This window comes from Brassica napus, chromosome C3, assembly GCF_020379485.1.
Source record: "Brassica napus cultivar Da-Ae chromosome C3, Da-Ae, whole genome shotgun sequence".
NCBI lineage: Eukaryota > Viridiplantae > Streptophyta > Magnoliopsida > Brassicales > Brassicaceae > Brassica > Brassica napus.
This window is the reverse complement of record NC_063446.1, coordinates 8,639,439-8,876,423: the sequence shown is the minus strand read 5'-3', so window position 1 is coordinate 8,876,423 and position 236,985 is coordinate 8,639,439. Positions and strand designations below refer to the sequence as shown.

Sequence of the window (236,985 nt, the reverse complement as noted above, 5' to 3'; positions counted from 1 at the left end):
TTATAGATTTAGATTTACTTCATCACTCTTGTAATACAATCTTTGATCTATAAATTCTTTTTGATGTTCATTTCTCATTTGATTCTTCAAGATTTCTCCTAAACCTCAAGAATCTAATTTTTTATTTTTAGATTATTTTATTGTATTGATTTAACAAACATTTCAGCATAAATACTATTTTTGGATCAAACAGTTGGCGCTAGAAAGAGGGGACAAGGAGAACTATCTTCAAAGCATTTTGAACTTGGGAAAAGCCAAGATCTGTGCTCATGAAACTCGGTCCAAGAGATAAGTTTACATATCTCATTAATAAATTCTAATTCGTTGACTAGAGCATAATATACATGCTTGATCTATGGAAAGGATTTTAATTTAAAAAAAAAAAAAAACTTATCTTGGATTTTAGGAGTCGCCGGCCAAAAACTGAGACCCGTTGAGTCCCATTCGACGGTCGCCGACAACGATCCAGCAGGTCAGGGAAGGAGAGAAAGAAGCGACCTTCCACTACCTCAACGGCGAGATGAAGCTCCGAGTCCTCAGAAGACGACGCGAAACTGCAACGCGTCTTTCCCGTCGGCGGGGAGAATCTCCCAGCGGCAATTTGAGCTCGGAGACGGCAGGAGAGACGACGACATCGTGTCTGTTTATTTCGGTCACATCATCCTCATCATTCCCTCCCGCTTTATCCCGACAAGGCGACAACGAGTTCACCACAAACTCAACTAGAACTCACCGGAATCAGAGGCTATTGCAGCACTACGTCGCCGTAGAGTTCATGTTCCGGTAATAAATCAACGAAAGACTCGTCCTTTAAGGTGTTGTTGTTCATCGTCATCTGCTGCGGCACGTGTAGCTGGGGCTATCGTGGATTTCTCCGCCAGAGGACAAGTCAACGGCTGAGATGTGCGAACCAAGATCGATGGCTCGGAGCGAGAAGAAGAGAGATGACGACGACCATGATTCGATCCCGGCAGAAGCAAAGACGAAATCAGATTTTTGTCAACTCCGAGCTCCATCAACGGCAGCTGAAAGCAGAGTTAAGCTCTGTTCTTTGTCACGATGAAACCTCCACCAACAACCTGTCTTTCAAAAGCTTGCTCGAGTTGAATTCAGCAGGTCCGTGCTTGATGTCTGTCCCAAGACGTGTCTTAACTCGTGATTGAGTACACTCGGAAGTAAAGATCTCGGCTTCTGATCATCACTCAGATGGAGACGAGACGCATCAACTGTCGCGAGTTAAGATTGCAACGAGCTCAAGACATGATCTCACCATTTCCATCTCACTACCGAGTTCTACATGTTTTGGGAGTTAAGTGAAGCAGAGTTCACACCAAGATAAGCTCGGGGACAGCAAGGCTTTGTTACTTGCGAGCATGCCTCAACCGGCGCAATCTTCACAAGAACAGAAACGAGATGGAAATGGTGAGACGTTGCCGACAAGGAAGCTCGTGCCCAGTAATGGAAGAGGCTTTGATGGAGGATTCCGAGATGGCTTTGATCTACGTCCAGTACTCGGGACGGTCATCACTTGCTTGGCACGAGCGATAGGATAGGAGGAGAGTTCCTCCATGACGAGGAGAAGCATCAATTGGTCATGATCATGCCGACGCCAAGCTCTCCAACAAGGTCGTGCTTCTTCAGGGATCATCTCGTCTCACCCCGTCAATGGCTGCTCTCTCGTTACGACAGAATCCTTGAGCTCATGCGGTTTAACGACGGACAACAGGCATATGTGCTTTACTCGGCACTGGCCACGTCTTCGAGAGCTCCACCGCTAGAAGCTTGTTCCTGGCTTCAAGCTCTGATTCAAACTCCGAAAAGAGAGAAGAAAACAGAGGAACGTACGATGGGCCATAACCAGCTCGGCCTCTCCTTATGCTCAGCTCATAGTCTCATAACAAGCTTACCGCAACCGGCGCAAACTTGAGAGAAGAAAAGTTCGTTAAGAACAAGCTCATCTTCTGCTACAAACGACAACATAGAACTTCTTCTTTAGCACCGCCCACTTCATGACGAAACAACAATAAGATAAGTTTCCAGAAAAACTTTGTCTAATAATTATTGCTCCTATGACTTTATAAGCTTTAACGTGTGGTCAAGTTTATAGTTTGCCTCTTTAATAATTTATTCTCTAACAGCATGAATAGAATATTTACGGAGACAACATTGACTATTGCAACATATTGACTTATGTTCTAAGTCACTTTACTTGATTATAATTTATATCAAAGCTTACGACATATGGTTGCTAACAAGTCTTAATTTTCTTGAAGCTTGTAACAACTTCGCTTGGGGACAAAGGATAGTCCATCAGCCATTGCTGGACATCCCGTACTCATGACAAGCTGCGGATTGACAAGAACAAGCTCGTCGTAGCCGGCATAAACTCCTCGGCAAGAAGAATAACGACATGAGACATGAGCCTATCTCAACCCTACAAAGAGCCAAAGAGAAAAACAGAGCCAACAAACTGTTGCAACCACCATATGTCCTCGTGCTTCGAAAGAAGGCTCTCAGCTACGAGCTTGTCGGAAGCAGCACAGACCGGCGCATTTCTCAACATGATCATAGCCTGACGAACACACAAGCCAATAACTTGCTTGGCACACACGATCTCAACACGAGACTTCGGGTCAGCAATAGTTCGGTAAACGTGTATTTTAGGCACAAGTTTAAATTGAACTTGCTTTTTACTAGGCACGAGTTTGCGATCGACTCGCTTATTGTTAGACACGAGTTTACAAAAACTCATCTTTGGCTAGGCATGAGTTTACAGAAGCTCTCCTTCTACTAGGCACGAGTTCTCAGTAAACTCGCCTCTGTCTTAGCATGAGTCAAGTAAACTCGTCTTTCGCTAAGCACAAGTTTAAAGCAAACTCGCTTTTTACTAAGCACAAGTTCGAAATAAACTCGCCTAAACCGTCATAGGCATGAGTATGTCTAGTTCATCGTCTAATAAACCCTATTCGTAAACTTCGCAGAGATCGATTTCATTTCTCTCAACGAACTTGGGGGGGACTTACTGTTGGGAATTGATTTACATCCTCCTCAAGGCCCATTAGACATTGAACTAGACTCATATTACTAGGAAGCCCTAGGCATATCTTTGTATAAATAAAGAGATATCTGTCTTGAGCAAAGGGGATCTCTTCTCCCATTTGACACATTAAACACTTCTTACAAAGAATTTATAGATTTAGATTTACTTCATCACTCTTGTAATACAATCTTTGATCTATAAATTCTTTTTGATGTTCATTTCTCATTTGATTCTTCAAGATTTCTCCTAAACCTCAAGAATCTAATCTTTTATTTTTAGATTCTTTTATTGTATTGATTTAACAAACATTTCAGCATAAATACCATTTTTGGATCAAACATCAATGTAATAAGGAATCTGAAGACTTCATATTGAAGATCAATGAGTATATGACACCGCTTGATGGGCATTGGTGTTGTGCCAACCTTTAATGCCAAAAGGTATTTCCATGAACTTGTCAAACTCAATTCACATGAACATCTCCGCATTTCGGCTGCGCGAAACAAAAATCATATACTCAAACTAGTAAATTCAACTAATAACTTCAAACCCAAATCCAAGGATATGACTGGTTTCTGCTATCACTCGCAAAAGCAGTTTTTGCGATTGATAACGGCTGTTGACGTTTTACAATAATCACAAAAAATTATAAATCGACAAACCGTTTAAAATAAAAAATGATTTACGTTGGCGTTTGCAGTTGCAGATGGATAAATTAAATATAAAAATATTTTCTAAAAATATTTAAATTTTAAAATTTGAAATTTAATTGAAATATTATAAATAACAATATATGTATTATTTTTTAATTTAAATTCACTAACAATATCATAAGTTATATTATAAACACTTTAAACCAAGAATATTCACTATAATTTTAAATTTTTACTATATATAAAGATATATAAATATATAAACGAAACAAAATATTTTGAAAAATTCTAATTCTAATCTTCAAATTTTTTTTTACTGAAATTATAAATTTCAGCGAAACTAAAAAATAAATAAACATAATATTTTATTAATTATATTATATTAATAATAAATATATTTTAGCATAATAGTATGTTTGGTATTTATATAATGTAATAATGTGTTAATATTGATAATTTATTATTAAACCACCGTAACATTTTATAATCAATCGGTCATAAACATTTCTTTAAAACACACCAGTTTTGTAACTTTTATACCAGTCGTACTAATTGTTTAATAACGCTAAAAACTGCAAACATCCACATGTGCAAGCTCTGCATACATAAATATTGTGGTTCAACTAATCTAGCCCTAAGTTCAGATATCAAACGTGAGTATTTGCTATCTTTTACTCATATCTAAATTTAGAGATTTATAAATTTATCAAATTAAACATTACATAGTTGAAAAAGTGATTCGTGATATTGTGATAATGTATGAGATTAAACATATAAAAATTATGTAGTGGTTGCAGAATAAATAAACAAGATTTTTGAATCTATAGAAAAATTAACACATTAATCATCCTACACAACAAAATTTACAAATGGAAAATCCATCAATCGTAGACAGTCATATAACATTACGGAAAATTAGCAGAAAATAGTTAGATCCATAAACTTCGCTAGTGACAGATGATAAATAATATTATAAACTATGCAATATCGTGAAAATAATACTATAAAATACCTTCTTCTTTTCTGTGATCAACATACTCTAAAATATCTCAGCCTATTTTTTTGTAATTTGCAAAATAGTCAAAGTTCATTGTACGCTGTCGCCTTACATCACCCATTCCAAGTTTGTCCTTTCAAGATACCGACTCTTGCAAACAAGAGAGTCGGTTATGGATCATTAATCAAAACTGCATACTTACCTCTCTAGTTTTGGAAAATATGACAAAAAACGTTTTCTATAAAATGCAAAGTAGTAGATAATACTTAGAAGAACGTCCGAATGAGTGTCCAAAATGAAACTTTGATTTATTTGACATATAAAAAAATTGTATACTAAAGGTAAGTTGGTCTGAAAGACTACAAAAATGTATGTAATATGAATGAGAATGAGGTAAAGGTAGCTTCCAGTAGCTTCGACTTTTAGAAAATTAATTTGTAATAAGAAAGAGAATGAAGTAAAGGTAACTTCCAGTAGCTTCTACTTTTAGAAAATCCAAACAAAGTATCAAGAAGATGGGGAAAATGGGTTTTTAATTCCCCAAGTATTTGTAATTAATACTTTTAATACCCAACTACTGTTTGCACATATTTAATTTTCAAGTAAATGTTGACCATGCAAAATTAAACTCTAAAAAATCTACGGTTAACTTTATCACGGAGACGTTAGTTCTAATAGAAGAAAATTCGAGTTTTGTCTTCTAAAACCTAAAAAAATCCCTAAAATTATTTCTCATATAAAAGAGGCAAGTCTCTTGCCTCTTGGTTTCCGTTTAGGGTTAGTTGCAGTAAGGAAAGCTGCCATACTACCACGTGGATTACATCTGTTTTAAGATAAGTTTCTCATATTCCTATATATTAAATGTTATTTTTCGTTTTTTTTGTTTAAGTTTGTAAAACTGAATTTTGTTTATTTAGAAAGAAAAGAATTAGTAGATTGTTAACTGCACCCAGAATGAGTACTAGACATGAAAGATTGATTTATTAGAAGATAAAATATAAAGAACTTATTTAGCTGTAAGAGCATCTCCATTATGGAGTGATGAACAAACAAAAAATAGATTATTCAATTTATGGAGTAAATTTCATTATGGAGTGAGATATGAAATTAGGTTGGAGCATTTCTTACTTTATATTTACTTTTAATTCATTTTAGAGGAAAAAATGAAGTAGAGATGGAGATATCCTATCTACACCCAAGATATATATGATATTTCGTCTCTCTCTAAGTTATACTTTCTTCCTTTTTTCTATGTCTTAGAGGAGTATGCCAAAAACAGATTTGCTTTACAATTTCATTTTTGTTGTTGATCAATTTCACTTTATATGATGTTTGAGACAATTTTTAGTTTGAAATCGTGTTATTTTTTTTTGTTATTAGCTATATATATATTTTAAAGATGCTATATGTATTCATACTTAATTTTCTTGCACTTATAGTGTTGACCAAAAATTAAAATCATTAAAAGAAGTTCAAAAATATGTATATGAATATACATCTGAAGCTGTTAATGTTTGTTAAAGACACATCATGTTATCACTAACACTCTACCACGAAGAACATAATTTAGAAATTGTTAATGTTTGTTTTTTTTTAAAAAAAAAGCAAAATATAATGATCTCAGAACATAATAAAATCACGTAAATAACTGTCGAAAACGAAATATGAAAAAGCGAAAAAAAATAGTTATGCGACGGAGCCAAAGTCTACAGTTCAATATACTATATTATAGAATTTAGAGGGAGGAAATAGAAACATAATGTTTTTAGTGGGAGAAAAAATATCTTTTGAATGAAGTTCAAAAAATAAAAATTTGAAGATTAAGCAAGACATATGTTGCATATTACTTTACTTAGAAAAATGCCCTAATTAGTAACCACTGTTGAAATATGAAAAATAAAAAGTTAAAAAAGTATAAAATAATAAAATAAGAAAAATTTATTATTTATATTATTTTCTGAATTTGATAAAGAATAAATATAGTCTATTAATCCTCAAAGTTCAAGAAATATTAAAAAATATTAGTAACAAATATTAGTGTAAATTGTAAAAAATATTAAGGAATTCTCTACTGTCACTCATTTTTAGTCTCATTTAAACCTAAAAATAAATGTTATTAAAGTAAACACGAAAAATAATATTAAAATAATAGTATAATCAATTTCTTTAATATCTAATGCACCCTTGCATTAAGACAAACAGATACCTTCATAATCATGAGAAACGTCCTTCAAACCAAGGAATACTGCCACATGTAATTGTTTAATCAATTTCTTAAAATGTAATTGTTTTGTTAAGATTGTTATAGCAATACTTTTTTATGTTTTCTAATTATTTTTATTAGTTAATAATAATAAATTACAAACTTAAAAATAAATTTATTAAAATATTATTGGTTTAAAATTATTAAAAATTGGTAAACACAAATACATTTAATTTAAAATTTAATACTCCATCCATTTTTAATAGATGACTTTATGGAGATTTCTTTTTTTTAATTACATGAAATTTTCAGTTTTCCATAAAATATTCTATAAGAGTTTTTATATTTTAAACACTGTTTTATTGGTTGAATTATATATAATTAGTTAGGTAATTAATGATATTTATTAGAAAATATATAAAAAATTAAAAAATTCTTAATTTTGCATGCACAACTCCTAAATGTCAAATAAAAAACTCAGAAAATATTTTTTTTAATATGTGTAAAAACAGATTCCATTATTTTTACTACTTAAGGTTTTAAACTTGCATGTGCACACATATTAAAAAAATAGTTTTGTATTTTTTCTGAAAAAATATCCCCTATATATCTATAGTTCAATCAATAGAGAGACAAATTTTGAAATATAAAGAATTATATAGCATATGAAGTTAATAAATTTTGTATCAAAGTTTGAAAACATCAATTTGAAACAAAGAAAATCTTACAAAATCTACACTATTAAAAGGAAATCTTATATATTAAAACAGAAGTCACAACCTTGATTCATGTGTGATTTTTTAAAAAATGGACCTAATAGACCTATTCATAGAAATTTATACTACATTTTAATTCAGACTAATAATAAATAGAATTTTTAAAATATTTTAATCATAATATCTTTTGATATCTTTTCATTTTAAATATAAATATATTTATTTTAAAATCTAACAAATCTGTTTAAAAAGATTTTTACAAGATCTTCATTTTCGAATTTATATTTAAATATTTTCATTAATTTCGAAATTAGTTTAAAATATTATTATACATTAATATATTCAGTTATATAAAATGAAAAATAAAAAATCTATAATATTTTATTTATTATATAATAATAATCAATCATATTAAAATAAAATTATTATATTGAGCTAAATATAATAAAATTGTATTAAATTTATATATTTATATATTTTACTTTCGTAATTATAAAGTATTTATGTTCAAAAATAAAATCTAATATGTTGGTAAGATGGGTTAACATTATCAAACTATATAATACTTATATAAAAATTAACATGTATTTCTTTAAATTTAATAATATAAAATCTTTGTAACTACTTTAATCATAATATATTTTCATTTTAAATATAATATATATTATATATTATATATTATATTTAAAAAATTCTAATAAATCTGTGTAAAAATATTTAAACAATAACTTAATATATTTTAAGTTATCGTTTAGAAATTTAGAAATGAAAATAAATATATTATATCCTATTTTATCTACTTTTATAGTTATGATCATGTTAAAATATAATTATTATGCTAAAATAAATACGATAAAATTATATTCAATTGATAAATTTAGAAATTTTATTTTCAAAAATATAAACTATTTATTTAAAATATAATATGATGATAGAACGGCTTAAAATTAACAAACTATATAATACATGTCTAAAAATTAACATATCTTACACTTTTATATATACAATAATAAATTATCTAAAATGAATAAGCATAAAAATATTGGTAAAAAAAAATCTATTTTTGAAATACGGGTCAGAATTTAACATAAATTAAATACAAAATATTTTTTAAATATATTTTTTCATGAATATATTAATTTGTTTAATAACTAAATGCAAATACAATAAGATAAATATATAATAAGAAGTGGTAAATACATACGGTTTAAACAATTAATTAATTATAACATGTAAATTATAAAATTATTGTATTTGAAATAGTTATATAAATATTTAAGTATATGATTAACATTAAAAATATATGTCACTTATGTTCTAAAACAATAATTTATGTATAGAAAAGTGAAAACAAACATTCGTGCGGTTGCACGGATCAAAATCTAGTTTATACTATTAAAAGGAAAAGAGTCTTAAAAAAATTTACTTAAACAAAGTTGTTGGACATATTCACTAGAAACTTAATATGTCTTATTTTATATTGTTTTAACTAATTAAAATATATAATCTGTTACATTTGAATCTTTTTTCAATTGATAGATTTTAATCACATATATGGTGGGTCCCTTATCTAACCTAGATCGGCAACAACTCTCTTTAATGTTATAACTATATCATAATTAAGTTTCAAGTGATTAAAACCTATCATAATTCATCACCCACCTTTAAACAAAAAAAAATATTTTAACCTTATTACTCATAATCGTTGGAAAAACCATAGAACAACCACATGAACAAAAAGTATAGAATAACTGTTGACCGTATTTTAATGAACCGGATGTTGTTCGCTTATCATATGAATAAATATGTATTTCAATATATGCATGATTCATTAAGTATTTTCTTAAACGCTTCAACATATTTTTATGATATATTTTCTTGAACAATATTAGGTCACACAAAGTTTTTTTTATCTATACTATTAAAAGAGTTGTTGCACCATTTCATTAACTATTTATTATTTTTGGTCATACTATTATTTTTTCCAACTAAATAATAGTCTAAGCAATTTATCATTAATTGGTTGATATTTTTGTTTATTATACTGAGATTTGGCCGTATGTCATAATTGGTTTATATACCTTAAACCAATTATTACCAATAGACACAATAAACACAGAAAATTCAGCTACCGTTGGTAACTTTCAATAGCCCCATTTGATTATTATCACAATTTTGTCAGTTTTAGTAATTCACGGCACACTAAATTTACTATTCATTCTTTGATAAACTTAAAATCATATAACAAAATTTTTATATTTCGTGAATAATGTATTGAAATGCGTTTTCATTGATCGTAAAAAATCCGACTTAAAAATAAAATTAAGGATTAGGGATTTGGTTTTAAATTTTTTTTAAAAAAATTATCATGGTGATTTGGTCGATATTTAAAACATATTCCCTAATTTACATTTTAACAACATTTTGTCCTATTGTTTTTATATAATAATATCAATTGAAAATAACTAATGACAGTTCTAAAATATTTGTCTAATCAATTTTCATATACATATCACATCATATTTATATTTTTTTATCGGATCAAGCATTATCGGATGGCGGGTAATGTTAGTTTTTGAGTTTTTACTGAACTTTATTAGTTTTTATTAATCGGATGAAATATTTGCAACAACATGCGCAAATATTTCATCGAAATGAGTATCCTTCATTCACATATACAAAAGACCACAAAACAAATTTTATAACCCTTAATAGCACCATCTGCCAAAAAATAGTATCGTCTGCCGTATAACTAACTGATCTTCTAAATCTGCTGAATACTAATGACTTATTTCTTACGAAGAAGGTAAGCATGATTAACCAAAATTCTTAATTTGGGGATTCTTAACTCATGATTTGACACTTTTTTTTTACACTTTTTAGTTAAGAGTCGGCTCTTATATCTCTTATTTAAGAGACAGTTCTTAGTTTTTTTTAGTTAAAAGCTAAGAAATGGTTTTTAGCTGAAGCTAAAAACTTTATCCTAAGAACCCGGGTTAATCATGGTATTATATAACTGGCGACTGACTGTGAAGGAGTAACTCCAAACAATAACTCATGTAGAAATAATGTTATGCTACGGGTCTCTTTAGTCTTTTGACTTGATGGTGTTTTAAAGTGTTGTTGGAAGACAAGAGTTCGTACCCTGAGGTGTTGTTGGAAGATTGTGTGAATTGGCGTAGTCAGATTTTCTATCCACTGTGGTTATAGATCAGAAGTTTTAGCACTAAAAGTCCTCAATTCTTAGTTCCAATATTTGTTCTTTAAGTTTCTCTTTTCCATTTTTTTTAGAACTTAAATAACTTGTATACATTTCATTTTCACTGATAAAATATTTACTTGTTAGTAAAAATAAAATAAATGTTTATTATACACGACATTTATATTATCAAATTAGTTAACGTGTCAAATGTTACTATGATTTCACTTACAATATAAAAATATATAAATCTTCTTTTAAAGTTGAATATTTATTTTCAACAAAGTAATGGTAGCTTACTGTCAAAGATTAACTTGGAGCATAACGTAAATTGTTTTTATTAAGTTTGATTTCTACTGAGAACAAAATTTAGTTACTTGATCAGTCTAATTTAAGTTTTGTCTAATCAGTTTACACTGTAATCCAGTAACTCAAACAAGTTTATAAACATACAAGTATTCTTATCTGATCTATTTTCTCTCTCTTTCTTTCTTTTATGAATCTCAATTTCGATGAACAATGATGCTAATACAGTCCATTTTTATTCATCTTTTTCGACTGTTTTTTTATCTTTTTTATTATTGATAAAATGTAGGCGAATAATGGGGTCATATGAGACACTCCTATCCTCCGCTTCCAATGATGTGTGATCATTCCATTAGAGTAGAATAATAAGGCCACAGGAGATACTCATATCCTTCTAAACCGCATGAAATCATGTCAACTTTTTGTATTTATAGATGCCAAAAAAAAAATCAGAAACACACAGATTTTTATCTTTCAACTTGCAGGAAAAAAACATTTTAATATATGATTTGAGTCTCTGACTATTTTCTGTAGTTGAAAACTATTTCAAATTCAGATCAAATAATGTAATATCATAACCAATTTATAGTATTAAGTAATTTTTATAGCCGATAGGATTAGTTGATAGGATATAAAAAATTATTCATTTGCATAATGTTATATTTATATAGAAGTTGAATATAATTGATAGTTTTCGAACTCTCAACTCTGTTCTCTCGTTCATATCCGACACAGAGGAGAGAGAAAGCTATGGGTTTGGTTCGCCGGATCTTCTCCGGTAAAGTTGTTTCCTGGTCATCGGGCTCTGTCTCTGGGAAGAAGAAGCTTCTCCAATTCTTCTTCGCCGGCTTTTGTTTTTCCGAAGAGATGGTTGTTTTTCGCTTTCTCCAGCTTACTCCGATTATGTCCGATCAAGACCTTCTGTACTTCTTTGGCTCAATTGACTCTTGAATCTCGCAGTTGTGATTCGATTGATGTCGATTTGATACCCTTGGTCCCAAGTGGTGAAGGAGGATGTGTTGGATGCGGTTCTTCGATTAGCGGTGGTTTCGATGGCTCTATAAGAGATCTCGAGTTAGTCTCGATGTACCTCTCCGTTGAAGAGTCCAGGCGAAACAGATGGGTGAGATGGTCTCAGTTTCCGGCGTGCTCCGTCGAAACTATAGGTGGTTTCGTCTTCGCCGGCGATGTCTTCTCGGTGCCGGTCGCGGTGGTGTGACCAGGTGACGCGTGTTCTCGAAAGGGGTGGGTTTCAACACGTGGGCTTCCAAACGCGTTTTCTGGACGCGTGCGCCGTTTCGTTAACGGGTTGGGATTCGCCCATTGTTTTTTCTTTTTTACGTTAGCCCTTTTCGTTTGGGCTTTTGTTTTGTTGTTGGGTCCGTTTGGGCTTAGTCCCTTAATAAATTACTAGATGGAAAAAAAAAAAAGTTGAATATAATTGGATTTATTTTGATCATTTCGATCATACGTTCCAAATCTCGAGTAAAAAACTACTATTACAAATCAACGGAGAAAAAAGTTGACGGATCGTCAGTCGTCACTCGTTCGGTGATTATCTACAACATCTTGATTCCTCAGGTTGTGGGAGCTGTGCCAGTTAAGCACGTGGCATAGCTTTGCCAGTTTAGTCCATCGTCAAGGCCAGATGCTATTATTCTTTAATTGGTTTTCCTCCAAAGGAAGAAAAGCGGCGCTATATATACTTTTAGAAAAGTATAGTAAAATAATTATTTTCACAAATACTAAAATATAAAGTTTCATTAAAACAGCAAAAACTCTTTTAATTGGTTTCCTCCAAAGGAAGAAAAGCGGCGCTATATATACTTTTAACTATGTCTGTGCAGTAAGAATTTTTTTAATCTAACTTATATTTAAAAATAAAATTTATTAAATATTATAGATTTTACTATTTTTTTACTAATATTTAATATAGATTTGATATATATTAAATCAATTTGTATAAAACTAATAAAAATGATAGACAATTGTATAATTATCAAAAATTTAGCCTAAACGATATTTATAAATTTTGTAGGTATATAAAAAACTAATGATCTTATGATTAGATATTTAAATTTTTAAAAAGTTGTAGAAATTTTTGAAAGCTTTCGTAATACAAATTGTATAATTATACAAAAATAATAATATTTTGAAATTTGAAATGTTATATGAATATATTTATTTTATAGATGATGTATGAGCTATTACTATATTTAAAAAATTTTGCCAAAAAAAATATCAATATTAAATGTAATATATGAATTATTACCATATTCTAGTTAGTTTGCCAAAAATATAAATCAATATTAAATAAAATTATTCATGTCATATTTTTCCAGAAGCTATGTCAACAATTTCAGTAGTCATGTCATATTTGTTTTGTGAAATTGATTATAGAGAAGACATGTGGCAAAATTACTTCGCAAATATAGTTTATGGGATTGGTTTCCTCCAAAGGCCAGATGCTATTATCCTTTAAGTTATAGTAATAGATCAATTTTTAAGTTTTTATTTAAAAAAAAAAGATAGTTTAAAAAAAAAATTATAAGCCAGTTTACGATCCATGTTATGTACGTAACTTAAAAAAAAAGAGTAAAAAAAAACCTTTCATCTCACACTACAAGAGGATTAAAACATTTTGGTTCTAAATGGTAATCAAAGAAATGAGTAGGAATAATGAATTTTTTTATTGTTTTTTACAATTTACACCTTAGATTTAAAGACGTAGTAGACATTTATATTTCTAATGTTAATAATCTAGATTTTTTTTATCAAAAATAAGCTAGACTTATGATTTAGATTTGAGAAGGTATAGTTTTGGAGGATGATGTTTAGATTTCAAAAAATAAATAAAAAATATTTAAAACTTAAAATAAAAATTCAAAAATAGTTTCAAAAAATGTAGAATTTCAAAAAAAAAAATTATAGAAAAGTTTGAATTTTAAAACGTATAATTCAAAAACTATATTACAATTATTTTATTTTTATTTTTATTTAAATAATTATTTATATTTCTGTATTAAGTAAGATAGAAAGAATTTTTTTTTTATTATTTATTATTTATTCTAAATTATTTAAAGAAAAATTGGAAGAGTTTTTGCTGTTTTAATGAAACTTTATATTTTAGTATTTGTGAAAATGTTTCTCTATTGAAAGTAAGCATAAAAATGAAAATGATATAAAAAATGAGGTAAAAGTAAAATACTTCCTAGATATTGTTGCCGAAATACGTTTAGTTGGTTCTTAGCCGTCACCAATAACAACAGTTGAGCATCATTGGCTATGCTTTATGGGCATCTCTAAAGCTGATTTAGAGGGCAAGCCATCCAAACTGTTGATTAGGACATCCAGTTTAAAAATGTATTTTTTTTTTTTTTTATTAATGTATATATATAAATAAAGTTGATAATTTTATAATTAGAAAAATATTTGTTAGGCATATTTAGTTATAATCTCTTGAGAGTATTATGTTTGGAATCTTGCAATTTCTTTAAACAAGGATATGTATTTATAAATGTTTGTGATGATTTTTTATATAAGTAAGGATTTTCTGCTACGAGAGAAGAAGTTAGAAATCCGATTAGCTAAATAATTTAATATATGAAATTTTTAAAAATTTTCAATAACATGATTGAAATATTGGAAAATTGCATCTTATATACAACAAAAAAACATAAATACACTAATTAACTGACTAAAACTCCTCAATCTCTCCTACTTTCTCTTCCAATCTCTCTTTACTCTCTTTCCCAAAATTTAATTTTCCATTTTTTTTGGTTATTTGGCAAATAAACCCTGAAATATTTGACTATACAAATTTTTTTGAATGGTTTTGGAAGAAAAAATGTAATAAATTATATTTCTAGTGTTTAAAATTTACTATTTTTATAAATATTCAACTGCGTTCTTTTCTATTGTTATGAAAATTTAAGTTTTCTTTTTAAATACCCTGCAGTGAGGATAGTTAAATATCTGAAAGTGATGTAAAGCTATGGTTGGATTTGCAGCTTACAATGTATTCGTGATTTTGACTGGACTGCAAGTCCTATGGCACGTAGGTCTTTTGGTAGGTTCTTTTATCTCTAGTAAAGACCAAAACAACAACAAACAATATCTCATCCACGGAAACAAAGTACCGAGCTACTGTAGTTGCTATGCGTGAGATCAAATGTATATTTTTGTTTGCTTTGGGATTTTCAGATTACTTGTAAATCCTGTTTTTCATGAACCTATAAAACATATTCAGATGCGCTAGTTAGGAATGTTCGTTCTTTTCATAGACTCCTTTGCTTTATTGGTTGTTCTATTCCGGTCTAGTTACAGACCACCTCAAGTCTAAATAATAGGATAGCCGTTTGCTGCAAAAAAAACAAAAAATATAAAATTCAACTGTTACTTTGTTTGTGATTATATTATCGATTGAATTTTAACTACAGCTCATAAACATTTTAACAAAAATTAATGCACTCATTTCAGTTTAGTTGTATTCTTTTCAAATTGGGCGTTAAAAATATTTACACTTCAATTTGAAAAGGAAACTAAAACATAGTATATATTAGAATTGCGAAAATTTCTAATATATCTAGACTTGTCCTTGTCGCAGATTAGTAACCGATTCTATGTATGTATATACATATAAATTCAAAAAAATATAGCAAGTTTTATCTGTCTTTACAGTGATTATGGTTAGTTACGAGAAGGGTGATGCCTCGTTAGAACTTTTTTCCTCTCCCGAAACTAACCAGATCTCTTTTTCGACGATCACCTCGTTACAAAATTTACTCTACTTGGATAATCTTATGATATCTAAAAGTAATTTTGTATCCATCAAATGATTCAGTGGATATATAACTTTATCTATATATATGAAAAACATGGGAGTACTTAAATTCTCTTTTTTTTTTTGGATTGAAGTCGCTCAAAGTATACAAGACATTTATTGTCTTCCGTCTCGGCTCTCGACTCTGGTGCAGGGGCGGTTGTCCTAGATCCATGGACACACCATTTTTAGTGTTGTTTTACTAATTATAAAAGTTCATTTAAATTGTTAAAGAACTAAACATTTAGTAAAATTATAATAAAAAGCTCATAATTAATTAAAACTAATTCATATATAACAAAAAAAAATCCAAAAAATCTGAGCGTTTCATTATTTCTAATTTTTCGATGAAAAATTCTATTGGTCCAGTTTAAAAAATGTAATAAAGAAAAGTTAAGAAAATATTTATAAAAAGCTCATATTCAATGTTTCGTCAAAGTTATTAAATTATTTAAAATGGCCTTATTGTCATCTAACATATCATTTACAGTAATGTCACTGCAACCATGAATTATGATAAATAACATATGTTTGAAATATTAGTTTATTTTTTGTTGGTGAACTATTTTTATATCTATATTATTAAAATAGATAAATTAATCCTTAATTTTTTTAAATTATTTACAATCATATGCCACTTAAGTAATAAATTTACCTACCTTTTAGTATTCTTGTCTTTTATAGTTTAATTAATGCATTTTCCTAAAATAAAGTATAACAAATTATGGTTACTTATTAAAAAAAATATTTTCTATAATCTAGCTAAAAAATAAATTATACTTAATCAATGTCAAAAATGTAACAAGATTTTATTATTACGGGGTGGTTATTTTTTATTTTGGTATATTAACTATGTCTAAAAAACATAAAAGTGTTATAAAAATACATAATATAAACCAAAAAATTGTAAATAATATATTGAATTATTTAATCGTAAAAATCAAATATAAAAATAGATAACCATTTTATTTTACATCAAAATTTTGATCCATAAAAAATACATTTGCTCGAATACACGGGTTAAATTTTAAAAATATGGTTGTACAGTTGACGGATAAAAAATAAATTAAAATTATTCATTATAAATTATAAAATGATTGTGTTTAGAAATATATTAAATAATTATTTAATATATATAAATTTTAAAAATGTATATTACAAATTTATATAGGATAAATACTTTTTTTGATAAACAAAAATGCGCAGGTGCGCGGATCAAGCTCTAGTATTTGATTAAAACGATAAACATTCATAATCCTTATTATAAAATAGAATTTTCAAAATTTTCTTTAACTTTTATATTGAAATTTCATGAAGAAAAATACTTTGAGAGTATTGTTCAAACCGGGGAATTACAAAACAGGATGGGTTTAGGAAAACCGAAGGCGTATCCACGCGGACAACAAAATTAACGCCTGAGCCTAGAATCTAACACGCGAATGCATCTACAAGCTGACACGTATCTCCTCTTCCTCGTAAGCTTTCACTGTCAAAGCTGAGTGTCCCTCTCTCCCTCGTCCCCCCCCTATATAAAGCGTTCCTCACAAGTCCACTGAGACGATCTTGAGATCATCGACGTAACCTGGATCGCACTTCTTCGATGACCGAAATCTACAGAACAGTTTCAACCGGACGAAGAGACGACGTTTCGCCAACTAAATGCCGTGAGCGCCGTCGGCGGAGAATCGAGATGCGGAGGCAAGCGGCGGTTTTCGGCGAACCAAGTTCGTCTTCGTCGTCCAAGAACCGTGAAGAGACTATCTACTCAGGCTTTGTTCCACTGAGAAAACATGCACGGACGACGACGGCGGCGCAGGCGGAGATGGGCGGTCTTCCGGCGGATGTCGGAGGTGTCTTTCCGTCTCCGACTTCCTCTCACAAGAAACAAGAAACTCTAGTGTGGAGGGGAGAAGAGACCGACGATGAACCTATGTACGGAGTAGTTTCGGTGATGGGGAGATCACGTAAGATGGAAGATACGGTTACTGTTAAACCGAGTTTATGTAAACCGGAGATTAACCAGCAAAAACCGGTTCATTTCTTCGCTGTTTACGATGGTCATGGCGGTTCTCAGGTAAAGGCAATAAAAAAACAATTTTCAAGTTTTAAATTTCCGATGCTAACCGCTTGGAAGAACAAATATTTAATATTTATTAACCAGAAGCGTTTTGGTAATTTAACAGGTGTCAACATTGTGCAGCACGACGATGCACACGTTAGTAAAGGAAGAGCTGGAGCAACCAGGTTGCAAGCTCGAAGGGGGAGGAAACGACGTCGTGGAGGAGAAATGGCGAGGAGTGATGAGGAGGAGTTTCGAGAGGATGGATGAGCTGGCTATGGGGACGTGCATGTGTAGGACCACTGCGTCTCTTTGCCACTGCGACCCAAGGGAAGCTGCGATTTCGGGTTCTACTGCGGTTGCTGCGGTTTTGACGAATGGGAATGTTGTTGTAGCCAATACTGGTGACTCACGTGCGGTGTTGTGTCGGAATGGAATGGCTATTCCTCTAAGTAATGATCATAAGGTGGTTTTATTTATTCGAATTAATGTTTTATTTGGTCTACGCTTGAGTAGTACTAGTACTCTGTTTTATCTCTTCTGAGAACGTTGGAGTCTTTGTGTGAAGTTATGAAGTTGGATTTTTATGCAGCCGGATAGACCAGACGAGCGTGCGAGAATTGAAGCAGCTGGTGGTCGAGTTTTAGTAGTGGATGGAGCTAGAGTTGAAGGAATCTTAGCCACGTCGAGGGCGATAGGTAAAAAGATGATTTAAAATGAAAGCAAAATATGTTTGGGTTCTTCTGAAAATAGTAACGTATCGCTCTGATGTACTACTAGTTTTTTTTTTAAATAAAATACTTTTTCTGTTTCGTATAAACTTTTAAAAACCGCCATCGGTTTCTCTCATTATATATGATGTTTTCTATTTTTAGTGTAAAGAAGTTAGTTCATATTTAAAATTTACTTCTTCCATTTTGCATGGTAGCATTAACTATAAAGAAATGATATGACTGGATCATTATATAAAAAGTCTAGGTTACAAAACTGAAACTCCACAACCTCCTCAATGTTGGTTCCGAGCTTGTGACTTTTATGAAGAAAAGAGTTATTCCTTGCTTTGGCCAATTTATTTTCTCCAGTATCAACCTTTTATTAGTAATTTTATTACATTTTAATAAATAATAATTCATGCGCTTTCAAATAAAACATCTTGTTTAAAATCAAAACAGAGGAGGAGGAAGTATATTTTTGATACAAGAGTTTTTTTCGTTTCGGTTTTATCTTGTTCTTGGTCTTTGTTACCATTTTCAACCAGGTTAAGTTTTTTTCGAATTTTTGCGTCGCCGTTTTGGTATTGGTCGATTTTCTTAAGAATAAAAATCACATTCTATAGACTAAAGTAGCAAAAATGTTTCTAACGATGTGTTACACCCCCATGTGAGCAGGGGATACGTATCTAAAACCAATGGTAGCATGGGAACCAGAAGTAACCTCCATGAGAAGGGAACCTGGTGATGAATGCTTAATATTAGCGAGCGATGGCCTCTGGGACGTGCTCTCAAGTCAGCTAGCTTGCGACATAGCTAGATTTTGTCTCCGTGAAGATGCTCCCTCGGGACTTGATTTGAACGAAACGGCTACGGAAGATGACAATGAAGGACAAGGATCATCAGGACATAATCCTTCAAGGAGTGTGTTAGCTGCAACGTTACTTACGCGGTTGGCTTTGGGTAGACAAAGCAATGACAATATAAGTGTGATTGTCATTGATCTAAAGAATAGCCCTCCATAGTACTTGATGCCAAGGAATAAGAAATGGTGATATAGCGATGCGCCTTAATTAGTTCAAGGGTTTGCGCTCGTCTCTTGTTTTGTTATGAATTGGGCTTACGAAACAGTAACAACGGTGAATGTGAAGAAGCGAGAAGAATGGTTTGGACTTCGGGCATGGACTATATATAAGGTTCTATTGTCGTTTTACTAATAAAATACAAATAGTTCACTTTGAAAATCTGCTCTGTGCACACAAAAAAGGAAGAAAATCTGATCTCTAATTGATGTGGGTTTGTGCAACCATCTTAAAGTTATTAGTTAATTGGTTGGCATGTCTTTACCAAATTAATAAAATACTTCCCATTCCCCGATTTTTTTTATAGAATATAATAAATACTTACAATTAAATTTATTGTTTATTTTACTATACATTTTTCAATAATTATCAACCAATAGTATTTAATTAATTCAAATATTTTCAACTAATATTTTTTAAAAGTATACAACTTATCAATATTAACTACTAAAAATAACTAAAAATTCTAGAAAATCTATTATTTTGAAATAAAAAATAACTCAAAAAAATCATATTTTTAGAAACGGAGGAACTATCAACATAGCGTATTGGGTTGGCGTTTAAGTTCCGACGCCTCCGACGCCGGTCTAGACGTAGGCGTCAATGTACTGTTAAAGATGCTTGAATTAAGCTATTATTTTCCCAATGGTTAAATAAACATTGAAGTACTAAAGTTAGACTACATCGTGTAATTTTTTTTTTTTTTTTTTTTTTTACAGCGTGTAATTTAGTTTATGGTAATACCGTTGCTGCGTCACTATGCAGACTAGATTAAAGAAAGCAGATAAAACAATTTGAGCAAGCCTGACGAATACCATGTTCGAATCCTAATCAAAAACAAAGCTCTGGAATCAAGAATTGTCTCTTTAAAGTTAAAAAGCCGGAGTGGAGAGAATGTTCATAAGAAATATTCTCATTTCCTTTTGTTCTTTTCTTTTTGGGTCATTATCTGAACCAAGAATCGTCTCAGTGTTCGTGTCGCACTTTTCTTTGAATCATGATTGTGTTTGTGGGCCTTGGGGCTTTACTCTACGTCATATTTTGTTTCAAGAGTATTGGACCACAAAAAGAGTAAGAATCAAGAATCTTGTTTTTCTTTTGTAATTAATTTCTTTAATTATGTACTTAACAAAAGGAGTAAATCAACATCTACTGCTTTTCCCTCCCAACTTAAAATTCCAAGTTATTTTTCTATCTTTATTATTGTAACTGCGCTTCGAATTTGAGCAAATGCCTTACCTAAATGTCAAAAGTTACTCTGTAATTAAGAGCATGATTAGTTGGTAGTTCTTGAGAGGATGATTAGTTGGTAGTTCTTAAGGTGGAGTTCTTAGAAAGTTAAAAATCGGCTCTTAAAAATCTTATTTAATAGCTGGTTCTTAGTTTTTTTAGTTAAAAGTTAAGAGACGGGTTTTTATATTCCGCTAAAAATCTCATCTAAGAACCTCATTAATCATGCTCTAACAACTATAGCAAATGTATTATCAAGAAAATTATAAATTATCATTTTGGTCGTCTAATTAGCTACCTAATGAGATATAGTTGAACTTAATCACATTTAGGTGGGATTTGAAGGAGGTTATCTAAGATCAAAATCTAAACATTATTTGTAACTGGTTTTGATGTAAAGATTTTACGTACTGTACATCCTATTTGGTGATTGTTGGTAGATATTCATAAATACACCCTCAGTTTTAGTTTGTTAGATGTTCCGATTTTTTTCACAGTATGTAACTCTTATGGATAGTTATTTCAAATATAAGTCTTAACAATCTTGAATTTGTTCTTAAGAAAATTATAAAGTTTGATCAAAAAACTGATAGAAGCAAAAAAACCTTGCTATTGAAAATAATTATTTTAATATTATACATAAAGAATTAAGACTTATAATAATTTTAATGTAAGGAGTATATTGGCATATATACATTGTGGCTTATTTATGTCTATTTTAACTAATCTCAAACAATAGACCATAATTTTCGTTAAAAAAACCATAAACATTCAAAAATTAATTATGTAGGTGTTTAACAAAGACCCAAGACTCAAAGATTTCCATTCATAAATTAATAATCCTGAAGTAAGTTTCTCGTCAAGTCACATTAAAAATTTAATAGGATTTATACATATCCTCAGAACATCCATAGTAACATTGTAAACACGTTTTATGGTAGATAATAACACTAAAGTTTACTAAACAAACTCTAAAATTTCATCAATTCACATTAAAATCTTTTAACAAAGTATAGAGAATCAAAATCATCTCTAAACTCATATATTTATGTGCACTCATTACATTCTTCATCTAAACAAACATGCAACAAAAACATACTAATTTCTTTTTAGTATTTTTCCCCCAAGAAAGGCTCGCTTAATCGTCTTTCATATTATCTTTTTAACAGACGAATTATTCTTTTCATTTGGTGTAAACATATACATTTTAATGTTTTTATTATCAACCAAACACTTCATGTTTGGTGATCCAATATTTATATCCAGAAGAACGGTGTTGTTTATCTATGAGTTATCTTCCACATAAATGGTAATAGTTAGAGAAGCTAATGATATAGTTGCAAATGTTCTTTAGCTTCTTCTTTTTCGCTTTTCGTTGTTGTAACTTGTAATTCTATGTCCTTTTGAAAAATAAATATGTAAGCAAATGGATCTAAAAAAGTCACGAAGTAATAATAGCAGTTTCTCTTTACAACCCAAATATTCTCAAGTTCGTTTCTGCACACTATACAGCTTAAACCAATAGTAAAAAGTAAAAACAATGAGATATCAAGCTCTTTCTAGAAACACTGTAAATGTTGATCTAAGTCTCAAAAGATCTGCTTGCAATAAAATACACAAGTTAGTCAAGTCATCAAAGAATAATGGTAAGTCAAAAATTATCAATCGAGGTCGCCGAGCCCATAGTGCATTGCAAAAATAAACATTACGGTTCATTTAATAAATCATCAGCAGAGTTTAATGCCGTTTTCACTTTTCATTGTTGAATTCCTTTATTTAATTAAATAAAATCCAAAATTTCCAAATGATAATCTTGATGACTATTGACCCTTGTGGCCCCTATCCAACCTCAGTGACCCATGTGAAATTGTACTGTTAATTCATACGTTCTAAGTTTAGTATTATAAACACCAAATGACATTAACACATGTACGTAATAATACGTAACCTAATTAATAAAAAACAATTTAAGTAAAAAGTCACAGAGTGTCAACTGTCAAACATTAATAATAGTCGTTGCGTGATACAACAAAAAAATCATTCAATGTAAGAAAAGTCATTAACTACTGTGTGACCACAAACATTTCGTAACAGCTCATCTTCACAGTGTAAAATAAAATGAAAACAAATTCATAAATAAATATCTTCCGGTTTATGGTTCCGCTTCGACCAATCAAACATCTATGCCGTCGCGAGCACTCCCCTCGCCGTCACCGGCGAACCTACCGCCGTCCACTCACCACGAGACGACCACTCGCATCTCCCCGCCGCTTATATCCGCCGCCGTGGGTCTCTCTCTCTTCTTCACTCTCTCCCTCTGTTTCTGCAAATCCAACCGCAAACGCCGCTCCTCCGCCGCGGTAGTCTCTTCCTCCACGCCGCCTCAGAAACCTCCGCTTCAAGAATTCTCCTACTCGACCCTCCGCAGAGCCACCGCTTCCTTCTCGCCGGAGAACAAGCTAGGTCAAGGCGGATTCGGCTCCGTGTTCCGCGGCGACTTACCTCGATCCTCCATCGGCGGGAGCGTCGTCGCCGTCAAGGTGATGGACTCGGGATCTCTCCAAGGCGAGAGGGAGTTCCAGAACGAGCTCCTCTTCGCCGGCAAGCTCGATTCACCCCGCGTGGTCTCCGTCGTCGGATTCTCGCGCGATCGAAAACGGCGCCGTTTGGCTCTCGTCTACGAGATGATGGAGAACGGTAACCTCCAGGACGCGCTTCTCCACCGCAAGGCCCCGGAGCTAACGGAGTGGAAGCGACGGTTTCGAGTCGCCGTCGATGTCGCGAGAGGGATCGAGCATCTCCACGGATTGAATCCGCCGGTGATTCACGGCGATTTGAAGCCGAGCAACGTGCTGCTGGATCGTGGATTCAATGCTAAGATCGCTGATTTTGGTTTAGCGAGGGTGAGGTCGGAGCAAGTGACGGTTACGGTGAATGATGAGAGTAATGATGTAGAGAGTGTGATGACTAACACTACTGAGTCTAACTTTGAGTTCGCTGATCAGAGTCCGGTGAGTGTTTGTAAGGTTAATGAGTCCCCGGAGACTACGGCGACGAGTGTCTCTGTTTCTCCAGAGATGGAGGTGAAAAGGAATGGGAAAGAGATGGAGAATAGAGATTGGTGGTGGAAGCAAGAAGGTGGTGGTGGTGGTGGAGGAGGGAAGGTGGAGGACTATGTGACGCAGTGGATTGGCTCAGAGGTGAAGAAGGAGTGGATTGCTGAAACCTCTGAAGCAGCTTCTTTGTCAAGCGCCAAGATGGAGAAGAAGAAGAGTAGCAAGAGGCTTGAATGGTGGCTTTCCTTAGACGAGGAGGATAAGAAGACGAAGAAGAAGAAGAATCGGAGGATGGTTAGAGAATGGTGGAAAGATGAGTATCGGAAGAAGAAGAAGAAGAATACTTTGGAATCTGAGTTTCAGAGTGATGATGTGAGTAGCAGTAACAGTATCACAAGTAGTAGCATAGATTGGTGGTTAGATGGGCTTAGCGGTGAGCAATGGAGAGCGCGGCGAAAAAACAGCCGCGATTCAGCCAAGAGTTGCGGAGTCAGTAGCACGCCGAGCATGAGAGGGACCATGTGTTACGTTGCTCCGGAGTGTTGTGGTGCTAATAACATAGACGATGTTTCTGAAAAATGTGATGTGTATAGCTATGGAGTTTTGCTGTTGGTCCTGGTCTCGGGACGGCGTCCGCTGGACGTGTCGGGACCGGCGTCTGAGATCATACAGCGTGCAAATCTCATGTCGTGGGCGCGGAAACTAGCCAGAGGAGGGAGACTCGGCGAGCTGGTAGATGAGAAGCTGCAGTGTTTGGATCAAGAACAAGCGGTTTTGTGCATTAAGGTGGCACTTCAGTGTCTGCAGAGATCACCGGTCTCGCGACCTTCGATGAAAGATGTTTTAGGGATGCTTACGGGAGCGATGAGCCCACCGGAGTTGCCTAGAGAGTTATCACCGTCACCGCAGTCTCAGTTCCCGTTCAAGACACGAAGAAAGCAGCGTCGATAGAGCGTTTTCTTTTTGAAGGTAGAGAACTTTACTGGTATTATTTATTGACTTCGAACATGTGTTTTATATGTTGTTTTTGTAGTTACATGTTGGCGATGTCTTTGTTAGTACTATTGTTTAGTGTTAAGACACTTGATTTATCCTCTCTCTTAGCTCTGCTGTTCCTCAAATCCAAGTCTTGTCTAAATTGCACATTGTCAAATATCTTATTCTAATTAATGTAATTACATTCATACGTTTACTTGAATTACGTGATTTGTAATCCTAATACAGTTGATGATTGATACAGTTTTACTCCAGTGACATTCATAGTGTCTAAAATGCAAAGCAAAGAGATGTTTTGTCAATAAGGTTGAAGTGTGGGCCCATAAGGCTGTAATTCAAAATCTTTAAACTCCTTAAATTTCTTTCTACTTCGAAAACTACTGATTTGGGTAAGGCATGATCGCCTAGACGCCTACATCATATACGAATGCTTGATGTTTTAGATTTTACTATTGTACTTGATGTTTTATGATATACGAATGCTTGATGTTTTAGATTTTACTATTGTACTAGGTAATAACTCGCGATGAGGTGATTATTTGAAACTATATATTATATATTTGTTAAAATTATATAATACATATGCATATATTAAAAGAAAAGTTATTTTTCTTAAACACACCACAATTCTTCCATTGTTTTATACCATCATTGTATCAAATATACGATTGATAGTAGATGAAATTTGAGCTTAACGCTCCAATATAATTTTTTTTCCTAATTTGATATATCTAAAAAAATAAATTACAGTTTTGAGCTAATAAAAAAATGCTGAAACATTTGCGTGATACCGTATGTAATAGACATGAGTTAGGCATGTTTAAAGCAAACATTTACTAATTATTATCCCTAAATTAGTGGTACATTATACATATATAATTTCCTCAAAACAAGCTCGATTCAAATATAGGGGCCATATATGTATAAAACAGTAAATCGCTGTAATAAATCGATGGCTGTAATTAAGAAATTTGCATATCTATCTACTTTTAATTCACCCACTGACATAGAAAAATAATACATGGAAAGAACAATTAATAAGATGAATCTTTTTGACATTAGCTTGGACACCACAAACACGAAAGTTAATAATTCCGAAAATATTTGATTGACTCAAATTTCATTAATCTTTTGAATTGGAGCATTCAATATTTGACACCGGGATTTACTCCATTAAGAAAATATAGCTTAATCAAGATCCAATGACAACATTTTTTACCTATTCATTCAAATTTATCATGGATTATATATTTTGTTTTCCAGTAATATCTTCATATTGTATCTAAGTATTTATAATTAGAATAATAATACGATTATACTGTGGATGTGATCGAGTATACACAACTATTATGCTAACATATTACTAATAATATATTATTAATAATAACTAACTAATATACAACAGCACAGAGACAAATCGCACAACATTCTACTTGTTTATGGTTTATTCAGCATAGTATATTATATAACATAAATTTGAAAAAATATATAATAAGATGGCCAATGACATAATATTATCTCGAGTTGATATGGATGTTAAAAAGTATCGATATAACTTAACATGACATAGAAATTATATTATCCATAGAGTTTACATTTTATACAATAGTATTGTGACATGGATGTATCAAAAGTTTCAATATTCTAAATTTAGTGAACACGTTCATGAAATGTAATTAATCTAGGCCAAAGAGGTTTATTTAAAAAAGGTTGTGAGGTGGAATATGGCGTTGACATCTAGAAAATGACAAAGTTGTGAATCACACATGAGACAAATGTTTATTTATAAAAGTTTTCCTCATATAATAAGAAGGGGATTTGAAAGATTGATGTTTGATACACCTGTTTTAAAAACTAAAACATCAAATAAAATATAAAAATATGAATAGTACATAAACTTTTATTGGTAAAATCAAAAAGTGAAAAATAAATTAATATGTGTGAAATAGTTAAAGCATCAAACATTTGTATCAAGAGGGACTACATTCTTACATAATTAGACTGTAAAAGTGAGGAACTGTTTATAACTTAATTATCATTCGTGGGTAATAGTAATACAGAAGGCAGATAATGATTATTGAGATCGTTTCTAAAATCCAGTCGAAAAACAAAAGAAAAAAAACGGTTTGGTTGTTGTATGTATCACAAGTTAAAAACACCAAAGAGGTTCATCGAGAGCTTTGTAACACCAAACAAGAGCTTCTTGGTGAGGTTTCAATCGGCAGTCATCTTAGTATCTAAAATGAATAGGACGCATTCATGAGAAGTTTTTACTCGTATATAAAAAAAGTGAACAAATAATCAAGACAAAGTTACGTACTTAGGCATAAAAAATACGGTAATGGCGACAAGGGTCTTCCATAATTTTAGGTACCATTTTAAATCGGTGTCTACATAGGTTCAACGCGGCCTTCGCCTTCTCTTCTACGTCTTCTCCCAAGATAAACACGGAAGCAGAGCTATATAAAAAAAAATCAACAAAGACAATTATTTAGTTAGGATTTAGAATAATGAGAGAGTTGGGAGGAAGAAAGCACATACCATACGCCAACAGCAACACGCGTGATCTCTCCACATGAAGATAAACATTCTCTCAACCTGCTCTCGATAAGAGCGTTATTGAGGGTAGCGTCATATCCATTAACTTGAACTTTAAAGCCACTGCAGCTATTTGATTCCAGGAGATAATATCAACACATCACATCATAAAAATAGAGATAATTTCAACACACGACATCATTAAAAAAAAAAAATCAACTCACAGTTCAGGATAGAATCTAGGATCGGGATCAGAAGGACAAAGCTCAACAAAGACATCCAAGCTTTAGTTCAGGATAAAAACTAAAGCTTTAAAGTATTTTTTACTCTTTAATCCACATCTGTTGATAAAAAGCCTTCATATTAGATTTTTTTTTTCATTACAAAATATACAAAATATTACTTATTAAATTTTAAAAATACTTTAAACATTACATATAAATTTTTAAGAATAAATTATTATTTTTTTGCCCTAGGCCTTTAATAGTATTGGGCTGGTCTTGATCTCTCCACATGAAGAGAAATATGTTCTCAACGCCCTCGCTACATCATCATGTGGAAGGCCAATGTCATATCCTGACACTTTAACCCTAGTATAGATCCTGCAATAATTTAAAATTAATAACGTGACAAGAACGCATCATCCCACAGATACAAACCTCAGCTATAATTCGAAGAGCATTTCTATCTTGCTCTATTTTTTCTTCTAAAATAAAATAAAAGTGAATATGAAGTAAGAAATGTTCCAACCCAACTTCATATCTCACTCTATAATAGAGTTATAGAATAATCTATTTTTTGTTTGTTCATCACTCCATTATAAAGTGAAAAAAAAGAATAGAATTGAAACATTTTTACTCTATTCACTTTTACTCTATTTTGGATGAAAAATAGAGTTTTATAGTGGATATGCTCTAAGGACTTCTTCTATACGGTTCAAATCCCACCTCTAATTTACAAAAAAAAAAGATCTAATCAGAAATTCTACTACTCAATACTTTTTTTTTTATAGTGAAGAAACAATTAAAAGAGAAAAAGAGGTTAAAGAGTTCGTGAGAAGATGTGGATTACTATTATAGCGGCAGTGAGGCTTCCACGAGAAGGTCTTTCCATATTTTTTTATTAAGATTTAGGGATTCAGGGATTTAGGTACGAAGAATGTTGGAACAAGCTATTTATATAACCTTCTGGTTTGGGGGCCTTTCCTGTATATATGCATGATTTTATCATCACTTCTTCACCTCCGACCCAATACACACTGCATCACATAATCCTCCACTTACCCACCACCAACATTGTATTATTTCTTCCACCACCAATCCATGCTTTAAGATATGTCAAATATTTTTCTAAACAGTTTAAAGCGATTGGAGATAACAAACAAAGAAATTATAGAAGCCATAATCTGCCTGAAGCTACACAAAAAAATCTATCTTTTGTTCATGTCTCTACTAGGAGTGAATTTTTGTGTGAGGTGATCTAGTAATGTAGATGAAGTTAGGCAGTACTTTGATTTTATTCAGGATTCTATATATGAATATGACTATCAAAGACTTTATTTAGCGCTTCAACAAAGCAATAATAGTGATGTAGCCTTATTTTAAAACAATGCTAAAGTATGCGACGAACGATAGCTAATCAAAAGCTTACATAGTAATTTTTTTTTGGAAAGTTTACCCAAATATACAATATTTTAGAACAATTGACTAGAACTATACATATTTTTTTTTATTACTGGCATTTTTTAAATACCAAGCGTACCATTTTTTTACGTTATGAGAGAAAAATATTTACAAAAATGCCATTACTTTTTAATGTCACGTACGTAATAAAAAACCGGCGCCACGTAGGAATTCGGTTCTGTGTTTTCATTAAGTCAGCCGTAAAGAGCTATATACGTCGTTGCGGCTGAGTTATTGCTACGTTGCGGCTGAATTAAACAACGCCGCTGACTTAAGAGAAAATGGCTGACTTAAGAACATAAATCAGCCGTTAGTTACGGCTGATTTACAGAAATCTGGCTGATTTATGTGATAACTGCTGACTTACGTACACAAGTTACGGCTGACTTATACATCAGCGGTTTGATTTCTGTAAAATTTGGCTGAGTTGTAGTTAAGACACGGCTGAGTTATGTTCCCACAGCTGAGTTAATGAACATCGACTGGCTGAGTTATTAAATTTACGGCCGACTTAAGAGATGTTGTTACGGCTGAGTTATATTTAATCAGCCGTCATTGGATGGATTAATAGTAAACTCAGCTTATTTACGGCTGACTTATTAGCGAAAGATTAATTACTAGAATATCATTTGTTCGACGGCTGATTTATTTGACGATATGACTGACTTAAGATTTTCATCCTAATTACAGCTGATTTATTAGCGAAAGATTAATTACTGAAATGATATCCACGTTTCGGCTGACTTACATTGTGCATGAGAGCTGATTTATTTAGGCTGAGTTATATATTCGTTTGGCGGCTGACTAACCGATTTTCCATGTCATCCGCCATGTCATCAATTCGGATTTGCCATGTCATCACTAATGTTGCAACAATAAAATAAGGGTCTATGTTATTCTTCATCTTCTTTATCTATCTTCTTCAACTTATTATTTATCTTTCTCTGAGATCTTATGGTTCTGATAATTATTGTTTCTGCAACTGGGTCTGAAAACATAGATTTTTTAAAATTGAAAATCTGAGACAGATCTACTACAGTCGTCGTCGTTTTCGATGATGATCGGTTAAAGAAGAAGCTTCCTCTCCTCCAGTTTCATGTATGGCGGTCCTATATCTTGCTGCTCCCTCTCTCATTGGATTCGTCGTCTTGCAGAAGAAAAAAGACTCAAAGAGAGAGATGAAGAAGCTAAGTCCCGTAAATTATAAGAAAAGAAGAGAGTTGAACAAAAAAAATAAGAAAATGAGAGCGACGAAGAAGATGATGAATTTGAAAGTTGAGTTTATATGTTTGATGACTTCGATGGTGCGTCATCTGAATATGATAACTTTAGTTCATACATTAAGTCTCCAACACATACGTTATGGCTGAATTATCCTTACGTTACGGATGAGTTATGCATACATTACGGTTGAGTTTATAATTTTTATAACTTTATAGTTTTAGGGTTTGAAGTTCAAATTTAAGAAAAGATTAAAGTTTTAATATTGTTTTCAAATGATTAATTTTATAATTTTTATAACTTTATAATTCTATAGTTTAGGGTTTGAGATTCAAATTTAAGAAAATATTAAAGTTTTAATATTGTGTTCAGAGTTGAAGGAATGAGTTTGTTCCCGCCCAAAATATTTTGTTCCCGCCCAAAATATTTTGTTCCCGCCCAAAATACGAAACGTCGTGAAACAAATTACACTTGACGGCTTGAGTTATAGGACGGATGGCTTATACCATTCAGATACGTTACGATTGAGTTATGCATACTTTACAACTGAGTATGCATACGTTACGGCTAAGTTATAATCAAATTACGGCTGAGTTATGCATACGTTACGACTGAGTTTATAAATTTTATAACTTTATAGTTCTATAGTTTTGGGTTCGAGGTTCAAATTTAAGAAAAGATTAAAGTTTTAATATTGTGTTCAAAAGATATACTTTATAATTTTTATAACTTTATAGTTCTATAGTTTAGGGTTTGAGGTTTAAATTTAAGAAAATATTAAAGTTTTAATATTGTGTTCAGAGTTGAATGAATGATTTTTTCCCGCCCAAAATACGAAATGTCGCGAAACATATTACACTTAACGGCTGAGTTATAGGAACATTACGACTGGCTTATACCATCCGGATACGTTACGGCTGAATTATGCACACTTACAGCTGAGTTATGCATACGTTACGACTGAGTTTAATTATAAACCAACCCTAATCTATAACCTAGAAACAAAAAAACTTGCAGCTGTGTCGACAAAATCTAAACCTAACTAAACCACCATGTGTTTCTTCCATATCACGAGAGGTGGGAGGTCATTATTGTCTTCTTCCTTCGCCACCGCAGTCTTGTTACCACGAGAGCTCCGACGTCTTCAAGCCACACAACGGTTTTGTTATCTCCTCCACCATCAAGCTCATCTGCCTTATCCACCTTCTAGTAACAAGAACAAATTCAAAATACAGAGAAAGAACAAGAGAGATTGAAAGAGAGAGAGGTGACCAGTGTGGTGACAAGTGGTGGAAGTGGCGACTACGGTGAAGATGGAGACCGACAAAAATGGATCTGAGAAACAGAAACAAGGACGACGTCGGCAAGTATAGATGGCGACGAGCTCAATATCCGTGACTGACGGCGAAGACCAGTCTTCTTCGACACTTTTTTTTTTCTCCGACAATCTTCTTTTCTTCTTTGACGTTTCTTCTTCTCTCACTTCTAAGATTTACAAACCAAATATACTAAGACATAAGAAATGAATGATAATGTTTGAATCTCTCTTGTTTACAAGACAAAAAGTGAGAGAGATGAAGAAGATCTGGAACTGAAAAGAACTCCCGAAAGAAAGAGAAGAGGAGAAGGAGACGTCAAATAGACGAGAGAATGTGAAGAAAAAAAATGAATTTTAAACCATTAGATCAAAACTAATCAATGGTCAAGAATTGTAATCCTTGTACTAAAAAATCTAACCAATGAGAAAGAAGTTAGAAGATAATCACTAGATGGATTTGTAACCCTTAGATTAAAACAATCAATGGTTAATGTTTTAATTTTGATGGTTAAAATTATATTTTATATTAAAATGTATTTTTGATAAAGCTTTAAATTTTAAAACTTGGATTTTATGTTGATTTTTTGATGTATGGTTTAAATATGAAGTTTAAAGTTTATGGTATATAACTGAGTGAGTTTAGGGTTTGGTATATAGTGTTCTGGGTTTCGATTTAAGATTGTATTTTTAAATAACAAAAATATTAGAGTTTTAACATTTGTAGTTAGAATTTATGGTAGATGATTAATTAATTTTTTTAAAAAGTTTGAAGTTTAATGTTTTATGGTATAGGTCAAAGTATGTGGTTCAGGGTTTATGGTTAAAGGTTCGAAATAGATATGGTTTGAGATAATGTTTTGAATATATTTAACTTTATAATTTTATATTTAATATTTGTAGTTTAAATTTTAAGACATTATAAAATATTATAATTTTATATTGAAAATTTTGAACCCCTAGACTAAAATCAATAAAATGTCATGAAAAAAGCAATATAATTTGTAATTTTAGCTCTTTTCAATTTGTTTTAAAAATTGCTTAAATTTAAAAAAATGTAGTTACTGGTTTAAATCAAAATTTAAAATGGAACTTTAAATTAAATTTTTTTTTAAATGATTAAAATTTGAGTTTAACTCTAAACTATAAACGTAAACTATAAACGTAAACTTTAAATAATAATAAAAATATTGGATTTAATGTTCAAAGATAAACTTTAAATTTTTATAACTTTATAATTCTATAGTTTATGATTTGAGGTTTATATTTAAGAAAAGATTAAAGTTAGAGTTTTGTAAGTCAGAATTGTATAAGTGATTGTAAGAGAACATATATCTCAAGATCAAGTTAAAGTCTCAACTTGAAGTTTAAGAAACTATACACATTCAGTTGATTTATATTCACTTTATATTGATAAGATGATCTTCAATATAACTTCTTAAAGTACTTGAATTCAGTTTTCCGATTTTAGGGTATGTTTGAGGTATTGCTGATTTATATAAACGATACGGCTGAGTTATCTAAACGATACGGTTGAGATATCTAAACATTTTTTGATTTTAGGGTATGTTTGAGGTATGGCTGAGTTATGTAAACGACACGACTGAGATATATAAACGACACGGCTGAGTAGTGTAAACATAACATAAATCAAACACACAATACATGGGTGAGTTATGTTTTTTACATAGAAAACCAAAAATACATGTTTTCTGCACCATTCCGGTATTCGTCCATGTATCCAAGCTTCAATGAACTCCTCTATGTCGTCTCTGCTGAATCCGTCACTTCTTTTCATCTCTTTCATTTTCTTTTTGTTCAATTTTCTTTTTCACTCAGATCTGAAAAAAATTAGATTATCCAAATATGGGTATGAAATCACAAACAAACTTAATTAAATACATCCCACAATTGTCGATCTGGGTATTTTGGAATGTATTTGTCTTTTCTCCTCGGAATGCACACTTCTTATAGCTAGGTTTTCGGAGATTGGGGGAAAGTAACTCAGCCACAACTGCATATATAAACTAAACTGCATATATAAACCAGCCGTAAAAGAAAAGTAACTCAGCCACAACACAAATTAAAACTCAGCCACAAACTCGAAAAACACAGCAGAGAAGATGATTTCATTTCAGACGATTACAGCGAAAAAATATTTCGTAAAAACGATTGGAGACGACGATTTCAGGGAAGACGATATCGAAGAAGACAAGACAGAAAGTTAGTTCGAGGAAGACGAAGTAAACACAATGTCGATGACGATTTCAGGGAAGAGGCGGTTAGGGTTCCTTTAGTTCTTCGACGAAGTTGTGCAGTGTTGTTGTGTTTTTTTTTCAACATTATGTAATTAAAGAGATGATTGATTGTTCTCTGTTACTGATGTGGATATTTAATTAGTGATGTGAATTTAATGTTTAAAAATAATTTCAATTAAAAAAAAACTAACCAAATGCCTTTATTGTCATTTACTAGGGGTATCTAAACACTCTAATAATTTTTAAAAGATGTATAACACTCTAGTAATAAACCAACTTTTCTTATACATTCTAGTAATTTTTTTTTTTTTAAAACTAGCGCTGTATGCATTCTAACATAAATAACTGGACTGTAGAAGTGAGGAACTGTCTATCAATAAATTGTCATTTAAACATTTACTTCCTTCTATTTATGAAAATGATTTATATTTTTGTCGATCCAGGTTTTACATTCACACCATCGTCACACGAGCGAGCTACATACGTGTGTCTCTGTGTGCTTTAAAATGATTTCTATTAAACCGGGAATATTCAAAATGTAGTACGTCATTACATGATCACTTAACTAATACATTAACCAACTTCGTCTCTTGATCTCTACTACTAACCAATTAACCAACCAAAACAAACTTTCAAATCTTCTCCTCTCCTCTCGCTTCATCTCCCTCCGTTTCCGTCTTGTCTTTCGAATCTGAACATCTCTGGAAATAATCTAAAAGAAAATGGGTGAGAACGCCATCTCAGGTTCGTTTGAAACCGTTCTTGCACCGCTTCTCTCTTCTTATGTTCTTGATGACATATATTCTTGGGTTTTGGTCCTTTAGATCTCTGTTTTGCTTCATATCTCAGGTGATCTCAAGAATATAGCGATCGACACAGGACGTTCAGAGACTCTCGTGGTCTGTTTCGGCGAAATGCTGATCGATTTCGTGCCAACGGTGGGAGGTGTATCGCTGGCGGAAGCACCAGCTTTCAAGAAAGCACCAGGAGGTGCACCTGCTAATGTAGCCGTTGGTGTCTCTAGACTCGGTGGCTCCTCTGCTTTCGTTGGAAAGGTCTCATCTTTTTTTTTTTCACAATTTTATTGATTTATTAAATCAAAATTCCAGATATTAAAAGTTTTTCGATTTTTTTTGTTTTAGGTAGGTGATGATGAGTTTGGACGAATGTTAGCTGAGATTCTAAGGCTGAACAATGTGGATAGCTCCGGGATGAGATTCGACCACGAAGCACGCACCGCTCTCACCTTTGTTACGTTGAGAGGTGACGGAGAGAGGGAGTTTCTGTTCTTCAGACACCCTAGTGCCGACATGCGTCTCTTGGAGTCTGAGCTTGACAAGAATCTAATCCAAAAGGTAGAGACTTTCACTTTCTTGATCCACACGTTTTCAATGAGACTAAGTGGACTGGCTTCTTACAGGCCAAGATTTTTCATTACGGATCTATCAGTTTGATCGAGGAGCCTTGCCGGTCGACTCAGCTCGCTGCTATGAAAATCGCTAAAGCCTCAGGGAGTCTCTTGTCGTATGACCCGAATTTGAGATTAGCGTTGTGGCCATCAGAGGAAGCTGCGAGGAAAGAGATCATGAGTATATGGAATTTAGCAGATGTTATAAAGGTTGTGTAGCATTATAAAGTTTGAGGTGAAGTATCAGATCATTTCACTAGTACTGAAAATGACACAAGTCTTTGTTGTTTTTAGATTAGTGAGGAGGAGATAACGTTCCTGACTGGTGGAGATGATCCTTATGATGATGAAGTTGTGTTGCAAAAGCTGTTTCATCCAAATCTTAAGCTTCTTGTTGTTTCAGAAGGACCTAATGGCTGTAGATACTTCACTCAGGTTTTTGCCTGTCCTTTTTAACATTTCATCTTCCATATCAGATTTACTAATTCTTGTAGATATAATATTTGTCTTGTAGGAGTTTAAAGGTAAAGTTGGTGGAGTGAAAGTGAAAGCGGTTGATACAACCGGTGCAGGAGATGCATTTGTGAGCGGTCTATTGAACAGCTTAGCTTCTGATCTCACCATTCTCAATGTACTTGCTTGCTCACTTGTTATCTCTTTAATTATTACATTATCTGGCTTTTAAACTTATATAGACTGATATTTGCAGGATGAGAAGAAGCTAAGAGAGGCGCTTCTATTCGCAAACGCTTGTGGAGCTATTACTGCAACAGAGAGAGGAGCCATTCCAGCTATGCCCACCATGAATGCTGTTCAAGACCTTCTCTCTTCTTCTCGCTCCTAAAAATGCTCAAAAAGTCTTTTTTTTTTCGAATGACTCAATTCATTACTTTTTCACTGTACTTTTGTTCCTAATTTGGAGGAACGCAAGAATGTTGAGTTAGATTCTTCTACAAGGAACAAAATTTCTGCTCTATGAAATGTGTGCCGTTGTTTGTGGCGGAGAACGACAAGCACTCTATTTGATGAAAATGCCGAAGCGAACTATTAGTGAAATATTATGAACGTGAGTAGCACGTGACAACTCCGTAAATAAAATATAATAAAGTCAAACTTGGTAATAAGGCTGGGGGTATAACCGACATACTACAAATATAACGGCGTTAAGAGTCGGAACGTCGAGTCTTGCGTGAGAACTTAACGAACTTTTTTTTTTTTAATGTTTGGCCGTCAAAATCAGGGACGATAGATAGTTCTCACTTCTCACGTTCTCTCCATCTTCACTCTCTCCTCTGAGATCCAGACTCTTATTATTGGGGAAGAAGTTTGATTTTTGATCGGAAGAAGAAGAAGTCGAGGCATTATTCGAGCGGTGGTTGAAGAGGAGATGATGGCGTCGGATCCAAAACTGAAGGCAGAGATAGGTCCCGACGGATTAGCAAGAGAAGCTCCTGTTATTGCTTACACTGAGAAGGTAATCTTTAGCAAATGACTCATCTCGATGTATGTGTGATTTCGTTTCCGTTTCGACTGATTGATCGCGAATCTCTGTTGTTTATGGAAACCAGATAATCGAGGAAGAACAACTTCAGTTGAGGAAGTAAGTATCTGATTCTGGAATTTCGTTTGATCGATTTGATTTTTTTTATTTAAGAATGAATGTGGTGTGCATCTTGCGATCTGAGATTCTGTCAATGTTGCATTCTTCTCCTTGTGATCCTAGTCTCTTTGAGAATACTGGAGTCTCTCTATTTAAGAATTGAATGTTAGTTTTTTTTCTTCTGCTTAATGAGAGAGAGAGAGAGCTTCGTTTGTGAGTCAGATACATTGAGGAGAACTATTCAAAGATAAGGGATGTCGAAAGGGAATTTGGAAACCTCACCTTGGAGATGAAACTCACTGCTGGTCCTAAGAAAGTTGGTATTACCACCAACTCTCTCTCTCTCTCACTCCTTTACTGCCTTTTGCCGATTTGACTTACTTGTCTTATTCTTTTGTCTTCAGCGCTGGAACACTTGAGAAAGAAGATTGAAGCCTGTACTGAAAAGATCCATGCTGCTAAGTTGAAAGAAGATGAAGCCCGCAAGGTTCTTTTCCTCTTCGTTTATGTATCTCAATGTTTTCTTCTCTCACTTGGAATAGTATAGTTAGTTGTTTTAGGTTGAATGTGAGCACAAGTAGATATTTTACAGTTTTTTTTTATGCTCTTGGTTTTACTTTCCATTTCATCTCCTATTGTTCTTGAGATTGACTATCCTGACCTTTGAAGTCTAGAGATTGTTAATTAATCACACAATTCTTCTCTTATTTTATTTGAATCTACTTCTTATATATAAGTTATTTTGTCTTCTCAAGGCATATGAAGCAGCATCAAAAGTTGTCAAAGATGAAGAAGCAATAAAGCAGAGCCTTTGCGATGATTTAAACAGTCTGGTACAAATATCTTTCTCGAAAACCAGTCATGGGAATTACATTTTCCTTATTGAAAGACATTCAAATCTCAATCTTTTCTAAACCTTAACGATAGGTACAAGAAAGCAGCAATACTCAGTACGCCAGACTTGAGGAACTGAAAAGAAGACTAGAAGCGCTAAATCCAAATAGATCATCATCTACTTCTATTCAGCAAGTAAGCTATCTCTCCTTCTAAGTTTATGTATTCCGTATGTTCCTAACTTATTTGGCAAATGTTACAATAATATCAAATATATTTGCTTGTTGATAAGCGGATACATAAAAAGATGTTGAATGTTTCTTATTAGGTCCATGAACCGGAGACTAAATCTGTAGCCGACAGCTTACCAGCAGCAGCCAGTGCTAATCAGACTCACCCGGAAAACCCAGTTAATGACAACTGGAAGGAAGAGGGAGGTAAAGAACAAGGACAGAGGCCAGATGGAGAATCAAAAACGAGGAAGAAACCACAGATTCAAGGAAGGGGAAGAGGAATTGGAATCATGAACAAAGGTAGAGGAGGTTGGACAGGTGCTGGATTCGATGTGGATGGTAGAAACTGAAAAGTTGAAACATATATTACAATACACACATCCAAAAATTACCAGGTAGTTTCTCTTTATCTTTTAACATCAATGGACCTATAGCTCTACAGAGACCTCTCAGTTACTCGTGTGTTACTGACAAGTAAAACCATTCAATCATATTTGGCTTCTTTAATCATCATCTTTATTGATTTTATGATCTGTGAACTGTGTAAGATGATTAGATTGGGGTTTGATTGGTTATGGTATGTTTCAATATGACTAGTAATCATAAGATTTGACTTTCAGATAAAGTTTATAGATATGAATTCAATTTGAGCTCTTCTGAAACCAGCCAGATATAACTGAAACTGATCTCACATTGAAGAGTTTGTAAATGAAATGGGGGTCAAAAGAGTAACAGTGAAGTCTTAATGTTTTCCTTTTCTTCTGTATATCAAACAATGGTGAAATAAGTGAACCTGTGACCAATGTGTGTCTGAAGTCCATAAGTGAGACCCAGTTACGACGTCACGCAAAATCTTTGTTTTCTAGTTTTAACAAGTTTTTGCTGAGTAATAAAAAGATCTCTAATCTGTCACTCTCTTTTAAGTTTCTACTCCTGTCTTCATCTCATATGCAATAATGGTCATTTGTAATGTCTGATCTTCTCCTAACTACCTTTTTTCATTTCCATTGCATGCTCCTTTCGTTCTTACCACACATTCATCATTTTGAAAGCTGACAAGAAATAATAAACCATCACCATAATCAATCTTTAATAAACCATCACAATAATCAGTTCTTAATGAAATCTCCATTGCAATTTTCCTCTTTAAAACAATCAATCTTAATTAATTATTTTATATGGAAAGAATTTGAAGACATTGGGAAAAGAATATTGCAGGCAAAAAAACTGCATTGAACAAAGAGAAAGAGCATGAAGAGTTTGGTTGTTTTTTGCTTAACTTTGGTGAAGAGTTTGGTTGTACAAGGCTGAAACTGATTAGACAAGATCGAGAGAAGAACCGGAGCCCGAGAGATTAGGCGAGGCTGATAGTAAAATAAATGAGAGAGAGAGAGTCATAGGTTTTGGATATAACAAACTCGGTGAAGAACAAAGAAGCAATCACTAAAAGACAGTAATGAGCTTAGAAGAGACGCAACAATTTCTTGCTCACCAAGAACCAGGTTTTCGAATAGAAAGAACAAGCCAAACACCATTCACAATTATATTTATGGGGATTTGATAAAATAGAACAGAAACATTCTAATATACAGTTACAACATAAAACATTATAATATACGAATCCATTTAAATTCTCTTGAAAAATTAAATATTATATTTTCTCCAGAAGTAGGAACTGAAATTTCTTTAAAACGAAATTACAAGTGTTTTTTATAACCAGAATGATTTTAACCGTATGAATGAATGGTTCTAGTGGTGGTGTAGATTTTATTATATCCTTGAGTCACTCCTAAGCCGCCTCAATCGCCTTAATGTTAGTTCTAGTTGCTACTTTCTATTGGCTCTTGTTTATGCGGCTATTTCATTTTCTCGCCAGGTGTTATATGAATATTGATATTTTACTTATGAATGAATTTTAATTGGGAGAAAAAATCCAGAATGTCTTGGTATACATAGTATGTATCCTACCAATACTTCAACATAATCATCTCATTCCATTACACACATATATATTGAAAGATATGAATTAGTTCATTTTATATTTATGTTATGAAATGATTATCTTTGTATTTTATCTGATGAAATTGATCAATTCTATTCATGTCAAATAGTTTTTTAGAATTAATGAAATAAATCATTCCACATTATTACATTCCAAAAATTAATAATCCAGTTGCAACCATTAATTGATGTGACAATATTTGAAAGCTTTAAATGTTTATGATATTTATCGTGACCACAGAACATTGAATTTGAACACTTAATCCCGCAATCTACCTGATATTGGAGTTTTGTAAGTTGGTTAAATACTCTAGTGACCACAATCTATTTCAACATTTCATGAGTCATGACGTAGTTCATTCAACAAAATTTTTAGTCTTCGACTCTTTAAAACGAGCTTAATTAAGAGAACTTCCACACACAAAAATGTATCATTAATTACATTGTTTGTGATATGGGCCCATGAAAATCAAAGTACTTAGTTCGAAGAGAATAGTTTCATTTAGTTATCAGTATAAATGTGACACAAGACCTATAAATATACACATATCCACTGAGATAATAAGTAGCTCGATATCATATTTAAGGAACAAGAAGAATGTTAAGATCGGCTCTTTGGAAATCCGATGGAAAGGTCAGTTTCCACATCCTCTTTCTCTTTGCTTCCTGATGGCATCCCGCTTGGTTCTTCTCCTACCTGACATATATTAAAAGTGTATATAAGTTATTTTATTGCTTTGAATAATTAGTGAAAATAAAAGAAAAGAGTCATAACTCAAACCCTCGTGTAGATAAATAAGTAATTAACCCTAATATAAAACATTTTGGGCAAAATATATACCGAATACATGAATGCCATATTCCGTTTTTTTCAATACATAAGTTATATTCATTTTGTGAATGTGTAAATGAGTTTTGTAAATCAATTTGTACGTATTGATGACTCTGTGATGCACATATAGGTAATAGTGGTATGGTACATACCCTTCCACTAAGCCTGACTCTCTCGTCCTTGAGCTCCCTCTCCTAATTTTCAACAAGAGACTTCAATAAATATCCACGACAAAGGAGAACCGATCCACAAAAATCAAATTGTAACTATTCTAACCTTGGCTTTTAGTTTCTCTACCTCGTCTTCATATAATTTAGCCTACCAATAATCCAACACAGGATCCAAAAGACAAGTAAGTACTCATACAACGAAAGAATCATCTCATTATATATACACATTAATCAATGCATTGTTTCTAACCTTTCTTGATCTAACAATATGAAGGCTTTTCTCTATCTGTGTGGCTATTTCCTTTTGTTCTTGTAAAGAACAAAAGGCCACACTTTTCCCCATCAACTTCCTATCAAATTAAGCGACATTTCAAAATCAACACACTTCTTTTAGTAACCAGTATTAACATGTAGAAAACTATATATATATGGCAACTGAGATACAAACTGGTTATGAACTTCAAGCATTTCAATCTTTTCCACCATTGTCACCATTTCCTTCTTTAGTCCCTGTATATCCAAAATAGTTGTACCAAGTTGATATCTTGCATATTTGCATTGTTTTATCCATTCATTCATAAACATTTTCATCATAGAGATTAGGATTTAGACATGTTTAGGTTGCATTTTGCATACATGAGTCTCTATTAGGTACTGGAGTGCCACATGGAGTTCTTGGAGACATTTGGAGCTCAAAGGAGGTGAAATAGGTGATCATTAAACGAGCAGAGCATGGGAGCGACCTCCTGGAGCGACATCACGAAGTCGCTGTGTCCCACCTCTCAGAGGGACCTTCCTAAAGCGACGCCATGAAGTCGCTCGCGTTCTCGTTACTCCGAACAGTCTTAGATGACCCTGGAGCGACCTCTCAGAGCGACCTACCAAGGTCGCTCCCGATCCAGAGCGACCCGTTGGAGCGACGCACCAAAGTCGCTCGCAACCATCGGCCCTGGAGCGACTTGCCCAGAGCGACGCACCGAGGTCGCTCGCATCTCACACCCCTCTCGGAGCGACCTCCCAAAGCGACACCCCGAGGTCGCTCGCGTCTCTATGGCGAGACGACACGAAGCGAAGCCCGGAGCGACCTCTCAGAGCGATCCACTGAGGTCGCTCCCGAAGGCCAGAGCGACCTCTCGGAGCGACATGCCGAGGTCGCTCCGCGTCTATTGTTGGGTCGATTTCTATTTTACTTAAGGGCCTTTTGGTCATTTCATTATGCACGTTTTTATTTTCTAAACCTATGTTTTAATACTCTGTAAGCCACCAGGAGGAGATTATCTTTTGATCTATTGAGAAAGACACAAAAACTCTCTTGAGAAGTTCATCTCTTGGATTTTTGATTGTTATGTTCTTGTGTTCTTGTTGATTTCTTATCTATTTCTCTACATGATTAATCTGAAATCCAATATGGGTTTAAGAGGAATCATGGAGATTAGTGAGTAATCCCCTTTTGAATTCATGGGTTAGAGAGATTAAGGGTGATTAGGTTAGTTCTAGGATGTTTTAGTGTAGATCTTTCTTGTTCCTTGCTAGTAGAGTATTCATAATGCATCTTCTGAGTTGGCCACTCAAAAGTTGATCAATAGGCATTTCCCACCCGAAAGGTGTTTGATGAAATGTCTGAGACAACTCTCCTAGGCTTTTAGTATACTTTGCCAAAGACATTTGCTGTTAAAGGTGCTAAGATAGCTAATAGACTTGTTAGTAATGATTGCTTTCATATTATTCAACCAAAGACATTAGATGTTTGAGATATGTTAGCAAATGAGCATTCATCTAGACATAGAGCTTGCTTAGAATTGTGTCTAGGCATAAGGTTGATAGTTTGATTGATCATTTGCCATCCTTAGTTCGATATTTGATCACCCAAGGTCTAATCCCTATGCCCATGAGTTCTATTTTCCCTTAGTCAAGAAAGTATCATTCTGTTATTGCTTTCTAGTTTTAGTCATAGCTTAAAACCCATCTAAATCATTGGTTGCACTTAGATTAAGTGAGTACTTGCATTCTCAGTGCTTTGACATCCCTCAGAACTGGTTTGACAATCACTATACTACAACATTTGTCTTAGGACCCTCAAAACTCCTAACATCAAATTGGCGCCGTTGCCAAATTCTGAATAGATTTAAACATTGAGATTTAGTCACTTGCTTGAGACTAAGTCATTTTAATTTTGTTTTGTTACTGATTCTTCTTCTTCACTTACCTTTCACTTTCAGGTGTATGAACTTGAGGAGCAGGGGTCCATCAAACTTAGTTCCAATAGTAGCAGACATCAGAGCTTTTGAGAGGGAGTGTGCTAGAGCTAGAAGAGAAGAAGAACACCAAGCCCACTTGGATATTGATATGGCAGATCCACCGCAAGGGGCAGAACACCAACCGCGGGCAGCTCGACCCATTGGTACTTATGACCGGCCCAACATTCTTGGTCATAGACTAGGAATCCGAGCACCGGCTGTGGCAGCCAACAACTTTGAGGTCAAGTCAGGACTCCTCAACGTGATCGAGAACAACAAGTATCATGGCTTGGCTCTAGAGGACCCATTTGATCACTTGGATAGGTTCGACAGCTACTGTGGGTTGTCAAAAACCAATGGTGTGTCTGAGGACGCCCTGAAGCTGAAGTTATTCCCTTTCTCTTTGGGGGATAAGGCACGTCAGTGGGAGAAGTCTCTACCCAGCGACTCTATCACCACTTGGGATGATTGCAAGAGAGCATTCTTGGAGAAGTTCTTCTCTACTTCAAGAACTGCTAAGCTGAGAAATGAGATTTCCAGTTTTCAACAGAAGAACTTAGAAGGATTCAGTGAAGCCTGGGAGAGATTCAAGGGCTACCAAGCTCAGTGCCCACACCATGGTTTCTCTAAGGAGAGCTTGCTGAGTACCTTCTACAGAGGTGCCCTTCCTAAGTACAGAGCCAGATTGGATACAGCTAGCAATGGGTTCTTCTTGGGGAGAACTGAGGAAGATGCAGAGGTGCTGGTTGACAACATGGTAAAGAGTGATGCAGTCTACAGTGGAGACCACGACAGAAGCAGTCGAACAGATGATAAGCAGACGAGGAAGGAGTTAAAGGCTCTACAGGATAAGATAGACATACTCATTGCTGATAAATCCACCCAAGAGCAGCTGAACTTTGTTGGTAACCCAAACCAAGATCCCCCACCTGGGGTCAATGAGGTTGAGGGTTTGGAAGGTCAAGAAGACCTGTGCTTCATCAACAACAATGGTAGTTGGTACAGGAAAGAGCCCAACTTTCAGTACAACAACTACCAACACAAAACCTATCCTAACAACCAACAGAGTGGTTATCAGCCTAGGAACAACCAGCAAGGCAACTATCAGCCTCAGCAAAACCCTCTTCCTGGTTTCTCCAACAAAGGGAACCAGTCTTCTCAACAACAAGCTAATCCTTCTACCTCTACTACTCAGGAAAGCAGCACTGATGTTTTACTGAAACAGATCTTGGAGTCTCAGACTAGAAGTGAAAAGCAGGTTGGATATGAGTTGAAGAACCTTCACTCCAAGATTGATGGAAGTTACAATGAGCTCAACAACAAGTTCATGGCTTTGGAAAACCAGTTTGCTTCCATGACCACTCACCAGAATCGCCAGCAAGGGTCTCTACCTTGAAAATCTGAGCAAAAACCCAAGGAGTATTGCAATGTTGTCCTCTCTACCACTTCTTCAGGGATTGAATTGAGTAACCACAAGAAAGAGGTAGATGAAATTGAAAGATTGGTGTTTGGAACTGAGATTGAACAGGTTCAGCATCTGATTGTAGCAACAGCTGAAGCAAAGATTGTGAAGGAAGCTGACAAAATGGTTGAAGTAAAGATTTTGAAGGGAGATGCACCCATGGCTGAGAAACCAGTTGCGAAGAGAGCTAACCGGAAGCTGAAAGAAGTCAAGCTGGAGGACACCACTGAGGTTGAGCAGTCACCATATGACAAGCTCCCATTTCCACAAAGGGTCCTCACCAAAGCTCAAAAGAAGGTAATTTCCAAGTTCAGAAAAGACTTAAGTGATATTGGAGTTAAGCTTCCAGAGATCTCGGGTATGCGTGAGGCTCATGTCCAAATGATGCTCATCAAGGACATTGTAGACCACCAAGCAGAAGTAGCAGAGCTCCTCAACATTTCAACTTTGAAACTTGATCCAACCATCACACCAAAGTCTCTCCCTAAACTAGAATCCCAAGGGAAGTTCACCTTGTCCTGCTCCCTTGGTAAGCTCACCTTTGATGATGCTCTTGTTGATTCTGGTGCAAGTGTGAATGTGATCTCAATGGAGATGGTGAAGAGTCTTGAGATTGAACACATGGAGCCAGATACTTCCTCTCTCACGTTTGGGGATTCTTCTTCTACTACCCCTATTGGTGTCATCAAGGATTTCCCTTTGAAGATTGGATCTTGCACCATCCCTATAGACCTCACTGTCTTGAAGATGGCAACTGAGAAGAGAGTTCCATTGATCCTGGGCACACCATTCCTTACTACTGTGGGTGCTTGCATCGATTTCGCCAACAAGAAGGTCACACTCCTCAATGTCAACAAAGCTGTCTCTTACCCAATTCAGTCTCCACTGGATGTTGAGTATTATGGAACCATCACTTGTGGAGACCCCTACATTGAGAAGGATCCTCCTTCTCAACTTTCCACTTGAGGTACTTCTCTACTTTTCCTTGTATATACCATTTCATTTTTGCATATTAGCTTTCTCTTTTGGGTATCTCTCTCTACTTGACAACACAGAGACTGTGTCATTTAAGTTTGGGGGAGGTACCAGGTATTTGATCATGTTTGCTTTGATGTTGTTCATTGAGTCATGCATTGCATACCTATTTGCATATTAAAAAAAAAAAAAAAACAAATCATATAGATTGCATCACTTGCATTTTTAGGAGAGTCTAGAGCATATAGGTTGCATTCACTTGCATTGGGAGAAATGATTTTAAACGCCTTGTAAAGAACACTACGTTGCACCTGAGTAGCTTTTGCACCTCTCAAAAATACTTGTATGTTTCGAGCCTTGAAAACTCTTCCTGAAACTTGTTGATTGCTGAAATTCAGTCTTTGAAGCCAACTACAAACCCTATTTGAACTGAATGAACTTAATGCTTCTTGCTCATGGTCCCTTGTGTACTGAGTCATGGCTATACACACCTGAGTTGTCACATCCTTTATGCCAATCTTATTTTGACAAACTCTAGTGGTAGACCACTCCCAAAACCTTTCCCTCCTTTTAAGCTTTCATTGTTTGATGAGTGAGGCCTTCTTCGGAAAGTCTTACATGTGCATAATGTTGAGAGTATCGGGAACGACAATGCTTGATCTTCATTCTTGCTAGATTGGGCACTCTATTGTCTAGCTATAGGTGGGGAGTGAGAGTTGTGATTATGATTAGGGAGCAATGAAAAAGGAAAAGAAATGACTTTTTGTGTTTAAGTGAATTGTCTTATTGGAATAAAAAAAAAAAAAAAAACCTCTAGCTCAAGTTATGAAAAGTCTTGGCCCCCATCTAAAAAAAAAAAAAAAAAAAAAAAAAAAAAGAAGAGAAATAAAATATAAAAAGAAAAGAAAAAGAAAGAAAAAGGGGGCTAGCAAAGTTGTTAGGAGCTAAGTAATGTTTTGAGGTTGTGGAAAATCCCTTGTAGATTTCAAAGAGAAGGAGTTAAAGTTCTTAGGATCTTTTGGTGAGAGATGTGAGTTGGGTTTGACATTTGGGAATGATTGTGTAATTATATGTTTGGGAAAAGGGTAGAACAATGGAGATTGAGCATTGTATGCATGAGTTGGTCCCTTTCTTAGATATATTATGTGCAATGTCAAGGCTACTTGTTTTGAGAGTAAACCACCCTAAAGATCATATATTTTGAACCTCTTGACTCACTTGACTAAAAGCCTTCCCTTACCCAACCAAATGACTTGGACCAACTGACCATTTGCAAGAATTCACTTGATGTCTTATGCTTAATGAATGTGAGAGTTGGTTGATTTGAATGTGTGGATGCTTGATGATGAGTATAAGGGCAAAAAGGTGTTGAGATAGGCCTAGAGAAGCTAGAGTGTAATAAGAGAGTGTGCTCATGTTGGATTAGATGTTGAATTGAGTGCTAGTTGTGTTTCTTTTGGCTAAGAGCTCCCATCTTCAAACCTCTCTCTCTATGAGTTCTAGAAAGTTCACTTGTGGACAAGTAAAAGAACAAGTTTGGGGGAGTTGATATCTTGCATATTTGCATTGTTTTATCCATTCATTCATAAACATTTTCATCATAGAGATTAGGATTTAGACATGTTTAGGTTGCATTTTGCATACATGAGTCTCTATTAGGTACTGGAGTGCCACATGGAGTTCTTGGAGATATTTGGAGCTCAAAGGAGGTGAAATAGGTGATCATTAAACGAGCAGAGCATGGGAGCGACCTCCTGGAGCGACATCACGAAGTCGCTGTGTCCCACCTCTCAGAGGGACCTTCCTAAAGCGACGCCATGAAGTCGCTCGCGTTCTCGTTACTCCGAACAGTCTTAGATGACCCTGGAGCGACCTCTCAGAGCGACCTACCAAGGTCGCTCCCGATCCAGAGCGACCCGTTGGAGCGACGCACCAAAGTCGCTCGCAACCATCGGCCCTGGAGCGACTTGCCCAGAGCGACGCACCGAGGTCGCTCGCATCTCACACCCCTCTCGGAGCGACCTCCCAAAGCGACACCCCGAGGTCGCTCGCGTCTCTATGGCGAGACGACACGAAGCGAAGCCCGGAGCGACCTCTCAGAGCGATCCACTGAGGTCGCTCCCGAAGGCCAGAGCGACCTCTCGGAGCGACATGCCGAGGTCGCTCCGCGTCTATTGTTGGGTCGATTTCTATTTTACTTAAGGGCCTTTTGGTCATTTCATTATGCACGTTTTTATTTTCTAAACCTATGTTTTAATACTCTGTAAGCCACCAGGAGGAGATTATCTTTTGATCTATTGAGAAAGACACAAAAACTCTCTTGAGAAGTTCATCTCTTGGATTTTTGATTGTTATGTTCTTGTGTTCTTGTTGATTTCTTATCTATTTCTCTACATGATTAATCTGAAATCCAATATGGGTTTAAGAGGAATCATGGAGATTAGTGAGTAATCCCCTTTTGAATTCATGGGTTAGGGAGATTAAGGGTGATTAGGTTAGTTCTAGGATGTTTTAGTGTAGATCTTTCTTGTTCATTGCTAGTAGAGTATTCATAATGCATCTTCTGAGTTGGCCACTCAAAAGTTGATCAATAGGCATTTTCCACCCGAAAGGTGTTTGATGAAATGCCTGAGACAACTCTCCTAGGCTTTTAGTATACTTTGCCAAAGACATTTGTTGTTAAAGGTGCTAAGATAGCTAATAGACTTGTTAGTAATGATTGCTTTCATATTATTCAACCAAAGACATTTGATGTTTGAGATATGTTAGCAAATGAGCATTCATCTAGACATAGAGCTTGCTTAGAATTGTGTCTAGGCATAAGGTTGATAGTTTGATTGATCATTTGCCATCCTTAGTTCGATATTTGATCACCCAAGGTCTAATCCCTATGCCCATGAGTTCTATTTTCCCTTAGTCAAGAAAGTATCATTCTGTTATTGCTTTCTAGTTTTAGTCATAGCTTAAAACCCATCTAAATCATTGGTTGCACTTAGATTAAGTGAGTACTTGCATTCTCAGTGCTTTGACATCCCTCAGAACTGGTTCGACAATCACTATACTACAACATTTGTCTTAGGACCCTCAAAACTCCTAACATCACAAGTGTCACAAAAGAAATCAAACCAAATGTGACTGATGTATTTTTCAGTACAAGTTTCTGTACGTGATTGATGAAACGTAAAAATGAGAGAGAACTGATATATAAAAAGAAACCTGCACGTATTGCTCAGTGGGGTGACTTTCTGCAACGAAGTACTCTCCCTTATACTCAGCGTATCGCTTGATCGTCTTCTGGATACTAAAGAATTCTCAAGACATCAACGGTTCATTACTTTTGAGTTTTAATTAGTTGAAAAATATTCCTTTGAATTGAAGGCTCTTCATAAGTACATATATATAGATATTATACTAACCATGTCATATTGGTAGAGAGAACTAGACATTTGTTGGACATCATATATATGTATATATGAATATGAATTTCTAGATATAACCTAGCTAGAAATGAATCAAAAGTATCCACGTTTTGATGTATTAATGTTATGCTAATCATTCAACCGATCCTATCCATAAATAGTGAACATTAGATTAGTAGTCAGAGTAAGACCTTAACGAATTAGGCAGTGGGAAGCACTAAATATCGAACTTGTACTCACAAACAATAATTGAACGCACTTGAAGAATCATCTAGACAAAAAATGGCAAAACACTTGGAGCTGTTTCTCATATATTCATGGTTTGGTCTGATTTATGTTCTTGATATTAAATCAAATCATTTTGGATTTAAAAACTAGTTTGACACTTTGAGTTCCAACGCAGATAAAGGGCTCAACATTCAAAAACCGTATTCGTGAAAACCCTAATTAATCCATAAGATAACCCTCATGTTGATATATAGTATATGGAAAATAACCTGAAGTTAAAAATAGGAAAATAATAGTTTAACAAAAAACATATATGAGAATTTAAATGAAATTAAATGTGAAAAGGGCATATTTTGGGAAAATCTATCAACTGCAACTAGCTATAGGCAAAATCTTTTACATGTATATTAAGAAATCGCTAGTACTATATGTTCAGAGAGATACTCAACTACACAAGTAGTATTAACAGCAAATTCAAAAATATATTAAAATATAGATAATTGGAGTAATTAATCAAGCTGAAACTAAAAAATCTTACTCAGAGCTGGCGAAATCATACAATCTTCCTTTCTGAGAGAAGATGATAGCTGCTACTTGGGCATCACAAAGAACAGAAAGCTCATGAGCCTTCTTAAGGAGACCACTCCTTCGCTTAGAGAAGGTGACTTGTCTGCTTGTCGTGTTCTCGATCTTCTTGATCTGGATCTTTCCTCTCACCATTTTAACTTATTCTTAGAAAATCGAATCCCACGACTGAGATCCGTTATGAGATGGAAACCCTAGCTTTGTATGAAATGAAGCAAACAGACCACAGAAACGAAACCGAAAGTCAAAATCAGAAAATGGTTTCTTGATTTGGAAAAATCTGGGAAGTTAAAGAAAACTCGCAAAGCTTTCTCGAGATTCGCTTCGAACCTCCACTAAAAAGATAGATTTGGATAGAGAAGGAATAATTTACATAAGAGGGTAGAGAGAAAGCAATCAGTCAAAAGAAGGATGAATGGAAAGTGAGATCCTAAAACAATAAACAGGAAATCTTCGTCTTTACCTCTCAGCGGAGGAGCCACAAGCCCTAAGTGACTAAGTTTAATTTTTTTTTTTTTTTTTTTTGGCTCAACAACAACTTCGTATTAATCCAAATTCATTGTCTTACAAAAGGCTTATCAGCCATTACACATGAACTTAACCACTTAGGCACCATAGAATAAAGCTTAGGGACAAAGGACGTAAACGTAGTAGTCTCCTTCGCTATTCTATCTGCAGACTTATTACCACTTCGAGGATAGTACCTCACTTCATAACCTTCACTTCTTGACAGCATAGTAGAGATATCTTGTATGATGGGTTGTAGCAGTGGCCAGACTTCTTCCTCTCCGTTAAGCATTTGAGCTAACAGCAGAGAATCTGTCTCCATGATAACGCTTCGATAACCAAAGCTCACGACCGTTTGGAGAGCCCATCTTATAGCTTCTGCTTCTGTTTCTATTGCTGATCTCAACGCTGCCAATTTCTTTGCCCCAGCCCACACCAGCAGTCCTTGATGATCTCGTAGTAGCCAGCCAATCCCCCCGTACCGGTCTCCTTCGACCATGCTCCATCAGTGTTGCATTTCAGTGACATGGGGTCCGGCGGAATCCATTTTACTTCTGCTGCTTTTGGTGTTGGCGATTTAACCTCCTCCTCTGTGATCTCATTTCTACTCTTCCATTCCAACACATCCTCCCACACCTTTTTAACTGTTGTAGGAGCGCTATAGTCTTTCCCTCTAAAGATAAACTCATTTCTGTTCTTCCATAGCCTCCACAATAGCCAGGGGACAAAACCTTCATCTACTTCCTCCTTTGGATACTCTTTTTTTAGATTTAAGACCCAAAAGAGATTAGCAAATAAAGAGTCCGACCATCTACCAGCTGGGGGTATGTGTATCTGTGCCACTGCCCAAACTAATCGAGCATAAGGACACTGAAAGAGCAAGTGGTTAATGCTCTCCGCCTCTCCTCCACACCGACTGCAGTACTTGTCTTTTGCGATGTGTCGGTATGTCATATTTTCTGCCACTGGGAGAGCATTGTTGAGGCATCTCCATAAGAAGTGCTTGATCTTTGGACTGGTCTCTAGACTCCACACCTGCTGATATATACCATCCAGGCTCGGTTGTAACACTTCTTGGTTATCGTGATGTACTGAGAGTAGGCTCGTTTGCACCCAATATCCAGATTTTACGGTATAGTGTCCTGTTTTAGTAAACTCCCACGAATACGTGTCGGTGCTATTTGGCCCCGCTGGTCTTATCTTCAGTATCTTTTCCATTGTCTCCTCCGTGAAGAGCCTTTCTAACATCTCAGGCCTCCAGTCTCGACCGTTTGCTTCCATCAGTTCACTAACCTTCATCTCGTCAGATATCATGTCGTGCTCCTGCCCCGGTTGCAATCGCATGGCTTGGACCATTGATGTTGGGGCAGCGCCTATCCATCTTCTCCTCCGTGAAGAGCCTTTCTAACATCCCAGGCCTCCAGTCTCGACCATTTGCTTCCATCAGTTCACTAAGTCTAATTTTTAATTTAAGAATAGAAAAAATCTTCCTTCTTTAATTGGGCGACTTTTCTCGATTAGCTACATATAGGCCTGGGCGTTCGGGTACCCGTTGACATTCGGGTCGGGTTTTTTGGGTTTTCGGATTTTCGGATTTACGCTTCTAGGTCCTATACTAAAATTTTATTAGTACGGGTCGGGTTCGGATAATAACACTTTGTGTTCGGTTCAAAATTGTATTGCATAATAAAACCCATAAAGTAATCATATATCGTACGGATTCGGGTTATATCGGTTCGGTTCGGATATAACCAAAGTAAAAAACAAAATTTTTGAAGTAAAACATAAAGAAAAACATCTAAATTAAATAAAAATTAATCTATCACATATAAAATTGATAAAATAACAATAAAATGTTAAATCAAGCATGAAAACAAACATCATTTGTAAAAAATTATGTATTGCCTTATAGAGAGTAGACTTTTTATTTCAATGAGCAAATTATAAAATACTTATTTATAACTAATTGTGTACTTAAAGCATTTATTAGAATTTTAATATTTATTATTATATATAATATTACCATAAATATTGAATTTAATAATTGAAATACTTATATATATTTCAAAATATTTATATTGACTATTAATTTCGGATTTTTCGGGTTACCCGTTCGGGTTCGGTTAATAACACTTCGGGTTCGGATATTTTTTGTACCACCCTACAAGATCCGTTCGGGTATTTTTACGTTTTGGGTCGGATAACGGGTCGGATTTTTCGGTTCGGGTTCGGTTCGGGTTCGGTTCGGATTTCGGGTTCCGGATTTTATGCCCAGGCCTAGCTACATATGTTGCAATAAGTGTAAGTTGGACGAGATGAAACAATATACAATGAAATACTATAAATTAATATTCGATAAATTAATAAATACCGTAAATTAATAATTTTTTCTATTTTTGAGTTTGATCGTTTTAAAATATGACTATAAATATATGGTATTTTTAAAATATAAATTAATAATATATTTATATATACATTTTATATATGTATAAACTAAACATTATGTCGTTGATTTTATATTCACAATGAAATTATCTCTATTTTTTAAAAAAAATTCAATATACTTTGTAATATTTAGTAAAATTATATCTAAAATCACATTTGAATTCTACAAAATATAAAAATATACACCAAATATGAAATTCTAATTTCTAAAATTTAATTAATGTATATATGGAAAAATTAATTATTTTCTTATTTAATAAATAAAATATAAAAAGATAGAAAAAATCTAAAAAAGAAACTTTTTGTAAATTAATAACTCTATAAATTAATAAAATATCATAGTCACAACATTATTAATATACAGAGTTTTTACTGTATTTGTTAACCATATGTTATTAAATACAAAAAATAACCGACGGATTCTCAATAAATATATATATATGTTATGTAGTTGCTTGAAAATTTTAAAACTTCTACGTATTTATGTTTTTGTTAAAGATATGAAGAATTTATTCAAATTCATATATAGATATTATATCCCTTATCTACTTTTATTTAAAAGAAAACTAGAAAACATGTTTTTAATTATTATTTTTTCATGGATGGATAAACTTCCTATAAATTCGAAGGCAAATTTATTTACACCGAATTGTGCAGATGGAATTAACGAATTCATGATGTTGTCTCAACGAAGACCATAAACTAAAAAACTCCATAAGTTGAAATATACATGTTCTACTTATCGGAATAATAGCAATATTGAGATTGAAGAAGTTTGGAAGCATTTATATATCAATGAGTTTATGCCGGAGCATAATATTTGGTATATTAATAGAGAATGAACCAAGTGGTCTTAGCCTATTGGTAAAAGGGTTCGTGCTGGAGTGGCAAAAAAATCCGGATTTATATGGGCTTCTTGGTGATTAGTCCTTAAGCCTAGAAAGCCTTTAGGATCACACCAATGTTATAAAAAAAAAATGGTGGTAAAACTAGTGAATTTCATAATGGGTATAATTAAGTTAGATGAACATAGCACGACTATAGACGATGTAGATAATGTTTATATGGCAAATAATACATATAATTTATTTTGCTATCGATTGTTGAAGAAGGAGATATACCACAAAAACCCAATTTAAAATCAAATAACTGTTTGATATGTTAGACGCATTTAAACAAACATTGCAGAAGAATATGTGGATACGATCACTGATTTTGTGGGGAAATATTCTATCTAAGGATAATCTTTTGCATAATTCATATTACAAGGTACATAAATTTCTATTTGTTCTTGGTGTACCAAGTGATCACGTATGCATCAATGATTTCATAATTTACTGAAGAGAAGGTGAAAACGAAAGAGATGTCGCTTTTATCAAAAAACTTTGCTACAAGAAAAAAGCGTAAGAATTTTAGTTCCAAATAAACGGATATGGAATTTGTCATTGATAGAAAAAATAAATAGGTTATATCAATCAGAATGGACAACATAACCAATAAGATATCATGCAAAATATTTAACAATGATGAAATTATAAATCATTATTTTTATAAATTATAAATATGTATATTTTTATTGTAGAAAAACTTATAAAATATTTTTACTCTATATTTTTTGTAAATAATTAAATAAATTCATATATTATTAAAATACTAAATTATATTAATTTTCATTTAAAATGAGAAATAAAATTGATTTATTATATATATATATATATTCTATAAGTATTAATTTAATATAGACCAAATAATAACCATACAGTAATCTCACGTAAATTTATAGAATAGATTAAAAATTAAAAATTAAACTAATTAGTATTACATCTATAATTTTATATTTACTATAAATACAAAATAATAAAAATTATATAAAAACTTCATCCACTCCCAAAATTTCACAAATATATTTTGAACTTTATAAAAATAAAACACCTGAAAATATTATATATATTAAATGGGTTGAAATTCGGTAACAATATACAATTATATCAAAAAAATAAATTTTTTAACTTATTTTAAATTATTATGAAAAGAACAAATTATTCTATAAATTTCATAAATTTTAGAACCAAATCGATTTTTATTAAATTAAAATCTTATATTAATCACTTTCACGATTTAGAAACGCATATCATCTATTCTATTAAAATAGCAGTGTGACCAATTGATAAAAGTATGGTCTAACTATTATTTTTTTTATCTTTATCATTATTTAGAATATTATTTATTATGCTTTATGCCATTAGACCTATATTTAAATTACCAATTGAAAAAATCTAAAAAGATGTAAAACAAAAAATATATCTAGTTTTAACTTAAAAGAGTTGAAACTCTGGTTTTGCCTAATGTAAAAGGGGAAAACGAACAGCGATTAGAGTACTTTCCCAGCGATTAGCGGAATAGCGGGAGTCGGGACAATATCATCGTAGAACAATACGTGTATAAATATATATATATATATATCCACCTGGATTTTCCACTTTCCCGCAAATCCAAGACAGATCTATTTAGCTGTCCTTTTGCTTATTTTAGTTGTCTAATTTGGCCTCTTGAGAACGTGAAGGTTCATATACTCAAATGTTTGAGCTAAACAACGCCAAACTGAAAAAGATAAAATAAAATAAAATAACGCCAAACCAGACACCTATAAAAAACCAACGGCGAGATTATTGAACATGGTCTTACTGTTTGTGGGGCGAGCAATTTTTCCAGAAAAAAATGTCACAATAATTCCAAAAGGAAAAATTTAAGTGACAACTTATACATGTCAAATTATTTCCAGTTTACACACAAGAGATGGCCAAAACGCAAAGAAAATTATAAGCTAATTATTAGTACAAACATCGAATCAAAGTTATAAGACTATCAGCAAAAAAATTTCTTACTATGAGCAGACTAAAGGAATGTCTGAAATGTATTATAGTCGAGTAACGGGAAATCCAATAAATAGATCGGTCTCGACTTCTGATGAATGTTTGGACATTCTGCAGGCACTTCCGGTTTCATCTTTCCCAGTGTGTAAGGTTACTGGCAGCATTGGCCGTACCAGGGTTTCTCTGATTTCCTGAAATACCAAGTATAAAGTTATTTTCATAACAGTATGAAATATGACTTGAAAAAATGAAACGACATATATATATATACACATTTACACACACACACACACATATATATATATATATATATGTTACTATGTTTATTGTGTTTATTGTTTTATTAATTTAAAAACCAAACAAATAATAAGCCTTTGTAATACAATCTAATTCTAAGAGAGTTGACTATATATTATGAGCGATCTCAAATTAGTGTTTGTATAGAATTAGCCTGTTCGTTTTGACGCAGCGTCAGCGGCGGTGACCGGTAATTAACAAACAGGTGAGAGAAATTTTAACGGTGTGTTGTTGTGTAGTTGCCGTCGGCGACTTCCATTGCTCCTCTTTTCTATAATTTTATTGCCGTTGCAAATAACAGTGTCTCCCACCTCATACGAGACGTGATGCAGTAGGTCTGGGCATTTTACCCGGATCCGAAGACCCGAACCGGAACCGACCCAAAAATAGAGGTTCGGGTCCGGGTCCGGGTCCATGCTAAGTACCTATTGGGTCTTTTTTTTTGGACTCGCGGGTCTCGGTTCGGATCCGGGTCCTACCCGAGACACGTTCGGGTACCCGAAGTACCCGCAAATAATTGTATATACTAGGTATATTTGGGTGATTGAGTATATTTTTGGTATTTCAGATTTTTTTAAAAGTTTCGGGTTTGGATTTACGGGTATAATTGTAGGTTTTTTTGTGAAATTTTAGATTTTTAGAAAATATAATTTGGGTATTCGGGTAAAATTTGGGTATGTTTTGGGTTTTCGGGTCTGATTTTGGATAAATTTTTGGGTATTTTTGCGGTTTTTCGGGTATTTTTAGAGTTTTCGGGTCCAATTCGGGTACTTCAGGTCCTAAATACCCGAACCGACCCGGATCCGAAATATACCCAAAAATTTTAGGTATTTTACGGGTATTAAAATTATAGACCCGAACCGACCCGGACCCGACAAGACCCGACCCGGAACCGACCTGAAACGTTATAGGTACCTATATGGGTCTAAATTGCTAGGACCCGAATGACCCGGATCCGATAATACCCGACCCGAACCCGACCCGAAGATCCGGATGCCCAAGCCTATGACGCAGCGTTCAATGATTGCCTTTTCTAACTCTCTAATTTAATTAGTTGCTGAACTGTCATTAAATTTTTTTTACATTTTTTATCGTTCTTCGTTGACGCAACGAATTCCGGAAACGAACAGTGTTAATATATCCTCACAATAGAAAACAAAAATCCTCACATAACTTTAGAGCAACTTATGCGATAGTACTATTGTACTAAGCGGAGTTAGGATTAACTTATAGGAAAGTGGAAACTTAATGAAACTAAAGCTCTTAATGAAGCTCAATCCCTTCTAGATATAAAGAAGATCATATAGATTAATCATATTTCGCTTTTTAACGCAACATTTTATTGTTTCTGTTTACACGACAAGGTAATTCTATGTTTTTCTTTTTCTTTTTTTAAAGAAATAAATTCTGTCTTTCTTTATAAATAAACCTTTTCTAATTTCCATAATCTATTTTGCTAAATGATTGTAAATTCAAATGCCAAACACAAGTCGTCCGTTTGAAACGAGAGTGTTTAGGTCTACGACTAACGATGGACGTTAAAGCAATCCCAAACAAACAGTCAGTGCATGAATAGTTCTCAAATCAACTATTCTTTTAGGTAAACCACGATTCTTCTCATAAGTAGAAGGTCTACAAAATGCGATGAATTTTCTATGTAGCTAAACTTCTTGCTAAGCGTTGATATATATATATGTTTCATGTGTAAAGTGCGTTTATGTGTATCATGGGATGAGTGTATGTACGTATTTACCTCTTCACGTAACCTTCTTCTCTGGTCCAAGAGTTCTCTCTCCTAGAAACAGATAAAGAAAGATCAATAAAAATAGCATGACATATAGAAACGATCCCAAAACTTACTAAGTGAAAAATAACTACCTTTTCTTTTAGTTTCAATAGTTGATCTGCATATAACTCAGCCTACATACCAAAACAAACCAATGAAGTTATTATTCCTATTTGTGTGGGCGTGTGTGTGTTTTTGGATTGTACCTTTCTTGATCTGATAATTCGAAGGCTTTTCTCAATCTGAGTATCCAACCCTTGAAGTTGTGCCAGTGAACATGAACCCAAACCTTGCCCCATTAGCTTCCTTCATACATAACGGCATTAACAGTAGATTTCAGGATTAAAACAAATTATCTTCATAAAGAATGCTTAATATGTAACCGTAGAAATAGTGAGATACGAACCGTTGATGAACTTCAAGGAGATCAATCTTCTTTACCATTATATCCATTTCCTTCTTAAGCTCCTGCACAACCAAAAAGGCCGAGATTTTAGTATACATCAATTTTATTAAATTAAAGAAGAGACTAATCAAGAATAGGTATACATATTTATAGAAAACAAACCAGCAAGTATAGTTCTTCTTGGGGCCTCCCTGACACAAAGTAGTCAGGACTAAACTTGCCATATCTTTCTATCGTCTTCTCCATCCTGAAAGTGTAATTCACAAAAGATGCTTACTTAATAGTACCTAGGATGCTTCCTTTACCAGTGATGATCATTGTAACATTCATGAGATGAAATATTATGGGTTTACTTACCTGGTATACATGTCATGCGAATAGTAGAATAGCTAAATAGGTGATAGATTCATAGTATATAGAAGAATCAGTTGTCAAAAATGATAAATATATGAATAACCAAATATAGGGACAAAATGTTAAGAACATGAAAATGGTACACTATTCATCAATATATATGCATAAAGAGAGAAAAATACCACTTTGTCATTCTTTCACGTTTTTATCATTCCGTCCAAGCTTATGACAAATATACAAATACATAACAACATCATTGTCGATGGAGAATAAAGAAACTTAATTTGATATCTAATTTGTATAAGTTTATATGCAACTGAATTCGTTTTTCAATACACAAAATCCAGTGATTGTTTCTGCAATAGGGTTGTTAAGCACGGAATGAAAATTAAAACAAGGGGAACTATAACAAGAACTATTTGTCAAACTTGGTTGGCTATGTAAACTAGCACGAAAATGAATATTCACGAAAGAAAATATAGAGAGAACAATGGGGGAAATTTCATATCTTTTTCTCATGCAGCATATGTATGATTTCTGTTCGTACAATGTAATTATAATGTCAAAAAATTCTTTTCAATATTCTAAATAAGATGTCTAGTGGGTATCAGTTTAAGTTCCAAGGTGTACGAGGAGGTTAATTGTTCAAGAAACCTCTTTTCTGAAAACCTAGTTCACTTGCTCATCCTTGAAGAAAAACCCTTTAGAAACTTTTTTAAGTTTTCAATTAATTGGTATCCTTATGTTTTAAGTTCATTATATAAAATCCAGAAGTACTGGAAAATGAAAAAAAAATGTGATAAAATCATTTTTCAGAAAAGTCAAATAATAGCTAGCAGAAAAAGAAGCAAATCTTAAACGTATTATTGCAAAATCTCTAGGTACGATTCGGCCAGAAGGAGATAGAACTATTCACCACAAAAGTTCTAGGCATTTAATCAGTCTATTTGCAGAGAAAGATTTAGACATATATATGTAAAATTTTAAAATAAATAGATAAAAGAATCTTACTCGGAGCTAGAGAATTCGTATAATCTTCCGCTCTGAGAGAAGACAATGGCGGCGACTTGTGCATCACATAAAACAGATAGCTCATGAGCCTTCTTAAAGAGACCGTTCCTTCGCTTCGAGAATGTGATTTGTCTACTTGTCCTGTTCTCGATCTTCTTGATCTCGATCTTTCCTCTCACCATCTTCCTGCAAAAACAATGAGATTCAAAAGCTTTATGTCAAAGTTAGGAAACTGAGGAGATTTACTTCTAGATTCGCTTCAGAAACCCTAAACTACATTATTTTTCCAGATGAAAATCAGATGACGAAGCTACTTTTTTCTTAGAATTTTATGGTTTTTCTTAGATTTTATGATAAACAGAAAACAAAATTGGTGAAAAGTTAAACCCTATAACTAACATTTCAGAAAGAGGCAGGATCTAGATATTATGATTCCTGTCACTATGTTTACCTCTATCTGGTTGTACAAGAGCCACAAACCCTAAATTCTAAGCTTGCTTTTTGTTCTGATTAATTGGACAGAGAAAAGGAAAAAGGAAGAAGAGATTTTTTATGTTCTTCTTTTGGTGATGCTATTGCTAGTTGGACTAATAATTGATGAACAATACAACAGAGAAAATAATAATTAAAGAAGAAAAAGAACAAGTTAGTCCTAGGTTCTGATTAAAGAAATGACCATGACTTTATCTGTTTTTGGTAAAATTAAGAATCGATAGCAGAAGCAAACATCTTTAAAATAAACTTGGGAAATTATTATGTTCAAAAAACTTGGGAAATTATTAAGGATTAAACTATAAGAAACGGAAATATTCAAAATTGTTTTCTTGGGACTAGAGTGGGTGGAATAGTAAACGATGGGCGTGTCGACATCATCGTACAATGACGTGTACTGTCACCATTTATATTACGACACGTATGTTTTACTTCCCAAATCAAAATCAGCATTTTAATACTATCATTATTTTTTAGCATTCTAAATTTTATTTAAACCGTCACATTTCTCTATAAAATAATCTAACACTCGTTCATAATTTGTTAAACAGACCTTAACCTTTTATCAGATCAATATTGCTATTTTTATATTTTATTTTCATAATTATATATTAAATAATTATCGATTAAAATAAAATAAAACAAAATAATCAAAATGAAATATTTTCTTTTTATTTATATTTAAAATTTTGCAATGATAAAAACAAAAGATAAAAATAGCTCTCACGAAAACAAATAAAATTACGAAAAATTTAAAATACAATAAAATTGATCATTGTTAGAATTTGTAGACAAGGTTAAAATTAGTATAATTTTGAATGTTGAACTGATTATTATTGGAATCTATTTAATTAAAATAATATATTAAAGGAATATATTAAAGAAAATTGTTATGGATTAATAAAATAGTTAAAATATTATATATATAAAATTAAATGAAAAAATAAATATTTAAATAATCTAAAATAAATATGAATAAAATAAATTAATTTACTGTAATAATTAATTAAAATAATTAAAATTCAACAAATTTTGAAGTTTAATCTCTTGTTGCGAATTGCATATGTATATGCATGGTCGCTCAGCACCACATAGTATTGGTAGTCTTAAGGGATTTACTAGATCAAAAATTTGATAAAATTTGAAGTTACTACTTCCAACAAAATCTGAAATTCGAGTAGATTTTTCAAAAAAAATTTTGTTACCAATTTTATGAATGCGTTGAAAAATCTAAAATGTTTTAAAATATATTTTAAGATTTTTAAAATATTTAAAATGATAATTTCTTTCTTAAAACTATATTTTGTTTATTTGTTATGAAATATATAGAACATTTATAAAACAAAAAAGTCTAAAACTATTTTTTTATTTTCTACTTTCATTTTTTCTGTAAAAAAAAAATAAGTAAAGTATAATTTACAATAAAAACTAATACAATAATAGGAATTGATAATTTATTTTCTGATTTTTAGCTACAAATTATTTTTTAAACCCAACAAATCATTTTTTTGTTAGATTCTACTGACAAAATTTATTTTTACAATAAAATTCAGTTTTGAAAATTATCAAATAATCTAATAAATATTAAATTTCATATCATTTTTATAAATGCTAAATATAATAGGCGAGAATTTGGAGAAAAACGTTATCCAAGCAAATGTACAAATGATTTTTCCGACTACTGATCAACGTCTTTCAACACAATATTCAAGTGTTTAATTTATTCTTTTTTCTTCGACATATCCATTATTAATGGTATAGTGCTAGAGCTGGAAATTTTAGTTTTTACCCGCGGGTCCCGTTCCGTTTGATCCGATGCGGGGCGGGTGTGGGTCGGCCACTTCGTAAAATTCAACATGCAGGTGCGGGTCGAGTCGATTCTACGCGGGGCGGATGCGGATCGGTCAATTTTGAATCGCGGGTACCCACTAACCCGCAAAAAAATAAAAAAATAAAAAAAAACAAAAAATAATATATATTTTCGTAAAAAATATATAAAATACTATAAATTCAGAAAATAATATATAATTTAATTATTTTATTCGAAAAATAAGTATTATATAATTAAAATATAATTAAATAATTATTTTATTAAAATTTATATTACCTGCGGATCCCGCGGATTACCTGCAAATTTGGACGGGGCGGGTGCGGGTATGTGAATCTTTCTTTGTGGGTGTCGAAGTTTTGAGTGAAAAATAATGAGTCGACCCGTGGGTTGGCGGGACGGGCGGAGCGGGTTGACCCGCGAACCCAGCTCTGTATAGTGCGACTTCATTTTCTACCAACTACACACATATTCATTTTTTTTCGTTTTTACCCGGTTATTTGTAATATTTCCCTTCCTGTTATAAGAAAAAACTATCCTGTGTCGAAACATAAGAAAAGTGGAATAAAGTAATATTGTGTCCTTTGAACAAAAAAAAAAGTAATATTGTGTCCAAAATCTAAATCCGTGATAAGGGAATATGATGTCTTCTTCTTTTGATTTTGTTTTTTTTTTGTGCGACTCTCTATCAACATTGCTTCTCATTCATGTATCATGAATGAATTTAATTCATGAATCAAGACACATTTTGATTACTCTAGGAGAGTCGAGTCATATAAGAATAGATGCTGTATTTGTAAATCTGAATTCGAATAGATGTTTGTATTTGTAGATTAGAGTTAGAAGGCTCTTGCTTGGAATACATAACAGTTCGTTACTGCTTGTATTTTTCTCATCGTCCAAGCCGTGTCGTTAAGTATACTTTATCTTGATTGATTTGAATTCATTAGACAAATATATAGTACAAGTCACGTCATCACGACACCTCAATATTCCTGCTTTTCATTCACTCAATAATTTCTACCTCGTCACCTATATAAATTATCATTAGAGTAAATTACGAATTGCTTAATCCTTCTTCTAGTACGTATGCAACTTTTTTACAAGATGCATCCTATAGTTAACAAACACCACCAATCTCTTATGCTATCGCCTAGTCTCATATGCTATCCACTAGTCTTTTATCACTATTGATATATTGAATGTCGGTTATGTATATTCGGTTTAGTCTTTGTACATTGATACCCGGTTTGTTCCGGTTAGGTTGTTACAACAATTGTATATAGTCATTTGACTACGTTAATGAGAAGCTAACAAAAAGTTTCCTTGAAAAAATATATCAATAATCACTAATCTCTTTGATCATCGCTAAGGTACAATTTCATTGATAACAAAATTGTCGAACCACATCTTACATTAATTATCTTTGTTTTTATTCGAATATAAGCTATCATGTTTATTAACAAAACCTAATTCCTTCTTGAACAATTGACGTCCACCGTAGAACAAGAGAATTCTTATAAATCTCGAAGTTCAGCAATGGCAAAGATTCCTCTAACAATGAGATCATGGGGACTCGCATCAGGTCGGCGGTTAAACATTTAACGAATAGGCTGAGCACATCTCACATATCCGTCTCCCTCTTTACGAGCCCAGTCTCGTTCCCTCTTTGTCACTGTGTTATCTTCATCGGGTCACCTTCAACATCTCAATTCATCTCATCCGGTCTTCACCACATTGTATGTGTCGACTTGTCACCATCAGGTCTTCTTAATCGATCATCTCGTCTCCTCTGGTTCTTTTTCACCACGTTGTCTCCGTCGGCGCCTCATCACCATCATGTAGTCTTCATCAGTACGTCAGGATCTGAGCTTGTCAATTAACAACGTCGTCAATCATGCTCCAGTTCGACGGATAAACTAAACTACAAGTTGTTTTAAAAATTTAATAAGACTACCAAAAAAAGAGAGCTGAATAGAAATATTATTCTTAGGGAGTGATTGAATACGTGCAATGCTTCCTCTTTATCATCTTTACTACTCAGGATGTTCTCATCACAGTGAGTCTTATACTCACCCATATATATGTTCTTGCAGATGAGGTTGTCAGAGAACATACTTCTAGTTGATGGTGTTAATAGCACAATGATGGTTTGACTTTGAGCGCTCTGGTTTTAGGATGATAAAGGTTTCATTTCTGTTTAAATTGAATTGTCTATGGGCTTAAGTGTAAAGATTATTTTGTGATAGGGCCTCTTTAGAGACTGCATAGTCTACGGGCTTATGTTTTCTTCTTTGTTTTTGTTATTTGTTAATTGTTTATGTGGTTTCAAGAGATTTATAGAGTTATTTTCACTATAGATCACTTTATGACTTTTATTAGACCAAAAGTCATATATTGCTCCTAGGGTAGTTTTTTTTTTAACTTTTACTTCCTTTTCCCTGACTAAACGTTACTACAAAAAGATTCTAGTTTCCTTTAATTCTTTTTGTTTTAATTTTTTATTAAAAATTAATTGATTTTTTGCTTCTCTTTCCTTCTTTTTCATTCACCGTAAGTTTCTTCTCCCACGAAGACCACAGCTGTGGGCCCATCTTCTTCTTCTTCACTTCGATCTACAAGCACCACCGCCAAAAAAAGATCAGAAATCGACCGGAAAACATCTTCGTCTCAATCTCAGTAAAATTCGATGTAGATCCGCCGCCGGCTAAATCTTCAGCTCTGCTTCTAAGCTCCTTCTTCGCGACAAGTCTTCAATCCGTCGTCACGGTAACTCGATGTGCCGTCGCGTCTCGTCTTCCTCCTAGTCTTCAAATCGGTGGCTCGTCAAGCTCTGTCATGCTTTCCTCTGTGACCTATCCTCCTCTCCAACCGTCGGTGAACCAAACCGGAGGTCAATCCGAACTGTCGAACCTCGAACGGATCTATTCCCAAACATAATTTCATATATTTGCACAATTAGTTCTTTAGCTTTCAACTTTTTACAATTAGGCCATAAAAGTTGTAGATTTGAACAGTTGGTTTTCAATTTTGCTCCACACTTGCAGTTGTGCAATGCAACCCCTAATTTATGAAGATTACTATGTAAATGTAATATAATATGAAAAGCCAAAACAATGAGATACATTATTATTGTTTAAATATTAGCCATAGGTATGACGATTCATGTATGTTCATATATACATGTACACAAAATTTCGTAGTATCCACATGTACAAAAATACATATGAACACCAATAAAATTGTGTAAGAATTCATATGTACACTTGCTAAATTTGTTAGATATAGCAATTTACGATATAAAATAGTCTAGGTGTACAAATATTTTTTACTCACAAAATTTGACATATATACTATTAAATGATATTTACATGTCACATATGTTTTACTATTCACAAGGAGTAATGTGTACATATAGTGAGAAAAAAAATCTTTTGTAGGCACAGTACTATTCACAAGGAATAATGTGTACAACAACATATAATACAAATCTTTTTAGCTTATTTATAACTTTAAAAAAAAACTTTGATCATATCTTTATAGGCTTTCTCGGCTAGCCACTTCTTCGAGATAGTAGGGAAACACATTCTAATTACGTGTACACTTGTACAATAGGTTTGATGTACACATTGATAAATAAAACTATGTGTACACATGTACAACAATAAATTTATAAAGCAATTTGATCAGATGGAAAGTTTGAGGTATATTGTAAAATAAGCAGGAAACTAGAAGACCAGAAATGCAAAAAGACAATACTTCTCCATTGATGTTGCTCGAGCGATCTTCTTGCCGGATCTCGTCAACGACCACGGCGAGTCCGCTACGACGGAGCAGAGACACAACGAGGCTTGATTCCGACGACGGCGAAGGCTGAGAGCACGACCAGGAGGTGGAGAGGTCCTAGGCTTGAGACGTAGAGAAGCCGATATTGAGGAGACACGATTAATAGCAACGACCACTGGTGGACGAGACCTTACATCGCGGAGATCGAATGGAGCCATAGATCTCTGTCTCTTCAAATGTGTAATCTAAACCTTGAAAAGTGTAAATTGACATACAAATGCTATATCCTAATATGCAATCTATATGTTGAATTAAAAACAAGTGCTGAATTAGATAAATATTACTCTTAAAAATATTCTAGATAAACACAATAATTAATACTTATGATATATAGAAATTACTCAGTAAAAATAATTAGATAAGTATTACTCTTAAAAAATAATTAAATAGGCTATATACTATGATGTACATGTGGACATTTTAACTGTGAATATCATAAGCACCTAATGTACATGTGTACAACATGGGTTCATGGACATCAAAACAAGATGATTATACAATTTTATGTCTTTTTTACAAAATATAAATGTACATGCGCATAAGTATCTACATGTATGTCCGTCATTCTAAAATTAATCTTAACGAAAATGGAAAATACATTTAAAATGAAGATGATGATGAAATACCGTGTACACATATTTTTACTGTCCATATGTACAACATTTTACACAAAGTCACATGTACATCGGTTCAAATGTACATTCGATAAGTAATGATATCCAATGATTTGAATGAGTTATAGTTTTTAGAGTTAATTTAGATTATTTTAAGTTTCATTTACGTGTATATTCTGCATTTTTATGGTTTTACCATCAAAATTTAATTTATTTTTAGACAAATTCATTGGCTCCATATTCAGGGGCGGACCCAGAAAAATATATCGTATGTGGCACAAATAAAATTTCTGATGAAAAAAATTAAACTAATAGTTGTAATATGTTTTAGAATTTGATTATGGAACAATACCCGTTTTGAGCTCAAGCACAAAAAGTATGGATTTAGGAATCATAACCTATGTATTATTTGATTTTTTTTAAAACTTTTTTTGTTAGTCTACTGCTAATATTGTTCAAATATGGTTGTCATTCAAAAATTCAAATATTTTTAATTATTATTTTGATTTTTAGCTCATTATTTTTTAACTCTAATTTTAAATTTGTTTGTGGCTTTCTGTTCTACAAAAAAATAAAAAGTAATTGAATAAAACTAGTTTTAATAAAATTACAGATGCATAACATACAAATTATAATCAGTCATAAAGAAAAACTAAATACACAACGTTACCTAAAAAAAAAAGGGAAATAATATAATTTCAAAAAGAATAAATGTTGAAAATAAAAATAAAAATAAAAATAAAATGAAAAAGGAAGGTGCAGAGAACATTAAGAACATTACCATACAAATTATTAGTAAGTATACACATATACACACAAAATTTAATATATTTATATATATACACACGTAACTCAACAAATAAATCAATAAAAACAGTAACAATTGATTTCAACATTGCATGGGGCACAATCTATAGGAAACTCAACAAATAAATTAATAAAACATCAACTAATTATAAACTTTCTAACATAGTATGAGGCACGTGCCCCACCCACCTTGGTCGTAGATCTGCCCCTGTCCATATTAATAGTTTAAGTGGTAGAAACAAATTGCAAAATGTGGTCTAGTAGTAAGAAAAGACCTTTTAGCCATCATATCCATGTTCAGATTTTCATGAGATCATTTTATGAATTTTTTTCATCAATGGCAAAATCGTAAATACATCATTTTCTACCTCACGATTCGTTTTTTCTGTAAAAATGCTACCGTTGTCAATCATGGTTTCGGTATTAAATCACCAAACTTTGTGTGTGTTTCATGTTATTTTAAAATCAAAATTATAGATCTATTTGGTATTAATCGACATTAAACCTCAAAAAATGAGATCTTGATGAATCTGAGATCTTCAACGTACGGTGACTAAGAAGAAACCCGGCGGCAGCTGGTTGATACGGCGGAAGTGGCCGGGGATATAGTAGATACAGACCAGGTGATAATGGTGTTGTGATTGGTGGTGGTTGTGGGTTTGGGTCCGACGGTGATTTAGGTCTGGTGGGTTGGAATGGAGGAAACAGAGGCAGATGTTAAAGATATGGGTGAGGTGGTGGTGGTGGTGGTGGTTGTGAATACACGTTTTGGTAGAAGTAATAAGGGAAGAGAAAGAAAAAAATATTATAAATTCAATTTCTTTAGTTAGGTGATTTTTCTAAAGGATGTAACTAAATTAGTCAGAAGAGAAGGGAAAGTTAAAAATAAGTGTCTCAGGAATGAAACGTGTCTTAGAATCTATACTATACTAAAAGGGAGATATAAGCCATGGAGAGGGTGTCCACATAGGATAGAAAAATCAACCAATCAGAGAACCCGAAATTGCCATGTCATCTCATTTATTTTTCGTAAAAAATAAAAAAACAATGCGAAGGTGAGAATCGAACCCGGGATAGTATGATATATATATAGGACAGTTACCACTAAGCCATTGAAACTTTCTTGAACACATATACAAAAACCACTAAGTATATAATCACAAACTCTTATGTACATTTACAATAATATGAATTCAACTTTCAAGACTCCGATACTTTGTTTTGTAAAAAAAAAAAAGTAAGTGACTAAGCTAATATATTCTTAGAAAGTGTGAGAACGTTGACAAATATGAAAAAGCATAGATTTTTGTTTTCGTGATAAAGTTAAGATTTTGTAAAAGTAAGTTTAACATATAAATTTTCGTGACAAATATGAAAAAGCATAGATTTTTGTAAAATTTTGACAAAACAACTCATAACATACTTCTCTAATGTCTTAATAAAATATTATTTAAGGGTGCAATAATTAAATATATTAATTCAATAAATTTTGTAATTTATAGACAAAACAATAACACAACAAATTTTGAAACATTTGTTTAACCTATCGATTTTTTTTCATGAGAATCCAACTAAACAAGATAAAAATAATAATTAGATTTACAAATATTTAATTACCATTTTATTCAATTTTGATTAATTTTAAATTGTCATAATGTATCTTTTTGAAGTTACAAATATGAAAAAGCATAGATTTTTGTACAATTTGACAAAACAACTCAAAACATATTTTTCTAATGTCTTAATAAAATGTTATTTAAGGATGCAATAATTAAATATATTAATTCAATAAATTTTATAATTTATAGACAAAACAATACCACAACAAATTTTGAAACATTTGTTTAACCAATCGATTTTTTTTTCATGAGAATCCAACTAAACAATTAGATTTACAAATATTTAATTACCATTTTATTCAATTTTGATTCATTTTAAATTGTAATAATGTATCTTTTTGAAGTTACAAAAAAATAATGTTCTTTCTTTATTACACTAGCATTATATATAGATTCTATATACACAAAATAAATATAATATAACAACATAAGCTTGCTTTCCCTGATTCATATGAAAACTTTTTAAGTTATCCACCAAAGCAAATTAATTAAATCAATGAAATTGTTAAAATACAGCAAATTAATATATAATTTTATTTTAAATTAAATTATTTAAAAAGTGTATTTTCGTTAAAACAAAATAATAAATAAGTAAAACTGATTTGATGGTAATTTTTATGATATATATATATATATATCAATTCCGTGAAAGAAATAGAAGCTTAATATGGAAAAAAATCTTAAATACAAAAACCTCTAAAAATTAACAAAAAAACTAATAAATTAAACTATGATATCACTTAAAAGCTTCTTAGACCATATTAATAAAATATTTAAGCGATAATTAGATAAATTTGATTTTTTTTCAGCAAAAAGTTTATTATTAATTAGCATCAGTTATTTCAAGATGTTTAAGAAATGGTGGACAAAAAGTAGAATGGACATTAATGATATATGAACTATGAATAGTACTTTGTGAAGCAGACTTAGATAACATATCTGCACATCCATTTTCAGTTCTTTTTGATGCCTAAATTCAATTTCTTCAGAGTAGTTATTCCACAAATAAATCGTATGAGATATTGTTTTGATATGTAGTTTTGTTTTTTCAATGTTAAGAAGATTGATAACTGCAAAAATGTCTCCTTCGTATATGATATGTCTATAACCGAGTCTCCAACATGAGACAAGTTTGTTTAAAAAGTAAATAATTTTATTTTTCTTATATTATATAATCAATATATATTATTTACTGATAATAAAAATATAGTTATTCATCGATCACAAATATCTATGCAAATATGTGAATCAAGTACAACAATCAAACAACATAATGATTTCCACATAGAAAATTTAAAAAATATATTTATGTTTTTTTTTGTCATCATATATTTATGTTATGTAGTCATATTTTATATTTTTTAAATAATGTAATACAATATTATACATTATTTTTTTAGAATTGAGAAATACATATATCAGTTAGACAAATTAAGCGATAATTAGACAAATTTGATTTTTATTTTGTGAGCAAAAAATTTATTATTAATTAGCATTACTTATTTCAAGATGTTTAAGAAATGATGGACAAAAAAATAGGATGGACATAAATGATATATGAACTATAAATAGTTTTTTGTAAAGCTGACTTAGATAACACATATGCACATCCATTTCCAGTCCTTTTTTATGCATAAATTCAATTTTTTCAGAGCAGTTATTCCACAAAGAGATCGTATGAGATATTGTTTTGATATTCAGATTTGTTTCTTGATTGTTAAGAAGATTGATAAGTGTAAAAATGTTTCATTCGAATATGATATGTCTATAACCGAGTCCCCAACATGAGACAAGTTTGTTAAAAAGTAAATAATTCTATTTTTCTTATATTATATAATAAATATATATTATTTACTGATAATAAAAATATAGTTATTCATCTATCACAAATATCTATGCAAATATGTGAATTAAGTACAACAATCAAACAACATAATGATTTCCACAAAGAAAATATAAAAAATATATTTATGTTATGTAGTCTTATTTTCTATTCTTTAAATAATATAATACAATATTATACATTATTTTTTAGAATTGATAAATACATATAATATCTTATCCGCGCGTAGCGCGGTTAAAAAATCTAGTGTAATATAAAAGATGAAACGTGACTCTAATATATTAGCTAAATGGGTTACCTACTCACAAAAGGCTAATTAACGTGTCATGACGACTAGCCCAAGCCTAATTAACAAGCTCGTGCAAGTTTCTAGAAACACGTGCATTTCTCCCGAGGCTACTAATCTGTATCTTAGTAAATAAATAAACCCTTAATTAAAACACTTAATGTCTTGATTATTCTACCAACTTTTTTCACAACTTTTTGCTCATTTTCCTCAATAGGTCGCCGGAGTCGTCGTCACTCTCAAACTGCATCGGAGATACCGTCGGTATCTTTAAATCCAATTTGGCTGATAAATATTTTGTCTACAACTACTAAGTATATCTCAATCAAGGCTGCACGCTATTGGGAGATATGAAAAGCAAAATACACATGCTTATATGTTGTCTACTATTAATCGCAGATTGACATTTGAGTATACATATATTTGGTAGATTTCAAATGCTAGTCTAGCAGATTTATATTAATCTACGGATACTCGGCAGAGCGTTTACTCTACTTTCATAGCAGACTAGGAAACTGCACAACATATGAAAGTCTAACGAGTGCTCTCAGAATAAATATGTGTACTAAATACAACTGAAAATTGCCATAAGGTGATGGTATTCTTCATGGAGGTGATGCAGATGAAAAAACAATGAGACTTTTAATGGAACCCTACACAAGGCATCAATTTTTAGCTTGCATTTATTCCCTTCAACCATGTCCAAGAACGTTTGTGTATTTATATCCTTTCCATGTTCCTTTTTTTTCACTTTATTTGTCTTATGCATCAGAGATGCGCGTTCCAATAATTGCTACGCGAAATAGTTTATTGGATTTTATTACGTTGTATTAAAAGATTTGTTGTCTATCTTTTTCTAGGGTGTACATTCATATATCTATTCGAATCCAGTTAATCTATTCGGATTTCAGATTTTTAGAGGTAGAAATTTAAATCATATTCGGATATTTACAAATTTGGTTTGAATCATTGCAGGTTCGATTCGGATTCGAGTTTGGGTACTCATTTTAATTATGTATTTAAACAAAAATCAAATATACATAAATCCTTAAAATAAGAAAATAAAATAATATAAAACATAAAAATTTAAATAATGTAAGAATAAATATTTAAATTTACATAATAATTAGTTCAATTTAAATATTTGGATGGAGAATAGATAAATATTTTCAGTATTTTGAACATTTTCTGTTATTTTTTATGTTTACTCGTGATTATGTTGATAATTTTTAGATATTTTCATATTTTGAATATCTAATATATATATAAATTTAAAATAATTAACATATTTAAGTATATATTGTGATTTAGATACTTTTGGTATCCAAAATATTTTAGTTTGGATCAGAAGCAGGTCTGGTTATCTGGATTTTAGATCTATTATATTTGAGTAATTAATCAGTTTTATTTTGTATTTAGTATTACTTTCAAATTTAGTTCGATTCGGTTCTTCGGATCCATATATTTTATCCACACTTACTTTCTTCTACTAATATAAAGAAAAATAAAATAAATGTAAAACAAATATATATTCTAGGTTTATTTAACATACATAATTATTGGACCATACTTTAATAATACCAATAAGAATAGATGTGCATCGTCTCAATATTGTTGGACATGTTGCAAAATTGACGTAGTTTATAACCAATAACGCGTATTTTTTTATAAAAAAATTCTTGGTACATATAACAAAAACACGATAAAATCGAGTGAAAAGTGTTAGAGTTGCGTGGAAAATAATGTGATATCTTCACTCGGCACCTTAACTCCATTTTCAATCGATTCACGAATTTTATTTTCTTTTAAAACTTTTCTGATTGTTTTTTAGCAATCTGATTATGTTTATAATTATTTGTTTGATATGAAAACTTAGTAAAGAAAATCAATATTTGGCTAAACTAAAGATCCAACTTTGTGTGTGGTGTTTTTTACCTAAATTTCTTTAATTCATAACCAATCACAATTATTTATTGTCCTCGTGTGCATAAGCCTCAAACATGGCTAAGTTCGGCAAGATACAAAACTTTCACTTTCTAAAAAATTCTCATTCCAACATTTTAGTTGATGCAAATCTTAATGATTTTGTAATTTTTTCTTTCAAAATGATATTATTCAATAGTTGTACGAAAAAAATTTCAGTTCACTAATGCAAATGTTAAAAATGCATGAACTAAAAATGACATGATTAAAAAAAAATTTAGTACGAACACATTAAATTATCTGCGGCGGATTAAAAAAAAATTAGTATGTGAACGCATTAATTTTTAAATGATTGTGAAGCCGACACGTTAGCATACTCAAATTGAAATCGACGTGAAACTGTCACGTGGCGAATATAGCGTAAAGACATTGATGACAAATGTTTTTTTTTAATATATAGGGGATTAGCTATCTTTGCAATGATGTTCAAAATAAAAGAAGCTGCCTTTGCAATCATACTAATCAAAACAAACAACAGAAAACTCAAGTTTCAAAACCAAAACCAAATATAAAAATATGGAATCATAACTGTACCATAAACAGGAAAAGAAAATGAAACTTCAAAAGTCCTAAGCAGAAGCAGATTTAGAAGGATCAAAGATCTGACCAACGAACAGAACCGTTCCAGTTTTGTCTTCTCTAATCATAAAAAGAAATGGATGATCAGCCACAAAATCTATCCTCCTACCACTGCTGAAGCCTCTACCACCACTACAGCATCTTAAAACAGTAACAGCCGCAGCCTCTGCACCATCTTCATCGATCTCAACCAAAGCTTTATGGTTCAGTGAAAGCGAATCCAGATTCAATCCATTGAAAGCCTTTGAAGCCTCAAACCCGAAATCTATCTTAAACTTTGGGATTCTGAACACTCCAACTTCAACTTGTTTTATTGGAGTGTGACTATCCAAGAATCCAAGAGTAGATGATGATGATGCCACCCTCTTGACCCAGACTATTCAATCCATCCTTGGCGTCCGGTAGGTAGAAATACATTGAATATTGGCGATTGATATCACCGCATTGTCGAAATGGCAGCTTAAGGACCTTGAAACCGTTGTACTGCTCAACGTATTGCTTCTTATGGTTCGTCATGAAAGGCAGAGACTGATTTGCCATTGAGAAGGTGAAAGTCAAAGTGTCTTGTCAAAGACTTTGGGAATTTTTCTTCCCAGGTTCCTTTGAAGTAGATTGCGTTTCCAAAAATAGAGGCGGTCTCGCTTGTAACGGATCCAGGAGGAAGAATAACTTTGATGAGACCATTGGTGTGACTTGAAGCCCAAGCATTCACCTCCTCACGCACTTCTTCAGCCTATGTTTTAAGTGTTTCAAATAAAGCTGATTTATCAGAAATTGTATGGCTAGGAAATGTACATATATCTCCTATAATATAAAAAACTATAGGCAATTTAATAAGGTCTTAATAATTTTTTAAAAATAAATCTAAAGGCCTTTTATTTATTTATAATTAAAAAAATAGGGGTCATATACCAATTTATCAATAATTTGGCTATGCCAAGGACAGCCCTGTCTATTATCTATGAGATAGATTCACAAACTCTTAATGTTAACCTAATACAGTTTTGACACAAACACTAAACCCATTTTATCTATGAGCAAAGATTAACTCTTATTAACCCAAGACAGTTTCACACGAGCACTTAACCTAATATAAAACTAACCTTGAATCGGAAATCAACAAGAGCGCAAGTAGCCTTGAAGAAATTCTCAAAGAGATCCTTCAACGAGGGATCAACGCCCAGCGACTGCTCCATCCACACTCCATTAACGTTCGAGATCTTAGGGCTACCGCTTGCGCTTCCGTCGGCGAGGACGATGGTAGCGATCTCGCTGAAAACAGCTTTGAGCTCATCCATTGAATAGGACCTAAGGAAGGATAAGATGGACGATGTTAGTTGTTCCTATTTGGAGCTAGCAGCGACCATGGTTAGAGCGGCGTTGATGGATGCAGGAGAGAAGACGAAGTTTGAGTTTTTAGCTACGGCAGAGATAACTTTCTCCGTAAGAAACATAGCCACATCGTTTTGCTTCTTCATTGCTTTCTCCACATTAACCTTTGAGATTGGAGGGGGCTTAGGGTTACCAAATCCTTCTCTGAGTGAGAGGGACTTGAGGTTATTAGTGATTTGCTCACCCTCTTCTTCCTCTTATTCTTCTTCTTCTTCATCTTTGAGAGAGAGGGACTTATGGTTTCAGATGTGCTAAGCTTTTGTTTCTTCTCTTTTGGAGGCGCCATCTTTTTCGGTTTCGGTAAGAAAACTATTGTGCTTACACATACATATATAAGAAAAGATAGAACTAGGGTTTGGTGTATCACCGCCCTTTAGAAGTAACAAAAATGTATATTACGAGAAAAATCTATATATTGAGAGAAAAATTTAAATCTTACTTAGTTAATGTGAACAAATTGGCCCAATACCTATCTTATTCCAGGCAAACACAAAAAAGGGCCCAACAGGTGAACAGTGTCGGTTTATCCATAAACGTTTTACGTTTGGATAAAAAAGGTCAACTCATTATCAGATTGGGAGAAGGGAGGATTTAACCAAAACTGTACGAGACTAGGCTAGGATTCACTAATAGCGTGGATATAAATATATAGTGAGTGTTATCAACGATTTGGATAATCCGGTGAAAAATAACCCAAAACATAACAGAAACATAAGAACAAAGAGAGAGTTGAGAGAAATAATAAAAGAAGAAACTTGAGAGTAAGAGGGCGTTTGTTAAAAAAAAAAAAAAAAAAAAAAGAGTGAGAGGGCGTTGTTCCAGTTATGTGTTGTCTCTTACCATATAGCGCGCTAAAGTATTTGTGTAAACCCTTTGACTGATAGTGAAAGTTATGAGAGACGGTTCCCACTCGAGACATACCGATTTAAGGCCGAAAATCAAATTATCTGTATTAAAAAAATATAACAATCAACAAATCTTAACAAGTGGTATCAGAATAATTCAGGTTTTGGTTGCTGTAGAGAAGAGATCACAAAGTATAAACGGAATCACAAAGAGGAAACTCCACAGTGGTGTATGATGAGAATATATTATTCTTTGGAGGAGAAGAAATCAAGTGAGAACATGAAGAAAACTTTCATGATTAAATGGAAAGCAAGATGGACGAATCATGGCAAGAAAGGGTTGTGGTGGTTCTTCTGGGCAAAGAATTTAACTTGTGTGTGAATAATGAGAAAGAACGTATGTCAAAGGGTATGACATATTAATTTCTCATGTTGTTACGCTACAGACGGTTCTCATATACACAAGTCAGATGGGTTGTTCGAAAATAACAGTGAATATTCCTAAAATCATAATTTACCGAGAAATACTATAAATTCACAAAGAATTAGTATACTTTTGTCTTTACCCGTTGGAAAAGTAATAGGTTTATAAATTCCCACTTAAGAATAACCAGCTACATTCTGAGAACCAACAGAACGATTTCAATAACAGATGATGAAGGTTCTTCTCCATTATTTTATTCTGAATAACTTAAAGAAGTTACATAAATATTATAAAGCAAACTGTAGCTACGTATTATGAGGGTATTATGAGGTACGAACATGATCGTGACTTTTACATATTAATCAAAATGTAAGAGCTAGACATGTATATGACAGAGATTGATCGGTTTTATTTGCCCTGCAAGGTTAAAATAAACTAATTTCCACTAATAATTGCAGAATATAAAAAATAAAATAAAATAATAATAATAATAATAATAATTGCAGAATTGTTGTTCGACCCGCACACATGGCACAACGATTAGTCAGTTTGTTATATAATTTTTGTGTCGACAGTACTTTGTAATATAAGATATTGAAATTTAGAACTGTTTTCGGATGTGACTTTCACTAATTGCAATTTTTTAATATATTTAAATTTATAATTGGTGTCAAACGATCCAAATGCGATCGCCCTCAAATGTGACATTCACAATTGCAAGAAACCAGTAAAACCTATAAGTAATACAACACAACAATATCCTAGAAGACTTGAAAACTAAGCAGATCTGAACACAAGGTTCATACTTGTATAAAACCGCATGAAACAAGAAGTTTTCTCTTTCCGAACAAAGCCAACACAATCTTACATTAGAATGGGTTTTCATATACTCCTTACTATTTTCGTTGCAATTTTCATCTTCCATGGCTCGTGTAATTGCGATAAAGGTACACTCCTAGTTTCACATCATTATAATGCGTGGTATCATTATAATGCGTTATGATATGTTGAATATAAGACTATTCTTGGTATTCTTTTCAATATTCATCATTTAATTTTTTTTCTCTATTTGTGGAGAAGGGCATTATACATTTATGAAAGATGCAACACTAGCACCACTTTATTCTAGCTTCGACTACATACTCATCGGAGGAGGAACCTCAGAATGTGCATTAGCCGCAACGCTTTCTCAAAACGCTCGCGTTTTAGTTCTCGAACGCGGTGGCTCTCCTTATGATAATCCAACGGCGAGTGACTTGGGAAACTTTGCTAACGCACTCTTTAAAATCACACCAAACTCGTGGTCACAGCTTTTCATCTCCGAGGATGGTGTTTACAACACACAACACACGAGCACGTGTCCTCGGTGGAGGCTCGGTGATAAACGCCGGATTCTACACACGCGCAGGAAATGACTACGTGGAGGAAGCTGAGTGGGTGCGTGAGGAAGTGGAAGCTGCTTACGAATGGGTCGAGAAGAAACTTGTTTTCGAGCCACGTGTGATGGGATGGCAAACAGCGTTTAAAGATGGGCTTTTGGAGGCTGGTGTGAATCCGTACAACGGTTTCACGTATGATCACATCTACGGGACTAAGATCGGCGGTACGATCTTTGACAATGCCGGTCATCGACACACGGCAGCGAATCTGTTGGAGTATGCTAACCCAGACAACATAGTTGTATACTTGCATGCATCTGTCCAGAAAATTCTATTCACCAAAACAGGTATTGATTTACATTCATTAACTATTAATTGATTGACTTTTCAAAAAAAAAAAACTTTTAACGAGCATTTTGTAAAGTGCGGTTTGGAATGATACGCTTAGTAAAATAAAAGGTTATAATTTTCTACATAAGAAATCTTTTTAAAAACTTTGAAAAATATTTAGACGTTTACGGTAAAAATAATCAAAATCGTGTATCTGTATGAATTCTTTAAGAACACTTCAGAATATTTGTGTAAATGTTATCTGATGTTATATGATATACGGAGGTAGAACGCACAACCCGGTAAAGAAAATACGGAGGAAAGTATATTTTAACTTAATACATTTATGATACAGATACGACAACTACCTTCGCGATTTTTTTTTTGTTTTGAAACTAACCTTCGCGATTTTTCGTCAGTTCAAAAGTCCAACAATCGATCGACGGCTTGACTTTAAGAAACGTACGGTATAACCTCTATAAATTAATATTCGATAAACTAATAATTTCTATAAATTAATAAATTTCACCGGTCCCAACTTGGACCGGTTCAAAATTTGACACAACTCGATAAAATAATAAAATAATATTTTTTAGAAAATTCTATGTAAATATACGTTTCCATTAAAATTATAAATTAGTAATCTAAATATATATATATATATATATATATATTATATAAGTAAGAACTTATTATTATATTGTTTGTTTATATTCACAAAGGAGTTATCTTTATATATTTTTAATACTTAATATATTTTTGATGAGATTTAGTAATATTATATTTAAAACCACATTTAAGTTCTATGCAATATATATTATATACACCAAATAATATAATAAAATTAATATAAACGTCAAATTTCAAAAAATAACAATTAATATCTATACACTAAAATCAAATATTTTTTTTATCTTAAAAGAAATATATTTTAAAATAAAAAAATCTAAATAAGGAAACTTTTGTAAATTAATATCTCTATAAATTAATAAAATTTCAAAGTCCCAACATTATTAATTTATAGAGGTTCTAGTTTAATTCAACTAGTTTAAAATTATTAAGTTTAAAAACATAGCTGATTATACTTGATTTAGTGGTTTGGATATTGCATATTGTAAATTAGGGATTTAGAGTGGCATATTGCATATCTATTATAGAAATGGCATATTTGATTTACGATTGGTTTGTCGATTTTTTTTTGTTGCAAAACTGTCATTTTGATTTTTTCGTTAATTCTTTTTAACAATTATTTAAATTAATTATTCTTTGTTTCATTTATGAATAAAAAAACAGGCCGCCTTGCGCCAAAAGCGTACGAAGTGATATTTCATGACAGAAATGGAGTGCTCCACAAGGTAGAATTAGCAAATGACACAATGAATGAAGTAATCTTGTCGGCTGGAGCACTAGGCAGCCCCCAGCTATTGATGCTGAGCGGCGTGGGTCCTATGGCTCATCTTGCAGCTCACGGGGTCAAACCGGTGGTCATAGATCACCCAATGGTTGGGCAAGGGATGGGCGATAATCCAATGAGTACCATCTTCATTCCTTCTCCTATGCCCGGAGAAAAGTCCCTCGTACAAGCTGTTGGTATCACAAAGTTTGATAGTTACATCGAAGGAGGAAATAACGTGACCCTCTCTTTTGATTTGACCCGTAGGTTTTTCGATGGTGTTTTACATGTTTTGAACGAGGTATAGTAACATGAATACGTTTAAAGGTTATATAACTTATTGTTTACGAGATTATATGTTAGTTATGAGACTGTACATGTATTCTGCAGACAAGCCGTACTACATCTAGCCAAATCTTGACCCAACCCATTGTAGGCTTTTTAAAATCTTTGGATGGTGGATTCAAAGATATGACAACTGTGAACGTGATGGTTCAAAAAGTGGCGGGACCGGTCTCAAGGGGTTACCTGGAGCTTAGGAACATGAATCCAGAGGATAACCCTTCGGTGACATTCAACTACTATCAAGAACCAGAGGATTTGAACAAGTGCATTGAAGGACTTAAAACCATTATTAAAGTGATAGACTCGAAAGCCTTCAGTAAGTACAAATACCCTGGTGTGACCGCACGTGTGCTGCTCAATTTCATGCTGGGCCTTCCCACAAATCTGAGGCCGAGGCACGTTACTTCAGTGTTCAACTTGAAGCAGTTTTGCATCGACACTGTGATGACTATGTGGCATTACCATGGAGGTTGTCAAGTTGGAAAAGTGGTCGACAAGAATTACAAAGTTATAGGTATTGATGCTTTGAGGGTTATCGATGGATCGACGTTTCTAAAGTCTCCGGGGACTAATCCTCAAGCTACGGTTATGATGCTAGGAAGGTAAGCGCAAAAACCAAAAGAACAGATTATTCAGTAACATGTTATACACATTATATATACATTAAGACACATATATGATTGCTGGAGTGCTTTGTGTAGGTACATGGGGCAGAAAATTCTTAAAGAGAGGGCGGCGTTCTTCAAAAATCAGGAAGAAGCATGAGACAATAAATCGAGATGAGCCCGGATTAAATAATTGAATTTGCATTCTCTTTAGACCTCAAACAATAAGTCCTCATTGTTTTTTCAGTAAAATGTCAAGTCCCTTATTGTTGGGAAACATTATTTAACTTCTTACACCATCTGAAAAACTCATTTTGAATATCTCAACTGTAAAAAAAAATTAATTTTATTCTATGCTAAACGTGTACCAGGTGTATCAAGAGACTAATTCTAAGTATTGAGGAGAATTATGCAATGAAAGCTAACACGATTTTCAATACATCATCAAATCTAAAAAGGACAGAATATTCCTATGATCCTTGAACTGGAAATGAATTTCAGTTCTCATACTTGATCAATACATTTAAAGTTTTCGTAGATTCGCTGAAAATTCTGAAACCATGCACCAATTTTTTTGTTCGTCTCTATTATTAATCAAAGAATTATAATCAACTTCTTATGTGCTACTTATAGCTTTAAGCCAAAATTCTTATCAATTTTAATTAGCTAAACTGAAAACGAAAACATAACTTCAAATGAAAAGAAAACTAGACAGAAAAAAATTAATAAAAACACGAAAACATAGTACAAGTCCCGAAAGGAAAAACACACGTTCACGCAATATGTTTTGTCTTGTACAAAATGTGAAGTTATTTATTTTGGGAACGAGAGTATTTACCTTTTAAACTAAAATTACTATATTATGACTCAAATTGAATGTAAAGTAATATTGTTGGCTTTAGATTCCGGAGTTTAGTGCATACTTAATTCAGTACATAATCGTTTGGTTATACGAAAACACCCATAAACTGGGGAAGTAATAAAATTTAACCAGACAGTCATACAGACTACAGTCGTACTTCATGCTAGTATATAAGGCGTATAAATTGCGTAGTCTTGTTTGTGTCTCCCCAAGATTTAGAACAAAGCAAATATAATCTTACACTGTAATGGGTTTTCATATGTTTCCTTTTGTTCTCCTCATAATTTTCATATTGCACGGCTCCAGTTATTCCCATAAAGGTAACATCTTAGCTTCATGCATCATCCATATTCAATGTATGATGAACCAACTATGTAGCACCTATACATCGAGAATTCATGTAACATTTGAAGCTGTTAGGTTATTATTAGTACGAATTTAAAATGTAATGATTTTATTTGCTAAAAATGTAATGAAAATTGGTTTTGTAAAAACAGGGTTTTACGGATTTATGAAAAATGCAACATTAGAACCAACGTATGCTCGCTTCGACTACATAGTTATTGGAGGAGGAACCTCGGGTTGTGCATTAGCTGCAACGCTCTCTCAAAACGCTAGCGTTTTGGTTCTTGAACGCGGTGGCTCTCCCTACGACAATCCGAGGGCCACAGACATCGAAAACTTCGCCAACACTCTCTTAAACATCACACCAAATTCGTGGTCGCAGCCTTTTATCTCCCAGGATGGCGTGTTCAACACACGTGCGCGCGTCCTCGGAGGTGACTCGGTTCTGAACGCTGGTTTTTCTCACGTGCACAAGAGTACTACGTGGAGGAGGCTGAGTGGGAGATGGACGAAGTGGAAGCTGCTTACGAGTGGGTCGAGAGGAAACTTGTGTTCGAGCCACAAGTAACCGGATGGCAATCTGCGTTAAAAGATGGGCTTTTGGAGGCTGGTGTGTTACCATACAACGGTTTCACCTTGAAACATATTATAGGGACGAAGATTGGCGGTACCACCTTCGACCCTGCTGGCCATAAACACTCGGCCGCGGATTTGTTAGAGTATGCTAATCCGGACAATATTGCTGTCTACTTGCACGCTACTGTGCACAAAATCCTCTTCACCACAAAAGGTATTTCATATATTTACAAAAAAAAAAAAATCAAGCTTTTATATACTTTGGTCCTTATATATGAAAACTCATATTAAGAGCAGTAAACCAAAGACCTAAGGCGTACGGAGTGATATATCAAGACATGGATGGAGTGTTCCACAAGGTAGAGCTGGCTAAAAACGCAATGAACGAGGTGATTTTGTCGGCAGGTGCACTTGGCAGCCCTCAGCTATTGATGCTGAGCGGCGTGGGTCCTAGGGCTCATCTTGAGGCCCAAGGAGTGAACCCCGTGGTTATAGATCACCCAATGGTTGGACAAGGGATGGGAGATAATCCCATGAACAGTGTGATTGTCCCCTCTCCTCAACCTGTAGAATTGTCCCTCCCTCAGGTCGTTGGAATCACCAAGTTTGGTAATTTCATTGAAGGTTTTAGTGGATTGAGTCTCTCTTATAACTTGACACGATTGTTCTTTGAGGTATGATATAAATACATTGATGGTTTATTTTTTTGTTAATTAATCATGAGACTATGTTATTTACTTATGAAGCATTGTGCAGACAAGGCTCTCCACTCGATCAATCACATTTTTTTTCAACTCCAGTGATATTCTATTGAATTTGATTGAAATTGATGGCGTCATCTTCCAAAAAGTCGACGGTCCGTTGTCTAGAGGTTACTTAGAACTCAGGAATACCAATCCAGATGATAATCCTTCTGTGACATTCAACTACTACCAAGAGCCAGAAGATCTTGAGAAATGTGTTAAAGGACTTAAAACCATCATTGAAGTGATAAACTCGAATGCATTCTCCAAATACAAGTACATGAATGCAACCGGACGCGAGTTGCTCAATCTCATGCTGGGCCTTCCCACCAATCTGAGGCCGAGGCACGTGACTTCAGTGTTCAACTTGAGGCAATTTTGCATCGACACCGTGATGTCTGTTTGGCATTACCATGGAGGCTGCCAAGTTGGAAGAGTGGTCGACAGGGATTACAAAGTTATAGGCATTGATGCGTTGAGGGTCATCGATGGATCCACTTTTCTTAAGTCTCCTGGGACTAATCCTCAAGCCACGGTAATGATGCTCGGAAGGTAAGATGCAAAAACCTAAATGATCCATAAATACATGTTATAGACTTAAATTATATACGATTATTGGAGTGTTATGTAGGTACATGGGGCAGAAGATTCTTCAAGAGAGAAATGCTTTCGGGGATAAAAGGGACTAACCGATCATTAAAGATGAGATCAATATATATATATACTCTTGTTTGTCCAATTAAAAGAGTGACTATTGTCTTATTGATGTTGTCAATTACTAGTTATGCTTTTAACTAAGATGATTAGTGATCATCTTCTTAATATGATGCGAAGTTATAATGTTGGGTAAAGTTGGTGCCTTCTTCGGTTTAAGAGGAACCATTAGTGACTTCAACCAGTTTCATACAATGCAAGATCTAAATTTTAGTGCCAACCACTTTTACATTACTGGTTGTGCCTTTCCACAAAATATATAAAACAAGCATTCAAATAAAAGAAGTAAAAGCAGTAGAAATTAAGTAGAAGCATGTACCATGTGAAGAAGGATAAGGGAATATGTTTTGCAAATTACGCTGAACACAATCAAAAGATAGAACAGTAAAGGGCAACTTTCCTTTGGCAAAGACTAAACTTCAAACTTGTGAGCAACATGTTGTATCACTGATAATAGTTTCTTTGCCAAAGTTGAATTTCCCTTTTACTCACTTCTTTCATCTAACAATTTTCTCCTGAGATTTTGTGGTAACAACTTCTACGCAGTTTATATAACCAAAAAAACTATTAGAGCAACCGAATATGCTCAAAGGATTATCCTCCTTTACATATAGCAGATGCTTCACTTTCCAAACCTCCTTTTGGAAGTGTAATAGGCAAGTTTGTAATCAAAGCATATTCTATGCACAATAACTATTTGAAAGTAATAGCTCATGCTTCTTCATCCTTTTTGTGGAAAGCTTCCCTCTCTCGAGAAATCTTTTGTCCCATATACCTACAAATAACAATCAGAACAATCATTTCTTAATTAGATGCGAAATGTTTTGGGTCATTCTTTATTAAATTTATGCATTTACCTTCCAAGCATCATAACCGTAGCTTGAGGGTTAGTCCCCGGAGACTTGAGAAATGTTGATCCATCTATAACCCTTAAACCATCAATACCTAAAACTTTGTAATTCTTGTCTACCACTCTTCCAACTTGGCAACCTCCATGGTAATGCCAAATAGTCATCACAGTGTCTATGCAAAACTGTCTTAAATCAAACGCCGAGGTTACGTGTCTCGGTCTTAGATTAGTGGGAATGCTTAGTATTAGATTGAGCAAGCCATGTATAGTCGCGTCGGGGTACTTGAATTTTGAAAATGCATTGGAGTTAACCACTTTAATAATTGTAGTAATCCCTTCAACACATTTCCTTAGATCCTCTGGCTCTTGGTAGTAGTTAAATCTCACTGAAGGATTATCATTTGGGTTTGTGTTCCTAAGCTCCAAGTGACCTCTCGAGACCGGTCCAGCCACTTTCTGGAGGATCAACCCGGCTTTTGTTGTTGCACTCAATAACGGATGTACAGATTTGAAAAAATCTGTGATGGATTGAGTCGAGAGTGTTGTAGATGTATTAGTACGGCTTGCCTGCATCTTAGACAATGAAAAAATAAAACCATTAGCAAATAATAAATTCCATTAGTAAATAATAAAGTAGTAACAACGTTTATTATGTTTATATACTCCCTCCGGATTCGAGCGTAAGATGTTCTATATTTTTATCTTATATACAAATTTATGGTGTTTTGAGATATAATTAATAAATTTATTTTTAAAATTTAAACATAAATTAAAAAGTAAAATTATGAAAGGTGAAGTATAATCAAAAAGTAACATTTAAAATAGTGTATTTATTATTTCTTAATACGTATTTATTATTTCTTAATAAGTGTGTAAAACCTTAAACATCTTATATTTAAATCCAGAGGAAGTATACGATACCTCGTTGAGATAATTCAAAATACCATTGAAGTAATTACGAGTCCAACTATAAGAGAAGATTACGCCACTTGCTCCTTCGATGTAATTATCATATTTTGTGATCCCAACTACTTGTATTAGAGAAACCTCCACGGGGGTAGGAGAGGGAATAAAGATGGCATTCATCGGATTATCTCCCATCCCCTGTCCGACCATTGGATGATCTAAGACCATCGGTTTAATCCCATGGGATGCAAGATGAGCCATAGGACCCACGCCGCTCAGCATCAGCAGCTGTGGGCTGCCGATGGCACCCGCTGACAAAATCACCTCGTTCATTGCGGTTTTCGCCAGCTCTGCCTTGTGTAACACTCCATTTGCGTCTTGAAATATAACTCCGTATGCTTTTGGCCTTGGCCTTCCTGTCCAAAACATAATTTCATATTCAAAAGTAGAGGTGAACATATATAAAAACCAAAACTAAACCGTAATATTTCGTATAATGAAACCAAACCAAACCGAAATTCCTTCACTTTTCATTTTAGTCAGAAATATCTTATGAAAATATTTTATAGATATATGGGGTGTTCAATCTAGAAGTTAAAATAATTGGATTTTTGTTGAGTTTTTAGATGAATTTGGATGAACTAAGAATTTATTTTAAGTTTTGTTAAACCTCGATAAAATCTCTTCTAAAACTATGAGATTTGATTTTTACACCTAAAAAGAACTATGAGATTTGAATATTTATTAATACTGGATTTCAAAAAAAATTATTAGAATCATGTTTGAATAACCTTGATTTGTCATTTTAATAAAAAAAATCATCTCAAACTATCAGTTGAATATACCTCCTTAACACTATGGCAACCCCAAACCTAAAACTAAAAAATAGAACGAGAGAAAAAATGTAGATCATTCAAATACCTTTGGTTGTGAAGAGGATCTTGTGAACTGTAGCATGCAAATAGACAGCAAGCGTGTCCGGATTAGCATACTCCAACAAATTAGCAGCAGTATGTCTATGACCGGCTTGATCAAATATCGTACCGCCGATCTTGGTCCCATTGATATGATCGTACGTGAAACCATTGTACGGAAACTCTCCAGCCTCCAAAAGCCCATCTTTCAACGCCGTTTGCCATCCCATCACCGGCGGTTGAAACGTTACTTTCTCCTCGACCCACTCGTAAGCAGCTTCCACTTCACCCCCCTCCCACTCAGCCTCCTTCACGTAGTCATCCCCGGCACGTGTGTAGAATCCAGCGTTTAGCACCGAGCCTCCTCCTAGAACACGCGCGCGTGTGTTGTAAACGCCGTCTTCGGAGATGAAAAGCTGCGACCATGACTTGGGTGATGTGTTTGAGAGTGTTGTGGCGAAGTTTCCTATATCCGTCGCCGCCGGGTTTTCGTATGGCGAGCCGCCGCGCTCAAGAACCAAAACGCTAGCGTTTTGAGAGAGCGTTGCGGCTAGCGCGCAACCGGAGGTTCCTCCTCCGACGATTATGTAGTCAAAGCGAGCGAACATTGGTGCGAGTTTTGCATCTTTCGTAAAACTATAGTACCCAGCTTCACGGAACAAAAAAAAAAAACAAAGGTTTTAATAATAAAATACAAAACATATCGTCACGCATTGAGCGATGTGTACGTAAAGAAACAATGAAATACTGTACCTTGATCTGGAAAACACGAGGCATGGGAGATGAAGGTTACGAAGAGAACTATGAGAAATAGCAAAAATATTTGAAAACTCATTATGGTGAAAAGATTATGTGTGATTCTTTTTTATTTAGAACAGAGCCAAACAAATGGGTAAAGGTTTGATGGGGTTTATATACTAAGATCATGAAGCTGAGCCTCTTTTAGGTAATCTTTATGAGAGGAAGCTTTGATGGTTCACCAACACTTATTTATTGGTCTTACATTTCATACAAAGAGTTTAGGATCTTGGTAATTATTTTTAATGAAGATTGGATCTTTGGTACTTTGATCTTTATGAGATTATAATTTCTTATGTCAAGCGTAATGGATGTAGGATCTAGGAGAACTTTTCACATGGGATGATAAACTTTAGGTTAGTTGAGGATGTTTTCATGGTTTAAATTAAGTATTTAAAGAAAAGAAAAAATTGAGCTGATTACTAAAAAAACAGATATTCAAAACTTTTTTGCTAAGTATATTCAAAACTGCACTGGTCATTGGCTTTTTTTTGTGTAAATATACAGTGAGAAACTTGTTTCTTATTGCTTCATGTGTTTAGTCTCACATGGATATGTTAATTGGTTATTGCAAGATCTGTAATGTTGTCATATAAAATTGCAAAAGATAGAACTGAAGAGATGAAACGAATGCTTGGTAAATCTGCTGCTAATGAAAGTACCGATGGTGATTGGACATGTATGTGCTGGGATCATTGACAAGTAGGTGAAGAATTTAAGTGAAACACCTAGTGGTCGGTGACCGTGTGGCTCTTGAACCTGGGAGATACAATCTTTGTCCCGAGATGAAGTTCTTTGCAACCCCACCGGTTCATGGCTCTTTAGCCAACCAAGTGGTTCACCCTGCGGATCTATGCTTCAAGTTGTCTGAGAATGTGAGTTTGGAAGAAGGCGCAATGTGTGAGCCACTAAGTGTTGGTGTACACGCTTGTCGCCGAGCTGAGGTTGGTCCTGAAACAAATGTATTAGTAATGGGAGCTGGACCTATTGGTCTTGTCACTATGTTGGCTGCTCGAGCTTTCGGTGTGCCTAGAATAGTTATTGTGGATGTTGATGATAACCGTTTAACCGTAGCTAAACAGCATGTCGCATATGGGATTGTCAAAGTGACAACAAGCTTAAAGGTTTCTACACTTTCTTGGATAGATCAATCCTTTATTATGACAATGTGACCATACAAATCCATGTGTTACAAGACCAAAACTCTCCCACTTTTGCCTTAAAACTCCTAAAATGACACAATCTCATCAGACCATGGCCTTTTACTAGGAGGACGCCATCAATAAGAAAGAGAGAAAACAACTCAATATATAATGGTACAAGAACATCGTAGAAATTAACTCTTGACAAGGTTTTTGCTAACTTCCTCAAGACATAGCTGCTGCGGCTGGTGCAGTGGACCACTTCCATACTTTAACTTGACCGGTTCCATCACCGGTGAAAAATATGCCACCTGGACCTATCTGGATTGACCTTATCTCTTGCTTTGCAAAGATTTTGCCCCTCTCCGTAAATCTAACAAATGAACCTAAGCTTCAGAAAACAGAAGAGATTCGGAAAACAAATAAGTGTTGCAAGACTTACGATGGTAAGTCGTAGAGACGCAAGGTGGTGTCGTTGCAGGAGCACAACAAAACCGGCTTGGCTTCTGCATCATGTACACCACATAAAGCTAGCACTCCCTGCATCCATCAATTAGGACATTAACAGAAGTTGTTAATATAAGATTAGGACCAAAAGAGAGGATAACACGTTTATACATTTTCTTCTTTGTGAGTGTACGTAACTTCCAAGTTGCCTCCTTCAACTGCAGCCCATATCTATAGCCGAAAAAAGAAAAAAACGTCAAATAAAAACTTTCACAAGATGATCTGATAGATAGTATAACAATGAATCTAACCTTGACAGTGTTGTCCAATGAGCAAGACAAAAGAAACTGATCCCAGCAAATGAGAGACATCACAACTGATGTATGATCCGTGAGTGTTTGTATACACTGAAGATTCTCAAGGCTCCAAACCTACAAAACACACATAAACCAAAACAATAAGAAAGAGAGTTCTCAACTCAAGCATGAAAGACGATACTATTACTTACTTTTATGGATTTGTCCATGGACCCTGAATAGAGCCGGTTAGCTCCCACATATAAGGTAACAACTGCCACTGTGTGGCCCATCAGTGACGCCGCCGGTTCAAAGCAGTTGGTGGCAGCATTATATCTCCATGCCAATATAGAACCGTCCTGCAGAGAAAGCAAAGAAGTTAAGACTTATCTCACCAAAAGCTGATATGTTTATAGCAAAGCAAAAAAGCTTGGAAGTTTACATGTGTGCCTGCAAAGAGTAGATCAGAACCCACAACAAGAGAATACACTTGGCCAACAGGTCCACTGAGACTCTGGTCTGTGTTGGTTTCCATATTCCAAGCCTGTAGCAACAACAATACTATAACTCAATAAGCACAGAACAATAAGGTTCCTTGATATTGTAACAGTCTAGGAAATAAAAGGCTAAGAGCAATCATAGTCAGAACTTACCCTCACTAGATTTGGCATGCCAACCAATAGCCATGGGCCTTCAGCAATCACACAACCAACTTCCGCACCAAGATTGAGTACGCTTGTACACTGATCCAAAGAGAAAACAATATTAGCCATGGTAAGTAAACTTAAAACAGTCTCTCACAGTATCAAAAATGCATTCCTCAAATACAAATATGCTTCTGAAAAAGAGATCTTTACAAACAATTAGACGCTTTGTTTTTCTAGTAAGAGAGGACAAAATAACATCCATTAGCTTAAGGAATTAAACAATTAGACACTTTGTTTCCTAGTGAATAAATTTGACTAATCACACAGCCAACTTCCCCACCAAGATTGAGTTCCTCATGTACACTACTAATCCAAAGTAAAAAAACAAAAGCTATAAAAAAGATCAATAGCCACTAAGGAAGGCTTAACAAAAGTTACACAATAAATTTCCTAAATTAAAACAACTAAGACATCAGTTTCCACCAATAAAGGTTCTCACACCATCCTCATTACTCTTACTTATACAAATTACATCCTCTTGAGTCACTCTACTGCATCTAAACCAAAACAAACAATGATAACCAATCCTCAAACAAAACAAGAACCTGTCCAGAAGCACAATCCCAGACACGAATGGTCCCATCTTTACTCCCAGTGTAAAGCTTATCAGATCCAGACGGCAAAGCGATCCCACTCACAAGCTTCTCATGCCCATCAAGCTGAGTCAGCAACGAGAACCCATCTCCTCTGCTCCAGCAATGCAAGAACCTACACTTATCTCCGTGACTACAGCTCCCATCCACCCAATACCTGCAGACCTTCTCCGTCTTCGTCACAACCGCCCTGCTGTTCCCGCCGAACCTCCCCCATGTATTACTACTATTACTAGAGTGGCTCCCGTTGAACCCGGGTCCTCTCCGGTGACTCGGGCCCGCGAACCCGGACTCGTCGGGGGCCCTTTTGTTCGCGTGATTCGGAACGGGGCCAGCAGGTAGCTCCCGGTGGAGGAACTGGCAAGGGTTTCGGTAGCACCGTCCCGCTCGCCAGTGGAAGCAGACTTGCTGACGCGTGTTGGTTTGCTGCGGCGAGGGGCGAGTTGGCCCGCCGAGTCGGTTGAAGACTCGCTTGTTTCCTCCGTTCGAATCGAAATCCATGGGCCCTAGAGTCTCACTCTCTCGATTGCGATTAACGTCCGATCACGAATTGAATCGAAGCTAGGGTTTTTTTTTTTATTGAGAAAAAAATTGAAGAGAAACTGAAAGTGGATTTGTGTTTATAAGCTTCGGATCTTTTCTTTGGAGCGGACAGAAGTAGCAGAGAGAGAGAATGAGACAGCAGTCGCGTCAGCTTGACGTCGATTTATTTAGTTACTATTTTATCCCTTGTGAAGTTTCCTTTTTACAGATTTACTTTATTGTTTGTCCGGTTTTCGGTTAAAGTCGGTATAATTCAATCCAATTTTAAATTGAGCTAAGACATTATTGGACTTGTTTTATTTCGAATTAAAATATTCTTTTTGTTATGTCTTTAGGTGAACTGGTTAATTTATGGAATCAAAACTTTAGAAAAAATCAAACCGATTAAACCGATGAACAAAATGTTATGAACTATTTGTAGACAGTTTTGGAGACTTGTGCGAAAGCTTTGCATCCACTCAAATGAAATGTTGTATTTGGCAATACTCAAAAGAAACCCCAAACTTGTCCAGTGATGGTGTCCTGAGTTGCAAATAACCAGTAGCAAAGCCGCCAGAAACAAACGAGACAAGCTTTGCAGTATTATGACTTTTTTTTACCAAATCATTATGGACATGAGTTGTAATCTCTGATTGTTCACCGCTTGAGTTGTGATAAGAGTGTCACTTAGCTTTATACCATTAGTCTCATACAATGTATGATACAGCAGATCATTCGACAATGTTAACTTGAATTCTCATTGCTTTTCTGCTTACGCAAAAGATTGGTTCTACTCTTGATCTCAGAGTATACTGCTCCAAAAAAAAATGACACATCAACCAGAGCTTCTTTTCAACTCAAATTCCCGGTTCATGTCCTAAACCGATCGAAACATTTACAACTACAACTCAGAAGCCGAGCTCATCGTCACTATCATCATCACTATCACTCAACGCAAAATCCCCCTCATCGTCCACCCATTCATCTTCCGAAAACGCAGACACACTAAACCTCCCAAACCCATCGCTCTCCACCCTCATCTCCTCCCTCTCATCCTCATCATACGCCAACGAAAACAACTCATCCTCGTCATCAAACCGCCGTCTCTTCTCCGGCACCAAATCCTTCTCCCCAAACTCCCCATTCTCCACCCCCATCCAAGGCACCCACAAGTCAGCCTGCCGCCCCAACACACCGTCCCTATCACTCACCACAACCGTCCCGAGATCAGCCTCCCTCGCCTTCCTCAACATATCCGAAAAGTCCTTATCGTCCGACACCAAAACCAACCAGTCAATCCCACGCGTCATCGAATGCTGCATCTGCCTCTTCACCGCCCAATCCGCCGCCTGCGGCTTATCCTCCACCGTCTTCACGTAAACCCCCGCTCTCCTCAGCTCGGCCTCGAGCCCGTACCCGACTTTCGGCGTGAGCAGCCTCCTCGCCGCGTCGTTGTACTTCTCGTTCCCGGAGACGTAACGCTCCTTAAACTTCTGACGCTTCTTCCCCTTCAAAGACCTCATGCGGTTCACCTTCTTCTGCCTCTCCCGCTCGTGAAGCTGCTTGAAATGCTTCTTCAGGTCGAGATTCGTTCTGCACTTCCGTCCGCAGACGCCGCAGATGTACGGCTCCGACGGGATCACTTCGCCTTTCCTCTCCGCGAAGTCGAGGCTCCTCCTGGATCGCCGCTCCTCGACGACCCAGTGAGGTAAGTGGATGAAAGCGTGGCGGTTCGCGTACGCGGAGATCTCGACGACTCGGCCGAGCTTCTCCGCGACTCGCCGGAGCTCCGTCGCGGCCTCGTAAGGCGGGCCGCGGGGCGGTTTGTTGTCGAGGTCCCACAAGACGACTACTTTCTTCTCCTTTGGGGCGAAGACTCCTTCTTTGTTCCTCACCATGTCGATTTCGGAGGAAGAAGCTGATTTGAGGCATGATTTGATCCGGAGATGAGGGAATCCGGCGAAGCTAAGGTTTCGGAGTTTTGCATCGGAGAGGGAAAAGAAGTGAGGTTTGTGGGGAAGGTAAGGTTTTGGATAAAGGGTGTCAATTGAATTGCAGAATAAACTCATTGGGACCTCGAATTTGCGGAGAGAGTTGTTAGAGATGGTGTTTCTGAGCAAGTTTGGATGTTGAGGAAGACGACTGATATGCGGATATACTGACGTACACAAGTTTATCCTTTTCCTTGCGTTCGATTTCAAAGTTTTTTTTGTTTAAGAGCCTCCGGTGGAGCCAGAAGGTCTTGGTAAAGACTTTATTTATTGCAATTTAGTCTGATCAGCTGGTTTAGACATTTTGCTGGGATTTAGGGATTTGCATGGTTTAGTGAAATAAATTGTAGGGAATGATTTGGGTTTGGCTGGATAAGTTGTATAAAACAAATTACAAGTATCCGCTCAAAATTAATTTTAGTCAAAACATAAAAATCTAAATATTTGATCAAATACCAAAAATCTACATTAAATAAGTATTTGAACTATTTATTCATATAATAAATCACTATTTTGTGTATTTTTGAAATTTAAAAATATTTTAGATAATTATTCGGAGTTGAATATTTTTTATTGGATTTTATTCAAGTTCAGGTAAAACCCAAAAACTTGAATTTTAGATATCATAAAACAAAACCTATGCGGATATTTCTTCGGATTCAGTTTGGTTTAATTCTATTCAGATCGGTTTGATTCCGATTTTTGGGTTCCTGTCTTTTGTCTACCCAAAAACAAAACAAAGAAAAACTCATTTGACCAGACAAAGAAAACGTAGGATGGAATCATTTGTAACTCCAGAGACTATCTCCTTCATGATTCTCCTGCGAATCATCCATCCATAGATCCGTCATTCTTGGTGGACTCATCAGCATCCCTTCCGCCATCTCCGTAAACAAACTCGGCATATTCAACATCGCTTCCTCGTCCATAAACTCCAACGAAGAATACAACGCTTCTTCTTCCTCCTCCTCCTTTCCGGGTTGCTTCATCTCTGCGGCTCTCGCGGCAGCAGCTCTTATATCCTTGGCAGAGTTCGAAGCCGGAGCCACATAACTCAAAACCAAACCGGGAAAATTCAAAACTGACTCTGAGCCTTTCAGAGCTAGCGACGCCACGTCGTAAGCGGCAGCTGCCATCTCCGGCACCGGATAAGTCCCGAGCCATATTCGCGTCGTTTTACGCGGCTCTCGAATCTCCGATACCCATTTACCGTTCCGTAGCCGGATTCCTCTGAAAAATGAGTGCCGGCCGGATGTTCTAGTCGCCGTTATTCTCGCCGGAGATCCGTCTGCGACGAGAGAAGGTCTTGGCGTCGGCGATGGGGAAGAAGATGAGCCTGGAGATGTTTGGAGAGACTGATCAGAAGATTTTGAAGGCAATGCGATTGAAGGTACATTAAACGTTTGTTTATTCCCCGTGGTCGGAGAATCACTACTGTTTGACATAAGAAAAGCTTAACTTGTGTAAAATGTGTCTTGTCTGTTTGGATCACTTTGTTTGTCTATTTATACATTTGTTCTTGGAGGAGAGAGAGAATATCCGTGGGGAAATCTTAAGAGCATTCTTTTTTTTTCTGTTGGATGATGGTAGCTGTCTACACATAAATACAATATTTGTTCCAGATACTTTTGGATTCAAATAATTTATTTTATATTCAGTATCTTTTAAAAGATAAAATAAAATATTGTCAATTTATATCATGATTTTAAAATTAAAAAAATAAAATGAATAAATAATAAATAAAAAATAGTACTAGTCGCAGAAAAAAGATAAGAATTTTTTAAAAATATTTTTAAGGCTGTCAGCAAAACATTAACCCCTAAATCATAAATCTTAAACCTTAAAACATGGGGTAAACCGTAAACCCTTGGGTAAACCGTAAACCCTTGGGTAAACCATACATAAAATCTTGGATAAATTCTAAACCCTAAATCAAAAACACTAAACACTAAATCTTAAAAACACTAAACCCAAGGGAAAATGTTAGGATTAAGAGTTTAGTGTTTTAACATTTAGTGTTTATTGTTTTTGATTTAGGGTTTAGGATTTATCCAAGAGTTTATGGTTTACCCAAAGTTTAGAGTTTAGTGTTTTGCTGACGGCTTTAAAAATATTTTTAAAAAATTCTTTTTTGCAACTTGTATTATTTTTTATTTATTTTTACTTTTTTATTTTATTTTAAGATCAGGATATAAATTGACAATATTTTTTTTTAAGATATTGAATATGAAATAACTAATTCTTATTTGTCGGTGAATAAAGAATAATTCTATATGTTTATATGGTCGTATGAAGAGAAATTGCATTTTACCTTTTTTGGTCAATCTAAGAAGCTTATTCTTCAGAAAAAATGTTCACAACATATGATAACAAAACCAATCCAACTAAGAGAATTGCTGTGATTTCATTTAACCGGGAAAAAAAACAACAAATATAAGCAAACATCACACTTAAATGACCAAGAGGTAGAAAAATCTTTGAAGTTTGACGCTATTACTGCTGTAAAGTGAGTTGATGTAATAGGCCGATTATACACATACTCATCATTTAGGAGAAGCGACTCCAAATGGACTAAGCCTAATTTCGGCTTCTGACAAAAATGGGTTAGAATCCGTGATCAGTGGTCGGTCCAAAAAACTAATTAAAACTCATATCAAATCTATTTGGGGGAAATCAATCTTCATTTTCACACATCAAAACTTCGTGTTTTGTAGCCTTGTTCTTCACCCTTCACAAAAAAAATAATTTGATCTTTTTCATCGACTTCTTACTGCTTCAAAACTACGGTATGTCACTTGACTCTTCATGTTCTTTATAGTGGAGAGCTTTTATGCATTTTTCTCAAAATCATGAAAATGAAAATCAGCTTTAGATGTGTATTTGGATGAACTAGTTTTGGATATGGTTGTCTTTTAAAGTTTAGACATCTTAATATAATGCAAATACAATACCATGTTTTAAAGATTTGTCTCGTAACAACATTGTCTTATGACTCATCAATTAACGTTGGAAATCATGTACTAACAACTATAAGAGTCGTCATCTTCATTTCATCAAATGTACAAGCTCTCAATTTTGCAAGAAACTGGTTTGCTTAAGAAGATTAGTAAGTTTAAGAATTTTAGTAACTTGGTTTGCTTAAGATGTTTTGTTTACTCAGTGGGTTATATTTTCATGTTGATGATAGGTGAATCCGAGTTATTTGAGGAAGATAAAGAAGGAGAAAAACGTGGAAGAAAGAAGATATGAGTAAAGGTGATTCTTCTACTTCTCTTTGTAAATTTTAGGTTTTTTTTTATGATTCATATTTTGAATTTGATTAGTTGTGATTTTGGTTTCTAAAATCAAAAATTTCGAATGAATCTTCAACATTTAAGGTGACAATATCAAATGTTTGCTTTATGTAGATGATAAATATTCGACTAAACTTATATCTATGAAATTTCATCACTTGAATCTTTAAATCTAAAAATCTAGCATCCATGTTACCAAAATTCAATGACAAAGAATATGATTTTTATTGAGTTTAACTTTTTGATTTTAAATATTTGATTTTTTATATAATAGAAAAGATGTTACGTTAGAAAACATTAAATGATTTTATTTTTAAAATAGTATTTCCAAAATAAAATGTTAAGAGCTTATGATTTTTACTAAGTTCGACTTTTAGATCTTAAATTTTGAATTTTTTATATAATATAAGAAATATGTTCCATTAAAATATAAAATGTTTTTACTTTTGAAACTTTATTTAACATGTTTTCTTACAAAGTTTGTCATGAAATTTTTAATATTTTAATTTACCTACAATTACAATAATGTATAGCAAATAAAGAATTTACATTTTCTGATGTAAAATTATTTTCTAATTTTTCAATTAACATATATAAAGAGTAAAGAATACAATGTTTGACAAGCTTGCACAAAGTGTGTAAAGTTCTCATTCAATTATTTTTTTATGTTGATTCTATTTCTTCGATTTAGTTTTCAAATTTTGGTTTTTACCTCAAATTAGTTTATTATAGATATTTGGGGGGGGGGGGGGGGGGGGGAGTGATAACAATTTTACAACTGAATGAAATATTATGAAAACTTCTTCAAAAGAAAGAAAACCATAAATTTCGAAGTTTTGATAAAACTAGCCTTTTCGAAAAGAGAAAGTGTATCTCATATACACGATTTATCTCATAATTAACTCAATACCCTAAATCTCACACTATGGTATCTTTGTTCATAGACACACAACTTGTCACATCCTGTATATTTACCTAATTTTCAGATTCTTTGTGGTTTTTAGCCGATTGACTCTTTCGAAAACCATAATATGTTTTTAACTTTTTAAAGTTGTTGTAGATTCATAAAAACACTATAGCATTTGAATGAGCAAAAAATGTGAATGATGATTGAATGTGGTTGTGGGGTGGAGACTTGTAACAAAAGCAACCACATGTCATTATTGAAAGCTTAAACAAAACACTGTCTTTGAAGTTTGAACAAATAAAATAGTTTATGAGCCTTCCATTTAATTTTCGTAGTATTAAATAATTTAGAGTATGTTGAACAAATCTTTTAAAAAGAGAGTATTAAAGAAATTTGGTTTTTACCTCAAATTAGTTTACTATAGATATTTGGGGTTTTGGGGGGTGGGGGGGGGGGGTTCAAAAGAAAGAAAACCATAAATTTCGAAGTTTTGATAAAACTAGCCTTTTCGAAAAGAGAAAGTTTATCTCATATACACGATTTATCTCATAATTAACTCAATACCCTAAATCTCACACTATGGTATCTTTGTTCATAGACACACAACTTGTCACATGTGTATTTACCTAATTTTCAGATTCTTTGTGGTTGTTAGCCGTTTGACTCTTTCGAAAACCATAATATGTTTTTAACTTTTTAAAGTTGTTGTGGATTCATAAAAACACTATAGCAGTTGAATGAGCAAAAAATGTGAATGATGATTGAATGTGGTTGTGGGGTGGAGACTTGTAACAAAAGCAACCACATGTCATTATTGAAAGCTTAAACAAAACACTGTCTTTGAAGTTTGAACAAATAAAATAGTTTATGACCCTTCCATTTAATTTTCTTAGTATTAAATAATTTAGAGTATATTGAACAAATCTTTTAAAAAAGAGAGTATTAAACAAATCAGTACTTTTGTTGTTCGAAGATAGTGAATGGGGCTGAAAGATCTGAAATAACTTTAAGCGAGGCTACGAATAGAACACGTACCCTGCGCGGTTTCCTTTTTTTTTTGCCATCTCGCGATTTCCTTTATAAGAAACAAACTAGCGGACGCGGCTATTGAGTTTTATTTTTTATTTTATAAATTGTTTTTTTAGATTTTTACACAATAAAACCAAATCCATCCTGGAGAGGACCGACTCGACTCGAACACCACACATATATTTATAATACACAAACTGAGCTAATTTCAAAACCCAAAAATCTGATAACCGAAAGAATCGATCTATACCTTATCGAATATCTGAATATTCATGTCTAACTGATTCTTTAAACAATTTTTTTGTTACCTGGTTTGAATTATTGTCATAATACGTAAAATAAATGGATGTCATAACGTAAAAATAATTAATGAAGTAGTTAGTAAGAATAAATAAATAAAATGTGAAAATGTAATAAAATATTTAAAATATGTAAATTATGTTTCACACTTCTGTAATAAATGTTGTCGAATTATTTCGAAAAGACCGTAAATGAAGTGGTTAAAATTAGTTTTTAAAAAATGAAAAATATGTAAAAAAATTATTTTAAAATAGGTAAATATTGTTTTGTACTTCAGTATTAATAGAATAGATTAAAACTAATCAAGTCGATCATCAACTTTTTCAATAGAAAACTAAATTAATGAAATAATGAAGGTGCACCAAAATGGCAAAAAGAGAGATAAAAGTCAAAACATGTGGTATTAGTAGAAATATCTGTGAGCACTTAAGGAAGTTAGTCCAGCGGGCATTATAGGCTTGAGCATATTTTCCGGATCCGAGGATCCAAAGCAGTATACGAAAATTGGATTTTGAGATGGATTCAGATATACGAAAATACTGATTGGATAGGAGTTGCAAAATATATTAGGTACCGGATCGATCCAGATTATATTCGGGATCCAAACAAGAATTTGAATAAATCAGACATATCGATTAGTAAAGTAACTTTCTAACCCTAAATGTTATTCCTACTTCCAATTTCCCTTGATTAATATTACCAACTTTGGATGTTATTGTGTTAAGATGAATTGGTTTCGTTTGATTTGGTGTCTTTAAGATTATTAAGAGTTGTCCATTTTGATTTGAATAAGGTTAATGCTTTAGAGTCGGATGTTTCGGATAGATTCGATAAAATTTTGAAGTTTTGGATATTTCAGATATAACCGATCTGAGCCGGATCCGAGAAGTACTGAACCATATCCGATCCGGAATTTTAAAATACTCAAACGGTATCAATTTCCTAAGTTTCAAAATACCTGAAATCTGAAATACCGATCGGTACCGAATGCCATACCTAGGCACTAGATGAAATATGTGAGGGATTTACCTTAACAAGGTGATTAGGTGAACGGAGATAGCAAATTTTTTTGATTAGTTCTAATCAAACCATTTAATTACTAATTATCTTCTTGATATAAGTAGGCCCAGATATAAGTACATCAATTCCGATTTAAAAGTACTGTGTCTTACTTTCTTAACTAAGTTTTGGTTTTCACATTTGATCTACTAGAAACAAGATTAAATGTTGAATCTACTCTGATATGTTATTTGTAAATGCAAGAGAAAACAAATATAAAATGTAAAAGTAAAAGAAACAAAAAAATATTTTCAAATGTACGAGGAAAAAAAGCAAATACAGTTAATTGGCAAACATGTAAATTAAACACAATTTTTTGAATTATGATATTTTAGTGATATGAGTTTTTAAGATAAACTAATTAGGAACTAAATTCTCCATGAACCTAAATTTTATCTGGATAATCTAACTTGGAGCTAATTCACTGTAAGTGCAAACTTTAATTCATTCACGAATCTTTTCTTAGATTATTTCTCATACAACTTTGCGATTGGTTCGTAAACACTTCAAACACATGTCCGCTTCATTTTTTGTTTTGGTCCTACATTGCTCACGTGTTTTGTGGTCCATCATGTGCTAACTGTCTATGCTTTGAAACCTGTTTTAACGGTCTACAACACGCTTGTTCAGAAAAAAAAAATCTTCACATTTATGTTGAAAATGACTAACCAAAAATAATACAACATACGAACTATGAAGAAAATTAACTTTAAACATTTAATGGTCGAGATATTTTTTCAATTTTAATAAATATGGCGACGTAGTTGGGAAAGTCTACCTAATGAATTGCGTGGTGATTACGGATTACAAAAATGTTTGTAAAGACCATTTTTTATCCGAAACAAGTGGGGGGAGGGGGTTTAAACTGATTGACAATGTGAGAGAATACACATTCTCGTCATCCTCCTTCTAAATCACTAACACCCTAATGCAATCTTAAATTTTCTATCTATTTCACATACGATTGAAGTAAAAAGAAAATATCGACTCTATTCGATTTGATCACCTTTGTTTCATTTAATCATAGTAATAACACATCGATTTTGTTATTGGGAGCACAAAAATCTGACAGTAACATTTAGAGCGGGATTATGTACACTGGTGTCGGAGAGGAAGACCAGAACTTAGTATCAAGAGTGGTCTTACTGGCCGGAACTAGCTTTGTCGGTGCTTAGACTTTTTTTTGGTTGAACTCGGTGCTTAGTGTTAAGGTAGACTAATAAAAGCTCACCTTCCTCTTTCAGTTAGTTTTTTTTTTTGTTGAATGATTGATTCTTTGATCATAGGAGGCCAAAGTGCTTTGGCTTTGTGACTTATCTTGTCGGTATTCTCTTCAAAATTATCTTATGTTGGTTTTGGGGATGGGGTACTCTTCTTCGAGAACTCACTAGATTAAGGGTATGTTTCTTTGGACTATGTAAGACTGTTCTTGATCAAAATCAGCTTGCTTTTTGTGAAACCAAATGCTTTCAAGAAGTTGGAACCAATTGGACATAGCTCTGCTAAAGTTGGAGCTCCAAAGGACGTGAAACTCGTTGAAATGGAGAGGTGAGAAGCTTATTCTGGTGATGGCTGTGACTCGAGCAATAAGGTTGTGTTCTCTTTGCTCGATCTGCTTTCCTTAAATTAATTTCGAGAAGATTAAGCTGTAATTTTTGGTTGTATTAGTTGCCGGACAAAAGTGATTTTAATGTTAGTTCTGACGTCAATAGTTTGCTATTAGCTGCATAACATTTTTTTTTTGGAACGCAACTTCATTAAATCATCAGAGTAGCGTGGTAAAACCACTTGAAACACGGCTTAGAGCCTGCTTGGCCAAACGGTCAGCAACAACATTCCTTTCACGAGGAATCCAAACAAAATAAGAGGTCTCGAAATCCATACATTCGATCCTAATGTCAGAGACGATCCCATAAATCTCTGGAGGTTCTGTCTTCGAGTTCAAAGCCTTGATGAGTTGAGATGAGTCTGACTCGTATCTGATATGCCGGAGTCCCAGCTCTTTGCACATTTTCACTGCATTCCTCATAGCTAAACCTTCAGCCACCAATGGTGAAACAACTAGCTCAGCTGTAGCTTGGAATTCCGAGTTTCTTCCAATGTTCTTCACGCTCCAGCCTAGCCCTGCACTCTTGCTTGTAGCGTTCCACGCCGCATCTGTTTGTACCACAACTTCCCAAGCTAAAGCCGTCCTACTTGGTTTTGGGTGTGTCACTCGCTTCTCCTCCTTATTCTGTGCGTTAAGCCATTCTCTTGCAGCTGCCACCGCCTGTGTCACTACTTCTTCTGCAGTGAAGCCTTTATCATTGAAGATCATCTTGTTGCGAGCTGTCCACAGGTTCCAAACGATCCATGGAGCTAGTTGTCCAGAGACAATACCTACCGGTGGTAGACAAGGGTTCTCTATCAGTCTCATCCAGTCGTTTTCCAGATCTAGCAATTGTCTCCTATCAATCCGGTGAGCGAACGGAGCTGAGTTCCAAACAGTCTCGGCAAATTCACATTGAAAGAGGAGATGATTGATAGATTCAAGCTTCCCACATCTCTTACACATAGGGTCAACATTTATTTGTCTAGCAAGAAGCTTTTCGCCGACTGGTAAAGCTCCACGCAAGGCTTTCCAGACCAAGAGTTGAATCTTAGGAGCCGTCTTCAGGTTCCAAACGCCTTTGTTCCAGTCTATGAGGTGCGCCATTTGCGGTCTTTCATCCTGCTCATTTTTGTATGCCACTGCTGCAACATATCCAGATTTTGTTGTGTACTCTCCATCCCGCGTATGGACCCAGAAGAGCTTGTCAGGAGCCCCTAGAATACTTGGTTTTATGGTGAGGATTGTCTCCGCCTCGAAAGGAAATATGAGTTGTATGACTTCCTGGTTCCACTCGGTGGTCCCGTCATGGAAGAGTTCTTCAACTGTTATATCGATATGTCTCTCCATGGGATGTCCCATAGGCCTGGCTTGACATGACGTGCTAAGCCAGGGGTCGCTCCACGCTTTGATCTGCTTGCCATCGCCGACAGTCCATCCCATGTTGCGGAGTAGGAGATCTCTTCCCAGTAAGACCCCACGCCATCCATGTGATTCAGCCGTTCTGTCCGAACAGTGTAGGAAGACTTCGTCTTGGCAGTATTTCCCGAACAGTATCCTAGCAAGGAGGCAGTCTGGGTGGTGAAGTAATCTCCATCTTAGTTTTGCAAGGAAAGCATCGTTGAAACGGAGGAAGTCTCTAAAGCCGAGTCCCCCGTTTGACTTCGTTTGTGACAGATCATCCCAAGACACCCATGCCATCTTCCTAGTTTCAGAGTTAGAATCCCACCAAAACCTTGTGACTGCAGATTGGATTCTCTTGCATAACGACACCGGAAGCTTAAAGCAGGTCATGGAGTGAGAGGGCATGGCGTTGAGTACACTCTTTAGCATGACTAGTTTCCCGGCCGTGGAGAGGAATCTGTTCTTCCAACTCTTTGCCTTCTGTTTGATCTTGTCGACGATCGATGCAAACATGTCCTTTTTCCTACGTCCGAAGTGTTTGGGAAGTCCTAGGTACTTACCAACCCCGCCTTCATTTTGAATTTGAAGCGAGGACTTTGCTGATGCTTTAACTTGATCTGAAGTTCGTTTCGAGAAGGAAATAGATGACTTTTCAGTGTTGTTTGCTTGGCCGGAAGCTTCTTCATATCGGGTGAGGAGGCGCTTAAGGGTTTTGCTGCCTTCCTTGGATGCGTCAACGAAGAACATTGTATCATCCACGAACAAAAAGTGGTTCACCCGCGGGCAACCCCTAGCGACTTTGATTCCTTTCAGAGATCCATCGGCTTGTGCTTTGTTACATAATCCCGAGAGGACTTCACTACACAAAATGAATATGTATGGTGAAAGGGGGTCTCCTTGGCGGATTCCTCTACTCGGTTGAATCCTTCCTCTAGGCGAGCCGTTGATGAGAAAGGAGTATGTAACAGTGGTAATACATTCCATGATCAATGTAATCCACTTCGGATGGAACCCCATCCTACGTAGCACTAGTGCAATGAATTCCCATTCAAGGCGATCATAAGCCTTGCTCATGTCGGTTTTGACTGCCATGGCACATCTAACCTCTGCCTCCGACGTCTTTAGGTAATGGAGCACCTCGTGCGTGATCAAAACGTTATCGGATATAGCTCTCCCTGGAACAAATGCCGACTGGTTCTCCGAGATGATTGTCAAGAGCAGTGGTTGGAGTCTTCTCGTCAAAATTTTTGAGATAATCTTGTAGTAGACATTGCATAGAGCTATTGGTCTATACTCCATAACCGTTTGCGGTCTTTAAACTTTCGGAATAAGGTGGATATGCGTGCCATTTATCTTTTCCGGGAGGGATCCTGAGGTGAAGAACTGCTGGACCTCCTTGGTTATTGATTCGCCAACGCTGTCCCAGTTGGAGTGGTAGAATCTTGGGAAAACCCATCTGGCCCCGGGGCTTTATCCGCATGGATCGAGAACACAGCCTCTCTAATCTCGGAAGCTGTAGGCAGGCGTATAAGTAGGCTGTTCTGCTCCTCAGTAATGACCGGATCCAGCGCAAAATTGACTGTGTCAGCGCAATTTGTGGCTGAAGAAGAGAAGAGCTTCCCAAAGTATGAGACAATGACCTGGGAGATTTGTTCTTCTTTGTGTACCGATTTGCCATGCTCATCTTCGATCACGCATAGTCTGTTTGCTCTCCTTCTGCCCTTAGTTACCGAGTGGAAAAATCCGGAGTTACGGTCTCCTAGTTTGAGCCATAGTAGCCGGCTCCGTTGCTTCCAATAGGCCTCTTCAGCTAGATAAGCCGCTATTAGTTCAGAGGAGATCTGTTTGATTAGCATCGTGTCATTTTCCCCAGCTGTCAAAACTACTTCAAGCTTTTCTTTTTTGTCTTCAATGATCACTCTACTGTTTCTCTGTTGGTTCTTGTTCCATTTTGAGATAGCTTTGCGACTGGCCTCTATCTTTTCCCGCACTGTAAGTGATAGTTCTTCCTCCCATATAGCGCGAACCAGCTCTTTTATCTCAGCATTGTCCTTTAGGTGTCTGTCATAGCGGAACAGTCCTTGTCTTTTCTTTTTATGTGGTTCCAGTAGCGTGAGAAGTGGCTTGTGATCGGATCCTTCGTAATCGAGGTAATGGCACCGAGCAGTGGGAAACATTTCTGCCCATGAAGTGTTAGTGGCCGCTCTGTCAAGTCTACACCTAACCAGGTAATCACCCCTCTGTCTGCGCCAGGATAATGGGTCTCCCGAATGTTGAAGGTCATAGAGATCACCTTCGGAGAAAAAGGTGCGTAGGTCGGAAAATGATCCTTCTGGACGAGCAGGCCCGCCCTCCTTTTCTTCGTTGCTGATGAGATCATTGAAGTCTCCAGTGATATACCATGGACCCCCACGGGATTCGTTGCATGTAAGTAGTTTCTCCCAAAATAGTCTGCGCACCGCAATATTTGTATCTCCATAAATGAAGGAAGCAAAGAAGGGTTTTCCTTCGAACTCAATAGATGTATCAATCAGGTTGTTCGAAGAACTTAGAATCTCAAGTTTTACATGTTCTTTCCATAGAAGAGTACTTCCCCCCGCGCACACACCGGTAGGGGGAACGATATGATGAGAATCGTACTCTAGTTCGCGTGTCTTGGATAGTACTGTCGCATTGGGGTTTTTAGTTTCTGAGAGGAACAGGATGTCCGGTCCTATGGTGCGCTTGATCTCTCTCAGTCGTTGAACTGTCTCGGGACTCCCCAACCCTTGACAGTTCCAAGCCATTATCTTTAAGGAACGGGAGTTGATGGATTTGGAAAATCCATCTTCCTCTTTGGCTTCATCTTCTTTGGGAGGAGGTTGCTTATAGGTTGGTTTTCAAAACTCTGGTTGGAGGCTATCTGGTTTGCAGCTGATCGGGATCCCCCTTCTCTTTCTCTTCCACTAGTGGCTGCTTCTGTGCCTTGTTGGTCCCAGTTCCAGTTCTTCGATTGTTTTGCTGGGCCTTTGGTGGCACTTTTCTCCTGCTTACTGTGCCTCCTGTTAGCTTGAGAGGGCTAGCATGGGGTTTCTTCTTCCCAGGGGGCCTACCAGGCTTTCGTTTGGCTTGGGCGTCTGAGGGTTCCTTCGCTCTCTTCTCGGTAACTCGGTGTCCAAGTCTGAGTATTGCAGGAATTCTGGGGGAGCTTTCTGCGGTTGGCTCCGTTTGGAGTGCTGGAGTAGAAATGCCTAGGGCGTCCTTTGCCATTTGTAATGCGATATCTTCCATATCTCCTTGGGCTTCAGCTTGTCGCATACGTTCCTTCCGAGCAGCACTTTCAGTTGGATCAGCACATGACGTGTATTGGATCATTACGTCTCGGAGTTCTCCCATTGCTTTATCCATAGCTTCTTGCGGAACAGAGTTTTGTAACACTGAAGGAAGAGCCCCTCCTACCGAGGAACTTAACTCTGTTTTTGACCGGTCTATTCCATTGGCTACATCATCATTTCGGGATCATCAGGGTTCATACCCATAATTCCTGGTGTGTCTGTCTATATGATAAGAGGGGTAAGGTTGCTCCCAATGAGGGTCTCTGCTGTCAGCTCTGTATCCTGGTTCACGAGAGTGGCGGTCTTGAGTTTTATGATAAGGTTGTCTCTGCCTTTGAGTAGGTAGGTATTGGCTTCCTCTTTCTCCAGAGGATCCCCTCTCAGATCTTCTGTAAGGGTGGTGGCGAGTGGTTCTCCCATGCTCTTCGCGGTCTCTTCTCTTACGGTGATAGTCTGAGTCATATGATCGACGGCTATCAAACCTATCCCCTGTTGTTGAAAGCGTAAGCTGGGGGTCAGTGACTCTAGCTTTGTCTTCCTTTTCCTTTGTATCCTTAACCCGGTAAGGATTTTCTTCGGCTTCCTTTGCCTTTTTTGCCGCTCTCTTCCGAGCCTTTGCCTCCAAACAATCATGAATGTCGTGATCGAGTCTGTTGCAGCAAGAGCAGTGCTTCTCAAGCCTTTCGTACACGAAATGGGCAGTCACCTCATTACCTCCTTTGTACTCAATAATCGATTGTTTGATTAGAGGGAGGCGGCCATTGATGTATACTCTCATTCTCACTGTCAAGGAGGTGATGTCTGCTTCTTCATAGACTCCTATGTCTTCTCCAAGTCTTTTGATGGTATCTTCTGTCCAAAGGTGGATTGGGATTCCTTGGACTTTTATCCAGAAAGGTATGAGAGATGGGAAATGAGGCGAGGTAGTTGGTTCCCATCGCTGAAGGATAACCATCTATCGACTGTAGTGATATGGTCTTTTATCTAGGACCGCCAGTAGATCAGATTCAAGTTCAAACTGAAACTGGAATAGGCCTTGTCCCAGGTCAGCGCCTATTGGCTTTCTTTCCGTTTTTCAATGCTCTGTGAAGAAGGCTAGCAGTGCCCAGACCTTCTGAGCAGAGGGGTTTGTTACCTTGCCGATGAGGGTTAAGGAATGTTTGTGGGTGAGATAGGCATTCTCGGTTTCCTCAATTTGGATTCTTCCAGTTCGCGGTGCTTGGTACATGTCTTTAGCAACGCTTTTCCCCTTCTCGAACACTGACAATCTTCGTTTTTCCATGGTGGTTGGGACGCTATTTGCAGTATAACAGTCCTAGCGAGAGTTCGTCGGTTTCGTGGTGATTTCTGAGGTTGAATAGGTGTTTGACGAGAAAGTAGTGCAACTTGTTGCTTGTAAGGATCCGTAGCCACTCCTTAAATGCTGAGAGGAGAGCTTATTAAGTAGATGCCTGTAATAAATGCAGGTAATCCTGAGGATGGAGCCTCCAGAGGGTATTTAAGAAGAGACAGTTTTGTTGTTTCTGTATCAGGAAGGTTATGTGACTGCGTAACGGAGCCCCGTTTTCCAGATCTACAGTTATAAGTCGGTGGTGAGCAGTTAAAACGGAATCCCGTTTGAAAACTTCCTTACATCTGAGAATACCAGCTTGTGCTTTTCGGTTTCCTTATTCTGAGCTGGGAGATTTGTTTTGAGAGGAGCGCTTCCAAGATCTTTGTTGGGCCTTCTGCTTCGGTTACTGGTGTGTAAGCTTTGTGGGAGCGTCATACTGTGTGTTTTCCGGCGAGACTGGAGGCGGTGGCGGTCCCTCCGACAATGGTTGGGGGAAGAATCCGGTGTGTAATCTATCAAGCTTGCTATTATCCAGTAGAGACTTCTCGAAAAAAGAAACAATTCAAAAAGGCCAGCGAAAAATCTGATGGTTTATAGCATGAAGTGTCAGGATCTTTCTTTCGACTTGAGGGTAAAGAAAACTCTCGGGACAGGCGTCAGGGAGTGTTTTGAGAATTCTTTCGTATGTAATTCGTTTTTAGCTGCATAACATTTATTTGCTACAATATACAGTGAAATAGTCAATTAGCTCTATGTGTTTAAAAAAAGAAGTCAATTAGCTCTATATACATCCCCAAACTCTTATATTTGATTAAAATTTTGAAAGATATAAGTTTATAAATAGATAAAAATGTATATATTGCATATTTTTTTGTGACACAAAAAATATGAATCCTAAATGATATTAACTAAATAGATAAAATACTTACATATTAAAAACAACTTTTAGTTAATATCATTAAAGATTCATATTTTGCCTAAACCCTAAATCCTAAATCCCACCCTTTAACTCTAAACCCTAAGTTTGTGACTTTTGATAAAACATTAAGTGCTATTTTTGTGACTTTTGACCTTGAGTGCTAGTTTGCGAACATAAACTTGATTTAGTGCTATTTTTGTCTTTTTCTCAAAAAAAAACTTGAAATACTTATTTAAAGTTAAAAAGGGCCAAAAATATCTTTTAAAAAGAAAAAAAAAAGAAGTATCAGTTTCTCACATTCATTTATCTCTCGCGAGGCTCGAAGAAAGCCAAAAGAAAAAAAAAAATCTAAAAGAGCCTCTTCTTCGTCCTCTTCTAGGGTTTCGACTGTAGAGGGGCGGTAGGGGCTTTTCAACCTCTCGCTAAAGGTAAAACTGAAATAGATTTCACCATCTGATGAAGTTCAGTATCTCTCTTTTCAAACTCAATTGCTCGATTTGCTCCTAAGATTTGATGATATCAGATCTGAGGTTTTATCATCTGCTACAAAGATGAATACTTTAGCTGCCTTTCAATTAGATTTTATGATGTAATTGACTTTGAATTTAGGTCTTAGTACTCGATCGTTGGTTTGTTTCCGATTGTTTAATAAATGGTGTAGTAGGGGAAGATGAGACCTGTGTTCTGTGGCAACTTTGAGTATGACGCTCGTGAAGGTGATCTTGAGCGCCTTTTCAGAAGATACGGCAAGGTCGACAGGGTTGACATGAAAGCTGGTAAGCTCTCTTGTTTCTTTCTTTCTTGTTAACTTGGGAGCCAAACTCTCGATTCCATCATTTCATTAACTTTGGGAGTACGTACCGTTGTCACACCCTCGTGTCTTGTTCCCTCACATACGTATGCCCATCTCAACTTCACCCACGCACTCAAGCAGACGGCATTGAAGTTCTAACGAGAAAACAAGTACTTCATCCGCAATAGCACACTACCTTCCCATATCCTCGACTTAGTTGCATTTCATTCCCCCCTCGTAGAATCATACCAACCTCTCACAGCAGCTCAAATCTGGAGTATGCACCACCTTATTTCTTCTCTCCGTCTAATGACCCTCAACGTTTTCAGTTGACATATTAAATCCCATAATGCTAAGGTCTGTCAAACTGCTTCACTAGTTACTTAAAATAGTTTGAAGACTTTCTAGGCTCTTCTCTCTTTGTGAATGTTACGAAAATTTTACTTGATGCTGCCGATGTAAAGAGGACGGTCTTCTGTGTTGGATGAGTTTTCTTCTAGTTTATTTGACTATTCTTATGTTCTGGACCTCTGCCTGTTTTGTTTCTTTCTTTCTCCAGGGTTTGCTTTTGTCTATATGGAAAACGAAAGGGATGCTGAAGATGCTATCCGAGCGCTTGACCGCTATGAGTATGGCCGTAAGGGACGCAGACTCCGTGTTGAGTGGACTAAGGTAGCAAAATTGACTTATCGTTTCTTTACTACTCTTATAACAGATTTAGTGAATGAATGCTAATTTTTTAATGGTTTGGTGTAGAATGAGCGTGGAGCTCCTACAAGATCAAGTGGTTCAAGGAGATCATCAAGCCTGCGACCTTCCAAGACTCTCTTTGTCATCAACTTCGACGCAGAGAGCACTAGGACCCGTGACTTGGAGAGACATTTCGAGCCGTATGGAAAAATCGTTAACGTTAGGATCAGAAGGAACTTCGCATTTATCCAATACGAGTTGCAAGAAGACGCCACCAGAGCACTTGATGCTACAAACTCAAGGTTTCTTTCTTTGTTCATTTCACAGTCTCCTTTCCTTTGGCTTCAAGCTCACATCGTCAACTTCTATTTTGTGTTTGCAGTAACCTTATGGATAAGGTGATCTCAGTGGAGTATGCAATGAAAGATGATGATGCTAGAGGAAACGGATACAGCCCCGAGAGACGTCGTGATAGGTCTCCCGATAGGAGAAGGCGATCACCTAGTCCTTACAGAAGAGAAAGAGGCAGTCCTGACTACGGCAGAGGAAGACGCAGCCCGAGTCCTTACAGGAGAGCCAGGGTTAGCCCTGACTACAAGAGGGATGATCGGAGGAGGGAGAGGGTCGATAGCCCTGATTATAAGAGGGATGACCGTATGAGGGAGAAGGAGGCTAGTCCTGATTATAAGAGAGATGACCGCAGGAGGGAGAAGGAGGCTAGCCCAGAGAACGGAGCTGTGAGGGACCGTAGTCCAAGAAACGGACGTGGTGAAAGCAGGAGTCCTCCTCCGTATGAGAAGAGGAGGGAGAGGGAGAGGGAGAGGGAGAGGTCAAGGTCTAAGTCTAGCCCTGAGAATGGTCAAGTAGAAAGCCCTGGACCGATAATGGAAGAAGAAGAGGCTGGAAGAGGATATGATGGTGCAGACAGCCCCATACGCGAGAGGTGCACCATCGCAAAACTATCTTAAAATTACATTTTTTTTTGTTATCAATACCATATTTTAACACTCTTTGTTGCTTTGAATTGAATCAGCCACTCTCGTTCGCCTCCAGCAGAAGAATGATGTATGAGCAAACAGATGATGATGTCTCTCTCGCAAAGTAGCTGTTGTGTGAAGTCTTTGCTATGTTATGTTTAGTTTTTAGTGTGTGCTTTTGAGTCTTTGTTCTAGTGCCTTTGCAAACTTCATTTACATTTTGTTGGACTCATTCGAATTCGATTACTGCACTTTACTTCGGATCACTATTTCTCAGTAGATTGTTTTATAAGCTCTTCTTGTGTATGTTTTAAAATCCCTGACATGTGGAACGTAGACCCTATCATATTGGCCTGGCCCATTACGCCAGTAACCCAAGTGGGGCTTGAAACCCTGATGAGCGAGTGGAAATCAGACAGAAGATCGGTTTAGCCATTAAACTGAATCACCGATGATATTTAAGATAGGACTTGACAGTGTTAAACGTAATTTTGCGTGTTTTTAACTCTCAAATATGATTTGACACAATTTACAAATATAACATGTTTCAGTGTTTGAAAATGTATTTTACAGAATGCTAAAGGAAAGAAGAAGCTAATGGTTAGTGGGGTTTAATTAGAAGATTGTAATTCAAATATACAATTGAACCCATAGAACGTAACATGGGATTTATGGAGGAATTGCCATTTTTATTTATTGGAGGAATTGTTGGTGGTTAAATACGCACCTTTGAACCAATATAGTGAAAATAGAATAATAAAATTGTGGTGCTAGTGTCATATATTATAATGTGATGGGTAACTAACTAAAGATGAGGATGAAAATAGGCGAATATAAAGTTAGGCAGAAACATTACAACAAGGGAGAGGTGTTGCAAAGAGTGAGTGGGAGGGTGGTTACTTATTAGGCTAAAATTACTAGAAAAAGTAAAAGAAAAAGAGAGTGTCTCTATTCTTGAGACATGAGAGTCTAGAAACGCAACTCCAACACATTATTATCGATCACATGCAAATTCAAGCAGCGAACGCAATCAACTATTATATCTTAAAGGGATCTTTGTGATAGGTACGTCAACGCTTAGCTTGTTCTCACCCATCTGTTTTCATGTCCAAGAAACATGTAGAGGTAATGTCACCAAATCGTCCAAGATATTTAATAAATTTTAAACAAACAAGAAAACTTTGAAAGTTGGAAATTGACATATAATTATATTGTCTCTTTCTCTTGAAATCTCTCATTTTGGAGACATTGCCTCCACTTCTCGCACTCGCTGGCTAGTTTCAAATTTCTCACCGTTAGTTGTGGTATTATCATATTTGGTTTGTATTCTAGGTAAATCTGATGGACAGCGCGTGTTAGTGGACGTGGCCGGTTGCTCGGACGGCTTGGTTCCTAACTTCCTACGAGCCTTTTTGGCTTTAGGTTTCCTATTTTGTAGCCATTTGCTTTTCTGATTTAGTGGTAAATTTTGATTTAATAGAGAATATCGATTGAAGGTGTTTTGTTTTTCTTTGTTTTTCCTTATATAAAAAAAAACCCAAAAATTAAAAAAAAGCTTTTATAAAAACTGTTTTTTTATAGTTTTGACTTAAAACTAAGGGTAATTAGCTAAATTAAAACTTATATATATACTTTTACTTTTTCCAAAATATGATGTAAATTTATGTATGGTATTAGAGTTCGGTTATCAACTAAGTAGAGTTTGTTTTTTATTCTGAAATTATATTTGATTTGAGACTAGCCGATATAAATCATTATTTTGTATTAGCATTTTACATTAAAAATAGAACAAAACTTAGGATACATATATACAAAATATATGAGGTCAGGTGGTACATTTATTACTATTTTTGTATTGATCAAACATTTATTACTAATTTTTTGAGTTGATAACTCTAGTCTTAATAGAAAATTATTAAGAGGGGATATTAAAACATTTTACAGGCTCTCTCTCCTCTTTCAGTGAGAGAATTTTCTCTCGTTCTCTACTTCTCTTATCAATCCAAAATCTTTCAGAGAGGTATGAGTTGGGTTAGAGCGTGAGAGAGCTTGATGTTTGGTTTCTCCCGGCTTCGGTTTCATCCGACCGGATTTTGACTCCGACGTTCTTGCTTTCCCCTCCAGTAAGAACGGTTGGCTTTTGTCTCCGGTGGCGTGCTTATCCTTCTGGTGGTCGTCCGACTTGTGACTCCGATGTCTGCGCCTGTTCTCTCGGTGTTGGATATTCGGCTTGGTCGTCTGCGTCGCGCTCTCCACGAAGGCGACGGCGGATTTTCACCGGGTTTTTTTCCTGCTTTGTTTGATCTACTTCTCCTCTCTGTTCAATTGATTCTCGGTCCATCCTCCAATGAAATTCGGAGGTTTTTTGGATTGATTGTGTTTCAATTGAACCCTTTCTATGAAGCGTAGATCTGTTTGACGTTTATGTCTTCTCTCGGTTGCTGTTCATTGTCTTTGGTTATGCTCTCGATTTCGGTCGATTGATGCTTTCCTATAATCAGAGTACTGACGTTGAAGGCTTAGGCGTTGTGGATTATGGTGTCTCCATCTTCCATTAAAGTGGTCGTCGGAATTCTTTAGACGGGTTCCTGTTCCGGTATGTTCCGGTGGATCGCCGATTAAGCTTCCGGCGGTGGCTTTCCAATCGGTGAAGGTGGTGGAGGATTTGGTTGGCACGTGTCCCTCGATACCTTCGTTTCAACACGTCGCCAAGTCTCGTCATCGGGTTTTCCCTTGGGCTCTTTTGTCTCTTGGGCCTTTGTTGAAGTCCGTTGTTGTTGCCCGTGTTTTCTTTTAGCCCGTTGGTTGGGCCTTTGTCTCTTTGTGTTGGGCTTGGACCTTGACTCATTAATAAAAAAATTAGATGGAAAAAAAAAAAAAATTATTAAGAGGGGAGACTGTATGTTTCCCTGCTTCAATTGAATATTGACAATCCCACTTGCCGACTACTTGGACGCACTGATTATTACAAAAAATGGAATTTAAAATGTGAAATTGATGTTAGAGAAATGTCGACCGTTGGATGTGAAAGCCGCAAAGTGTGTGAATCCCCCCTTGACAGCAATTCCTATCTTTGTTGCTTTTGCTCCAACAACGCTTCTTACTTTTTGACTTGCTCAATTTCGGCTATAAAGAAAAACTTTTCTTTTGTCTCTTCTTTTGTACTATATGATAAATATATATTAGGATCTATTTGAGCGATGATTATCTAAGTAAACGAAGAAAAAAGTATCTGTAATAGATTACACCTAATAACATTCCATTAAATGTTATCTGTGTTGTAAATATAGATTAAGGAAGATGTTAAAAGGATTCGATATTATCGTGTCTACAGTTCAAGACTTTTTCGCCACGGGGAACTAGATGAACGTATGAATCAGACGAATATATGTCTGATTCCGAAGACAGAAAGACCTAAGTCCATGACGGAATTTCGGCCTATCAGCTTATGCAATGTAAGCTACAAGATAATTTCCAAAGTGCTATCATCTCGATTAAAGAAAGTTCTCCCCAAGTTAATCTCAGAGACACAGTCGGCCTTTGTGGCTCGTAGGCTTATTACAGATAACATCCTCGTCGCGCAAGAAATGTTCCATGCTTTGAGAACCAACCCGAGCTGCCAAAACAAATACATGGCTATTAAGACGGACATGAGTAAAGCGTACGATCGGGTGGAGTGGAGCTTCCTAGAAACATTAATGGAGAAGTTGGGTTTCGAGGAGAGATGGATCCAGATGATCATGCAATGTATATCATCGGTCTCATACCAGGTCTTGATCAATGGAGAGGCCAAAGGCAATATTATCCCATCTCGAGGCTTGCGACAGGGTGACCCTTTGTCACCTTTTCTCTTCATCCTTTGTACTGAAGTTCTTATCTCACAGCTGAAGCATGCTGAAAGAGAAAAGAAGATTACTGGAATAAAGATTGCGAGAGCATGTCCTCCAATATCACACCTCCTGTTCGCTGACGACAGTCTTTTTTCTGTAAAGCAGAGCAATGAGAATGTAGAGAGCTCATGCGAATCATTGACGTCTACGGAAACGCTTCAGGACAACAACTGAATAAGTCAAAATCTTCAGTTATGTTCGGTTCTAAGGTGGTAGCGTCCTCAAAAAATGACCTGAAAAGGTCGCTGGATATCAACCTAGAGGGTGGAATGGGTATGTACCTCGGCCTACCGGAAAAGATCTGTGGTTCGAAAAAACAGGTTTTTAGCTTCGTACAAGAGTGATTGAATGATCGTACCAATACATGGTCGACGAAACTTCTATCCAAAGGGGGAAAAGAAGTTCAGATTAAATCAGTAGAACAAGCAGTCCCATCATATGTTATGTCTTGCTACCTTCTGCCTCAAGGGATAACAAAGAACCTAACGAGCGCTGTCTCGCGGTTCTGGTGGAGTACTAAACTCAACAATAGAGGCCTTCATTGGGTGGCCTGGGACAAAATATGTGTACCGTTGGAAGAGGGCGGACTTGGGTTCCGTGATTTTCATGATTTTAACCTCGCCCTCCTAGCGAAACAGATGTGGAGACTTCTCAAGTACCCTCACTCTCTACTGGCCAGAGTACTTAAAGGACGGTATTATAGACACTCTAGTCCTATGACGGTCGGGAGGGCCAATAACCCTTCCTATGGATGGCGAAGTATCTTAGCCTCAAAACCAGTTCTGCAGCAAGGCCTTCGAAAGAGGATTGGGAATGGACATGATACTAAAGAGTGGGAAGAGCCATGGCTCCCCACGAAACCAGCGCGTCCTCCTAACAATATTGCTTTCCCTCGAGATGAGGAGCTACGGGTATACCATCTTATAGATGCGAATGCGATGACATGGAAACTAGACCTGCTGAGGCTTTTTGTTGCAGAAGAGGACATACCCCATATAGTTTCGCTCCGGGTGAGCAGAACAGGGCGCCCCGATAGCTTCAGTTGGGACTTTACAAAGTCTGGATTATACACAGTTAAGTCGGGATACTCGGTTGCACATGACATGCGCCTCAGAGCAGGAAGCCACATAGCCGCATAACCTAGTACAACGGCTCTGAAAGCTGCAGTATGGAAAATGAAAGCTTCGCGTAAGCTAAAACACTTCCTATGGCAGGTCACATCCGGTTTTTTAGCGACAGCAGCACAGCTACATGGAAGGCACTGTTCCAGGGAGTCCACCTGCAGTAGGTGTGGGGCCGAGAGCGAATCTATAAATCATACCCTATTTGAATGTCCCCCCGCCTTATAGTGCTGGGCCTTATCACCCATACCGACTTCTCCGGGGATTTCCCCGTGTACGTCACTTTATGCTAACATCGATTTCCTTCTTTTCCGTGCAAAGAAGAGAGGTGTGAGTCCAGAAGTGATGACTACTTTCCCATGGATTGCTTGGTATATATGGAAGGCGCGTAACGAGAAAGTTTTCAAAAATAAAGACATCTCACCGTTAGATACAATGCACCAAGCAATAAAGGAAGCAGAGAGCTGGATTATAGCTCAACAAGCCACAGAGATCCTCGACTCCGAAGAGCAGCAAAGGAGTCCTTTTATCCCGACGCAGGAACTCATTGTAAGCCGGTGGAGATGCCAATTCGACGCCTCCTGGACAAACGACTTGGACAAAGCTGGGTGGGGTTTTGTTTTGCTTTATGCAGGTTTGACGTCTCTGTTCGGTGCGCAAGGGGAAAGCGCGGCTGCCTCACCCCTACATGCTGAAGCTGAAGGCCTGATATGGGCTATGCAAGAACTGTTAAAATCAAGGATAACAGAGGTGCGCTTTGAATCAGACTGTGAGCAACTTGTTAAACTCTTACAACAGGAAAAAGATTTACCAGCACTGGCATCGGAATTGGATGAAATTAAAGCTCTATCATCTGAATTCCAAGACTTCTCCATAGTTTATATCTCCAGATCTTTAAACGTTCGTGCTGACTGCCTTACCAAAGGTGGACGAACACGCGTAGTAAGCTCACCGTACGTTGACGCTATTGCACCGAGTTGGCTAGTTTTTGCTGGCCAAGAGGCTGCCATATAGCTCTAAGTTTATTTCTTTCGATGTCAAAAAAAAAAAAAAAAAGGATTCGATATTATGACACACAGTTTTCTCGGTAACTTTATTCATTGATTAAGTCCTACACGCGTTTTAGATACTCAGTTGAAATCAGTAATATTCAGTCAACAGATCCCATGACTAATCTTGGTATAGTTCACCTGCAATTCTTTCGGTTTAGTCTCTGACAGCTTATGCCATAGAGGCATAGAATGATGACTAAAGAGCGTGTTCAAAATATAATTAAAACACATCAATAATCCTTCAATATTTATTTATATGACAATTCCATAGCATTTTTTACCGAGATTTCTCTTTTTTTTTTTCTTTTACTATTTGGCTATTTACCTTATATACATACATTAACGCTACAAGTCAAGTCCAAAACCTTTGTTAGTTTTTGTTATAGTTTTTTTCCTCATGGTGAACGACATTGATATGTATGTATATATATATGTAGAACCAAATTTAACTGAAAACAAAATTGATATCACACAAATTTGATATCTGAAATTTGATATCACAAAAATTTGATATCAGACAATGTCTCCGTACAATTTAGATAACTGGACCTCTATTTTTATCATCATTTACTATTGTTTTTATTTCTCATTTTTAACAATTTTATTTCTATCCATTGATTATATCTATCTTGATCGGAGCAACACGTGTGATTCTCTTGCACATAAATTTCAGAGGAAGATCTTAGCGACAGGCGTTTTATATATTTGTTTGTCAGTGTACTTTATGAAATCATAAAAAGAGCAAAATAGGCATATGTATTATATACATGTATTAACTTTGTTTGTCAGCATATATGCAATATATTATTCTGTAGCAACTAACTACAGAAGAAGACAAAATATAGGACAAGAAGGTACGGCAGAAAAACATGCACGACGTCGACGAAAGGCCATCGTCGACAAGATAAACATGACCACCTCCCTTTTTTTATTCAAAAAGTAAAATTAGATGCTAAAGTTTAATGTAAAAATATTATATATATTACTTCCCAATAACTTATCTTGAAAAATGCTTGTACAATGCCAACTAGGATCTGACACAGATACATTGATATATCTTAGAACATTCGTACTCATATCCATATCCAAATTTGATTATATATATTGAATATATTTTGTCAATATTTAAAATACTACAATTCTTATAACAAATTTTAAGTATGATACTTTTAAATAATTTTGCATATATTTTAATAAACTATATATGAAAAAGATCTGGATCATAATCATATATATTAATTTCAAACTAAATTATTTGTATGATATTAGTTGTCAGTCTAATTAATCTCCCAAAAATAGTGCTGCCAATTAGTCCTATTCCGGATATTTTAAATAAAACTTAAGATATGATTTCATTTTTGTCTCGCTAAACAACATCAATTTTATTTCAGCATGAATCGAATTTATAAATTTACATGTTGCCCTGATCAAATCTTATGATTAGGTTACCACTAAGAATTTAACACTATTGTTGTGTTCTGCAGTTATTTTCCTACTACTATTGTCTACTGGTTAAAATGAAAATTTGTGCGTCGCATATATAATAGCCTGAAAATGTTCTATATTTAAAATTATATTGATAATTTAAAAATCATAATTCGAGCAAATAGTTTTTTAGCACAAGATGACAAGCTAAACATTTCTTCTTTTTTGGATAGCCCAAGCTAAACATTTCTAAATGCTAATTTGTTCGACTAAAAATGACGAGACGTGTAAGACTTTAGGAAATTAGTCAACCACCAAAGAGGTCATTACAATTTAGAGGTGATCCAGTATAAACACGAGATATCGGTTTAGAATGTACACGTCCAGTCTTTTACAAAAAAAAAAATGTACACGTCCAGTCAAAACTTATATATATTGGTAGTTTATTCATATTTGTTCAAATAAGGACAAAATCTATTTGCAAAAGATCACAATGAGAAAGAGAATTCAAATAAGCACATGTTGTTCCCAACAGTTTATGTGATGTCTTTTTTATTCAATGCGTTATGCAACGTGCAAATTCAATTCGATGGACCGAAAGGTTTATACCTGGATTCACCCAAAATAAATTTATGTGGTATCATGCACAAATGAAGCAAGTACTGGCTTACTTCGAAACTAATCATAATATATATTATATATCTCCTTATAAGAAGTTTATCAAATGGAGATATTTTGGTGTCAAATTTTTAGTCCCATATACTAAAAGACAGCAAACTTCAAATTTACCTTTAAAATTATTTGTAATTTACACTATACTACTTATATTTGTCATAATTAATATAAATCCATAAAAAAATTTGTAGATAATTTCTAAAATATATTTTTAAAAAGATTCTAAAAGATATTTGAAAGATTTTGTTAGACATTTCTTTAAGATATTTATTAGTATTTTTTTCCGACAAAACGATACCGACGGATTGGTTCGTCAGAAATTCGTCGGAATCGGTCTATTCCGACGAATTTCTGACGATTTCGGCCATCAGAATCCCTCTAAAATACTACATAAACTTTAAGTGTTGTGCCTTTTCCTTTCTCAAATTTATAGTAGTGCATATTTCATACTGACTTAAGCAAAAAATTCAAAAACACTCTCTCCAGATATAAAATCAAAACATAGTCTAATAAAAACATTTCCAATTTATAACACTATGTCAGTGCGAAATCACAATATTTTACTGTAATTTCAATATTTAAAATTTGGTTTTTTCCAACCACAACACCAACTTTACACTAACCTATTTTTTATTATTATTATTTATTATTAAATATTTTAAATACAAAATAATTATTATTGTGTGTTTTATATTACATAAAACACATTAAAATAAACACATTTTTAAATAAAGTATTTTCTATTTCAATATAATAATAAAGTTTCAGAGCTCCATAAAAGACATGCTTGCAACCAGATTTGAGGAACTTAAAATGGATGAACATGAATCGATTGGTGACTTCAGCTCCACTTCGAAACCAAAAAAAAATCAAAAGAAAAGATATGTTCGCTAATACATACAAGAGTTTTATTTTTGATTATTTATTCATCAGAATTCATTTAAAATATAACTAAATAGTTTTTTTGACTAAAAATATAACTAAATAGTTATAAAATAAAGTAAATAAAATCTATACTATTAAAATAGAAGTCTTGACTTTTTTTATGTGTGATTTTTTTATGGACCATCTCAAAAAAGTTACTTAAGAAATTTTGTATTTACATAATAGTATCCTAACAATATGTATTTGATATCCTCATTTATTCCTACAAATACTCGTAGTTTGTGTTTTATATGCTTGATTGGGCTCGATGTAACTTGGCCAGCTAAAATATTTGTCAAACGTAAACATTCAATTTTATCCTAAAATAATGGATGTTAACCCCTTTATCAAGTTACTAGGTAGTAACCCGCGCCTTGCGCAGGATGAAATAGTTATTTTACATGTTTAAATTATATATGCGTGAGTTAGTATATAAGCTTATAATATGAGACATAAACCATACTTATCGGTTTTGAATGTATTAATAGTTTATTGACTGAAAAAAATTAGAATTTGTCTTCTGGAATATTGCAAAGATAAATTAAGTTGGCTCAACATAAGTGGGTTTGGCGTTTTATTTTTAATTGTTCCCAGTGGGCTGCGTTTAAGTTCAGTCGCATTGGGTTGGATTTTATGTTTTTTGTTTTAAATAATTTTGCTCAACTTAATAAAAAAAGAATAAAAAATAAGACTAAAGGTGGATAAATTTTACGGCAAGAACGAAATCGATCCGTTTCACTTTTTGTCCCGATTTCGATTCATGTCATAAACAAAGCTAAACAGATTCAAGTCGTTCTTTGACTTCCTTTCTTTTCTCTGAATTAAAATCTCCTCCAAACGGGTCTTCGATTTATGTATTTGGGAAGACCGTCTTCGCGAACGAACTCCTATCCCGTGACTTACTCCAAGCAAAGGCGATTCATTTAATTGAAGGTGCAAACCCAGAAAAAACTGTTCAGATCTTAGGTATGCTGATCTATTTATGGTTCTTTTGTATAGATTAAATTGATTATCCAAGTTTTTCGTATGTGCATAATTAGATTCAGATGCCCAAGGAACTCATCAAGTGCCTGAGCGGTAAACTCTTGAAAAGAAGGAGATTCATCAAAAAAAAAAAAATTTGGACATCGGAGATTCTTTAATTGAAGGTAAGAGTAGATTCAAGTATAATATAAGGCTTATAACACTTGAAAAGAAAACAGTTGCAGCGTACAGCAATTGAAAGTTCTTTAACCTTCTAAAACACATACGTTGTAATATAAAAAAATCCAAAACTAAAACCTTAATATAATAAAATCCAAAACTAAAATCTTAATATAAAAAAACCCAAACTAAAAGCAGACATAGAACTTGCATAAGATAGTAAATCAAAGTCTTCAGCTCTCTTGCTTTAGACTCAAACTGTAGTGAATGGAATCCTGGAAAACAAAAATTAACATTACCAATGAAAACTGTTTATAAACCCTGTATACATGATATTCACATTATAAAATAAAGGTTTCCTCAATAATATTAATCTTACATTGATTTAAAGTAATGTATTTCAGGAATTTCAGGATCAAATAAAATATCCGAACAGCCTTCAATGTTTGTAAGACATCTGAAGCGACCTTAAAAACACAACAACTCAGTTCAGCTAAGAAACTAAATACTTATTTTCAGCTAATTAGTCTAAATAAAACTTACCATTACCCCACTCAATTCTCCATAGCTTTAGTACACAGACAACAACATTTGCAGTTGTAGAAGACCAGTATTCATATAACTTCTCAGCAAGAGATCCATAAGCAACACACTTAACTTGCGTGAAACTGCAAAGAATTTAAAGAATTCTGTTATCTAATCTGAATTGCTGTAAACAGAAAACATTAAAATCTATATCACACACTCAATATTTATTACGGAGAACCGAATGCTGGGTTGATTTCCATGATTAAACTGGTTTGCTTGCGCTTCGGGGAAATCTTGGATATCACCTACTTCAACCAAAGCTCCACATAGGCCTAGATTGTACATACGAAAAAAAATAAACATAAAGAAACCATACTATAATTTTGATACTAATAAAACTTGTCTTAAATAAAGGATAGAATTACCAATACAGAACTTAGGATGGTATAGACCACGGAGGATGGTTTTGTAACTCGCACAAAAGAGAAAGTTACACTCGGTGATAGGCTGAATCTTCGTAACCACGGAGTCATGAGTGAGGTTGATATGGTATTTGCTCCTTGTTGTTCGAATCAATCCAGAAGCATGAATTAGTTTAAAATCTAAGATCTCAAACCAATCACCTTCGTCAAGATTGATTTCATACGGCAATACCACACCCCAAGGCAAAGTTGCTTCAATCATTGAACCCTATTAAAATACGTTAAACAATACATCAGAACACTATATGATAAAACAATAAACTTAATTAGTAAATAGAGTACTCACTTTTTCATCTCCAAAAACCATACATGTATTGGGTCGAATTGAACCAAAAGGTGACATCCATGTTCTGACTATCTTGACACGAATTGCAGGCTGCTTTTTGCCTGGAACCAAGGCGGTCAAACATGCGTAGGTCAACATCTAGAATCAAAGGTAAGCTGTTTTGTTCTTTGCTATTGTATGAGTTAAAGAATTAGTTTCGAAGACCTTATATACTACCGATGCTACCATATATTTGATATAATTGACTTGGGACGCAAATTTCATTAATATAGAACGTGCATAACAATATAGACACACTATATATTATACCTTTCTATAGTAAGAAAAGATATACTCTTTCTGTATATGTATCTATGAAGTATATATCCTAAGATCTTTTCATTACTGTATTTACTTTGCGGTACTTAGGTGACAATGATTTGAAAAATTAATTCCAATGTTATTAATGATTATCTTATGCATATATAATAGGAAAAACCAATAATGATAATCTTAGGCATATAAGAATATTTATGATAACAAATAAATATGGAAAAGTGAGAATAAGGCAAAAAAATTTACGATCAGAGAGATCAGTAATACAATCCAAGTTATAATTAAAATATTATTGCATACATAATCTGCATTAACTATTATGATTACTAATTTTCAGTAAACTTTTTTTCCAGAAAATGGCCAACAAAATTCATTTTCTTAATGGACCTCTACGAATTGAAGCCCACATGTTAGAACACCACAAGTCATTCTCTCTGTCTGTCGACATAAGGTTAGTATGAAGAGAAATGAAAAAATCTAAATAATCCAATAAATAGGCATTTCTGATAGAATCTGATTATAAAAAAGGATAGATATTCTCGTAGCCAATGTTTTAACTGAATAAGAAAATTTGCTACCATGTGTAGACTTGGCCATGTATTGTAGTTCTGGTGCTTTAGGTATACATTGTCTTTTCTTGCAAATTGTGTCTTTTGATATGTCGGCAATGTCCTGAAAAAGATTAAATGAGATTGCTAAATGAGAGACATATACAAATCCTCTGTGTAATATAATATTTGTAATACAAGTATATAACCGATAAAGACATTCAGCAGAGAAATTATATCTACACACTTACATGAGATGATCATAGCTTCATTACAGCACATCCTTATCAAAAGAAACTGAAGTAGCTCCACTGGAAAAAAAAATGAAATAGGTTATTACACGACATACTTTATTAGACACGCTTTGTAAAGACTCGCCATCTTACGACTGAAAACATAAATCAAACACATACTCACCTATTCTTCCTTATCTTCAAATAAGTTCTGGAAAATTTCCTTGTAAACCACATTCATAGTTGAACTCTGTGGTTTCCCCTCCTTGTCAGTAATAAGGATCTTTAATCCTTTCCTTGATTTCACACGAGACACAGCCACATATAACTGTCCATGTGAAAAAACAGGTCTAGGGAGATACAAACCTACCTTCGCAAGTGTTTGACCCTGACTTTTATTTATCGTCATTGCAAATGCCACTTTCAATGGAAATTGCCTATGCCTCATCTTGAAAGGAATCTTAGAATCCGTCGGTGTGATTAGAATACGATGTAAGAATACCCTTTCACCAACTCTAGTTCCTGTGATAATCTTTGCTTCAACAATGTGAGAAGACAACTGACTTATCTGCAACCTTGTCCCATTGCACAAACCATCATTAGAATCAAGATTTCTCATTAACATCACGGGTGTTCCAATCCTCAACCTTAAACAATGATTAGGCAACCCTGAAATTTTAATACTATTGAGAAATTCAGGCGTGAAAACTGAGTCATCTTGCGAGTTTGTATCAGCTGGATCAATGCTATCAGAGCTCAAAAATATTCTTTCATCACCTACATGGGAAACGTAAGACATAACATAAGGGAGCAGAATAATAGATAGACATTTCTTGCTGTGTCGAGGCTTGAAAAAATTTAAAACAAAAACAACCTTTACGAATACCTGTTGAGTGATCAAGCATATAGTTGTTAATGATGTCAACATCTTCATTTGTTGGACACAATATAGCTCTTTCCAGGAAAAAAATTGGGTCTTTTGAATCTTTGAATTTATTCCCATAAACTTCTGAAACAATAGACTCAGTAGGATCGTTGCACTCAGTAATCAGAAGATCCTTTGGTATGTCAATCATGATTTCTCCATCATTTGGCTCATTAATTTTCCCATTTCCTAAATCCAATATCCATTTAGAGAACTCTGTAATCTCCTCAACTTCACGACTATCAGGTTCTGAAAAAAGCCTCATGTTTTTGGTAAGCTCCAAAACTTTGCAATGCCTCCACAAATACGAAGAGTTCAGAGACGCCATTACTATTTCTGCTCGGTTCCCTTTTGGAATTACAGGGAGTATTTGTCTAAAATCACCACCAAAAACAACAACTTTTCCACCGAAAGGTCTTTCATCTGTAGTCTTCATAATGTCACATAGACTCCGATCTAAAGCCTCAAAGCAACGTTTGCTCATCATCGGAGCTTCATCCCAAATAATAAGAGAAGCTCTAGATATTAATTCAGCTTGATCACTCCCAGGTTGTATCTTGCAAATAGAAAATTCATCAGGATTTATCGGAATGCTGAATCTGGAATGAGCAGTCCTTCCCCCAGGAAGCAATAAAGCGGCAATGCCGCTAGAAGCCACATTAAGCACCACATCTCCCCTAGAACGGATAGCAGCGGACAATATATTCCACAAAAAAGTTTTGCCTGTCCCACCAAATGCATACACAAAAAAAACTCCACCTAATGAACTATAGACGGAGCCTATGATCTGATCATACACAGCCCGCTGCTCCTCTGTCAACTGTCGAAACCATTCTTCATGACTTACGCGCAACTCATCCTGAGGATAGCTAAGTTCATCTTGTAAGACCTGATTATCTGATATTAACTGATTGTTATCAATGGGTTGGGGCAATGATTTCCATTTATCCAGGCTACTGTTCTTACTGCGCAAGATCTTGTCAATCATCAAAAGTGTACAATTGAGAATTTGTTCTTCACTCAATATCAAACCTACACAATTTTAACAAACTTTATAAAAAATCTCTCTACGAATCAATGGAAATTCATTACAACCGTAGAAAGAAGAAGATGTGTACTAACCTGGATTTCCCCGCTTTTTTCTCTCAATGTGCAAAACATCTTCTGATAGTATATCTTTGGTTGCTTCCCACACCAATTTGGGAGTTGATAAACTTTCAGATAAAAGCATTTGTGCAAAAAACTTTCGCACATAGGGTCCTGATGCCCAAAAGCTACATTCTTTTATTCCTTCAATATATTCTTGATCATCATCCAACAAACCACGCTTATAACATGCTTCTTCAAAACTCGGTTGAACGATCCCATCAACTGTTTTGATATCATCATAACACCGAGGACCTCTAATCTTATTTATCAAAACCCTCAGATAGTAACATGGTCCTTCACTTGGAGAAACATGCTGTAACCTACCTATTACAAAACCTTTTTTCCGTTTTCTCCATTTTTGTTGCTTGTCATCATATATGAATCTTGTTGGCATTTCTGCATAGGTGAGTAATCTAGCTTCAGGGAATTCTTCACAGCAATCAAACCATGCTAAGAACATAGTTTTCATCACACTCACGCGAGCCATAACAGTTTCCACTGTATCACCTTCCCTATATATTACCGGTTGGTCTCCTTCTAGGTGAAATGTTAGCTTTTCAACTGGTGTACTTCGGAAATGCGTATGAAATGCCAAAATTCTCCAAGTAGACTCGCAAGATGATATGTATCTACGCACCAGTAAGAATACAAAAATAACATTAGTTCATAAGCACAATAGATAAAGTTTTACGTTAAGCAAAACGATATATGAACGATATACCTTGCATCAAAATATTTCTTAATTTCATCAACAGTTGGTTCCAGTGCTTCCCCATTAGTGTTACCACCTACTGTTTCCCCATCAGCGTTAACACCTGATGATACTCTTGCAGTGTCTACAGACCCTCCAGCAGTGTTTACATGCTCTCCATCATTCCTACTATTTTGTGTTGTTCCTGAACCACTTGATTCCTTATTAACTTTCTGAGTAACTGTCGCTGTGACACAGTCTTGCCCTTTGTGGATGTACTTAAATAAGTACTTAATAGATCGGGACTGATTACACCACTCAACATTAATGTGCGCATTATAAGCGAGAAGTAGCTTCTTGTTGTAAGGAACTACAAACCTGTTGTCCAACTGAATTCCTTTCTTCTCAACAAAACACCCACCTTCTCTTCTCCGATAGATAGGATACCCCTGCGAATCCACTGTAGTCTTCTCCACTAACTTTCTAGGAAAGAATTTGGTACACCGCCCTTCAATCATACATGGTGAATTCTTGTTAACAACACCACATGGTCCGTGAATCATTGTGTCTCTTACAACCTCATAGAGACGCGGCTCTTCCTTTTTATCAGGAATTTCAACTGATATTATCCGATCAATATCATCAGAACTTGGAAATTTAGCTGTCGGATCCATGAATAGCAAAATATGCGCATGTGGAAGCCCTCGTTTTTGAAACTCTATGGTGTAAACAGCTGCAAAATGATAAGAGATCAAGTTTAAATAATTCAGAATGAAATATCAAATACATGTACTGATCGAAATTAGTAACAAAATACTAACCAGAAACTGTTTTTCCGAGCAAATGTTTCTTCGTTAGATCATCCAACAATTTATCAAGTTTAACTTTGAATAGCCGGCAGCACAATTCCGGTCTGTCTTCAGATCTAAGATTGTATTTCTCAAAATATCGAATCAACTCTGGCCACTTAGGATTACATGTAAATGTAATAAATAGATCTGGAAAACCAAAGTATTTGCAAATGGACATACAATCCAAATACATCTGATGCATATATCTCGGACCACCTGTGAATGATGAGGGTATGATGATACGGTTTCCTTCGATAGGCAGAGAAGAAAGACCATCATTTGCAGCAGCCACAAATTTAGAATAATTCAATGACCTCAAATTGGACTGATTTTTCCTTATATATCGAAGACGCTGAGTTTCAATCATCGTATAAGCATCAACTAAAAACTGCTGTAGTAAACGCCTCGAAAGTAAAAGTGCTTGTGATCCAACCTTTCGAATTTGTATTCGATATGCAAAGAATTCCCTCATGCTAATATTTGCTTTCTTATTTTTGGTGATTCCTGTAAAACCATTCTTGATACCTAGACGAAAACCATCCTCTCCGTATGGAAAAATTAGTGGATATTGAAGAGGTAGATAGCAAGGATGCAACTCGTTGATCCTTTTTAGCTTCCCAGAATTTTTTTCCAAGATAATATCCCTTTTATCCATATTAAGCTGAAAATCTCCAACAACCAAAGCAGCCACTTCAGACGATGTAGGCAAATTGTATACTCTGCCATCCTTCTGGCGATCATTGATCAAAACCAGTGACACATCCTGACATTCAGATTCATTGTTAAATCTATCCATCGCATTACGGAAGGTCTTCACATGAACATTACAACCCCGTAACATGTTCATAATAGACTCTACCAAATCTGGTCTGATTTTGCTCCTTTCAGAATTGCCACTGTTAAGATAATAAACGTACTCCAAGTTAATTAAAAGAAATTGGTAGTCGATGTGTCAGAAAAAACAAAACACTGAAAGCTAAATTAAAAGCAGTTCCGAAAACAGCGAGTGCCATACCTTAACGCTGACAACCTGTTCTGAACTTTGTTTTCTGTATCATGTATATATAACTGAGAAAACTTGGCAGTTTCACCGGGCTTTGGTTTCACACTTCCAATCAAATGATAATTTTCACCATGTAATTTAAAAATCTTCGGTCCTCTACCTCTGTTGGTAGAATTATCAATTTTGCCACCAAGTGATGTAAAGGAAAACATCATATTTAATGGTCTAATATTGTCCCGGAAATGCTTACTAATAACATCATCTTTGGTTAGCAGTCCCATAAGATATTCAGGGGGTTCCTTAAGCAGAGGAAGCTTGATTTTACCATTAAGACAACACATTGTAAATGTGGGCTTTCTTGTTTTCCGGGTCTTGCCAATCCTTTCGTTAAACCAAAATAGTGCCCCACATTTTGGACATTCATTTTCAAGGTCCCCATCGTCTTTATACTCTGTTGAAAATAATCCACAATTGCTTACTTAACAAAAGTGTAATATGTATGTTCAACCCACAATTTTATAACAGAAAGCTGCAAAAATATGTAATTATACCTTCCTCCTTTTTAGCCGACACAACTGAAGCAGTTGATCTTGGTTTAACTTTGGTTAGTGAATCACCAAATGCTCGAGCAAAACGCTCAAACACCTGGTTGGTTACTGCTCGGCGTTGTACAATATCGATCTGTTCGTCATCGGTGTCTGTGTCCGACAAAATGTCATGATTGTGATCTTCATCACTGGTATTTGCCCAATAATCTTCTGAGCAATCTGATGATAGAAATGAATAATTGTGAAAACATATAACATTTAACATCGTGAGAATCACATGTTAACTCGAGAGCTGATATACTGATCGAGTAATGTCATAAAAAACATTTCCCACAAAAATACATATGAATTACAATATCAATATCTTTTCATTACCAGATGAATCTGAGTCCACGCTCGAGATAATAGATTTCCCTGACCAACGGTTTTGACTGCTAGGCTGAGGTGTAGTCCTTTGACTTGACAATTTGCAGGGAAACTGTCTAGTAGGTCTAGTTAGTGTGGGTTGTGTCGTATCAACAGTACACTGACTAACACTTGAAGTTCCACGACTATTATTTTTGAAGAAGGAAGATACTGGTTGAGTTGTGGCTTTAGCAGTAAATTTGAAACCTTCATATATGCGTTCTTGATGCCTTTGTATCCTCTTCTTAGGAGGATTACCAATATTCGCAGTAGCAACTGTAAGGATACCAATGTACACATATAAAAAAATTTCAAACACGTAATCACAACAAATTGAAACTTAATATTTCATGATATGCACTTACTGTGACTTTCAATGATACAGTGATTTTCAGAACTTTCTGATGCAGCTGAGAGTAGAATAGATGGTTGTATATTCAACTGTTTAGGTTTTGTAGGAGTTGGATTTGTTTCACTAAATTTCCTCTTCTGCCGCAAGATGTTAAACCTTTTTGTTCTTGCATCTCTTTGTTCGTTGTATGCCTGATTTGTAATCTCACCCAACATAGCTCTGGTTTCCTCCGGTTGAACCATCTCCGGTGATTTAATTGAAGATTTTGTGTCTGCAAAATCACGTCAAAAAATTTCTTATATAATCACCTGCATATACTGCGATGAAAAAATAATCTTTATATATATGGGACAAATTACAAAACCTAGTTTCCTTCTTTTAGGTGGACGAATGTCTGAAATATTCTCTTTTCCAGCTTTATGTTTGTTTCGATTCATGTCTGAAAACTGCTATCGTTCTCTGCACAGAAACAATAGAGCGTAGTATCACAATGTTTTGTAGGATTCATATAATTTTATTAATAAGTAAATAATTTAGTATATTATCATTCCTTTTGTGTGAGATATTTTTGGATCTAATTCATATATATAATATGGAAATAAACTTTAATCTTTCTTGCACCATAGAGATTGACGTTAATTTTCCATTACATAATAGACATTGCATTGATATTTCTATAAATGTCATTTTATATATATAATGATTCAATTAATCCGATATGAGATAATCATCATTGTTTATATGATGCATGATATGGTGTTTCAGGTATCCAGTGCACATCCACATCAAAAACACCTGATGTTAATATAATTCTCAATTTATATATAAGACTTTTTGTCTGTGTTTCCTGTGTGTCCTATGTGACCTCATTACTAAAAGAATCCATTATATCTTGATATATATACGGGTGCTTTACCTTCTGGTCAAGATATTGATTTAACAACTCCATTTAAATGTACTTATCAGAGGGACAATTTTTGGCGGAAAGGCAATGATGGACAGAAGAATTACTGTCCTTCCTTATGCAAATTACTTTCAGGTTAGTTCCAACTTCAACAACACGAATAGTTGTTTAAGAAAATATAGTGAACTTATGGCGAAATGGACAAATAACTGAAATATCCAGAAATGAGTGTATATGTTTTTTTTGTGTGTCATGGCCTGAACTTTTATTAGAACAATCGACAATGATAAAAGTGAAATCAGAGTCAAAGCACGAAAATATCATAAAACTGAGGCCTTCTATTAATAATAATGGTACCAACCATATGCCGTAAACAAAATTTGGAAACAAAAAACCGCATTAATTATAGAAAAAAACCATAAAAGGAAAAACACCAAAACATAAAAAAAAAAACTGAAGGCCTCTTAACACTTTTCCACGTGATTACTCCTAGCCACTTTTCTCACTCTTCTCCTTCTTAACTCGAACAGTGCATGCAGTTTTAGTAACCGAATTCCGATCAAACTCTTCCTCCAAGTTGACAACTGTTGACACTCTCCTTTTAGATGGAGTTAGCTCAGTTGGACTAACTTCCTCTGATGAACCACCAGATAACATGAGCGATCCCTGATAAAAAATTAACCCCGGTTATCTAACTGACAAATACAAAACTGCATACAACCTACTGATACATGTCCAACCTACTGATACAGGTCCCACGTACCTCTGGTGCTTCTGAAAGGGCAGAGGTTGATGGAGCTAAACAAAGCCTTGGCACCTAAATAAACAAAAAAGTAACTCAAACACTATTTAATCATTAGACAAGACAATATCGACAACATTATAAGTAACATCCGTTGAAATACCTTAGGGGACGCCGGCAGATCAAATTCAGAAATCATTTCAAGGTTGGTGACAATCTTCAACACTTTGTAGGTTTCATGCTTGTAGACATAATTCTCTCTTTCAATTTGAATCTTAAAGAGGTACGTCTTACCCACTAAGTTTTGGAGTTCAAGAGGTATAACATCTGGCCCATGAATCTATAAAATGTTAAGAGGAAAAACATTTACTGTAAATATCTGACAATTAATGCATGTAAATAAAAAATGGATTAAGCTCGAGATTAAGAACCTCATCACTAATAGGTCCAGTAAGCTCAATGCAAGGTTGATGAAGCAACTGTAATGCAAGGTTGTCAAACAAGAGAAATTTTGAATTTCCAGTATTGTCAAGCACAACCAAATGCAACTTGTACCTACATATAAAAAATGCAAGAGTAAATATAAGGAAAGAGAAACAATATACGAAAGGAATTCATAGATGTACAACCTTGGGAGAAGCTTAGGGTTGTAACATTTGCATTTGTTGCAATAGTAACTGAACATCAATTCGTTTTCATCTTCTCCATCATCAAGAGTGTCGTTAGGCACTTGCACAACCTTCTTTGAACAGACTTTGCAACTCAAATAGTACCAGCCCATATCAGAATCAATAGCTGCAATTGTGCACATGACAATACACTTCTCCACCTATCATGACAAACATCCAATAGTATAGTAAGAAGACCATTTTGTTCAAAACAAATGTAAACAAAATCTGTTTTTAAATATATATGTATATACCTGTCTAGATTCAGACAACTCAGCAATGGTCTTCCTGGGGGTGTGAACAAAAAAATCATCCTTGTCCGAAACACCAAGAACTTGGCCTACTGGCTTGGACTCCACGATAGCTAAACAAAGTTCATCTTTTGGTAACCTATCAAAAGTAATACAAAATAAAGTTTTGTAAGACATGGAAAGGATTATCATTATAATATATTCACACTCCCTTTATAACTTACTTAGATTTAAACTCTTCAACCTCAGTCATGTATGGATTCAAACTGACATCTGAAACATTATACGCATTTGAAATGCTACATTCATCTGCACAAAGATGGACATGAATTAGTAAAAAAGATAAACCATATACATAGCAGTATACAAAACAAACGACATTAAATATACGTACCTTTCCATACTTTTATCTTCACAAATCTCAACACACAAATTAGTGCTTCATCACGACGGGTCTGCATCGCATTACTCACATCAGAAGCAAAGCTTCCCCACAACACAAGTGGAAGACGAACATCCCTACGAAAAATAAAAAATATAATAGTTAAAATTGCAAAATAAATCAAAACGAAATCATATACACTCAAAATTGGTATGTACTAATCAATATAGAAAAGGGATCATGGTTTAGAATAATTGTCTTACTCAAGATCACGTAGTTCCAAAGTAATCTTCTGGGTATCTTTTCCATTCACCGACAACACATCAACTTGGCTAACTTCCACTACCTGGCCTATGACATCTGCAGAACGGGAGTTTATATTATAATTATAATCGTAGAATAATAGCTAGAACAAAACTGACAGAAATAATTACTTACCAACCAAATGATCCGAGTTGAGTGTACCATCAAGAATCTCACGGTAATTAACAGGTTGAAACCCATTAATAGCTCTTGGCAAATCCTCACAGATTTTGACACGGGTAGTCGCAAGGAAACTGATTTTGTAAAGATGATTTGTTGTTCTGTAGGAGCCACATGAGTGATTTAGTGAGAAGTTGATCATCATCTTTGTTTTCCCTTCAGCAAGAAAGGGATCGAACTGGTTAACCAATTCTTTCTTCACAGTTGCATGAATCTTATCACCCTGTATAAATATACACGACATTAAGAATAAGTACAAAATAAATATGGACATAACAGACCAAAAGAAACGATTAAATAGAGTTTTATAAAAACTCACATTAGCATCAATAAGAACCATCTCTATTGTTAAACCACCAGCAGCAGTAAACTGTTTCCAAAGGCGTATGATCTTCACCCTGATCTTCCACATTGATTTGAAGGGTTTCAGATAAGCAACTGGGTTAAAGCCGGCCATTAGAGAAGTCTGAAAGTTGTTACGGAGTATTTTTGGGTTTTAGAGATGAAGAGGAATGATGAAAGAAAAGCAGAGAACGGGTCACCTCTTTTATAGTCAAACCTAGAGATATTAAGCGGATCTAAATTTCCATATATAAATTAAGTCGAGCGCCATATGTAAATTAAGCATCTCTGTTATTAAGGAAATAATGTATTTTGTATATTGAGCTTACCGCATTGTAATAGATGTATGTACCATATTATTGACCCATTTAATGTCATGTAATAATGGAAAATTGAATGCGTTAACTTGGACAATACTCCAAGAAAAATAAATGCCACTAATAACAATTTATGAGTTATTAATGCTAAACGTGGACAATAAGGCTTATTGAGATCAATGCTTGTCACACGGAGGGAAAATTGCGTTTAGAAAGGACCAAAAAAACAAAGCATCCGCAGTCTAAGAAGGCTTTTATATTTATTACTGAAGCCCGATTGTATAAACTATAACAGAAAATAATTTGATTAGAAAATTCGAACACAAACATTATTAGACTTTAGAAAACGAAAAAATGACTATATGACAACGACAATAACTTATAAATGTAAATCAGACATGTTATAGATTGTACGTTAACTATGTTTAAGGTTGAAATCCAGAAACTTTCTTGATCCAGACAAAGAAATACTAAGAACATATACCATATAAACACGTATGGTAGTAACAAAGCATGCACGATAACTTTTATAAACTTGAAACTGTTATATGATTTTGTAAAGGTGACTTGGTTAGGCAGTTATTATAATTATATAGAGGATGCACGTTAGTTATTGCTTCCACGTTTTTAATTAGTAATGTTATGAAATGTGTAATTATGGTAAGGGAGGTTCAGTGTAACAAAAAATGTATTTTCTCTAGTAAGATCTAAGTTTTTTAATTAGAGACTCTGAGAAGCCCTGTGGAGCTGACACCTAAGCACTGATTACAAAGTCATAACTTAAAAATGTTTCTCCTTTAATATATAGGGGATGATATATTCTTTTGTCTACCACACTGACAGATAAAAACAGAATTTCTTACAATAAACCTATTGTGTTCGATCTTCAAAACTAGATTGGGTTTAATATTGGAAATAAATATGAAAACATATATATAAACATACCGCCATCTTATTCTATATCTACTTTTAAACCAAACAAAAAATATACCTGCTAATAATAATAATTATTATTATTAATAGACCCATTTCAAGATGTAGATGACATAAGTATCTTATTTTAAAATGATTTAGAAACCATATATTCCAAACTTTTAAAACCAGTAACTAAAATTTATTTAACAAAAAGATTAAGTTTTAGTTTATAAAACAGAATCTATGAAAATGTAATATAAATAGTTTTCTCAAAAATTTACTCCATTAATATGAATAGAAATATAAACGAATAAAAATGGTAATTTCAAATTACTAATGAAATTTATAGAAGTATTTTATTTTTGAAAAATTATTTTCAGTTTACTCATTTCTTGAATAACACATCTATCCATACTATTAAAACAGAAGTCATGATTTATCTCATGTTTGATTTTTTTATTTGGACCACCTTTTAAATGAAATTTGTATAAATATTTAAATTTTCTATTTAAAAAAAAACAAATTAAATATATATATAGATATTCTTATGTTTCCTCTGAAATTGCGTATGTAGAAAATATTTTCATGCCTTTTATTTACAATATAAATATATATTTCATTTTCATTAAAAATGTGGTGTTTGAAATGCTATATGCAACAATTAGTAATATGGTAAATATTGATATTATATACTTCTAATCATGCTAAAAATATATTTATATGAATAAAAATGATAATAACCACCCGCACAAGATCTAGTATAACTTAAATTAGAATTTTAAGAATTTATACATTAGGAAATAAATATTCATATAGTAATTTAGAAGTAACTTTTTGTACAAACTTTAATTTCATTAATTCAAATAGGCAATGCAAAAATAAATATAAATTAAAACATAAAACAGTAGACACTAAGATAGATAAATCTTCATGATTAAATGGAACAACAGATTTGAGACAGAACTTGAATGCATCAAAAAGCTTTACAGCAAAGCCAGAAAATGCAATATTAGTTACTTTATGTTGTGACGTTGGACACCAACCCCTTATCTACGATGATTTAGAAAACATCAGTATGCATCATTTGATATGAATAATTTTTGAAAAAAATAGTTCTTAATAATGTATAGGAATGTAGCAGCATAATGTTTTTTTTCTTGTCCCAAATTACAAGTTCTCTTCCTTTATTGCTTTTGGTCCCAAAACAAAATTCCCTTTTTTTCTCCAGTGTTGAACAGTATTTTGCTTGAACACTGTTTTCCTGGTCAACGTCCAACCAGCCAATCCCACTTAAGCATATTAACTAACTTCCATCTCTTAATTGATTAACATTTTCTTTGTACTACAACTCTTCCTGAATTCTCTTTCCGACAAAAAAAAAGTTACGATTAAATTAGAAACATCAACATAAGTACAAAGAAATGAAAGCAAAAAAAAAAAAAAAAACTATGGGACCAAAATTTGTGAAAAAAAAACTTCACAAAAGGTGTTACATTGCACCTTTTTATTTTTATTATTTATTCATACCTTTTTGAGTGGTCATATAACTCCAAACTCCATTTGGCTCTTGACTCTAATTCAACTGATGGGGCGCACCGCGTGTAAATTTGCGACTTTGAAAAGTTAGACATATATGAACATGAAATGATGTAGAGTGGAGAGAAGAAGTTTCTATTGAATAGGTTTACTTCCCACTCGTCTAGTGGTATGTTAAACATGAGAAATTGACCCGTCCCTTGTTCGGTTTGTTACTATGTTCCGTGTTATTTAAGTTAATATAATTCCAATCAAGCGTGTGTGAATAGATTTTGACTAAAAAAAAAAAAAAAAAAAAGTTCAAAACACAAATGATATTAAACACTTTTTCTCTACTATATAAAGCCAGCGGCTTAACACATATCTTCTTCACAACCAAAATCCTCCCTCTCTCTCTCTCTTCTCTCTCAGACATTTGACTAACAAACAGAATGTATAAATCAAGTTCTGTCAGAGATGAAGGTACAATACCTTTACTACAAAAGCTCTCTCCTCATGAAAAACTGCATTTAAATAAAAACTACTCTGCTCCTCTCACCCACTTCGCAAACGAAGCAATCTCAATAGCCAAAATCTCTCTCCCATTAGTCTTCACAGGTCTCCTCCTCTACTTCCGCTCCTTCGTCTCCCTGTTTTTCCTCGGCGGCCTCGGCCGCCCCACTCTCGCCGGAGGCTCCCTAGCACTCGCATTCGCCAACATAACCGGTTACTCCCTCTTCTCAGGTTTAACCATGGGCGTCGAATCAATCTGCTCTCAAGCCTTCGGCGCAAAACGCTATAACCTCGTCACAGCCACTATCCGGCGAGGAATCGTCCTCCTCCTCCTTACATCTCTCCCCGTTTCACTTCTTTGGATCAACATCGAGAAGATTCTTCAAATGCTGAAACAGGACGAGGATCTTGCCTCTGAAGCTCACATCTTTCTTCTTTACTCTGTTCCTGACCTCGTCGCTCAGTCTTTCTTACATCCATTGAGAGTTTACCTAAGGACGCAAGCAAAGACTCTTCCTTTATCAGTTTGCACGGCCGTCGCGAGTGTTCTACACTTGCCCATCACGTTTCTCTTTGTCTCGTATCTCGGGTTTGGTATTAAAGGTATCGCCTTGAGTGGGGTCTTGTCAAATTTCAACCTTGTCGTCTTTCTATTCATCTACATCCGTTTCGTGGAGCACAAGGTAAGTATCAACGAGGAGGTTTTAGTAGAGGAGGAGGTTGAAGATAGTATGAGAGAATGGAAGAAGCTGATTAGTCTCGCGGTACCGAGCTGTGTATCGGTTTGTCTCGAGTGGTGGTGCTATGAGATTATGATTCTGCTTTGTGGGTTTCTCATAAACCCTAAAGCAACCGTTGCTTCAATGGGGATACTCATTCAAATCACTTCTCTCGTCTACATTTTCCCTAGCTCTTTAAGCTTCGGTGTCTCGACACGTGTCGGGAACGAACTGGGCTCGGACCGACCAATGAGAGCGAGGAGAGCGGCCGTTGTCGGACTCGGTCTCAGCATCGCCCTTGGGTTCACTGCCCTCACTTTCACTGTCTCGGTCAGAAACATGTGGGCGAGGCTTTTCACGGACGATGAGGAGATCATTAAGTTGACTTCGATGGTACTGCCGATCGTTGGCCTTTGCGAGCTTGGGAACTGCCCTCAGACGACGGGCTGCGGCGTTCTTAGAGGGTCGGCGAGGCCGAGGATCGGAGCTAATGTGAATATGGCGGCGTTTTATGTGGTTGGGATGCCGGTGGGAATGGTTTTGGCGTTTTGGTTTGGGTTTGGATTCAAGGGACTTTGGCTAGGGATGCTCGCGGCGCAGATGTCGTGTGTGGGTGGTATGATGGTGGCGACGTGTGGGACTGATTGGGAACTGGAGGCGGTAAGGGCTAAGGAGCTCACGGCTGTGGATGGTGGAAGCAGCGGTGACTGCTTAGATGTGGAGGTTGGGAAGGTTGATAAATTAGGACGATGAGTCTTTACTCTTTAGGAATGATATAGAAGATTTGCTCTGTTTCATGACATTCTTTGGGATTAACTGATAACTTTGTTCTTTAATTGGATGGAAAGCATTCAATGATTATTAATGTAAGTTTTGTAGGATAATGATATGATCCCAGAGATTGGTTGTTACAGATTTGGTGTAAGCATGGTTTCAAAAGTTCAGGTCTTCAAATTTTGACCATACTGATTACTTAAGAGTTTGACTGTTTTTTTTTTACTTTGTTCTAAAACTATTTGCAAAATCATGTGTATAGCTGATTGCAGCGGTAAATATTTAATATCAATCTCTATAGATTTTTTAACTATTTTATAACGACGTTTAAAACAATTTTAAATAACAGAAAATTTCATTTGACATGGAGTGTGCAAAATGTTCCAACAGAAGCAATAGTTCATACTTATAAATTTTGTTTTCCGGTTTGGCTGATTAACTAAACTGTGTTACATAGTTTTATGTCGTGACTCAGTTACTGTTGTAAGAAAGCCATTTTAAAGTTTTTAAACTATATGTTCTGCAAATGCTGATTTTCTATTTGCTTTCTGATAAATTATTCATATTTTATTATTTCGTGTCAAAAAGCACGCTTAGCTCTTAAATTTTTTGTATGGTTGATAAGAGCATTTCTAACACCACTCTATTTTTTATTTAAAAATGAAATGAAATAGAGTATGGAATAAGAAATACTCAAATCCAACTGCATATCTCATTTTATAATAGAGTTTACTCCATAAATGAAGTAATTTATTTTTTTGTTCATTACTCTGTTATAGAATGAGATATGAAGTTGAGTTGAAGTAATTATATTATATTTTCTTTTTTACTCTATTTTAGAAAAAAAAATAGAGTTTTACATTGGAAATACTCTAAGAAATAAATACATTTTAATGATATAAATGGTCTACAATTCATTTAAATCTATTTCTATATACCACTATATATAATCAAATGGCGGAACGTTGTGGTCAAGTGAGACAAACTTTCTTTTTCTTTTTTTTTTAAGTGAGACAAACTTGGAACACCAATTCATTTCTAATTATTTATCTACAACACATTGTTTCTAGACAGCCATACGAACATGAATTCTTGCTTATGGTCCATTTGTTTATTCAGAGAAATGATCTATTCATACACTGGTCTTTTTGTAGACCTTTCCATACCTGAGATTTACGTTGAATCATCAAAGAAAAAACTTAACCACATATATTTAAAAAAATTAAACCATTCCAGACCCACATGAAGCCAGAAAAAATAGTCTCATTTTTTCTCGACTAAATTCTGAACAAGACGGGACTCTGAAAAAGACAAAAGCAATGTACAAACATAATGCCTTTCCCTTACTTGGGCGTAAGATGATCAGAACAGTGGAATTAAAAAACTAGAAAGTTATAGTAGCTTCTGATATCTACTTAAGTATACTATCGGAAATAGACTCCTCTGTTTTCGTTTTGTAAACTTAAAAATTACGAAAACCTCTGTCTTCAGAACGTATTATAGAATCTAAAAAAAAATTATTATAGAATCTCAAATGCTAATATAATATTAAGAATCAACTCAAAGATTTCAAATCCAAAATGTATTTTCCCGGAAAAATAAATTTTATTATTCGATTACAAGCTGACATGAGGCCGAAGCTTTGGACATAGATGTCACATCCTTCATTATAATCTGCCCATCATCCATGCACGTTGCTTGTAATCTGATCGTAGCAGTGGCTTCTCTCTCGTCTAGTGTTCCTCCATAGCCTGTCCATTGGATATTCTCGAGATGGAAGCTCAAGCATTTAGGAACAGAGCTAGGTTCCGAGCCTAAGCAGTATAGTTGATCCTCGGTATCTTCGGGATATGTCTAGGAAACATAAAAGGCATCGGATTAGATCAAGTTTCTTGAAACTGAAACAAACAAAAAAAAGTTCTTGAAACTGATTACAAAGACGGGACAAAAGTGTAACTTACGCGGCCTAGCTTGAGAGATTGTAAATTAGGAAAATATTTCAGAAAACTCAGAAGTAGATTAGAGCGAAAACTGTTGCAAACGTCTAGTTCAAGATGAAGAAGCTGGTTGAAGATTAAACTATCCGTTAGATCAAGAACCTATACACAAAAAAACAACAAAATTACGTAATCTTGAAATAAAATGATATCTTCAAAAAAATGAAACCGAGATTGCGGAAAAACTAAAAAGATTTTAAGGGTTTTACCATCGAAGGATATAAACATATCACAAGATGCTCAACGGAAGAAAGAACTCTCAGAAGATTTTCATTTTTGGACATATCAACTGATACATCTGCCTCCACCAGTTTAGGCATATCCTCAAGAAAGTTATAATAACCGCAGCGATCGAAGATCTTTAAGTAATTTAAACAAGGAGTGCTTATCTCGAGTCTTGGTTCATCAGAACCATAATAGGCAGGTTCTGAAGTAATGGATAATCTATGTAGGGGAGGGACTGATATTGTGAACAAAAAACGTCCACCACTACAAAGTCTTTGGAGGAAGAAATCTTCAAGAACAGGACAAGCCGATAAAAATCTTGTGAAAGATTCTTCGCATTGAAAATCCACACATGTGAGGGTGCAAAATTTTCAGGGAAGGGAAACAAACGGGAGAATCAACAACGTCTAGAACAATCTTGCCTTGAAGTTTCAAGAAAAAGAGTGTTTTGAAAACGTTGAGGTTATTTGGGAACTTGATGGGAGTGTAATAACCATAATAATAATTCAAATTGATTGTCATCTCTAGGAGATTGGAACCGATGTTTGGGAATAATAGAGTATCTATGGAATCAGAGTACTTCCCAAGTTTGAGATTTAGGGTTTTGAGAGCTTCATGTAACGGCAAGGACACGCCACAAAATAGGTCAAATCCAAGAGAACCAATGTAAGGACATGTTTCGTCATAAACTAGCATTGGCATCATCTTCCACACAGGTTTCCATCGTTTAGACAATAAGCTTGTGGACATTGCAGTTCTTACCGGAAGCAATGAGAGGATTCGTAAGAGCAAATCGTCAGGTAGGTGACTGATGCTATCTGGAGACGTAACCTCTTCACTTCCCAATCTTGCAGCTTTCATCGTTTGAGATCTGAAGGAGTAACCTAATATTTGGAGCGTAGAGGAAAGGAGAGGTATGAGACCTTAATTTTTGTCAAGGTTACTCCTCCTTGTCGCATATTATTTGTACTAGATCTTTTCTCCGCGCTACGCGCGGATTATGTTTTATTATATTTTATATTTAAAAATGATTTAGATTATTTTTCACTAAAATATTCATAAAATATGCAAAAAAATGTAATGACAGTAATTAGCGATGTTTGGTTGTGATTCTTTAGGTTGATGAATTTCACTTTATTTCTAACTATTGTGTATTTTACTGCATAATTATACACCTATGACTTTAGCTTCATTTCAGACAAATATATAAATATTTTTTATAAATGTATTCTATTTCAAAAATAGTTTACTATATGTTTGATAAATATTTGAATGATAATAGTTTTTGATAACTAATCAAATTCACTTAGCTAAATCTTTAAATCTTGAATCAATATCTTTTTTTTTTTAAATGAACTTACTTTTTACACTGTTATATATGGAAAATAAAGTAAAATTAGATCATTTTACTCTTAATTTTATTTTAGAATAAAAATATAAATTGAAGTTGAAAATGCTCTAAAACGGAAAGGAAACTTATTGCAGCGATTGAGTACCTAGGTTTGAAACTGAACCAATGGTTTTCTTAGAGTAGTTTGGTGAATCGTTACAAATATCTACATTTCTTCTTATGACTCATTGTTATGTTTCTCTACTCTTTTGTATCATATGGTTTTTTTAAGTACTATCAAAAACTGGTCTACGCTGCCCATTGTTTAAAAAAATATTATTATTATTATTATTATTATTATTATTATTATTCTGGTTAAACAAAATGAAATTAAATTTTCAATACAAAATTTCAACTGACACAATGTATGTAAAAACAATTGGTTACATTATTGTAAACCATATTTATAACTGAAGAAATACCTACTTTTCTAAAATACCTTGATGAAGTCTATTAAAATAAGAGAGTTGTTCTTTCTAGGTATTAGAGTGAATGTAACATCCCTTACTTATTCATAAACAACCTTAACAACTTCTATTTTTTTGCATATGAATTTTGGAGATGTGTTCCTTATACAGTGTATTTGCCTTATAACATCTGTCTGTACTGTTTGCTAAGTATATTGTTGATCTTATGACATTTTCAACTCTACTACATAATTTATTTCAAAATGAAATTTGGAGTAAGAAATGCTATAACTTATTCTATTTTTCATTTTATAATAGAGGAAACATGGATAACTTGATAAATAGAGTAATTATTTTATTTTTTGTTCATTACTTTATTTTCACTCTATTTTTAGAGCATGGTTGGAGTAAATTCAACTCCATTATAAAATTACTTTATTTAGAAACAAAAATGAAATTTTATATTGGAAATGTTCTTAAAGATATATGACGTGGAGTTAGCATATATTTATTACCACTGATATGTACTATAATATCTGTAAATTCATAAATTTTATTCATTTTGAAAATTTTTTCTTGTTTATATGCTTTTAAAATAAGAAATTTAACTCTAATCATTTCTCCATATTATTGTTTGGTTTTATGTTTATTACTATTTTTTGAATGACTAAACTGATAATAGTAATACATTTTTTTATCTAAGTAGATTAAGACCATTCCTAATTTATCGTTTTATTTGTGTGATTTTATATTGTTCTCATACGGTTTATGTGGGAATATAATTTAAATTTTGATAGAGTTACAGAAAATAGAGTGTATATCTTTCTTGTTTATTTTTTTTTGTACTGCATCCGTTTTTTTATTATTTGGAACTACCCCTTTTTTACCACCATTCTGTATTTTAAATTATATTCTTTTGACTAAATATTTTAAATTATATTACTGGATTGGAAAACGTTTTGGTATTATAGTAAATTGAATTTTTTTTCTTCACCATTTTTTTGAAGAGAAAAATAGTATTGAATTTTTTTTATTTAACAGATCTTAAAACTAAATATTAATAAAATTTAAAATTATATAATTTTTACTGGATACTTATATGTTTCACTTAATAATTTAATTTTTTTAAAATAACTTGTAAACTATTTGTGACTGAATTTATTAGGAAAATATTTTGGTATTAGAGTTAACTGAATTCTTTTTCTTCACTATTTTGTTTTGAAGAGAAAAATAGTGTTGAATTTTGTGATTTAATAGATCTTAAAATTAAATATTAATTAAATAAAAAATTATATAATTGTTAGTGGATACTTATGAGTTTCACTTAATAATTTGTTTTAAAAAAATAACTTGTAAACTATTTGTGCCTGAATTTAATCATCACAAATATACAATCAACTTATTCCGGAATTTATCTTAAAGTTTTTACTTGTATTACATTTTATTTCATAGTCGCTTGAACATAATTTGCATTATAGTATATAATTTAACTTCGGAAATTTAATAGTACAATAAAAACTCTTAATAATATTGGAACAATGATAATTTATTAATTTATAGAGTTATTAATTTAAAGAAATTTATATTTTTAGACTTGTATTTTAAAAATATATTATATTTAAAAGAAGGAATGAATGTTTTAATTTATAATAATATATATTAGTTAAAACTTTATAGATTTGAAGTTCATCAATATTTATGAGATTATTTGATACTACAGTAGACTCTCTATAAATTAATAAAAAAAAATTTGGTCCCGAGTTCGGCCGGTTCAAATATGACACAAATCGATAAAATAAAAAAATAATATGTTCTTAGAAAATCCTATATAAATATATGGTCCCATTAAAATCATAAATTAATAATATATCTATATATACATTTCATATAAGTACAAACCAAATATTATATTATTGATATTATATTCACAATAAAAATACTTCTATTTTTTCATAACATTTCAATATATTTTGATAATATTTAGTAAAATTATATCGGAAAACCACATATAAGTTATATAAAACATAAAAATATAAACCAAGTAATATAATAAAAAAATTTAAAGTCAAATTTCTAAAATTTTATTAATGTATATACGGTAGAATAAACATATTGTTTATTTTATAAATAAGAATATTCAAAAATTGTAAAAAATTGAAAAAAGAAATTTTTAGTAAATTAATATCTCTATAAATTAATAAAATTTCAAAGTCCCAATATTATTAATTTATAGATGTTGTACTGTACATTGTATGTATGTTGAATACATATGGAAGTATACAAATGAGTTTTTATATGTAATTCGATAAAGCTACACCAAAATATTGAAATGAAAAATAATAATTAGAGAAACAATTCATTTTGAGGATTAATAAATTACATACCTATTCAAATTGAATCCACTTTACATGTTTTCCTAAAAAGATCAATCCTTTTATTAAAAGGGTCCATTAAGCTATAAAACTACCAGTAATCTACGTATAATTCTGAAACGAAGAACTAAGTCACAACTTGCAAAACACTTCGAAGAGGAATTGACAAAGAACGCAGGAAAAACTTAAATAGGTCTTTACCAATCTCGAAAATCACTAAGAAAAAGAGGTTAAAAAGCAAGTAAAATCTTACCGACTAACGGCAAATTACGCCAATGAACATAATTCCAAAAACATAGTATAGTTACAAAATACAACTTTGGTTTCCTTAGTTCCTAAGCTGAAGCTTACTTCTGTAGCCGGACCCCTACAAACAATAATTGTCAAAACTAAATAAAGATAGAAGAAATAAATATGGATGATGGATAAAAATATTGGAGAAATATAGTTGCGCACCTTGTCATCGAATATGAATACACCTTGGGACTTATTTTGTCCATTCATCATTTAGCAGACAATTTAGATAGCACTGTTTAATTGCAGAGATTAATGTTCATATATAACCACTATTTATCAGAAAAAGATTATCATTTCAATACAGTATTTAAATAAATTAATAGTAAAGTATATAATATAGCTTAATACGCAATAATAGTAAGCAAATCTGCGTACGCAACTATATAAGTTGCTGGAATAAGGAGAGACACTTGCAGCCACAAGTTTAAGAGTCTGATCTCTTTCCAGTTTCATCCTTACCACCTGAGATCTCCGGTTCGGGTCCTCAGCGTACCAGAATGCATTCAGCGAGTAACCCAGCACGCCGATCCCACGCGCCCAAAATGGTTTATCCCCTTTGCCACTCGGAACCATCTCCTCTATAGCCTTACCTAACGTCTCTCTCTCAGAAGCGTAACCGCCGAAGTCCGATCGCACGCCCCAGTGTTCAGCCGAAACGTCAGCACTCAGCACTCTCTCGACTAACGAAGAAGACGCCGCACTCGCCATTACTCCAAATGCATTTCTGAAACACCCATTTCGATTCCGATTGACTGGTTCAAAAGCAATGTGTGGATGTGTGATATATGTTAAGGTTAAATCGAGGGGTTTGAGAAGATTAGGTCATACCTATTCTTCGATCAGAAGCAGGTGAAGGCCGATTAGCATCCCGACTTTAACAAAAGTGAATCAACTTGACAGGCGGCGACTTTGTCGAAGTAAACAGTCAGAGATCGACGATTTGGAGCATACTCTAAACGGCAGAAGATGAAGAAGAAGTAACAGATGGCTAGGTTGACTTACGCCGCTGTGATTAATTAATTTTGTATAATGATATGTATTTTGGGCTATAATGATGAGCCACGATAACACAGACAATCAGAAGCCCATAATAACTAAGTTGACCCGCGAAAATTTTGTGTTGACTAATTGCAGACTGACGTGGCCAAATGAAGCTTCATTATTGGCCAATTTTTTAAAGTGACGTGGACACCCTCACAATAGAGTATATTGCCCTTTTAGTATTGTGCTATTTATATGAAAATATGTTTAATAACAATAGTTTATTTTAACACTCATAATATTGATATTTTTACAAATTAAGTATAAGTTGATTTCTTTGCCCAAAAAGTTATGATTTATTTACATAAGATTTCATACAGATTTATTATCTTATCATTTAATGTCTTATTTTACACTGACCCATTTTAGACCAATGAAATTTATTAATTTATTGGTTTATTTATTTATTGAATATTCATTTATAGAATTCTACTGTATTTAACTTTCCATAATATTTAAGTCAATAAAATTAACTTAGTTTTGTATTTGTTAAGATATATTTACATATAGTTTGATAAAATATAGATATTATACTAAATTGGCTACTATTTTATACTAATTTGATGTGGATATTTTCTTATACTTTCAGTTATATTTTATGTTTTAACAATAGTAATGTAGATGCTTTACATATATGGTATGTATCGAAATGTTATTATCTCATTTTTAAAATCTTACTAATAAACAAAATCTTCATCATTAAGATTGTACATATCATATTTTTCACTAAGCCTTGTCATATTTAATTTCTTTTATGATAATGAATATGATAATGACAAGCAAATTTGAAAAAAAAAAAATTTCTTAGGTCCTTCTCCTACTTGCACGTTCAGAGCAATGGTATTAAAAACTATAACGCTATCGTTGCTTCTCATATTATCGTAGGAATCACATCATCCTAAAGAAACTCCCCTGTTTTCTTTTTGTCAACCAAAGGAGAAACGAAACATCTCCATTTTCAGAAATTCTATAAAATCACAAATGCTGATACAATATTACAATCCCAACATGGAGCATGGAGCGTGGTCTTTGGCATGTTGATGACTGTTTAATGTTTGTAGCAACATGGAATTCTAAGGAATCTTTATCTCTCCCAGAAATCACTTCGATTCCTCTGTGGGCTACTCTTAAAAACATTCCTGCTCAGCTTTATTCCATCTTTGCTTTAGAGTGGATTGCTTCAGGTTTGGGAGAACCGATGTTGTCCCACAAGCCGTGATTGGATCCTACTATGCTAGGAGAAGCAAAAGTTTTGGTGGAAATTGAGCTTGATAAGCCTTTTCCTCAAAAAGTCGCAGCATGGGATAAGCAAGGGAACTACTCCATGATCGATGTTGAATACACTTGGCTTCCTTCCAAGTGTGAGAAGTGTGGTCATCTTGGTCACAAGGCAAAGAGATGTTTGTCCACATCTCAACAAACTACTCCAGCAAAGGATCATGTATTGGTGGTTGTGGATGTTTCTGCATCTCCTACAAGCGTGGGTGCTTCATCTCCTAAGGTAAATGCTATCTCTCATCCGTCGATGGATCAGGTTAAAGCTGCTGATGAACCTAGTAGCTGCCAAGTGGATTCTTTTGTTAAATCTGCTGCTGTTGAGGTAGATTTTTCACCGGTAGTCTCAGGTTTCAACACAACTATTGTTTCATCTTCCCCTACGATTGACATGTCTTCATTGGCGTCAATCACGTTACTTGAGAACATGTGTACCTCTCCTTCAATTATCTGCATCAACGACACAATTGAGACTCCAACTCAGGAGCCTGCCCAACATCATTCAGCCACTACAACTTCTCCAGAATATACAAGCACCAGCAATGGAGCTTGTCTCGATGAACCTGACTTGGGTTCTAACAAATTTGCTTCTTTGCTCAATGTGGAGGAGGACGAAGAAGATATTCTAGAATTTGATAATGATTCAGAGCCGATGGATTACATGTCACCATTTGGGAAAAGAATCCTGCGAGAAAGGCCCGTAAAACCAACTACAAAGGCTAAGGAGATGCATTCGCAATCCACAAGCCGTGGACGGGGGAGTCGAGGCCGAAGCCGTGGGAATCGTGGTAGACGTGGCTAGAATTATCTCTGGTTACGATCTTTTTATTCAATAGGAAATGTCTTTCTTATTGTTGTTATGGTTCCTTTTATGTTCCATTTACTTTTGTGATCGGCTTCTAAAAACTGCATAATTTCGGTTATGGCAAAAATAATAAATATGGTTACGTTAAAAAAAAAAAAAAAAAAAATATTATAATCCCAACAAACCTCTATGACGTTAAAGTCACATCAGTTACATTTACTTTAATGCATCAAATCAATTTAAAAGGACTTAAAGATTTAAAATCCAAAATGTATTTCTTGAAACAAATTTTAAAATTGGATTCACATCATCAAATTGTAGTTGTGAGTGAGAGCTAAAACAAAGATTCTAAGAAGAACGTCGTCGAGTTACAAGCAGACATGAAGTTGAAGCCTTAGGCATAGATTTCAACTCCTTGATCTTCAGTCGCTCTTTCTTTTTCCTGCATGAAGATACATAGATCGTAGCGGTTTTTAAACAACGAGCGTTCTGCAGGATGTAACGAACGACTTCTTTCTCTTCTATTGTTCCTCTGTAGCATCTCCACTTAAAAGTTTGTAGATGGAATGACAAGCATTCAGGAACCGAACTCGGATTACAGACTGAAGGTGGTGGATCATCGAACTTTTTAAAATAAGCCAACTGACATGGATCTGTCCATGCAGGCCCCATTAGCAACTCATGTATCTCCTGAAGCTTAAAAACTCGTAGTTTAGGGGAATGTTTGAGCAAATGCAATAACAGATTACGCGAAATTTTGCCGTAAATACATAGTTCTAGACGAAGAAGCCGCTGAGAAATTTTATCGGCAAGAAGCAGAACCTGCACGTCAGAAACATTACAAGAATTACGAAAAATAATGAAAAGAGTGATAGTTTTTTCAAATAAGACAAGACCAGGATTACCTCATTAGCATATAAATGTATCGAAAGAAACTCGACCGAAGTAAGAATTCGGAGAAAATCACTAGTTTGAGAAGGATCAACTTCAAGGGTAGCCTCCACCAAATTAGGCATATCCTTTGTAAATATGAGACGACCAGTGATGTTTTTGATCTTTAAGTACTTCAAACAAGGAGTGCTTATCTCGAGTCTCTTTTGAGGAGGGGGCAGAAAAATAGTTTTGGGTGAGCAAGTTCTAACTGTATCGAAGAAGACATCTTCAAGAAGAGGACAGGCCGATATTAGCCTGCAGAAATATTGTTCGTCACAGAAACTCACACTTCTGAGGTGCAAACCTTTCAGGGACCGGAAACAAACCGATGGTTTACCTGCTGAAAAGTATCTTCGTGGTGGTGAATCATCAAATACAAGATACCGGATCATGTGGAGTTTCAGGACGACCAGTTTTTGGAAGACTGTTTCAGGCAAACTACTGAGTATAAGTGGAACAGATTGTAACTGTAGTTTGATAGTTAGGGCTTTGAGAACAGGAGCTTCATGTAGTTGCAACGACCTGCGGCAAAACTCGACAAATCCTTGGGAAGTCATGGTCGGACAAGATTTTTCAACGTATTTAAGTACAGGCATCATCTTCCACAGAGATTCCCATCGTTTAGAGAGTAAGCTTGTATTCATTGCCTCGCTTATTGAGACTAATGAGAGAATTTGAATGAGCAAATCGTCTGGTAAATTACTGATCATATCCGAGAACGTAACATCTTCTGTTCCTAGTTTTACAGCTGACATTTCTGCCCCCGAAAAAAAGCTCTGAAACTAGACTAGAGATTGAAAAGAGAAAGATTGTATAGGTAATGAAGGAGAGCTAAAACCCTAATACACTTTGTGAAGCAGATAAAACTTAACAAACATAATTAGGCTTAGTACTTTTGTTTAATATATGGGCTTGAAAGCCTGGAAACTAATATATTAACCCCAATGTACTATTTTAGTAGCATGCACTAAAATAAAAACTACATATTTTTATCACTACTTACACAATAGATCAGAAGAATGCACGATCACAATATTTTTAGGTATATAAATATAACAAAAATTCAAATCAAATATTTACATTTTCATTAAATTAATTTTTGGAAAAATCAACTCTGCAGTATAAAAACACGGATGAGAACTTTTGTTATTTATAAATACAAATATTTAAAATTTTAACCGTACAAAACCCGGTAAAAGACAACCTTATAATTTTCTCCTACTTGTGTGTAAGATGTTCAGAGCAGTGGTATTGCCGTCTTAAAAAAAACTAGAAAGCTATAATAACTTCTGTTATTTTCTAAGGAATCTTATTATAGGAAAAGACTAATCTGTTTTCTTTTGGCAACAAAAAATACACTTTTTTCTCTAATGCCAATATAATATACCTTTATATATATATATATATATATATTATATACCTTTATATATATATATATTATACATATACCTTTTTACTTAGATAAGTATGATAATCCTGATGAAAAGTCAATTTTAAAATTCAAAATGTATTTCCCGGAAATAAATTTATATTATTCGATTACAAGCTGACATGAGGCCGAAGCTTTGGACATAGATGTCAAATCCTTCATTATAATCTGACCATTATCCATGCACGTTGTATGTAATCTGATCGTAGAAGTCTTTAAACGATGAGCGTTTTTCAGAATGTAAGCTGCGGCTTCTCTCTCATCTAGTGTTCCTGCATACCCTCTCCACTGAATACTCTCGAGATGGAAGCTCAAGCATTTAGGAACAGAGCTCGGTTCCGAGCCTAAACAGTACAGTTGATCCTCGGTATCTTCAGGATATGTCTAGGAAACATAAAAGGCATTCATTAGAACAATTTAAAATTCTTGAAACTGATGACAAAGGCGGGACAAAAGTGAACTTAGGTGGCCAAGATTGAGAGATTGTAAATTAGGAAAATATTTCAGCAAACTCAGAAGTAGATTAGAGCGAAAACTGTTGCAAACATTTAGTTCAAGATGAAGAAGCCGGTTGAAGATTAAACTATCCGTAAGATCAAGAACCTAGACACAAAAAGCAACGTTACTTAAATCTTGAAAGCAAATGATATCTTCAGAGAAAATGAAACCGAGATTGTGGGAAAATAAAGATTTAAAGGGTTTTACGATTGAAGGATATAAACATATCACAAGATGCTCAACTGAAGAAAGAACTCTTAGAAGCTTTTCATTTTTGGACATATCAACTGATACATCTGCCTCAACTAATTTAGGCATATCCTCAAGAAAGTTATAATAACCTCTGCATTCAAAGATCTTTAAGTATTTCAAACAAGGAGTGCTTATCTCAAGTCTTGGTTCATCGGAACCATAAGTGGCACATTCTTTAGTAATGGATAATCTCTGTAGAGAAGGGACTGACATGCTGAACAAAAAACGGTCACGATTGGAAAGTATTTGGAGGAAGAGTATCTTCAAGAACCGGACAAGCCGATAAAAGTCTTGTGAAAGATTCTTCGCATCGGAAATTCACACAAATGAGCTGCAAAATTTTCAGGGAAGGGAAACAAACAGGAGAATCAACAACGTCCAGGACAATTCTACCTTGAAGTTTCAAGACAAGGAGTGTTTTGAAGACATTGAGGTTATTTGGGAATGTGATACGAGTGTAATAACTATAAAAATAATTCAAATTGATTGTCATCTTTAGGAGATTGGAGCGGATGTTTGTTAATAAGAGAGTATCTATGGAATCGGTGTACTTCCCAAGTTTGAGATTTAGGGTTTTGAGAGCTTCTTGTAAAGGCAAGGACACACCACAAAATAGGTCAAATCCAAGGGGACCAATGTAAGGACATGTTTCGTCATACACAAGCGTTGGCCCATATATTTCCATCGTTTAGACAATAAGCTTGTGGACATTGCAGTTCTTACCGGAGCCAGTGAGAGGATTCGTAAGAGCAAATCGTCAGGTAGGTGACTCATCCTATCTGGATATAACCTCTTCACTTCCCAATCTCGCAGCTTTCATCTCCCAGTCGTTTAAGATCTAAAGGAGTAACCTAACTTTTGGACCGTCCAGAAAATAAGAGATTTGAAACCCTAATTTTTGTTAAGGTTTCCTCTCGCAAATTATCCTCTCTTTTTTCTTTTTGTCAACCAAGTTTTGTATTAAAGCCCATGAAGGAAACATTATACAAGCCCAATATTACAACAACTTGACACATCACATACACGTGTTAAACATTATCAAGATTTCACCGGAATTATCTGCCGGCGACACTTCGTTCTTCAGTTTCCAGCGACGCTTCATCTCGTACATAACTCGTTCCTTTTGTATGTGATCGCCGGAGTCAACAGCAAGATCTACAACACCCACCATAGCTTCAGTTACATAAGTAGGTATATGAAATCACATACACGATTAAAATAATTGGAAAGGCTTTGCTTGAGAGATATAATTTAAGTAAACAAGGTTTTGTTTAGTAAACCTGGTTTTGTTTAGCAAACTTGGTCGTTATAGTTTATTACATTGTGGAACCAGTTGAAATATTATCGACCATTTTGATCTTATGGAGCCAAGGAGGATAGGGAAAAATACAAGAAAGAGGATTTCCTTACGGAACCTTTGCCGTCTGACTATTATGTTCTGAAATGCTTGGATTCTGAGGAATCTCTTAGCTAGAAAGAATGGTTCAGGTCCTTACGGAAATAGATGAAACAAGGGTTCTCTTCAATCTAATACCACACACCAAGCCATTGATATGACAAACTGCTTCTCTTTTTCTTTGCTTTTGTTCTTTAGCTCACTGCATCAAACCCAATTATCTACTTTTTGTTACTTCTTTCGCCATTTGCTTTAAACTTATCATGATGTAGGTCATGATCTGCCTAATGTCTCACAAATTTGGTTTCCACTACTGACTGAATGAGTTTATTAACGTAAATTTATGTGTCCTCGGATTGTTATTTTTCATCTCCCCTTCTTGTGTGTTAGGATAATGCTTAGGGTTAGACGATCGGTCTTCATATGTTATAGAAATATTAAACTTTATCAACATTTTTAATTGTTATCACCGGTCCAAACATTTGGTATATTTACTAAGTTTGATCGTCTGATGTTCTTGCCATTATTTCAAACTTTCTTGCTATACAATAAAATCCGTTACTTTATGAGTGTTTAGACATTACATTCTCTCTCTTTTTTTGCACACAGTAACACAATATCTCAACGTAAGTTCGTAAAATACCTGAGAAAATGCTTTCCCATTAGTATCCATGGTCTAATTCCAAAAACCCAGCTTGGTGAGTCCTCGTGAAGTTAGTTGATCAATTAATCAGTTGTTTAAGTTATAGATTCATGCTTCTCCAAAATTTATTAGTTTGGGGACAAAATAGAAAGGTTACCTTTGTTAAACTAAAAAAGGGTAGAGATTATAGATCTGATAAGTTTAGCTATTACTGGTACTTTTCTTTACTTCGTAAATGCCAATATTTCTAAAGAACAAGTTAGGTCGTTCCGGCAACATTTTACATTCACTTCACAGTCTGGACGTGAAAAATGATCATTTCATACCCAACATATCATAATATGTTCAATTCATACCCGATTTATATAGCAGTGCCAAAACATACCTGAACTTATATGGTCGTGCCAAAACATACACGACTTATATTTTTTTGGCGACATCATACATCAGTCGCCACATCAGCTACCACATCATCCACGCGAAAAAATTAATAAATTAATTAATTTTTGTTAATTTTACTAAATAATAAAAATTTATAAAATTTTACATTTTCTATAAATTTATTTTTATAAAAACACTATTTAGTTTTTTCAAAAAAAATTAGTACACATGGCATCTTCGTCAGCAAAATTAGCTGACTTAGCATCCACGCGAAAAAAGTGGATGATGTGGCAGCTGATATGGTGACTGGTTTATTTCGCCAAAAAATTATTAGTCGGGTATGTTTTGGGAAAACTATATAAGTTCAGGTATGTTTTGGCACGGCCATATAAGTTGGGTATGAATTGAACATACCATAATATGTTGGGTATGAAATGATCGTTTTCCCCGGTCTGGGCACTACCGGAATAAAATATTGTACGGATCAGCCATATAACTTCACTGACCTCGTTGTTTCCCTTCATTAATGATAAGGTGAGTGTTTAATATAAAAAAGTACACAAAATGTGTCTCAGTTTAGGTAGGCTTGTTAAAGCTGTAATTAACTTAGAGTATGATTATCGGTGAAACTTGTTTTGGGTTTCTTAATTTTTTTTTTTTTGTTTTGTCTGATTTAGAATATAAAAAATAAAAAATAAAAAGGGAACCAATTGCAGGTCACCACGTGTTAGTGGGGCTCGCAAACAATACAAGAAATTGCTCAAAGTCGACCCTTATCTCGTGACTTCTGCAACCGATTTTTCAAAAACACGCGGGACCCATGCCTTTAAATCCTCATTAGTATACTGCGAAAATCATAGCCTTACGGGCTTGTTCACAAACTCTATAGCATATTACATATATATAGTTAGTGGGTGGAATTGGAGTTTTATTGGCCTGCCAAAAAAGAGTCCTTCCGATATAAGCTAGACTTAGTTGTGTTCCATAACCTTTGCTGTAGACTTAATAGAAATAAGAGTAAATAATATAGCAGCTCAAAGTTAATATAACATATAAGGATCTAACATAATTAAGATTTTTATCCTCCTATCCTAGTATTCAAAAAGTATGACAAAAGAGTTTCATCATTTCATGCTACTCTTTAAATATTTGTAGCATGAATGATTTGAAGTCGTTTAGACGGCGATTAAACCCACACATCAACTAACTTAACCTTGATTATATATATTTTTATAAAAATGTTCAAATAGCATTCCACGATTGTTCCATTCATATGGAAGGGACATCCTACTAAACAGAATACACATAGACAGTCGATGAGTATATTTTATCATTATATAATTTGGAATTTTCAAATAGCATTATCTAAACAAATATTTTCATTGTCATTGGTAAAATTATCTACTCACGATGCTATTCTTTTTTGCCGTTGTAGCAAATGGTGCCAATTATTTTTATTTGATTACTTTCCTTTTACTGATAGTTATACCTTTCAATAATGTTGTTAAAATCCATATTTATCAAAAACATTCTCCTAAATCTAAAAGTTTTTTTAAATTACGGACAAACATCTTTTCCGGCGACATTTCCTTCGTATTTTACAATAATTTTTTTTTGAGAATTGGTCACATTACAATAGTTTGTGATGATTTTTTCAATGAAACTAAAGAAAAGGTTGATGACAAGCTTTTGAGACCCCAGTACATGTGGGGAAGACGCATGATCATGTTTTACTGTAATGTATTGTATTGACATCTTTGGATGTAATTACAACAATATTTGTCACACTACTTTTCAAAGCATTATATTGATCAATGAAATGCGTTTTTATCTGTTTGTTTCGTTTTGTTTGTCAATTTCTATTGGATACACTCTTTGATATTGCGGTATTCACGTGATTATTGTATATCGATTAATCTGAAATCTGATATAGTTATTGAAGAAAAAACAAACAAAAAAAGCCTTCACTACTGATTGCGATGCTTTCTTTGATATTTGCTTCTAACTACTTACTTGTTCTGTCCTCTTCTACCGACAGTCGACAATTTATTTTAGCCCCTATCGATTTTCTTAGTGAGTTAGCATTTTCGTTTGATGATTACATGTTTGGTCCACACCTCACAGCACAATCCTCCTAGTTGGTCGATTCTCTCGTGGAGACATCACAACCACTGAAGTTATATATATAATATTATGTTTCATGTCATTCTAATATTATATTTAACTTGGTCCCACTCCCATCCATGATGATTCCGCTTACTGCTTTGAGTCGCGAAGTTTGAGTTATTCTTTATTATTGTAGAATATATGGTGTTTTCTAATAAGTCACGAATGTTTCATCTGTAGTAGCTTCACAATGATTACTAATCTCTCACTTTTCATCTTTTTACATCGATTATTTGTCATCTATCATAATTGTATATATAATATGATCATATGAATCAAGCAAATCATGATTTGGATATGATTGTCGGTATATAGACGCCTGCTCTTTATTAGTTTAATCAGGAGAGTGAAGCTGTACTTTATGTCAACTAGCTAGATTGCATGATTATTTTTCCACATGATCATGTATGATTGACTTCATACAAAACTCAGTTATTAAAACTCACATAATCATACAACTTGGTGCTCACTTCTTAATGTTCTCCAATATAGTTTTATTTAGAAGTGATTAATTCAAACAAAACTAATATTGTTGATCCAAAATCCATGCAATATCGATTACATAAGGACTCAGATGCTCATATGTTCCACAAAGTATTCAAACTTATATTGGAGGCAACACTTCTTTTTCATTCATCCTCGTCAAAATCTTCGATTTAGATCATTTCCAATCCCTCCAATTTTTGACTTTAAAATTAAGTAAATGGAATATAGAGCAGAAAATGCTTCAAATCTACTATATTTCTCATTTAATAATGGAGTTAAAAATGAATTTACTACATAAATAGAATAATTTCTTTTTTTTGTTTGTGCATTACTTCATTATAAAACAAAAATGGAGTGAGATTGTAACATTTTGACTTTATATTCTATTTTACTCTATTTTATAGAAAAAATAGAATTTTACATTAGAGATGGTCTTACTTCCGGTCCTTCCAATTGCATCCACTTCTTGGAAAAAATTTCTTCTTATTAAACTACACTGCTAAACACCAAGTTGGACCTCATACTATTTCTTGATCATGCCCAAAACTAAACATCTCTATTTCCTCAGTTTATGCTCTCTAGTCAGTCAAGTTACATTATTTTAAGGCCAAATCTCCAAATAACACATTTCTAAGTTTATATCACAAAAATAGCACTCAAAAACTAAAATGACCAAAATAGCACCTTTCTAAGTTTATCCTTTGAAAATTTTAATCTTTTTTATTTTTCAAAATTTGAAATCTTATCCCCAAAACCTCATTTCTCAACTCTAAACCCTAAACCCTAAACTCTAAACCCTAAACCCTAAACTCTAAACCCTAAACCCTAAACCATAAACCCTAAACTCTAAACCCTAAACCCTAAACTCTAAACCCTAAACCCTAAAATCTAAACCCTAAATCCTAAACCCTAAAATCTAAACCCTAAACCCTAAACCCTAAATCCTAAACCTCACTCTTTAACTCTAAACCCTAAGTTTGTGACTTTTGATAAAACATTAAGTGCTATTTTTGTGACTTTTGACCTTGAATGTTAGTTTGGGAACATAAACTTGATTTAGTGCTATTTTTGTCTTTTTCTCTTATTTTAACTTGAGCATCGATAGTTATATGTTTTAGTTGCTATTCATTTCGTTCATTTACTTTTAATTCAGGTGATTGCTTCTCGGGTAGTCACTAGTTTAGCCAATGAATGTTTTGTAAGAATAAAACCAAGTATGCACATCATTGTTGCAATGTCAAAAACAACTTTTACACACAGTTCTCATCTTAACCCATCTTATAATTAACCATTTACTTCGAATGAGTATTTGGCTCTACGTGGAAATCTCTGATTTGACCTTTTCACCTCGCTTTCGTTTATTAAAAAGGAAAAAACAAACAAATGGCCCACTTTGTATTATACTCCCTCTCTCTCTCCCCAAAATTAAGATTTTGTAGAGTACACACGCTTATTAAAAATTTAATAAATATTTATAATTTAATTTATTTTTTACTTTATTATACACTCTCTAATAACTTTCCACCAATGAAATTTAATCAATTCAAATATTCTCAATTAATGTTCCTTAAAAGTATAAAAAAGTACCTTAACAATATAGAAAATCTATCTTTAGAACAAAAAAAATCTAAAAATTAAAGCGGAGGTAGTGTGATTTTGCCTCGTTCCAAAAGAAAAGTAAAAGTTGTCCTTATTGACAAAAAGATGAAAGAAGATTTTCACTTATTTTTTTGTCCAGCCTCAAATGATAATAGGACTTAGAAGTTCGAAGACCCACTCATTCTCTACTTTTGAAATCCTTCGAAGTTGATAAAAAACAACCGACAGAGAGAGAAAGAACTCATCAAGTAGGTTTTCAGTCCCTTGCAACAAAAGTAACTGTAAGTGAAGAAGAATGAAAACACACATGATCAAATTATCTGTAGTAGCGTCTCTGTTTATTTCTTATAACGAACAACAACGCCCACAAAAATCTAAGCACATCAAAAGAATCATGATGATGATAAATAAGAAGAAGAACAAGTAGAAGATGAAAAAGGAAAAAGAAAACACCTCCACACAAGAATTAAGCATACAAGTAGAGAAAAAGGTCTCACCAAATTTGACTTTTTATTTTCAATCAAAGAATTCCCAATTGAACCTGAGTGGGATGGCATGATTATTTGCAGAGCTCAATGGAGTTGTCGTCGCGGTATGATGATCAAATGTTTCCCATTTAGTAGAAGAATCCATAAGATTTGGTCCTGCTCCTGGCTCCTCTTCAATCTCTTGCTTCCTCTGTTTGTAGTTTATAGGCATGTCCATAAGCGATTGTATCGGCTTCTGTTCTTGCCTATGTTCTTGAATCGTTGCAAGTCTCTGACGACTAGACTGTTTCTGCTGCCCATTAGCCATAGAGTTCTTCACCTTCAAAACATCAAGTGCTTCCACATAGTTCTGCACTCTCTTCACCTGTACATAGACAGAAAACAAACGTTACAACCAAATTAAGATTTATGTTAATCTTAATAGAAAAAAAAGTTTGACAATTTGGGGACAATGCAATGAATTTATAATATATATTTACAATTTGGAAGGTCAAGACGAATGTTTCATCTGGCTGTACCTAGAACCGGCCCTGCTAACCCAACAATGTTGCGAAAATCATCGGTCACTAGAGTTACATACCTGCATCTTTCTTTGTAACTTCACATCACCTTCAGCTACAATCCCATCCAGCTTGATCAACTCATTCATCAACAGCTCAATCACCGTTACAAGATCCTTCTCCGCAACTTTCCCTCCTTTTTTAATTACCATCTCAAACGCGGAAACCTACAAAACGCGAACCCCAAAAAACACTTTCAAAAACTCGTCCAAAAACTAAACAATCCAAGAAAAGTAAAAGAGCATTTACACGTCCTCCGAGTCTATCAACTTCGAGGCTAATATCGGAAATCGCTTTAGACGCCTTTTCGGTTTTGGCGATCTTCCTCATCTCCAAGAAACGTTTCTCTTGGCTAATCGGGTCTTCGATAAGCACCATCTTGGATTTATCTTTCACTCCCGAAACGTCGAGAAAGGCCTTTGAGTCTCTTTCTTTGTCTTTGTACATTAGCTTTTGGTCTTGATGGTGTATACCCGTTGGTCCACTCAACATCTTCTTTAGCTCCCCTGCATCAATAAACAAACACAAATATGATTACATACAATCATTAATCTCTTAAAAAGGGTTATGTAAAGAGACTAACCAAATGAAGCATGAGGACTAATACTGATCTCATGGTAGACCGAACCGTACTTGACTCTGACTCTAACCATCGGCGGCGGTTTAGCTCCGACAGGATCCGAATCCGGGTTACGTTTCTGAACCAACATTCCTCCTGGTCTCATCTCCCAATCATGACCGCCTGACTCCCTGCCGCCACCGCCGGCGCCGGAGACTCTGCCACCGTTCGTCGCCGGGAGATTTGTCGGTTTGTTTCTCATCATTTTTGCTGCTATCTCTTTCTCTTAATCACAAAGGCAAAAGAAGAAAAGAACGGATCTGAAGATCTCTCTTAAGTATCAGAAACAAGACAAAGGCATTGGAGACAGAACAAGAAGAGGAATGTTAGACGAACTCAGGGACTTGGACATCATCAACATGACTCCATACCCATTACGCCACGTGTACCAAAAGGATCAAACTAGTGACCTTTCTGATCCACAAACTCCAACCAAACTCTCTCTCTTCAACTTCTTGTTGTTGTTTGACTTCACAGATCTCCTCTGTCCGGGAAGACAATCTAGAGTTAAGATGTAGTTTAGTTTTCCCGAGAAAATCTCAGATTCTCTGTTCGAGTTTGTAGTCTCAGAGAACCAGTTGGGGAAAAAAAGGAAATATTAATTATTTATAAAAGAAAAGAGAATAATAACGAGTGGCCAGCTAATATGTCATCTCTCTTGGTGCCGCCTGTGACTTATATGTCACACATATACATATACTTAATTGTGTCTATATATTTTTTGTTTTGTCTTTGACCTTTCCTTTATTTCCAATATTTTCGAGAGTGCCAAATTAATGTCTCGAAAATTTACAATAAGTCAAGATTATGTTACTGATGAGGCTTAAACCTCTACTTTCTTTGGGTCAGTATCTTGTTCGTATGGTGGTAGGTGCGAGAGGATATACCCACATATATTTTCTAAGCGCCAAGACTATTATTATCTATCTTATTAAATCATAAACACTATACAGAGAAAATTTTATTTTATGTATAACTTATAATTTACGTCATTTAATTTTAATTGTTTTAAAATATTTTATGATAGTTAATTTGGTGATTACTTACATGGTAAACTATAACTGTTGCCATTAAATAAATTTTAAAAAATATTTTCTATTTTTATTATTACAAAAGGTTATATTTTTCATTTTTAGTGATTAATACAATTAAACTCATGCTTATTATTAAATATATAAATATTAATTCAATTTTAGTCTTATAAAAATACAAATTGAAATTATTATATTTTAAAACCCAAAATTTTAAATTAAAAACAAACATTTACTACCAAAAATTAAAATCACACCAATTTACAAATATAAAAGCAAATTAATTTTTTTAATTAAAACTAAATTAAATTAAAATACAATTGTATTGATGAAAATTTAGTTAAAACGTGTTTTTGTAAATGATAAAAGAATATGATGTTTTCCGTAAATTATTTTCATGATTATAATTATTTTAGTAGTTTAAAACTTCTTATGCATGACTTTATCTAAGTTACATCTCTATTTTATAAAAGTATAAAATGGCTTTAAATATTAAAACTGCAAACAAATGTATGATAATCAGTTAAAAATATTATAATTTTTATTTTATTTTAGAATAGTTTAAAGTCTTTAATTTGACTATTATCTTTCATAACCTTACCTCTAGCTTTAATGTTTGTATCCTTTTGTAGAACCAAATATGAGCACCAAAAGTATATGAGCACGAATTAATTTTCATAGATATGACAAAATTAAAATAATTGACTATTTAGAGCATCACCAGACCTGAGAAACTTAATTTAATGTTGAATTTGTTGGAAAAAATAACAGTCCGTCTAAAAATAGTTTCACCCCCACTTGATGAGTAAACAAAGAAAAATTTGTTTCTAATTATCGAGTATTAATAGAACTTTTTTTTTTTTGAAACACCTTGAGAATTACTAGAACATATTAATAAATATGTAAACAAATTTTTATCACCAACTCATCTTATACTGGGAAAATGTCATATACGAAGTAGTGCATGTAGACCAATATGGGATGAGTTCGTCTTCTCGTCTATGTGTGGTGGCTAATTAATAACATTTTGGGAAATTAATCTTTGGATCCAATCATTGACTCGTGAACTACTGTGCATTGGTCTTCACAATCACAAACATGTGGCTCTTTTCCTGTCGACACGTGTCCATGTTCGACGGCGAGTCATCTGGTATCTGAGTTTTAATTGTGCTTATGTCCCGGTTATGTAACCAAATGAAATCAGTTTAGGTCCTCGTTTTTTCCCTATTAATTTCTATTTTTAAATTACTAACAAATCTACTTGTGTCATCTTTTCTTACACGCTAATCATATTTTAATTTGGTCGTTAACTTTAGGAAAAAAATCTATTTGCATTGTATATTATCTAGCTGTTATTGTTTGACTAATTCAGTAAATAAACATGTTTTCTTTTTAGTGCAAAATAAGCATGTCTTTTGACAAAGAGTTATTCTTAATGCTGCCATAAATAAAACAATAATAAAGAAACAAAGGGTTATACATAATATTGCATACGCTAAAACTGGATTCATAACTATATTAATTTCATCTTCTTAACATTTGTGTAAAAATCCCCGTGCCACCATTCTAAAATCTAAGTTTTGTATGTTACATCCTAATCTACAAACCATTGTTTTGTAGTATGTGAAATGACTATCTTTCTAGGACCAAATTAACTACAAGATGTTAGTTATTTACCCAATTATATGATCAGTAGAATCAATCTTTCCTCACATTATGATTAGGTTCTAGCGGTCTCTTTCAATATGGAATTCATGATTCTACTTTTAGCTGTCCCGGCTTCCCCATTGTGAATCTCCTTTATTTGGATATGGTGCTACTTGCTTTTTCCGATAAATACTCTAGACCAGATTTCATGGTTCCAACTCTCCTTCATCACCAAGGAGTTTTCACGGAGGATCAACCAGTATCTCTCTCTCCAGCGATTTTAGCATCAGCAGAGACAGTCACCAACCGCTCTCAAACCCATCTTTTGAGTAGTACATGTGACTTCATTGTCATATCCATTTTTACGGATCTTTTATTTTCTTTGCCATATCTATTTTTCGTTATATTTTGATTGTCCTTTTGTATTGTTTCGACGATGAGCGTTTCTCCCACTGTTATCATCTAAACTCTTTGAGTCTTTAATTTGGTATAACATTTTGGTGTTTAAAAAAAAGACTCCCGTCAAAGCTCATTTTGGTTCATCCTCACTTTGTTCCGGTCTGTGAAATTTTACCGGTTAATAAGATATAATGTATTTGTCGAAAGAAGCACAAAATAATTTATCTGATACTGTTCACCGATTATCTGGCGTCTACCAATATCTACGCCTCTGGTATGTGCAAGTCTTACATGATTACACCTATAGATAAAATTTCCATTCTCAAGTGCAAGTTTGACATATGGTTTTGTTCTCAAAAAAAATAAAATTGTAAGTTCTCCAAAAAAAAGTAACATATTGTCTTTAAGTTTATGATCCGTCCGAATCGAATCAAAACTCGATGCGTCCACAAGTACTTGGTACAGCAGCTGTGGTTTAAGATTGACTCATAATAATGGCATTTTATCAAACCCATTCTTGAGTACCAAGCTGATCTCATGCTTTGTCTCCGATACGAATGTTCGAGTCATGTGCATATTTTTGTTTGCACGGGCCATTTTATCTAACAATTTAAACTTACAATGTAAATAAAATTCATAACTACAGTCTACAAGCTATGCAAAGAAAATGACGATGTGCATGGTTGTATTTTTAGACCACAAAAAATTATAGCAAAAGTAAAAATATATGCTTTATCAGACAAAAAGCTATGATTTATATATACATTTTGTAAAGAAGATTTGACATTAATAAGAGGTAAATAATGTGATACACAAGTATTACAAAATAAAATCAGAATATCGCTTTTTGACTGTACTTTTTATCCTGTCTCTCGAGTCGTCAGACTGATTATGAACGTGCAGTCACCGACACTTGCGGCACGTGCAAACTCACACGCACACAAGTTCCGAGTGGTTTGTTCCTCTGCTTCGCGTTGTTTTTATGCTGACGGTGCGCCCTGATTTCACTTTGGCCGACGCTGAATATGGCCGGTGCTTGGATTTACTCAACTCTTTCTTAAGTTTATGTTCTTAACTACTCATTACCTAACCGACCCTTTATTTTATCGATTAGTTATTGAATTAATAGTATTAGCAACATTTTAATATTCATTGGAATCTTTTACTTTTCTCACAATGTATGCAGATTCTTCTTAATTTTTTGTCATTGTATAAACAAAACGCAGTTGAGTATATACATTTTACCAACTAATTTTTTTATTATTAAGTAATGGTTAAATCCGAATCTATTAAAGACAAATACATAACCCGCGGATAATCAAATGGATCGAAAAGTAGTAGTCCATACCAAAAAAATGTAACTTAATTTTATATGACTGATGAATCAAACCTGAATTGTGGTGACATTTCAAATCATTTTCATTACCATTTGACTATGAGCTCACGATCTAATTATTATTATATACAATACTAGGAATTATATCTTAATATGTTTGTTAAATATATTTAGTACATGGGTTTTCTAGTAAGCCTGGTTCGTTTTCATTTACAGTTTGATCAGTTATATATATATATATATATATATATATATATATAGGGGTCAAACTTTCAAATGCGTGTATAATGTGTGTTGTGTTTCACAATACAACGAATTAGATTTTTGGCCCTTTTAAATTAATTAAGCCATATCGTATTGGACTAACCAAGTAACGAATCTGCCGGTCATAATCTATTTGGTTAGACTTAGTTTTCACTCAACAAACCTAAGAGCCACTATACCAACAAAAAATTCTTGTAATGTTAAATATATTTAGTTTAAATAAACCATTTAACATTATTTATATAATACACTTCATATTTATTGGCCCGACTCTACAAAAAAAAAGAACTCGATAAATGATCGCAGATATAAGAAGAATTTGTGGATAATATGATCATGATGTTAAAAGACATAAGACTTTTTCTAGCCAGTTGCATGATCTTTGATCATGATTCAAAGTATGTAACTTGTAAGCCATTATCAATCGTAAGCGTTCCGGAGTATTCATACGAAGACGAAATTCAGACGCTTTAAGAATTCGTACATACCCATACGTAAACCTTTTACATCTTTCGCACATTCCAGAAAATGATATATATGACCAAATTAAACTACTGGGTTTTCCAACATTTTATGACATGTTAGTCACCATATTTGAATCACCAATTAAATTTAATTAGGTCCAGACAATATTTTAAAAAAATATATATATTTCATTCATTTTGTTGATCTTTCCCTATACAATTCCCAGATACAATGAAAATGAGAAAAATAAGACATGAACAATATGCTTGAACCAAAAAAAAAAGCCGGCTAGAAGTGAATAAACTTGAACCAAGTATATAAAAAGGATTCGATAATAATATTGTTCTTTAATTTATATCTTTGTAGTATATGCTGCAATTGCATATTAAAAACATGATTTTAGTGTTTTGAGAAATATCTTTTAAAAAAAGTAAACCAAAACGAAAAAAATAAAATGTTTTCCAATTAGTACGTTGCTTGCCAATTTTGCTGGCTAGAAGTTGCTATAAACAATAAATATCTAACTGATAGACGCATATGCAATTTACAACTATTAAAATCACATATTAACAAGGGAAATATATATATATATATATATATATATATATATATATGTCAATCTATGCTACATGCATGACCACTAAATCAACATGAGGAAATGGAGGTAAAAGAGAGGCTATTATGGACAAAAGAGAGAAGCAAACGCAGAAGCGATTGGTACAAACCACTTATAACAACATCCCAAGGGCATAATTAACGGGAGGATTTAAGTGGGTTTCTTAGTGGTGGATCCCATTATTTTTGCAAAAATCGGTTTTTAGAAGTGTGAAATAAGGACAGATCGTGGAAAATTTTTTGTACTGTTCGAGGACCCCACCGACACGTGGCGACTCGCGATTGGTTCATTTTTTAATTTTTTTTTCAGACAAAAAAAAATAAAATAAAAATCCTAAGAAACCGGTTCACGGTTTCAGCGTTAATGATGAACTAAGTCTTAAACACAGCCATATAATAATGAAGGTGCAAGATGATCTTTGTTTCTTAGCTACAAAAGCTACTTAAATACACATACAAAACTGTGCAACCTACTTATCACACTCGACAATCTCATGTGACAATCATCGAATCTTCCAAAACATTCTTACAAAATCGACCTGTTTTATTTTGGCTTATACAAACATGTATCAAGATGTTCATGAAAACATTTAGTGATGTCTGCCAGAGTCCCACAAGAACTATGATATAGATGACACCATACACTACTCTAACATCAATCATTATGGCCAACGGTTCAAAGACATTGTTAATGGACGAGGGGTAGCATGATGTGTCCTGTCTGAGAAGAATCTCTGTCTAACATCGATATTAAGCCTACGTTTTTGGGTGGGTTTGGTTTGGCTAGTATGAATTATAACTAGCGTTTTGCAAAATAGGTCCCAAACAGAACCGGATTTGATTTAGGTTTGGTATAACTTTTTGTTTGGTTTAGTTCAATTTTGGTTAGGAAATAAATTATAATTACAATAATTAAATTGATTAATTTTAAATTAGTTATGTATATTTTTAGTATAGTTAATTCAAATATTTTAATATATTTACCCAAACTATTCATTTTAATGCATTTCGGTTAGTTGAATCTACTAAAGATAATTCAGTATAAAATTTATAGCCGCTCATGTTATTATAAATACAGTTTGAAGTCAAAATACTGAATTTGGTTTCGTTATTTTGTCAATCTAAAAATATATATTTCTGTTCCTGGTCATTTGAAACGAAGTACGCATTAAATAAAATGGAATACTCAAACACTATATTCACTGTAGAATATTAATCAAATGATTAAAAGTGTGACTCAACTCCTACTTACTAAACTAAAAAGGTCAAATACTGATGTTTGCTAAAAGTTAAAAACGAAATTTGATAGAACGATACAAAACTAAAAGGAAATGAACCTTTGAAAAAATAATAGCCCAATCGGCTTTATCCAGTACAAAGCCCAAAATATTATATTAATTAAAAAGCCCTCGTAAATGAAATAATATGCTGAAGTAATGGGCCGTAAAAGTAGGGCTCCACCGTGAAAGTAGTATAAATAATCGTGGCTCATACCCTTTCTTCCCTAAACCGCCGCCGTCATAACAACTGGTCATCTTGGTTTCAGATCTAAATCGCTGACGATCGTGGATCAGGTATTTTCTTCTGCATGTTTGTGTATTTTCGGTAGTACAGTAGTTTTAGTAAGTTCTATCTCCTCAAACTTTTCTGTCCTGTGTCAGACCCGATTTTCTTAGTTAGAGAGATTGCAAGTTGATTTTGTTTTCCTTAGATTTTGTTATTAAATGCTAACAAATTTTTTTTAAAACCCCAAATTATAAGATAAATTGTTAGTATATAACTTTGATTTGATACAAACTGATTATTATTAGTTTTATTTTGATCAGTTTGCATTTGAACAAAGTTTTATACTGATAATTTGATTTTATAAATGGGTTGAAACTTTTACATAAGTGTTGATTAATTCATGGACCACATTTTTTACACCTGTGTGAAATTTATTCATGGATGTGTGACCACAAATGTTATATTTATACTATAATAGATGAATTGATTAGTTTATAAGGATGGAGTGATTAGTTCGGAAGGGTATTCATCATAAAAAAACTCTTGTTTGTGTAAATGTGTAGGCTAAGTTTAACATTTTGGTCTTCAAAGTTTGAATCAAACTTCTGCTATTTTGACATATAGTCTATGCTTCAAATTTTTCGTCTTAATTCCTAGATTTTGGCACCCTTAAGTTTGAAGAAATAATAATTGAGATGTTAGTTGTTAGTACAATTTCCTCTCTACAACTCTTCAAAATGATTAGCCAAAGATATGGTTTCTTAAACATATCATTCTTACATGTTAGATCTTCTTTTCCCTTCTAAACTCAATTTGTGGAACAAATTTAACTGTGCAGTTCCTCAAATAAAGAAATGGCTCAACCAAGCTTACCTTTCAAAGTTGGTGAAATTGTTGAAGTAAGATCTTTTGAAGTGGGATATCGTGGAGCTTGGTTTCGATGCAAGGTAATGTAACTAGAAACTAATTCTTCAATGAATTAACTTAGTAATCTTTGGAAAAGTTACTTTCCAAAGATTACTAAACATATTTGAAGTCTGTGTGCTTTCAAAAACAACACTTAGATCAACTGCACTACCACTTGAAACTCAATCTATACTCAAGGTGAATAGCTGAATAGATGAGCCTATGAAAAAAAAGATGTGTTTTGCTACATGTAAAATCTCTAAGCTTCCTTTTCAAGCAAATATTAGAATCATGGCATCTTTCAAAAGACAATGTAACTAGAAACTAATTCTTCAATGAATTAACTTAGTAATCTTTGGAAAAGTTACTTTCCAAAGATTACTAAACATATTTGAAGTCTTTGTGCTTTCAAAAACAAGACATATCAACTGCACTACCACTTCTTGAAACTCAATCTATACTCAAGGTGAATAGCTGAATAGATGAGCCTATGAAAAAAAACGTGTTTTGCTACATGTAAAATCTCTAAGCTTCCTTTTCAAGCAAATATCATAATCATGGCATCTTTCAAAAGACATTCACATTACTAATTTAAGGCAAATTTGATGATATCCAATATTTGCGGTCTACTTCTAGTTCAATACAAAACCAGAGATTTTTTCTTAATCTCTTTCAAATGCACATATTGTTGGAACCTTTTGATAATTCATGCACCTTGTTCACCTTTGTAAATGCACATATATGTATAACTTCTTAAAGAAATTGTCAAATAAACATGTGTTCACCATGTGTTGTAGGTTTGTAGTCCTTGCATAACTAGAACATGGTATCCTCAACATGACAAACTCACCAACTCATCCTATATTAAATTTTGAATCCTAATTGTTGTCAACTGTGTTGATGGACTCAGATAAAAAGTCATTAGTCATCTGAACCTTTCCTAGGACCTTTAGACTTTTGTGCCCAAAAAGAACTAGATCTCCTAGTGAGACTGCTTTCTTGATCTCTAGGAGAGAGACTGCTCTTATAGGAAGAGCCTATGAGAGCTCTCAAAAAGCAAGACTACTCTCACGGGGAGAGATTGCTCCCACAGAGAGAAATTACTCTCACAAGGAGAGACTGCTTCTCAAAGAGAGAATCTGCTCTTCCAGTTCTAGAGAGTTCTGTGTTTAAAAAGGTGAGCGCCTTTTGCGCTAAAGGCGCTCCAAGGTTCATACCCAAACGCCTTGGTCCTCTAAGGCGAGGCTATGTTTTTGGCCCCCCATGGTTCAGACCCAAACGCCTTGGTCCTCCAAGGCGAAGCTATGTCCTAGAGGCGCTCGCCTTGGTGCACCTTTGGCCTTATTTTGAAGCGCCTTGGTTACACAAAAGTGTGCCTTACAGTTTCTATACAAAACATTTTTTAAACTGGGTTCATGGTCACGAACACAAACCCGTGACTGTAAAACAGTTTCATAGTATTCCAATTGGGTTTAGTTTTCTCAATGAGGCTTTAGGTGTCTCAGATGGGTTGTTGTTACTATTGAAGTATAGCTTATAACTTGAAATAATCAAACCTAGTTACAGTTTATAAGTTCTTCATGGGAAGATGTTTGATCCACAAGGCGAACACCTTAGTGCGCCATTGCGCAAGGTTCTAACCTTTTCGCCTTTGAGCACCATGTGCCTTTTAAAACCCAGAGAGGGATACTATGCTCTCTCGCAGACAAACTCTCAATCAGTGTTGTATTCATCCACTGTCGTCGCTTGGCAGACATCAAACATTTGCCTGCTTAATGATGCTGCAAGGTTGGCAAAGCCAGTCCATCAATTTTGTTCAAAACTTGTCCCAAGTTGTGGCTGTTATTGTTGTTGTAGCCATCACATCTAATGGAAGGCGGGATCATTCATACAGATAAAATTGAGGGACATTCTGTGTCTTTAGGTATCAAAATATTTAGCAGTGCGAACAAGCAAACTCAATTGATGTGTCGCCAAAAGATGAGAAGAGTTCAACGGGTTTCGTAGCAAGTTGCGACCCGTCTACAGACGCTACCTGAGAGTTGGCGTCTCTTAGTAAATTTCTTGTGGTATTGGACTCCAACGCCAGAGAGTTGCTTTAGGCGCCCATATCTCTGTTGACTTAACCAGAGTGTCTTCAACAATGCATATGTTTCTTCTCACCTTTCTGCAGCATTAATGCATCTGTTTTGACTCATGCAACTCACTACATGTTTGTTGCTGTTTCCAGACCTCATGATATACCATCTTTGATCATGATTCAGAATCACATATATCTCTGAAAAAACTAACTAGAGAAATCTTAGAGCTAAAACCGTGTGGAAGAAGCCAAAAGCCTTTATGTTCATTGTATACATTCACGAGTCAAAATCATATTAAAAAAACTCAGTGTTTGTGTACTGATGCATCATTCCAAATTATGACTCTCATATTAGAGATTAGGAAGATAAGCATGCATTAAGTCTAAATTAAGAATCTCACAACATCCATTTTTTATTTAGAACTAATCTTATCTTTCTGATGTTTGAGATGCTCTCTTATTATCAGGTATAAACATATGTTAACAACTTTGTTTTTAATGCTTCATTAGATATTAAACATATACACGAAGGAGGGGAAATTGTTCTACAGCTTGAAGTATCTTGATTACGATGGGGAAGGTGAGTTTTATCATCCTCTTTTGCATATATTTATTTTTGCTTAACTAATATCATATTACTTTCACAGTATTTTGTAAAGTCTATGCGTGAATAACCTTATGAAAATCTTATATTTGGTTCAGATATACATCACACACAAGTCTATCAACAGTTTGAAGATGGGGAGGAGTGGCTGATGGTTCGACCATCATATCCACCATGTTATCAGGAGCGGGAAGTCCGTAAAATCGAGGCTAACCAAGCACCTCTTGTTGTCGTTCATGGCTCTTGGCAAGTAGGAGACTTGGTTGATTGGGATAGAGATGGATGTTTCTGGTGTGCAACGGTCTTGACAGTGAAGAGAAACGAACCATTCCAGGTACATACAAACCAGATTGGTCTCGTGAAGTTGTTTGTTATAGTCATCTTGTCCATATTCTTCTTCTTGTCCCTTGGTCATTTGAGTTAAATCTAATAAATGATTTCCACAATTCTTTTTTTTTTGTTTTCTAAGTGGAACTGCCAATTATCTATTTTTGCAGATTGAGTTGTTTCCACCACCACTCGGTGAAGGAGAAACTTATAAAGCTTTGCGTAAGGACGTGCGTCCAACATTGGATTGGTCACCTGAAGATGGCTGGACACTGCCTTCTACGGTTAGTTTGCCTTATACGTGATTTATATTTGATTTCTTATGATTTTTGGTATCTTGCTCATTTTGTTTGATCACGTGGTGGTGTTGTAGGATGGACGAAAAAGTCAAAGTGTTAGGCTCGTGAAACGTGAGAAAGGAGGTTAGCTTTGCTACTTACAGGGACATCATTCTATTTTCCCATGTTTGCTTGGTTTTAAAATTCATCTGGTTTTGTTTCATTTTTTACAGTAGATCATGTACCTGGAAAGGAGAAAACAGAGAGAGCCAAGAAGCAGAAGACAGAGAGACACACGCAGCACAGGACTGAGAGAGACGCACAGCAGAAGACAGAGATGCAGCAAGAGAAAGGCAACGGAGAGATTCGACAAAATATCGATGAGTCGGATTCAATTGAAGCTGCAGTTTATGACTTGGAAGAGCTTATCGTTCGAATTGAGTGGATAAAAAATATGCTAAGTCCAGATGTTGGAGGAGGTTCAACGTGGAAATATCAAGACTACCGCCCATCTTCTAAGTGAATGTGAGAATTCATCATGGTGGTAGGTTTGTGATCTTTTTCACATCTCTCTATTTGACGTTTTCTTGTGTATACATGAACAAGATCTTTAGGGTTGTTCTTATGGGGATACTAAATAGGGAGAAATTGGAACTATATTGTGTTTGTATCTTTCACTTCTCTAATTGTATTTTGTTGAATTTTTTTTTCAGGTTTAGGAGGTGAAACTGCTGGTGTGCTGGTGAAATTTTGTTAAAAAAATTTCAAGTTCGATGGTGAAATGGGGAAGAGACGTAGAGTTTTGTGCAACACCAGAAAAGACATGATGATGTAGGTTGTGTATATGCCTTTCCAAGCGCCCAAAAAATATGCTAATGACCAATTTCATCTTTGTACACATGTTTTTACATTTGTATAAAGTTAATGAAGGGAATTTGTTTTGTTTTTTTAGTTCAAACATCAACTTGACAACTTTCATAAACCAATTCATGCTATCAAGATTACAACCTTATAAAGATTTTTAACTCCACATACAATTCCAAAATTTAGTAACACTTACGAACATTTAGAAAGATCCTACGCTATCTAATCGAGTCAACATTATATTTTTCACCACTATGAAAACAAATTCATCCCAAGATTCGGAATGAATTGTCTTTTTAACCACCTAATTCTACCATTAAAAAACAGATAACAAACACATGTCAATAACATTCAAGACTCTTATAATGAGAATTCCATTGAAGAACATAGCATCATGGTACCAAGGATCATACAATTAGGCACATCCAGTAGCAGCATCGCCCATAAGACGCATCTTCTCACTTAGTAAGACTGGAAGCTATGAACAGCGATTTTGAAACTATGAAGGCGGGTTGAGGCAATGGCTTCATCGACGGTCTGACCGGATTTCTAAAAAATAAAAGAAATAAAAAGGCTATCGGATTTGCCACTTAATGTGTTCAACAGCAAGCCACAAGACCTCTCCTGAAGACCATGCAGAAGAGTTTGAGACTCGTCATGTCACGTCTCCGAGAACCGGAGGAACAGCTTCTCGTGTAGATCGGCTTGACGCCAATGACATAGCTCCGCTTGAGCAAAATGAAGTACCTTCCCTCCCTCCTCCGACCAAACCATAGATCAGGAAATTTCAGCACCCGCAACACAATGAGCCGGTCTGGCGAACACACATCCACCATAATTGCTCTGGTAAATCCCCAAGAGGTAACCTTCGAGTTCATCTGGGCTAGTACGAGTGCTGAGCCACCCACACGCCGGTTCTGCCCGCACGCCACCGCATGTGCCCCACTCCTTGCGGATCTGATATCAAGGCACCACCAAGACTAGCTTCCAGATCTGCAAGTCAAGCGATAACAAACGTAGGCACGCACCAGCGCCTCTAGGTTGGGATCCGACGAGGCCAAGGGGAAATCTCTCGTCATCTCCGACAACACAACCCTAAAATCCGACCCGTCCTGAGATCTCCTCTTCAAACAACTCGCCACTGCTCCAGATTCGCCATCAGTCGGACCAGCTTCTACTCCGCCGCAGACAGAACAACCACCAGAGACCTCCGTTGAGTTACAGAGTCAGCGAGCAAATCATCAGGAAGAAAGAGAGGCTACGAAGAGGCAAAAGAAAAAGGAGCCTCCAACGCCGGCAAGAGACATCGGACATCAGGGGAGATCACGGCCGCCGTTCTATGGTTCTTGTGAAATGGATGGTGGGGTCGAGAGAAAAGTTAGGTTTTTAACTCAAGGAAATTTGGTTTAGAGCATGCGCAGTGAGAGGTATCTCTCCAAATTTCTCATCATTTATATTAATAAAAAATTTAAAAAGAAAAAAGAAAGTGCAAAATGAGAAGAAAAGATTCTTCTTCACGAGACTGACACACACGGAAGAAACATGTATGTCCATGTGTCACTCTTCCAATTATTTTATTTTTATTTGTATTAAATTTGTATTAAATTTAATTGCAACAATAATATATATTATGACTAAATCCATTAGGTACCCAATTGAGAAATGTCATGCTGCCGATGCTCTTAGTTATTTTGGGTTATAAAATACTAGATTTTGACCCGCCCTTAAAGGGCGGGTATATTTTTTGTTTTATATTTTTGTTGAAATTTAATTTTTATATTTTTATTTTTAGTCATACATATGTTTTTCTTTGTATAATATTTATCTTAAATGATTAATAAGAAATTTTAATAATTGTATTAAAATAGTTGGACCACATTTTTATCAATTGGGCATGTTTCTAATTTAATAGTACTGATATTTTGTAATGGGCCCATAAAATTAGGCCCGTAAAGTAATGGGCCCGTAAAATAATTTTGGGTTAATAATTTTACGGGCTCCACACAAAAATAGAACATTTAGAAGATCACAAAATAGCAAACCAAAATTAGGGCTCCACACAAAAATAGTATATAAACTCGTATCTCATTGCCTTTACCCTAATATGCCACCGTAACAACTACTCTTTCCAGATCTGAATAGCTGTCAAGTATTTTCTTCTGCCTCTTTTTTTTTTTTTTTTTCTTCCTTTTCAATTTTTCGAATAGACAGTACCTTCCAAGTTGATTTTGATAGTGTTTTGATCGGTTTTCTGAGATTTTGTTTTTGAACTTTAAAATAAACCCAAAATATAAGATAGATTGTTAGTATAAAACTTTGATTCAATAAAAACTGATTGTCTTTGTCATGATTTTGACAGTTATCTTCTTAAAAAGATTTCTTAGTATTGAAACAGAGTTTTATACTAATAAACTGATTTTATTATTTGGATCTTTGTTAACATTTGTATTTTTCATTTGTTTATACAATATTCATAGTTTGGTTCATTGTTCATACATCAATTAATTTTTGGATCATACAATTTTTTACACATCTGGAGTTTCTTTCATTATGTGGATATACATATTATATAAGAGATATGGTGATTAGTTTGCAAGAATATTCATCTTCAAAAGAAATCATTTTATTTTATATCTAAATGAATTCCCGGTCACAACAATCTAAGTTTTTATTTTTCTAATGTACTGTGTAAGTTCTAAATGTTGGTCTTCAATTTCTTCAAGTTTGAAAACAAGCTTATGCTTTTTGATATAATGTTATTTTTGTGCACTTTGATATGCTGTCTAAGTTTCAAACTTTTGATCTTGATTTCTAGATTTTGATTTTCTTTCAAGTTTGAATAACAATAATCATTGAGATGTCAATTGTTAATACAATTTATTTTTCTATAAGACTCTTTAGAACGGCAAGTCAAAGATTGTATCTCTTAGCATATCACTTTTCTATGATAGAACTTTTTTTCTCATCCAAACTCAGTATGTGAAACATTTTAACTTGTAGTTCCTGAAAAAGAAAATGGCTCAAACAAACTTACGTTTCAAAGTCGGTCAAACTCTTGAAGTAAGATCTTTCGAAGATGGATATCGTGGAGCTTGGCTTCGATGCGAGGTAATGTAACTAGATTCTACTTTTTAAAGAAGTGTTTGAAGTCTTTGTGCATTCAATAGCATCACTTTTATCATCCACACCCCCACTTCTTAAAACCCAACTATATCCTCAAGATGAATGGTTGAAGTGGATGAGTGTATTAGAAGAAGTATTTGCTTTGCTACTTGTGAAATCTCTAAATTTCCTTCTAGAGCCAATATTAGTTCCATGATATCTTTCAAAATACATTCATATTACTAGTTTAAGGCAAAAATGATTGGTGACATCAATATTTGGGGTTTGTTGTTCTGAGTCTCTCTTAAAAGAACATACATTTGGATCCCTTTGATCTTGCATGCACCTTGTTCCCCTTTTGTTGATGTACATCTAGCTACAACTTCTCAAAAACATTGGCAGAAAAAATAACATATGTTGTAGGTTTGGAGTCCTCACATAACACCTATGAACTCATGCTACTGTCAAATTCTGAATCTCAATTGATGTCAACATGTTTATTGACCCAGGTAGTAAAACAAGTTATGAGCAGCTTGTCCCTCCCTCAATAAATCTTTGTAACAAAAAAAATATAGCTTTTCTAGAGAGAGTGCTCTATAAACTCTCTCCCAGACAACTACCCGCCATTGGATCTAAAGATCTTTATACCCAAAAAGAATTAGCTCTTCTAGAAAAACTGCTCTATAGACTACTCTCCCAGATACTTCCCATAGACTACTTCCTCAAAGGGAGAGTTTTCTCTTCTAAGAGATAATATGAAGTTTTCTCTTCTAAGAGATAATATGTTCTTTCCTTGAGAGAATTGGTCTTTCGTTGAGACATGCTCTCTTTTCTTAGAGAGAGTTGACTTTTTTCTCTTCTTAAAGAGTCGACTATGTTTTCTTCTTAGAGAGAGTCGATCCTCTTTTCTTTTGAGAATGACAGTCGGCTCTCTTTTATTTTTAAGATAAAGAGTCTTTCCTCTTATTAGAGAGGCTCTTTTCATAGAGAGTCTTCTCTTCCAGAGATAATATGTTCTTTGCAGAGAGTTAGTTCTTTCGTAGACGCTCTTTTCTTGAGAGAGACTATGCCCTCTCAGAAACATTATCCCTTTCTTAGAAAGAGACCTAAAATCAGTGATGTATTCATCCATTGCCCGTTTATTGATGCAGTCAGATTAGCACCAGTCGCTCCATTAATTTTGCTTTGAACTTGTCCCGGTTATGGCTGGTTATTGTTGCTGTAACTATCACACCCAGTGGAAGGCTGGATCATTCATACAGACAAAGTTGAGGGACAGTTTTTGGTTGGTATACATGTGTCGTTAGATCTCATAATATTTATAGCACGAGCAAGCAAACTCGATAGATGTATTGTCAAAAAGATAGGAAGAGTTCAACGGGTCTTGTAGCAAGTTGCTACCCATCTTGGTGTCTCCTAGTAGAGTTCTTATGGCACTGGGTGGTGCTGGAGTCATGTGGGGAGTTTCTTTAGATGCCAGCATCTTCGTTGACTTAACTAGTGTCTCCAACAACGGAAAAGCGATCTCTTTCTTTAATCAGTTTTGACCTTTTTCATTAGTGAATCTGTTTTAACTATGCAACTCTGGCTACATGTTTTTTTTGCAATTTTCAAACCTTACAATATTCCCTTTGATCATGATTCAGCATCACATATATCTCTGAACAAGCTAATTAGAGAAATCTTATTAATCAAAATAATAAATAAAAAAACTCAGTGACTGTAACTGATGCATCGTACCAAATTACAATTTTATATTAGAGACTAGGATCGGTCCGGGCTACGCCCGGATTTTTTATTTAAATATTAATTATAATCATATATTTATGTTATTTTGATATATAAATATTATATAAATACAAGTAGCTAGATAATTATAAATTTTTATTTAATTATTTATTATTGTCTGTCTTACGAATTTCAATTAACTCAATTTCTTACAATAAAATTTTCCTTTGATTTATTTATTGAATGAAACTTGTGTAACTTAAAATCATGCATGCATTTAAGCTGAATCGAATCTAAACTAAACCGAAGTAAATCCGGTTATGTTATGTCGTTTTTCTTTGAAACAAAAGGCTCAAAAGAAAAGACTCAATGGGAATTGAACGCATTGCTTCCTGTCTATTTCCCTTTTTAAGTTTAAAATATGTATCTCATATCTCACCAACACGCATGTCTCTGCGCGTGTATGGCACTTCCATTCATGTTAATTCCCAATAACTAATTAAAAAATGAAATAAAAACTTTTGATTGCTTCCCTTATCTTTTTATGATTCGTTCGGAGCAATCTTCGCTTTGATAATATCTATATTTATTTGGACAAAAAAACTATATTTTTCTCTTGATCGAGTCATAGCGGAATTGAGAAACCGATCTGATTTACTCGCCACCGCTTAAACTGTGGAATATTTTTATTAATTGGCTCGATTTTCTTTTTTAATCTCTTCAGTGTTGTTGCTCATCATCCTCTTCCATCTGCCTCTTCATACTCTTCAAAACTCATCGCCAATAATTTTAAACTCTTGAATGTTATTGAGTTACGGTGGCAGCGAAATGAACCGTCACCGTTGATATCACCTCCAACCAAGGCGAAGTCAGTAGCATCCAGAAACTCACGGTACGCTCCTTTTCATTCTCGTTTCCAAAGTTTCAGTCTTTACATATGTTTTTGTTATAGTGGCTATCTCTCTGTATTTGGGCTATATCACGGTGTGAACAAAAAGCCCACTAAACCGTAAAAAATTATGAAACGCAGCAGCCCACATCAAAACTTAATGAAACGATGAGTTTTACGCAAAGAAGACAGGTGTCGCACTCACAATCAACGACTTTATGACGTGGCGCAACAGGCAAACATTTTTTTATATATATAGATTGGGAAGATAAACATGCATTTAGTCCAATTAAGAATCACACATCATCCATTTTTGGTTAGAACTTATCTTTCTAATGTTTGAGATGCTCTCTTATTATCAGATATATAAACATACGTTAACAGCTTTGTTTCTAACTGGTTAATTAGATATTAAACATATACACGAAGGAGGGGAAACTGTTCTAGAGCTTGAAGTCTCTTGATTACGATGAAAAAGGTGAGTGTTATCATCCTCTTTTGTATATTGTTTTTGTTAACTAATATTTTATTATTTTCACAATATTTTATAATGTCTAGGCATGAATAAACTTTTGAAAATCTTATATGGTTCAGAGATATATCACACACAAGTCTATCAACGGTTTGAAGATGAGGAGAAAGAGTGGCTGATGGTTCGACCATCATATCCACCATTTTATTATGAGCGCCATGTCCGTAAAATCGAGGCTGATCAAGCACCTCTTGTTGTCGTTTATGGCTCTTGGAAGGTAGGAACACTGTATCTGGTGTGCAACGGTATTGGAAATGGAGAGAAATGCATTACAGGTACATAGAAACTAGATTGATGTTGTGAAGTTGTTTTGTTATCCAGTCCATCTTCTTCTTCTTCTTCTTCTTCTTCTTCTTCTTCTTCTTCTTCTTCTTCTTCTTGTCCTTTGGCCACTTGAGTATCTAATTAATGATTTCCGCAATTCTTTCTTTTTTTCTAAGTGGAAATGTCAATTATCTATTTGGCAGATTGAGTTTTTTCCACCACCACTCGGTGAAGGAGAAACGTATAAAGCTTTACGCAAGGAGGTGCGTCCAACATTGGATTGGTCACTTGAAGATGGCTGGACACTGCCAAATATGGTTAGTTTGTCTTATACTTGATTTGTATTTGTTTTTTTTTTTTGGTATCTTCATTTGTCATAGTTTGCTCATTTTGTTTGATCACGTGGTGGTGTTGTAGGATGGACGAAAAAGTCGAAGTGTTAAACTCTTGAAAAGTGAGAAAGGAGGTTAGATTTGCTACTGAACAATGATTCTGTCCTCCTATGTTCGTATGGTTTTCTTTCACACATCAACTATTTATAACTCATTTTTACATTAGATCATGTAACTCCATGTGCTGACCAAACTGGAAAAGAGCAAACAGAGAGAGCTAAGAGGCAGAGGACAGAGAGAGAAATGCAGCAAAAGAAAGGCAGAGGAGAGATTCGACTAAATATAGAAGAGTCAGATTCAGTTGAAGCTGCAGTTTATGACTTGGAAGAGCTTATCGTTAGAATTGAATGGATAAAAAAGATGCTAAGCCCAGATGTTGGAGAAGGTTCAACGTGGAAATATCAAGATTACCGCCCATCTTCCAAGGGAATGTGAATTCATAGTGGTGATAGGTTTGTGATCTTTTTACATCTCTCTATTTAACGTTTTCTGGTGTATACATGAACAAGACTTTAGGGTTGTACTAATGTGAGCTAGTGAACAGAGAGAAATTGGAACTATATGTAGTATTGTGTTTGTATCATTCACTTCTCTAATTTGTATTTTGTTTAAATTTTTCAGGTTTAGCCGTTAGGAGTTGAAACTGATAGCTAGTGAAGTTCGATGAAGAAACCATGAGCGAAATGGAAAAAAACTAGAGTTTTGTGAAACACCGGAAAAGACTTATTGATGATGTAGGCTGTGTATATATTTTTTCAAACTCCCTAAGAATGCTAATGACCAATTTCATCTTTGTACACATGTTTTGGATTTTAGTTGGGAAATATGTAGTTAACCTTTTTATTTGGTTGAGAGAAGAATACACTAGTATAGAATGTTTTGATTAACGTGAGGCTTTCCAAGCATATGGAAGGATTTGGATTAATCCTCAAACATAAATGCAGTCTACTAATAGACTCTTTTTTTGGGTATGCCATATGCAAATGAACTGTAAGTAAAATTTCATAGCTGTGAATGTCTAGGAGCAATTGTGATTTATTTTCGTGCATCTATTAACCCTGAAATGTATTGGCATCCCAAATTCGTTTTTTACCACTCAACCACAATATGGACTAATATAATTAAAACATAGATTTTTGAAAATACTACATTTGTTTGGGTTCGGTTCAGTATTCAATACATGTTTTTTTACATCCAATCTCAACCCATGGGTCATATCATATTCAAATGATTAATATGTTAATTTTCAAAAGTTTGGAAGACATGTTTGTGAGTTATCTTATTCACACGATATTAAAAATGACTTCTTAGAAGATCATTTTGTCTTAAACTGATCTACTTTAAACATGTTTTTTTTAAAATTAAATTTTATATTGATTAATCAAAGAATAATGGGGATTTACAAATGGAATTTGCTAAAAATCTATGCTATAAGAGGTAGAGTGGAGATAGCTGCCTGAAACCAGCTTGAAAAAGAGAACATCATCCAGAAAAAAACTTCAAACCATCTGCGCAGTAGCCCCCTAACTTACGATCCCCATGGTAATGAAGCGATACAATTCGGTTTCGAATTGTTTTGTCGATGCTACAAATCATAGATTTTATACCTTGACATACTCCTTGATGCCTCCTCGAAATTATTTCCTTCCAAATCAGATACACAGCCACTTGAAATGCTAACCGAAGAAGAATGGAGTCAAGCTTAATACGAGAAGCTCTCACCAAAACAGGGACTGTGTCTGTCCAGTCCGGAGTTATGTTTGTGCCTACAAGAGTAGCAACAAGAGCAGTCCAAACTGTGAATGGGTAGGGACATGCATAAAAAAGATGATCCTTGGTTTCATTCCTTTCTCCACAGAATACACAGACCTGAGTGATGGCCCAGTTTCTCATACGAACCCCTGTAGATAATATGTCTTGAGCTGCTAGCAAAGTAATGAAAGAGTGTCTTGGAATTGCCTGCGGAAACCATTCCAGACGATACCAATGAACCCCCTATTTCTTCACTCGGATACTCTCCCATGTCCTTGTAGCTGAGAAATGATCCGTATACTCATCTGCACTATGCTTCCATAAGATTTGGGCGCGCCAGATTGTGAAGCTGGTACCTGAACTGCCTCAATCTTATCATACAGGGCATGGTAAACTCACCTGCCCCTACTACACATATTCCAACTTGTACCAGATACTGCTTTTGAAACAGTAGCAGTACGAGGAACTCCAAAGAAACGCAGTCCAATCTCCCCAATTTTCTCAAACAAACTCCCCATTCTCAGCCAAACGGCCAGAAAGACACCAAAGAACTGTCGTGAAGCTCATATCTCATAAACTTATATGCTAAAGGTCGAAGTTTGAGCAATTTGCGCCAAAGCCATTGCTTAAAATGATTCTCCTTTCAGTAAGACCTCATTGCTCCAAGCAAATTATGTGCATTTCTTTAATATAAGTAGTTAAATCAAATTTTTTTAAAATCTCTTAATATTTATTAATAGAGGTGGGATAATACCAAAAACTGAACCCGAACTGAAAATAAACTTGAATCCATATTCGATTGCTGGAAAAGACATGAACGAAGTATGTAGAATGATATAAAATATACACAAACCCCAAAGTGTTATTAGCTAAACCCGAATGGATAACCTTAAAATTTGGGTGGGTAATCCAAAAATAAACCAAAAACCCCAATCAAATGATGTTTTGTAGATGGTGGCGGTGATTGGTAAAATGTAAAGTGGAGAAAATGTATTATTCTGGTTTGTTCTTTATATTAGTAGAGATGTTCATCAAAAACCAATACACTTTTCTCTTATATTTCATTTTCACTTGATCGGTATAAAATTTGGAAAGAGAGTAAAAATAAATTTAGAGTAAAGTTTTACTCTAATAAGGACATACAGTCAAAGCCGATATTTCATATATCATAAATGGAAGGGTCCATCCTATACGGAAGTCTATGCTCAAACCTTATTCCCCAACCTTGAAATAATATTCTATCACTACAAGTAACTCTAACTGGTGAACATTATAGAAACATTAGGAATGAGTAGGAAAAAAATACAGAGGAATAAAATTATAGGAATGAAAGGGAAGATTATTCTAGAAAGGAATGAAAATGAATAGAAAGGAAAAAATATTCTTTATAAATGATAAAAAAAAATAAGAATAGTAAAAAATGCATTATTTCTTTTCATTTCTTAGTCACCAGTTAGACCCTAAACATACCTAAGAAAATGTCCTACAAAGAAGTCCTCATTGCATGAGACAAAAAATGTCCTCATAGCATGAGACAAAGAAGTCCAACCACCTAAACATTAACGGCAGAAGTATAACGCAAACGATAATACAAAACACCTGAACGCTCACAACGTAAGATTATATACCATTACTGCAACATAAGTAAACTAAATATAGATCAGTAGAGAAAAGATAATCTTAAATACCTGGTAGTAGTGTCATGAAGCCAAAACATACGGTTTGATGGTTGAGAAGACTCCAAACAGGGAGCACGAGACGCCAAAAAGGCCAACAAAATTACAGAAATCCCCGATGTATTCTTGTACAACATTATAGTGTTGGTCTTTCCAACAAATTCCTTTGTATGGAAGCTAGAGGTTATAAGTTTATAAGCAGTCATTTTATTGAGTATCGATTCATCAATATGTTATATGTATTATGACAAGAAAGAGCTTCACGTTAGAATCAATCTGTAATGACCCACCACTCCCACCATCTCCATCTTTTTTCTCCAACCCCACCACTTCCACCTTCTTCTCCACCATCTCCACCTTCTTCCCCACCATCTCCACCTTCTTCCCCACCATCCCCATCTTCTTTAAAGCTTGAGAAAGAGAGAGAGAGAGAGGGAAAGAGAGAGAAGAAGGAGAAGAAAGAAGAAAGCTCACCTGAGCTCGTCGCCGGAGCAACCGTGCGCCGTGACCACGTTCAGCTTGCCACCACCGATAAACACCCTAGGTAATCGCCGGAAACCGAATTCCTTAAGCTCAGTTTCGTTTCCGTTTAGTAAATCGCCCATAACTTCCTAACCGTGCTGAATCTCGTGAATCCAAGACTACCATCGTGTTCCTCTCGTCGAGACGAATCCGTAGCCACCAAAAACGCCTCAATTGGAGTCCGGACGAAGCCGCACGCGCCTCCGGAAGTTTCGCCTCTGCGCGCGCGTGAGGTACACGCGCCGCCGCCGGAAAACGTCGCCACCGCCGGACCACCGTCCCCCGCGGCCGGAATATCCGCCGTCGCCGCCGTTGACCGTCGCCGGTAACTCGCCGGTGACTCGGTCAACTCGTCCGAGTCAACTCAGTGAGTCAACTCGGTTGACTCGGTTAAACGATCGGTTAGCCGGTTTAAATTGATTTCGGTTCGGTTAGGGTAAACCGGTCGGTTAGGACAAATTGATTTCTGGTCAATGGTTGACCGGATTGACCTTTGACCAGTGAGTTGACTTTTCCGTAAATACCCGTTTTAAACCGTTCGAAAGGCGTTCTGACTCGAAATTTCGATCTGATTTCAGATTTGGAGTCCATTTGAGCAGCTGGAGGTCATATATACCACTTCTCTTCATTGCTAAGGTGAGGGCTACTCCGTTAAATCCCGAGCTAGTTTAGTACTACCATTATGGAAAGTTTAGTTTCGAAACATGGATCCGTCTCTTTGAATCGAGTCTATTTGAGAGTCTTGCTTGTTCATTATTGATATTGATTGTTAACTGGAATTAGGAGAATAGAGGATTCAACGATTGTGTGAAATGATTGATGCTAAGAACTGCTATATATATATGTATATACATAGTTATGAGTAGGGACTATGTGATGAGGGCGTGAGTTCAGAGATGTCTGAGCTTCGACGTTACGGTGTGGTATGGGCGTGAGTTCAGAGACGTTTGAGCTTCGACGCTACTGTTTGGGGCGTGGTGCAGAGACGTTTGCATTCGACGCTACGATGGGCGGGGGTACAGAGACAGACTGTACTAGCGACGCTTCGAGTATATGTATATATCCTTATGAGGAGATGCGTGGTGCAGAGAGTAGCTATGTATTATAAGCGCATGAGTTGTAACGGCTAGTCCTCTAGCCGAATATTGATTGTTATGTGTGGTGTAATAGGCACCGTGTTTGTTTCATGCTAGAGCTAGGCCTACATTTTAGTAGTGCTATGAACTTAGTCTGTGGTTGCGGTTTAGCATCCCATACCTCGCTGGGCAACTCCCCTGTTGCTCACCCCTCCTTCTTCCCCTTTCAGGTGAGACCGACGAGCAGGAGTGATTATCGGACCGGTGCTATTGGGCTTTTGGGCTTCTATCGTTTTTACCGCTTTTATCTTTATCGGGCCTTTAGGCCTTTGGACTTTTATCGTTTATGTTATTCCTATTGCAGACTTTCGGTTTATGTCGTATTTTATATTTCGGATGTTATCGATGTTGGGCTTTTAGGCCTTTTGGTATCGTATTGACTTTTATATTATGATATGAAGATTATTATTATTTGAGTTGTATTATTATTTTATTTCCACTTTTATCAATTTATTATATTTCGAAAGTGGCGGGTGCCACATTTTGGTATCAGAGCTATTTACTTATCGTAACATTTTATTATGTAAATCGGGGTGTCACAATTTGGTATCAGAGCGGGTTCCGTCCCGGCTCCGACCCGGGACGGCGATTTTGGAGACTCGGTTTTATTCGGTTTTGACGGTTTTAGACAATTTCAAAATATTTTCGGGGATTTGGAAATTTTGAAAATGAAAATAAATCGCATCTTTCCGTTCGGTATCACTCCTTTCTAATCCAATTGTCTTTTTATTGACTATGAGTTACTCATCGTCATCCGCTCTCTAGCTAACAGGATTTCGGCCATATGTTCGACATATGGATGATGATGTCACAATTGAACGGATTGCTCAGGTGTGTATCAGTTTCGTCAGCTTATGACATGAATTCGGGGACGAATTCCTTATAAGTGGGGGAGAATTGTAATGACCCACCACTCCCACCATCTCCATCTTTTTTCTCCAACCCCACCACTTCCACCTTCTTCTCCACCATCTCCACCTTCTTCCCCACCATCCCCATCTTCTTTAAAGCTTGAGAAAGAGAGAGAGAGAGAGAGAGAGAGGGAAAGAGAGAGAGAAGAAGGAGAAGAAGGAAGAAAGCTCACCTGAGCTCGTCGCCGGAGCAACCGTGCGCCGTGACCACGTTCAGCTTGCCACCACCGATAAACACCCTAGGTAATCGCCGGAAACCGAATTCCTTAAGCTCAGTTTCGTTTCCGTTTAGTAAATCGCCCATAACTTCCTAACCGTGCTGAATCTCGTGAATCCAAGACTACCATCGTGTTCCTCTCGTCGAGACGAATCCGTAGCCACCAAAAACGCCTCAATCGGAGTCCGGACGAAGCCGCACGCGCCTCCGGAAGTTTCGCCTCTGCGCGCGCGTGAGGTACACGCGCCGCCGCCGGAAAACGTCGCCACCGCCGGACCACCGTCCCCCGCGGCCGGAATATCCGCCGTCGCCGCCGTTGACCGTCGCCGGTAACTCGCCGGTGACTCGGTCAACTCGTCCGAGTCAACTCAGTGAGTCAACTCGGTTGACTCGGTTAAACGATCGGTTAGCCGGTTTAAATTGATTTCGGTTCGGTTAGGGTAAACCGGTCGGTTAGGACAAATTGATTTCTGGTCAATGGTTGACCGGATTGACCTTTGACCAGTGAGTTGACTTTTCCGTAAATACCCGTTTTAAACCGTTCGAAAGGCGTTCTGACTCGAAATTTCGATCTGATTTCAGATTTGGAGTCCATTTGAGCAGCTGGAGGTCATATATACCACTTCTCTTCATTGCTAAGGTGAGGGCTACTCCGTTAAATCCCGAGCTAGTTTAGTACTACCATTATGGAAAGTTTAGTTTCGAAACATAGATCCGTCTCTTTGAATCGAGTCTATTTGAGAGTCTTGCTTGTTCATTATTGATATTGATTGTTAACTGGAATTAGGATAATAGAGGATTCAACGATTGTGTGAAATGATTGATGCTAAGAACTGCTATATATATATGTATATACATAGTTATGAGTAGGGACTATGTGATGAGGGCGTGAGTTCAGAGATGTCTGAGCTTCGACGTTACGGTGTGGTATGGGCGTGAGTTCAGAGACGTTTGAGCTTCGACGCTACTGTTTGGGGCGTGGTGCAGAGACGTTTGCATTCGACGCTACGATGGGCGGGGGTACAGAGACAGACTGTACTAGCGACGCTTCGAGTATATGTATATATCCTTATGAGGAGATGCGTGGTGCAGAGAGTAGCTATGTATTATAAGCGCATGAGTTGTAACGGCTAGTCCTCTAGCCGAATATTGATTGTTATGTGTGGTGTAATAGGCACCGTGTTTGTTTCATGCTAGAGCTAGGCCTACATTTTAGTAGTGCTATGAACTCAGTCTGTGGTTGCGGTTTAGCATCCCATACCTCGCTGGGCAACTCCCCTGTTGCTCACCCCTCCTTCTTCCCCCTTTCAGGTGAGACCGACGAGCAGGAGTGATTATCGGACCGGTGCTATTGGGCTTTTGGGCTTCTATCGTTTTTACCGCTTTTATCTTTATCGGGCCTTTAGGCCTTTGGACTTTTATCGTTTATGTTATTCCTATTGCAGACTTTCGGTTTATGTCGTATTTTATATTTCGGATGTTATCGATGTTGGGCTTTTAGGCCTTTTGGTATCGTATTGACTTTTATATTATGATATGAAGATTATTATTATTTGAGTTGTATTATTATTTTATTTCCACTTTTATCAATTTATTATATTTCGAAAGTGGCGGGTGCCACATTTTGGTATCAGAGCTATTTACTTATCGTAACATTTTATTATGTAAATCGGGGTGTCACACAATCATGTAGATGTAGTTACCATAAACGATGAAGAACTCGCAGGAATGTGAGCTAATCATGTTCACAAAGACATTAAAGCTCGGTAACTTCGAGAACTAACTCCATAGTGAGACGCAGAGTTGAATTGTGGTTGTTCAAAATCTTTTAGTAGCTTAATTTTCTATCCATGGAGTGACCTTTGACAGAACCTGGTTTGGGATCTTCACCGACTTCCTCCGACCGTTGGGGATTGTGAACGCTATTTGGCCGCACAATTGCTACTTTGAAACCCTATTATTTTCTCTCGAGAGAAAACATAACAACCCTAGGTTTGCGTCGTATCTCTCTTTTTCTTGGAAAATAAGTTCTTTAATAGGACCTTTCCATATAATTGTATTCCATAAATTTAATTTTTATCTCTTTGGTCTAGTCATAAAAATTAAATAAATCGACCTGCTATTTTCCTACGGATATGTTAAAAATTAATTTAAAATATTAATTATCATTCAGTTATCTTCATGTTGTATCTAACTAGGTGCTTCGTCCACGCATGTCAGCACTAACATTTTATAATTACGTATTAATACATACATTACTAATTAACAGATTATAATAATAAATTATTATTTATGTTTCATTTGAAAATTTTACATATCATAATTTTTTGAAAAATTCTTTATACACTATATGAATAAATATTTAAAATCACCAAAAAATTTCTTTTCAATTATATAAAATTAAATTTTGTACTTGATTAATATTTAGTTATGTGTTTTTCTGTATTTTAAATTTTTTTGTTAAATGATGTTTTTTGGATAGCAACACAATATATATTGGAATTATCTTTTTATTTTAAAAACTATTTTCTATATTTTGGAAAATTCTTTTTTGTATTAATTTTAATAAAATATTTTATTAAATAAATTTTATTTTGTGACTAATTTATATATTTTATTTTATTAACGGTATATAAACAATATTAATTAGTCTAACTTTTATTGTGAAGGGTCAAATGTAAAAAAAAATACTTATTAAATAATAATATATATAGTGATTTATAAAGTTCATTGTTTCTTGACCACACACGGATGATTGAATGGCAGATGAATTTTGAAAATCTAAACGATTTAGGTTCAGATTAATCCATAATAGTAAATATGTGTAACTATATGGATATGAAGCCATGTTTTGTATATCATTTGAATATTTGAAAAGAAAATACTAAGGATTCAATTGGTGACCACAATTTAGGAAAAAAATTATGATGAATTTTTTGTTCTTCGAAATAGATATCAATTAAGTTGATTTTTTTGTCAGAACATATGGGCCCACCATATGCCTCTATGTTTCTCATATATTGATGAGTTAATAAAGAATATTTTCCTCTTCTAAATCTGATGAAGAAAGTTTGTTCCTCCACATTTTTTTTTTTCAATTCAATTCCTTAAATGAAATTTTGTTTAAAATTTTTATGTTTATTTCATTCATTTTCATGGTTACCAATTGAAGTCTGGATATCTCAGTTTAATTAAAAAAAAATTAGATGTTTTCATTAGAAAATTTAAAAATACATTTTCGAAAGAAATTATCTTTATTATCACAACTTAAAAAGAAATTCACTTTGTTAAGAGCCAGAGTGAATTGCAATCAGAAGAGCCAAAATCTTATCCATCCAGAAAGCCTCAAAAACTACATCGTTTAAAAAGCTTTGGCAACAAGTGCAAAAACTCTTATCAACATCAAAGGCAGAGGAAACCACAAGAAAAGAAAAAAGTTATCATAAGAGGTTAGAGCAATGGCAGCTGTGAGCTGCTGCTTCTTCAAGCTATCACATTCACGACATCTCAAACCCTCTAGGCCTTCTTTTTCCTGCTCCGCCTCTCAACCTTCCCAAAACAACATAAAGGTAACATCATCATCTTCATCAGGAGTTTCCATACAATGCAGCTTGTGATGAATTGCAACAAATTTCCATATCAGGTAATCATAAACGGAGCTGCAAAGGAGATAGGAAGAGCGGCTGTGGTTGCTGTGACTAAAGCCAGGGGAATGGAGTTGGCTGGTGCTGTCGACAACCATTTTCTTGGCGAAGATATTGGCTTGGTGACTTAACTTACAATTTACTTCCACCTGGTTGGTTTATCTATTAACATGACACCCTAAACTCTAATGTTCTTTTAGCTCTGTGACATGGAGGAGCCTCTAGAGATACCAGTAGTGAGTGATCTAACAATGGTCTTAGGCTCGATATCTCAGGTTCCATTATTTCCAAACTTTCTCTCTTGTTTCCCACCAGAGTGACATCTACGGAACAACCTAAACGAAAAATATTGTTGGTAGGGAAAAGAAGTGGGAGTTGTGATCGACTTTACAGACCCATCAACAGTGTATGAGAATGTAAAACAGGTAGTTAATAAAAAAAACTTTCTTTTTTATCCACCAAGTTGGAAAAGTCAAACCATCAAGAGTGTTAATGATCTTTGATCTTATCAAGGCAACGGCATTTGGGATGAAGAGTGTTGTGTATGTACCTCGGATTAAGCCAGAGACAGTATCAGCGTTATCTGCACTATGTGACAAGGCCACCATGGTGAGCACAGGGTGAGATACTCTCAGCAAATTCGTTTTGTTGTTTTTTCTTGGTGAAGTCGAGCTTGTCCTGGAGCGACCATAAATGTTCCAGATTTATCTAATTTCTCCATTGTTTGCATTATAGGGGTGCCTTGTAGCACCAACACTATCCATAGGATCTATACTTCTCCAACAGGCTGTGATCATGGCTTCCTTCCACTACAACAACGTTGAAATCGTAGAGTCAAGGCCTAATGCAACGGTATGATCAAAAGAAAATGTAACTTATAGAGAATTTGAATGAACCAAGGTATATATAATGAGATAGTTATCTATGAAAGTGACTCACACGAAGCTTTTGATATTAAATCACAAGAAGTGGCTCTAAAGATACCTATGAAATGCAGGATCTTCCTTCTCCAGAAGCTACCCAAATTGCGAACAACATCTCAAATCTTGGTCAGATATACAACAGAGAAGATAGTTCAACTGATGTTCAGGTAAAGGCGTGAACAAGCTGAAAAATGCCAGAAAGATGACTTTGGATCATGTATATTTATACACAAACAAAGCTCTGTTTCCTAATGTTTCCAGGCAAGAGGTCAAGTAATCGGAGAAGATGGGGTTCGTGTTCACAGTATGGTTCTACCTGGACTACCTTCTAGCACACAAGTCTACTTCTCAAGTCCAGGAGATGTAACTATCATTACAGTCATCTATTTAAAAACCAAACTGAAAATTATGTTCTCTAACACAACCTGTTGGACACAGGTTTACACTGTTAAACACGACATAGTTGACGTAAGGTCCCTAATGCCTGGACTACTTCTCGCTATCAGAAAGGTGGTACGCCTCAAGGTAACAAGGAAAACATGCGAGAACTTTCCATCCATTGATGTTTTACATACTTTTATCTAATCACTTGTCCTTTGTTCTCTTTTGGTTTTACAGAATCTGGTTTATGGCCTCGAGAAATTCTTGTAGGAAATGAAGTGTTTCGCCAATCATCAATCAAGATACGAGTCAAATGTTATATTATAATGAATAGGTCATGTCATCCGGCAAGTCATATGCAAGAAAACACATTAAACATAAAGTTTAGAGATAGGATGTTATTTCCTTTCACGGTAATACGGATAATCGTTTTTAAGGCGAGGACACTAACAAATTCAAATGAGAAAACCATTATTCTAGGGCCTGGCAAAATATACGATATTCAATGCTTATGGTCATGGATACCACTATATTTTCATGTTTCAGTACCAACGTATGCCTGTACATTTCTAGTGCCAGATCATGGCATTCTTAAGTTAATTACCAAAAGGAACTAACACTCAGCTCTGGTCTAATTCAAGTGTTATAGATATATGCAAAGTCATCTCGCATTTAGATACCATGAGAAAAATTTGTCAGAGTTTGCTCGATTTAACAAAAACGCACAAAAAGAAAAAGGAGAAGCAACAAATCCTTCTATCATTTAGATCCATGTGAACTATCTAACCTCTGAATTTATCAGCCATGGCTCCAATCCAGGCTCTATCTTTATCGCTATATGCATATCCAGCAGTTAGAAGCCACCAGCACAAACCCATCCATTTTCTCCGATTCATCAATATTATGTACGAGAGGTTGCACAAAAACAGAACGCGTCCCATCAGGAAGAATATCCTATTAGACCAAGTGACCTGAAGCCCACAAGCATGTCTGGGCCTGAATTGAAGAATGTTGATCATGTCTCACAGCCTGTCAAGCCCACAGAGAATACAGCACTAGCCGTTAGTGTTCACAAAGGCGGTCTGAGCCAAAAGAGCAACACACGCTCTTGTCGTGTTCTCTGTACGGAAAGGCCAGCTCACTACACCAACACGCTAGCGCAGTCTACCTTTACCTTTAACAGATTTGGTTGTCTAGATGTGGGTGTATGCTAACGTGATCATTAGGTTAAGATGTGTCCCCTGTCGTTTGTATATAAGCTTAAGAGTCTTTGTACATGGTCCTCAAGTTGAATGAAATACAAGTTATGCTTTCATCTTCTTCGTATTTCACTTGATTCACATGGTATCAGAGCTCCAGGGATTAGATCCTTGGGTCTATGGGTTTCACCATCTTCTAGCATACGACTCTTTCTCTAGCTAAAGCTCCTAACTTGAAAAAAAAAATTCTGATCTGAGCCAATGACCAAGACTAAGCCTTTCAACACTGTCTTCACCAAGCCCACTCCAGTGACCTGCTGCTGCTGTGACTGTCAGCGAGAAGCAAAGTGGATCTCAAGAAATTTCAGAAGTCGACGGATGTGGAGCTACGTCGTGAGGAAAGTTGTGGGATGGCTCGTACTGTCTTACTCAGGTCGTTTTCTGTCTTCGTGGACACACATGAAGCAGTCTTGACTCAAGACAAGGAGATAGGGACTGCCATTCAAGCCTCTCCATTCACATATCATGGTAACTGTTTCTATGGTCTGTGATTCTTGTCAGTTTGGGAAAAGTTGTAAACTCCCTTTTGCTTCTTCAGATTTTGTGTCTTCCAGTCCCTTAGAGAGAATACATTGTGATTTATGGGGACCAAGTCCAGTTGTTTCTACTCAGGGGTTCAAGTATTATGTCATTTTTATTGATAACCATTCTCGGTTTACTTGGTTATATCCCTTGAGGTTAAAGTCTGAATTTGCCTCGGTTTTCAGTCGTTTTCAACAACTAGTTGTTACAGGCACAGAAACCGTACCTGAACCAAAGCTCAGCCAGATAAGCAACAACTGCCACAACTGCCTCAATAGAGCTACCCACGACCAAGGGTCATTCAAAGAAGTGCATCTTAACAACCATAAGGAATTTTGGCATGAAAAAATTTTTCACAGAAGTCCAGGTCAACCATTCATCACTGGAGCTTGGAATTACAAGAAAATATTCACGGAGGAAGAAGTTATGAATTTTATAAGTTGGAGGTTTCCCAGCCCGTTCAGTTGCGAGTTTCAGCCTTTAGAAGAGGATTTAAACCCAACCATGAAGCGGCCTTCTCCAGATTAAAGCATGGGCTTCAAGAGTAGTGTCTTAGCTTTCCAGGAAGCCCGAAATCAGAAGAATTGATCAAGGGAAAACCAAGATGCAATCAATTTCCTAAACCCGGCCAAACCGACATCAATTTGGGAAAGTTTCCAACCAACTCGATTTGGTCTAACCCAAGCCTATCCATGGAAACCAGAAGATACTCTAGACCATGCAGAAGACACCCAAGACGTCCATAGATGCACCAGCACCCAGAGGATCAGGCGGATTCTCCTTACCATCTACTTTCCATATCCGGCCACACCATATGCATTCAAGGAAAGTTGTCTCCACTTAATGAGCAAGGACCAACGGCTCTATTCCTTTGAACCAGAAGAAACCAAGATCCTTAAGAGTTTAATCATCAGCCAGAGACTCCTATTTCGTGGATACTTCTCCAAGATATCAAGATACAAGATCAGTCTACTCCAAAGGCAACAAATCAGCCTAACGGCTAGTTCTCATGGAGCCATCAAAGCCATTGACTCCAAGCATTTTATTTCGATTTATTTTCTTTCCTTAGTTCATTTTCAGACTGTTAGAGAGTCCTTGGTCGAGCCTATAAAGCTCTAGTCTTTGTTTCATTGTAAAGCACCCTTGATCATTTTTAAAGTAATAAGAAATCATTTTCTTTTAAACAAAGTTGTGTATTCTTTGTTGTTATTTCTCTAGTTCTTTGTGTGTGATTCACTAAGTCCTAAAGAAGCCACGTCCAGGGAGCCTTGTGTGATTCAAGACCATCTGTTCGTCCATTGATTGAGAGAGTCAATCTATATCCATCTATCCATTCCATCCATCGATCCAGCTTGGAAGAGATTCATATCAAGCAAGCCGGATTCCATCCTCAGTCCATTCTCCATCCACTGATCCTTGTGGAGAGAGACACACGTCCAGCAACAAAGATCCCATCATCCATCTTTCTATCCTTCTTATTTGAATTGTTTTCATTTTTGCATATCATTTAGTTTTGAATCTTAAAAGAAAATCCATAAGAATCATATTTGCTTCAGTTTATCATTTCTTATATAGTTTATTTTCTGTTCTTCATATAGAAATCATAAAACTCATAAAAAGGTTCATCCTTGTTTCAGGTATAAACTGGCCGTCCCATTCCTCCATCGCAGCCGTCTAGCCGATCTTCCGTCTGTCCATCCGTCCGATCTGTCCAAGCCGAACCAAAACCAAATCTCAGTCAAGCCATCCGTGTAGTCTGAATCCCAGCCTGCAACATTTGGTATCAGAGCTCAAGCTCCTGAATCTGGTGATATCTTATCCTTGCATCATATCTTATTGCATTTGTTCACCAATTAAAATCAATTAAAAAAAAAAAATCATAGTGTTGCATTTTCTGTCCGATTTTGAATTGCTTGTTCTTGGTTTTAAAACCAGAGATAGGCACGAAAAGGATAGCTCATTATCTTGTTTGATTCATTTAGAAAACTCAAAAAAAAATTGTCTCTTGTTTGCATTAAGTTGTCTATGTTATGAACAATGTGGATTGCTAGAAGCCAAAGGCCAAGACCGAGGCCCATAGAGAGAGAGAGAGACCGCGGCCCAAGAGGAGAGAGAGTCGGCCGCCTCTGTACTTAGACGTTTCCATTTATCTTTCATGTTTATCTATTAGGAGGTTTTCCTTTTCACTCTAGGTTTATGATTTGGATACTTTCCTTTTTTGTCTATCCCTTGTATCCCCTATATAAGGGAACACTTTGATTCAGAGATTAATAAGACAAGAGACACACGATTTCACTCTTGCACACAACACGTTATCAGCACGATAGCCTCTGAACCCTGAGACCTAAATCGAAACCTAGAAACCTAAAAGTCTAAGCCGGCGATCCAAAACCAAAACCCAAACCTGATCTTGTCCCTTGTTCATCAAGAACCTTAGAAACCTATCTCAGCTTCTCAGATCACGTACCAGACCAAGAAGGACCGCAACCTGCTCGCGATCGAACCCGAACCCCGCGAGACGACCTGAGACGACCCGATCTCCGATCCCCGATCAGCCGAGACACCTCCAAGCCGCGATCGACTACATCCGCGACCCGATAGGAGGCAGCAGACGTCCGATCATCTCAGCTCGAAATTCCATCCGTTCTCTGGTGGTCCGGTTCATAAACCACTACTAACCTAAGGTATAAACACAATCTGAGAACATAGAACAGGAAGAACCCTAATTCCATCATTATGGAAACTATGAAACCCTAAAAGAAACTTAAGACTAAAATCGACAATCTCTAAGAACTAGAAACATGAATCGATTCCTATTAGAACCTGTCTTGTTTGTTGATTGATTGAATCTGAAATTGACAAACCCTAATCATGGAATCGAAAACCCTAAACCCTAAAAGAACCTAGTGTCCGATTTCATAATTGATCTTGCTTGTCTTGATTGCTTGATTTGAATTGAGGTTTAGGAATGATTAGATTGATTGAATTAATCTGTCTGAAACTGAAAATACTTAAGGCCTTGAATCCTTAAACATAAGATTGATAGAAAATTAAAGATTGAAACCCTAAGGATCATAGGAATGTTTTAAATCGTTTCTGCATAAATCTGAACATGGTATTGCATTCACAACTGATCGGCCAGCATATAGAAACACATGATCTTGAATCTGATTGCATTAAAACTCATATGGCCGTGTGGCATTAATCATCCTGGTACATGTAGAATTGATTTTAGGATTGATCGCACCATGGTAAATTTAGAATTGCATAACCGAACCCATTGATTGTTCATATAGCCGTGCGGCTTGCTTGATAGCACCATGGTCGAATTAGATTTGCTTGAAAATCATAAATGCATAAGACGTGTTGTGGCCGAGCTTGCTTATATCATGCGGCCACGTGATCCCATTATGAATCTAATGTCTTGTATGATAATGTGGATCAGATGTCGAAAATAGCAAACAGAGACTATGCAGCCCTGAATCTCTCCGGAGACAATTACTTGCAGTGGGCGCTAGACACAAGGATTAGTCTAAAATCCAAGGGACTCGGTGATACTATCATCGAGGACAGTAATGAGAATGAAAAGAATAGATACAGGGCCATATGTTATATGCGCCATCATCTCATTGAAGGTCTTAAGGATCAGTACATGACGATTGAGAATCCATTGGATCTTTGGAATGCTTTAAGGCACAGATATGATCACCAAAAGATGGTGTTGCTTCCAAAGGCAAGGCACGATTGGATGCACCTCAGATTCATGGACTTCAAGTCCGTGGATGAGTACAACTCGGCCTTATTCAAAATCGTCTCAATACTAAGACTGTGTGGTGAAGAAGTGTCTGATGTGATGATGCTTGAAAAGACCTATACGACTTTCAATCAGTCGAATTCTGTGTTGCAACAGCAATATAGAACAAAAGGTTTTGCCACATACACTGATCTGATCTCCTGTCTACTCTTGGCCGAGGCAAATAATGAGCTTCTCATGAAGAACAGTGGAGCTAGACCGGCCGGGACAGCACCATTACCCGAAGCCCATGACATTGAAAAGAAAGATCCCAAAGAAACCTACTATGCCCAAGACAACAGGAAACCATACGGTCATAGCCGTGGTGGGTACAGGGGGCGTAGGCGTGACAATCATAACGGTCGAGATAACTACTCAACCGGCCGAAGAGGAAACCACAATAACCGTGGTCGTGGTTCCAATTACGGTCGGGGCCGAGGGAGTTATGGCCGTGGACGAGGTGGCATATCCAAACCATCTCACACGACCAAGTCTTTATGTCACAGATGCGGGATGGACAATCATTGGGCCAAGAACTGCAGAACTCCAAAGCACTTGTGCGAACTCTATCAAGAGAGTATCAAGAACAAGAACCCGGAGGCAAATATGATCCAAGAAAACGATCATGATAACAAAGGATATGGGTACGATGCTGATGATGAATCGGACAGGGACAACAAAGATGACCAAATGGATTTTGAAACTTCTGATTGTTTAAAGGACTAGTTTTTTCGAATCACATTGTCTTATTGCTTTATGTCTTTGATTTGGTGTTTTTATTTTATGAAATGACATTTATAATAAAAGTTTTTACAAAGCCTCTAAAGTCTAGTAAATTTTACTTATAGAAATGAATGATGAGATGAGTATACTTGTGGTGGATAGTGGCACAAGTCATACGATCCTTAGAGACAAAAGGTATTTCATGAATCTCACATTACAAAGTGCAAAGGTACAAACCATTGCGGGTGAGGCCAGCCTGATTGAAGGTCACGGCCAGGCCTATGTGATGATGCCCAAAGGCACTCACCTAGAGATCAAAACCGCCTTGTATTCCCCAAGCTCTAGAAGAAGCTTATTGAGTTTTAAAGACATAAGGTTGAACGGTTTTCACCTTGAAACATGGGAAGAAGGAAACAAAGAATTCCTTAACATAACTTTGATCACCAAAGGCAATAAAAAGATCCTAGAGACCATGCCCGCAATGTCTACTGGTCTTTACTATGCACGGATCAGTATGGTCGAGGCAAATACCTCAGAACTATTCACTTTATGGCATAACCGGCTTGGCCATCCCGGAACAGTTATGATGCGAAAACTAATGATGAATTCATTAGGGCACACGTTTAAAGGAGTGATCCCACGAAATCTCACATGTGCTGCATGTGCACAAGGGAAACTCATAACTAGGCCATCACCAGCCAAGGTTAATAAAGAAACCTTAAACTTTCTGGAAAGAATCCAAGGGGACATATGTGGACCGATACACCCACCTTGTGGGACGTTTAGATATTTCATGGTCCTCATTGATGCATCGACCAGATGGTCGCATGTATGTCTGTTGTCCACTCGGAACTTAGCCTTTGCACGGCTGCTTGCTCAGATGATAAGGCTGAGAGCACATTTTCCAGACTTTCCACTCAAGACTATACGTCTAGATAATGCTGGTGAGTTCACGTCCCAGGCGTTTAATGAATACTGTATGTCCATGGGGGTAAGAGTAGAACACCCCGTGGCACATGTCCATACACAGAACGGCTTGGCCGAATCTTTCATTAAACGTATCCAGCTGATAGCCCGTCCATTACTTATGAAGTCTAAACTTCCGGTATCAGCATGGGGACATGCGGTTTTACATGCTACGGAACTGATTCGCATCAGGCCATCTAGTGAGCATAGATATTCACCATCCCAATTACTTACGGGTCATGAGCCAGACGTGTCCCACATCAAAACATTTGGATGTGCCGTCTACGTTCCAATTACTCCACCACAGAGAACTAAGATGGGACCGCAGAGGAGGATGGGAATATACGTAGGATATGAATCCCCAAGTATTATAAAGTATCTTGAGCCAACAACCGGTGATTTGTTTAAGGCCAGATACGAAGACTCACACTTTGATGAGTCCACATATCCGTCCTTAGGGGGAGATAACAGCCGGTTGATAACAAAAGAAATAGAATGGTTTAGACCATCGACATCTTGGCAAGATCCTCGGACTAAAGATTGTGATTTAGAAGTCCAGAAGATAATACATCTTCAAGAGCTAGCTAATAGATTGCCAGATACATTTGCTGACCCAAGTAGAGTGACAATATCACACATCCCGGCTTGCAATGCACCTGTAAGATTAGACGTCCAAGATGGACAATGTCAAGTGGCTACAGAGTCTAGGCAACGTCTAAAACGTGGCAGACCAATTGGTTCCAAAGACAAACAGCCTCGGAAATCCAAGAAAGGTGCTGGATCCGAGAGCATTAAGAAAACCGTCCAGGACATAGATGGAACGGTCGAGCCGACCATGACGGTTGAGCCGAGTGAACCGTCCACACCCGATGATCCGGTCGTTCCTCCAAGTGAGGTCCGGGACGCTGGACTTCACGGGACACCAGAACCGGACAATCAAGAGATCTCTATAAACCATGTGATGTCTGGAAAACAATGGAACAGAAAAGATATCAACGTTGATGATTTATTTGCATACAAGGTAGCACTTGAGATCATGGATAAAGATGAGGATCTAGAACCCACGTCCATACAAGAATGCATGCTAAGATCGGATTGGATCAAATGGAAACAAGCTATAAACGTGGAGTTAGAATCATTGAGAAAGAGAGGCGTTTTTGGCCCTATAATCTTGACACCCAGAGATGTCAAACCAGTGGGATACAAATGGGTCTTTGTAAGGAAGAGAAATGAGAAAGGAGAAATAGTGAGATACAAAGCACGGCTTGTAGCACAAGGATTCTCGCAAAGACCAGGAATAGACTATGAGGAAACTTATTCCCCTGTGGTGGATGCGACTACATTGAGATACTTAATCAGTCTGGCCGTGAGAGAGAGCATTGATTTGCGCCTAATGGATGTAGTTACAGCATACCTGTACGGTCCACTGGACAATGAAATACATATGAGAGTTCCAGAGGGTATTGAGCTCAAAGATAAGAAAGGTTCTCGAGAACAACATTGCATTAAGCTGAACAAAGCTTTATATGGCTTAAAACAGTCAGGTCGAATGTGGTATAACCGGCTATCCGAGTACCTAACCAAAGAGGGTTATAAGAACGATCCAATAAGTCCATGTATATTCATAAAGAAATTTGACAGCAAGGGTTATGTTATTATATCTGTCTACGTGGACGACCTGAACATAATAGGAACCTCTGGAGAGATTTCCCAAACCGTCGAATGTCTAAAGAAAGAATTCGAAATGAAAGACTTAGGGAAAACTAAGTTCTGTTTGGGATTACAGTTTGAGTATAAAGCAAATGGCATCCTTGTGCATCAAGAAACTTATACAGAGAAGATACTCAAGCAATTCAATATGGACCAGGCACACCCCTTACCGTGTCCTATGGTCGTGAGGTCCTTAGACCTTGAGAAGGATCCATTCGGACCTAAGAGACCGGACGAGGAAGCACTCGGACCGGACATGCCTTACTTAAGTGCCATTGGGGCCTTAATGTATTTAGCTAGTCATACAAGACCGGACATAAGCTTTGCCGTGAGTTTACTATCCAGATTTGGATCATGTCCGACCTTAAGGCATTGGAATGGTGTAAAGCATCTGTTCAGATATCTGAAAGGAACAAAAGACCTTGGTTTGTTCTATACCAACCGGCCAGGAGAGAACATGGTCGGGTATGCAGATGCTGGATACTTATCTGATCCACACCAGGCTAGATCTCAGACAGGATATGTGTTTACACATAGTGGAGCCGCAATATGCTGGCGTTCAACAAAGCAATCCTTAGTTGCTACATCGTCCAATCACGCCGAGATCATAGCCATGTATGAGGCAAGCCGTGAGCTTGTTTGGTTGAGGAGCATGACCGGCCATGTCTTGAAAGAGAGTGGTCTGTCCGTGGGACAAGAGAAAGAGGAGCCAATGATCATCTACGAGGACAATGCAGCGTGCATAGCTCAGCTCAAGGAAGGATACATCAAGGGAGATAGGACCAAGCACATCCTGCCCAAGTTCTTTTTCACCCACGACTTGCAGAAGGCAAAGGAGGTTCAAGTAGTCCAAGTCCGATCCAGCGACAACTCAGCCGACCTTTTCACCAAGTCTCTGCCAACCTCAACGTTCAGGAAGCTGGTTCATCAGATAGGGATGCGCCGCCTGAAGGACCTGCCGTGATACCTTCATCAGGGGGAGTGTCATGCGTTGTACTCTTTTTCCTATCTACGGTTTCCATTTTTTCCCACCTTGGGTTTTTGGTTTTCCTAGAGAGGTTTTAACGAGGCAACATCGTGCATGATACGAGCCCATATGGTTCTAGCATCCAAGGGGGAGTGTTATGAACAATGTGGATTGCTAGAAGCCAAAGGCCAAGACCGAGGCCCATAGAGAGAGAGAGAGACCGCGGCCCAAGAGGAGAGAGAGTCGGCCGCCTCTGTACTTAGACGTTTCCATTTATCTTTCATGTTTATCTATTAGGAGGTTTTCCTTTTCACTCTAGGTTTATGATTTGGATACTTTCCTTTTTTGTCTATCCCTTGTATCCCCTATATAAGGGAACACTTTGATTCAGAGATTAATAAGACAAGAGACACACGATTTCACTCTTGCACACAACAGTCTAGCTCTAGTTTCCTTTTTCGGTTTATTTGCATCAAGCATAAAATCTTTTTTTTTTTCTTGTTTTGTTTCTTTTAAATTGAAAACCAAAATAAATATTTATTTCCATTTTTTATTTTATAGATTTCTAGATTTGCTTGATAAAGTTAAACAAAAAAAAAATATATAGGAGTATTTTCCATTTGTTTCAAAACTTTTAAAAAAAAAAAAATATACTAGGTTTCCATCTTTTTTTTTTTGTTTCTTATTCTTCTTCTTTCTTTTGTTAAGCCACGACTTGATACTCTTATTCTCTGTTTTTGAAAGGTACCAATAAGGGGAGACGCCATGGCAGATTACTTTGAGGAAGAGAGTTCTTATGAATCAAGCCAAGGCTCCGATCTTGATGAAGCCGACCAAGCTTGGTCCGATGAAGAGGATGGCTGTGATGGGTCATGTTCTGATGATAACTACTCTATGTCAGAGTATGGAGATGACCCTGCTGAAGCATATCCTGAACCAGAGCCACCTGATTACTCACATGGAGATACCAGCTACCAAGGAGAGTATGAGGGAGAAACTGAATCAAATATCAGTTTCAATAAAGGAGATGAATGCCATGGAGAAGAGACAGAAGGTGATGATCCTGAAGCTGACCAGGAAGGCTCATGGCAAGAGGAAGCTGATTCTGAAATCAGTTTAGAAGAGGCAAATGAGCATGAGGAAAATTTCCCTAAAACGGAAGAAGTCTATGAAGATGTTGATGGAGGAGAAGCAAGTTTCCAATCTGTTAAAGAAGAAGTTGGAGACGAATCTCATGCTGAAGGCATACCCTGGTGTGAAGTACCTTACTCTGACCAGGAGGATGAGTACCAAGACGAAACTGGCTCACAAACCAGTGTAGGAAACTCTGAGAAAAACTATGGAGGAAAGCCAGACTCACAACAAGACGTTGCTGAAGAAGAAGAGGCCTTAAGTGAGGCTGGAAGAAATGATGATCAACCTGGTTACGTCATCTTTGCAGGCCATCATCAAGGACCAGAAGCATACTTGTGCTGGGAGAAAGATATGGAACATTGGTTTGATTCTAATCAAGTCCATGAAGAGGATAAGACAACCATTGCCGAAGATACTCTCACTGAAGATGCCTTTAGAAAGTGGGAACAAGATGCTTATTGGCGACTTGCCTATGATGAACCAGAAGCTACTTGGCAAGAAATGAAAGAACTCTTGTATGAAGAATATGTGAAAGGAGCTGGAGATGAGCTGTTGAATCAGATACGGGTCTATACTAATCTTGAACCAAGGCGGCTGATATTGGCAAAAAGGCCAAATCGAAAGGCTAAGCTCAAAAATGCTCACGACCTAAAGCTACACCAGGAGTCTACACTCATCATCAAGGGAGCAACCGAGCATACAACAGCAGCAAGGGTAAGTGGCGTGCAAGGAGTTCCAACTCCACAAGCCAAAACTCGAGAGATAAGTACAAAGCCATTGCCTAAGTTCCATGAGAATAAGAAACCAAGTAAGTCTTCTAAATCTTCAAAACCAGTAGAATTCATTTGCTATAGGTGTCATGAGAAAGGCCACTTTGTTGTAACCTGTCCAACTAGGCTAGTAGTGACTTCTAATTCACTAGAAGTTAACTTGGATTCAACTAGTGAAGTTATATCTCACTTAGTATGTAAATTTCCTACTTCTGGTATAATGCACTTGTCTTGCCCAAAGGCTGATTATGCAGGTCTAAATAAGGACCAGGAGGACGTGGTTTCAAGGTTAAAACAAGAAGAAATCATCCCTGAACCAGACCCACAAGAAGGACTTAAACCAGCCACTAGAAATCCATTGAAACTAGTAGATTTTTCGGTCCAAGCACATGAGGAGGTACAAAATAATTTAAATAAATTAGTGTGCTCTGTTTATAATTATTCCAATGCTAACATGATATGCTTGTCTAGTCCCAAAAGGTGTGACACAGTTACATCATTTAGCAAAGGACCTATGAAGCAAAAGAAGGTGATTTTAAAGAGAGATGACAAGGCACCACCAAAGGAGCCATCTTTGCTTAAACACTTCTCTGGAAAAGATGGCACTACGACCAGTAGCATCTTACTTCAGGAAGAACCCCCAGACCAGTCACCAAACAGACAGGCCGTGACATTGGATGCACCAATCAAGTTTCCAAATCAGGTAAGTGCAACTATCCTTTGTTCGATAATCAATTATTTGGATATTATGCATACTGATTTATTATGCCCTGATAAGTTTGAAGAAAGACTAGGATGCTTAGAAAATTATGTAGAACATAATCCTTGTCTTAGATCCCACTTAGACAAAAGCAAGAAAAATTTTTATCTACTGAAATTGGAACTCATCAAACCGATTTATATGTTGAATATCCCATGACTGCCATAACACACTTGTCTTTTGCCAAAGAAGTTGAGTTTATGACAGGAACAAACGTTGAAAATTCTGGAGATATTTCCAAGGCTAAGTTCACACCAGGCCGGACCAGAGGGATTATCCTATCCTATCTGTTCAAAGAAGAACCACCAGATGCACCATGCATCACTAAATCAAAATCCAACCAAGGTATGACCTTAGACTCCCAAAAGAGGATGAAAGCTGACTTGCTCTATCTTGGTGCAGGTTATACAGTTTCGAGGTCGAAACCTTTTCAAGGGGGAGGGAATGTTACAGGCACAGAAACCGTACCTGAACCAAAGCTCAGCCAGATAAGCAACAACTGCCACAACTGCCTCAATAGAGCTACCCACGACCAAGGGTCATTCAAAGAAGTGCATCTTAACAACCATAAGGAATTATGGCATGAAACAAATTTTCACAGAAGGCCAGCTCAACCATTCATCACTGGAGCTTGGAATTACAGAAAATCTTCACGGAGGAAGAAGTTATGAATTTTATAAGTTGGAGGTTTCCCAGCCCGTTCAGTTGCGAGTATCAGCCTTTAGAAGAGGATTTCAACCCAACCATGAAGTGGCTTTCCCCAGATTCAAGCATGGGCTTCAAGAGTAGTGTCTTAGCTTTCCAGGAAGCCCAAAATCAGAAGAATTGGTCAAGGGAAAACCAAGATGCAATCAATTTCCTAAACCCGGCCAAACCGACATCAATTTGGGAAAGTTTCCAACCAACTCGATTTGGTCTAACCCAAGCCTATCCATGGAAACCAGGAGATACTCTAGACCATGCAGAAGACACCCAAGACGTCCATAGATGCACCAGCACCCAGAGGATCAGGCGGATTCTCCTTACCATCTACTTTCCATATCCGGCCACACCATATGCATTCAAGGAAAGTTGTCTCCACTTAATGAGCAAGGACCAACGGCTCTATTCCTTTGAACCAGAAGAAACCAAGATCCTTAAGAGTTTAATCATCAGCCAGAGACTCCTATTTCGTGGATACTTCTCCAAGATATCAAGATACAAGATCAGTCTACTCCAAAGGCAACAAATCAGCCTAACGGCTAGTTCTCATGGAGCCATCAAAGCCATTGACTCCAAGCATTTTATTTCGATTTATTTTCTTTCCTTAGTTCATTTTCAGACTGTTAGAGAGTCCTTGGTCGAGCCTATAAAGCTCTAGTCTTTGTTTCATTGTAAAGCACCCTTGATCATTTTTAAAGTAATAAGGAATCATTTTCTTTTAAACAAAGTTGTGTATTCTTTGTTGTTATTTCTCTAGTTCTTTGTGTGTGATTCACTAAGTCCTAAAGAAGCCACGTCCAGGGAGCCTTGTGTGATTCAAGACCATCTGTTCGTCCATTGATTGAGAGAGTCAATCTATATCCATCTATCCATTCCATCCATCGATCCAGCTTGGAAGAGATTCATATCAAGCAAGCCGGATTCCATCCTCAGTCCATTCTCCATCCACTGATCCTTGTTGAGAGAGACACACGTCCAGCAACAAAGATCCGATCATCCATCTTTCTATCCTTTTTATTTGAATTGTTTTCATTTTTGCATATCATTTAGTTTTGAATCTTAAAAGAAAATCCATAAGAATCATATTTGCTTCAGTTTATCATTTCTTATATAGTTTATTTTCTGTTCTTCATATAGAAATCATAAAACTCATAAAAAGGTTCATCCTTGTTTCAGGTATAAACTGGCCGTCCCATTCCTCCATCGCAGCCGTCTAGCCGATCTTCCGTCTGTCCATCCGTCCGATCTGTCCAAGCCGAACCAAAACCAAATCTCAGTCAAGCCATCCGTGTAGTCTGAATCCCAGCCTGCAACACTAGTGGAGACACAGTTTCAGAAGAAAATCAAGCAGATTCAGTGTGATGGTGGTGGGGAGTTTGTAAGCAGTGTCTTTCTAACACACTTAGCTAAGTCGGGTATTCAACAATTAATCTCCTGTCCTCACACACCGCAGCAAAATGTTTTATCGGAGAGAAAGCATAGACATCTTACTGAGCTGGGGTTCACAATGTTGTTTTATGGAAAGGTTCCTCAGCATATATGGGTTGAAGCCTTCTTCAGTTCAACCTTTCTGATCAATCTGTTGCCTTCCTCTGTCTTACCTGATCACAAAAACCCTTATGAAATGGTTCACAAACGTCCTCCTTTGTACACGGCCTTGCGAGTCTTCGGTTGCAAGTGTTTTCCATTATTGCGGCCTTACATGCAGAACAAAATGGATCCTAAGTCTTTGGCTTGTGTGTTCTTGCGATACAATGAAAAATATAAAGGGTATAGGTGTTATTATCCTCCTACTGGAAAGGTATTCATAAGCAGACACGTTCTGTTTGATGAATCCTCCTTCCCGTTCAGTGACGTTGTATAGCAATCATCATAAACAGAGCTCTTCTGCTTTACTGAATACTTGGCAAGATGCATCTCTTACACGTTCAAGTCCACATGTACCATCAGCCGCAACAACTGAAGACATACCTCGACGACAGAGCCGGACTGTAATACCTCAGGTTCAGGAACCAAATGATGCTCCCCCAGTTGCTTCACCTCCTCCACCTCCAACACCACCGCTTTTGTTTGATCATGGGTCCGACAATGAGGTTGAGGATGAACCGGTTCAAGTGATCCAACAACATCAACCTATGCATCAGATGACAACCAGAGCCAGAGCTGGTATCGTCAAACCTAATCCAAAGTATGCGTTGTTTACCATCAAGGATGAGTATGCTGAGCCGAAGTCTGTCAAAACTGCTCTAAAACACCCTGGATGGACCAAGGCAATGGGTACTGAAGTTGATAATATGACTGAGACAGAGACCTATGACCTTGTTCCACCGAGTGATGATCAGAATCCGTTAAGTTGTGGTTGGGTCTACAAAACAAAATACAATGCAGACGGTTCCGTTCGTGGTCTTCGCGCTCGTTTGGTTGCAAGAGGAAACGAACAAGAAGAAGGAATTGATTACATCGAGACCTTTAGTCCAGTTGTTAGAACAGCTACTATCAGAACTGTCCTACATGTGGCTGTTACAAAGAAGTGGCCTCTGAAGCAGCTCGATGTTTAAAATGTCTTTCTCCATGGTGATTTAAAGGAGACAGTGTATATGAAGCAGCCACGGGCTTCATTGATAAAGAGAATCCTGACTATGTATGGCACTTGAAGAAAGCTATTTACGGCTTGAAACAAGCTCCTCGTGCTTGGTTCGACAAGTTTAGCTCTTTCTTGTTGGATTTTGGGTTCCAGTGCAGTTTTCCTGATCCTTCCCTGTTCATCTACCATCAAGGAACCGACGTTATCTATCTTCTTTTATACGTTGATGATATGATCATAACGGGCAACAATGAAGCTGTCTTGGATCAGTTGCTTGTTCAGTTACATAAGCAATTTCGTATGAAGGACATGGGGGCATTACATTATTTCCTTGGCATTCAAGTTCATCAGTGTGACGACGGCTTGTTCTTGAATCAGGAGAAATATGCTACAGATCTTCTCATCACCGCTGGTATGAAGGATTGTGCTCCAATGCCGACTCCCCTACCTTTAAAACTTGACAAAGTCATTGGTCAAGACGAGCCTTTCTCTGATCCACATCACTTTCGAAGTCTTGCCGGTAAATTGCAGTACCTTACTCTTACACGGCCTGATGTTCAGTTCTCAGTCAACTACATATGCCAGAGAATGCACGCTCCAAGTGTCTCAGACTACAGTTTATTGAAGCGTATACTTCGATACATCAAAGGAACTCTGGCAATGGGAATTAGCATCAAGTCTGCTGCTGATTCTACTCTCATATGTTACAGTGATAGCGATTGGGCAGGCTGCAGAGATTCTAGAAGATCGACTGGTGGTTTTTGTATGTTGCTTGGCTCCAACGTCATCTCTTGGTCTGCACAACGCCATGAAACAGTCTCAAAGTCATCCACTGAAGCAGAGTACAGGACAATGTCAGCTGCAACATCTGAAATAGTGTGGTTGCAGAATCTGCTTAAGGTTATGGGGCTTCAACAACAACGTCTCCCTTTGCTTCTGTTTGATAACCTCTCTGCAGTGTGTCTCACAACCAATCCACGATTTCACAAGAGGTCAAAACACTTCGATATCGATTATCACTCTGTTCGGGAACGAGTTGCACTGAAAGCTCTGGAGGTTAAGCACATTCCAGCTTCTCTGCAACTTGCTGATGTTTTCACCAAGTCCTTGAGTCAAGAGCCGTTCTTTAAATGGCGGAACAAACTTGGAGTTTCCTTTCCTCCCACTCCAAGTTTGAGGAGGGGTATTAGACCAAGTGACCTGAAGCCCACAAGCATGTCTGGGCCTGAACTGAAGAATGTTGATCATGTCTCACAGCCTGTCAAGCCCACAGAGAATACAGCACTAGCCGTTAGTGTTCACAAAGGCGGTCTGAGCCAAAAGAGCAACACACGCTCTTGTCGTGTTCTCTGTACGGAAAGTCCAGCTCACTACACCAACACGCTAGCGCAGTCTACCTTTACCTTTAACAGATTTGGTTGTCTAGATGTGGGTGTATGCTAACGTGAGCATTAGGTTAAGATGTGTCTCATGTCGTTTGTATATAAGCTTAAGAGTCTTTGTACATGGTCCTCAAGTTGAATGAAATACAAGTTATGCTTTCATCTTCTTCGTATTTCACTTGATCGTAGTTTACATAATTGTTTAATAAATTGATTTTTCCGGAAATTGAAACATGGACCTACTAGATGTGCAATCTGCAAGAAATAGCATAGTTTGGGATTCGAACTCGAGACCAGGGGTGTAAAAGCCTTTAAAGCTTAACCAGTAGGTTACGGTGCTTCCACAAATGTACTTATATTTGTTTCTTTATTTCCATTTCCATCCAGATGAGTTTAATAAACAAAATACTAAAATATCATTGTTTTGATTTAATCAAAATACCATTATTTTTGATTTAATCATATATTTTACTTTTGTTTCACTATTATTTTTTCTTAATTATCTAAAGTAAAAACATAATTTTAGCGGGAAATATAATTTTACGGTTTTAGTGGAAATTTGATATTGTGATTTTAACGAGAAAAAAAGTAATTTTGTGTTTTTGGCGGGAATCTTCAATCATTTCCGTGGTTGCAGCTTCGTCAAAACTAATCTGTGATTTGCCTTGCGGTACTATGGCGTGTGTTGGATTAACTCTACTAGATTGTTCTTGTAATGTGTCGTTAGGTTATTTGTCAAGCTGTTTATGCGGTGACAAAAACTTAGTTCTCAGCGTCCGAAAATATGTCAAGTCTCTTAAAGCAGCTCTAGCAGATATCGAGGCTCGTCATGAAGGTTTGTGGAGACGCGTTCAACTGGACGAGATGAAGGGCCTCAAACGGCGTGCTGAAGTCAGATATTGGCTATCAAATTTCCAGAAGATTGTCCCCCAGGTCGAAGACGTGCTTAAAGACTCGGAAGCTGTGCATGTGCGGATACTGTGCCATGAGATATTGCTCAAGTTATAAATATAGTGCTAAGGTTTTGTCGACGTTGAAAAACTCCACTTGAAAGTCGCTGATAGCTATGTTATTAGGAAAGTGGAGGGGATGCCTATCGACCCAACGATTTGCCAGGGGACCATGGTGGAGGACACGTGGAAGATTATCATGGGCGACAAAGTAAGGCGCCTTGGAATATTTGGGATACAAGGAGTTGGAAAGTCTACTCTACTTTCTCAGATCAACAACGAATTCCTAACCAGAGAGAACGATTTCGATGTTGTGATTCTGGTGGTGGTGCCCAAGGATCAAAAGATCACGACGATTCAAGACGAAATCGGAAAACGTTTGGATATCTATGACGAGGAGGAGTGGATGCAAAAGACTGAAAACGAGAAGGCATTTGATATCAGCACTTCATTAAGGAAAATGAAATATGCTCTACTATTTGATGATATTGCGGTCAAAATGAACCTCAAAAAGTTAGGAGTCCCAAACCCAGACCTGAAAAAGATAGACAAAATTGTATTCACCACTCGACATAGGGAAGTTTGTTCAGGCATGGGGGCTGATAGATCATAAGGAGGTAACACGTTTGGATGATGATGCCGCATGGGTTTTGTTTCAAGACCAAGTGGGAGAAGATTTCTTAAAGAGGAATCCAGACATTGCTGCACTGGCAAGAAAAATATGCGCAAAATGTTATGGTTTGCCAGTTTTAATCAATGCCATTTCCCAAGTCATGGCACCCAAGAAGACCGTAGAGAAGTGGCGAGATGCTACCGACTCCTTGAGCTCAATCTTAACAGAGTTATCTCTGTCTGAGTTCTCATGCGAGGAAGACATAAACCTGTCCGTTCTCAAGTTTAGCTACATCAACTTAGAAGATCCTAAGTTCAGGCGTTGTTTCCGATACTGTGCCTTGTTTCCTGAAAATTATGAGATGATCAAGGAGGAGTTAATAGAGTATTGGGAATGTGAAGCTTTCGTTGAAGGCCGTGACCAGGGCCAAGATGTTTTCGATAAACTTGTCAGTGCACGTTTATTGATGGAGAACGAAGGAAAAGTGAGGATGCACGATTTGCTTCGTAAAACGGCTCTATCACCAGAAGCTTATGATAGTGGCGAGAGAGCAGAGATTGTATACGTAAACCCTGACACAACACTGATTCAAATTTCTAGTGATTTGAATTGGTCTGTTGTGGAAAGGGTTTCACTGATAAACAATCAGATCAAGGAGATATCTAGCAATGACTCCAGCCCAAATCTTACAACGTTACTCCTCCGCAATCAAATGGTGGAGAATATTTCTTGGGATTTTTTTCTCCAGATGCCGAAGCTACTGGTTTTGGATTTAGCTTTTAACCAAAGACTTGCCCAACTTCCACCCAGCATTTCAAAACTGCACTCCTTGCTGTATCTTAATCTATCCTTTACCAACATAGAGCTACTACCGGTGGGTCTGAAAGAGCTGACACAACTGATGTATCTGAATTTGGAGCATACTCTTAATCTTGAGAATATCGTTGGGATAAGGGCTTTGCTGAGACTAAGAGTGTTGAGACTACTGGGATCCAGATTTTGTCCAAACCTACACTTCATTGAAGATTTAACACACCTGGGCGAGATAAGTGTCTTGACTATCTCTCTATAAGCGATGAGGCTGTTCTGAAAAGATTTGTTGGTTGTCAGCATTTGGCTAGTCATACTCAAGGTTTGTATATTAAAAACTTTCAAACGGAGGCCAATGGCATATCTATTGTGGAAACCTCAAGTTGTCTCCAAGCTCTCGAAATATCAAACTCAAACATAAAGGAGATCAAGCTTGGCGTGACGGGCACCAATCCTTCGCCTCATCCTGAGAGTCCAACTAGTCCACTCTTCAACAGCCTATCCCAAGTGAAACTATGTGATTGCATTGGTCTGAGGCATTTGACCTGGCTGTTATATGCTCCAAATCTTGTTATTCTACATGTCGAGCGGGCCAAAAATATAGAAGAAATATTGAGAAGAGAGATAGCTGAAGGTGTGATGGAAAGACAAGGAGTTCACCCATTTGAAAAGCTGACATCGATCGTCTTTAAAGACTTGGAAGCTCTGAAAAGCATCTGCTGGAGACCTTTGCCTTTCAAGTCTCTGAGCAAGATCTTCGTACAACTATGTCCAAGGCTGAAAAAGCTTCCGCTTAATTATGAGAGGGCAAAGGAGCAAAAACTTTTTTACCCATTTATCTCATTGTTTCTCCAGTTGTTGTCTTACTTCATAAAAAGGTGATATGTTTGTTGTATCTTTGGATTTTGTTTTCATTGCTTATGGGATTCCGTGTGATTGTGATTAATAAGAGAGGTTAAGTCTTTGAAACCATGGAACGATGAACATGTTCTTAAAACTTTTACTTTCGTTCTCGGAGATAACATGGACAAGAATCTTTATGCTCTCTATATTTTTAAAAAGGTGTCGTTATAACATTTTTTTTTCTCTTATTATCAGTGTTTCGAAACCTGACTCAAAGTCAGAAAAAAACCTGACTCAAACCCTTGGTTGAACCGGTAAATCCGGTGATCCAGAAAAAATTCAGTTTGGATTTTGTGAAAAACTAAATATTTAGAAACCCGCAAAAATCGACAAAACCCCACTAAAACCCGGAATCCGATACCGGTTGAACCAATAAATAAATTTTACTTTTTTAGCTTTTAATTATGTTTTTAGATTGTGTTTTATATTCTAAGTTTCTAATTAAGAAGTTAGGTGCTGACAAAAAAAAACTTAGGTTTTCCCTTTTCAGTACTATATTTGTGATTTTTAACTTTTGATAAAGATTTCACTATGTCACCTGAAGAAAATGAAGTGAGTTATGGTAGAGTTATGGTAGAGAGAACCAAAATTAGTTCATGTGATTTGGTGTTAGTTTATTTCCGTTATTGACAATTTATTACAATAATCTTTTACTTTTAGTTTATTTTGGATTTGAAGTTTAATTTATTATTCACATTAGGCATTTAAATATTTATGAATTTTTATGTCTTGATTTTTTTAGATGTCATATCTCTTACCTTGTTACATAAAATTTAAATAGTACTCTCTCCGTTCCCGAAAGTGAGATTTTCTAGATTTTATTCATGTTCCACAAAAATAGATTTTCTTTATTTTTAAGGTACTTTTGCATACTTTTGAGAAACATTAATTGTGAATATTTAAATTGATTAAATTTTATTGGTGGATAGTTATTAAAAAGTGTATTGAAAAATAAATTATAAATTAAATTGTAAACATTTATTATATTCTTAATAAACGTGAAAACTCTAAAAAATCTTACTTTCGGAAACGGAGGGAGTATAAACTATTTTTTTATATTTTGTATGTTAAATGAAAATAAAAATATAAAACTAAAGTTAAGTATTTTATAAATGTTTTTAAACATAAATAATATACATATCCAAACTACTATGTTATGTTCTAAAAAACATTTAGAAAATATTAAACTTTAGTCTCTAGCTAATATATTATTACATAATAAAATTAATAAATTTATTAATCCGCGATTCACCCGCGGTCGACCCAGCGACCCGGTAAGTCGTCTGGTTCATTGTCCGGGTCAGGTTTATAAACATTGCTTATTACACAAAAAAAAATATCATTTTCAAATTTTAGTGCAAATTACACTTACTTTTATCTTGATATTAATTGTAAATTGCATCGATCTTATAACTAACTAGGTTAAGATCTGAGTCCTGTGTATGATGAACATTATATATAAATTAATTTTACGTATTATATATTCTTTTTCATATTATGAAATAATAAATATATATTAAATATTATAAATTCAGTAACTAATGCGTATATTATCAAATTGATGGAAACACCTAAATAAATTTTCTTAAACCGGACAAACATTTTTTATTTTATATGGTATATAATTAAATTTAAACGATATTAACATAGATATATAGTATATTTTTAATATTGATATTTATTAATAAAAATCTACTCATATTGTTTTTTTTTTATCATTTGTATCTTTTTATAACAAAAACTTTGAATAACTGATAACAACATTTTTCATTGTGTGATGTTTAATAGTTTTTGTAATTTATAATTTAAAGCAAAATTCAATTCAAAGTTTAAAATTTAACTACTAAGTTGTCAATATTTGTTCAAAGCTTTTATAAAAAAAAATCAAAATTAAATTATTTATGTATTTTATATTGTATATAGTTAATTTAAATAATATTAATATATACATATTTTTTAATCTGAAATATTTATTAAATGAGTCTTCATACTTATATGATTTGGTAATCATTTGTATCTTTTCATAAAAAAAATTTAAACCATAGTTCACGAAAATTTTAATGTGGAAATTTTAACAATTTTAGTAATTTATAGTCGATTTAAAAAGTTCAAAGTATAACATATACGAAACATCTAACTTTATATTATATGGTTAATGTGGTTGTTTAATTTATTTTAAAGTTAAAATAAAAAAAAACGATAGAGGATAGAGGATACACTAATTTTTATCAAATTTTTATTGTTCAAAATCATTAATTGTCTTATATATTTTAGACATATTAGACAATTCAGTAATTTTTATTTATGGAAAGAATAAAAACATTAATAATTAATTTATGGTCAGTTTAATAAAAAGTATATTACATATTTAGATGAACCAACATATTTCTCTATAAATTCTAAGAATCACTGTGGTGATGACACATGACTATCTCAAATGTTGTAATGTTTATCTTTTAATACATAGGAGATTTATCTTTCTCTATTAAAAGAAAAGTACCATTTGAATTTAACCTTGATATCATGTGGAATATTACAATTTATGCCACTCTTTTTTAACTAAATGAGCTAGGTTGTACGGAAGCTTCATCGGACGTCCGCTTCCCGCTTCAGAACCAGAATTGGAATCGGAACCTTGTGGAAGCTTACGGAATCTCGCTTCCAAAACGCTTCCAAAATATTCTCTTCAAAAACACGTTGGAAGCTTCAATTCCCTTTTGGAATCACGTTTCCGTTTTTTTTTAAGAACACAATGTCATAGATCAACCAAAAAAAAATATTCATAGTTTTAATTTATATAAAATCCAAATTTTAATAGTAATGAAATAGAGATAATAGAAATATATAAATATTAAAACTAATACTATAAAGTATCTTTATGCATAGAGATTTTTATTAAAGATATAGCATAGATTCAAATATATTGTGTCAATTATTTATGAAGTATTAGAAATATATAAATATTTAAACTAATACTATAAAGTATCTTTAATCATTTCTTTTAACTTAATTTATGTGTATTTTCACAGTTTAATATGAAATAGTTTCAAAATTTTTATAAATGAATAAATGCTTAAATTTAAGTTTAAATCATTTAATTTCTAGTCCTAAATTTTATAATTTTTTCTTATATTTTAATATATATATATATATATATATATATAAAAATGAATATACGCTTCCAATACGTATCCGCTTCCTATTTTTTTTTAAAACATCGCTTATGCGCTTCCATACGCTTCATGTTCCACGTACCCGCTTCCGTTTCCTTGTAACAATAGACTAAATCTTAGGATTTCATTAATGGTATTTCAGTAATTTACACACTCTCTAGAACTTACATATATTTTGTAAGTTAAGATATCATTAAACAAAGCTATATTTTCGTGTCTCATTAAACATGTAACCGGTTCCCAATTAAAATAATTCTACAAATACAGTCCCAACTGGTACAATTGAAACATTTATAAACATGAAGTTATAAAACCGGTCACTAGCCATCGCCATCAACCTCTTATTCACTGCCACACGCCAGACTATTAAATATACTCCCTCCGTTTTAAAATAGATGATGTTTTGTAGAGTTTTTTATGTTTCAAAATACATGATGCTTTGATATTTTATATTAGTTTTAGTTTTATCGAAAACTGTCTGACCAATGATGTTTTATAGTTTTTATGATGATTGATTGAATTAATTTTATTTTATATTTTTAATGTTACTTTTAAGATAAAAAATGAATATTTTAATACTTGTGCATTTAACCAAAACATCAACTATTTTAAAATGGATGGAGTATTGCCGTTGGACAAAGCCGATGAAGCTCCTGCTTGCGGCCGATTATTTTATATACTAGTTTCGGCAACATTTTTCAAATATCCTCTTTAGGCTAGTTGGATAGTCATATGTCTAACTATCACCAGTTCAAGAGTTCGACGTCCAAATGCAACAATTAGACTACATATTTTTTATTTAAGTTTTTTTTTCTTTAAAAAGTGGCTACATTTTTTTTCTTGCTTCCAGCCTTTCAGATTGTAGGACCCACTCTGTATTTAGTGTTTAATCCACCTAAAAAATCCCATTACATATTTAATTGAAGATCATTTAAAAAGTTGTAACCTTAAATTTGTAATAACTAAAAAGAGACATGTTTATGTGTCACTTAATTATGATGTCAATTTAGCTTACGTAGCAGCTTAAGAATCAATTGAAAAAAATGTTGGTCCAAATCCAATTATTAGAGAACGTTATATTAATCCAAAATATAAGAAGCGTGTATTTTTTCCTTAAATAAAAGTTACAAAATTGCATAATATGATTAACATATATATGCAATTAATGACTATGAATAATAATGATTTGATAACAATTTTTGCATTTTTCTTCATTTTTGTTTAATTTTATATTATTAAAAAAAATTAACAATCACATTAACTATATAATACAAAATTAGATTTTTTATATATTATATTTTGAATTTTTTTTTAAAATAACTTTAAATAAAAAAAATGAGGAAACCTTATATGTTATATTTTTTTTAAATGACTTTAAATTACAAAAATGAGTAAACCTTATATGTTATATTTTTCTTATATGTTAGGTTTTTTCTTATATGTTGTATTTTGAATTTTTTAAAACGACTTTAAATTACAAAAATGTAAGTTTTCCTTAAGCATACGACTAAAAACATAAAAATGACATGTATCAATTCGATGGTTGATGTGAAGCATTTCAAAACCATATGGAAGATAAATGTCAAAATAATTCAACGGTGGAAACAGTACTGTTCACTTTTTTCAAGAATGTATTCGGTGGAAAAAATAAAGTTTTTGTGTCATAACCTCGATACGGTTCGAGACAAACTAGTAGGACTTAGTGAACATGAATACAAACCCGATAGAGTGGCCATCATTCGCGACAGAGATCGAGGTGTTCCAGAAATTACAGGAAAACTTCGAGTATGTGAGCATGAGACACTGCCGTCGGAAACAGAGGCTATCCTATAGATATGCCTTTGAATCAAACTAATGGCATCCCTTTTCTTGCTTACTTCGCTAGCAAGGTACAGCCGATTGGTCTCATATTCTTCGGAGTAGGAATGTCCGGCACACGCGTTAGCAAAAGAAGCAAAGATTAGAGGTTACATTTTTTTCCATCTAGATCAGATCCAAACAGATGGAGATGCTCTTCGGAGAATCGACTATTGTGCCTCCACTTGATCTTAGCCTGCAGATAAGATTGCAGAAAAAACCGGCAAAAAGAACAACAAAGATGGATCAGTTAAGATCACGGACACATATGTTATACATAGACAGAGCTTTGTATTCCTCATGTCTCCAGGCAAGAGGTCAAATAATCGGAGAAAGCTTATTAGATCATCCTGCAAGTCATACGAAGAAAAGCACATTAAACAAAAAGTTTAGAAATAGGGTAAACGTTTTCACGATGATACCGATATTCATTTTTAAGGTGATAGCATTAACAGATTCAAACTGAGAGAAGCATTATCCTAGGACCTGACAAATAAGATGTTTAGTGCTTTTGGTTATGGATACCAATATATTTTCAAGGTTCTCTTCAAACGTAAGTTTGTATATTTGCTACTGACGTGTAGCCTACCTGCAAGGACCATGGTACCCTAAACCTAAAGTCTCGTTAATATATTAGCAAAGGAATTAAACAATCGTCTCTGATCTTAATTAAGTTCTATGAATATATGCAAACCATCTCATATTCAGATGGAATCATGGAACAGCAACAAAGCATATATACCATGAGGAAACTGTGTCTGAGTTGTGGCTGCAAAAATTCAACTTAACAAAAACACAGAAAGAGAAAAGGAGAAGCAACAAATCATTATATCATTTACATCCATGGGAACTATCTAACCTCTGAATTTATCAGCCATGGCTCCAATCCAGGCTCTATCTTTATCGCTATATGCATATCCAGCAGTAGAAGCCACCAGCAAAAACCCATCCATTTTCTCCGATTCATCAATATTATGTACGAGAGGTTGCACAAAAACAGAACGCGTCCCATCAGGAAGAATATCCCACGACAATGCAGAACCTAAAATCAAACTTACAAGTTAACATATATGCAAAAGAGGGTCGACACACTGCTGAAAAAACATCAAGGAACACAAAATACCTGCATACTGAGGGAAATAAAGGGTCTCCTTAACATCAGCCAGGCCTATTTCATCAACGTTTCTCTTGAACCAGTCATGTAGTTGAGCCTTTGGCATTTGACCAGGGCAGTTCCAGTACCCGCGAACACAAAGCTCACCTTGAATCGATATCATCTGAAGAAAAAAAGCAAGCTTTCTTAGTAAAACAGAGAAGAGAGCCAAGTAGATCAAGAATGAACAGCATACCACAGCAACGGTACTTGTATTCCTCAACAAAACATAAGTTGCCCAAGCCAAATCCTCTTTCAAAGAGTCTCCAATACTTGATGATATCACAAAAACCTGTTCTCCCTCTTCAGGTAAGCTTCTCTTCTCTACTTCAGAACCCTAAAACAGCAAAAGCTTATTTCAGTAGATTGGTGAAAACAAAAGCAGTAAAGGCAATGTACCTTGAGGAACTTGCCAAAGTAAGGTAAAGCTATGGAGAATGCAGCAAGTGATAACCCTAAAGCCTCTGATCTCTGTCACCACACAACACAATCATGCAAACACTAGTAAGCCATTGCTACTCTTAACCAAAGTAAACCAAGAAACAATTAAAATGCTGAACCGGATTAAACCAGGTCTATATAAAATGATACCAGTTGAGATTCGCTGATTGGAGCTGAAGCTGAGAAGTGGTTGAGAAGAATAAGCGATCCGAACCCGTACCCGATCCACCTCGGTAGATAAGATTCGTCTAGCCCAGGAATCCCTATAAGATCAATTACCGAATCTCTTTAGAAATGAACTAACTCTCGATTGGAGATGAAAGAAAAGGCCAGAAAGGAAGAGGTTACCGAATGTGAAGCGAAGGACGGAGAGATTGAGCTGTTGCTGATCAGACCGTGACGATTCATTCTCCGTACGAGCGAAGATACGTGTAGACCTCGCGGCGGTTTGGGAGCAGGGTCGCAGCGAGAACCTTGGATGCAACGGGAAACTACAAATTTGAATACTCATTTCTCTATCTCAGTCGCTGGTGTCTGTTAGAGAGCAGAGAGCGTTTGTGTGTATGTATGTATGTATCGCCCGCCACTGATGATGATTCTCGGAAGAACCTCTGCCTAGTAGGATCGACCCATTAAGGGGATACAGGCCCAATTGTTTAAACTAACCCGCTAACTTGTAGTAGATAATTAATTTTACAATGAACAATTCTATCGATAATTATAAATTACAAAATTATTACATCGATAATTTTACATTAATTTATTATAAATTACATTAATTACATCGATCGTTTTAACATTAATTTATTATAAATTACAAAATTATTACATCGATCATTTTACAATGAACAATTATATCGTGTTATGATGATTCAAGCTTTTATAATTCCATCGTTTTATGAAGATATATGGCTAACGGTTAGAACAGCTTCATTGGATGAGAACTTTTTGGTGTAGAATCATTTTGTTGGGAACTTAACTTCGAATCACACATAAGCATGTTGATTCTTCACGGACCAAACACAAAATTAAAGTAACTTTGACACCAAGAATTAACGAGTTCCCCTCCGCAAGGGTACATCTCGTGTGGGAACCTTCTCCCACAAACATCCACTATCTTATCAAAGGTTTATACAACGCTCTCAACCGGCGCTTTCTTTGTGTTTCAGGTACAAGCTTAAAGAGAACACAACAACATATTAAGAAGATCAAAGAAACTCGGTCTCTCAAAGACATGGCTCCAAAGTGTCTATTTCTCTGGTTTCTTATGTCTTGATCTTCCTCTCGATGTTCTCTGCCGTGAACCTCTATTAGGGTTGCTTTCTCTGAACGTCTTGTGCCTTCTTTTATACGCAAAAGATATTGCCGACTTGGATTGATAAATGGGCTTGGTTTGGGCTTCGAGATTAAATAACTGAGGCCATAACTAACAATCTCCACCTTGAGTCCAGTTCATTTATCCATCGTCTCTCTTCCGATCACGACAATCTACCTTGTCGTAACACAGACCAAGCCAAGCTTCTTTGATGACAAAGACACTGCACTTCCCGATCCTCCATGTTCTCAGGCGGCTTCTCCGACGAGACTATTCGCAGCCTCCACCAGCGATCTTCTGTTTTGGATGACCAACTTGTTGTGGCCTCACTCTCTGTGGTAATTAAATATACAAAATCACCAATGAAACCTCCAAAAGCTGTTCCACAAAGATTGTGTTCGCTATCGTCTCAACTGCCGACGAGGTATCTCATGGTGCAGATTAATGCACCTTCTCTGCAACCTCATCTCTGGAGACCGTTGATGCTCTGAAACTTCACCATTTAAGGTACAAACCTTTTTCCCTTAAGCTTCTTTTGGTGATCGTGACCATGGATCAATATCGTGACCATGGATCAATCTCCAGCCATATGTCACGCAGCCTCTTGCAATTCTTCTGACACCCTCGACATTGAGAGACCACCAAACTTGAGAGCTTTTTCAATAGTCAACCTGATGCATCTCAACCCAGCTTTGATCCAGCTTGAATCAATGCTGACAATAATTTTGTTCCCCTTTGATCTTTCAGATAGTGAAATCTGGATGTAATTTTAACTAGCCATCACATCCTCCAATGTCAATCTCCGACACTGTTGGCTTCTGTAGTCTGAGGTAATCCTCAAACAACCCATGTCTATCTCTTTCATGACTGACTGAGTGTTGAACTCTTCTGAGAATTCCTTCTGTAAAACATCGTAACACCCTTTACTGATATTCAGATTTCTGGCTCTACATTTATAATAACTCATTCGACTCCTTTGATTACTTGTGGTAACTCTTTGAACATAAGTCATTCATCGTAGCCATTTACTCTTCTGATTATCATATAACCTGTGAGAAAGAACCTTAATTGAATCTGATGGTTTCTTCCACAGGTACTCCACCTGAAACCATTGATACCAATTCCTTGTCACGACTTTACCTCCAAGAAGAGCACATCTTCTCTTACATGTCTGGTAACTTTATTTTTATTCTCCAACCCTTGGACAAAATTCTGAAGAAATAAATCCAGGCTTGTATTATATTGTAGGACAACGCTTGCAGTAAATAGCTTCTCCGATGAACATCCCATGATCTTCAACTGTCTCGTTGACCTCAGGTAACATCATAATACTTGAGTCATATCTATATATGTCTCTTATGATATTCCCAAGCCAATATTAGTTGCCCATTTAACGTCAAACTTTCCCAAAACCAAAAAAACTTAATTTTTTTTTTTGATTTTCTCTGAAGTCAAATTCTTCTGAAAAAAAAAAAACCCGACTTTCTCTCATCCTTCTGGTGTCTTTATGTAACTTATAGAACCTGACACGAATACTCTTGACTCGTTCCTTTGGATTCAATAACACTGTGAAGTATTAACCTGCTTCACTTGAATCTTTTCATCAGCTGCTCCACCTGGAATCAAGTTTACCTCACCTCGGCTCCGGATGCCTAAAAGGTAACTCTTCAATCCCGTAGACACTGATTTTCATTTAAAAATAACCAATCACTTAGCCTTTTCATGACTTCAGTTACTGCCATAAATATGTTAGTGATTGAACTAATCCGTAGCCCTCTGCATTTTGATTCCTTTTGTTACCCTTTGATTCTTTTGATGTGCGCTTATCTTAGAATCAAACAACCCTTGAATCAACTGCAATAGACCCTTGAACCATACATGTTTCACTAAGAAACAATCTCTGATTCACCTTGCAAAACAATCTCTGAAATGCATCTTAGCAATAACCAATGCACTTAGAAAACCTGAGATTGAACTTGTTGCCTTTTATTTGAACAACCATAATCTGAATTATATCTTGTACCGCCACCGTCACTGATGGAACGCGCCTCCAAACTAAACCGTAGGGAAGACTTTCGACACAACCACCCATTCAGCTTGTAAAGTTTAAAATAAACCCCATTACCAGTAGATCACCACCACTAGCAAAGAAAAAAATAGTCTCTTGTCAATGACTAAACCATGACACCTGAAACTCCCGGTTACAGCCACTTTCTATCACATCTTAAGCTTGCGACAGACTTTTTTCAACTGTAAAACCTGTTTCACAAAATACTTGTTGCTTGTATTTGGGAACTCACCAAAAAACCAGTTTGGTGCTTGCATCACGAAGACAGTCCTTGGACTTACGAACAGAACGTGTCTTTCAATTGATGTTTCCTCACGTGATTTTCAATTCAAGTTCTCTCTCTGAAAATCTCCTTAATTTTCTTCTTGTGATGCCAAAAGAAACCAAGTCTAGCCTTACTTGTTTCTTATTATCAATGCATATCATCAAATAATGCATTTACATCTTTTTTCTCAGATGTCTAGATTCTAAAACACGCTCAGCTCCTCTTGTATACCTTTGCAATTGCTTTTCCTGAGAAGCTGACCACATACTTTCCCTTATGCAAACCGATACAACCAAGTCTTTCATTAGTTGTTAGCTCCAAATGCATTTGTGTTCTTCTATAGAATCTTTCTCTCGTTGCTTCTATAGGTTTGATAAAGATCCTGCAGATTTCTCTGTGCTCTTGGCTGTTTACCCTTCCTTTAAATACTTCATCTTCTTTATCCAAGCTTAAACATTCAGATAGTCCGTGCTGATCATGTATCCAGCAACTTGTCTTTCCTAGTGAACCATTTTAACCTTGTTCACTCCTTTACCATTCTTGGATTTCAATACACACTCTCCAACCATGAGCTTTGTATATTTCAGTGAATGATCCACGTTAAACTTCCATTCTTTGAAGCTTACTCAAAACAGCTCAGATCACACATGCTTGCTAATCTGAAAACACCAGAACAATTTCTTAATACACGCACAGTCCCTGAACTATCAAATAGCTCCACCTGGAACGTAATCCGTTAAGAAACGTCTCTTATAGACTGCAGCTTCACCTCGTTGAGTTGATCAAATATTCGCTTCTTAATATCCGCATAACCAGTATGACTTGTGTAACTGATAACCTTAGTGTGATCTAAAACCAGGAGCTGTGTCATCCCATTAGACATCCCGCTCAATGTGCACACACTAATCAACATCCCTCCCAAAGAGAATCACCAAGAACTTTGCTACCATTGAAGTATTTCTAAATCTGCTTTCCACCATCAGATTTAGCCTTTTAGAGTTTAGTATTGACTCCCTTGAACTCTTCCTTGATAGTATTATCTGACTATCAGACCCCGTGCAATCTCACTTGCTCCGTACTTTCATTAATTTAAATCTTAACATGTTTCACCTTGTGGACTAGTGAAACAAAAAACCCCTTGATGCATCTTACGTAGTAGCCTGAGATCTTGAGTCCAAACAGCACCCACCAATACTTCATTGATTTGTAGCCTCCAGCTACCTGTTACCAAATAACTTCATGTAGCCTCTTTATGGTAACACTTCTGCTAATCTACGTTAGCAATTTTTTCCTGCTAAGTCACTTTCTGAAACTTCTTGTTGATATAATTGTAACTCCTACTTGAGTCTTTTACAATTATTCCCATCACCTCACGTGTAAGAAAATCTTCTGTTGTTCCCACAAGTAGAACTTGTTACAACAAAACCATTGCATTGTCGACTAAGCAACTTCTGATTCTTCTCCATCAGATTCTTCTTGAGGTATTCTTTCAACTTTGTTTCCACTTGACTTCTGATGATCAAAAAAAAAAAAATTAAGAGACCTTGATCATCGTACCTGTGAGATCCTCCTGAACCAAAACCCTTAAAACCGAGACTTATTGCCCTTCATGATGTCTTCTCAAAAAAATCTTTCCCATAAATTCTGAGATCTTCAGATTACGAACACTGTCTTTAATCTAACAAATTTCACGACCATAAATCTCAACTTCATCTGCTGTCCCTTTCTCAGAATCCATAAAATCTTAACATGTATATCATACCAGCCATTAACACACATAGAGATCTAGGAACTAAGGCGTCCCCTAGTCCAATCGCTCCATCCTCCACAGCTGTTTGTGACATACTTGAAAACCATCTGTATTAATCCCTTTTACCATCATTCTTCACTAAGAATTATCCTAGAAAACCAGCGCTGTATCTTGATCAAATTCTTCTATAAAGCTTGCATACAGATCTTGTGTTCAAACCAGATTTTAACCTTCCAGTTGCAGAACAAAGTCCCATTGACAAACTGCCAACATGTTCATCACAAAATCTCCTTTGTGATCGCAGCGGAAATAGACATAATCTGCTCCAGATTTGAGGCATGAAGTTGTTGATTGATTTTGAAAAGAACCTAGACCTTTAGCCAACGGATCTTAGTCAGTCTTTGCCATAAGACAATCTGAAACCTTGTGATATCCTCCATCACAAGAAAACATACAAAACCAGTCTCACGGTTTGTTGGTTAGTTTCAGGACAGAACCTTCCTCTTCATAGAGCTTGTGTACCTCTCCTGATACCGTGATTATCTTAACCACGGCTCTGATACCACTTGTTGGGAACTTAACTTCGAATCACACATAAGCATGTTGATTCTTCACGGACCAAACACAAAATTAAAGTAACTTTGACACCAAGAATTAACGAGTTCCCCTCCGCAAGGGTACATCTCGTGTGGGAACCTTCTCCCACAAACATCCACTATCTTATCAAAGGTTTATACAACGCTCTCAACCGGCGCTTTCTTTGTGTTTCAGGTACAAGCTTAAAGAGAACACAACAACATATTAAGAAGATCAAAGAAACTCGGTCTCTCAAAGACATGGCTCCAAAGTGTCTATTTCTCTGGTTTCTTATGTCTTGATCTTCCTCTCGATGTTCTCTGCCGTGAACCTCTATTAGGGTTGCTTTCTCTGAACGTCTTGTGCCTTCTTTTATACGCAAAAGATATTGCCGACTTGGATTGATAAATGGGCTTGGTTTGGGCTTCGAGATTAAATAACTGAGGCCATAACTAACACATTTATCAATTCTTAATCAAATTACTATATAAAAAAAAACCTTTTATGTACGTATGTCAATGTCGGTTAGAATTACATTTACAGAAACTTATATGAATTTGCACATTCTAATTATAGTAATTATCTTACAATATAAACAGACTTTATAGATTTACAAGTAATAAATATCCTACAAACTAATATATCAAAACAAAACCTTTCAAACAAAAACTAATCGAAACATGTGTATTTCCCTCTAAACTCAAATGGACATATAATCACACAATCTAAACATAAACCACCTTTGGTATGTGTACAATCTATCTGGAGCATAGAGAACTTGACCCAAACGGGCGAGTTTTGATTCTCTACGACAAAATCACCCACGTGATGATAAAACCACCTCCCTGGTTCATCCAAATGTCGTTCAGACATCGCACTTTGGCCGTCTGATGTAGACAGTTGAAAACTGACCGGTTTGATATCCCAACCATGAACTTGGTCGAGGTTACATGTTTTTCTCCCACACTTTCTCAAAGGTTTGCCTAAATGTATCTTGAAAAGTACACTGTATTTTCCTGGTGCAAATTCAAATCTGATATTTCCCACTGCTTCTAACCACCATACTTGCCGGAGATAAGCTATTGATCCAAATCTGAATGGAACAAAAGGTTCAATAGAATATTAACCGTTGTAAGAACTAAGAAATTAAGAATGAAAAGAATCATAACAGATAGATGCGAGTGTTGGTAAGGGGACAATGTTGATCAAGTACTCTGTCACTTACTTAATCTGTAGACTATATGTCTCTTAAGTGGAGAAAATATTGGATCTCATCTAATATACTTATAGATAAGTACTGTCCTCTTTTTTTTGTAGGGATTATCACCTAGATGAAGCACTAGTGGAAGAAATTATCGTTTCAATTGGTGGTTTATTTAGAGGAATAAAATGAAGAATTTATTTTAAAATTTATGTTTCCTTTCCCTCAAATTCATTTTCTTTACTTTTGCATTTAAATATAAAAGCCAAATTTTTTTTAAAAAATACATGTATGTTCCTTATCAAAATTGAAGAGGAATAATGAGGAATTTTTGTTACTAAATGAATATTATTCCAAAAAAAATTATTAATTTTATAAAAATACATTTAACATCATATATCTAATACTCATTATCCTCTATTTATTTTTTCAATTTTCATTATTGGTAGGTGAATTTTAAATTAACAACAAAAAAACATGGGAATATATAAAATATTCATATTTATTTTTGTAACATGGGAATATAGTGATATAACGGGGATAATGATTATGTATATTTATATTAAACGTTTTTCGTTTAAATATTTGAACTATTGGAAATAATCTGGAAAAGTTTCCGAATAGTATTAAATTAAAAATATATGAGAGAATATGTAGGGAAATAGAATAAAAATGATAGTTGAAGGAAAGCCATCCAATTATTGATATGATCGAGCAAATTTGGGATAAGAGAAAATGACATTTCCGTCAAGGACCCAACAGTTTCCATATTCACTAAACAAACAGCTCGAGCTTATCTAAAGATTATATATCAGCTATATGAATATTACACGTCATTATACATTTCGTATACGCGTTTATTCTGTTATTATACGAAAAATTCATTGCATGCTTATACAATTTGTAGCCAACAATCAACTTGTCATTTTTCTTTGTATTATCCAATGATTAGTTTGAAAGAGAGAAAAAATGTTGACAAAGTCGTTTTTCTTAATAAATAACGATGGGTTCAGTTAAAGCACAATTAGATGCACAAATCAGAAAGAGTTTAGGCTTAAACTATAACTCATCCACTAAATCTTTTAATGATATTGCTGGTATTTTTGTCTAGTGCACAAAAAAAAAAAAGAATTCAGAGGCAATTAGATTTTGGATTTTAGGTTATTCCTCTTCTCACATTCTGTTATTTTATACTATATTTTTTTTTTTACTTTTCTTATATTTATTGTTGTATACTGTGTAGTATGTTTTGTGCTTGGATCAGTCCAAACTGAAACCTTTCTTATCTTTTGGGATTTGGACTAGGCGACCAGACATGCTAGATTTTATACTTTTATCAATAATAAATAAAATGAAAGAGATGTATAGAGACGTAAAAATGACCTTGACTCGTCGGAAGGAATACGTTCCCAATATCGGCGATCATCAAAGCCGGTTATCTTCATTGCCTTTGGTGATATAGCCAAACACACTTTCCCACTTCTCTTGTCCAACCATGCTTCCTTTTTTCTCATTACAATCCAAACAATTACTTTTATTATTAACTAATATATGAATAAGTCGCAACTAACTCTAATAAAAGGTTTTCATATTATACTCTTATCTTTTTTGACAAAAAAAAAAAGTTAAATCCAGATCTATTAAAGACACAGACCTAACTTCCGGATGGAGGTACAGTCCACGGATAGACCCTTTCCTAGGCATTCAAATAAACCGAAAACAATAGCTCATATCCGTGTGACTAATGGGGTTCGAACCAGGGTTCGCCGTATTGGGTATATTCTCTCAAGCGCCTGGAGTACCACCACACTGGTTTCATATTATACTCTTTCTGTTTCTTCTTTCGTACACACATGACAAACCCATTCGGTCGACGGATTCCCTTTTAATATTAGCTTTTTGGTTTGAATTGCATGTTAAAAGACTCAAAACCAAACATGTCGGAACCACTGAACCATACAATGATCCAGATTTTATTCATATATTATAATTATAATTTCTCTAGAATAAAAAATAATAATTCGTAACGAAACAGAATTAAACCCTAAAGAAAGAAAACTGATATAAAGTTACAAAAATATCTTTCAAAATATATAGTGGTGCATCAATATTTATAAAGAAATAATGGTGCATTTTATTTCAACTTGGCAAATTGCAATGGTTGGCTTTTTCAAAAAAAAAAAAAATAGCAATGGTTGGCCTTTCTATACATATCATTTTTTTATTTATAATGAAAACGATCAACAAGACCAGAAGATACGAAAAAGTTATATAAAGAATCTTTTTGTATAACCTTAGTTATATCCTTATACACCCAAAAAAGAAAGTGTGGAAATAGTAAAAACTGTTTTGTATTCAAAGTTCAAAGAATTGTTGGACGGTAAAATTAATGTTTAAGTGTGTCTAGGTTTTTGAAAATCGTTTTAGATTTTTTATTTTAATTTATGATCGATTAGATTTTTTTTTTAATTTATGACTGATTTGTCAAATAGCTTGCACACAGACGCTACCTAAATCATTTTTAGAATACTGATTTTATTACTGTCTAGTTGATTTTAGGCATGATGGGAACAACTATTATGCTTTAGGCATGATTGTCTAAAGTGAATTCGTAGAACTTATCCCTATAAGCTTTTCCAACCCTTTATTTTGATCATGAATAAAATACTAGAGACTAATTTCGACATTTACAATTCTGCCCAATGTTTTTTTTCTTATACTAGTCTCCCGAAAAAATCTATTTTTCCTTTTCTACACCCCAAGAAACATCTAAGGTACATATGTGACCATCAAATAAATGAAAGATTCTAAAGACCAAAATATAATAATTAAGAGAAAAAAACCTTTGTGCCGGCGTCGAAGAAGTTTGGTCGGCAAAGCCTTGCATAGATCTCTTTCGTGCGGCTAATAACTTTGTCTTTTTCTCCTACTTGTTGATCTTCAAGGATTCTTCGGACCAAAAATTTGTAGTTAAGGGGAAGCTTGTGTTCCCACACCGTGTCGGATCTCGACGCCCTATGAAATGACTTATTCACCCTTGCAAGTATGCATATCTCCGGTGGTTCCATGCACATGAACATTGCCGCTATACAGTTCTCAGGTACGTCTTCGAGACCGCATAACTTTCCAGCATAAGCCTCAGATCCGGCGAGGCTTGAAGCTGCCCCCATAGCTAAAAGATCGGTTGATATATATGACTCTTCTTTGAATTTGATGATCCTTTTTTTTTACTTTTGTCTTTATGTATTCAAGTTTCGGGTTTGATGTGGTGGAGAAGTAGAAAATATAGAGATGAAAGAAATGGGTTTGACATATTTGCCATTCTTTTGTTCTTTGTTTAATGGAGGAAGTTAATGGCATTCTTGGTTTTAAAGAGAGAAAGGGTGGTACGTGGGACAAATATATTTATGTGAACAAGAATTTTTATGACTTTTAATTATTTTACTAGGAAAGTTTTTTGATGTAATGCAGTTAAAAAATGCTTCCATCGATTATGGATGGGAATTCGGCGATTTATTATGACTTTTGGACTATATTTATTGGACTAGTCGTTTTCTGACAACGATTTTGTGCACATTTTTTTCCTGGGAAAAAACTAATTAGACGATAGGGCCCTTCAAAATATTGAGCATCAATCAAAAAGTTAGTTTTGAAGAAACTCAAAAAAATAAAAAATCAGTTGAGAATAGAAAATTAATAAAAGTATGGGACATCCATCCTTTTTCAAGAGTTACTTAAAATTTCCCAAAGTTGTTTTTGTACTGCTGTTCGAATAAAATGATCAAAAGATGTTTCACTAGAAAGATAAAAAACTATTTTACCCATTACTTTATAAATATATAAATAATAAAAAAAAAAAAAATTAATTTCGAATTATATGTTTATAAATTCAAACTTTTTATAATGTTTTAGTAATTTTAGATTTTTTTAATTTTTTGTTAGTTTAGAATTACATGTTTTCAAATTCGAACTTTTTTAAAAAAAAAATATTGATTTAAAAAAAAAAATTTGAAATTCAAAAATGCTTTTTGAAACTATTTTAAAAATTTTATTTTTAAAATTTTAATATTTATAAATATAATTATATATTCAAAAATGATAAAACAATATAAATATAGTTATGTATTAAAATGTAAAAGTATATAAAATTGTAATGAATTATACTTTTGGACATATAAGAATAACTATTTTGTTTTCTAGTTTTTTATCACATGAATTTGAAAAATCATATGAATACATATGATATTTTGAAAGTTGAGTCTTATGAGTAAAAATGAATAAAATTTATCTCCCAATAACATAAGATTTAGCTAGAATTAGAGAATCAATAATAACTAAATTTTTTGAATAACAAATGATTTGAATGGATTTTGAAAATTCTTAAACCACTAACAATGTATTCTATTAAGACTTGTGAAATCCAAAAACCAATAACAATAGAATCTCAAAATTTTCAAAATTCATGAGATTTCGGTGGTTTTATTTTACTATTGAGAAAATAAATAAATAGATCCGTTACTAAATTAGTGATGGGCGAAAAGTGGAACTTACAAAACATATTTTTCCTTCACAAAAACTTTATTAAAAGAAAAAGAGAAAGACTGTTGGTGATTTTATATGGGAATATATTCAAAGTGCATGGTTTCATGTGACAAACTGGTACCCATGAAAGATGCTAATCATATCACAATCCTAATTTCTGGTAGCGGAAATTAAATATATGAATATTTTAACTATCTATTAACACTACAAATAGATGGTATGAATGTTTGTAGCGGAACCCAAAGAACGCATTGCGGGAAACACAATCCGTTAACATTAAGTTGAGTTATATATCATTTTAAAAGACTATGCATATAATTTTATTTATTAAAGTAGGTCCAATTTAATTTAACTTCCATATATAAATTTCAAATTTAGAAATAAAGCCATAAACTATGTTGGTAAGTTCCATATATTCACTAAAGCTAATAATATAAAATCTTTGTAACTATTTTAATAATGATATAGTTTAATTTTAAATAAAATATTATTATATTGAACTAAATATGATAAATTTTATTTTATTTTTAGTTATCGTTTATAAAATGAAAAAATAAAAAAAAATTATTTTTATATATTTTATAATAATAATAAATCATGTTAAAATAAACTATTATATTGAACTAAATATGATAAATTATATTAAATTCATAAATTTATTTTCATAAATATAAATATTTATGTTAAAAATATAATATGATGACAGAACAACTTAATATTTGCAAACTATATAATACATGTATAAAAAAAATTATATATCTTAAAATTTTGTATATACAATAATATATTATCTAAAATGAATAAACGTAAAAAATATTGCTAAAAGAAAATTTAGTTTTGAAGGACGGTGGGTTAGAATTTAGTATAAATTAAAAACAAAACAATTTTCAGATATGTTTTTCATGCATATATTAAATTTTTCAGTAACTAAATGCAAACACAATAAGATAAATATATAATAAGAAGCAAAAAATGCATGTAACGATCTTAAACAATTGATTAATTATAACATATAAACTATGAAATTATTATACTTGAAATAGTTATAGAAATATTTATATATATGATTAACGTTAAAAATGTATACCACTGATGATCTAAAATAAATATCTATATATGTATATAAATTGAAAAAATATCCGCGCGGATCAAAATCTAGTATCATTTTAAAAGACTGCATATAATTTTATTATGACGAGTGACTGATTTAGGTTAAGAAAACATCTGGAGCTCGTATTCAGTAAAAAAAAAAAAAAACATCTCGACGTCGTATAAAAACTGAACCATTATCATTAACATAAAATGTTATATATATCGAGATCTAGTTGGTGAAAAAAAATCTAGAAATAGTGATGGGTGCTTGTGGCCAAGGCATTCTGCCAATAGGATGGCGAGATTTTGATTTTAATCATTTTATCAAATGTTTAATATATCATAATTAGATGCTTGAAAATTCACGCACGTAGCGTGAAGTTCCCTCGTCCAGTGGGTTGTGTGCCACTTCTTTGTGTTGGTTAATTTTCTTATTCGTGGATGTTAAGTGTAACCACTAATCACTCGCAAAAGTGAAAGATGGTGATCCATTCATTTCATTTCAACTAATATGATTCTTGGCATAAAACTATAAAAGATAGATGCGTCGTCCACAATTCTTTTTGCAAATAGTTCATTAGTGGTATAGTTAATTTTAACCATACTACGATGATTGAAGTGACACCTTGGTTATCAAAGTAACTAAATATTGGTTACTCTTGATAGAGAATTGATTCACGTGAATCACGTCAGAAAGCTAGTAATGATAAAGTCAAAAACGGTCAGATCTTAGCTAGCTATCAAACCACTGACCTTCATATTAATTATGTTAAAATAATATGACACCAGCGAAACGAGGGTTTTAAATAATGGAGACTGTGAGTCGTTGAAAAATTATTGTTTGAGAGGATTTTAGAAATATTTTAGAATTTAAGTTTTGCTAAAAAGTTTCACTCCAAACCTGTGTTGGTTTAAGAATTTCGGTAATGTATCGGCCTAGATCATTTCGGCCGCAATAATAGTTAAGAGTTGACCAGATTCAAGACAAAACAACCTAACTTTGCAATCAATTTACGTTATCCACTAAAATCCCTTCTTGACATAGTTTTCGGAGAAAAATCAACACAATAATAACACAAATACTCTCTCAAGCTTTGTCACATCAGCATTTCTAAACTTTGTAGATACATGTCAATAAATGATGCTTTGTTATTGAACTCTCTCAAACTTTTAGATCTCGGCAATTGGATGGATCATTATGCAAACAGAATCGATGCTTTGCTATTGAACTCTTTTCTTTTTTTTTTTGTTCACAACTTCAGTTATTAGGGTTGTTTGATGGAGCTTTGGATTTCTCCTTTCTTGTTAGGAATGAATTCGAGTTCACTTTATATGCATAGAATCAGGAAGCAAACTATTTGATGTTATATTAATTTGTGTAATGTGCGTATGTTGTATTTGTAATTTAATTGCATGTAGTAAGTCTGATGTTGAGCTCTTCGTACTCTATTTCGAAGTTTGTGTCACATATAAGTAACTTGTTATGGGTTTTAGGATGCTTGAGGCAAACTTTACTTCGAATATCTAACTTGGATATTTCATCAGTGATGGTCTTTCTTTAAAAAGATTATGATTCCTACAATATGATACACGGTTTTTTTTAAGGTATCTATGGTTCTGATTAATCCAGTTACCATATGTAACAGAGTTTCAAACAACATTGGTATGTAGGAAGATGGATCACTATGCAATCATGGTTTAACGAAGGTTTGGATGGTTTTGTGTTGTTCAAGGGATCTTAGACAGTACGCTTGCCACTCTAAAAGAATATCATTCTATTTACTAACGTAAACATTAGCCATGATAATTCTGTATTTGATGAAACCTGTCATATATTATGTTGTGTCGAAATTCACTTTTGGCATTTGGTATTCACTTATTAAACTCCAAATAATATCATGGAATAAGTTACTGAGACATCATGAGGACGTCAAAGGACTAAGCAAATAAATGAGGAGTGATGCAATCCGTGTTGATACATGCACTACAGAAAACACACCGAATTCCGACGGAGGTTCCGACGGACACCAAGGTCGTCGGATATTTGTGACGGAATACTGACAAATTTCCGACCAAATCCAAAAAAACTAAGTCGTCGGAATTCCGTCGGCCATTTCCGACGGAATTCCGACGAAATAGGGTTCGTCGGAATTTTCCGACGACTTTTCGACGACATTCCGATAAAAAATGTAACCGTTGTAGTCGTCGGAATTCCGTCGGAAAATACCGACGAATTTCCGACGACATTCCGATTTACAGGAATGTCGTCGGAATTCCGTCGGTATTATCCGACGGAATTCCGACGAACCATGTGACCGTTGCCGACAAATATATATGACCGTTGTATAGCCGTTTGAGATTGGACAATACCGACGGAATTCCGACGGACTGCTTTACATCCGTCGGAATTCCGTCGGAAAGTCGTCGGAGGTCCGTAAGCAATTTCCTATAAATACAACCCCTCCTCATTCAAATCATTCACACTTCATTCTCTCTTCATTCTCTTTAGTCATAACAATTCCGTGAAAATCATGTCTTCAGAAGTTTATTATCGTTCGTGGATGGATAAACCTCATTTGGATCCGAACACCAATTTGCTTACGGAAGAATACGTTCAAGGGATTGGAGAATTCATGAGGCTTGTTCAACAGCAACCGGATGCAAAAAGTGGTATGTTAAGATGTCCCTGCTCTTCTTGCAATAATAATAAGGTTATAAAAGAATTTGATGTTTGGACTCATTTGTATATGAAAGGGTTTTCACGTAATTATAAAGTTTGGTACCTTCATGGGGAAACTGGTTATGAATATGGTAGTACTAGCGAACCTCAGCCTGTTAGTGAACCTCAGCCTGATATTAGGTTAGAAGAATCTAGAACGGATATAGATTATGGTGTAGGTACTGAGCAGATGGTACATGATCATTATAGAGGGGAAGAACCAAACCCCGAGTCTAGGAGATTTTTTGACATGTTGGATGCAGGAAAACAACCTTTGTATCAAAATTGTAGAGATGGTCATTCAGTCTTATCATCTGCAACTAGATTAATGGGTATTAAGACAGACTATAATTTGGCTGAAGAATGTATGGATGCGATTACTGATTTTGTCAAAGGTATTCTACCTGAGGATAACCTTGCACCGGGTTCATACTACGAGGTTCAGAAACTTGTTGCAGGTCTTCAACTACCGTATGAAGTGATAGATGTATGTATTGACAACTGCATGATCTACTGGAGAGCGGATGAGACACGGAATGTATGCAAATTTTGTGGGAAACCTCGTTATCAGGAGACGAGGGGAAGAGTTCCGATCCCATTCAAAAGAATGTGGTATTTGCCTTTGACGGAAAGATTGAAGAGGTTGTATCAGTGTGAGCGCACAGCAAAAGCAATGAGATGGCATGCAGAGCATTCCACAAATGGTGAGATTAGACATCCTTCAGATGCAAAGGCTTGGAAACATTTCCAGTCAACATATCCAGAATTTGCGGAAGAGAGAAGAAATGTTTATCTTGGATTATCTACTGATGGTTTCAGCCCATTTGGAAAGCATGGAAGGCAGTATTCTCTATGGCCAGTTATTGTGACACCGTACAACTTACGGCCGAGCTTGTGCATGCGACGAGAGTTTTTGTTTCTCTCAATTCTCGTCCCCGGGCCAGATCATCCTAAAAGATCACTAGATGTGTTTCTTCAACCACTAATATATGAGTTGCAACAACTATGGGCGCATGGTTTTGAGACATACGATGTTTCGCGCAAAGAAAACTTTCAGATGCGGGCAGTACTTATGTGGACAATAAGTGACTTTCCAGCATATGGTATGTTATCTGGATGGACAACACATGGGAAGCTATCATGTCCATATTGTCAAGATGACACAGATGCTTTCCAACTAAAGAACGGAAGGAAAACGTGTTGGTTTGACTGTCACAGACGATTTCTACCACCTGATCATCCATACCGCAGGAGTAAGACTTCGTTTACGAAGAACAAGCAGGTGTTTGATGGTCCACCTGAGGAAGTTAGTGGGAAAGATTTGTTGAAGCAGTTTAGGTATTTTGATGCAGAAAGGACGCCAGATGTAGGTGGACATGAAAACATTCGAGTCAATGCGGTTGGAGAGCTACATAACTGGCACAAAAAGAGTATTTTCTGGGATCTGCCATATTGGGAGAGTCATCTATTGCGGCATAATTTAGATGTCATGCATATTGAGAAGAACTTCTTCGATAATCTGATGAACACAGTCCTTAACATCCAAGGTAAAACGAAGGATAATTTGAAGTCAAGGTTGGATTTAGTCGATATTTGTGATCGTTCTGAACTTCACGTTGATGAGAACGGTACGGCCCCTTTTCCCATTTATCGGCTAGATGGTGCTAGAAAAGAAGAGTTCTTTGATTGGATTACAGATAAAGTGAAATTTCCTGACGGATATGCATCAAATTTGGGGAACTGCGTTGATAGAAGCGAAGGAAAGTTTACTGGCTTGAAGAGTCATGATTGTCATGTAATTATGCAGCGCCTCCTTCCGTTTGCTTTTTCAGCATTATTGCCACGTAATGTTCATGAAGCAATTGCAGGTATATTATATTTTTACAATTTAATTTATTTTTATATTTAACAATTATGCTTATAAAAACTTAATACTTACGAAAATTATGTCTTTTATCTATGTAGGGATTAGTGTTTTTTTCCGCGACTTATGCAGCAGAGTAGTGACTGAAGAGGGTATTAATAATTTGAAGACAAACGCACCAGTCAGCATGTGCAACCTTGAGAAGATATTTCCTCCATCATTCTTTGATGTAATGGAACATCTTGCTATTCATCTCGCAAGAGAATTGGAACTTGGTGGTCCTGTGCAGTACAGATGGATGTATATTTTTGAGCGTTATATGCATCATCTGAAGAAGATGGTCAAAAATCAAAGCAGGGTGGAAGGATCTATAGTGGCACAGGTGATCAATGAAGAAACTGCAATCTTTGCTGAAAATTATTTTCCACCAGAAGTGCAAACAAAACACCGAAGACCTGCTCGGCATGATGATAGAGGGGAGAGAGCAACATATCATGTTACTGTCCCAAGCATGTTCAAGGAAATAGGACGACTTAGTGGAAAATTCACGAAGCGGAGACTTACGGACACTGAGCACGCTCATTTGCAAACATATTTGCTCACCAACTGTGAAGATGTTCTACAATATGAGAGGTAAAAATATTTATTCATTTATTGTTAGATTAATATTCAATAAATTTATTTCATATTGATAATATTTTTGTATATAGTGTATATATGGCGGAGTTGCGTATGACTCACAGGCATGCAACAGAAGATGAGCTTCGACAACTTAGAGATAACGGATTTGCTGCGTGGCTTCGTAGTTATGTGAGTCATATATCATATTACCCTATGCAAATGATTAGTTTAAATTTAATATATATAAACTAATTAATTTTGCAATCATATATGTTTTTTTTTTATAGGTGAATGATGGTTTGGCCAGAGGTCTTGTGTTCGATGATTGGATACGCGAATTTGTGCAGGGACCAAACTATGTGGTCAAATCATATCCTAAATTTTGTACGCGAGGATATGCATTCACAAGGAAAGGTCATTCTAAGACAACATATGATGCTGGTGTTTCATCTTCTTCTGGTGACGATGTCTACTACGGCAACATAAAAGAAATATTGGAAATCCAATTTCCTGGAATGGTTGGATTGCGTTGTGTAGTATTCTATTGTGATTGGTATGACACCACCCCAGATAGAGGAGTGAAGATTGATGCGTTTGGTGTTACATCAGTTCATTCGCGGCGGAAACTTCAATATTATGATCCCTTCATTCTTGGTTCGCAAGCTGATCAGGTATGTCAATCTATTCATAATTTTTTACCAATATAATTAATTAATGTTATATATTGAACTAATACTTGTATAATTGATATGTATAGGTGTGCTACATCAGTTACCCTCGGGTGACGTACAGAGATGATCCATGGGTTACTGTAACGCAAATCAACCCAAGAGGACGAGTGGATGGAACTTCTGATGATGATGAACCATTGCAACCAGAGTCTACCAGCAACGCCCAGGCAGTTGAAGATTTGGAAAATGTTCAACTCGTTGAGAATTTGACTGTGTTTGGACATGATGCTGTCGTACATTCAGAGCCGGAAGCCGAGGTTGGGGAGTTTGATGAAGATTCAGAAGATTCTGATTAGTTTTTTTTTTTTTTTTTTTTTTTAATGGTCCGTCGGAAATCCCTCGCAATACACCGACGACATACCGACGACAACGGGTTTCATTGAAAATTGGAAAGGTCGTCGGTATTTCGTCAGAAAATACAGACGACATTCCGACGAACTTGTCCAGTTCGTCAGAATGTCGTCGGTATTTTCCGACGAAATACCGACGACATGTTTTTCTATAAAGTTTCAATCATAAAAATCTATAAATTTAGATGCCAAAACTATGAAAATAACACATAATAAGTGTTTAGTATAGTATTAGATCGCAACCGTTCAAATATAATAACTCATTAAAATATTTATGTATGCATATCATTGTTTTCATAACATCTCATCTTAACATTATATACTTATACAATCATATTTATATAAGCTTACACTACAAAAAATGTTGTTGTGTAAAATCGTGTTATAAAACATTTTTATTGTTAAATCTTTATGCAAATACTATATATATTATCAAAGATTGGGATTTTGCATTTAGAAACTTGAAATGAACACCCTAAACACTAAGTCGTCGGAATTCCGTCGGAATTTCAATTAGCCCGGGAGAACCAAACCGCTTGAAAATTTTCGCGAATCGGCATTTGGTATATTTTAATTATACCGACGGAATACCGACGAACCCGTGTCCGTCGGAATCCTCGGAAATAAAAACCCTTCTCCTTCCTTCTTCGTTATCTCCGCGGCCTCTCTCTCTCACAAACACTCCGGCGATTTCTCCCCCTCTCCGGCGATTCCGGCCTTTCTCCACCTCTCTTCACCGGCGAATCCTCTCCTCACCCTCATATCTCTTCCCCAAACCCCAAATCATGTAAGAATCATCCCAAACCTTTTTTTTAATCAATTGTTTAGGGTTTTGGAAGTTGATCTCGGATTTTAGGTTGTTTGATTCAAAATTTTAGGATTGAATGGATAGTTTAGGATATATAAGTTAGGATTGTTGTTTGGATTGTTGTTTTAGTTTTTTTTGGAACATTTTTTTATTTTTAAAAACGTTTTTTGATTTTTAAAAACGTTTTTGATATTTTAAAACGTTTTTAAAATTTTTTAAAATATTTAACAACATTTTTCTATATTTATAAATTTTTTATAATTTTGTATACATATATATATATATATATGTAAATCATGTATAATAAAAATAAAAAATTTTTATAATTTTTTTTAAGTTTCCACTAATAAACTATGTATAATAAAACGTTTTTTTTTTTAAAATATAAATATTTAACAACATTTTTCTTCATTTATAAATTTTTAACAACATTTTTCTATATTTATAAATTTTTTATAATTTTGTATACATATATATATATATATATGTAAATCATGTATAATAAAAATTTTAAAATTTTTTATAATTTTTTTAAGTTTCCACTAATAAACTATGTATAATAAAACATTTTTTTAAAAATATATAAATATTTAACAACATTTTTCTTCATTTATAAATTTTTAACAACATTTTTCTATATTTATAAATTTTTTATAATTTTGTATACATATATATATATATATATGTAAATCATGTATAATAAAAATTTTAAAATTTTTTATAATTTTTTTTAAGTTTCCACTAATAAACTATGTATAATAAAACATTTTTTAAAAAAATATATAAATATTTAACAACATTTTTCTTCATTTATAAATTTTT

General features: G+C 35.1%; 33 protein-coding genes, 3 long non-coding RNA genes, 1 other non-coding gene and 4 pseudogenes across 51 annotated transcripts; 19 read left to right on the top strand and 22 right to left on the bottom strand.

Annotated features, from left to right (window-relative positions):
* The first annotated feature begins 17,473 nt into the window (after positions 1-17,473).
* LOC106385724 (probable protein phosphatase 2C 75) lies at positions 17,474-19,949 on the top strand. Of its 2 annotated transcripts, XM_013825623.3 has the most exons (5): positions 17,477-17,641; positions 17,693-18,010; positions 18,120-18,461; positions 18,588-18,693; positions 19,384-19,949. In XM_013825623.3, the coding sequence occupies exons 1-5, from the start codon at positions 17,537-17,539 to the stop codon at positions 19,728-19,730; spliced, it is 1,218 nt and encodes a 405-aa protein (XP_013681077.2). In that variant the 5' UTR covers positions 17,477-17,536; the 3' UTR covers positions 19,731-19,949. The 2 variants fall into 2 exon arrangements, with proteins under 2 accessions (XP_013681076.2, XP_013681077.2); XM_013825622.3 differs by having other exon boundaries at positions 17,474-18,010.
* Positions 19,950-23,074: 3,125 nt separating this feature from the next.
* LOC106387941 (receptor-like serine/threonine-protein kinase At4g25390) lies at positions 23,075-25,265 on the top strand. The gene has a single exon (XM_013827883.3). The coding sequence runs from the start codon at positions 23,201-23,203 to the stop codon at positions 25,022-25,024; it is 1,824 nt and encodes a 607-aa protein (XP_013683337.1). The 5' UTR covers positions 23,075-23,200; the 3' UTR covers positions 25,025-25,265.
* A 1,358-nt stretch (positions 25,266-26,623) lies between these two features.
* LOC111204162 lies at positions 26,624-28,031 on the bottom strand. The gene is made up of 3 exons (XR_002656577.2): positions 27,611-28,031; positions 27,390-27,528; positions 26,624-27,306 (listed from the first exon to the last, which is right to left on the bottom strand). It is a non-coding gene; the product is annotated as an uncharacterized LOC111204162 (long non-coding RNA).
* Positions 28,032-33,258: 5,227 nt separating this feature from the next.
* On the top strand, positions 33,259-38,408 carry LOC106387942 (probable fructokinase-7). Of its 2 annotated transcripts, XM_048752381.1 has the most exons (13): positions 33,259-34,827; positions 34,933-35,138; positions 35,226-35,438; positions 35,504-35,701; positions 35,786-35,926; positions 36,006-36,122; positions 36,201-36,965; positions 37,060-37,091; positions 37,285-37,411; positions 37,496-37,578; positions 37,847-37,924; positions 38,019-38,120; positions 38,254-38,408. In XM_048752381.1, exons 1-7 carry the CDS (start codon positions 34,806-34,808, stop codon positions 36,333-36,335), a joined length of 1,032 nt encoding a protein of 343 aa, XP_048608338.1. In that variant the 5' UTR covers positions 33,259-34,805; the 3' UTR covers positions 36,336-36,965; positions 37,060-37,091; positions 37,285-37,411; positions 37,496-37,578; positions 37,847-37,924; positions 38,019-38,120; positions 38,254-38,408. The 2 variants fall into 2 exon arrangements, with proteins under 2 accessions (XP_048608338.1, XP_013683338.1); XM_013827884.3 differs by lacking the exon at positions 38,254-38,408 and having other exon boundaries at positions 37,285-37,407; positions 38,019-38,088.
* Positions 36,725-38,746, top strand: LOC106387943. The gene is made up of 7 exons (XM_013827885.3): positions 36,725-36,965; positions 37,060-37,091; positions 37,314-37,411; positions 37,496-37,578; positions 37,847-37,924; positions 38,019-38,120; positions 38,254-38,746. The coding sequence occupies exons 1-7, from the start codon at positions 36,879-36,881 to the stop codon at positions 38,506-38,508; spliced, it is 735 nt and encodes a 244-aa protein (XP_013683339.2). The 5' UTR covers positions 36,725-36,878; the 3' UTR covers positions 38,509-38,746.
* Positions 38,747-40,637: 1,891 nt separating this feature from the next.
* LOC106385421 (MADS-box protein AGL72-like) lies at positions 40,638-50,432 on the bottom strand. Its single transcript, XM_013825337.3, has 7 exons — positions 50,021-50,432; positions 49,052-49,136; positions 41,610-41,671; positions 41,412-41,511; positions 41,268-41,309; positions 41,144-41,185; positions 40,638-40,856 (listed from the first exon to the last, which is right to left on the bottom strand). Exons 1-7 carry the CDS (start codon positions 50,200-50,202, stop codon positions 40,761-40,763), a joined length of 609 nt encoding a protein of 202 aa, XP_013680791.1. The 5' UTR covers positions 50,203-50,432; the 3' UTR covers positions 40,638-40,760.
* LOC125584650 lies at positions 43,916-44,022 on the bottom strand. The gene has a single exon (XR_007321560.1). It is a non-coding gene; the product is annotated as a small nucleolar RNA R71 (small nucleolar RNA).
* A 5,290-nt stretch (positions 50,433-55,722) lies between the features above and the next one.
* Positions 55,723-60,803, bottom strand: LOC111212085 (MADS-box protein AGL71-like). Of its 3 annotated transcripts, XM_022713497.2 has the most exons (8): positions 60,198-60,519; positions 59,747-59,932; positions 58,544-58,628; positions 58,382-58,443; positions 58,182-58,281; positions 58,068-58,109; positions 57,943-57,984; positions 55,723-56,083 (listed from the first exon to the last, which is right to left on the bottom strand). In XM_022713497.2, the coding sequence occupies exons 2-8, from the start codon at positions 59,926-59,928 to the stop codon at positions 55,937-55,939; spliced, it is 660 nt and encodes a 219-aa protein (XP_022569218.1). In that variant the 5' UTR covers positions 59,929-59,932; positions 60,198-60,519; the 3' UTR covers positions 55,723-55,936. The 3 variants fall into 3 exon arrangements, with proteins under 3 accessions (XP_022569218.1, XP_022569219.1, XP_048608337.1); XM_022713498.2 differs by lacking the exon at positions 58,068-58,109 and having other exon boundaries at positions 60,198-60,803; XM_048752380.1 differs by lacking the exon at positions 60,198-60,519 and having other exon boundaries at positions 59,747-60,140.
* Positions 60,804-73,494: 12,691 nt separating this feature from the next.
* LOC106349611 (probable non-inhibitory serpin-Z5) lies at positions 73,495-76,986 on the bottom strand. The gene is given in 5 exon segments (XM_013789599.3): positions 73,495-74,014; positions 74,016-74,166; positions 74,168-74,376; positions 74,747-75,160; positions 75,163-76,986. Coding segments are annotated over 5 exon segments (1,314 nt in total). The 5' UTR covers positions 75,322-76,986; the 3' UTR covers positions 73,495-73,633.
* Positions 76,987-77,124: 138 nt separating this feature from the next.
* Positions 77,125-80,516, top strand: LOC111212084 (annotated as a pseudogene).
* Positions 80,517-80,743: 227 nt separating this feature from the next.
* LOC111212083 lies at positions 80,744-83,762 on the top strand (annotated as a pseudogene).
* Positions 83,763-83,919: 157 nt separating this feature from the next.
* LOC111212082 (protein HOTHEAD-like) lies at positions 83,920-87,387 on the bottom strand. Of its 2 annotated transcripts, none has more exons than XM_022713495.2 (5): positions 87,020-87,387; positions 86,274-86,915; positions 85,368-85,768; positions 84,454-85,019; positions 83,920-84,371 (listed from the first exon to the last, which is right to left on the bottom strand). In XM_022713495.2, exons 1-5 carry the CDS (start codon positions 87,099-87,101, stop codon positions 84,308-84,310), a joined length of 1,755 nt encoding a protein of 584 aa, XP_022569216.1. In that variant the 5' UTR covers positions 87,102-87,387; the 3' UTR covers positions 83,920-84,307. The 2 variants fall into 2 exon arrangements, with proteins under 2 accessions (XP_022569216.1, XP_022569217.1); XM_022713496.2 differs by having other exon boundaries at positions 84,454-85,013.
* A 298-nt stretch (positions 87,388-87,685) lies between these two features.
* Positions 87,686-88,236, top strand: LOC111212077 (sorbitol dehydrogenase-like). The gene is made up of 2 exons (XM_022713490.1): positions 87,686-87,743; positions 87,797-88,236. The coding sequence occupies exons 1-2, from the start codon at positions 87,686-87,688 to the stop codon at positions 88,234-88,236; spliced, it is 498 nt and encodes a 165-aa protein (XP_022569211.1).
* On the bottom strand, positions 88,180-90,911 carry LOC111212086 (zinc finger CCCH domain-containing protein 63-like). Its single transcript, XM_022713499.2, has 8 exons — positions 90,202-90,911; positions 89,603-89,692; positions 89,392-89,493; positions 89,162-89,308; positions 88,965-89,084; positions 88,825-88,884; positions 88,649-88,746; positions 88,180-88,579 (listed from the first exon to the last, which is right to left on the bottom strand). The coding sequence occupies exons 1-8, from the start codon at positions 90,748-90,750 to the stop codon at positions 88,432-88,434; spliced, it is 1,314 nt and encodes a 437-aa protein (XP_022569220.1). The 5' UTR covers positions 90,751-90,911; the 3' UTR covers positions 88,180-88,431.
* Positions 90,912-91,440: 529 nt separating this feature from the next.
* Positions 91,441-93,049, bottom strand: LOC111212087. The gene has a single exon (XM_022713500.2). The coding sequence runs from the start codon at positions 92,838-92,840 to the stop codon at positions 91,680-91,682; it is 1,161 nt and encodes a 386-aa protein (XP_022569221.1). The 5' UTR covers positions 92,841-93,049; the 3' UTR covers positions 91,441-91,679.
* Positions 93,050-93,421: 372 nt separating this feature from the next.
* Positions 93,422-94,524, bottom strand: LOC111212088 (ethylene-responsive transcription factor ERF025-like). The gene has a single exon (XM_022713501.2). The coding sequence runs from the start codon at positions 94,205-94,207 to the stop codon at positions 93,545-93,547; it is 663 nt and encodes a 220-aa protein (XP_022569222.1). The 5' UTR covers positions 94,208-94,524; the 3' UTR covers positions 93,422-93,544.
* A 6,591-nt stretch (positions 94,525-101,115) lies between these two features.
* Positions 101,116-103,641, bottom strand: LOC111212078. The gene has a single exon (XM_022713491.1). The coding sequence runs from the start codon at positions 103,639-103,641 to the stop codon at positions 101,116-101,118; it is 2,526 nt and encodes an 841-aa protein (XP_022569212.1).
* Positions 103,642-103,742: 101 nt separating this feature from the next.
* On the bottom strand, positions 103,743-105,128 carry LOC111212079. The gene has a single exon (XM_022713492.1). The coding sequence runs from the start codon at positions 105,126-105,128 to the stop codon at positions 103,743-103,745; it is 1,386 nt and encodes a 461-aa protein (XP_022569213.1).
* Positions 105,129-108,176: 3,048 nt separating this feature from the next.
* LOC111212091 (serine/arginine-rich splicing factor RS41-like) lies at positions 108,177-110,663 on the top strand. 3 transcript variants are annotated; one of them, XM_022713504.2, is made up of 6 exons: positions 108,177-108,336; positions 108,570-108,684; positions 109,261-109,373; positions 109,458-109,693; positions 109,774-110,334; positions 110,425-110,663. In XM_022713504.2, the coding sequence occupies exons 2-6, from the start codon at positions 108,579-108,581 to the stop codon at positions 110,453-110,455; spliced, it is 1,047 nt and encodes a 348-aa protein (XP_022569225.1). In that variant the 5' UTR covers positions 108,177-108,336; positions 108,570-108,578; the 3' UTR covers positions 110,456-110,663. The 3 variants fall into 3 exon arrangements, with proteins under 3 accessions (XP_022569225.1, XP_022569226.1, XP_048608336.1); XM_022713505.2 differs by having other exon boundaries at positions 108,201-108,336; positions 108,570-109,058; XM_048752379.1 differs by lacking the exon at positions 108,177-108,336 and having other exon boundaries at positions 108,569-109,058.
* Positions 110,664-114,701: 4,038 nt separating this feature from the next.
* On the top strand, positions 114,702-115,397 carry LOC106383851 (uncharacterized mitochondrial protein AtMg00310-like). The gene has a single exon (XM_013823906.1). It carries the CDS (start codon positions 114,702-114,704, stop codon positions 115,395-115,397), a length of 696 nt encoding a protein of 231 aa, XP_013679360.1.
* Positions 115,398-120,851: 5,454 nt separating this feature from the next.
* Positions 120,852-122,032, bottom strand: LOC106383853. The gene is made up of 6 exons (XM_013823907.1): positions 121,895-122,032; positions 121,552-121,816; positions 121,365-121,458; positions 121,142-121,266; positions 120,978-121,065; positions 120,852-120,873 (listed from the first exon to the last, which is right to left on the bottom strand). Exons 1-6 carry the CDS (start codon positions 122,030-122,032, stop codon positions 120,852-120,854), a joined length of 732 nt encoding a protein of 243 aa, XP_013679361.1.
* Positions 122,033-122,664: 632 nt separating this feature from the next.
* On the bottom strand, positions 122,665-124,276 carry LOC125584235 (ATP-dependent DNA helicase PIF1-like). The gene has a single exon (XM_048752377.1). It carries the CDS (start codon positions 123,991-123,993, stop codon positions 123,175-123,177), a length of 819 nt encoding a protein of 272 aa, XP_048608334.1. The 5' UTR covers positions 123,994-124,276; the 3' UTR covers positions 122,665-123,174.
* LOC106383854 lies at positions 124,063-129,156 on the bottom strand. The gene is made up of 7 exons (XM_048749360.1): positions 128,928-129,156; positions 128,533-128,838; positions 128,161-128,376; positions 125,786-126,488; positions 125,038-125,693; positions 124,277-124,947; positions 124,063-124,104 (listed from the first exon to the last, which is right to left on the bottom strand). The coding sequence occupies exons 1-7, from the start codon at positions 129,154-129,156 to the stop codon at positions 124,063-124,065; spliced, it is 2,823 nt and encodes a 940-aa protein (XP_048605317.1).
* A 1,151-nt stretch (positions 129,157-130,307) lies between these two features.
* On the bottom strand, positions 130,308-132,801 carry LOC106386498 (replication protein A 70 kDa DNA-binding subunit C-like). The gene is made up of 11 exons (XM_013826333.2): positions 132,664-132,801; positions 132,300-132,567; positions 132,125-132,221; positions 131,874-131,998; positions 131,704-131,788; positions 131,483-131,618; positions 131,190-131,389; positions 130,992-131,115; positions 130,724-130,900; positions 130,582-130,635; positions 130,308-130,484 (listed from the first exon to the last, which is right to left on the bottom strand). Exons 1-11 carry the CDS (start codon positions 132,799-132,801, stop codon positions 130,308-130,310), a joined length of 1,581 nt encoding a protein of 526 aa, XP_013681787.1.
* Positions 132,802-135,809: 3,008 nt separating this feature from the next.
* LOC106387949 (protein DETOXIFICATION 50) lies at positions 135,810-137,642 on the top strand. The gene has a single exon (XM_013827893.3). It carries the CDS (start codon positions 135,886-135,888, stop codon positions 137,416-137,418), a length of 1,533 nt encoding a protein of 510 aa, XP_013683347.1. The 5' UTR covers positions 135,810-135,885; the 3' UTR covers positions 137,419-137,642.
* Positions 137,643-137,830: 188 nt separating this feature from the next.
* On the bottom strand, positions 137,831-142,145 carry LOC106387103 (annotated as a pseudogene).
* A 4,254-nt stretch (positions 142,146-146,399) lies between these two features.
* Positions 146,400-147,245, top strand: LOC106383855. The gene has a single exon (XM_013823909.1). The coding sequence runs from the start codon at positions 146,400-146,402 to the stop codon at positions 147,243-147,245; it is 846 nt and encodes a 281-aa protein (XP_013679363.1).
* A 756-nt stretch (positions 147,246-148,001) lies between these two features.
* On the bottom strand, positions 148,002-149,550 carry LOC106387874 (putative F-box/FBD/LRR-repeat protein At5g56810). Its single transcript, XM_048752376.1, has one exon. It carries the CDS (start codon positions 148,934-148,936, stop codon positions 148,025-148,027), a length of 912 nt encoding a protein of 303 aa, XP_048608333.1. The 5' UTR covers positions 148,937-149,550; the 3' UTR covers positions 148,002-148,024.
* Positions 149,551-149,667: 117 nt separating this feature from the next.
* Positions 149,668-152,357, bottom strand: LOC106387110 (annotated as a pseudogene).
* A 4,968-nt stretch (positions 152,358-157,325) lies between these two features.
* LOC111213406 (BAG family molecular chaperone regulator 1-like) lies at positions 157,326-159,371 on the bottom strand. Its single transcript, XM_022715160.2, has 4 exons — positions 158,663-159,371; positions 158,329-158,585; positions 158,100-158,246; positions 157,326-157,883 (listed from the first exon to the last, which is right to left on the bottom strand). The coding sequence occupies exons 1-4, from the start codon at positions 158,901-158,903 to the stop codon at positions 157,548-157,550; spliced, it is 981 nt and encodes a 326-aa protein (XP_022570881.1). The 5' UTR covers positions 158,904-159,371; the 3' UTR covers positions 157,326-157,547.
* Positions 159,372-165,880: 6,509 nt separating this feature from the next.
* Positions 165,881-171,107, top strand: LOC106411578. 2 transcript variants are annotated; one of them, XM_013852365.2, is made up of 8 exons: positions 165,881-166,029; positions 166,800-166,908; positions 169,458-169,527; positions 169,650-169,885; positions 170,049-170,162; positions 170,252-170,300; positions 170,390-170,700; positions 170,870-171,107. In XM_013852365.2, exons 2-7 carry the CDS (start codon positions 166,816-166,818, stop codon positions 170,677-170,679), a joined length of 852 nt encoding a protein of 283 aa, XP_013707819.1. In that variant the 5' UTR covers positions 165,881-166,029; positions 166,800-166,815; the 3' UTR covers positions 170,680-170,700; positions 170,870-171,107. The 2 variants fall into 2 exon arrangements, with proteins under 2 accessions (XP_013707819.1, XP_013707818.1); XM_013852364.2 differs by having other exon boundaries at positions 170,390-170,704.
* A 2,108-nt stretch (positions 171,108-173,215) lies between these two features.
* Positions 173,216-178,770, top strand: LOC106412481. Of its 2 annotated transcripts, XR_001282624.3 has the most exons (8): positions 173,216-174,128; positions 176,575-176,742; positions 177,148-177,217; positions 177,334-177,546; positions 177,739-177,852; positions 177,953-178,001; positions 178,094-178,379; positions 178,549-178,770. XR_001282624.3 is itself a non-coding variant. In XM_013853391.3 (7 exons), the coding sequence occupies exons 3-6, from the start codon at positions 177,526-177,528 to the stop codon at positions 178,360-178,362; spliced, it is 453 nt and encodes a 150-aa protein (XP_013708845.1). In that variant the 5' UTR covers positions 173,230-174,128; positions 177,148-177,217; positions 177,334-177,525; the 3' UTR covers positions 178,363-178,379; positions 178,549-178,770. The 2 variants fall into 2 exon arrangements, 1 of the variants encoding a protein (XP_013708845.1); XM_013853391.3 differs by lacking the exon at positions 176,575-176,742 and having other exon boundaries at positions 173,230-174,128.
* An 8,675-nt stretch (positions 178,771-187,445) lies between these two features.
* Positions 187,446-189,429, bottom strand: LOC111204384. The gene is made up of 3 exons (XR_002656757.2): positions 189,284-189,429; positions 188,770-188,892; positions 187,446-188,594 (listed from the first exon to the last, which is right to left on the bottom strand). It is a non-coding gene; the product is annotated as an uncharacterized LOC111204384 (long non-coding RNA).
* Positions 187,473-189,568, top strand: LOC106416286 (dihydrodipicolinate reductase-like protein CRR1, chloroplastic). Its single transcript, XM_013857145.3, has 10 exons — positions 187,473-187,710; positions 187,785-187,907; positions 187,986-188,060; positions 188,145-188,210; positions 188,299-188,394; positions 188,521-188,637; positions 188,783-188,875; positions 188,970-189,071; positions 189,147-189,233; positions 189,327-189,568. Exons 1-10 carry the CDS (start codon positions 187,600-187,602, stop codon positions 189,357-189,359), a joined length of 903 nt encoding a protein of 300 aa, XP_013712599.1. The 5' UTR covers positions 187,473-187,599; the 3' UTR covers positions 189,360-189,568.
* A 4,915-nt stretch (positions 189,569-194,483) lies between these two features.
* On the top strand, positions 194,484-195,389 carry LOC106412936. Its single transcript, XM_048749359.1, has 2 exons — positions 194,484-194,720; positions 194,844-195,389. The coding sequence occupies exons 1-2, from the start codon at positions 194,484-194,486 to the stop codon at positions 195,387-195,389; spliced, it is 783 nt and encodes a 260-aa protein (XP_048605316.1).
* Positions 195,390-198,210: 2,821 nt separating this feature from the next.
* Positions 198,211-198,910, top strand: LOC125582908 (secreted RxLR effector protein 161-like). The gene is made up of 2 exons (XM_048749358.1): positions 198,211-198,800; positions 198,889-198,910. The coding sequence occupies exons 1-2, from the start codon at positions 198,211-198,213 to the stop codon at positions 198,908-198,910; spliced, it is 612 nt and encodes a 203-aa protein (XP_048605315.1).
* A 792-nt stretch (positions 198,911-199,702) lies between these two features.
* LOC125584233 lies at positions 199,703-203,118 on the top strand. The gene is made up of 2 exons (XM_048752374.1): positions 199,703-201,330; positions 201,405-203,118. The coding sequence occupies exons 1-2, from the start codon at positions 199,795-199,797 to the stop codon at positions 201,417-201,419; spliced, it is 1,551 nt and encodes a 516-aa protein (XP_048608331.1). The 5' UTR covers positions 199,703-199,794; the 3' UTR covers positions 201,420-203,118.
* A 4,966-nt stretch (positions 203,119-208,084) lies between these two features.
* LOC106412935 (probable disease resistance protein At1g15890) lies at positions 208,085-208,996 on the top strand. The gene has a single exon (XM_013853803.1). It carries the CDS (start codon positions 208,085-208,087, stop codon positions 208,994-208,996), a length of 912 nt encoding a protein of 303 aa, XP_013709257.1.
* A 5,385-nt stretch (positions 208,997-214,381) lies between these two features.
* On the bottom strand, positions 214,382-216,883 carry LOC106411954 (protein COFACTOR ASSEMBLY OF COMPLEX C SUBUNIT B CCB2, chloroplastic-like). Of its 2 annotated transcripts, XM_022698941.2 has the most exons (7): positions 216,610-216,883; positions 216,412-216,524; positions 216,220-216,291; positions 216,017-216,157; positions 215,791-215,944; positions 215,527-215,709; positions 214,382-215,017 (listed from the first exon to the last, which is right to left on the bottom strand). In XM_022698941.2, the coding sequence occupies exons 1-7, from the start codon at positions 216,770-216,772 to the stop codon at positions 215,013-215,015; spliced, it is 831 nt and encodes a 276-aa protein (XP_022554662.2). In that variant the 5' UTR covers positions 216,773-216,883; the 3' UTR covers positions 214,382-215,012. The 2 variants fall into 2 exon arrangements, with proteins under 2 accessions (XP_022554662.2, XP_013708276.2); XM_013852822.3 differs by having other exon boundaries at positions 214,445-215,709; positions 216,610-216,879.
* Positions 216,884-217,020: 137 nt separating this feature from the next.
* On the top strand, positions 217,021-222,744 carry LOC106416307. Of its 5 annotated transcripts, none has more exons than XR_007321212.1 (7): positions 217,021-217,336; positions 217,431-218,083; positions 218,324-218,406; positions 218,670-218,750; positions 218,825-218,893; positions 219,184-219,235; positions 222,431-222,744. It is a non-coding gene; the product is annotated as an uncharacterized LOC106416307 (long non-coding RNA). The 5 variants fall into 5 exon arrangements; XR_002656758.2 differs by adding an exon at positions 218,514-218,565 and having other exon boundaries at positions 217,021-218,083; positions 218,670-218,745; XR_001283117.3 differs by adding an exon at positions 218,514-218,565 and having other exon boundaries at positions 217,021-218,083.
* A 38-nt stretch (positions 222,745-222,782) lies between these two features.
* On the bottom strand, positions 222,783-226,916 carry LOC106416306 (F-box protein PP2-A14-like). The gene is made up of 3 exons (XM_048752373.1): positions 226,280-226,916; positions 224,820-224,938; positions 222,783-223,328 (listed from the first exon to the last, which is right to left on the bottom strand). Exons 1-3 carry the CDS (start codon positions 226,604-226,606, stop codon positions 222,905-222,907), a joined length of 870 nt encoding a protein of 289 aa, XP_048608330.1. The 5' UTR covers positions 226,607-226,916; the 3' UTR covers positions 222,783-222,904.
* Between the last annotated feature and the right edge of the window lie 10,069 nt (positions 226,917-236,985).

Excerpts from the sequence above, each read along its gene's own strand:
- LOC111212078 (XM_022713491.1), bottom strand. The coding sequence starts at position 103,641 with ATGGAGTATAGACCAATAGCTCTATGCAATGTCTACTACAAGATTATC.
- LOC125584235 (XM_048752377.1), bottom strand. The coding sequence starts at position 123,993 with ATGGGAATAAATTCAAAGATTCAAAAGACCCAATTTTTTTCCTGGAAA.
- LOC111212079 (XM_022713492.1), bottom strand. The coding sequence starts at position 105,128 with ATGGCTTGGAACTGTCAAGGGTTGGGGAGTCCCGAGACAGTTCAACGA.
- LOC106385724 (XM_013825622.3), top strand. The coding sequence starts at position 17,537 with ATGACCGAAATCTACAGAACAGTTTCAACCGGACGAAGAGACGACGTT. Across the intron at positions 18,011-18,119 it reads ATGGTCATGGCGGTTCTCAG|GTGTCAACATTGTGCAGCAC; the intron begins GTAAAGGCAATA and ends GTAATTTAACAG. Across the intron at positions 18,462-18,587 it reads CTCTAAGTAATGATCATAAG|CCGGATAGACCAGACGAGCG; the intron begins GTGGTTTTATTT and ends ATTTTTATGCAG.
- LOC106411954 (XM_022698941.2), bottom strand. The coding sequence starts at position 216,772 with ATGAGTATTCAAATTTGTAGTTTCCCGTTGCATCCAAGGTTCTCGCTG. Across the intron at positions 216,292-216,411 it reads CAATCAGCGAATCTCAACTG|AGATCAGAGGCTTTAGGGTT; the intron begins GTATCATTTTAT and ends GTGTGGTGACAG. Across the intron at positions 215,710-215,790 it reads TTATTTCCCTCAGTATGCAG|GTTCTGCATTGTCGTGGGAT; the intron begins GTATTTTGTGTT and ends GTTTGATTTTAG.
- LOC111212087 (XM_022713500.2), bottom strand. The coding sequence starts at position 92,840 with ATGAGTTTATTCTGCAATTCAATTGACACCCTTTATCCAAAACCTTAC.
- LOC125584233 (XM_048752374.1), top strand. The coding sequence starts at position 199,795 with ATGGCAGATTACTTTGAGGAAGAGAGTTCTTATGAATCAAGCCAAGGC.
- LOC106412936 (XM_048749359.1), top strand. The coding sequence starts at position 194,484 with ATGCGCCATCATCTCATTGAAGGTCTTAAGGATCAGTACATGACGATT. Across the intron at positions 194,721-194,843 it reads GTGGTGAAGAAGTGTCTGAT|GCAAATAATGAGCTTCTCAT; the intron begins GTGATGATGCTT and ends CTCTTGGCCGAG.
- LOC111212088 (XM_022713501.2), bottom strand. The coding sequence starts at position 94,207 with ATGTCAAACAGTAGTGATTCTCCGACCACGGGGAATAAACAAACGTTT.
- LOC106387943 (XM_013827885.3), top strand. The coding sequence starts at position 36,879 with ATGATGGCGTCGGATCCAAAACTGAAGGCAGAGATAGGTCCCGACGGA. Across the intron at positions 37,092-37,313 it reads GAACAACTTCAGTTGAGGAA|ATACATTGAGGAGAACTATT; the intron begins GTAAGTATCTGA and ends TTTGTGAGTCAG. Across the intron at positions 38,121-38,253 it reads CATCTACTTCTATTCAGCAA|GTCCATGAACCGGAGACTAA; the intron begins GTAAGCTATCTC and ends GTTTCTTATTAG.
- LOC106387941 (XM_013827883.3), top strand. The coding sequence starts at position 23,201 with ATGCCGTCGCGAGCACTCCCCTCGCCGTCACCGGCGAACCTACCGCCG.
- LOC111213406 (XM_022715160.2), bottom strand. The coding sequence starts at position 158,903 with ATGATGAGAAACAAACCGACAAATCTCCCGGCGACGAACGGTGGCAGA. Across the intron at positions 158,247-158,328 it reads TTGATAGACTCGGAGGACGT|GTTTCCGCGTTTGAGATGGT; the intron begins GTAAATGCTCTT and ends CGCGTTTTGTAG. Across the intron at positions 157,884-158,099 it reads AGTTACAAAGAAAGATGCAG|GTGAAGAGAGTGCAGAACTA; the intron begins GTATGTAACTCT and ends GTCTATGTACAG.
- LOC106387949 (XM_013827893.3), top strand. The coding sequence starts at position 135,886 with ATGTATAAATCAAGTTCTGTCAGAGATGAAGGTACAATACCTTTACTA.
- LOC106416306 (XM_048752373.1), bottom strand. The coding sequence starts at position 226,606 with ATGGGGGCAGCTTCAAGCCTCGCCGGATCTGAGGCTTATGCTGGAAAG. Across the intron at positions 224,939-226,279 it reads TCTTCGACGCCGGCACAAAG|GAAGCATGGTTGGACAAGAG; the intron begins GTTTTTTTCTCT and ends ATGAGAAAAAAG. Across the intron at positions 223,329-224,819 it reads ATTCCTTCCGACGAGTCAAG|ATTTGGATCAATAGCTTATC; the intron begins GTCATTTTTACG and ends TGTTCCATTCAG.
- LOC106386498 (XM_013826333.2), bottom strand. The coding sequence starts at position 132,801 with ATGGCCGGCTTTAACCCAGTTGCTTATCTGAAACCCTTCAAATCAATG. Across the intron at positions 132,222-132,299 it reads CAACTCGGATCATTTGGTTG|ATGTCATAGGCCAGGTAGTG; the intron begins GTAAGTAATTAT and ends CCCGTTCTGCAG. Across the intron at positions 130,901-130,991 it reads CTGGACCTATTAGTGATGAG|ATTCATGGGCCAGATGTTAT; the intron begins GTTCTTAATCTC and ends AACATTTTATAG.
- LOC106411578 (XM_013852365.2), top strand. The coding sequence starts at position 166,816 with ATGGCTCAACCAAGCTTACCTTTCAAAGTTGGTGAAATTGTTGAAGTA. Across the intron at positions 169,528-169,649 it reads TCTTGATTACGATGGGGAAG|ATATACATCACACACAAGTC; the intron begins GTGAGTTTTATC and ends TATTTGGTTCAG. Across the intron at positions 170,163-170,251 it reads GCTGGACACTGCCTTCTACG|GATGGACGAAAAAGTCAAAG; the intron begins GTTAGTTTGCCT and ends GTGGTGTTGTAG.
- LOC111212085 (XM_022713497.2), bottom strand. The coding sequence starts at position 59,928 with ATGGTGAGAGGAAAGATCGAGATCAAGAAGATCGAGAACAGGACAAGT. Across the intron at positions 58,282-58,381 it reads CTCCTTGAAGTTCATCAACG|GAAGCTAATGGGGCAAGGTT; the intron begins GTTCGTATCTCA and ends TTATGTATGAAG. Across the intron at positions 58,110-58,181 it reads GAATTATCAGATCAAGAAAG|GCTGAGTTATATGCAGATCA; the intron begins GTACAATCCAAA and ends TTTGGTATGTAG.
- LOC106385421 (XM_013825337.3), bottom strand. The coding sequence starts at position 50,202 with ATGGTGAGAGGAAAGATCCAGATCAAGAAGATCGAGAACACGACAAGC. Across the intron at positions 49,137-50,020 it reads TATGATTTCGCCAGCTCTGA|TATCCAGAAGACGATCAAGC; the intron begins GTAAGATTTTTT and ends AGAATTCTTTAG. Across the intron at positions 40,857-41,143 it reads GAGTCAGGCTTAGTGGAAGG|GTAGGAGAAGAACCAAGCGG; the intron begins GTATGTACCATA and ends AATATATGTCAG.
- LOC106383854 (XM_048749360.1), bottom strand. The coding sequence starts at position 129,156 with ATGGTTCAACCGGAGGAAACCAGAGCTATGTTGGGTGAGATTACAAAT. Across the intron at positions 128,377-128,532 it reads CGTGGACTCAGATTCATCTG|ATTGCTCAGAAGATTATTGG; the intron begins GTAATGAAAAGA and ends TTCTATCATCAG. Across the intron at positions 124,948-125,037 it reads AAAAAAGCGGGGAAATCCAG|GTTTGATATTGAGTGAAGAA; the intron begins GTTAGTACACAT and ends AAAATTGTGTAG.
- LOC106387942 (XM_048752381.1), top strand. The coding sequence starts at position 34,806 with ATGGGTGAGAACGCCATCTCAG. Across the intron at positions 34,828-34,932 it reads GGGTGAGAACGCCATCTCAG|GTGATCTCAAGAATATAGCG; the intron begins GTTCGTTTGAAA and ends TTCATATCTCAG. Across the intron at positions 35,439-35,503 it reads ACAAGAATCTAATCCAAAAG|GCCAAGATTTTTCATTACGG; the intron begins GTAGAGACTTTC and ends GGCTTCTTACAG.
- LOC111212091 (XM_022713504.2), top strand. The coding sequence starts at position 108,579 with ATGAGACCTGTGTTCTGTGGCAACTTTGAGTATGACGCTCGTGAAGGT. Across the intron at positions 108,685-109,260 it reads CAGGGTTGACATGAAAGCTG|GGTTTGCTTTTGTCTATATG; the intron begins GTAAGCTCTCTT and ends TTCTTTCTCCAG. Across the intron at positions 109,374-109,457 it reads TCCGTGTTGAGTGGACTAAG|AATGAGCGTGGAGCTCCTAC; the intron begins GTAGCAAAATTG and ends GGTTTGGTGTAG.
- LOC125582908 (XM_048749358.1), top strand. The coding sequence starts at position 198,211 with ATGGACCAGGCACACCCCTTACCGTGTCCTATGGTCGTGAGGTCCTTA. Across the intron at positions 198,801-198,888 it reads ATCTACGAGGACAATGCAGC|AAGGCAAAGGAGGTTCAAGT; the intron begins GTGCATAGCTCA and ends CACGACTTGCAG.
- LOC106412481 (XM_013853391.3), top strand. The coding sequence starts at position 177,526 with ATGGAGAGAAATGCATTACAG. Across the intron at positions 177,853-177,952 it reads GCTGGACACTGCCAAATATG|GATGGACGAAAAAGTCGAAG; the intron begins GTTAGTTTGTCT and ends GTGGTGTTGTAG. Across the intron at positions 178,002-178,093 it reads CTTGAAAAGTGAGAAAGGAG|ATCATGTAACTCCATGTGCT; the intron begins GTTAGATTTGCT and ends TTTTTACATTAG.
- LOC106383853 (XM_013823907.1), bottom strand. The coding sequence starts at position 122,032 with ATGTTGACCTACGCATGTTTGACCGCCTTGGTTCCAGGCAAAAAGCAG. Across the intron at positions 121,459-121,551 it reads CCATCCTAAGTTCTGTATTG|GCCTATGTGGAGCTTTGGTT; the intron begins GTAATTCTATCC and ends TGTACAATCTAG. Across the intron at positions 120,874-120,977 it reads ATACATTACTTTAAATCAAT|GATTCCATTCACTACAGTTT; the intron begins GTAAGATTAATA and ends TTTGTTTTCCAG.
- LOC111212077 (XM_022713490.1), top strand. The coding sequence starts at position 87,686 with ATGAAACGAATGCTTGGTAAATCTGCTGCTAATGAAAGTACCGATGGT. Across the intron at positions 87,744-87,796 it reads TACCGATGGTGATTGGACAT|TGGTCGGTGACCGTGTGGCT; the intron begins GTATGTGCTGGG and ends TGAAACACCTAG.
- LOC106412935 (XM_013853803.1), top strand. The coding sequence starts at position 208,085 with ATGGCACCCAAGAAGACCGTAGAGAAGTGGCGAGATGCTACCGACTCC.
- LOC106387874 (XM_048752376.1), bottom strand. The coding sequence starts at position 148,936 with ATGTCAGCTGTAAAACTAGGAACAGAAGATGTTACGTTCTCGGATATG.
- LOC111212086 (XM_022713499.2), bottom strand. The coding sequence starts at position 90,750 with ATGGATTTCGATTCGAACGGAGGAAACAAGCGAGTCTTCAACCGACTC. Across the intron at positions 89,309-89,391 it reads TACTCTTTGCAGGCACACAT|GACGGTTCTATATTGGCATG; the intron begins GTAAACTTCCAA and ends CTTTCTCTGCAG. Across the intron at positions 88,580-88,648 it reads CGTCTCTACGACTTACCATC|ATTTACGGAGAGGGGCAAAA; the intron begins GTAAGTCTTGCA and ends TTCATTTGTTAG.
- LOC111212082 (XM_022713495.2), bottom strand. The coding sequence starts at position 87,101 with ATGAGTTTTCAAATATTTTTGCTATTTCTCATAGTTCTCTTCGTAACC. Across the intron at positions 86,916-87,019 it reads CTCGTGTTTTCCAGATCAAG|CTGGGTACTATAGTTTTACG; the intron begins GTACAGTATTTC and ends TGTTCCGTGAAG. Across the intron at positions 85,020-85,367 it reads TTTTGAATTATCTCAACGAG|ATGCAGGCAAGCCGTACTAA; the intron begins GTATCGTATACT and ends TCATTGTCTAAG.
- LOC106416286 (XM_013857145.3), top strand. The coding sequence starts at position 187,600 with ATGGCAGCTGTGAGCTGCTGCTTCTTCAAGCTATCACATTCACGACAT. Across the intron at positions 188,061-188,144 it reads TCTTAGGCTCGATATCTCAG|GGAAAAGAAGTGGGAGTTGT; the intron begins GTTCCATTATTT and ends TATTGTTGGTAG. Across the intron at positions 188,876-188,969 it reads ATAGTTCAACTGATGTTCAG|GCAAGAGGTCAAGTAATCGG; the intron begins GTAAAGGCGTGA and ends TAATGTTTCCAG.
- LOC106383855 (XM_013823909.1), top strand. The coding sequence starts at position 146,400 with ATGCTAGGAGAAGCAAAAGTTTTGGTGGAAATTGAGCTTGATAAGCCT.
- LOC106383851 (XM_013823906.1), top strand. The coding sequence starts at position 114,702 with ATGTCTTGCTACCTTCTGCCTCAAGGGATAACAAAGAACCTAACGAGC.